Raw genomic sequence first — 288,358 nt, forward strand, 5'->3', positions numbered from 1 at the left:
AAACACATCAAGGTTAAGCCTAGTGGAGAAGAATGGAAAGTAGGAAAAGAATGTATACTTAAGGGAGGCCTACACAGCCAACTGAAATAATGCTCTTTGCCAGGGAAGCCATTTTAGCTTAGGCACTGGATACCAGGTTCCTTGCCAAGGCAGGACTTCAGTAGCTGGATCATTTGCTGAGCAGTTGTGGCCAGTCCCGAGCCCCAGCCCTCTGCCCAGCTCAGGCTTACCCTTGGCTTACCCCACAAGTCTGATTTGAATGTGGCAGAATGAAAGCAAACAGCTTGTAATTTGATTCCCACAGAGGAATAATTCCCAGGCTAAGCAGGGCCTGGTTTGTGTCAGGAGGCATAGAGCAGCAATCAGTTCAGCCGTACTTAGGGCCTCATGCAGCCATGGCTGCTGCTTAGTAAGCTGAGGTCCTTTCATGATGAAGTTTTCTCCTAGGATCCAGAACAAACTCACAATTTCTAGATTCCTCATTATAGTGGTTCTCCATATCAGGGCCCATTCTCATTCCTTTGTACTCCATCCTCTTTGCTGTTCAAGGTCTGTCAACCTGAAGGACTATGTGAGGAGGAGGAATAGGTACTCCTGCACCCAATAGGGAGCCTGCCTCTTAGTGGGAGAAGTTAATTTTGTCTAAGTATTAAAGTCTGCCAAAAATCAGCCTGAGGGTAATATCTCTATCTCAGATATTTTCTCCATAGAGAAGTCTCCCTGAGCTCCACACTTACTTGTTTCCAATGTCCTGGGATGGGTCAATGTTGGAAATAGGGCCTTCTTAGAATGAGACTAATTCTTTAACTATGCTAATAAGAGCAATTTTCCTGTGCCAGGAGAACAGGAAAAAGATGGACAACAGGGAGAGGAAAAGGAAGGAATCATGAAAGACTGTCCATGCGATCTGTTAACAATGGGGGAAGTCTCACATAACTTGAGTGGTAGGAGCTGCAGGTACATATTTTGGCTAGGGCTGCCTCTTTCCATGACCATTCCTGTTCTTTCCTTTAAGAGATTATGGTCAGCCTTGGATCCTGTCCAGGTCAATAATTTGAAGGCAGCTGATGATCTTGGTCAGATGGGCTCTGTCTTGACCCTTCATAGGCTCCCATAAATACTGTCTGTAATCTGAAAATGGAAGCAGGGATGACCAGGCCCCTGAAATTATTCCAGTGGGGAATCCCAACTTTAAGCTTACTTGGTACTAGAGGTGGTTGAATTCCTCCCCCAGGGCAGCAGAATCTCAGTCCCTTTGCTTCAAGTTCAGATCTTTTAGGTTAGGGGAGGGAGAGGCCTAAAAGGAACACCATAACCAAAGCAGCTTGAAGAAGAGAATAATTGGCTCAAGCTAAACCCCAGATGCAAAATTGCTCATGACCCAGCAGTGCTATTACATGGGATCCCCCAGTTCTAGGAGAAGAGCCCAAATGCAGAATGTTCCCTGAACAGAAGTCCTCTCCAGAATTATTATACTGACTCTCCCTTGATTCTGTTTGGTTTTGATCCCTCTACGACATCTAAAACACAGTGAAAGCAATAGAAATATCGAGCAGTTATGTCACAGGGCACAACAGAGCATGTCTAGACTGGCATGACTGAGGACAGAAGATGCAGGGAAAAAGCTGTCTGGGGCAACTGCAGAGCTGTAGAAACATTCACAGATGGTCAGCTGAGGGAGATGAGAAAGGTGAATCTTCCCTTTACCCATTGAAAAGTAAAAGGGAAAAAAATTACACACTCCCAAACTCTATCACATCAAAGTAAATTCAAAAGTTATCAGCATCAGTATCATCAGGAAAGAAAAAAAATACAAACACATCTATGGTAATAATGACAAGTTAATGAATCACTCACAGGGGAGCAAAGAGTTTATCTCAATCAGAAAAGAAACACGCAGAAATGTAAATTTCTGAAAATAAAGGGGAGGGAGACAGGGTAAAAACAGAAAACTTCTAAGAAGGGATCACATATTTAGAAGTCATTGGTACCTCTTCCTACCAACTATAGATTTCACTTCCCCAAAACAACAGAAAACTTTTTTTTGGTCCTTCTGTGTGTGTGTGTGTGTGTGTGTGTGTGTGTGTGTGTGTACTCAAGGGTCTCTGTGTGTGTATATGTGTCTCTCTATATATAAATATATATATCTGTATATATATTTATATATATATAAATTTCAACAGTGCTTCTCCAAAAAAATGTCCATCTATAAATATAATTATATTTACTTTATTTTAAAATTATCTGCCTCCCTGTAGTTATTATTTTTTGAAGGGGGTTAACCTGCTGAAGTTTTGCCAGAATGGTGACTGGCTGCGCTTGGGTTCGGTGAACTCAAAGACCTGTGACTGAGCGATGCCATCGGGGACCAGGTACTGGCCCTGGTTTAACGGGTCCTGCGGTGGTGGGTAGGAAGGAGGAACTGAGCGGGCAGAGTTGACACCTAGAGTAGATGGGAGAGCAAAGGGAAAGAGTATAAGTTAAGTAGCAAGGAGCTTCTCAAATTACCCAGTGACCACTTTGAGCAGACAGTTAAAGACAGCCTATATTAGAGAGTGTGAACAGGAACTGACAATCATCCAAAGGAAGAAGTGCATTCCTTAACAGATTTTGGAACAACACACACTTTCTTTCCTGTTTACTCAGATATCACTGAGAATCTTGTGGTGTTGTCACCAGTAGTTTTACAGATGAGGATACTGAGACCTGGGGTGAAATGTCATACCCAAGGTCATAAAGCAAAGGATAGAATCCATATTCTTTGATTTCTCAGTTCAGAGCTCTTTCTTTTTTTTTAAAGATTTATTTATTTATTTGAGAGAGAGAGAAAGCTAGAGTAGGGGCAAGGGGAAGGGCAGAAGGAAAGAGAGAGGAGAGAGAAACAAGCAGACTCCAAGCAGGGCAGAGAGTCCAATGCAGGTTTTAATCCCATAGCCATGAGATCATGACCTGAGCCAAAACCAAGAGTTGGATGCTCAACTGACTGCACCACCCAGGCTCTCCAAGAGCTCTTTTCAAGACACCATGATCCATTATGCCAGACTTGGTCCTGCAAATCACCCAACAATTTTCATTTAATTTCAAAGGAATTTGGTTTTCTCCCCCCTCAACTATCCCTGTATCAAAAGAGCCTGACTTCAAAGCATGTCTTTGGTTGGAAAATGGGTTTCTAAAAGTTAAGGTAAAAGTGGTCCAGTATTATATACCAGGGTATAGTGATGAAGCCATATTTAATATGAAAGTAACATTGGTAAATGAGGGAGAAAGCAAAGAAGACATGATTCATGGAACACAGGTAAGACTTGGAATAGATCTGTGACCTTTCAAAGGGAAAAATTCAAAAACTGCAACTTTCATATAAGTATTTACAAACTTCAAAATTCACATGAATAGGGGATTCCAGGGTGTGTGTGTGTTGGGAGGGGTAAATCTAAAGTTCAATCCTAACGTATATTCAGGACATAATAGCATACCGCATATGATTCAGAATGCAACAAATACCTCTCTGTTGCTCCCAAATAGCTACCTCATCTGCTAACCAATGTGTGAAATTTCAACATTGCAACTTCTTTGTTTGCCTTTGTTTGATGACTTGATCTCACTACCTTAGAAGTAATATCATACTAAGCCATAGTCAGCCACTGGCACTTAAATAGGAACCAATGAGTTATTTTCTAAAAGCCAGTATTATTTTGCTATGCTTGGGTTATTTTGTTTTCCAGATTTATTGAGATATGATTGATACATAAAATTCTGTAAGTTTCAGGTGTGCAATGTGCAATATCTATCTATCTATCATCTATCTATCTATACATTACAAGATGATTACTACAATAAGGTTAGTTAGTATATCCATCATTTCACAAAATTACCTTTATTTGTGTTGCGCATTTAAGAACTATGCTCTTAGCAATTCCCAAGTTAAAATATTAACTATATTTACCACATGCTGTATATTATACCCCCAGAATTCTTCATCTTATAACTAAAGTTTGTGCCCTTTGACCAACAATTTGATTCTTACCCCCATCTTCAGCCCCTGGAAACCACCAATCTACTTTCTATTTCTATAACTTTGTTTTTAGATTCCAATATAGGTGATATCATATAGTATTTATATTTTTCATTGCTTGTGCTTTTGGTGCCATATGCAAAAACTTGTTACTAAAACCATGTCAGGGAGTATTTTCCCTATATTTTCTTCTAGTATTTTTAATGGGGTTCAGCCTTACACTTAAGTCTTTAATTCATTTTGAGTTAATTTTTCTGAGCAGTCTATACAGATAGAGGTCTAATACATTCCTTTGCACATGAACATCCAATTTTCCCCAATACCATTTATAAAAGTCTACCCTTCCCCACTGAGTATTCCTGGCCTCCTGATAAATATTAGCTGACTATGGGTTCATGGTTCATACTTGGGATCTTGATCCTCTCCTATTAATCTATATGTCAGGTTTTATGCCAGCACCATATTGTTTTGATTACTATAACGTCGGAATGAAGTTTGAAATCAGAAAGCACGACACCACCAGTTTTGTTCATTCTCAGGATTGCTTTGGTTATTTGGGGTCTTTTTTAGTTCCATATGAATTTTATAATTTATCTACTTCTGTGAAAAATACCGTGGAATTTGAGATAGGGATTACAATAAATCTACAGATGACCTTGGGTAGTAAGGGCATTTTCACAATATTAATTCTTAAAATCCATGAATATGAAATATCATTCCATTTATTTGTGTTTTCTTCAATTTCTTTTATACATATGAAATAGTTTATATTATATGGATTTTTAACCTCCTAGGTTAAATGTATTCCTGAGTACTTTATCCTATTTTGTGTTATAGCAAATGGGATTGTTACATTAATTTATCTTTTCAATGTTCATTTTTACTGAAACACAAATGATTCTTGTACTTGTATTTTGTATCCTGAAACATTATTGACTTCCATTATTATTCTAGTATTCTTTTTTTTTCCAGATTGACTTTTTAAAAAATATTATTTCTTAAAAGAGTCTTTATATTTTTCTTACATAAAATCATGTCATCTGCCAACAGAGACAATTTTACTTCTTCCTCTCTGACTTTCGTTCCCTTTTCTTGCCTGATTGCTCTGGGTAGGACTTCCAACAGTATGTTGAATAGAAGTGGTGAGAGTTGGCATCCTTGTCTTGTTCCTGATATTAGAGGAAAAGCATTCAACCATTTACCATTGAGCATGATTGTTAATAGTGCCAAGCTTGTTACATAAGGCATTTATTATGTTGAAGTATATTCCTTGTATATAAATTTTATTGAGAGTTTTTAATCATGAAAATATGTTGATATGATTTCACTTATATGTGGAATATAAGGAATAATGCAGAGGACCATAGGGATAGGGAGGGAAAACTGAATGGGAATAAATCAGAGAAGGAGACAAACCATGAGAGACTCTTGACTCTTGGAAATAAACTGAGTGCTGCAGAAGGGGAGTGGGCGGGAGGATGCAGTAACAGGTTGATGGGCATTAAGGAGAGCATATGATGTGATGAGCACTCAATGTCATACACAACTAATGAATCATTGAATACTACATCAAAAACTAATGATGTTCTATATGTTGGCAAACTGAACTTAATAAAAAAAGAAAATATGTTGAATTTTTTCAGATGCTTTTATTGCATCTGTAGAGATGTGATTTTATCTTATATTCTGTTAATGTGGTGTATCACATTTTTTGACTTGCATATATTGAATGATCCCTGCTTCCTAGAGATGAATCCCACTAGATATTGGTGTATGAACCTTTTAGTGTGCTGTTGAACTTGGTTTGCTAGTATTTTTTTCCAATTTATTTATTTTCAGAAAAACAGTATTCATTATTTTTCACCACACCCAGTGCTCCATGCAAGCCGTGCCCTCCATAATACCCACCACCTGGCACCCCAACCTCCCAGCCCCCCACCAATTCAAACGCTAGTATTTTGTTGAGAATTTTTTGCATCTATATTTATCAGAAATATTGTCTTGTATTGTCTTGTATTGTTTTTATATAACATTCACGTCAGTGTAACCCCAACCTCATAAAATGAGCTTGGAAGTATTCCTTTCAAGTTTTTGGAAGAGTTTCAGAAGGACTGGTGTTAAATTCTTCTTTAAATGTTTTATGGAATTCACCAGTGAAACCATCTGGTCCTAGGTTTTTCTTTTTGGGAGGATTTTGATTACTAATTCAAACTACTTAGTCATTATTGGTTGCTCAGATTTTGTATATCTTTTTTTTTCTGTCAGTTTTATTGAGCCAAAATAGACATATTACCTTGTATATGATTAAGGTGTACAACATAATGATTTGATGTTTGATACTGAAAAATGATAACCATGTTAAAGTTACTTCACATCTATCACCTCACATAGTTACATATTTTTTCTTTGGATAAGAACTTTTAAGATCTACTCTCTTAGAAACTTTCAAATTTTCAATACAGTATTATTAACCTTAGTGACAGTGCTATATAGAACTTAATTGTTTTGTATCCTTTGACTACCTTTACTCATATCCCCCACCACATACCCCCTTTGACTACATTTACACATATTTCCCACTGCATACCCCCTACATCTGGCAACCACCAATCTGTTCTGTTTCTATGAGTTTGAATTTTCTTACATCCCACATATAAATGAGATAATAGAGTATTTGTGTTTCTCTGAATTATTTCACTTAGAATAATATTCTCCAGGTTCATTCATGATGTGGCAAAAGGCAGAATTTCCTCCTTTTATGATGAATAATATTCCGTGTGTGTGTGTGTGTACTTTATTCACATTTATTTTATCTGTTTGCCTCATTTAGGTTGTTTCCATGTCTTGGCTATTGTGAATAATGTTGCAATGAACATAGGGAGCAGATTTTTTTTTTGATACAGTGATTTTATTTCCTTTAGATATATACCCCAAACTGGAATCACTGGATCATATAGTAGTTCTATTTTTTTTTTTAATTTTTTGACGAATTCCCATACTGTTCTCCATACTGGCTGTACTAACTTACATTCCTACAGTATACAAGGGTTCCTTTCTCTCCATATCCTTGTTAATCCTTATTGTTTGTCTTTTTTTTAACATCTTAATTTTATTTTATTTTTTCAGTGTTCCAAGATTCATTGTTTATGTACCACACCCAGTGCTCCATGCAAGATGCGTCCTCCTTAATACCCATCACTGGACCAAACCATCCCCCCACTCCCTCCCTGCTAAAACCATCAGTTTGTTTCTCAGAGTCCACAGTCTTCATTATTCATCTCCCCTTCTGATCCCCCCTTCATTTTTCCCTTCCTTCTACTAATACCCTCCACGCCATTCCTTGTGTTCCACAGGTTAATGAAACCATATGATAATTGGCTTTCTCTGCTTGACTTATTTCATTCAGCATCATCTCTTCCAGTCCTGCCCATGTTGATACAAAAGCTTGGTTTTCATCCTTCCTGATGGCTGTGTAATATTCCATTGTATGGAAGGACTATATCTTTATCCATTCGTCTCTTGGAGGGCTTCTTGGCTCTTTCAGTTTGGTGACTGTGGCCATTGCTGCTATGAACATTGGGGTACATATGGCCCTTCTTTTCACTACATCTGTATCCTTGAGGTAAATACTCAGTAGTGCAATTGCAGGGTCATAGTGCAGCTCTATTTTTAATTTTTTTTGAGGAATCTCCACACTGTTTTCCAAAGTGGCTGCAACAACTTGCATTCCCACCTACAGTGTAAGAGGGTTCCCCTTTCTCCACATCCTCTCCAACACTTGTTTCCTGCCTTGTTAATTTTGACTATTCTAATTGGTATTGCTTGTCTTTTGATAGCCATTCTAATATGTGTGAAGAGATATCTCAATGTGCTTGTTTAAATTTCCTGAAGATTAATGTAATGTTGTGTACGTTTTCAAGTACTTAGTGGACATTTGAATATTTTCTTTGGAAAAGTATCTATTCAGGTCCTTTGCCTCTTTAAGTTAAAATTCATGGGTTTTTTGCTATTGAGTAGTATAGGTCTCTTTAATATTTTAGATATTAACCCCTTATCACATATGTAGATTGCAAATATTTTTCCCATTCTGGAGGTTGCTCTTTTATTTTGTTCATTTTTGTTGTGCAGAACCTTTAAATGTGATGTGATCTCACTTGATTTTCTTTTGTTACTTGTGCTTTATGTGTCATGTCCAATAATTCATTGTCAAAACCAATGTCAAGAAGATTTTTCTCCCATGTTGTTTTATAATCATTTGAGTGGTGTAACATAGGGGTCTAGTTCATCCTTTTGTATCTGAGTATCTAATTTCCATAGAGCCACTTATTGAAGAGACTGTCCTTCTTTTTTGACTATTCTTGGCTCCCTTGTCAATTTTTACTTGATTGTATATGCATGGGTTTATTTCTGGGATCTAAATTATTTTCTATTTGTCTGCATATCTGTATTTTTCCCAGTGCTAAACTGTTCGATAATCATAGTTTTGCAATACAGCTTTTTTTAAAAAAGGTTTTATTTATTTACTTGTCAGAGAGAGAGCAGGAGATCACAAGCAGGGGGAGCTGCAGAGGGAGAGGGAGAAGCAAATTCCTCACTGAGCAGGGAGTCAGATGCGGGGCTCAGTCCCAGGACCCTGAGATCATGATATGAGCAGAAAGCAGACGCTTAACTGACTGAGCCACCCAAGCAACCCTGTATCATAACGTGAAGTCAGAAAGTGTGATGGTTCCAGCTTTGATCTTCCTCAAGATTGTTTTGGCTATTCAGGGTCTTTGCATACAAATTTTAGAATTGTCTTTTCTTAAATTTGTATTAAAAATGTCATTTGTATCTTGATAGGAAATGCACAGAACCTATAGATGGTTTGGGGTGTGCAGACTTTTTAACAATATTAATTCTTGCAATCTAGAGGCATAGGGTATTTTCCATTTTTTTCATAAATGTGTTAGAGTTTTCAGTGAACACATCTTTCACCTCCTTAGCTAGATTTATTCCTAAGTATTTATCATTTTTGATACTATTATAGATGGATTGTTTTATTTTGTTTATTGAATAATTCATTTTTGGTGTGTAGATACTACTGAGTTTTGTATGTTAGTTTTGCATCCTGAAATCTTACTGAATTCACTGATTAAATCTAACAGGGTTTGTTTTTTTTTTTTTTGTAGAGTCTTTAGGATTTTCTACATACAAAATCCTTTTTACTTCTCCTTCTCCTCCTTCTTTTTTTTCCGTGAGTGCCAACTCTAGTCCTTTAGTAGTCCATGCCACTGCTCCTTAGGTCTGAGCCCCTAAGCCCTGATTTGCCCTCTGGCTTTTCCCACAGAGTTCCCTGCAATTCCTGTCCAGACCTTCTGCCAGCCCTGCTGTTCCCTAGCCCTCTTCTTCCCCACTGAAGGATCTATAGTTTAATTTTGCTTGAGCACTATACTCTTCGGTTTTCCTTGCTATAAAACTTCTGACTAATTTAGCTCTCTTGTATTAATCTGCCAGATGTGGAATATATTTCCCACCAACCTTGCCCTTTCGTTCTTTTTTTTTCCAATTTATTTATTTTCAGAAAAACAGTATTCATTATATTTCACCACACCCAGTGCTCCATGAAAGCCATGCCCTCTATAATACCCACCACCTGGTACCCCAACCTCCCACCCCCCCGCCACTTCAAACCCCTCAGACTGTTTTTCAGAGTCCATAGTCTCTCATGGTTCACCTCCCCTAACAATTTACCCAAATTCCCTACTCCTCTCTAACGCCCCTTGTCCTCCATGCTATTTGTTATGCTCCACAAATAAGTGAAACCATATGATAATGGACTCTCTCTGCTTGACTTATTTCACTCAGCATAATCTCTTCCAGTTCCGTCCATGTTGCTACAAAAGTTGGGTATTCATCCTTTCTGATGGAGGCATAATACTCCATAGTGTATATGGACCACATCTTCCTTATCCATTCATCCGAACCAAGGGCATCTTGGTTCTTTCCATAGTTTGGCGACTGTGGCCATTGTTGCTATAAACATGGGGGAACAGATGGCCATTCTTTTCACGACATCTGTATCTTTGGGGTAAATACCCAGGAGTGCAATTGCAGGGTCGTAGGGAAGCTCTGTTTTTAATTTCTTGAGGAATCTCCACACAGTTCTCCAAACAGGCTGCACCAACTTGCATTCCCACCAACAGTGGAAGAGGGTTCCCCTTTCTCCACAACCTCTCCAACACATGTTGTTTCCTGTTTTGTTAATTTTGACCATTCTAACTGGTGTAAGGTGATATCTCAATGTGGTTTTAATTTGAATCTCCCTGAGGGCTAATGATGATGAGCATTTTTTCATGTGTCTGATAGCCATTTGTATGTCTTGATTGGAGAAGTGTCTGTTCATATCTTCTGCCCATTTTTTGATGTGTTTGTCTGTTTCGTGTGGGTTGAGTTTGAGGAGTTCATTATAGATCCTGGATATCAACCTTTTGTCTGTACTGTCATTTGCAAATATTTTCTCCCATTCCGTGGGTTGCCTCTTTGTTTTTCTGACTGTATCCTTTGCTGTGCAGAAGCTTTTGATTTTGATGAAGTCCCAGAAGTTTATTTTCGCTTTTGTTTCCTATGCCTTTGGAGACATATCTTGAAAGAAGTTGCTGTGGCTGATATCAAAGAGATTACTGCCTAAGTTCTCCTCTAAGATTCTGATGGATTCCTGTCTCACGTTGAGGTCTTTTATCCATTTTGAGTTGATCTTTGTCTACGGTGTAAGAGAATGGTCGAGTTTCATTCTTCTACATATAGCTGTCCAGTTTTCCCAGCACCATTTATTGAAGAGACTGTCTTTTTTCCACTGTATATTTTTTCCTGTTTTGTCAAAGATTAATTGACCATAGAGTTGAGGGTCCACATCAGGGCTCTATACTCTGTTCCACTGGTCTATGTGTCTGTTTTTATGCCAGTACCATGCTGTCTTGGTGATCACAGCTTTGTAATAAAGCTTGAAATCAGGTAAGGCGATGTCGCCAGCTTTATTTTTGTTTTTCAACATTTCCTTAGCGATTCGGGGTCTCTTCTGATTCCATACAAATTTTAGGATTATTTGCTCCAGCTCTTTGAAGAATGCCGGTGGAATTTTGATCGGAATGGCATTAAAAGTATAGATTGCTCTAGGCAGTATAGACATTTTAACAATGTTTATTCTTCTGATCCAAGAGCATGGAATGGTCTTCCATCTTTTTGTGTCTTCTTCAATTTCTTTCATGAGTGTTCTATAGTTCCTCAAGTACAGATCCTTTACCTCTTTAGTTATGTTTATTCCAAGGTATCTTATGGTTCTTGGTGCTATAGTAAATGGAATCGATTCTCTAATTTCCCTTTCTGTATTTTCATTGTTAGTGTATAAGAAAGCCACTGATTTCTGCACATTGACTTTGTATCCTGCCACGTTGCTGAATTGCTGTATGAGTTCTATTAGTTTGGGGGTGGAGTCTTTTGGGTTTTCCATATAAAGAATCATGTCATCTGCGAAGAGAGAGAGTTTGACTTCTTCATTACCAATTTGGATACATTTTATTTCTCTCTGTTGTCTGATTGCTGTTGCTAGGACTTCTAATACTATGTTGAACAAGAGTGGTGAAAGTGGGCATCCTTGTCTTGTTCCTGATCTCAATGGGAAGGCTGCAAGCTTTTTCCCATTGAGGATGATATTTGCTGTGGGTCTTTCATAGATAGATTTGATGAGGTTCAGGAATGTTCCCTCTATCCATATACTTTGAAGCGTTTTATTCAGGAACGGATGTTGGATTTTGTCAAATGCTTTTTCTGCAACAATGGAGAGGACCATGTGGTTCTTCTCTCTTCTCATATTAATTTGATGTATCACATTGATTGATTTGCAAATATGAACCATCCTTGTAGCCCAGGGATGAATCACACCTGATCATGGTGGATAATCTTTTTAATGTGCTGTTGGATCCTGTTGGCTAGGATCTTGTTGAGAATCTTAGCATCCATATTCATCAGTGATATTGGTCTGAAATTCACCTTTTTGGTAGGGTCCTTGCCTGGTTTGGGGATCAGGGTAATGCTGGCTTCATAGAAAGAGTCTGGAAGTTTTCCTGCTGCTTCAATTTTTTGAAACAGCTTCAGGAGAATAGGTGTTATTTCTTCTTTGAAGGTTTGGTAGAATTCTCCAGGGAATCAGTCAGGTCCTGGGCTCTTGTTTTTCGGGAGGTTTTTGATCACTGATTCAATCTCGTTATTAGATATCGGTCTATTCAGGTTGTCGATTTCTTCCTGGTTCAATTTTGGTAGTTTATATTTTTCCAGGAATGCATCCATTTCATCTAGGTTGCTAAGCTTATTGGCATATAACTGTTCGTAGTAACTTATGATGATTGTTTCTACTTCCTTGGCATTAGTTGTGATCTCTCCCTTTTCATTCATAATTTTATGAATTTGGGATTTCTCTCTTCTCTTTCGGATTAGTGTAGCCAGTGGCTTATCAATCTTATTGATTCTTCCAAAAAACCAGCTTCTAGTTTCATTGATATTTTCTACTGTATCTCTGGTTTCTCCCTCATTGATCTCAGCTCTAATCTTGATGATTTCCCTTCTTATGTGTGGAGTTGGTTTGATTTGTTGTTGATCCTCCAGTTCTTTAAGGTGTAGAGACAGCTGGTGTGTTCTGGATTTTTCAATTTTTTTGAGCAAGGCTTGGATGTCTATATATTTTCCCCTTAGGACCGCCTTTGCTGTATCCCATAGGTTTTGGACCAAAGTGTCTTCATTCTCATTGGTTCCCATGAATTTTTTCAGTTCTTCTTTGATCTCCTGGTTGATCCAAGCATTCTTAAGCAAGGTGGTCTTTAGCTTCCAGGTGTTTGAGTTCCTTCGGAACTTTTCCTTGTGATTGAGTTCCAGTTTCAAAGCATTGTGATCTGCGAATATGCAGGGAATCATCTCAGTCTTTTGGTATCAGTTGAGTCCTGATTTGTGACCCAATATGTGGTCTATTCTGGAGAAGGTTCCGTGTGCACTTGAGAAGAATGAGTATTCTGCTGTTTTAGGGTGGAATGTTCTGTATATATCTATGAGGTCCATCTGGTCCAATGTGTCATTCAATGCTCTTGTTTCTTTATTGATTTTCTGCTTCGATGATCTGTCTAATTCTGAAAAAGGTGTGTTAAGATCTCCTACGATTAGTGTATTCATATCAATATGACTCTTTATCTTGATTAACAGTTTTCTTAAGTAATTGGCTGTTCCCATATTGGGAGCATAGATATTTACAATTGTTAGATCATCTTGGTGGATAGTCCCTTTAAGGATTATGTAGTGTCCTTCTGTATCTCTGACTACAGTCTTTAGTTTGAATTCTAATTTATCTGATATGAGAATCACTACCCCAGCCTTCTTTTGTGTCCCATTGGCATGAAAGATGCTTCTCCACCCCTTCACTTTCAGTCTGCGTGTATCTTTAGGTTCAAAATGGGTCTCTTGTGTACAGCATATGGATGGGTCCTGTCGTTTTATCCAATCTGCAACCCTGTGCCGTTTTATGGGTGCATTTAGGCCATTCACATTGAGAGTGATTATTGATAGATACGTTTTTATTGACATCGAGTTACCTTTGAAGTCTTTCTTTCTGTAGACTGTCTCTATATTTCTGTTCAATGCTATTCTTGGGATTTTTCCTCTTTTATAGACCCCCCTTAATATTTCCTGCAGTGTCGGCTTGTTGGTTGCATAGTCTTTTAAGCCTTGCCGGCCTTGAAACTCTTTATCTCTCCATCCATTTTGAATGTCAGTCTTGCTGGATAAAGTATTCCTGGCTGCATGTTCTTCTCATTTAGTGCCCTGAATATATCTTGCCAGCCTCTTCTGGCTTGCCAGGTCTCTGTGGACAGGTCTGACGTTATTCTGATGGGCTTCCCTCTGTAAGTAAGGAGCCTCTTTGCCCTGGCGGCTTTCAAGAGATTATACCTACAATTATAATTTCTCAATTTGACTATCAGGTGTCGTGATTTTTTTTGGAGTGTATCATCTTGGGTGGAGACCGTTCAGCCTCTAGTACATGAACGCTGGTTTCATTCGCGAGATTTGGAAAATTTTCATGAAGGACTTGTTCCACTATATCTTCTAGATTTCTTTCTTTCTCCTCCCCTTCAGGAATTCCAATAATTCTGACGTTGGAACGCTTCATGGCATCATTTATTTCCCTGATTCTGCTTTCGTGGGATCTAAGCTGTTTGTTCCAGGCTTCCTCCTCATCCTTTCTCTCTATCTGTTTGTCTTCCAGATCACTAATTCTATCTTCTTTCTCAGTTACCCTAGCTTTGAGAGAGTTTAGATTAGATTGGAACTCATTGAGAGCATTGTGGACCTCCTCCCTGGTAGCTTTATGCTCCGCCCTAACATTGTGAACATCCTGTCTGGTCGCTTTCAGTTCGGCCCTAATCAATTCTGTTTGGTCATCCATGGCTTTCTCCAGCTTAGCTATTGCCTGGATAATTGTTAGCCTGAATTCTCTTTCTGACATATTGTCTATGTTGATAGCCGTTAGCTCTGTTGCAGAAGGTCCATCCTCTCTATTTTTCTTCTGTTGGGCATTCCTCCTCCTAGTCATTTTGGTGGGAGAAGACTGAGCAGATGTAGTTGGATGTATCAACTCTGGTGCAGTCAAGGTGCACCCTGGAACACTTCCTGATCTCCGTCTCAGAGAGAAGCCTCAGTCTGGGTGCAGAAGCTGAATAAATTCCCCCTTGGACGCTGGCAGTGCAGGTTCCAAGTTGCAGACCCTGGGAGCGCAGGATCTTTTGCTCGTCCCCAAAGCCAAGGCAGTGGCGGCTGTCTGGGAGCTCCTGACCGCCAGAGAGGTTCCAAGCAGCGATCGCACACTGAGATTTTGCCTAGGGCCCGGGCTGGGAGTGCCCGGCTTGCACACACCTCTTTTCAGGGGCGGCTGTGGGTCGGGCCCGTGTCTGGGGCACTGTGAACGGGGCGCTGGTCCATAAGCCCCAGGCTGGGCTTTTGCGCACCTCTGTCCGCGGAAGAGTTTCACGCACCCGCAGCTTAGACTTTGAAACAATGGCACAGGTCAAGAAGCTCCCCCGGGCCTTAGTAACCCAGGAGTGCTCGATGGACGTGCGCGCCTCTCAAGCTTTGTGGTAGGGTTCGCGCATTCTGCAGACCGGCGCAGCTCCCATCCCCTCACAGGAGCCAGAACCCATGCGCTCTGGGGTGCTCTGGCGGCTTACGGACCAGGAGCTGGTTTCTGCACCGCACTCTCTCTGCCTCCGCGCCGGGGAGGCCGTCTGGGACCGGGGACTTAAGCCCCTGTCCCTAGCCGCCCTGATTCCCACAATTTCCACCCGCAATCCTTTGCTCTTTTGGAGTGCTTTCAACCAGTCTCCAAGTTAATGCTGGTCCCCAGATGCAGGGCACTCTCGCTCGTATTGGGGTATTACTTTCCCACCGGTCGCCTCTGGTGGCTCCCTCCCCCTTTTGTTTATCTTCTGATATCAGCCCGCTGTTCCCATTCCTCTTTACCTGCTCACTGGCGTCTTCTGCCCCTGTAGAGATCCAGACGTGTATAATTCTGATCTCAGGCTGATTTCATGGGTGATCGGAGTTCTTTGGTAGGTAATCAGCTCACTTTGGGGTACCAGCTGAAAAGACGCCTCTTCCTAGTACCCCGCCATCTTGTCTCCCCCTCTTGCCCTTTCTTTCTTAACCTTCTGAAACCTATGTGCCTTCCCTGAGTCTTCAAACTAAAATCAGAGCTATAAATCACACCATGCCAGGCATAATGAAGCTTAATCTCTGTTCAAAACATTTATTCATACTGTATTCTAAATGTTCACTTTTATGTGCTAAAGATTTTACCAGTAGCAATAAGTCATTAGACAAATAAGTATCAAGTGCAAATCAAGCTAGACCAGTCAATAGTCCCATTCAAAATGACTGGTTGGAACAGATAAATACAAAGTGGAAAGTGGAAAGGAAGTTCCTTCTAATTAGGAAATAAGGTTTTATATGACCTCTCCATCAATATGTTTTATCTTTTTTTATCTTCTATGAATTAAGAAATTAATAAGTATCCAGAAAATGGGGAGGTGAAAAATCAAATCAAATTCCTCTTGTATAGTTAAATCTAATTTCCATTCTAGGCCAGTTATGATTCTCAAACTTGAACCTGTATCAGAATCACCCATCGTAGGTCTGAGGAAGAGCCTGATAATTTGTGCTTATAGTACATTCTTACATGTTACTGATGATGTTGGAGTAAGGACCGCACTCTGAAATCAGGACGTGAGTCCTCCTGCTTTGTTCTTCCTTTTCAAGACTGTTTTAGACATTCTGGTTCCCTTGCAATTCCATATGAATTTTAAAATAAGCTTGTCAGTTTTTATGAAGAACATATGCAGATGGCCAACAGACACATTAAGAGATGCTCAACATCACTAATCATCAGGGAAATGCAAATAAAAACCACTATGAGATATCACCTTACAGCTGTCAGGATGGCTAAAAGAAAAAAGACAAAAACAAGTGCTGATGAGGATGTAGAGAAAAAGGAACCCTTGTGCCCTGTTGACAGAAATGTAAATTGATACAGTGACTGTGGAAAACAGTATGGAATGTCCTCAAAAAATTCAAAACAGAAATATTATATTACCCAATAATTGGATGTTAAACCAATGGAAAAAAAAAAACACTAATTCAAAAAGATATATGCATACATCCCTATGTTTAGTGCAATACTATTTACAATATCCAAGATTGGGAAGCAACCTAAATGTCCATCAGTAGAAGAATGGATAAAGAAGATGTATATAAAGTTATATATAACTTTATATTTATATCTTCTTTAATAACTTTAATATAAGTATAAAGTTATATATAACTTTATATACATCTTCTTTAATAACTTTAACATAATTATAAGTTATATATAACTTTATATACATCTTTAATAACTTTAATATAAATATAAAGTTATATATAACTTTATATATATCTTCTTTATCCATTCTTCTACTGATGGACACTTAGGTTGCTTCCCATGTTTTTTTTTTTTTTTTTTTTTTTTTTTTTACTCATGCTATTGCAAATGACAAGATCTCATCGATTTTTATGGTTGTGTAATATGGAATATTACACAATATGGAATATTACACAACCATAAAAATCGATGAAATCTTGTCATTTGCAATAACATGGGTAAACCTAGAGGATTTTATGCTAAGTGAATTAAGTCAGACTGGGAAAGACAAATGTCATACGATTTTATTCTTATGTGGAATCTAAAAACAAACCAAACGAGCAAACAAACAAAAAGCAGATTCAGACCTGTAAATACAGAGAAATGATGGTTGTCAGAAGAAACTCGGGTAGGCAACTGCATAAAGGGAAGTGGGAGATACATCATTCCAGTTATGGAAAGAACAAATCATGGCATAGAATAATGAATACAGTAAATTATATTATAATAGAATTGTATGGTGACAGGTGGCAGCTACACTTGTGGTGAGCACAACATAATGTATATAGAAATTGAATCATTATGTTGTACACCTGAAATGAATGTAACATTGTGTGTGAACAATACTCAAAAAATAAACTAAAAATAATCAGCTGGTCATTCTCTACAAAGAAGTTGACTGTGATTGAGAGATTATTTAGAATCTATAGATCAATTTGCAGAATATTGCCATTTTAGCAACATTAAATCTTATAATTCATGAACACAGAATGTTTTGCTATACAGAACTTTTAAAATATCTTTTAACAATGTCTTTTAGTGTGCAGAGAATAAGATTTATACTTGTTTTATTAAATTTATTGCTAAATATTTTGTTAATACTGTAAATGGATTTTCTTAATTTCAAGATTTTTAATGTGTATAGAAATAAAATTAATTTTTATATATTGATCTTATATTCTGCAACTTTGCTGAATTCATTAATTAAGTCTAATAGTGATGAGTGTGTGTGTTGGTGTTCTGTAGGGTTTTCTATATGTAAGATTGTGTTATTTGCAAATAGAGGTACATTTTACCTCTTCCTTTCCAAACTGAATACCTTTTGTTTCTTCTTCTTGCCTAATTGACTTGGCCAGAACCCCCAGAACAATAGTGAATAGAGGTGAGGAGAATGGCATCATTGCCTTGTTCCCGATCTTAGCGGAAAAACATCAGTCTCTCATCACTAAGCATGGTGTTAGCTGTGGGTGTTTTATAGATGCTCTTAAATACATAGAATCTTAACATCATCAAACAAAATCAATTTTACTTCCTCCTTTCTGATTTGGATACAGTTTCCTTCTTTCTCTTGCATGACTGCTCTCTGCTTAAGATGTCTAGTATTATAGTGGAAAAAAGACAGTCTCTTCAATAAATGGTGCTGGGAAAACTGGGCAGCTATATGTAGAAGAATGAAACTCGACCATTCTCTTACACCACACACAAAGATCAACTCAAAATGGATAAAAGACCTCAATGTGAGACAGGAATCCATCAGAATCCTAGAGGAGAACATAAACAATAATCTCTTTGATATCAGCCACAGCAACTTCTTTCAAGATATGTCTCCAAAGGCAAAGGAAACAAAAGTGAAAATAAACTTTTGGGACTTCATCAAAATCAAAAGCTTCTGCACATACAAGGAAACAGTCCAGAAAACAAAGAGGCAACCCACGGAATGGGAGAAGATATTTGCAAATGACAGTACAGACAAAAGGTTGATATCCAGGATCTATAAAGAACTCCTGAAACTCAACACACACAAAACAGATAATCATATCAAAAAATGGGCAGAAGATATGAACAGACACTTCTCCAATGAAGACATACAAATGGCTATCAGAAACATGAAAAAATGTTCATCATCACTAGCCCTCAGGGAGATTCAAATTAAAACCACATTGAGATATCACCTTGCACCAGTTAGAATGGCCAAAATTAGCAAGACAGGAAACAACATGTGTTGAAGGGGATATGGAGAAAGGGGAACCCTCTTCCACTGTTGGTGGGAATGCAAGTTGGTGCAGCTACTTTGGAGAACAGTGTGGAGATTCCTCAAGAAATTAAAAATAGAACTTCCCTATGACCCTGCCATTGCACTACTGGGTATTTACCCCAAAGATACAGATGTAGTGAAAAGAAGGGCCATCTGTACCCCAATGTTAATAGCAGCCATGGCCACGGTCACCAAACTGTGGAAAGAACCAAGATGCCATTCAATGGACAAATGGATAAGGAAGATGAGGTCCATATACTCTATGGAGTATTGTGCCTCCATCAGAAAGGATGAATACCCAACTTTTGTAAGCAACATGGATGGGACTGGAAGAGATTATGCTGAGTGAAATAAGTCAAGCAGAGAGAGTCAATTATCATATGGTTTCACTTATTTGTGGAGCATAACAAATATCATGGAGGACAAGGGGAGTTAGAGAAGAGAAGGGAGTTGGGGGAAATTGGAAGGGGAGGTGAACCATGAGAGACTATGGACTCTGCAAAACAATCTGAGGGGTTTGAAGCAGTGTGGGGTAGGAGTTTGGGGGAACCAGGTGATGGGTATTAGAAAGGGCACGGATTGCATGGAGCATTGGATGTGGTGCAAAAAATAATGATTATTGTAATGCTGAAAATAAAAAATTTAAAAAAAAGACGTAGCATTATGTTGCATAGGACTAGTGAGATAGGGCACAACTGTGTTCTTATATTAGAAAAATAGTTTCCAAACTTTCACCATTAAATATGATGTTGGCTGTGGATTTGCTATATATTGTCTGTATTATGTTGACATAGCTCCTTCTATACCTAATTTGATGAGAGTTTTTATCATGAAAGTATATGCTTTTTCAGAATCTATTAAGATGATTAAATGATTTTTATCTTCCTATTAATGTGGTGTATTAACATCTTGCACCTCAATAATGAATCCCACTTGATGATGCTGTATGATCCTTTTAATGTGCTATTCTATTTGGTTAGCTAGTATTTTGCTAAGAAATTTTGCATTAGGAATATTATCCTTTGGGTTTCTTTTCTTATACAGTCCTTATTCAGATTTGGTATTAGTGTAATGCTGGCCTCATAAAATGAGTTTGGGGGTATTCCCTTCTTTTCAATTTTTTTTTGAAGAGTTTGAGAAGGATCGACATTCTTTAAATTCTTTGTACAATCCACTGGAGAAACTATCTCTTCTTGGACTTTTCTTTGTTGGAAGGTTTCTGCTTACTAATTCAATCTTTTTTGTTCATTTTTAATATGTTCTTTCTTTGTAATTCAATCTTGATAAATTGTATTTTTTTTTGAAATTATTCATTTCTTCTAGGTCATCAAATTTGTTAGTATGTACTTGTTCACAGAATCACTCTCATGATTCCATTTCTGTGGTATCATATGTAACATCTGATTAATTTCTGATTTTATTTCTCTCCCTCTTTCTTAGTCTAGCTAAAGTTTTGTCAATTTTGTTTATCTTTATGAAAACAAACTCTTGATTTAATTGATCTTTTCTACTGTTTTCTGGTCTCTACTTCTCCTCTGATCTTTGTTATTTCCTTTTTCCTGCCAACATTGGACTTAAACTTTCTTCTTTTGCTTGTTCCTTGAAGTGTAAATTTACGTTATTTGATTTTTTTCTTTGTGCAAGCACTATGACCATTAGCTTCCCTCCTAGAACTGATTTTGCTACATCCAATAACTTGTTTTTTGTGTTCTCATTTACATTTATCTCAAGATTTTTTTAAATTTCCCTTTTGATTTCTTCTTTAACTCATTGGTTGTTCAGGGGTGTGTTGTTTAATTTCCACATATTTGTGAACTTTCCAGTTTTCCTCCTATTGATTTCTAGTTTCACACCATTGTGGTTGCATGATACTTGATCTAATTTCAGTCTTCTTAAATTTATAAGACTTGTTTTGTGACATAACACATACTATTGTAGAGCATCCAAAGTTAACTTTGGATACATAATAAAACTACCATTTTACTCCCCAACCCCACATACTGTGTTTTTGATGCCACAATTTACATCTTTTTATTGTTATTCATTAATAAATTATTGTAGTTACAGTTATTTTTTTTAAAGATTTTATTTATTTATTTATTTGTCAGGGATAGAGGGAGAGAGAGCGAGTGAGCACAGGCAGACAGAGAGGCAGGCAGAGGCAGAGGGAGAAGCAGGCTCCCCGCCGAGCAAGGAGCCCGATGTGGGACTCGATCCCAGAATGCTGGGATCATGACCTGAGCTGAAGGCAGCCTCTTAACCAACTGAGACACCCCGGCGTCCCTGTAGTTACAGTTATTTTTAATCACTTTAATCATTTAATCATTTCATACTTTATCCTTATAAATATAAATATAAATATAATTAACACACCTCAATATTAGAGTATATTAATTAGAGTATTCTGAATAAAATACTTTCTTTACCTGTGTATTTATATTTTCATGTTACTACTCAGCACCCTTTCATTTCACCTGAAAAATTCCTTTCAGCATTTCTTATAAGATAAGTCTAGTGGTAATTAACTCTCTCTCTCTCAATATCCAGCTCTCACTCTCTCTCAATCTCTCCTTCTCTCTGGGAAAGTCTTTCTCTCTCTTCATGTCTAAACTTCCCTGGTTATAGTATTCTTGGTTGACAGTTTTCTTTTTTAAGAACTTTGAAAGAACATCCCACTCTCTCCTAGTCTGCTAAGTTCCTGCTGAGAAATCTTTGAATAGTCTTATGTGGGTTCCCTTGTATATGAGGATTTTTTCTCTTTCTGCTTTTAATCTTTTCTCTTTGTCTTTGATTTTGGACAGTTTTATAGTGCATCTTGAAGAACATTTGGGTTGAAATTGTTTGGAAACCAGTGAACTTCGTGAAGCTGAATATTCAAATACCCAACCAGAATTGGAAATCCCTCAGTTGTTACTTCTTTAAACAAGCTTTCTCCCTCTTTTCTTCTCCTGGGAGTCCAATATTTTATGGAATGCTTCTCTTAATCTTATCCCATAACTCACATCAGCTTTTTTCACTTTTTAAAATTCTTTTTCTTTGTTCTACTCTGGATGATTTCAAATGACGTTTGACTCCAGAAATTCTTTCTTCTGCTTGTTTGAATCTGTTGTCGATATTCTCTATTGCATTTTTTTTTCCATTTCATTCATTGTATTCTTCAGCTCTATAATTTCTGTTTGGTTCTTATGAATTTTAGTCTCTGTTAATTTTCTTGTTTTGTGTACTGTTTTCCTGAATTTGTTGAATTGTCTCTCTATGTTTTCTTGTAGCACACTGAACTTCCTTTAAAAACTATTTTGAAATGTTTACTGGAAAAAATTTGCATATCTCCATATCTTTGGGGGGTTCGTTTATTAAAAAATGTGTTCCTTTGGTAATATCAAGTTTCCTTAATTTTTCATGTTCCTTGTAGTCTTGGGTTGCTGTCTTTGCATTTGAAAAAGCATTCACTTCCTTTAGTCTTTATTGACTGATCTCTTTTTCTGTGCATCTAATCAAGGTTATTTGTGTTTTTTTTTTATTTGTTTGTTTGTTTGTTTGTTTTTCTCCATGAGTAGTCTGGAACTTTTCTGCTGGACTTCTGAACTTTCACAAAAGCACACTCATCTATGGGTGATTGTCAAAATCAATTTTTTTTTTAGGGGGAAGACAGTAGAAAATTTTTCTGCCATTTTGATGATGTCCTCTAACAGGCAATTTTCAAAAGTGGTGAGTGTCAGAAATATGAGTGTACTGGGTGCCAACAAATGATATGAGAATACTAGGGAGAAAGTCTGGGAAGTGTTCATTTTAATTTCTCAATTAAGCTTTTTATTTTGAAAGTATCGCAGGTTTACACGCAGTTGTAAAAAACAATACATAGATATGCTTTGTAGCCTATGCTCAGTTTCTTCCATGATAACATTTTGCAAAACTGTAGTACAATATTACAACCAGGATATTAACATTGTTACAGGACACAGAGAAGAGATAGGACATTTCTGTATCAGGAAATCACTAGTTACTCTTCCATAACCACACTTCTCTCCTGACCTCTCCACTCCCCCTTAACCATTAGCAATCACTAATCTGTTCCCCATTAGTAAATGACAATGTTTCAAGAATGTTACATAAATGGAGTCATACCATATGAGACTTTTGGGGATTGGCTTTTCTCACTTAGTGTAATTCTTTGGATATTCACCCAAGTTGCTGCATGTAGCAATAGCTGGCTCATTTTTATTCATGAGTAATATTCCATGGCATGGATATTCCATAATTACTCACCAAAGACATCTGTGATCTTTCCAGATTGGGCTATCATGAACAAAGCTGCTATAAACATTTGTTTAGAGGTGTTTTTTTTTCCTCCAAGATTTTATTTAAATTCAGATTATTTAACATATAGAGGTGTTTTTTGTTTGTTTGTTTTTTGTTTTGTTTTGTTTTGTAAAAGTAATTTTTTATTTCTCTGGGACAACTACCCAGGTATACTTTCTGGGTTATATGGTAGTGTTATGTTTTGTGTCTTAAGAAACCATCATACTATTTTCCAGAGTGGCTGTACCATTTAGCATTCTCACCAGCAAGGTATAAATGATTGAGCTTCTCTAAAACTTTGCCAGCATTTGGTGTTGTCACTATTTTTTATTTTAGCCCTTTTAAGAGGTATATAGTGGCATCTCATTGTGGTTTTCATTTGCATTTATCCAATGACTAATAATGTTGAACACCTTTTCATGTGCTTAACTGTCATCCATATAATCCTCTACAGTAAAATATCCATCTTTTGCCCATTTTCTAATTGGAGTGGTTTTTTTTTTTTTTTAACTGCTGAGTTTTGATAGTTTTTTATATATCTAGATAATAGTGTTTTTCTCAGATACATGGTTTGCAAATATTTTTCCTACCCTATAACTTGTCTTTTCCTCCTCTTCATGTGATCTTTCATAGAGGAAAAATGTCTATTTTGATGAGGTCCACTTTATCAATTTTTCATTTCATGGTTCAAGCTTTTGGTATGAAGTCTAAGAACTTCTTTGCCTAGAACTAGATGAAGATTTTCTCCTTAAAAAAAGTTTTGTAGCTTTAAATTTAAGCCCATTATGTATTTTTAGTTCATTTTTGTAAGGCATGAGTTTAGGTTGAAGTTTATTTCTGATCTATGGCTGAGGCAGCATCTGTTAAAAAGACTACCCTTCCTCCACTAAATTTCTTCTACATCTTTATCAAAAATTACTTGGGTATATTTGTATAGGTCTATTTCTGGTTTCTTTGTTCTCTTCCACTAATACAATATGTCTATCCTTCTCCCAATACCACATTGTCTTGGTTATTGTACCCATATAATTTGTGTCAAAATCAGTATAGACTGAGCACCCCAACTTTACTCTTCTTTTTCAAGATTATTTTAGTTACTTTAGGATGTTCATTTGATTTTTGAGATGGTCCTATAGCCTGTGGAGATGGGATCTTTGCCCATGGCACTATGTAGCTCCATGATGGCAGACTGAAATGGGTTGATAGACTAGGAATTAGTATTAAAATTCCAATATGTTATACATCAGTTCTTAAAACTAAGACAGTATGAAAGGTAAACGTAAAATGCCTTCCTTGGAGCTAGGCTTTATCTTCTTTGCTTATCTTACAGATAGACTTCCTCTCCTCCAGAGGAGTTGATAAGGACCCATGGCATTATGGATGAGGTCAGAAGAGAACACTAGAATAATTTCCTATCCAATTACATCTGCCTTAGAGAAATCTTAACAACAATGTTCCCATCACTTCCAGGATGCGGTCACTGTAAGGGTTAAAGAAACTGGCTTTTATGGGTATCTGGAAGAATTCCCTTCTTGTTCTTCTTATGTATAAAACTATTGAATTCCTAGGTTTGACAATTGTTTCCACATGTGTAGTTACCTTGAGTCTCAAAATATATCAGTCTTTATAGTCCTGGACTAGGACAGTCTTGAAAACTAGAAATAGAAATAAAGAAGGAGATTTGTAGGAATTTTGCAAGGTTTGAAAATAAATGAGTTTGAAAACTTTAGAATCGTTTAAGGTGGAAAGTTGCCCATGTGAACCAATGTTTATATACTGGAGAGTAAGAGAGGACCTAAAAGGAATAGTCTTGTGACTAGACAGGTGGAAAAGGAACCTGACAAAAAGCTTGGTATGAGTGAGCTGAATTATTTTCCGATTTGTTGTTTTATGGTTGTTCTTGTGCTTTAAGAGTTCATAGTGAAAGCAAACAAACAAACAAAAAAATAAACAACACACACACACACACACACACACACGCACACACACAAACAGCCAGCCTCAGATAGGCTTGCGGGAATCTGAATTGAGGTAAATGGGTCCCATCCCATCATGAATGTCATTGTGGCGAGGACGGTGGAGGGGGTCAGAGTAAGAGAAGCTCAAGGTTTAAGAGCCTCCAGGAAACAGGAAGCTATTAGGACAGTAGCCTCTTTATAGCTTGAGGATTCCCCAACTGACTGGGTTCTGTTCTGCTTATATCTACGTCTAAGGAAGGAACACAGTCTCTCATAGGGCTTCCCTAGTCATCCAGATCATATCTCCACTGACATTAACTCCAGATAGCTTTCTAACACTATTTCTCATGTTTTCATTCCCAGGAGGTTAAGAGTGATTGCCTTTAATTCCCTGTCTGAAGATAATCACATTTTCATGATGAGAGAAAGAGCCAGTGAGTGCCTCCCAAGGGCAAGAAACAATAAACAGTTAAAAGGAAGACATGTCTAGCCAGAGGGTCCCAGCTAGGTGCACTGTTTAATTGGAGATCAGATATTCACAGGCACACAGCTTCCTTGGTGGAAAGGAGCTTCATTTGGGAATAACTAAGGTTGCTTTATGTGGTCACTGGAATTTCAGGCAACTTGAATCTAATCATTTTGTATGGTGACTCATTCTGAATTAAAAAGACTACTTAGAAAGCAGAGGAAGGGGCTGGGGAAAGTGAGGTCTCATTAAGATCACCTACACGTGGGGAAAATGACAGTGGTGGTCAGTAACAGAAGCAACTGTCAGTAACTGAGGTGAGACAAAAAAGTGAGCTGTTCTTTCCCAGCACAGAGAGCCAGCAGAACCCTGAGATAGTGGGGTAAGAACAGTGGACTTATAATCAAGATGAGTTAAGTTCACAATCACTTCACCCCAAAGATTTTATTTCCTCATCTGAAAATGAGGCTAATAATGCCTTCCTTTTCAGAAGTAGCATAAAGATAAAATTAAAGAACTTATATAAAATGACTTGTACTGAAGAGGCTTCATGAATTACTTTCTTTTGTTCAACTAAGCATTTTAATTATGTCTACTTCATGAAAAATGAGAAAATAAAGCTTCATTTGATAATAAAATTGATTCTTAAGGTATTTAGGTATTTTCCTTTTTTTTTTTTTTGAGAGAGAGAGAGAGTGCGCGCTAGTATGGGCACATGGGGGTAGGGTGGGAAGGAAGGATCAGAGAGAGAGGGACAGAGTATTTCAAGCAGGCTCCAAATACAGTATGGAGCCCAATGTGGGGCTCTATCTTAAGACCTGAGGATCATGACCTGAGCCAAAATCAAGAGTAAGACAATCAACAGACTGAGCCTCCCAGGTGCCCCTATTTTCCTTTTTTAAAGTACTTTAGTTTATGGTTCAGAGAAAGAGAATGAATATCTGAATCTTCTGTCTTGGTTCAGCATGCAGTTCTCCATCCTGATTTGAGACTCCTAATCTTGAAAATGCCCACAAGCAAATGAAAGAAAATCGTATACATATTCCCAATATACTTATTAATAAAATTTACAATTATTATGGACTGTCTCTAAATTGTGAATAAAGTTTAGTTTTTCTCTCTCTTTTCCTTATGTAAAAAGGAAAAGAAATAGAAATTCTATGTTTTCCTGTATCCAAAGAACTATCTTTGGACCTAACTACCTTACAGTATTTACTCCTAAGACTTATGTCTTTAGGACCATTTGCCACCTCTCATCAGGGACACCTGGAAACCCAAACACTCACCAACACACTAAGTGAACGTCAGCCTGGAAACAAACCTACAGATATGCAAATCACATAGTTTATGGCTTCCCAGTCTCACAAAGAGAGTAAGTGGGGCTGCTGGGGTGGTGGTGGTTACAGGCAGCTTTACCTTTTTGTTTAGGGACTTTTCTCACAGTCATTGCAGCCTGCCTCTTCTGGTTTTCAGAAATTTCAAAGCCTATAACATAAAAATACATGATTCTGTTATAAAAACATAGACCTTTCTTAAATGTAAAATTAGTACAACTTTTCTGAAAGAGTAATTTTGGCAAGATATAGCAAAAGTCTTGAAAAGCAAATAAATAAATAAATGGTGAGCACTTGAACAAATATTTAGCTATAGCAATGCATTTCATAGTAAACAGAGGCAAAAAAAAAATGAGACCATGAGTTAAGAAGTTGTTAAATGAAGAATGGATGAATAAAGTTTGGTGTGAAGTGGAAAACTATTTCTCAACCACAAGCAAAAACATAAACAAGGAAATAATGAGTCAAAAGATAAGAGATTACAATAAGAGATTTTTTTAAGTCTCAAAAGGAAGAAAAAATCAATAGCAAAAATTAATGAAGTAACAGAAATGTCTATTTAAGTCCTTTGTCCATTTTTAAAATTAAGTTATTTGATATTTTGCTACTGAGTTGTAAGAGTTCCTTATATATTTTGGAAATTAACCTTCTATCAAATATGTAATTTGCAAAGATTTCACATGCCATAGGTTGCCTTTTCATTCTGTTCCTTTGCTGTGCAAAAGCATTTTATTTTTCTGTAGTTTTGTTTTGTTGACTGTGCTTCTGGTATCATATCCAAAAAAAAATCATTACCAAGATCAATGCCAAGAAGCTCTTTCCCTATGTTTTCTTCTAGGAGTTTCACAGTTTTGGGTCATACAATCATGTCTGACACATTTTGAGTTAATTTTCATGTATGGTATAAGGTAGGAAATCAATTTCATTTTTTTGCATGTGGATGTCCAGTTTTCCCAGCACCATTTATTGAAGAAAACTCCTTTCCCAATTGTGTATTCTTGGTACTATTGCCAAAAATACATTAACTGTATATGTGTGGGTTTATTTCAAAGCTCTCTATCTTATTCCACTGGTCTATATCCTATATTTATGCCAGTACCACAGTGTTTTAATTCATGTCGATTTGTAATATATTTTCACATGATACCTTCAGCTTTGTTTTCCTTTCTCAAATATCTTTAGCTATGATGGGTCTTTTGTGGTTCCACATGAATTTTAGGATTGTTAATTCTATTTTGGTAAAAAATACCATTAGAATTTTGATAAGTTCACATTAAATTTATAGCTAACATTGGGTAAAATGGACATTTTAACAATATTGTCTGTTTATTTATGTGTTCTTTAATTTCTTTTGGCAAGATTTTATATTTTTGGTGTATGGTCTCTTACCTCCTTGGTTTATTCCTAAGTATAATCACATCTATCTTGATGTGATTATAGTTGGGACTGTTTGCTTCATTTCTTTTTCAGATAGTTCATTGTTAGTTTATAGAAACACAACTGATTTTTTGTATGTTGATTTTGTACTCTTCAACTCTACTGAATTCATTTATTAGATAGAAAAGATTTTTTTTTTTCCTGTGGAGTCTTAAAGGTTTTCTATATATAAAATAATGGCATCTACAAACAGAAATAATTTTACTTCTTCCTTTCCCATTTGGATGCCTTTGATTTATTTATTTTTTCTTGCTTAATTTTCTCTCACTAGGACTTCCACTAGTATGTTGAATAGAAGTGGTGAAAATGGGCATCCTTTTCTTGTCGTTGATCTATGAGAAAAAGCTTTTAGTTATTCCCCCATGAGTATGATGTTAGCTGTAGGCCTTTTCATAGACCTTTATTATATCCAGGTAAATTCCTTCTATACAGAGTTTAATGTGAGTTTTTTATCAGGAAAAAATGATAACTTATGTCAAATCCTTTTTTCTGCATTTATAGATATAATGATGTGGTTTCTATCTTTAATTTAATTTTATCACATTAATAGATTTGCATGTTAAGCCATCATTGCATCCCAGGGACAAATATGACTTGGTCATGGTGTATGATCTTTCATGTGCTGCTGAATTCTGCTTGTTTTTTTTTTTTAATATTTTATTTATTTATTTGACAGAGATCACAAGTAGGCAGAGAGGCAGGCAGAGAGAGTGGAGGAAGCAGGCTCCCGGCTGTGCAGAGAGCCCGATGTGGAGCTTAATCCCAGGATGCTGGGATCATGACCTGAGCTGAAGGCAGAGGCCTTAACCCGCTGAGCCACCCAGGCGCCCCTGTTCCTGTCTTATCAAAGATAGTTTCATGTGTGCTCATTAGTGAGACTGGTCTTTAGTTTTTGTTTTTTTTTTTTTTAATTTTAAATTTTTAATTTTTTATAAACATATATTTTTATCCCCAGGGGTACAGGTGTGTGATTCGCCAGGTTTACACACTTCACAGCACTCACCGAAGCACATACCCTCCCCAATGTCCATAACCCCACCCCACTTCTCCCAACCCCTCTCCCCCCAGCAACCCTCAGTTTGTTTTGTGAGATTAAGAGTCACTTATGGTTTGTCTCCCTCCCAATCCCATCGTGTTTCATTTATTCTTCTCCTATCCACTTAAGCCCCCATGTTGCATCACCACTTCCTCATATCAGGGAGATCATATGATGGTTGTCTTTCTCCGATTGACTTATTTCGCTAAGCATGATATGCTCTAGTTCCATCCACGTTGTCGCAAATGGCAAGATTTCATTTCTTTTGATGGCTGAATAGTATTCCATTGTGTATATATAACACATCTTCTTTTTCCATTCATCTGTTGATGGACATCTAGGTTCTTTCCATAGTTTGGCTATTGTGGACATTGCTGCTATAAACATTCGGGTGCATGTGCCCCTTCGGATCACAATGTTTGTATCTTTAGGGTAAATACCCAGTAGTGCAATTGCTGGGTCTTTAGTTTTTTGTTGTTTTTTGTTTTGTTTTGTTTTGTTTTGCTTCTTTGTTTTTGTACTGGAAGACTTAATATTGTTAAAATATCCATTCTGGTGAAGTTCATCTACAAATTCAAAGCAATCCTATCAAAACTCTCTAGTTCCATTTATACAAGGTATGAGTAAGTTCTGTAGATCTGCTGTATAACACTGAGCCTATAATTGATATTACTATACTATGCACGTAAAAATGTGTTAAAAGTATAAAGTTCACGGTGTTTTTATCACATAAAAAAACAGGGTAGAGGTCTCCCCACAAAGGAGAAGAAATTCTCTCTCAGCCTAAGCCCATGTATGCAGAGTCTCAACCTTCTCATGATCCTCCTGCCTATAGATGACAGCTTTGGACTATGCCCATGAGTTTGAGCCTGCCCTTGATCTTGCATTTGACTGCCTGCTCCATAGATATTGGAGTTGCTTAGCCAGGTTTTGTAATCACATAAGCCAATTCCTAGAATAAATCTCTTAATAATACATTGTCTATGAGTTATGTTTCTCTGGTTGAACCCTGATTGACAGAAGGAATTATAGTTAGATTCTATATTCCTCATCTAGAGAGTTACTTGTGATAAATTAAATTAAAAAAAAAAAAACAAGTTACAGAGTAATATGTTTGGTATAATTTTATAAGTAAAAAAGTTTTTAAAAAGCCTTATCTGTATATATGCTTATATGAACAGAAGTATGGAAATAGGCATACCACAATTATACTGATTATCTCACAGAGCATAGGAGTGACAGAGAAGGGAAAATAATGTTAAACTTTATTAGACTTTGGTATGTGTTTAAATGGTTATTAAGGCCATGTATTCATTTTATCATTAAAAGAGAAAAAATAAAAAAAAAACACTATCGTAAATGCATATGACAGCCATAAAAATAATAATTAAAAATATTAATCTCAGGAGAGGCAAGATGGCAGAGGAGTAGGGGACCCCGTTTCCAACCAACCCCCTGTATTTAGCTAGATATATAACAAATCATTCTGAACACCTACAAGATAAGCCTGAGAGGTAAGAATATATAACTGGGTCTCTATAAGAAGAAAAACACTGCCTGTCACCAGGTAGAAAGGGCAGACTTGTGAATCTGCAGGAAAATATCAGAAGATAAACAGAAGGGGGAGGGAGCCTCCATAAGCTGGTTCCTGGAAATTTATATAATACCAGAGTGCAAAAGCCTCCTGTGCCAGGGACGGAAAAAATACAAAGAAGAGTAGCAGTCAGGAAAGGGCTTTAGAGTGGCACCCAGACATGATCCAGGAGCTGTGGGTTGTGCATGGCTGCTCCCAGTTTTAGAAGCACAAAAGGCAGGGACATGCCAGGGCACCTGGAACGCCCTCTGAGAGAGTCACGGGGGATGCACACCATCAGAGACAGCAGAAATGGAAACTGTGTTCTGGAGGGTTTAGTGAAGAGAGCAGACATCAAATTCTCTGCTCTAGGACAGATGTTTGGGTGTGGCCATTTTTGCTCTGACCCTTGGAAGAGGGGCAGAAAGCTGCCAGAGAACAAAAGCTCAAAAAAATGTGTTTCCACTGAGATCAGCATTTCCCCAAAGGGAGCAGTGCAAATCTGCCCAAGGAGGGTTGTCTGAGAAATAATGTGGTAGGACCCTCCCTAAGAAAACAGGCTGGAAGAACAAGAGGACCACAACTTTGTGTTCCCCATAAGACTGTAAAATCCCAACACCAGGGGAAAATAGTATATTGAGCTCCAGGCATTTCCTCACAGCTTGTTTATTTTTCAGATACAACTCTCTTTTACTTTTTATTCTTTAACTTATGCTTCTTCTGTTTTTATTTTGTTTTTACCTTGTTCTTATTTAAATAGATATTTAAGATATCAACTTAGATTTCATAGTAGCTTTTTAACTTGTACTTTTTTACACCTATATTTTTATAGATATATGTTTCATTATAGTCCTTTATTCCCTTACTCAGTATTTATATATATATATATGTATACATATATATGTATATATGTGTGTTTGTGTGTATGTATATATACATGCACACACATATATGTATATAAATACATATAAACACACATATATACACATATATATGTGTCCATTCACACACACATTATATTTTACTTATAATTTTAGGAAGTAAAGTTCTCTAACAAACAGACCAAAATACACTCAGGAAAAACTGAAACATCCAAATTTGTCCACACTGAGAGATTATATGCCCCCTTCCTCTCACCCCCTTTTTAATTTTTTAAAATTTTATAAATATTATTCTTGTTTTTCATTTTGGTTATTTTTTTGGTGGTGGCTTCTGACCACTCCATATTTTCCTAGGGTGCATTTAGCTTGGGTCACGGTTGATATTTTGGGGTCTGTACATTCCTTCAACCAACCCTCAAAACAATGACTAGGAGGAGAAACTCCCAACAAAGAAAAGAACCAGAGACAATGGTCTCTGCCACATATATAATGGATATGGACATAAGCAAAATGTTAGAGATAGACTTCAGTGTAGCAATTATGAAGTCAATAGCTAGGCTTGCAAAAAGCATTAGCAACAATATAAAATCTATAAGGGCAGATATGAGATCTAATCTGGCCAAACTTTAAAATGCTATGAATGTGATGTACCCTAAACTGGATATTCTAACAGGCAGGGTAAATGAGGCAGAAGAACAAAATAGTAATCTAGAGGATTGGCTGACAGGAAGGAAGGAAGCCAAGGAGAATAGGGATAAGCACCCAGAAGTCCATGAGATCAGACTTAGAGAGATCAATAATGCTATGAAATGATCCTATGTCAGAATTATTGGGATTCCTGAGGGGGTGGAGGGAGAAGACTAGAAGGTATATTTGAGCAAATCACAGCTGAGAACTTCCCTAATCTGGGGAATGAAACAAGAATTTGTGTCTAAGAGGCAGAGAGGACCACTCCCAAGATCAATAAAATAGACCAACACCCTGGCATATAATAGTGAATGTTGCAAATCTTAGAGCCAAGGAAGCTATGCTGGGAGCAGTTAGGGGAAAGAGATGTCTTAGGTACAGGGAGGAATATCAGAATAATATCAGAACTGTCCACAGAGACCTGGCAAGCCAGAAAGGGCTGGCAAGACATATTCAGGGTACTAAATGAGAAGAACATATAGCCAAGAATACTTTATTCCATAAGGCTGTCACTCAGAATGTACAGAGAGACAAAGAGATCCTAGGAACAGCAGAATCTAAAGAATACATGACCACCAACCAAGCCCTGCCAGAAATTTTGAGTGGGGTTCTATAAAAGAAACACCCCAAGAGTAATATAGACCAGAAATTTACAGAGACAATCTATAGAAACAGGGACTTTACAGACAATATGATGGCAGTAAGCTAGTATCTTTCAATAGTTACCCTCAGTGTGACTGGCCTAAATGCTCCCATGAAATGGCACAGGGTTGCAAACTGGATAAAAAGACAGGATGCATTCATATGCTGTTTATAAGACTAATTTTGAAACTAAAGCACCTCCAGATTGAAAGTGCAGGGATGGAGAATGATTTATCATGCCAAGAGACCTCAAAAGAAAGCTGAGGTAGCAATTCTCATATCAGACAAATTAGATTTTAAACCAAAGACTGTGGTAAGATATGTAGAGGGGTTGTCTCCCTCCCAATCCCATCTTGTTTCATTTATTGGGGAGGGTATGTGCTGGTGAGTGCTGTGAAGTGTGTAAACCTGGCGATTCACAGATCTGTACCCCTAGGGATAAAAATATATGTTTATAAAAGTTAAAAATTTAAAATAAAAAGAGATGTAGAGGGACATTATATCATATTTAAAGGGTCTACCTAACAAGAAAATCTAACAATCATAAATATCTATGCCCCCAACGTGGGAGCAGCCAACTACATAAGCCAACTGTTAACCAAAATAAAGAATCATATTGATAATAATACATTAATAGGAGAACTCAACACTCCACTCTCAGCAATGGATAGATCATCCTACAAAATATCAACAAAGAAACAAGGCTTTGAATGACACACTGGACAGATGGATTTCATAGATAAATATAGAACATTCCACCCTAAAGCAACAGAATACTCATTCCTCTCGAATGCACAAGGAACTTCCCCCAGAATAGACCGCAGAACAGTTCACAAATCAGGTCTCAATTGATACCAAAAGACTGAGATTATTCCTTGAATGTTATCAGGCTACAATGCTTTGAAACTAGAACTCAGTCACAAGAAAAAAATTGGAAGGAATTCATACATGTGGAAGTTAAAGAGAATTATGCTAAGGAATGAATGAATCAACCAGAAAATTAAAGAAGAACTTAAATAATTCATGGAAATCAATGAGAATGAAAACACATTGGTCCAAAACCTACAGGATACTGCAAAGGCAGTACTAAGGAGGAAATATATAGCCATACAGGCCTTTCTCCAAAAATTAGAAAAACCCCAAATGCACAAGCTAACCTTACACCTGAAGGACCTGGAGAGAGAAGAGCAAATAAAACCTAAACCAAGCAGGAGAATAGAAATCACAATGATCAGAACAAAGATCAATGGAATAGAAACCAGAAAAACAGTAGAAATGATCAATGAAACTAGAAGATGGTTCTTTGGAAGAATTAATAAGATCAATAAACCTCTGGTAGACTTATCCAAAAGAAAAGAGAAAGGACCCAAATTAATAAAATCATGAGTGAAAGGGGAGACATAATGATTAACACCTAGGAAGTAGAAAGAATTATTAGAAATTATTACCAGCAGCTACATGCTAACAAATTAAGGAACCTCAAAGAAATGGATGCCTTCCTAGAAACTTATAAACTATCAAGACAGAAACAGGAAGAAATTGGGAATCTGAACAGACCAATAACCTGTAAGGAAATTGAAGCAGTTATCAAAAAACCTCCTAACAAACAAGAGTCCAGGGCCAGATTCCCCAGAATTCCCAGGGTAATTCTACCAAATATTTAAAGAAGAAATCATACCTATTCTACTGAAGTTGTTTCAAAATATAGAAACAGAAGGAACACTTCAAAGCTTGTTCTATGAGGCCAATATTACCCTGATCCCCAAACCAGGCAAATACCCCATCAAAAAGGAGAATTATAGGCCAATATCCCTGGTGAACATGGATGCCCAAATACTCAAGAAGATTATAGCCAATAGGATCCAACAGTACATTAAAAGAATTATCCATCATGAGAAGGTACATTTTATTCCTGGGATGCAAGTGTGGTTCAACATTCACAGATCAATCAACGTGATAGAGCACATTAATAAAACAAAAGACAAGAACCATATGATCCTTTCAAATGATGTATCAAAAGGATTTGACAAAATGTAGCCTTCTTTTTGGATTAAAACCCTTGAGAATGTAGGGTTGGGGTAACATTGCTCAATTTCATAAAAACCTTGTATGAAAAGCCCACACTAAACATCATTCTCAATGGGAAAAGCAGAGAACTTTTCCCTTAAGGTCAGGAACATGACAGAGATGCCAACTCTCACCACTATTGCTCAACATAGTTCTAGAAGTCCTAGAATTAGCAACCAAACACCAAAAGAAATAAAAGTCATTCAAATTGGCAAAGAACAAGTCAAAATCTCTTTTCACAGATGACAGCATACTTATATGGAAAACCCAATAGACTCCACCACAAATTACTAGAACTCATACAGCAATTCAGCAATATGGTGGAATACAAAAATCAATGCACAGAAATCAGTTACTTTTCAATACATTAATACTATAAGTGTAGAAAGAGTAATTAAGGAATACTTCCATTTACAAGAGCACCAAAAACCATAGGATACTTAGCAATAAACCTAAACAAAGAGGTAAACTATAGAACACATATGAAAGAAATTGAGGAAGACACAAAGAGATGGAAAAACTTCCAATGCTCATGAATCAGAAGAGCAAACATTGTTAACTATGCTGCCCAGATCATTCTACACTTTCAGTGCCATCCAAATCAAAATATCAATAACATTTTTCAAAGAGCTGGAATAAACAAACCTAAAATTTGTGTGGAAGCAGAAAAGACCCCAAATCGCCAAAGGAATGTTGAAAAAGAAAAACAAAGCTGGGGGCACCATGTTGCCTGATCTCAAGTTATCTTACAAAGTTGTGATCACCAAGAGAGCATGGTACTGGTACAAAAACACACACATAGATCAACAGAACAGAATAGAGAGCCCAGATATGGACCCTCAACTCTATGGTCAACTAATCTTCGACAGAGGAGGAAAAAATATCTCATTGAAAAAACACAGTCTCGGGACGCCTGGGTGGCACAGTTGGTTAAACGACTGCCTCCGGCTCAGGGCGTGATCCTGGAGTCCCGGGATCGAGTCCCACATCAGGCTCCCAGCTCCATGGGGAGTCTGCTTCGCTCTCTGACCTTCTCCTTGCTCATTCTCTCTCTCACTGTCTCTCTCTCTCAAATAAATAAAATAAAATCTTTAAAAAAAAAAAGAAAAAACACAGTCTCTTCAATAAATGGTGCTAGGAAAATTGGACAGCTATATATAGAAGGAAGGAAGGAAGAATTCTGGGGAAGGAAACAAGAATTTCTCTCCAAGAGGCAGAGAGGACCCCTCCTAGGATCAATTCTCTTATACCATACACAAAGATAAACTCAACGTAATACAGGTATACAACAGAATCCTAGAGGAGAACTCAGGCAGTAACATTTTTGACATTGGGCACAGCAACTTCTTTCAAGACACATCTACAAAGGCAAGGGAAACAAAGCAAAAATGAACTTTCAGGACTTCAACAAGATAAAAGCTATCCCAAAGATACAGATGTAGTGAAAAGAATGGCCATATGCGCCTCAATGGTCATAGCAGCAATGTTCATAATAGCCAATCTGTGGATGGAGCCGAGATGCCCTTCAGTAGATGAATGGATAAAGAAGATGTGGTCCATATGTACAATGGAATATTACTCAGTCATCAGAAAGGATCAATGCATCAACATGGATGGGACTGGAGAAATTATGCTGAATGAAATAAGTTAAGTACAGAAAGTCAATGATCTTATGGTTTCACTTACTCGTGGAACACAAGGAACGGCATGGAGGATATTAGGTGAAGGAAGGGAAGAATGAAAGGGGGGAATTAGAGGATGAGATGAATATTGAGAGACTATGGATTCTGAGAAACAAACTGACAGTTTTAGCAAGGAGGGGATCAGGGGATGGTTTGGCCCAGTGATAGGTATTAAGGAGAGTATGTTTTGCATGGAGCACTGGGTGTTACATGTAAACAATGACTCTTGGAACACTACATCAAAAACGAATGACATACTACATAGTGACTAACATAACATAATAAAAAATAATAAATAAAGGGTGCTGGTATTCAAGATCTATAAAGAACTTCTCAAACTCAACACACACACACACACACACACACACACAAATCAAGAAAAAATAGGCAGAAGACATGAACAGACACTTCTTCAAGGAAGACATACAAATGGCTAACAGACACATGTTCTGTTCAACATCACTAGCCATCAGGGAAATTCAAATTAAAAATACAATGAGACACCACCTTACACCAGCTAGAATGGCAAAAAGTAACAAGGCAGGAAACAAACAACACTGGCCAGAAGGTGGAGAAATGGGAACACTCTTACACTATTGATGGGAATGCAAAGTGGTCCCACCACTCTGAAAAATAGTATAGAGGTTCCTCAAGATGTTAAATATACAGCTACCCCATGACCCAAAAATTGCACTACTAGGTATTTAACCCAAAGATACAGATGTAGTGGAAAGAAGGGGTACCTTCACCCCAATGCTCAAAGCAGCATGTACAGAATAGGCAAAATGTGGAAGGAGCTGAGATGCTCTTCCAAAGGGGAATGGATAAAAGAAGATGGGGTATATATATACAATGGAATATTTCTCAGCCATGAGAAAGGATGAATACCCACTATTCATATCAACATCAATGGAACTGGAGGGGATTATGCTAAGTGAAATAAGTTAAGTGGAGAAAGACAATTATCATATAGTTTTACCCATATGTGGAACCTTAGAAATAGCAGAAAATCATACAGGCAGGGAGGGAAACCTGAAGGGGGGCAGTCAGATGGGGAGACAAACCATGAGAGAATGTGGACTCTGGGAAATAAACTGAGGGTTTCAGAGGAGGACGGGCATGGGGTGATGGGGTATCCAGGTCATGAGTATTAATGAGGGCATGTGTTGGTGTGGGTACTAGTGTTTTTTGCAACTAATGAATCATTGAAGATACATCTAAAACCAGTGATGTAATATAAGGTGGTTAACTGAACATAACTTAAAAAAAAATTGACTGATTTATGGCATAGAAATGCAACTGATATCTGTACAATGATTTCATAACCTGCCCCTTTGCTGAATTCCTGTATGAGTTCTAACAATTTTTTGGTGGAATCTTTTGGGTTTTCTACATAAGAATATCATATCATCTGTGAAAAATGAAAGTTTTACTTATTTTTTGCCAACTTGGATGCCTTTTATTTCTTTATGTTGCCTGGTTCCTGAGGTTAGGACTTCCAGTACTATGCTGAATAGCAGTGGTGAGATTGGGCATCCCTGTCATGTTCCTGACCTTAGGGGAAAAGCTCTCCATCTTTCCCCAATGAGGATGATATTCACTTTTCTTCATATATGGTTTTTATGATATTGAGGTATGTTCCCTCTATCCCTATACTGCAGAGAGTTTTAATCAAGAAAGTATACTGTATTTTGCCAAATGCATTTTCTGCATCAATTGAGAAGAGCATATGGTTCTTGTCCTCACTTTTATTAATGTGGTGTATCACACTGATATGCAGATGTTGAGTCACACTTGAAACCCAGGAATAAATCCCACTTAGTCACGGTGAATAATCCTTTTTATGTATTGTTGGATCCTACTGGCTACTATCATGGTGAGAATTTTGGCATCCATGTTTGTCAGGGACATTGTTCCGTAATTCTCATTTTTCAGAAGAAAGAGAAATTAAGGAATTGATCCCATTTACAATTGCCCTAAATCTCATAAGATACCTGGGAATAAACCTAACCAAAGAGATAAAGATGTGTACTCTGAAAACTATAGAACGCTTAGGAAAGAAATTGAGGTAGACACAAAGAAATGTAATAACATTTTGTGCTCATGAATTAGAAGAATAAATACTGTTGAAATGCCTATGCTACCTAAAGCAATCACACATTCAATGAGTCCCTATCAAAATACCATCAGCAATTTTCATAAAGTTGGAACGAACAATCCTAAACATTGTATGGAACCAGAAAAGACTCCAAATAGCCAAAGGAATGTTGAAAAATAAAATCAAACCTGGTGGCATCAAATTCCAGGCTTCATGCTATATTATAAAGCTGTAATCATCAAGACAGTATGGTACCAGAACAAAAACAGACACAAGATCTATGGAACAGAACCCAGAACCCAGAAATGGAGCTTCAACTATATGATCAACTAATCTTTAACAAAGCAGGAATGACCATGGAATGGAAAAACGTTCCTTCAACAAATGGTATTGGGACAATTGGATAGCCATATGCAGAAGAAACTAGATAATTTTCTTACACCATACACAAAAACAAACTCAAAATGGATGAATGACTTAAATGTGAGACAGGAATCCATCAAAATCCTAGAGAACACTTCTTTGATCTTGGCCACAGCAACTTCTTGCTCAAGATGTCTTCAAAGGCAAGGGAGACAAAAGCAATAATGAACTTTTTTGGACTTCATCAAGATAAAAAAACTTCTGCACAGCAAAAGAAACAATCAACAAAGCGAAAAGACAACCTACAGAAAGGAGAAGATATTTGCAAATGTCTTATCAGACAAAGGGTTTGTATCCAAGTTTCATAAGGAATTTATTAAACTCAACACCCAGAAAAGAAAAAAAATATAGTCAAGAAATGGGCAGAAGACATGAGCAGATAGATCTCCAAAGAAGACATAAAAATGGCCAACAGACACATGAAAAAATGTTGCAAATCCCTTGGCATCAGGGAAATACAAATCAAAGCTACAATGAGATCCCATCTCACACCAGTCAGACTGGTAAAATTAACTTATGAGGAAACAGGGATGTTGGCAAGGATGTGGAGAAAGGTGAACCTTCTTACACTGTTGGTGGGAATGCAAGCTGGTACAGACATTCTGGGAAGTTCCTCAAGAAGTTAAAAATAGAGCTACCCACAACCCAGCAACTGCACTACTAGGTATTTATCCAAAAGATATAAACATAGTGACCTGAAGAGGCACCTCAATCTTTTTTTTTTTAAAGATTTTATTCATTCATTTGACAGAGAGAGATCACAAGTAGGCAGAGAGGCAGGCAGAGAGAGAGAGGAGGAAGCAGGCTCCCTGCCAAGCAGAGAGCCCAATGCGGGACTCGATCCCAGGACCCTGAGACCATGACCTGAGCCGAAGGCAGCGGCCCAACCCACCGAGCCACCCCGGGAGGCACCTCAATCTTTATAGCAGCAATGTCCACAATAGCCAAACTATGGAAAGAGCCCATATGTCCACCAATAGATGAATCAATAAAGAAGGTGTGGTATATATGTATGTATGTATGTGTATGTATGTATGTATATATGTATGTATGTGTGTGTGTATGTGTGCATATATATATATATATATATATATATATATATATGGAAATAGAGGGTATTATTGTGGGTGAAATAAGTCAGTCAGAGAAATAATTTCACTCATATGTAAAATTTAAGAAACAAAACAGATGAACATAGGGGTAGGGAGGGAAACATAAAGTAAGATAAAATTAGAGAGAAAAACCATAAGAGACCTTTAACTATAGGAAACAATCTGAGTTTGCTGGATGGGAGGAAGATGGGGGGATGGGGTAACTTGGTGATGGGCATTAAGGAGGGCATGTGGTGTAATTAGCAGTGAGTGTTATATCCCACTGATGAATCACTGAACTCTACCTCTGAAACTAATAATATACTATATGTTAATTAATTGACTTTAAATAAAATAACACAAATTTAAAAAACAAATGATTTAGAGAAACGCTAATGATATGATATTAAATGTAAAATGAGGATATAAAATTAGAACTGTTCATCATGGAGAGGTAGAGTTTGGGGGAGACATAAAAAAAGATTCAGCCATCTTAGCCCTAGTATTTTATTTATACACAATAGAACAGGAAAGAAATATATCAAATATTTACAAAAGTTATCTCTTTCTGGGTAGAATGTTTTAATGTGATTTTTAATTTTCTATTTTTCTGTGTTTTTCCCCAAAATTGCCTACAACAAAAGTGATATCATTGTAATTAGAAAAAAAGAATGTTTTAGAAAAGATAATATAGGGACGCCTGGGTGGCGCAGTTGGTTGGACGACTGCCTTCGGCTCAGGGCATGATCCTGGAGTCCCAGGATCGAGTCCCACATCAGGCTCCCAGCTCCATGGGGAGTCTGCTTCACTCTCTGACCTTCTCCTCGCTCATGCTCTTTCTCACTGTCTCTCTCTCAAATAAATAAATAAAATCTTAAAAAAAAAAAAAGATAATATAGGTTTGTCAGAAAGTAATTTCTGTAGCTCCATCCATGTCATTGCAAATGACAAGTTTTTGTTATTTTATATGGTTAAGCAATATTCCTCTGTGTGTGTGTGTGTGTGTACTACATCGTGGATGGAGCCTGAGTGTATTATGCTGACCTAAATAAATCAGAGAAAGACAAATACCATATGATTTAATTCATATGTTGAATTTAAGAAAAAAATGAGCATAGGGGGGACAAAAGAGAGAAGGAAACTAGAAAGAGATTTTTAAAATATAGAGATCAAAGCAATTGTTATCAGAGGGGTGGTGGTCTGGTGGAGGGGTTAAAGAGGTGATGGGAATTAAGGAGTACAGTTTTTATAACAAGCATATGGTGCTGTGTGTAGGTGCAGAATCACTAAATTGCACCCGAAATTAACATTGCACTTTATGTTAACTATCTGGAATTTAAATTAAAACTTGAAAAAATATTTAAAAAATACTTTCTGGAGGCTTTTTTATTAGAAGCAGATTCTTAAAGTTACAGGTTATTAGGGCATTGTGTGGGAAATATCACAATGGAAACAGACAGAATGGTGGGGATCTTTGAGTTGACCTAGGGTCTACATAAAGCACACTAAGACAACTCCTTTAATAGGTCTAACAAACTAGATGGTATCAGAGGCTGCTGCTGCCTGCCACTGAAACAGTCCAATAGTATTTCTGTATGACCCTACATCATGTCCCATTGCAACGTTCATATGTTAAAAGCTATCTGGCTTCAATGGGACTCTAAATGAATTATTTTTTTAAAGATTTTATTTATTTGACAGGCAGAGATCAAAAGTAGGCAGAGAGGCAGGCAGAGAGAGAGAGAGGAGGAAGCAGGCTCCCTGCTGAGCAGACAGCCCGATGCAAGGCTCGATCCTAGGACCCTGGGATCATGACCAGAGCCAAAGGCAGAGGGTTTAACCCACTGAGCCACCCAGGCGCCCCTCAAAATGAATTATTAATGTGCACTCTACCCAAACTTGAGGAGAGAACTAGGATTAGATTAAGTAGTGTCTTTCTGATCATCCTTCCTTATCTCTGAACCATTTAAATCCTCAACACTGAAGGAGAGAAGAATCTATTTGCACCAGAACTCAATGGGTAGGCCCATTTTTCTAGAAGCAGTTTCTACCAGCTCGAGCATTTAAGTGTTTAAATATAAAATCCTAACCAACTTTTGCATCAACATGGATGGACTGCAGGAGATTATGCTGAGTGAAATAAGTCAAGCAGAGAAAGTCAATTATTATATGTGGTTTCAGTTACTTGGGGAACATAAGGAATAATATGGAGGACATTAGGAGAAGGAAAGGAAAAGTGAAGGGGGGAAATCAGAGAGGGAAATGAACCACGAGAAACTGTGGACTCTGAGAAACAAACTGAGAGTTTTAGAGGGGAGGGAGTGAGGGATGGGTAAGTCTGGTGGTGGGTATTAAGGAGGGCACATGTTGCATGGAGCACTGGGTGTCATATGCAAACAATGAGTCTTGGAATACTACATCAAAAACTTATGATATATTGTATGGTGACTAACATGCACAATAAAATTTAGAAAAAACCTACTCTCATTAAGAGTGGGGCAAAAAAAGAAACTGTGTCTTCTCAAGGAATTACAAAGCTTGGCTGTTTGGTATTTTTTTTTAAGATTTTATTTATTTATTTGACAGAGAGCGATCACAAGTAGGCATAGAGGCAGTCAGAGAGAGAGAGAGAAGGAAGCAGGCTCCCCGCCGAGCAGAGAGCCCGATGTGGGACTTGATCCCAGAACCCTGAGATCATGACCTGAGCCGAAGGCAGTGGCTTAACCCACTGAGCCACCCAGGTGCCCCCAGTTTGGTATTTTTATGCTAGAATGGCAGGACCATGAGCAAGAGACCACATAGAATTTTGTAAACCACAGAGCTATAGTCAATGGCACCTAAATCCCACAGTTGGAAAGCAGCATGAAAAATCCTTCTACTAGTTATGTACCCTCTGAAAAAGGGGAACAACCTATTTAAAGCAAAAAAAAAAAAAAAAAAGTATGGTTTAGTGTAACAGAATCATGCAAGTGATCATGGTTTTATACCCAGCTATATTTTCTACAATTTATTTTAAAATGCTTTTATACAGAGAGTGTGATATATACATGCACATTAATTTTAATCTGTGCTCTAGGGGCATTTAGTTAATATCTGAAGTGCCTTAATCAGGCATACATACTCAAGAGGTGATTTGTTAACACAGTAAACACTCAGAAGTCTTTGTTCCAGAAACAACTATTTCCAGCAGTTCAGTCACTTTAATACAGGAGGCCTAATTAGCCTAACACATGTGAAAAATGAATTTTCATTGGCAAAATGAATGTTTTTCAAGATGTGTACTAGCCACAAATGTCTTACAGTACTTGGCCCTCACAAGACCTGGGTATAAAAATCTAGTGAACCCTATAGCTTTTACCCTTTAGAAGGAAGCCTTAAGCTCAAGATTTAAAATAGGTATTACGTCTTATCCTCCATCAGAGGATTTTGTCACCAGACTCTAAGTAGAAAGTTAGTTGAAGCCTATTGCTATAATATCACCAGCTCGTCCTTGACTAACCTCTTCACAGAAGATGCTGCCATGTATCTAAGAACAAAAATGGGACTTCGCTGAGATTACAGAACATGTTGTTTGACTTCTTTTGTGTTTATTTGCTAATAAATGTTTTTATGTTTGGGAGAATTGAGACTGAGGTTTGCCTCCAGTGTAATAGTCTTATCTAGGTATGAGACTGTGATGGAGGTAAATTATAACTCTCACTTAACTCTGACTAGTAGAAACTTATATCTGGCAAAAAGGACCTAATAACAGGAGACCACCAAAATAGATTAGGTCAGTTTGCAACAGAAATCTTCCCTCTGCTTCTAGAAAAATGAAAACTAATTCAAATCCTCTATGCTCTTCATAGCTATATTCTTCTTTCTCTTCTCAGGTCACTTACCAATTTTTTCATCTTCCTGTACCATTTTCCTCTCTTCTCTGAAAGCCCTGAGCCAGCGTATTTTCTCCTCCAGCTTTTTGGCAAAGAATAGATGTATCTCCTCAGTCTCCTTGTTGTGAAGCTTGAAGGCATTTTTCATGCTGACATTAAAGTCATCATCTCTGCCATCTTCAATGTCAACTACTTCATATTTATCCATGTCAATGCGTCCTTTGTAGTACAGGATATCTCTTCGGATCAGGTCCTAGGTGAGAAGGAAGAAAAGGCTTTTTACTGAAGGTATGTGGACAGTAGGTACCAGGAGAGTTGGCTCATGGACACAGCAGGATGCTAAGGCTGCCATTGTTTTGGAGCACCATAAGGGGTTTGTTTGTTCAAATTTAGGCAGGTTAGTTTAGCAGTATGACATTGATACCTTGGTTAGATGCTCTTAGAGAAAGCCTTTGTCCTACAACCAAGGACTCTGCCTCAAACCACAGCATCAATCCTTGTATGTGTTTATCAGACACATATATGGGGAGCAGGATGTAGTAAACCATACAAGCATTCCTAGCATGGGCCTTTTCTTTTCTAAAATATTTGCAAGCCCTCCAGAAATATGAAATAAGTTAGATGTTTGTCTTGGGCAAACTTGGGAATTCAAACAGGCTAAGGAGCCTGCATATCAGAATTGGGATGAGTGGTAAGAGTACCAAGGTGACCACAGGCTGCTGGACAAGAAGGATTACATGGAAATGGTTGAATACTTAGCACTCTGGGGGATTTTGGAGAAGGCCTAGTCTGGTAGGGGAAGTGGGGGTAAGAGTGAATAAATAGCTTCATATATTGACTTGAATGAATCTCACAAATATTGCCACATGAAACACATAAAAGTGTAGATGGATACAAACAGTATATGGCCTATCTTTTATTATTGTTGCTTTACTCTCTGGTATCCAGAATTGGATCAATACTCTCACTCTATGAGGTACTCATCATTAGTTCACACAGGGTGCTCTTATTCCTCATTTTTTAATTACTTACTTTTTTTTTAAAGATTTTATTTATTTATTTGACAGAAATCACAAGTAGACGGAGAGGCAGGCAGGGAGAGAGAGAGGGAAGCAGGCTCCCTGCTGAGCAGAGAGCCCGATGCGGGGCTCAATCCCAGGACCCTGAGATCATGACCTGAGCTGAAGGCAGCGGCTTAACCCACTGAGCCACCCAGGCGCCCCAAATTACTTACTTTTAATAATACAATAAATTTCGGTGAACCTGCTGCTCAATTTAAAAGCTATGGTGTTGCAACTTCTTACAGGATAAGTCTCCGAAGGCAAAGGAAACAAAAGTGAAAATGAATTTTTGGGGCTTCATAAAGATCAAAACCTTCTGCACAGCAAAGGAAACAGTCAACAAAACAAAGAGACAACCCAAGGGATGGGAGAAGATATTCACAAATGACAAAACAGACAAAAGGCTAATATAGGGGATCTATAAAGAACTCCTCAAACTCAACACACAAAAAACAGACAATCATATAAAAAAATGAGCAGAAGACATGAACAGACACTTCTCCAATGAAGACATACAAATGGCTAACAGACACATGAAGAAATGTTCACCATCACTAGCCATCAGGAAGATTCAAATCAAAACCATATTGAGATACCACCTTACACCAGTTAGAATGGCCAGAATTAACAAGACAGTAAACAACGTGTTGGAGAGGATGTGGAGAAAGGGGGACCCTCTTATACTGTTTGTGGGAATGCAAGTTGGTGCAGCCTCTTTGGAGAACAGTGTGGAGATTCCTTAAGTAAAGAGAAATAGAGCTTCCCTATGACACTGCAACTGCACTACTGGGTATTTACCCAAAAGATACAGATACAGTGAAAAGAAGGGCCACCTGTACCCCAATGTTCATAGCAGCAATGGCCACAGTCACCAAACTGTGGAAAGAACTAAGATGACCTTCAATGGACGAATGGATAAGGAAGATGTGGTTCATATACACTATGGAGTATTATGCCTCCATCACAAAGGAGGAATACCCAAGTTTTGTAGCAACATGGACGGGACTGGAAGAGATTATGCTCAGTGAAATAAGTCAAGCAGAGAAAGTCAATTATCATATGGTTTCACTTATTTGTGGAGCATAACAAATAGCACAGAGGATATGGGAAGATGGAGAGGAGAAGGGAGTTGGGGGAAATTGGAGGGGGAGATGAACTATGAGAGACTGTGGACTCTAAAAAAAAAAAAAGAAGATGTGGTATATATACACAATGGAATACTATGCAGCCATCAAAAGAAACGAAATCTTGCCATTTGTGACAACATGGATGGAACTAGAGCGTATCATGCTTAGCGAAATAAGTCAAGCGGAGAAAGACAACTATCATATGATCTCCCTGATATGAGGAAGTGGTGATGCAACATGGGGGCTTAAGTGGGTAGGAGAAGAATCCATGAAACGGGATGGGATAGGGAGGGAGACAAACCATGAGTGACTCTTAATCTCATGAAGCGGACTGTGGGTTGCTGGGGGGAGGGGGGTTGGGAGAAGGGAGGTAGGGTTATGGACATTGGGGAGGGTATGTGCTTTTGGGTAAATTGGAAGGGGAGGTTAACCATGAGAGACTATGGACTCTGAAAAACAATTGAGGGGTTTGAAGTGGCGGGGTGGGGGGAGGCTGGGGTTCCAGGTGGTGGGTATTATAGAGGGCACGGCTTGCATGGAGCACTGGGTGTGGTGAGAAAATAATGAATACTGTTTTTTTCTGAAAATAAATAAATTGGAAAAAAAAAACAATCTGAGGGTTTTGGAGGGGAGAGGAGTGGGAAGTTGGGTGAACCTAGTGATGGGTTTTGTGGAGAGCACATATTGCATGGAGCACTGGGTATGATGCCTAAACAATGAATTCTGAACACTGAAAAGAAATTAAAAAAAATAAATTTAGGCCATTCTAACTGGTGTAGATATCTACAATATATCTCAAGGTGGTTGATATCTCAATGTGGTTTTTGAATCTCCCTGATGGCTAGAGATGATGAACGATTTTTCATGTGTCTGATAGCCATTTGTATGTCTTCATTGCAGAAGTGTATGTTCATGTCTTCTGCCCGTTTTTTGATATGATTATCTGTTTTGCGTATGTTGAGTTTGAGGAGTTCTTTATAGATCCTAGATATCAACCTTTTGCCTGTACTGTCATTTGCAAATATCTCCTCCCATTGCATAGGTTGCCTCTTTGTTTTCTTGACTGTTTCCTTTGCTGTGCAGAAGCTTTTGATTTTGATGAAGTCCCAAAAGTTTATTTCGCTTTTGTTTCCTTTGCCTTTGGAGACATATCTTGAAAGAAGTTGCTGTGGCTGATTTCGAAGAGATTACTGCCTATGTTCTCCTCTAGGATTCTGATGGATTCGTGTCTCACGCTGAGGTCTTTTATCCATTTTGAGTTTATCTTTGTGTACAGTGTAAGAGAATGGTCGAGTTTCATTCTTCTACATATAGCGGCCCAGTTTTCCCAGCACCATTTATTGAAGAGACTGTCTTTTTCCACTGTATATTTTTTCCTCTTTTGTCAAAGATTCTTTGACCATAGAGTTGAGGGTCCATATATGGGCTCTCTACTCTGTTCCACTGGTCTATATGTCTGTTTTTATGCCAGTACCATGCTGTCTTGGTGATCACAGCTTTGTAGATATCACCAAACACCAGGTAGAATGGCCAAAATTAGCAAGACAGGAAACAACATGTGTTGGAGAGGATGTGGAGAAAGGGGAACCCTCTTCCACTGTTGGTGGGAATGCAAGTTGGTGCAGCCTCTTTGGAGAACAGTGTGGAGATTCCTCAAGAAATTAAAAATAGAACTTCCCTATGACCCTGCAATTGTACTACTGGGTATTTACTCCAAAGAAAAGAAGGGCCATCTGTACCCCAATGTTTATAGCAGCAATGACCACAGTCACCAAACTGTGGAAAGAACCAAGATGCCCTTCCACGGACAAATGGATAAGGAAGATGTGGTCCATATACACTATGGAGTATTATGCCTTCATCAAAAAAGATGAATACCCAACTTTTGTAGCAACATGGACAGGACTGGAAGAGATTATGCTTAGTGAAATCAGTCAAACAGAGAGTCAATTATCATATGGTTTCACTTATTTGTGGAGCATAACAAATAGCATGGAGGACAAGGGGAGATGGAGAGGAGAAGGGAGTTGAGGGAAATTGGAAGAGGAGGTGAACCATGAGAGACTGTGGACTCTGAAAAGCAATCTGAGGTTTTTGAAGGGGCAGGGGGATGGGAGGTTGGGGGAACCAGGTGGTGGGTATTAGAGAGGGCTCAGATTGCATGGAGCAGTGGGTGTGGTACAAAAATAATGAATACTGTTATTCTGAAAATAAATAAAAAATAAATTAAAAAAATAAATTTTAAAAAAGGAAAAAAAAATAAAAGCTAAGATGCTGAACAGACATTTTTCCAAAGAAGATATACAAATGACCAACAGACACATGAAAAAAGAATGCTCAACATCACTTGGCATCAGGGAAATAAAGATCAAAACCACAATGAGATTCCACATCACATCGGTCAGAATGGCTTAAATGAACAACTCAGGATGAGTATTCAGAGAAAGGGAAACTCTTTTACACTGCCGGTGGGAATGCAAGCTGTTACAACCACTCTGGAAAGCAGTATGGAGGTTCCTCAAAAAGTTAAATATGGAGCTACCCTATGTCCTAGCAATTATGCTACTAGGTATTTATCTAAAGGATATAGATGCAGTGATCCAAAGGGGTACCTGTACCTCAATGTTTACAGCAGCTATGTCCACAATAGCCAAGCTACGGAAAGAGCTGAGATGTTCATCAACAGACGCATGGATAAAGAAGATATGGTGTGTATACACACACACACATGCACACACACACACACAATGGAATGTTCCTCAGCCATCAAAAACAATGAAATCTTACCATTTATATCTATGTGGATGGAACTAGAGGGTATTATGCTAAGCAAAATAAGTCAATCAGAGAAAGAAAATTATCATATGATTTCACTCATATGTGAAATTTAAGAAACAAAACAAGATTATAGGGGAAGGGAGGGAAAAATAAAATGAGATGAAATCAGGGAGGAAGGCAGACCATGAAAGACTCTTAATTATAGGACACAATCTGAAGGTTGCTGAGGGGAGGTGGATGGGGGGATGGGATAACTGGGTGATGGGCATTAAGAAGGGCATATGATGTAATTAGCACTGGGTGTTATATGCCACTGATGAATCACTGAACTCTACCTCTGAAACTAATAATACACTATGTGTTAATTAATTGAATTTAAATAAAGTATAAAAAAATTAAAAAATAAATAAAAGCTACGATGTCACAGCAACCTTAAATCCCATGCTCATCAATCCTGTGGTTTCTTCCCTATACAGCCTTATCTCATCTTTATCTATTCCATTTATAGGAGATTTAAAAACCAACAAAGGAATGCCACATAATATATAGGAATGCATACATATTTATAGAAATTATACAAAAATATGACAATGACGCATGCAAATTCAAGAGAGTACAAAGAGAAAGAAGATGGAAGGAAGGAAAAAGAAAGGTAAAGAGCAGAGAGGGAGAGGAGAAAGAATGTATTTGTAACGAATTATTTCTTAGATTGGGTAGTAAGTACATAGGTATCCATTATATAATTTATGTATCTTTTTGAATGTCAAATATTTTTTAAAGGTTTCATTTATTTATTTGACAGAGAGAGAGATCACAAATAGGCAGAGAGGCAGGCAGAGAGAGAGAGGGAAGCAGGCTCCCTGCTGAGCAGAGAGCCCCATGTGGGGCTCAATCCCAGGACCCTGAGATCATGACCTGAGCTGAAGGCAGAGGCTTAACCCACTGAGCCACCCAGGTGACCCTGAATGTCAAATATTTTATGAATTAAAAAAAGAGGGATGGATGAAATGGCCTGTGGATCTGTGGAATGTAAGGTCTGATAAGTATCTCTCAGAGTGGTCTTTCAGCCCCTCTTTCTCTTAGGACTGCTCTCAACTCCCCCTGAGGGCACACTGTAGATAGCAAAATGGACTCTCTTATGTCAAGCAGGGATCTGTGTCATGTAATGATGCAGGTAGTTAAATGTACTGCAGCTACAAGATATTGTTGGGACCAGTATCAGCTGGCACCCTAGAACTGATAATGAGTGGAACCAGAGGAGGTCTGCAGGGACCCAGAACCAATTAAATCCCTTTAAAAGGGGGAGAATTTTTGCAGCAAACTATCAGACTCTTGAGACATGAAGTCTCTATGTTTGACCACTTAAAAACGGCAACTGCCACCAAAGGCTCTACCCAATTGATCTCTGACCAGAACCGAGATCCCTCACTGCTTGAACATAATAAGCAGTAAGTGCTGAGAGCTGACCAAGACCAGACTGAGGCCTTATCTCAACGGCACACCCACAGACAGACTTCATGTTTGGTTCATTAACTTCCTACACCCCTTCTGTTATTTGTTGTGTGCTTTGTCTTATGTCCTACCCTGTGTTGCGTAAGAAGCCAAGTATTATCACATGGTGAAATGTCATTGACTTTGGAATCCTAAACCTGCTTTATAATTGTGATTAACTTTATGACTGAATAAAGTTGACACTGGAAAGACACAACTCATGTGTGCACCTTCATAGCATGCCCATGACACACATCTATTCTTGGGTCATGTGGTGTGACTAAGTCTGGCCGAGAATATCCTTTGTCTTGAGAGATGTCTTCTAGTAGCCAACTCATTTTGACCAACTTTCCCTCCTCTTTGTATATATTTGGCCTTTTAGACAATTTCACAGAATCAGAAATGCTCATTAATTTTTGTTAACATTATACAGTTTGGTTAAACTATTCCTATTCTGCTGAATTGTCTTACATGCCTCACTTTTCAACTGCAGGCTACTTGCAAAGAATTTGCCTTTGTAATCCTGACTCTTCACACTGCATGGTAAACTGGGTGTTTTGCTTTGTCTGGGGAGGGCTGTCTTTAAGAATTCCCAACATAGCTGTGTCAATTTCAAAGTCCAAGGCTATGAAATACAGGTGTTGTTGAATTGATTTGCAAGAAACAATGTCTACATTGTTCTTTTTCATCCCATAATCATTGTGCATATAAATAGGCTGTGCTGAGTACAGATGGGTTCTGATTTGTTGGGTGTCTCTCGCATCAAGTTCAAAGGAGAGGAAAAAGTCAGCTATACAGAGTGGGCCAATGTTGCTCCAAGATTGATTCAGAGCCTGGGTTCCTTTGACCATAATCAAAATAGACAAGTTCAATCCTGGCCAAAAGGATGGGGTTGTTCCCATGCGCTGACTTCTACAGTCCTTAGGAACACTTTATGAGACATGTGTATAAAAAGTGGGCCCTGTCAGTCCAATCTAACTACAAAAGCAGGACAAGCTAAGGAGAATGGATTGGCGTAATCTAGTTTGATCTCATAAAGGCCTGAAACCTGGCTTAAAACACTTAATACAAATACACATAGACCTGGGAAGCTAGGTCTAGACTGTACAGCTAAAAGGTAGGTAACCATTTGATTAGAATAGGTAGCCTAACCATTCCTAACTTCAGCCAATGAGGCAGGGAAACTGAAGGACTCCATAAAAATCTGTTTTTCGTGGCACCTGGGTGGCTCAGTTGGTTGGACGACTGCCTTCGGCTCAGGTCATGATCCTGGAGTCCCGGGATCGAGTCCCACATCGGGCTCCCAGCTCCATGGGGAGTCTGCTTCTCTCTCTGACCTTCTCCTCGCTCATGTTCTCTCTCACTGTCTCTCTCTCAAATAAATAAATAAAATTTAAAAAAAATCTGTTTTTCACTCCTTTTTCTGCTTCTATTCTTGCTAGGACATCCATTCCTATCCCACTTTACACATGTTTTGTAATGCAAACAGCATATGTCCTCCTTATAAAGGACAGGAGTTAATGATTTCTCTAGAATAGGTAATATCTAAAGAAGGACCAGATGAGAATGACTGGACAAAGCTACCATGTATTTTAGATAACCATGGCTAGACCTCTCAATACCAAGGCCCCCTGGCTCCAAAGAATAATATCTGGGCCCTTGTCCTTGTTCTAACTGGTACCTAGATGCCTGAGAGGACAACTATATCAGAGCACCATCTGCAATAAAACTACCCAGACCCTGAACAAATGAGACTCCCACCTTTCCTTTCTTAGTCTCCCAGAAACTCTGTATCTACTCTCTATCTTCAGGAATCTCTGCTTTCACATCTTGCTGGCTCATGGTTTATTTCCATCCTTTATGAAGCCAAGAACACTCTTGGCTGGTCCTACAGGATCCTCTTTGGGTCTCTGGACCCAGCCTGCCAGCATCACATACAGCTTCCTTTAACTCTGAGTTGGTGAGTCATAATCCTTGTCAGCCTTTAAAATCTTTACTAGTTTCCCGAAACAGGAAAGGATGTACCTGATCTTGGAGCTAAATTAAAAACACCAACTGACATTGGGGAGGATATGTGCTTTTGGGTAAATTGGAAGGGGAGGTGAACCATGAGAGACTATGGACTCTGAAAAACAATCTGAGGGGTTTGAAGTGGCGGGGGGGTGGGAGGTTGGGGGTACCAGGTGGTGGGTATTATAGAGGGCACAGCTTGCATGGAGCACTGGGTATGGTGAAAAAATAATGAATACTGTTTTTCTGAAAATAAATAGATTGGAAAAAAAAGAAAAGCCCCATGGGCAAATCATGGGAAACAAACAAACAAACAAACAAAAAAAACACACCAACTGAAACTCCTATTATTTCTTTAGCTATTTAATGATAACAATAAACTTGAGAGAGTTCTGCTTCTGTGGTAGGGGAGTAGGACTAGACAAATGTGTGATTAAGGTTCTCCCTTTGCCTACTCTTTATAGCTCCCCAAAGTGTTGAATGTGAGTTTTCATGCACAAGATTAGTCATAAAACCAAGTTTAGGGCTGTGATAGGAATTATTAAGAATGACCTACTGTTCCAAGGGGCATTAGAGAGGAGAAGGGAATTTGGGTAAATTGGAAGGGGAGGTGAACCATGAGAGACTATGGACTCTGAAAAACAATCTGAGGGGTTTGAAGTGGCGGGGGGGGTGGAAGGTTGGGGTACCAGGTGGTGGGTATTATAGAGGGCACGGCTTGCATGGAGCACTGGGTGTGGTGAAAAAATAATGAATACTGTTTTTCTGAAAATAAATAAATTGAAAAAAAAAAGAATGACCTACTGTTCAAAAAATCCCATCAGAAAATTGTAGCCAAGGCCACAAAGCAGCATGCAACACATATGGAAAGAGTGTGAGTTATACAGACTCCTAGCTGCTTAACCTACTAGCTATGGCCTTGGGAAAGCCATTTTATCTCTCTGTACCTCAATTTTCTCTAAAAATGTTTGTAAACCTCAAATCTAAACATGCAATTTCCAGGTCATGAGGCCAGCCTTGTCTAATAAATATGGTCCTGAGCTTTCTTGGTCCCAGAATAATTTTTTTTATTTATTTATTTTTACTATTTATTTATTTATTTCACACACAGAGAGAGAATACAAGCAGGGGGAGTAGGAGAGGGAGAAGTAGGCTCCCCACCAAGTAGGGAGTCCGATGTAGGGCTTAATCCCAGGACCCTGGAATCATGACCTGAGCTGAAGGCAGATGCTTTACAACTGAGCCATCCAGGTGCACCCAGACTAATTTCTTTGGTATGCCTTCAAAACTCCTTTGATGGACCTAAAAATCTCACTTTTTTCTTCCTAATCCATTTAAACTTTCAAAATAATTTAAACATTGTGACAAAAATAAATCAAAGCAAAAGTAACTGAATATTTTAAACTTTACATAGCTACCTCTATGTCCTTGGAAATTCCATTTATCCTTTCAGGGTGGGGGTGTTCGCAGATCTATACTTAGGTTCACACTAATGTGTCCTCCCTGCCCCAACAATACCTCTTATTCCAATCCAATTCCAGCCTTCAGGTCAATTTTACAGATTCTTCCTCCTCAAGTCTTCCCTGAAGGCATCTCTAGCTCAAGTTGTTGCAATTTCCCTTTTCTGAATGCTAGCACTGATAATGAAGACTCTTATACAACTTAAATTCGGCCACCACACTCCTGAGTTACATTAGTTCCATTTCACAACTTGTAGTCTGCTTATTAAGTTGTGCTGAAGTAGTATACCCTCCTTGCTCTTGCTTCACTCAGGAGCTTCCCAGGGAAAAACAGCTGACAAAGCCTCAGAAGTTTCTCTGCTCAGCTTCTGGACATGGCAGAAGAGGGAAAAAGCCCTCTGGAGTCCTGGTTGTCTAAGGTCTCATTGGGACCAGGCTGCCCAAATGCCACATGTTAATGGTGGTCTGAATGCTTTCATAGGCACATGGTGAATAGGTGGCCACCACAGATGCTATTTAGGTCATCACAAGTTCCCTGCCTAAGAGCGTGCCAGCTTTCCTCTTTTTCCCTTACACTCATCCAAGCTGGAGGATATCAAGGGTGCCAGTGCTTCTCCAGAAGGTCCCTGGCAGTCTGCAGACAAGCACCAAGCCTAGCCATGGATCCAGCAAGGAGCCTACTCCAATTCCTGACATTATATAATTCAAACAGTTGGGAGATAATTGGATTTGACTTCACTGGGTATTCATGGGGTTTAGTAAGACACTGCAAACATTTTGTATAAATGACAGATGCTGCAATCAGGGGAATGCAACTCTTAGGGACTGCAGTCTGTCTCACTTGCTTGTCAGTAAGGTCATTTTAAGAGGGGCCCCAGTTACTGCCCACCCCTAGCCTTGACCCCCCTGGGTTTTCTCTCCAGAGCCTGAGGAAGGCACATAGGGATGGGACTGGAATTATGTTTCTCATTATTTCATTCCAGCATCTAGAGTACATTCTTTTTTTTTTTTCTGTAGATTTTTATTTTTATTTTTTTTTCCAATTTATTTATTTTCAGAAAAACAGTATTCATTATTTTTTCACCACACCCAGTGCTCCATGCAAGCCGTGCCCTCTATAATACCCACCACCTGGTACCCCAACCTCCCACCCCCCCGCCACTTCAAACCCCTCAGACTGTTTTTCAGAGTCCATAGTCTCTCATGGTTCACCTCCCCTTCCAATTTACCCAAATTCCCTACTCCTCTCTAACGCCCCTTGTCCTCCATGCTATTTGTTATGCTCCACAAATAAGTGAAACCATATGATAATTGACTCTCTCTGCTTGACTTATTTCACTCAGCATAATCTCTTCCATTCTTAATAACAGAATAATAACAGCAACAATGGTTAACAGTTAACACTTAGCATATATCATATGCTAGACACTGTTCCAAATGCTTTTCATTTCCCTAGCTTTATTGAGGTATAATTGACAAAGATTATATATATTTAAGGTATACAATGTGATGTTTTGTTATATGTATACACTGTGAAATGATCACCACAATCAAGCTAATTAACATATATATCTCACATGGTTACTTTTTTGTGATGAGAACACTTACGATGTACTTCCTCAGCAAATTTCAAGTACACAATATAGTATTGTTAGCTATAGGCACTGTATTGTATACTAGCTCACCAAAATCTATTAATCTTGCATAATGAAAAGTTTTCGCCTTTTGACCAGTATCTCTCAATCTCCCAAATCCCCACCAGTCCCTGGCAACCACCACTCTGCCTTTATGACTTCAACTGCTTTAGATTCCACATAAAGTGAGATCATATGGTATTTTCCTTTCTCCGTCTTATTTTACTTAGCATAATGTCCTCCAGGTTCATCTGTGTTGTCACAAATGACAGGCACTCCTCTATTTTAAAGGCTAAATAATATTCCATAATGTGTGTGTGTGTGTGGTTGTGTGTGTGTGTGTTTGTATGCATGCATCACATTTTCTTCATGCATTCATCCCTCAGCAGCTAAATGCTTTGCACTTCTTAACAGATAATCTTCACAACAATCCTACAAGTTGGGTACTGTTATAACCCCATTTTATGAGATACTATAGTTAGAACAGTTAAGAAGCTTACTCAGGAAAAAAGCTACTAAATGGTAGAGTTGGGCTTTGAGTCCAGACTACCTGGCTCAAAAATCTGTGCTTGTTCAACTATTTCATATACTGTCTCTCAAAAGAGATTTGCTGAATGAATGAATAGTAACACCAAATATGCAGTAATTAAAAAATACCAATAGCTAACATTTACTAAATACTATGAGCCAGGCACTGCAACTATATTGTTTCATTTAAACCTCACAACTTCACTTCTCTGTAGAACCATTATGATTTCCATTCTGCAAATGTGAGGCACAGAGAAGACACAGCTCATGGGAAAAGTTGGTACCTTTCTGGCTGGCCCTAGAACCTATGCTCTTAATACTATACTTCACTGCTTCCCACTACCTTAGGTGGTCCTCCTCAACACATCCTGAGATGAATTCTATCATCAGTCTGAATTGGCGCTGAGGAAAATATGAACATAAAGTTAAAAAAAAAAAAACTGGCCCAAGGTTAGAGACAGTAGAGCCTAGGGCCCAGATGTTCTGGTTTCAAATCTGCATCTCTTTTCTGCTCTTTCCCTAACCTCTGTTGCTATTGTTACATTTCTGAGTCCCAAATCACTCATCCTCCAAGTCTGGACCTTCAGTACAAGAAGAAATGGCCCAATGCAGAAAGTTCCTTGAACAGAAGAAGTCTTCCCTCCAGCATTGTTATACTCTATTTAGTGCCTGATCCTCCTAAAATACAATGGAACTAACATAAATAACTAGTAGTTATGAAACAGAGGACAACAGAGTATGTCCAGGAGGGTATAATTAAAAACAATGGATACAGAGAAAAAGCTGTTTGGGACAACTTCAGAGGTGTAGAATATTAGTGGGTGACTGAGGAGAAAGGAAAGGGGATCTCCACCTCTCCTCTGGTGGAGGGGGAAGGAGAAGAAAAGGAAAAATTCCCCAAAGCAGCAAAATAATTTCCAATATAATCATCTCTGGAAGAAAATACCAAAACACATGCATAATTAAAGTAACAGGGCAATAAGATGCAGTGGAGCAGAGACAGCCATCACAGAAGACAAGAAGAAAGAGAACAAAGAGTCTTATTCTGTATTTTTTTAAAGGAAAATTGACAAAGAGGAAAAAATAGCAAAAGTTAAAGAAGGAGTCACAAAATTAGAAGCCACTGGTGTCTTTTCCCAACTACTATAATGACCACTTTATTGGGAGCTGGGGATAATGGAGAAGGAGGGTCTGATGCTCCTGAGGTGCCCATCTCCCATCTCCCTCAAGAAAGAAGGGTTTGGGGTTACCTTCTTGCAGAGAACCATCTGGTGGTCAAACAGGAAGAAGACCCGCTGCTGGTTCCGGCCATAGGGCTGGTAGATCCAGGCCATTTCCCCAGTGTAGATCAGTTCCGAGCTCCTGTCTAGGATGTCCTCACCCTGGGAAGAACATGTGATAGTGAGAGGGAGCCAGGCAGAAGGGATGGACCTGTCACCTGCCTGGAAGCACTGAAAACTGGACATAGACTGGGGCAAGAGGAGTACAAAAAAAGGCCTGGTGGGGAAAGAGGGATAGAGAGGACTCCTGGGAATCCTTAAAAGGCTCCATGAGTGGCAAAGACCCATACTCTTGTTCACCCTTGGGCCCAATGAGCCCTACTACTCAGGACTGCTATATTCCTTCTATGCCAGTTGCTCTCTAGCCCAATAGGCACCAAGGTCCATTCTGGTTCCATGAGGTTTCTCTCTCTCTCTCTCTCTCTCTCTCTCACTTTCCTTGTCTTTTTCTCTATTAATTTCTCTTTCTGCATCAGTCCTTCATCCCAGATCTATTCTTTTAGTCTCTTTCTTATACCTGAAGAAGAAGCCTAAGGAAATAATAGAAGTCTCTCTGCTTTCCAAAGGAGTAAAAAAAGGGGACAAGGGAGGGCAAGAAGGAGACAATGATAGAAAGAGAAAAAGAGAATACATTCAGTCTCTTAAAAATTTTTTCTTCTGTCAATTTATTAAAATACATTGATTAAATAGGAATAGGAAATAGGAAACTTCACAACCATATTATTCATAGCCCGAAACCACTTCCTCTTCTTGCTGTATAGTCAGACAGAGAAAAAAAAAAGTACCAACACATCTGACTTCTAGCTAATTCAGTTCTTCAATTTTACAGAGATTCTAAGGCCCCCTTTTCATAGTAACTCTGCTAGGTCAGAGGTACATGGGATATATGTCAGATGCCAAGGCACATTTGGCACCTGTTCTCAAGAATCTTACAGTCAGGAGGAAACTAATGCAGTTTGTGCACAGAACTCTTGGAACATGAGGCAAACTACACCAAAGCCCTGGGCACAGGGTGTGTTCCAGGACCTATATAAAGATAGGGATAAAAATCAGTAGTCCAGGATGCAGGAAAATTAATACTAGCATCTATGGGGTACCTGGGTGGCTCAGTCAGTTGAGGCTCTGACGCTTGATTTTGGTTCAGGTCATGATTTCAGGGCTGTGAGACCGAGCCCCATGTTGAGCTCCATGCTGGATGTAGATCCTGCTTGAGATTCTCTCTCCTTCTCCCTTTGACTGCCCTGCCCCTCTCTAAAAAATATATTAACACCTATGTGCATCAGACATTTATTTTTGCTCTATTTCTTCTGAGGTATACAAGAAGCCTGGGAGGTGGTCTTACTCTCACTTTATAGTCCAAGAAATGTCAGGTGATCAGCTAAGATCACCCAGCTCATTAGCTAGACATCCATGACCCAAGCCCAATTCTGTGGCTCCAGAAAGTATACTCATTCTTGCCACTACATTACACTGTCTTTAGACCAGTCAGTCCCTTCCTGGCTCTTGGTCTCAGTTTTTCCAGATGTTAAATGTGGTACATGACGATGATCTCTAAGGTCCTAGCCCTGATACTCCAAAGTTAAGATCTCATCTTTGCACCCAAAATTTTCAAGTCAAGGTTAGAGACGGAGATCCCTGCATTAGCCCTATTAATAATTAGGACAGCCTAGACAGGCCAGTGGGCCAAAGAGAGGGGTAGCTGGAAATGGTATTCTTTAGCATACTACTTTTTTCAGTCTAAGTGATGAGAAGGAAAAGGGCAGCTCAGTGGAAATATTTTGTAATAATATAACCTCAAAAAGAAAGCTCACAGATACTGTGACTCCAGTTTCCATTTCAGGAGTTCCTTGGAACTTGAGTAAACATTCATCCTCAAAGGGCCCACATACTAACACAGAATTTCTGGGAGAAGCTTTCAGGGTGAGGGATTTTTGCAGGGCTTTTCTGTTATATGTATGGGAAGCTGAGAGTGGTACCTATCTGCCACATCCCACCCTGAGACAGGCCAGGAAGATGTGCTACAGTCCATTTTGGATATATATAAAATGAAAGAAAACCATAAAAACAGGCTAAGCCCAAACAAAGTTGGTCAAGATGACTTTTTTTTTTTCAGGATGACTTTCAAAGTTACAACCACTGTAACAGCCAGGAATACTCCTATTGTAAGTACTTGCAACACATAACTCGGAAAGGAAAGGAAAGGAAAGGAAAAGAAAAGAAAGGAAAGGAAAGGAAAGGAGAAAAGGGAAAGGGAAGGAAAAGGGGAAGGGAGAGGGAAAGGAAGGTGAAGGGACGGTGAAAGGAAGGGAAGGTGAAGGTGAAAGGAAAGGGACGGGAAGGGAAGGGGAAAGGAAATGGAAGGGAAAGGTAGGGGGAAGGGTAAGAAAGGGAAGAGTAAGTAAAGGGAAGGGAAAGGAAGGAAGAGGAAAGAAAGAGAGGAGAGGAAGAAAGAAAACACCCTTATGCTCACCAAGCTGATTGATGTCACCTCTCTGTGTGCCAGTTTCCTCATCTTCATTTTTTTTTTTTAATTCTAAGGTCAATTTTTATTTCTACAAAAAAGGTAATCAAAAGAGTATAAAAGGCATGTAAAGTATATTACTGAGCGAACTTCAAGTGGAGGTGAGTCTGCAAAGACTGTGAATCTAGAGGGAGAAGGAGGGCCATCTTGTTTCTGGGCTGGCCAGCTGCTCTGAAGGAAGAGATCAGCAGACCACTGACAACCCCGCACTGGTGCTGGCTATAGCCAAGTCTTGCCCATTGCAGACAATCTGAACCCTGGAAAGGGTCAAATTGTGCCTAGGGAGGATGACAGTGAGCTGCACTATATTTCCTCATCTTCAAAATGCATTCCTTACACTGACTGGCATCTTTAAAATGAGGGTAATAACAGTACCAATATCATATGGCTGTTGTGTAGATTATGTTAAGTTAAAACATGTAAAGTGCTTAGGAAAGTACACTTCATACTGTAAGTTCTCTTGATTATCATTGTGCGTTCTATATCCTATGTCACATATTCCCATTAATACTCTCAAGAACTTTATGAGGAATGTACTGTTATTAACCCCAAAACCAAGATCAGAGGAATTGGAAGTAAGTTGCCCAAAGAATCCAGAATCCAGAATCCAGGCCAGACTCCCTCCAAAGCCACCAAAGAACAGTATAATGATAATCCTTAGTGGAACAACTAGCTACCTTGAAAGATTTATGAGATGAGAATCTCCGAAGACTTAGGTTCTGGGCCCAGTGTTGTCACCAACTCACTCTGTACCCTTGGGGAGTAGCTTAAACACTCTCAATCTATTTTCTCAATTAAATAATGGATAATACAACAGTTTCTGCTTGTTTCACTTCACATGGCTGCTTGAGGCAAAAATCAGATCATACAAGGGAAATGGCCCTCTCAGAGTTCAGATTTCTCACCCTTTGCCTCTTCTACCACACTTGCACCATATATTTACTTTGCCTTGCCCCCAAAAGTACAATCCATTCCCATTTCCACCTCCCCTATGTAAATGCTGTTTTCTTTCATTCCTCCAGGAATTTGCATATACTGTTCCCTCTGCCTGGAACATATTTTCCCCAGTGTAAAACCAAGGCCATTCATTCATCTCAATAGCCCAATGTCCAACACCTCATTCTAGTTATAGGCTGATTTTTCTGATGTGAGGCTGTAGCCTAAACAGATCTATGGAAAGAAGAACAAGGGAAATACCCTACTTTTCATATAGTTCATTTTCAGTGCTGCCTATTCACAGGATAGCAGGGAAATAACAAATCCAGCCAACTTTACACTTGATCTCCTGGTCCCAGAAGTATGCCTCATCAAACTACCTTAGCTTTTTAAATAGATGTTTTTTCTGTTCCTATGATGTTGGGTGTCTGTGTTTCTTCCAACGTTTTGGATTGAATTATCCAATGGTAAACTGGAACTGGTCTTTGGGTATTACACAAGCGGGCTGTTAGGGGAGTGGTGTCACCACAATCATATAGAGTCAAATTCTCAAACATGAGCTACAAATTTGGGCTCATGGTAAAAATCTCTGGTGGGGGGGGGGATTAAAAGGAAGCTTCCAGGGATATGTTCCTTTTCACTTACTTTCAAGTGGATCTAATGAGTGTGAAGGGTAGCAATGTGACAGCTCAACCAACCATCAGCATCAGAGAAATTAGAAATGTAAATTTCCCTAAAAGTATAGTCTATGAAAACAGATTCTTCTCCCTGTTGCTTTCTCAGCCTCTCTAAGGTATGGATTATTACTTTAATGTATCTATGATACTCTTACTCATCCATTTATTTTTTAGGAGTCCTGGGCAGTGGGACAGAGCAGAGGGTACTTCATGAACTCTAGTTCTCATGGGGGAGGGGGCAGGGAGCAGGTTTGATAACTAGAGTTGAAAAAAAAAAAAGTCCTGAATATTTATGGAATAAGTTGAAGTAGGGTCAGGTCTGGATATAAAACAAGGCCTCCTACTCTCTATTCAGATATTCTGATTTACTGAGTAGGTACCAACTGCCTGTATGCTGCCAACCCTCAATGACCTTTCCCAATTCTCCTTAAAAGTAGATTAAGCCCTGAAGGTTTCCCCTATGACTCTTCTTTTTAGTTTGACAAATAAAGCTGAAATTATCATGTGGATGCTTTGACAGCCACCCTGTTTGTTCAGACTTCTGGGGGAAGGCAAGAAATCATTTTCTTGATTTGCAAGGCTTGTCCACAGCAGCCCTCAGCAAGCTGTGGGACCTTTCTTTGCTTGTGCAACTGCTTGGACAAGTAGAACATACAAAGAACCTCTATCAGGGAACCAGTAAGGTTTGGCTACTTATGTAAATAGCTAGCAAGCCATGGAGTGGATATGTCTTATTGCCTTTTCAGGGTGGTCCTCCAGTACTCATCAACCTTTAGCCATACTAGGGTTTGGATATTTCCCCCAAGGAATTCTTACTACCTGCTTAGATATGGACCTTTTACTGCAAAAAAAAAATCCCTGCAGCATCACAAAGGAAAGCAACTGGGGTGTGGAAAGCAGAAGGTTAAAAAGAGTATGTAGGCAGCAGTGAAAAGAATACCACAGAGAGAATCTAGAGAACAGATGAAAATTTTAGCTTTGTGGTCTTGGTCAAGAATAGGCTTCTCAGACTTTCACCATCATTACAACGTGTGTGTGTGTGTGTGTGTGTGTGTGTGTGTGTGTGTCCCTGGACAGAATTGTTGATGGGGAGAGTAGTCCCCTAAAAGCCCTGGTGACTGACATTCTAGAAGTCTTGAAAACTAGATATGACAAACATAAGACACTTTAGGCCTGCCCTCTCAAATGTACCCATCAGGGTTAGATGGAAAAAAGCTTCCTCTAGAGCTAGGACATTCCACAATGAACACAGAGTCTGAAAAATGAACCATAAGGTATTTTTCTTCTTACCAAATTAGATGAAGAAGGACTTCACCAAGTAGCAGGGTGTCAGGGTTATACATATAGGCTTGGTTGAGATTAGCATGATTATGCTAACAAAGGAGGCAGAGAGTAACTATTCTCCCATTGATCCTGGCTCAAAATTGCCACTTTGTTTCCCATCCTCCACTTCTAGACAAAAGCATATGAAATTCTTTCTTAGATGCTGTGTCTTTAAATCATAGTTCAGTGTTTTTGAGTTTGGTATTAATAAGGTTCCCTGGATAGGGCAAGGAATTTCAAGCTATTGCTGGTCCTCTATGGCTCTACCTTCAATTACTGGAGGCTCAGAGCATATGGAGGAATTAGATCTCATAGGCATAGGAAGAGGGAAAATGTGCCAGGGAATATGAAAACAACGCTTCTGGGAACCTCCTTTTACAGAGAACCCTGCAGGAGTAGAGAAAAAGAGGCCTGATAACCAGACACAATTTCAGAGTCCCTTGGAGTTGATGGGCTTGTTAGAGGTCATTTAATCTAGCTTTTTGCTTTTGATCAGGCAACTAGCCAAAGTAAGTCAGATACAAGGGAAGGAGAACCATGATTCCCTAGTAAGTCAGGGCCAGTTGTTGGTTTCCTCTTAAGAGCAACAGGGTCTCTTCATTCCGTTCTCTTCATCTCAATCACTCCTGTTTTCTACTCTTATGGCAACATTATCCTTTAAAGAAGACTAAAAAATATGCCAAATGCTCAGAATTGTGGTCTTTAACAGCCATCTACATTAGGAAGGATCAGAGGTAGCAGAATAAACAAAAGATGATTTTTTTTCTGGACTTAAGTAAAATAGCTGTTTGCAAGGCTGATGCTTAATCTTCTTAAAATGTGCTACTGCTTGAAATGCTAGGGAAATACTACCTCTCAATCACAGGAAATGATACCAGAATTGAGGCAAGTGGAATAGGGAACTGGTTCAACTTCTACACTGTGACTATGAAGCTTAAGTTTGCTCTGACCACTTCCTGATAGCATGACCAGCCTTTCCATCTTGGTTACGTTAGCCTACAGACTGTCAGATTTCACAATCTGCATCTGAGAATGTGAAATGCCATGACCCCTGGTTCTCTTGGTGGGCACAAGAGATAAACACTAAATGGTGTACTCAACACACCTACCTGTGAGGCTTTATAATTCACAGCTCTGTTTCTACTGAACAGAAACCCAAAGAACCTCAACAGAGCAGTGGCATGAACAGAAGCAAAATCTCAATTTATTTGTTAGGTTGTATATAGCTTTTGCAAGTGAGTGTCTAGGAAATAGGTCTTTAGTGATCTCATTCACTGAAGACTTTCTGAGTTCATAGAAGTGGCTGTTTCCAATGAAATAGGAGGCTTTTGGGAATTATTTTTATAAGCAAATGATAAAAAACAGAATTTGGTCTCTCAATTCAGCAGGAATGATGACCTCAGCCTCAAGGGTGCAAGCTTGGGTAGACCTAGTAAATGTGTCAGGGCAAGGTAATCTCATGAATGGAAAAAAAGATGTATGTTGGTTGGCCTGCACCAGAGAGAGAACCAACTTTATATTCTGTGTCTGGGAGTGAATTAGTACATACTACTTCTTAATCAAGTGTTCACCTGGAGGTGATAAAACTCCAGGACTGGAAAGGAGCTTAAAAGTGTATTGAGTCGATCCAATTTGTTTTCTTGGCAACACCCAAAGAGATGAACCTTTCTTTTCTTAATGAAGGGTTGCCTCAAAGATTTTTCCAACCTTCTTAGAAAGCTACTCAAATACACAACACCTCTCATTAGTAGAAAGTTTTGCCTTGGCTCTAATCTAAATCCTTTCTGCTGCTCTTTAAATTTAATTCCTTTTCATCCATCTTTGTCTAAGATGTGATGTTCTAGCTAAGCTATTCAGACTCCCCAGTGCCCGGGTTCATGAGGATCCTACCTCCCAGTCTAGAACAGACGCCTGCCACTGGGCAATCTTGTCAATATTCTCCAAACGCCGCTTGCGCTCATTGATCTGCTGAGTCACATTTCTCATGACAGCCAGAGCAGCTGCCACATACCTGTAGTCACTGTGAAGACACAAAAGTACAAGTTAGATGTATCAATGTGTTAGAGAACCAATGTGTTGTGTGCCAACCCTAACATCTATTCTTCTCTTCCTACTTAGTAACAGAGCCCTGATTTTCAGATGGAAACCATGCCACATTGAGTAAAATATTACATTTCCTATCTCTTTACAATAATGGGTGATTATGTGATGAGTCATGTGATATGCAAATAGTAATTCCGGGCAGATTTTCAGAAACCTCCTTTAAGGAAGATAGCATAAGCTTCTTTAGCCCTTACTCGATTTTGATGCTTGGAATGTAGATTGATGGTTTAAGTTCCAGCAGTTATCTTGGACCATAAGAAAAACTCCCTACTCCTAGGGAGAGATAACAAAGTTGGAAGGAGCCCAAGTTTTTGATAACCACTGAGCTACCACAGCAGTCATGGACTGCCTACCTGCAGACTTTTTTTTTTTTTTACATAAAAGGGAAATAGACCCCTATCTTTCTTATAGCTCTATTTTTAAAAATTTTTTTTTATTTTTCAGCGTAACAGTATTCGTTATTTTTGCACCACACCCAGTGCTCCATGCAATCCATGCCCTCTCCAATACCCACCACCTGGATACCCCAACCTCCCACCCCCTGCCCCTTCAAAACACTCAGGTTGTTTTTCAGAGTTCATAGTCTCTCATGGTTCACCTCCCCTTCCAATTTCCCTCAACTCCCTTCTCCTCTCCATCTCCCCTTGTCCTCCATGCTATTTGTTATGCTCCACAAATTGACTTTCTCTGCTTGACTTATTTCACTCAGCATAATCTCTTCCAGTCCCATCCATGTTGCTACAAAAGCTGGGTATTCATCCTTTCTGATGGAGGCATAATACTCCATAGTGTATATGGACCACATCTTCCTTATCCATTCGTCCGTGGAAGGGCATCTTGGTTCTTTCCACAGTTTGGCGACCATGGCCATTGCTGCTATAAACATTGGGGTACAGATGACCCTTCTTTTCACTACATCTGTATCTTTGGGGTAAATACCCAGTAGTGCAATGGCAGGGTCATAGAGAAGCTCTATTTTTAATTTCTTGAGGATTCTCCATATTGTTCTCCAAAGTGGCTGTAGTGGCTGTACCAACTTGCATTCCCACCAACAGTGGAAGAGGGTTCCCCTTTCTCCACATCCTCTCCAAACATATGGTGTTTCCTGTCTTGCTAACTTTGGCCATTCTAACTGGTGTAAGGTGGTATCTCAATGTGGTTTTAATTTGAATCTCCCTGATGGCTAGTGATGATGAACATTTTTTCACGTAGCTCTATTTTCTTATCCAATCTGATATAATCAGCCACGGATCAAGAAGGGAACCTTATACCTGGCATGGTCCAGAGCTTTGCCATCTCTTCTACTGCGTATTTCTAGAGAACTCTACCCAAAATCACTGTGAAATAATATCTACTCTTTTCCTCCAGTACGATATACAGATAGGATGTAGCACAGTGGTTAAGAAAAGACTCTGGATCTACACTCTTTGGCTCAGACCCTAGTTTTGTCACTGAGTAGTGGTCTTTGGAGACCTCTCTCTATTGAGAGAGCCTCACTGACTCTCTCAATGACTCAGTTTATTCATATGTGAAATGGGAGAATTATAGGAGGGTTTGTTGAGGGTTTAATCATCCATATAAACTGTTTTACTTGTGGCCTATAGTAAATGTTAGCAGTATTATTAGTACAAATGAAACATTTCTCTAGAACAGACACCACATGGGTTACCTCTCAAAACCTCTAGTCCCAGAAGTGCAACTTTAGGCTCAGTTTCCTGGGCCTTTGGATGGCCTACTTGTTAAAGTTTATATTGTCCTTCCCAGTTTTCTCTGCTTGTCTGATCTGACTTCCAGTCAAATTGCCCCTATGAAAAGCAGATTGAAAGTGATATCCCAGACATTTGGTGGAGTTACAATAGACAGAGAGGGCAAGAGGATGAATTATGATTCAGTCTTAACTAATCTTTCCTTAGAAAAGCTAAGCATGTTTTGTGGTCGTTAACCTGCTCACTGTCCCAGCACTAATTAGAAAAAAAGAAAGGAGGAAAAAGACATACACAGCAATTGTCTTTTTCTTTCCTAACACACTGAAGTGTGGGGTGGTTGAATAATAAGAGGCACAGAGAAAGCAGCAGTTCTAACTGCCAGGTCAGATACCATGTAGCACTTCCTCTTAGATGGTCTCCTGTGTTCTGTGAATACCTGCCAGATCACAGTCTTCAAGTGCTACTAAATTTTACACCTCTAGTGGTGGGATGCTCACTGTACATCCTAACCAGTTTATTCTGTCTCAAGACAACTTAGCTTAAAAAAAAAAAAAAAACTCTCTTAAATTCTTATTTATTCTGAGCCTTAATAAATGTTAGTTATTAACAGTTTTTCTTCTGGACCCAACTGCTGACTTATATTGAACTCATGGTTGACTAATGCTTCCTAAATCTCTTTAAATTATGCTGTCTAGGGTCGCCTAGGTGGCTTGATGTGTTATGTGTCTGCATTCGGCTCAGGTCGTGATCCCAGGGTCATGGGATCAAGCCCCACATCAGGCTCCCTGCTTAGTGGGGAGTCAGCTTCTCCCTCTGCCCTTCTCTCTGCTTTCCTGCTCTCTGAAATAAGGATATTTTTAAAATAGCCTGTCTAGAAGCTGCATCTCTCTAAGCTGTCCTTGAACTCTGTCTCCGTCTTGATTTCTTAGACCAAACTGTAAAACCTTACATTTGTTCTTTTAAAAAAAATCAATTAGTCAATATACAGTACATCATTAGTCTTTGATGTAATGTGCAATGATTCATTACTTGCATATAACACCCAGTGCTCATCACATCATGTGTCCTCCTTAATGCCCATCACCCAGTTACCCCGTCCCCTACCCACCTCCCTTTCCTGGAGTCAAGAGTCTCTCATGGTTTTTCACTACCTACCTCCCTCACAGCCAACACAGTATGGCAGGCAGAGCTACCAATGGTGGTATTCTCACACAAAGGGAGAGTCCAGTGTTACCACATTTGGATTCAAATCTGAAATTTGTCCAAGGCTCCAGAAACTGAAGCACATGACCATTATTTGCTAAAGAAACACCATCAACTTAAAAATGAACCCAGGGACTGGTCCTAGCTTAGCAAAAAGAAAACCAACTGACCCATACCCATGGCCTTTTACAGCTAGGTCTGGAAGTCTGCTCCAAGAAAACCAGATAATGGAGTCAAGTGAAAGTATGAAGTGGGTCTAATGAGAATTAGGCTGAAAGCTACGGGAAATTGAACAACAGTCTTCTTTCTTCTTAGGAGGTTCAATCAAGAAGAAAGCTGAATGAGTCAAAGATCAGGGATTTAATACTAATTAAAGGCAGGCTATAAAAAGGCTGAGGGCTCTAGGTCATAAAGTAAAGCATGTGAAAGAGTATGGGGGTGGTTCACTCATCGCTGGAGATGACTCTCAGCATATACTTCACTGGTAGGCTCATTTGCTGGTAGGTCATTTCCGTTCAGAGAGAGATAAGTTTCTTGGTCATTTTTGGGTTGGTTTTCTCTAAAAAAAACTACTGAAAATTAAAAAAAAAATAAACTTCAGAAGAAGTCTTAAGTCTCTTTACTCCCCAGTCTTGCTCTGAGTCTACAGAGAAGGCACAATAGGGGCACCTGGGTGGCTCTGTGGGCTAAGCCTCTGCCTTCGGCTCAGGTCATGATCTCAGGATCCTGAGATAGAGCCCTGCATTAGGCTGTGTGCTCAGCAGGGAGCCTGCTTCCCCCTCTCTCTCTGCCTGCCTCTCTGCCTACTTGTGATCTCTGTCTGTCAAATAAATAAATATATATTTTTTTTAAGAGAGAAGGTGTAGTTGGGATGAGCCAGAAGAGGGTGGAAAAGACTAAAGACTAAAGACTAAAGAAAGAATATACCAGAGATATAGGCTTGCAGAAGAAATCTAAGGTCAGTACAAGTTATGCAGGCTGTTACTAGGATATTGAATCTATCAAACAGAGCACAATAGACAGCTGAACAATTATTCCATCTACATTATTTCCCTTAGCTAAACCTAGGGCTAAGGACCCAGCTAATCTCCCTAAAGGCACGGTGTTAAGTTGTGCCATAATGATAATGCATACTGATTTTCTGTGCATTGTGATTCCCAAGTTTATAAAAAACTCTCACAAGCATTCCTTTGCTTTACACATAGAATAACCCTGTGAGGTAAGCAATGATATATTACCATCCCATTGTGCAGAGAAGTTAACAGAAGGAAGCTCAAAAAAATCTAAAGGACATATGTTCTCAATAAAGACCAACATGTAGATGAGGCTCTTCTAACCCCTACTTTCTTTTTTCTTTTACCTATGGTCCTGGGCAGTATATTTGAGGAGCTCAGCCAGTTGTAAGGGATACTTGCAGATCTTCTGCACAGGAGTCAAAAGGAAACCATCAATAGCAATGTCGATCATCTGCTGCAAGAGGCGACAGGCCTCAAAGAAGTGCTGGTAGCGGCTGTCCTTCATTAGTTTGGAGAGTTCCATGCAGGCATCCAGGTGGTTGTTACAATATTCAGAGTATATCCAGAATCCATCTTGCTATGAACACAGGAAAAATGGAGAGAAAAAAAAAAGTTTACTGATAATTCCAAAATAAGTTTTGGAGAAATGAAAAAACAGATCTTGTCCTTACCTAGAAATATTAAAATGGTAACAATGTGAATCTTTCCTAAATTGATTCATAATTTTTATAATAAAATAAAGAAATTATTTGGGAAGTAGACAAACTATAAACATTTGTATAGAAGAATATAAGTAGGAATAGTAGTGAAATTCTATTTAAAAATGGTAATGACAGAACACCGCTCCTCACAAAAGTGAAAACACAGGAATAAAATTCTGGCACTGGATTTTATTTTTTTATTTTTTCAAGTTTTTATTTTAATTCCACTTAGTTAACATACAGTGTTAGTTCAGGTGTTCAAATATAGCAATTCAGCAATTCCATACATCACCACCCAGTGCTCATCAAAACAAAGGCACTTCTTTTTTTTTTTTTAAGATTTTATTTATTTATTTGACAGAGAGAGATCACAAGTAGGCAGAGAGGCAGGCAGAGAGAGAGAGGAGGAAGCAGGCTCCCTGCTGAGCAGAGAGCCCGATGTGGGACTCGATCCCAGGACGCTGAGATCACGACCAGAGCCGAAGGCAGCGGCTCAACCCACTGAGCCACCCAGGCGCCCCAAAACAAAGGCACTTCTTAATCCCCACCGTCTATTTAACCCATCCACCCACCAACCTCCTCTCTGGTGACCATCAATTTGTTCTCTATAGGTAAGAGTCTGTTACTCGGTTTGTCTCTATTTTTTTTCCATTGCTCATTTGTTTTGTTTCTTAAATTTCACATATGAGTGAAATCACATTGTATTTGTCTTTCTCTGACTGACTTATTTTACTTAGACTTGTATCTTCCATCTCCATCTGTGTCTTTGCAAACGGCAAGATTTCATTCTTTTGTGTGTGTGTGTGTGTGTGTGTCTGTCTGTCTTACACACCACATATTCTTTACCCATTTATCTATTGATGGACACTTGGTATGTTTCCATATCTTGGCTATTGTAAATAATACTGTTATAAATTTAGGGGTGCATATATCCTTTTGAATTAATGTTTTTGGAATTTGGGGGTAAATATCAAGTAGTGTGATTATTGGATCATAGGATAGTTCAATTTTAACTTCTTGAGAAACCTCCACACTTCTTCCACAGGGGCTGCACCAGTTTGCATTCCCAATAGTGCAAGAGCGTTCCTTTTTCTCTACATCCTAGCCAGCACCTGTTGCTTCTTGTGTTAATTTAGCCATTCTCAAAGGGGTGAGATGGTATCTAATTGTGGTTTTGACTTTTGCTGATGATGAGTGATATTGAGCATTCTCTCATTTGTCTGTTGGCCAACTGTATTTCTTTGAAGAAATGTCTGTCTATTCTATCCATTTTTTTTAAATTTGATATTTTGCCTTTTGGGGTGATGAGTTGCATCAGTTCTTTACATAATTTGAATACTAACCCTTTATCAGATATGTCATTTGCAAATATCTTCTCCCATTCAGTAGGTTGCCTTTGACTTTTGTTGACTGTTTCCTTAGTTGTGTAGAAGCTTTTTATTTTTATATAGTCCCAATAGTTTATTTTTGCTGTGGTTTCCGTTGCCTCACGAGACATACCTAAAAAAGTTTCTATGCTGATATCAGGGACATTACTACCTGTGCTCTCTTCTAGGATTTCTATGGTTTCATGTCTCACATTTAGATCTTTAAACCATATTAAATTTATTTTTGTTTATGGTGTAAGAAAGTGGTCTAGTTTCATTCTTTTGCAGGTAGTTGATCAGTTTTTTGTTGAAGAGACTGTCTTTTCCCCATTCGTTCCTGCTTTGTCAAAGGTAACTGAACATATAATTATGGGTTTATTTCTGGGTTTTCTATTCTGTTCTATTGACCGATGTGTCTATTTCAGTGCTAGTACCATAAAGTTTTGATTCCTATCACTTTATAATTTAATGTGAAGTCCAGAACTGTGATAACTCCAGTCTTGCTTTCCTTTTTCAAAATTGCTTTGGCTATTTGAGGTCTTTTGTATATCCATATAAATTTCAGGATTATTTGTTCTAGTTGTGTGAAAAATGTTGTTGGTATTTTCATATGGATTGCATTAAATATGTAGATTTGTTTGGGTAGTAGAGACATTTTAACAATATTCATTCTTCCAACCCATGGACATGGAATGTTTTCCCATTTATTTGTATCATCTTCAATTTCTTTCATTGGTGTTTTATAGTTTTCAGACTACAGTTCTTTCACCTCTTTCGTTAGGTTTATTTCTAGCTATCTTATTTTTGGTGCAGTTATAAATCAGATTGTTTTTCTTTATTTCTCTTTAAGCCTTTTCATTATTAGTGTACAGAAATGTAACAGATTTCTGCACATTGATTTTTCATCCTGCAACTTCACTGAATTCATTTAAAAGTTCTAGCAGGCTTTTGGTGGAGTCTTTCAGGTTTTCTAATTAGAATATCATGTCACCTGCAAATAGTGAAAGTTTTACTTCTTCCTTACCTATTTAGAAACGTTTTATTTCTTTTTGTTGTTTAACTGCTATAGCTAGGGCTTCCAATAATACGTTGAATAAAAGTGGCAAGAGAGGACATCCTTATTTTGTTCCTGAACTTAGGAAGAAAGGTTTCAGGTTCTTCCCAGTGAGTATGAAGTTAGCTGTGGGTTTTTAAAATATGGCTTTTATTATGTTAAAATATATTCCTTTAAACCTACTTCCTTGAAGGCTTTTTATCATGATTTGATACTGTACTTTGTCAAGCACTTTTTCTGCATCTATTGAAATGATCATATGGTTTTTATCAATTGTCTTATTGTTGTGATACATCATGTTGGTTGATTTGAGAATATAAAACCACGTTTGCATCCCAGGAATAAATCCCACTTGATAGTGGTAATGATTTTTTTTAACATATTGTTGGTTATGGTTTGCTAATATTTTTTGAGTATTTTTGCATGTATGCTCAGCAGGGATATTGGCCTGTAGCGTTCTCTCTCTCTCTTTCTGGTGCCTTTATCTTATTTTAGTGTAAGGGTGATACTGGCTTCATAGAATGAATTTAGAGGTTTTCTTTATTCTTTTATTTTTTTTTGGAATATTTTAAGAAGAATACATATTCACTCTTCTTTAAATGTTTGGTAGAATTCTCCTGTGAAGCCAATTGATCCTAGACTTTTGTTTGCTGGGAGTTTTTTTTAATTACTGACTCAGTCTCCTTGCTGGTAATCAGTATGTTCCAGTTTTCTACTTCTTGCAGTTTTGGCAGGTTATTTGTTCCTAGGGATTTATCCATTTGTTGTATTTGTTCTATGTTCCCTAATTTTGTGGCATACAGTTTTTCATATTTTTTAAACAATTGTTTGTATTTCTGTGCTGTTGGTTGTTATTTTTCCTCTTTTAGTTATAATTATAATTATTTCAGCCCTCTCTGTCTTTCTCTCTATGGTGAGTCTGGCTAAAGGTTTATCAATTTTGTCGATCTTTTCAAAGAACCAGCTCCTAGTTTCACTGGTCTGTTCTATTGATTTTTTTAGTTAATATAGCATCTATTTTTGCTCTCATCTTTTTCACTTCCTTCCTTCTGCTGGTTTTGATTTTTTTTTTGTTTTGAATTTTATTTGTTGTTTCTTGTCTAGTGATAAAGGAAAAGTTCAACTTTTAATGTTTGTGGACCCTGCTCCTGGGCTCCAAGGGAAGCTGTACTTTTATAAGAATCAGAACGACTTCACCAAACTTCAAAGTATGGGCTCTATATATGCCCTGAGCACACATTATGCATCTGTTTTGTAGCAAATAAAAAAAAAGGAAATATTTCGAACTAGAGATAGGAGTAAAAATCTCCCCAATTTCTATTTCCAGAGCTCTGAAGCCTGCAAACTTGCATATACTAAAAGCATAATATAAAGTTTGTAATTTTCTGAAATGTCCTTCATCATGATTTGTTTACTCTTGAAACAAAACAAAACAAACAAAATGTATATAACCCTGTATAAACATCCCTTTTCTGGAGCACTTTCTTCCATGTTTAGACTGTGTATCTTGTGCTGTTGTCCTTCCTTGGGCTTGAATAAAACTCTCTTCCTTTAAAAAAAAATTATAAAAGGTTTTAATTTTCTTCCAAGTTTTTATTGTAAATTCCAGTTAGTTAACATACAGTGTGATATTTGCTTCATGAAAAGAATTTAGTGACTCATCACTTACATACAATATCTAGTGCTTATCACAAGTGCTCTCCTTAATACCCATCTGGTTACCCACCATTCCTCCAGCAACCCTCAGTTTGTCCTCTAAAGTTAAGAGTTGGTTTTACAGTTTTCCTCTTTCCCCCTGTGTTCACCTGTTTTGTTTCTTAAATTCCACATGAATTAAATCATATGGTATTTATCTTTCTCTGATTTATTTCACATAAATGGCTCCATCCATATCATTGCAAATAACAAGATTTTGTTCTTTTTGTGGCTGAGTAATATTCCATTGTGTATGTGCACACACACACACACACACACACACACACACACACATGGATGTATACTTCTTTATCCGTTTATCAGTCAGTGAATATTTGGACTCCCCATAATTTGACAAGTCCAATATTTGGACTCACCATAATAATGCTGCTATAAACATCAGGTTCATGTATCCATCTGAATTAGTGTTAATGTAAACTTTTCTAAATACCTAGTAGTGCAACTGCTGGATCATGGGATAGTTCTATTGTGACCTTTTTGAGGAACCTCCATACTGTTTTCCAGAGTGGCTGCACCAATTTGCACTCCCACCATTAGTATAAGAGGGTTCTCCCTTTTTCCACACCCTTGCCAACATCTGTTGTTTCCTGTATTATTTACTTTAGTTATTCTGGCAGTTGTGAGGTGATATCTGATTGTTTTCATTTCCCTGATGATGAATGATGATAAACATCTTTTCATGTATTTGCTAGCCATCTGTATGTATTCTTTGGAAAAAATATCTATTTATGTCTTCTGCCCATTTTCAACTGGATTGTTTTTTAGGTATTGAGCTTGATAAATTCTTTGTAGATTTTGGACACGAATCCTTCATCAGATATGTCATTTACAAATATCTTCACTCATTCTGAGGGTTGACTTTTAATTTGATTATTGTTTCTTTCACTGCGCAGAAGCTATTTTATCTTGATAAGGTCCTGAGAGTTCACTTTTGCTTTTGCTACCCTTGCCTCCAGAGATGTGTATAGTAACAAGTTGCTATAACCTATGCCACAGAGGTTGCTGTTTGTGCTCTCCTCTAGGATTTTGATGGTTTCCTTTCTCACATTTAGGTCTTTCATCCACTTTGAATTAACTTTTGTGTATGGTGTAAGAAAGTTGTCTAGTTTCACTCTTCTGCATGGTGTTGTCCAGTTTTACCAACATCATTTGTTGAAGAGACTGTCTTTTTTTCCCATTGGATATTCTTTCCTGCTGTGTTGAAGACTAGATTCACCATACACTTGTGGGTCCATTTCTGTGTTTTCTATTCTGTTCAATTGACCTGTGTCTGCTTTTGTCCCATACCGTACTGTCTTGATTATTACAGCTTCATAATACAGCTTGAAGACCAGAGTTGTGTTGCCTCCAGCTTTTCTTTTCTTTTTCATTATTGCTTCAGCTATTTGGGGTCTTTGTGGCTCCATTCAAATTTTAGGATTGCTCGTAGTAGCTCCATGAAAAATGTTGGTAGTATTTTGATAGGGATTGCATTAAATATATAGATTGTTCTGAGTAGTATAGACATTAACAATGATTTCTCCCAATCCATGAACATGGAATGTCTTTCCATTTCTTTGTGTCCTCTTCAATTACTTTCATCCGTGTTTTACAGTTCTCAGAGTACAAGTCTTTCACCTCTTTGGTTAGCCTTATTCCTCAGTATCTTATGTCTTTGGTGCAATTGTAAATAGGATCAATTTCTTAATTTCTCTTTCTACTGCTTCTTTATTGGTGTACAGAAATGCAACAGATTTCTGTATTTTGATTTTGTATTGTGTGAATTTACTGAATTCATGTATCAGTTCTAGCAATTTTTTGGTGGAATCTTTCAGACTTTCCACATAGAAAGCCTCATGTTGTCTATAAAGAGCGAGAGTTTTGCTTCTTACTTGCCAATTTAGATGCATTTTATTTATTATTGTTGTCTGATTGCTGAGGCTCGAACTTCCAATACTATGTTAAATAATAATGGTGACAGTGGACGTCCATCCCTGTCTAGTCCTTCACCATAGAGAAAATCACTCAATTTTCCCCATTGTGAAAGGTATCAGCTGTGGGTTTTTTAATATGGCCATTATGATGTTGAGGTATGTTCCTTCTCACCCTACTTCGTTGAGGGTTTTTATCAAGATGAATGTTTTTATGCCAGTACCATGCTGTCTTGGTGATTACAGCTTTGTAATGAAGCTTGAAATCAGGTAAGGTGATGCCGCCAGCTTTATTTTTGTTTTTCAACATTTCCTTAGCGATTCGGGGTCTCTTCTGATTCCATACAAATTTTAGGATTATTTGCTCCAGCTCTTTGAAGAATACCGATGGAATTTTGATCGGAATGGCATTAAAAAGTATAGATTGCTCTAGGCAGTATAGACATTTTAACAATGTTTATTCATCCGATCCAAGAGCATGGAATGGTCTTCCATCTATTTGTGTCTTCTTCAATTTCTTTCATGAGTGTTCTGTAGTTCCTCACGTACAGATCCTTTACCTCTTTGGTTAGGTTTAGTCCCAGGTATCTTATGGTTCTTGGTGCTATAGTAAATGGAATAAATTCTCTAATTTCCCTTTCTGTATTTTCATTATTAGGGTATGAGAAAGCCACTGATTTCTGCACATTGACTTTGTATCCTGCCACGTTGCTGAATTGCTGTATGAGTTCTAGTAGTTTGGGGGTGGAGTCTTTTGGGTTTTCCATATAAAGAATCATGTCATCTGCGAAGAGAGAGAGTTTGACTTCATCATTACCAATGTGGATACCTTTTATTTCTCTCTGTTGTCTGATTGCTGTTGCTAGGACTTCTAATACTATGTTGAACAAGAGTGGTGAAAGTGGGCATCCTTGTCTTGTTCCTGATCTCAATGGGAAGGCTGCAAGGTTTTCCCATTGAGGATGATATTTGCTGTGGGTCTTTCATAGATAGATTTGATGAGGTTCAGGAATGTTCCCTCTATCCCTATACTTTGAAGCATTTTAATCAGGAACAGATGCTGGATTTTGTCAAATGCTTTTTCTGCATCAATTGAGAGGACCATGTGGTTCCTCTATCTTCTCATATTAATTTGTTGTATCACATTGATTTGCAAATATTGAACCATCCTTGTAGCCCAGGGATGAATCCCACCTGATCATGGTGGATAATCTTTTTAATGTGCTGTTGGAACCTGTTGGCTAGGATCTTGTTGAGAATCTTAGCATCCATATTCATCAGTGATATTGGTCTGACATTCTCCTTTTTGGTAGGGTCTTTGCCTGGTTTGGGGATCAGGGTAATGCTGGCTTCATAGAAAGAGTCTGGAAGTTTTCCTTCTGCTTCAATTTTTTGAAACAGCTTCAGGAGAATAGGTGTTATTTCTTCTTGGAAAGTTTGGTAGAATTCCCCAGGGAATCCGTCAGGTCCTGGGCTCTTGTTTTTTGGGAGGTTTTTGATCACTGATTCAATCTCGTTATTAGATAGAAAGAACCAAGATGCCCTTCAACGGATGAATGGATAAGGAAGATGTGGTCCATATACACTATGGAGTATTATGCCTCCATCAGAAAGGATGAATACCCAACTTTTGTAGCAACATGGACAGAACTGGAAGAGATTATGTTGAGTGAAATAAGTCAAGCAGAGAGAGTCAATTATCATATGGTTTCACTTATTTGTGGAGCATAACAAATAGCATGGAGGACAAGGGGCGTTAGAGAGGAGTAGGGAATTTGGGTAAATTGGAAGGGGAGGTGAACCATGAGAGACTATGGACTCTGAGAAACAATCTGAGGGGTTTGAAGTGCCGGGGGGTGGGTGGTTGGGGTACCAGGTGGTGGGTATTATAGAGGGCACGGCTTGCATAGAGCACTGGGTGTGGTGAAAAAATAATGAATAATGTTTTTCTGAAAATAAATTTGATATTCAAAAAAAAAGAGATGAAGGTTGTATTTTGTCAAATGCTTTTTCTGTATGTATTGAGAGCATATGATCATATTTCTTATCTCTTCTCTTATTAATATGGTGTATCATCTTGATGGATTTGCAAATATTGAACTGTTCTTGCAACCAATGAATAATTCCCACTTGATCATGGAAAATGATTCTTCTACTGTACTGTTGGATTCGATTTGCTAGTATTTTGTTAAGAAATTTTTGTGTCCATGTTCATCAGGGATATTGGTTTATAGTTCTCTTTCTTAGTGGCTTCTTTGTCTGGTTTTGGAATCAGTGTAATGCTGGCCTCATAGGATGATCTTGGAAGTTTTCCTTCTATTTCTATTTTTTAGAACAGTTTGAGAAGAATAGGTTAGTCTTCTTTAAATGTTTATTAGAGGGATAGCTGTGGATCCAGATAGCACCTAGATAGCTCTGTCAGTCAAATGTCTGCTTTCAGCACAGGTCATGATCCCAGGGTCCTAGGATCAGGTCCCTTATTGGGTTCCTTACTCAGCAGGGAGCCTGTTTCTCCCACTGCCTGAGGCTCTCCCTGCTTGTGCTTGCTCTCACTTTCTCTTTCTGAAAAATAAATATATAAAATCTTTTAAAAAAAGATTTTATTTATTTATTTGACAGAAATCACAAGTAGGCAGAGAGGCAGGCAGAGAGAGAAGGAAGCAGGCTCCCTGCTGAGCAGAGAGCCCGATGCAGGGCTCGATCCCAGGACCCTGAGATCATGACCTGAGCCAAAGGCAGAGGCTTTAACCCACTGAGCCACCCAGGCACGCCTAAATATATAAAATCTTAAAAAAAATAAATGTTTAGTAGAATTCTCCTGGGAAGCCATCTGGCCCTAGACATTGTTTATTGGGAGATTTTTGTTTACTGATTCAATATTTTTGTTGGTTATCAGTCTGTTCAAGTTTTATATTTGTTCCTTTTTTATAGTTTTTGCAGTTCATATGTTTCTAGGAATTTATCCATTCCTTCATATTGCCCAGTTTGTTGCATATAGTTGTTCATATATTCTCTTGAAAATCGTTTGTATTTCTGTTGTGTTAGTTGTGATCTTCTCTCATTTGTGATTTTATTTATTTGGGTCCTTTGTCTTTTCTTTTTCATAAGTCTGGATATGAGTTTATTAATTTTATTAGTTTTTTTCAAAGAACCAGCTCTGTTTTCATTGACCTATTGTATTTTTTGTTGTTTCTGTGTCATTTATCTTTGCTCTCATCTTTATTCTTTCCTTTCTTCTGCTGGTTTTGGGTTTCTATTGTTCTTTTCCTAGCTTCTTTAGGTGTAGTTTGTGTATTTGAGATTTTTCTTGCTTCATTTTTTTCTTTTTCTTTTTTTTTATTAAGTTCAGTTAGCCACTGTATATTACATCATTAGTTTTTGATGTAGTGTTCAATGATTCATTAGTTGCATATAACACCCAGTGCTCATCAGAACATGTGTCCTCCTTAATACCCATCACCTGGCTAATACCTCCCCCCTGAAACCCTCATTTTATTTCCATAGTCCAGAGTCTCTCATGGTTCGTCTCCCTCTCTGATTTCTCCCTTCAGTTTTCCTTCCCTTCTCCTATGGTCCTCCACATCATTCATTATGCTCCACATATGAGTGAAACCATATGATAACTGTCTTTCTCTAATTGACTTATTTACTTAGTATAATACCTCTAGTTCAATCCATGCTGATGAAAATGGTGGGTAATCATCTTTTCTGATGGCTGAGAAATATTCCACTGTATATATGTACCACATCTTCTTTACTCATTAATCTGTTAAAGGGTATCTCAGCTCTTACAGTTTGGCTATGGTGGACATTGCTGCTATGAACATTGGGGTGTCTGTACCTCTTTTCACTACATCTCTATCTTTTGGGTAAATATCTGTAGTGCAATTATTGGATCATAGGGTAGCTTTATTTAACATCTTAAGGAAACTCCATACTGTTTTCCAGAGTGGCTGTACCAACCTGCATTCCGACCAACAATGTAAGAGGGTTACCCTTTATCCACATCTTCGGGTACATTTGTTATTTCTTGCCTTGTTGATTTTTGCCATTCTAACTGGTGTAAAGGGGTTTCTCATTGTGGCTTTGATTTTTATTTCTGTGATGGGTAGTGATGTTGAGCATTTTTCATGTGTCTGTTAGCCATTTGGATGCCTTCTTTGGAGAAGTGTCTGTTCCTGTCTTCTTTCCATTTTTTGACCAGATTATTTGTTTTTTGGGTGTTGAGTTTGAGAAGTTCTTTATAGATCTTAGATATCAGTCTTTTTTCTGTATTGTCATTTGCAAAAATCGTCTCCCATTCCATGGATTGCTTCTGTTTTGTTGACTATTTCCTTTGTTGTGCAGAAGCTTTTTTCTTGATGAAGTCCCCAAAGTTCATTTTTGCTTTTGTTTCCCTTGCTGTTGGAGATACGTCTTGAAAGAAGTTGCTGTGGCCACTGTTGAAGAGGTTACTGCCTATGTTCTCTTCTAGGACTTTCGTGGATTCCTGTCTCACGTCGAGGTCTTTCATCCATTTTGAGTTTATCTTGTGTATGGTGTAAGAGAATGGTCGAGTTTCATTCTTCCCCAGCAGCACTTGAAGGGACTGTCTTCTCCTTGTTTCTTGAGGAAAGCCTGTATTGCTATATACCTCCCTTTTATGACCGCTTTTGCTGCATCCCAGAGGATTTTGAGGGTTCTGTTTCACTTTCATTTGTTTCCATGTATTTTTTTTTAAATCTCTTCTTTAATTTTCTGGTTAACCCATTCATTCTTTAGTAGGATTTTCTTTAACCTCCATGTATTTCTGGTCTTTCCAATTCTTATCTTGTGGTTGACTTCAAGTTTCATAGTGTCATGGTCTGAAAAGATGCATCATATGATCTCAGTCTTTCGCTATTTGTTGAGTCCTGATTTGTGAACCAGTGTGTGATCTATTCTGGAGAATATCCAATGTGCACATGAAAAGTATGTGTATTCTGATGTTTTAGGATGGAATATTGTGACTGTATCTGTTAAATTCATCTGTTCCAATATGTTCATCAAAGCCACTGTTTTCTTGTTGATTTTCTGTGTGGATCACTCTAAGTGGGGTGTTAATATCTCTTACTATTATTATATTACCATGAATTAGTTCCTTTATGTTAATTATTAACTGTTTTATATATTTGGATGCTCCATGTTGGGTGCATATATATTTACAATTCTTATATCTTCTTGTTGGATTGTCCCGTTTTTTACTGTATAGTATCTTTCTTTCTTTTAATTTAATTTTTTCAATGTTCTAGAATTCATTGTTTAGTATCTTTCTTTTTCTCTTTTTATAGACTTTATTTTGAAGGCCATTTTGTATGATTTAAGTATTGCTATCTGGTTTTCTTTTGAATCCAGTTGCATAATAAATATTTCTCTATCCTCTCACTTTCAATGTGTAGGGGTCCTTGGGTCAGAAATGAGTATTTTGTAGGCAGCACATAGCTGGATCTTTTTTTTTTTTTAATTCATACTGTCACCCTATCTTTTGATTGGACTATTTAGTCCATTATATTCAAAGCAATTATTGATATGTATTTATTGCCATTTCATTATCTGTTTTATAGTTATTTTTGTAGTTTTTCTTTTATTTCTTTCTTCTCTCTTCCACAGTTACTGTTTTTCTTTAGTGATATACTTGGGTTCCTTACTGTATTATTTGCATATCTTTTACTGGTTTTTGATTTGTGGTTACCATTCAGATTATATGTAACATCTTCTGCATATAGCTGTGTATATTAAGCTGTGGGTGCTTAATTTTGAACTCATTCTTTACTCCTTTCCCCTCCACATTCCAGATATTTGGTATCGTATATCCTTTTGTTTTGAGTTTGTCTTGACCGAAATTTACAGCTATAATTAATCACTTTTTGCTTTTGTATTCCCTGTTTGTCATACTCTTACTTGGGATTTTTGGTTTCCACTTACAGAATGCCCCTGAACATTTTTTGTAGGTCTGGTTTAGTGGTCATGAGTTCTCTTAACTTTTGTTTGCCTGGGAAACTGTATCTCTCCTTGTATTCTGAATGATAGCCTTGCTGTATAAAGTATTCTTGGCTGAAGATTTTTTTTTTCTTTCAGCACTTTGAATATTTAGACTACATCCTTCTGGTATAAAAAATTTCTGCTGAAAAATCCTGTGACAGTCTTTGGGTTTTTCTTTGTCAATTTAATTACTGTGTGTCTTGGTGATAACCTCCTTGGGTTGAATTATTTTGTTGCGGGGGGAAATCTCTGTACTTCCTGATTCTAGATCTCTTTTTCACTCCCCAGATTTGGGAATTTTCCAGCTATTATTTTTTCAAATATATTTTCTGCCCCACACCCTCTTCTTCTGGGATCCCTGTAATGCAAAATGACACTTGATGGAGTCACTGAGTTCTCTAAAGCCTATTCTCATTATGCAGTATTTGTTTGTCTTTCACCTTTTTAGAACAACCTAATTTTTAAAAAAGCAAAATAGTATATTAAATCTACATTAACATAGTAAAATGAAAAATCATATGATCATTTTTGTAGATATATAAACATTTGAAAAAAACACATATATGATAAAAAGCCACCAATACACTAAGATTAGAAAGAGAAGCCTCCAATATGATAAAGTTCAACCATAAAAAAAACTAAAGCTAATATCATTCTTTTTTTTTTAAAGATTTTATTTATTTATTTGAGAGAGAGAGAGAGGTCACAGGTAGGTAGAGAGGCAGGCAGAGAGGCAGGCAGAGAAAGAGGGGGAAACAGGCTCCCCACTGAGCAGAGAGCCCGATGCGGGCCTCGATCCCAGACCCTGAGATCATGACCTGAGCTGAAGGCAGAGGCTTAACCCACTGAGCCACCCAGGTGCCCAAGCTAATATCATTTTTAATGGTAAAATACTGAATGCTTGCCCCTAAAACCAAGTACAGATGTCTACTTTCACTATTTCACCAGTGCAATAAGACAAGAAAAAGAAAGAGAAGGCATATAGATTGGATATAAGGAAATAAAAATTAATGTAGCATTGTGTATAAAAAATTTGAAAAATAAATTAAATGAAGAAATAAACTGTCTTTGTTCAGAAATGATAAATGATTATATGTGTATACAATCCTAAAGAATCTGTAAAAAATACTATAACCAATTATTAAATTAAGTAATATGTCAGGATTCAACATCAGTACACAAAAATCAATTGTATTTACTTTGTGTTTATCAATTATTTATTTATCATAGCAACAAACTGTAAGAAATTAAAATAAAAATACTCTTTACAGTAGCAACAACAACAAAACCAAAACCAAACCAAACCAAACCAAAAAAAAAAAAAAAAGAAACCAAAAAAAAAACACCTAGAAATCAATTTTTAAAAATAAGTTCAAGATTTATACCATGATAACTAGCAACAATGCTAGAAGAAATTATAGAAACATAGATAGGTATTTGTTCACAGAGCTGAAAGCCTACAAATTTTCCCAAAATTAAATCTACAAATTTATTTCTATCCTAATCAAAATGTTGGCATTGCTTTTTGCTTGTTTGTTTTTTGGAAGAGCTTAAGCAAGCTGATTTTCCTCCCAGTTTTATTGAGAAAAAGTGGACATACATCACTGTATAAATTTAAGGTGTATAGCATGATTGTTGAATATATATTGTAAAATGATTATATAATAATAACAACCATCATCTTATATAGTTACAATAAAGAGAAGAGAAAGGGGTGCTTGGGTGGCTTAGTTGGTTGAGTCTGACTCTTGATCTCAGCTGAAGTCTTAATCTCAGGTTCATGTGTTCAAGCCCCATATCAGGCTCAAAAAAAAAAATTATTCCCTGTGATGAGATAAATTTATATAGAAAAACAAATCACCTATAATAGCCAAAATTGTTTTGAAGAAAAATTAATTTGAAACACACTACCTGCTTTTAAGAGTTGTTATGAAGCTATATTAATCAAGATAGTGTGATTTTTTTCCAACCTATGTATGGTGATGGATGTTAGCTAGACTTATTGTGATCATTTTGCAATATATACAAATATCAAATCATTATGTTGTGCACCTAAAACTAATTCATTATATGTCAATTATATCTCAATTAAAAATAGCAATAAGGGGTAAATACCCAGGAGTGCAATTGCAGGGTCATAGGGAAGTTCTATTTTTAATTTCTTGAGGAATCTCCACACTGTTCTCCAAAGAGGCTGCACCAACTTGCATTCCCACAAACAGTGGAAGAGGGTTCCCCTTTCTCCACATCCTCTCCAACACATGTTGTTTCCTGCTTTGTTAATTTTGGCCATTCTAACTGGTGTGAGGTGATATCTCAATGTGGTTTTAATTTGAATCTCCCTGAGGGCTAGTGATGATGAACATTTTTTCATGCGTCTGATAGCCATTTGTATGCTTTGATTGGAGAAGTGTCTGTTCATATCTTCTGCCCATTTTTTGATATGGTTGCCTGTTTCGTGTGTGTTGAGTTTGAGGAGTTCATTATAGAACCTGGATATCAACCTTTTGTCTGTACTGTCATTTGCAAATATCTTCTCTGTACCCCAATGTTTATAGCAGCAATGGCCACGGTCGCCAAACTATGGAAAGAACCAAGATGCCCTTCAATGGACGAATGGATAAGGAAGATGTGGTCCATATACACTATGGAGTATTATGCCTCCATCAGAAAGGATGAATACCCAACTTTTGTAGCAACATGGACGGGACTGGAAGAGATTATGCTGAGTGAAATAAGTCAAGCAGAGAGAGTCAACTATCATATGGTTTCACTTATTTGTAGAGCATAACAAATATCATGGAGGACAAGGGGTGTTAGAGAAGAGAAGGGAGTTGGGGTAAATTGGAAGAGGAGGTGAATCATGAGAGACTATGGACTCTGAAAAACAGTCTGAGGGGTTTGAAGTGGCGGGGGGGTGGGAGGTTGGGGGTACCAGGTGGTGGGTATTATAGAGGGCACGGATTGCATGGAGCACTGGGTGTGGTGAAAAAAATAATGAATACTGTTTTTCTGAAAATAAATAAATTAATTTAAAAAAAGGAAAAAACAAAATGAGATAAGGAGATAAATACTCAAAACAAAAAAAAATAGCAATAAGGAATAACAATATGGTATTTGGATATGAATATTCACACAGGTTACTAGAATACAATAATGTCCTTAAAAATAATCTCTTATATATATGACTGATTTTTGACCAAAGTGCCCAAGTAATTCAGTGTAGGAGTTACGTTATTTCAATAAGCCATGCTGGAACAAAACTAGATATCCATGTGGAAACAAATTAACTGTGACCCTTATTTTGCAAAATATATAAAAATTACCTGATAAAAGATCAGAGCCCTACATATAATAAACAAAACAACATAACTTTTATAAGAAAACAGGAGAAAATTTTGTGACCCTGGGCTAGGCAAAGTTTTCCTAAATAAGACCCAAAAAGACATGAATCATCAAAGAAAAGAGTGATAAACTGAATTTCAACAAAATTGAAAGTTTGTGCTTTTCAAAGACACTGTTAAGAAAATGAAAGGCTAAGCCACAAACTGGGAGAAAATCTTCCCAATTCATATATCTGACCAACTACTTATGAACAGTAAATTAAAAATCTTTCAAAACTTAATAAGAAAGCAACCTGCTTAGAAGTGTGGAAAAGACATGAACAGATATTTCACCAAAGATTTTATACAGATGGCAAATAAATACATGAAAAAATGCTTTACATAATTTGCAATTAGGTAAATGCAGATTAAAATCACAAGGAGGCGGCAGCTCTTCCTGCCCACGGGTCCTGTCCCCGTGCTTTAATAAACCACCATTTTGCACCAAAGATGTCTCAAGAATTCTTTCTTGGTCATAAGCTCCGGACCTCAGCCCACCGAACCTCACCTAGGTTCTAGAACTTCATCATATGGCGCCCGAACGTGGGGCTGTGAGTCTTTACATTTGGATTCTGAGCTTCGGTGCAAAACTGGTGAGTACTTTCCTTTTCCTTTACTCTGATTTCAGGGCTTATCAAGGAGTATGGTCTTATTGGAACACTTGCATGTCAGTTGCTCAGGCTGTAATCCTCTAGCCCGTGGCTATTCTATGGGGAGGAGAACTTCTGTCTCTTGGCTGTCAATTAGTACCCTGGAAGGAATGGCAATAGACCCAGAAACTTGATACCCTCTCTTTATTCCTGTTCTTATATAGAGTTGTCTCTCTTGGGCACAGGACAGCCACCTAAGTCACCAGGACGGCTGCCAATCTTAAGACTCCCGTGTGAGGTTTCCTCCTGATTGATCTAATGTGATCCCCTCCACATCCCTGGTCTAGCCACTTCTGGCCGAGGGACCTCCACTGGGAGCCGGCCGAAACCAGTACCCAATTGAATTAAAACGCAACCAGGGACCGTTTCCTAGGGAAGTTGGCTGCAAGGACCACATGGGTTGGAATGTCGCATAGACCACGATGGATTTCAGTCTTCACTGTTTCTTGTCAATGTCTTCTACAGACTACTTATAGCTATGAAATTGGGTAATTTCCCCTATGCCAAACTTTTCTAGTATTTCCATGGGTTAAAATGGCAAAACAGTATGCAATCTTCAGGACAGACAATGGCATGGCATAGCACAGATTCCTAGTCCATTCACCAGGCACCCATCTGTAGTCTAGGATGCGATGGGGAAGTGGAGGGACGCCGGCACCCCTCCAGGGCCTTTTATGGCAGGGATGCCTTCCCAGGGAAGGCAGGATGGTGATCAATAGTGATATCTTGAGGGACGCCTCTGGTCACTTTTTTTTTTTTTTAAGATTTTATTTATTTATTTGACAGACAGAGATCACAAGTAGGCAGAGAGGCAGGCAGAGAGAGAGAGGGAAGCAGGCTTCCTGCTGAACAGAGAGCCCAATGCGGGGCTCGATCCCAGGACCCTGGGATCATGACCTGAGCCGAAGGCAGAGGCTTTAACCCACTGAGCCACCCAGGTGCCCCTCTGGTCACTTTTGACACACAGGAACCTCTGACATATCCTGCGTGGGACGCCACCCAGGAGTCAGGGGAGATTTGGTAATGGACCTTCTTGACATTTCTGGGAGCATGGCCTCAGTAGGCTTCTTTAGTTCCCAAGGACACTACCTTGGGGTGCCTTTTAACCCACTGGAAATAATTTGGATTGCAAAACTTAGGAAAGGACTGAGCTCCTGTAACACTGCATGGCCTCAATGGGATCTATCAGTTAGATCTCCTCTGCAGGAAACAGGCAAATGGACCTAGGATACCTTCAGGGCTCATACCTAGGCCTTCATTGCTCTGCACCAGGACCTGACTAAGGGGCTTTTGCGGAATGTTTGCCCAAATGAGTCAACTAGTAAACTTTCTCCTGACATATTCAATGATAATTACGTAAATAAGCCTTCTTCTAGTAAACCCAGGTTGCTGGGCCATCCCTAGCAAAGGGGACTCTGACTTTATTTCTCTGTTTCTCCTAATAGATGTGGGGGCTTCTCCCTCACTCACTTCCTGTGTTAATGGCTGTAACTGGAGCCAACTGGGGTTAGTCTAACTCGAGACAGAGACCGTAAGGAATATTCCCAAGCAGCTGCCGAAACTCCCTTTGTTTCGGGGAAGTTTCCCTGTCTTCTCTGGCCCGACATGGACTGCTTAACCCCTCCCCCCTTGCTGGTGGGAAAGCTTGGCGTTGGCTCCTTTGTTGGGGTTTATGAGCTCCAAAACCGGGAATCCTTTCTCTGTCTCCTGGCAGCACTTTGTTTCCTCTGTTTCTCCCTTTTATCCTGTTTCTGTGCATCAATGTGGGTGCAGCCTGCATGACTAGCCTCTAGATCATGCACCATGGCTCCTCTCTTCACTGTCAAGGAGCAAGAAGAGCACCCCCTGGACCTAATACCCCCCACTCCAGATCTTCCCACGCATGTCTCAGGTAAACATTCAAAGTGGAGTGGGCCCAGGTGGAACGTAAATCAGCATTGGAACTAAGTTAAGTTTGTTGGTTTAATTAAGGTAAGATGCGTCTTTGAAGTTACAGCAGTAAATGTGAAGCTTTTATTCTATCAAAGTTTATTGAAGGTCAAATAAGCTTATGTTATTTATTAAAATTTGTTAGCAAAGAGATGACTAAACTGATGGTTAATTGTCTGCCTCAAAGTTTTAAGGGGTAATTGCTGAAGTAGCTTTCAAAGTCTTTGGTAACCTGAAAGTTTTCAAGTTTTGCTTGGATGACAAATGGAATTAAATTGTGGACATCTAGGTCTTAAAGGATAAAATGCTAAGTCGTTAATTACTAGATGTAGGTTTGTGCTTTTGACTTCTTAACTGCAAAGAAACTAAGTATTTAAATCTGTTGGTAAACGTGTTTTGCGCTTAACTGATTCATAAATTTGCCATCTGAAGAATTCTGTTGTAACAGTTCACAATTGGTTAATAACTAAAGGTGTTTCTAAGAGTACAAAATTCTGCTTAGTGTAACTAAGACTGATGGAAATAAAGGAAACTCTGTAGGAAAGTAGATGATATGTAAGAAAGATTTATAGAATGGAAATGCATTTTATTATATTAAAGATAAAAGGTAATTTTGTCCTAAATGAGATGGTTGTTTGGAAGGAAATGGCTTGGGACAAAACCTGAATGCAAAGAAAAGTTGTAGAAGGTTTGTGAAGGGAAATCTTCAGAAAAGGAATTTTAGCTTTGGTCAAGATGGACTAAATGAATGGGTTTTAAAGGTACATTGGTATAAGACTGAAACTGTCTCTGTTCAAAAGGACAAAGTTTTCTTAGCTAATTGATCTGTTAAAAAGTGTAAATGGACTCTGAGAAACAATCTGAGGGGTTTGAAGTGGCGGGGGGGGGTGGGAGGTTGGGGTACCAGGTGGTGGGTATTATAGAGGGCACGGCTTGCATGGAGCACTGGGTGTGGTGAAAAAATAATGAATAATGTTTTTCTGAAAAGAAATAAATTGGAAAAAAAAAAGTGTAAATGGTTTTCTCTTTGCCTGCCCAGAAAACCCAGTTTCTATGTTTTGTTTTATCACATGTTTAACATCCCTAATTATATTTAGGCATGTGCTTTAAAACTTTATAAGATTTTAGCAAATGTTGACAAGATTTAAGTTGTAAATCTCTTTAACTCCAGCTTTTCCTTGATATGCGAAGTTGCTCATGAAGTACTACTGAACCAGTGACAAACATTGGGTTACATTTGGGAAAATGCTATAACTATTCTAGAGATCCTATGCACTTCCTAAAGTTTTAATGTTTTGAGAGATCATCGCTTGATATTGTAATTATGGGAATGTTATGTGTCACAGAAATTGTAACCTGATTTCCTTGCAGCTAAATTGTAAAACTCTCCTGGTCAAATCTAACCGTATCCATTCTGAGTTTTTGTCATTTATAATTGTTTTAATTCTTTTGTAAAATGAGTTTTATCTTCAAGGAGATTCATACAAAGGAATTTCATGACAAATACAGATATTTGATATACTTGAAAATCCTAAAACTGAAATGGGTAAGAATTTCCAATACTAACTAAAGCTGCATTCACCAGATTTAGTAACATGGGACTAAGTGAACTAAAAGATTATAGTGTTGTGTCTCTTAATGTTTTGTCGTTAAACATTGCTGGTTCTCTAATGTTTGCTCTTCCAGACTAGGGATACTTTTTCTTAAGTTATCTGTAACTTACAGAGATGTAAAATATTTGCAAACAAATCAAATCATTCAACTTTTCTATCTGAACCCTCTGAAACCAAAAGGTCTCAGTAAGTATTCTTTCTTCCATGGCAGTCAGTCATTTGCATAAGTTCAATAAGAATCTGTTCTCCTTGTAACAGGACAGCATTGGAAACTGGTTATTTTACCAAGGCTTTGACTGGAATGTCATATTTGAGAAAGACATATATAGACTCAGATATGACCAGACTTTTTAAGGAACTAAGGTTGACTTTCTGAAACCTGGAGCCATAAAGCCCCTTTGGGACTGTTGGCCTGATACCTTGCTTACAGAGGTCCCAGTAGTCTCACCAGGTGAGTAAAGAATGTCACTCCTTGGTAGGTGCAGAGTCTCATGAAGAGGCATTTGCCCAAATCGACAGGTATTGCAGGCATGCCTGATGGCAAGTACGTGGCTTGGTTTCTGGCCTGGAGAGGCTACTAAAAGTTCAACCTAGAGATTCCTTATAAGAAGTTCCAGCAAAGCAGATTCTAAAAGATCTATTTGATCACACTCACTGTTCTTGCTGAGCTAATGTAAATAATGAGCCAAGTTTGTTAAAACTGGACCTATTTCACAAGTGAATTAGTCCTGATTTGGCTATCTCTGTAAATGAGGGTTATTTTAGAGAGCAAAATTATGTTTTAATAACACACCTTTATGGATGTTAAATTCTAGATTTGATTGTCTTTAAATGTTTACTGAAGCTAAACAATTGAGGTAAACTTCAGAGAAGTTACACAATAGCTTCTTTAGTCAATCTTATTATTTTGTGGGTATATTAGCAAGACCCCACGGCACATGATTAAACAACTGGAAAATGGGATTGATTCCCCTACAATTGTATAACTTAACTAACACCTTGTTTGTGGCTGGGATAATGAAATGGCCGAAAAGCCAGCCTATCGCACTCCATAGGATTAACTATGGACTTGTGGAGATAATGGATGATCCCACTTTCTTTATGATTGGATCGGATGATGCATGGGGAACTCCCCTTATCTCTTGACAAGTTTTCTCCCACTTGCCAGTGATCCTCCATAATCAGGATATTGTTAAGGCTGGACCACTCAAAGGGCTACTTAATGGTTTCATCCCTTAGTCATATTTATCCTAGAAGCCACCTCTGTTGAGGTGCAATTGAAAACAGATGCTTTAGCTAAGCATAGAACAGCCCTCATAAAAGGAGCCTCAAAGCTCACTATGGAACAGCCTCTAACTAATGAGTTCACATCAGGTCCAGATTTGTCTTAGAATTCAAAGGCCACCAATGAATGATGGAGGCCGACTAATTAAATACTGGGCTACACTAACAGATATGCCAGAAATAATACTTAAAACTTGTCAAACTTTAAACCTAGTTACCTGTATGCCTGAACCTGACCACTGTACTTCTTTCTCTGTAGAGCAAAACTGTTCAGAGGTTATTGATCTTGCTTACTCTATTTGGTCAGATTTAAGATGCCTCTGTTAAAAATGTGAATGACATTGAGGTATGTGTCATTCACATTTTTAACAGAGGCATCTTAAATCTGACCAAATAGAGTAAGCAAGATCAATAACCTCTGAACAGTTAGATGAACCATGAGAGACTATGGACTCTGAAAAACAGTCTGAGGGGTTTGAAGTGGTGGGGGGGTGGGAGGTTGGGGTACCAGGTGGTGGGTATTATAGAGGGCACAGCTTGCGTGGAGCACTGGGTGTGGTGAAAAAATAATGAATACTGTTTTTCTGAAAATAAATAAATTGAAAAAAAAACAAAAAAAATGTGAATGACAGTTTACTGATGACAGAAGTTTTCATAGGAAAAAAAAATAAGAAAAGCTAGGTATTCTGTGGTGCTCACTAGCACTTTTCAATTGCCAAAGCCTAAGAATAAACATTAACACTGACTCCAAATATGCTTTCTTGGTACTACATGCCCATGGAGCTCTTTGGAAGGAAAGGGGATTGGTATCAAGCCATAACTCCCCAATCAAATATGGGCCTAAGTGAAAAGACCCTTCTTATGGCTATACTAAGGATGGCGTATATCAAATCTGGGATACATATTTCATACCCACACCCATTGGACAGCTCAGTCAAAAGGCAGTTTTATGCTGGGAACAAAAGAATCATACGTATGATAGTTGGGCAAATAACACACGGTATCAAGGATGGCTATCATTAGAAATGTGTTCCCAAATAATAGTAGTCCAGGCTACTGAATGTTTTGCTACTGATTGGGTAAGGCGACCTGGCATTAGATGGTCAGCTCCAAACGGAACCTACTGGATATATGGAACTTAACCTGTGGCCCTGGCTTCCTCCAGGGTGGATAGGTCGCTGTACTTTAGGATTTGCCTGGATTCATGGGCGCCTTACTAAAACCATCACCACTCCAGCTAATCTCCCCAATTTAAAGCAAAGATGGACATGATCTGTTTTTAAATGGTATGATCACTTAGCATCCATTTTTGATCCATCTGCGGGACTAGAGGATGCCATGTGGCATGTAGAAGCCCTTAGTAAATATACTACAAAGGCACTCAGTGATTCACTAAATAGCCTCTCCCTATTTAATACCAAAGTCTCAGATACGCAAGGCAGTCCTACAAAATAGGATGGCCTTAGATGTCCTGACAACAGCACAGGGTGGCACATGTGCAATTATCAAGACAGAATGTTGTGTGTATATCCCAGACTATCACAAAAATGTCACAGGACTAATAAAAGATATGAATGCCCAGATTAAGGCTCTATAAGATCCTTCTCTCTCTCAGTGAATGGTTAAGTTCCTGGTTTGAAGGAGGACTATGGCCAACAATTAAAAGTCTCCTTTTCGGGCTTCTCATTCTTATCGCCTTATTCATCTTAATATGTTGCTTTGTTCAATGTTTCTCTACGTGGTGCTGAGACTCCATTGCTGCACCACGACAGATGATCCTTACCACGCGCAAAGACACTCCTTCACTGTCCGCGCTGGATTCAGCTGCCTCTGCCTTTCCTAACTCCCCTATACATTCCTCCACTGATCAATGTTGACCTGAGTAGGTAGGGACAGCTCTACACCCCTATTCAGCAGGAAGAAGTTACAGAAGATGAGACCTTCCACCCTCAACAACCTTAAAGATTTAAGGGTCAAAATTGTTCAGGGGGGAATTATGAGGGAGCAGGAGGCTGGCTGAGGACGGAGCAGGGGCTGGCGCCTTGCACCCTCTCTCCACCCGCTCCCCTCAGTAATACATGTCACATTCCTCAGGCACCCCTGACTATCCTAGAAGGAAAACAAATAGTTAACTTGCAGAGATCACAGTCCTGCAAGGCAGGAGTCTCCCTTGGTTTGCAAATGTCCTTGAGATTTACAACAAAGAAGTTACCTTATCAATAGCCCAATTTCCAAAGACACATAACTCAGTTCCTCAAGCCCTAACAGTCACCCTCCCCTCCATAAAAAACCGAAGGAGGTGGAGGTAGAAGGAAAAGTAAATAAAGTTAAATTTGTTCTAAACCTAAATCTCATTAACAAGGAAGCTTGATAGCAGGAATGTCACATTCTACCAGGAGACTCCCAATTGTCTTTATGTTAATGCCTCATTGGGGGGGGGGAAGTGGCCTTGGCTTGATAGTAACCAGGCCTTCAATATCCTGATAGTCTTCTTTACCCCAATAGCCCTTCTGAACCTCCCTTCCCCTCACCTTCCCCCAACTGCAAGGTATATAACCTGCCATCCCTCACAACCCAGGGCGGCAGCTCTTCCTGCCCACGGGTCCTGTCCCCGTGCTTTAATAAACCACCATTTTGCACCCCCCAAAAAAAACCACAAGGAAATGTCACTATATACTTATTAGAATGGCTAAAAAACAAACAACAAAAAGACACCTAACATGAAACCTAGTAATCCCACAGATGGAAGGAACCTAGCAAACAACCCAGATATCCTGAACTCCACTAGTGAATGAATGGGTGGTATATTCATACAACAGAATGTTATTAATAAAAAAGAACCAATACTGGTACATGCAACAACAGAATGATATCAAAGGCACTCTGGTATATAAAAGATGATAAACGCAAAGACTACTACTGTATCATTCCATTTTTATGACACTGTAGAAAAAGTAAAATTATGGTGACTGAATGCAGATCACTGTTTAGCCAGGAGTGGGAACAGGGAATGGCTACAAAGGGAGAATAAGAAAACTTAATGAAGTGGTAGAAATGTTCTGTATCTTGATTATATGGTAGTTATACAACTATATATATTTGTTAAAATTCATCAAATTGTACACAAAAATTGGTGACTCTTACTGTAGGTAAATGACATCTAAATAAAGCTGATAAAAATGACATTGTAGAAGTGAATAAGAAGGTAAACAATCGAATATTTTTTTAAAAAGGCAAACTATCATGTAAAAGAAATGATAATATACATGATCAGGTAGGCTTCATTCTAACAATACAATAATTTAACATATAAAAATCATTCAATCCTAATTCACTGCTTTAACATATTAAAGGGTAGAAGCACTGTGATCATTTCAACAGATCAGTGGTTCTTTTTGTCCTCCAGGTGACATTTGACAATGTCTGGAGACATTTTCATTGTCACAACTCAGTGGTGCTGGGGTACCACTGGCATTCAGTGGGTAGAGAACAAGAATGTTGTTAAACACACCACAATGCACAGGGCAGGCTCCAACAAAGTACTACAATTCTGTATTCTATTTCCCAATTAACACTGTGATTATGATATCTATATATATTTCTATAAGTTACATACATCTAGTCTGTTATTTACTTAACTACGTACATCTAGTCTATTTTTCTTTGCAACATAATACTCCACAGTAAGCATCCCCTATATCTTTTTTATTCATCTTCTGGTGGTAAATACCTAAATTGCTTCTAATTGCACTCAACCACACACAACACCACCATACAATTAACAGCCTTACAAATGCTCCCTCATGAACCTAAGAATTTCCCTGGGATATATATGGAAACACTATTTCATACATATTATGTAAGATACCATGTCAACACTATGTCATATACATATAAATACTGCCCTGGTGCTTTCTGACATGACTGAACCATTTTAAATACTGTGCAGAAAAAGTTAACATATCAGGCCTGAGACTATGCTTCTTAGAAAGACCTCCTTGGAAGATTGGCTCTGGGCTGGTATCTTGGAATGTGGATTTCAAGAGGGGTCTCATCATTCCCTGACATGAGTGGCTCACTATGCCTTCACAGTTTATATACACAATGTGGCTTATGCTGAACACCTGCTTCTCATCTGAGAATCTGGGACTTTGGTACATTCTAGGCAGAGCATGCCCACACGACCAGCCCCCACAAAAATCTTAGGTACTGATTCCCTAATGAGTTCCCTGATAGAAAACATTTCACATGTGTTGTAACAACTCATTGCAAGGGGAACTGAGTGTATCTTATGTCACTCCACTGGGAGAGGTATCTTGGAAGCTTGTCCCTAGATTTCTCCAGACTTTGTGCCATGTGCCTTTTATTTCTGCTGATTTTTCTTTGCATCCTTTAGCTATAATAAATCATAACCCCAAGTATGACTATATACTGATTCCTGTGAATCTTTCTAAGAAATCACTGAACATAAGATCAGTCTTATGAAATAGTCCCTCAACAAACATATGGGGAATTTGCAAAAAGATTTACTCCTAGTTGCACACTTTTCTGTGTCATTTGAATTTTGTATCATGTGCACATAATACCTCTTTAAAAAATGAATATTTTATGCAAAGGAGAAGAGTTGGAAGAACAACTAAGTCCCCTATGAATGAACCCCCTCAAAAAAATTAGAGAAGCACAGAAGTGTACAATGAATGTTTCTTATATTCCAGATGAGGAAGCCCAAAGAAGGTAAGGGACTTACCCAAAATTACCTAGACAGTCATTAAAGACACAGGGCTCAAATCCTTGCTCTTCTGTTTCCTAGTGCTCCTTCCTCTAAATCACATGACCCCTTTTCCTACATTTATTACTTCCTCTACCTTACTGATCTCCTCTAAATGCCTTAAAGGGGTCTACTTTCATGCTACTTTCATATACTTCTCAGATCCCTGAATTGTCCATGTAGTTTCCAAAACAGTAAGTTCCATAGAAACTGATCCCAGCAGGTAAAGAATAAAGAAAGTGAAGAAAATTCTACTGGTAGGTTTCTTGAAGGAGAGAAAAAAGGGAAGGGAATGGTTAAGAAAAAGTCCTAGACCAAATAACAGTACCCTTCCTCAGTCCTCACACCCTGGCAAGAAGGTTACATCAGGGTTGTAGGAATCTATCCCCACCACAGGAAAAAGAAGCTGAGCATGACCATACAGTTCATACACTCCTTCCATTTCTTCATGTCCCCTTTCCAAGGGAAAGATACTTACGTGCTCCAGGAAGCAGGGTCCTATCTCACTGAGGTGGGGGTCATCATTGTTGTACTGTTTCTCCAGGTCTCTCACGAAGCCCATCTGAAACCTGTAGATGTCTTCAATGTTCCCAAAGATTACTTTCAGTTGCTCATCACTGAACATGTCCCTTCTCTTCCGGCATTGCTTCAAGTAGCCCTGCAAACAAAGGAGAAGCCCAGGATGAGGATGCTCCTGAATCCAGGAACTTTACCATTTATTAAGCACTAAGAAGGTTCAATACCTACTTTATGAAATTGACACAGAATAATCATTTCCATTTTTCATATGAGGAAATTTAGGTTGAAAGAAGGATGTCCCTCTACCAGTGAATTATTAGGAAAGCTTGATCACAAGCAAATTCCTTCAGAGTGCAGAATCCAGAGTATAGAGCTTTCCCCACCATTCTCTATGACAAGGACCCAAAAAGTCATATGGCCCTTTCTCAGAAGCTGATCAAACACAAATATTTTTTACTCATTTTAGGAGTTATTAGATTTAGCTAGATCCATTAACATCTCAAAATTTCCCATTTCTTATAAGACCAATCTAAATCGTATTAATAACATTGACAAAAATTTGGAAACAGAAGCTGAGTCAGGAAAACTTGGAATTAACAAATACAAACCATTCCTTAAAGATAGCTGACCAGCAAAGATCATTTGGATGAGCTTGGCCAGTAAGTCCACAAGTGCCTGGTCATGGTGTTTAACAGAGTGAGTACTCAGGACACATTCATGAATAAACATATGAATTAATACAGCTAACCATTGATAAAAGAGTACATTCAATAAAAGAGATTTTTGATCTGATAAGAGAGTACTAAGATAATACAACCAGACTCGGGGCACAGTATAAGTCAGGGTAGAAAAAGAAAGAAAGAATTAAAAAAAAAAAAAAAAAAAAAAACTTCCATTCTGAACCAACTGGTGTTGACTGCTAATGGCCACTGTGTTCATTAGATATTATTAGTGCATGAAAATATTCTTGGTGAGACTAAATTATGGTCATTTACTTTCATCTAAAAGTTAAATGTGATTTTTGTAATTGGGGTCCATATGAAGAACATTATAATGACTAATAACTGTCTACACCTCCACTTTGTCTCCTCTTTATACAGCTTCCAATGTAACCATCACCTAGGCATACCCCAGGAAAATTCTCATTCCTGACTTCAATGCCCTTTACCAACACCAAGCAAAATCTCACTTCCATGATCACTTCCCACCTTCCAATTCAGCCATTAAATACTAAGTGTCTTTCAATAACTTGCAAATTAATAGTCTGTGCCTGTGTTGCTGTTTAACTAATGGCTGGTGTTCTATTTAGTTGACATGCTCAAGATGTCCTGTATTTATTCATATTTAATTCCTGACCAGGAGAAATATATCCTCTATTTCCAGAATACCCTAAGTGCTACTTCTTTCACTGAAGTAATTCCTGAAATTCTGCCTCCCTAGTAATCATCCCTAGACTAAGGGACAGAAAAATAAACTACCTGCCAGAATGCAACTCCCAGAGTTTGCTTGCTTCTGTCTCCTTCCCCCCATCTCTCTTTTTTTCACTCTATCACCTTTGGAAATGTATTAGCCATAGTGGAAAAAGGAAAGCAGTGAGCATATCATCTGGCAGGAACTTTTCCATTTTGACCTTAGGTGAAGGGGCACAGATTTACTCATCCCTTTCCCAGTGTTCCTCCCTAAGATAAGCCTGTGAGCACAGCTGGAAAAAAATGGTAACAATGTCACATCAGCATGTCATTTCTGCATAAATAGTAGGTACTGGTAAGTAACCATACTGGAAGACATAAGAAACCAGCTTGGACAGCTCATTTATCCCCTGAGAAGCCAGTTTAGGAAATACCTAATAGTTCTGCTCACTGCTCCTATTTGAAAGGTCTCAGGGAAATAACAAATTAGCATCACATCCCCAAGGTATAGCAGGGATGCTAGAGCTAAGCACCACTAGGGAATATAACAGAAAGAAAAAGAAGGAAAAAAGTGAGTTCTGTTACAGAAAGAACTGATAGAGATGTCAAAGCAGTTTCCTTATTCCCTAAATATACTATTTATTGCCATTATCAAGAACATCATTTTCTTTCTGTTAGATTATATATGTTGTAGCAAGGGAATATTAACTATATATAAGGAGAAATGTAACTGCCCATAAGATGGGGGGGGGGACTCTAGAGTGTTGTGTCAACTATTTTTCTTAAAACTCTTCTTTGTAAAAGCTAATGCTAGATATAAATATATTTTGGTGCATTTAGATTGATACAGCTATTAGATGTGATGATTAGAAAGACTGTCTAGGTCTCTTCAACAAAAGGTTTTGGGAAAATTCAACAACCGCATGCAGAAGAATGAAACTCGACCAATTCCTTAAACCATCCACAAAAATAAACTCAAAAGGGGTTAAAGACCTAAATGTGAGACAGAAATTCATCAAAATCCTAGAGTAAAACAACCACATTAACCTTGGATGCAACAAATTTTTGCGAGACATGTCTTCAAAGGAAAGGGAAACAAAAGCAAAAATGAATTATTGGGAATTCATCAAGATAAAAAGCTTCTGTATAGCAAAGAAAACAGTCAACAAAACTAAAAGGCAACCTAAAAAATGACAGAAGATACGTGCAAATATCTTATCAGATATAGGGCTACTATACAAAATCTATAAATATCATATGATCTCCCTGATATGAGGAAGTGGTGATACAACATGGGGGCTTAAGTGGGTAGGAGAAGAATCCATGAAACAAGATGGGATAGGGAGGGAGACAAACCATAAGTGACTCTTAATCTCACGAAACAAACTGTGGGTTGCTGGGGGGAGGGGGGTTGGGAGAAGGGGGGTAGGGTTATGGACATTGGGGAGGGTATGTGCTTTTGGGTAAATTGGAAGGGGAGATGAACCATGAGAGACTAAGGACTCTGAAAAACAATCTGAGGGGTTTGAAGTGGCGTGGGGGTGGGAGGTTGGGGTACCAGGTGGTGGGTATTATAGAGGGCACAGCTTGCATGGAGCACTGGGTGTGGTGAAAAAATAATGAATACTGTTTTTCTGAAAATAAATAAATTGGAAAAAAAAAGAACTTATCAGATTTGACACACAAACCACCCCCCCAAAAAATCCAGTCAAGAAATGGGCAGAAGACAGGTACAGACATGTCACCAAAGAAGACATACAAATGGCCAACAGACACATGAAAAAATATGAATCAAAACCACAATGAGATACCACTTAGCACCAGTCAGAATGGCTAAAATTAACAACTCAAGAAACAACAGATGTTTGTGAGCATGCAGCAAAAGGGGAACCCTCTTATACTGTTGGTGACAATGCAAGCTGGTACAGCCACTCTGGAAAAGAGCATGGAGGTTCCCCAAAAGTTGAAAATAGAGCTACCCTACAACCCAGCAATTGCACTACTAGATATTTACCCAAAGGATATAAACATAGTAATTCCAAGGGGCACATGCACTCCAATGTTCATGGCAGCAATGTCTACAATAGCCTAAATATGAAAAGAGTTAGATATTATACAATGGAATATTACTCAGCCACCAAAAAGAATGAAATCCTGCACTTTGCAACAATGTGGATGGAACTGGATGGTATTATGCTAAGCAAAATAAGTCAGTCAGAGAAAGACAAATACCATATGATTAAATTCATCTGTGGAATTTGAGAAATACAACAAATGAACATAGAAGAAGGGAAGGAAAATAAGATGAAAACAGAGGGATACAAACCGTAATAGACTCTTAACTATAGAAAACAAACTGAGAGTTTCTGGAAGGGAAGTGTGTTGGGGGATATGGTAACTAGGTGATGGGCATTAAGTAGGGTACTTGATGCAATGAGTACCAGGTATTATAGGCAACTGATGAACCACTGAATTCTACCTCTGAAATTAATAATATATTATATGTTAATTAAATGAAGTTAAATTTAATTTTTTTTAAAAGACTGTGAAGAGAAAGAGAAGGAAGATGGCACCAGAGTAGGAGAACTATAGGCTCTCCTTGTCCTATGTACACTAGATAATTTTCAAATCTCCCTAAATACCCAGACATTGATCTGAAGACTGACAAAACAAACTCCACAACTAGGGACAGAAGAAGCCACATCAAAGAAGGTGGGAACTGTGGAGGCATGGTTTAGAGAAAAACTACACTGTGGGTACCCTGCAGAGGAGGGAGCAGTGGTTGCAGAGAAGGGTGAGAGAGAGTGGAACAGACACGGGAATGCAGAGGGAGAAATTTTCCCCAAAGACATTGGCTTGGAAAACAAAAGGGGGTGAATTTGGCAAGTTCTTGTAACCCCTGGGACATAAAGCCTGAAGTTTTAAAGGTCACTGGTCTTAGTTAGGATAGATCCCAGAGAGCACTAGCCTACTCCTGGACAGAAGGCAGGCAAAAAACCTAGGGCAGAAGGTTTAGAAACAGTGATTTGACGAACACTTGGGGCACACAGTGGGGAGATTATTTGTTCTTCTTAGAGGTTCCTGAGAGACAGCATTCACTGAGACACCTCTCTAGGAACAAAGGAGCTGGCAAGCATCATTTCCCTGTTCTGACTTTCAGCATAAACATAGAGCCACCTACCAAAATCAGCACAGCACTGCCTAACTTGCTTACATCAAATCACATACCCCTGTGCTCTCAAACTTGCCTTAGTCCCAGTGCAGCAGATCCCTTCCCCAGAAGACCAGCAGAAACCCTTCCCCAAACCACAAATCTAAAGCCTGCAGTTTAAAAGTCAGTAGACTTGGATGGAATAGAGGAAGAAGAGCACTGCACTGTTCCTGGGGAGAAGACAGGCAAAAGGAAACAAACAAACAAACAAAAAACAGAGGCAAACAGCATGAAAAGAACCCTCTGAAGAACATATGGGGCACACAGGAAGTATTATTGGCTCTTCTCTGAGAGGCAGAATTCATGGACAGACCTCTCAGGACACAAAGGAGATGGCTGGCAACATTTTCCTCCCCTGATCCTCAGCATATGCCTACTAGAAGGAGCCCACTGGCTGCCTAATTTACTTATACCAAGTCCCACATCCCTGTTCTCTGGCAGAATAGCCATCTTCAGTCAATTTTGCCCAGGTCCCGGTGTGGAAGGCCACTACCCCAGAAGACCAACACAAACCCTTGCCCACACCATGTCTCCCAATCAGAGAGTTCTGCAAGGCCTCAATTCTCACGGAAGTAGTATCAGGTTTCATTTAACCAGGAGGCCAGCAGACACCTAGTTGAAACTAGTCCTACGAAAGCCAAGGACCAAACACTGTCCCCTGCAGGCAAGGAGAGCTATTGCAAATGACTGCCCTGAAGGATAGCACAGCCAAAACACAACAGCAGAGGACACTAAGCACATACCAGAGACACTCCCTGAAGCACCAGGCCCTGAACACTACATGATGATCTGTTCTTTGAAAAGCCATTATTGTCAAGAGCAAGACACATAACTAGCAATTCTAACAAAGAGAAGAAGGCAGAGAATTAGACAAAATGCCAAGATGTAGGAATTCACCCCAAATGAAAGAACAGGAGAAGGCTGTGGTCAGAGATCAAAGTGAAACAGATGTTTAAAAAAGAAAAAAAAAAGCCTGATGGGAAATTTAAAGTACCAATCATAAGGATATTCACTGGGCTAGAGAAAAGAATGGAAGATTTCAGAGAGGAACTTCCTGCAGAGAAAAAAGATTTAGAAAACAGAAATGAAGAATGCAGTAACTGAAACTAGACATAAGACTGATGCAATAAACACCAGGTTGGAAAAGCTGAGGAATAATTACAGATACAGAAAACAAAATAACCGAAAATAATGAATCTGAACAAACGAGACAAAGAAGAATTATGTTACATGAGAATACGGAGGGACAAAGTCAACAAAACACCAAGACATACTGTAATTAACTTGGCAAAATATAGTGATAAAGAATAACTCTAAAAAGCAACAAGACAGAAGAACTCCTTAACTTATAAGGGAAGATCTATCAGGCAAGCTAGAGATTTCTCAACAGAAACTTGACAAGCCAGAAAGGGCTGGTGTGCTATATTTTGCATTAGAAATACAAAAAAACTACAGCCAAGAACACTCTATCTAGAAATCTCTTTTTTTTTAAATTTTTTTTCCAATTTATTTATTTTCAGAAAAACAGTATTCATTATTTTTTGACCACACCCAGTGCTCCATGCAAGCCGTGCCCTCTATAATACCCACCACCTGGTACCCCAACCTCCCACCCCTCCGCCACTTCAAACCCCTCAGATTGTTTTTCAGAGTCCATAGTCTCTCATGGTTCACCACCCCTTCCAATTTACCCAAAAGCACATACCCTCCCCAATGTCCATAACCCTACCCCCCTTCTCCCAACCCCCCTCCCCCCAGCAACCCACAGTTTGTTTCGTGAGATTAAGAGTCACTTATGGTTTGTCTCCCTCCCAGTCCCATCTAGTTTCATGGATTCTTATCCTACCCACTTAAGCCCCCATGTTGCATCACTACTTCCTCATATGAGGGAGATCATATGATAGTTGTCTTTCTCCGCTTGACTTATTTCGCTAAGCATGATACGCTCTAGTTCCATCCATGTTGTTGCAAATGGCAAGATTTCGTTTCTTTTGATGGCTGCATAGTATTCCATTGTGTATATATACCACTTCTTCTTGATCCATTCATCTGTTGATGGACACCTAGGTTCTTTCCATAGTTTGGCTATTGTGGACATTGCTGCTATAAACATTCGGGTGCACGTGCCCCTTTGGATTACTACGTTTGTATCTTTGGGGTAAATACCCAGTAGTGCAATTGCTGGGTCATAGGGCAGTTCTATTTTCAACATTTTGAGGAACCTCCATGCTGTTTTCCAGAGTGGTTGCACCAGCTTGCATTCCCACCAACAGTGTAGGAGGGTTCCCCTTTCTCCGCATCCTCGCCAGCATCTGTCATTTCCTGACTTGTTGATTTTAGCCATTCTGACTGGTGTGAGGTGATATCTCATTGTGGTTTTGATTTGTATTTCCCTGATGCCGAGTGATATGGAGCAATTTTTCATGTGTCTGTTGGCCATCTGGATGTCTTCTTTGCAGAAACGTCTGTTCATGTCCTCTGCCCATTTCTTGGTTGGATTATTTGTTCTTTGGGTGTTGAGTTTGTTAAGTTCTTTATAGATTTTGGACACTAGTCCTTTATCTGATATGTCGTTTGCAAATATCTTCTCCCATTCTGTCAGTTGTCTTTTGATTTTGTTAACTGTTTCCTTTGCTGTGAAAAAGCTTTTGATCTTGATGAAATCCCAAAAGTTCATTTTTGCCTTTGCTTCCCTTGCTTTTGGCGATGTTCCTAGGAAGATGTTGCTGCGGCTGAGGTCGAAGAGGTTGCTGCCTGTGTTCTCCTCAAGGATTTTGATGGTTTCCTTTCTCACATTGAGGTCCTTAATATATTTTGAGTTTATTTTTGTGTGTGGTGTAAGGAAATGGTCCAATTTCATTTTTCTGCACGTGCCTGTCCAATTTTCCTAACAACATTTATTAAAGAGGCTGTCTTTATTCCATTGGACATTCTTTCCTGCTTTGTCAAAGATTAGATGACCATAGAGTTGAGGGTCTATTTCTGGGCTCTCTATTCTGTTCCATTGATCTATGTGTCTGTTTTTGTGCCAGTACCATGCTGTCTTGATGATGACAGCTTTGTAATAGATCTTGAAGTCCGGAATTGTGATGCCACCAACTTTGGCTTTTTTTTTCAATATCCCTTTGGCTATTCGAGGTCTTTTCTGGTTCCATATAAATTTTAGAATTATTTGTTCCATTTCTTTGAAAAAGATGGATGGTACTTTGATAGGAATTGCATTAAATGTGTAGATTGCTTTAGGTAGCATAGACATTTTCACAATATTTATTCTTCCAATCCAGGAGCATGGAACATTTTTCCATTTCTTTGTGTCTTCCTCAATTTCTTTCATGAGTACTTTATAGTTTTCTGAGTATAGATTCTGTGCCTCTTTGGTTAGGTTTATTCCTAGGTATCTTATGGTTTGGGGTGCAATTGTAAATGGGATTGACTCCTTAATTTCTCTTTCTTCTGTCTTGTTGTTGGTGTAGAGAAATGCAACTGATTTCTGTGCATTGATCTTATATCCTGACACTTTACTGAATTCCTGTACAAGTTCTAGCAGTTTTGGAGTGGAGTCTTTTGGGTTTTCCACATAGAGTATCATATCATCTGCGAAGAGTGATAATTTGACTTCTTCTTTGCCAATTTGGATGCCTTTAATTTCCTTTTGTTGTCTGATTGCTGAGGCTAGGACTTCTAGTACTATGTTGAATAGCAGTGGTGATAATGGACATCCCTGCCGTGTTCCTGACCTTAGTGGAAAAGCTTTCAGTTTTTCTCCATTGAGAATGATATTTGCGGTGGGTTTTTCGTAGATGGCTTTGATGATATTGAGGTATGTGACTTCTATCCCTACACTTTGAAGAGTTTTGATCAGGAGGGATGCTGTACTTTGTCAAACGCTTTTTCAGCATCTATTGAGAGTATCATATGGTTCTTGTTCTTTCTTTTATTGATGTGTTGTATCACATTGATTGATTTGCGGATGTTGAACCAACCTTACAGTCCTGGGATCTATCCCACTTGGTCGTGGTGAATAATCCTTTTAATGTACTGTTGAATCCTATTGGCTAGTATTTTGGTGAGAATTTTCGCATCTGTGTTCATCAAGGATATTGGTCTATAGCTCTCTTTTTTGATGAGATCCTTGTCTGGTTTTGGGATCAAGGTGATGTTGGACTCATAAAATGAGTTTGGAAGTTTTCCTTCCATTTATATTTTTTGGAACAGTTTCAGGAGAATAGGAATTAGTTCTTCTTTAAATGTTTGGTAGAATTCCCCGGGGAAGCCGTCTGGCCCTGGGCTTTTGTTTGTTTGGAGATTTTTAATGACTATTTCAATCTCCTTACTGGTTATGGGTCTGTTCAGGCTTTCTATTTCTTCCTGGTTCAATTTTGGTAGTTTATATGTTTCTAGGAATGCATCCATTTCTTCCAGATTGTCAAATTTGTTGGTGTAGAGTTGCTCATAGTATGTTCTCATAATAGTTTGTATTTCTTTGGTGTTAGTTGTGATCTCTCCTCTTTCATTTATGATTTTATTTATTTGGGTCCTTTCTCTTTTCTTTTTGATAAGTCTGGCCAGGGGTTTATCAATTTTATTAATTCTTTCAAAGAACCAGCTCCTAGTTTCGTTGATTTGTTCTATTGTTTTTTCGGTTTCTATTTCATTGATTTCTGCTCTGATCTTTATGATTTCTTTTCTCCTGCTGGGTTTAGGGTTTCTTTCTTGTTCTTTCTCCAGCTCCTTTAGGTGTAGGGTTAGGTTGTGTACCTGAGACCTTTCTTGTTTCTTGAGAAAAGCTTGTACCGCTATATATTTTCCTCTCAGGACTGCCTTTGTTGTGTCCCACAGATTTTGAACCGTTGTATTTTCATTATAATTTGTTTCCATGATTTTTTTCAATTCTTCTTTAATTTCCCGGTTGACCCATTCATTCTTTAGAAGGATGCTGTTTAGTCTCCATGTATTTAGGTTCTTTCCAAACTTCCTCTTGTAGTTGAGTTCTAGCTTCAGAGCATTGTGGTCTGAAAATATGCAGGGAATGATCCCAATCTTTTTATACTGGTTGAGTCCTGATTTAGGTCCGAGAATGTGATCTATTCTGGAGAATGTTCCATGTGCACTATAGAAGAATGTGTATTCTGTTGCTTTGGGATGAAATGTTCTGAATATATCTGTGATGTCCATCTCATCCAGTGTATCATTTAAGGCCTTTATTTCCCTGTTGATCTTTTGCTTGGATGATCTGTCCATTTCAGTGAGGGGAGTGTTAAAGTCCCCTACTATTATTGTATTATTGTTGATGTGTTTCTTTGATTTTGTTATTAATTGGTTTATATAGTTGGCTGCTCCCACACTGGGGGCATAGATATTTAAAATTGTTAGATCTTCTTGTTGGACAGACCCTTTAAGTATGATATAGTGTCCTTCCTCATCTCTTATTATAGTCTTTGGTTTAAAATCTAATTGATCTGATATAAGAATTGCCACTCCTGCTTTTTTCTGATGTCCATTAGCATGGTAAATTCTTTTCCACCCCCTCACTTTAAATCTGGAGGTCTCTTCGGGCTTAAAATGAGTTTCTTGGAGGCTACATATAGATGGGTTTTGTTTTTTTTTTTTTTTTGGTTTTTTTTTTTTTTTTTTTTTTTATCCATTCTGATATCCTGTGTCTTTTGATTGGGGCATTTAGCCCATTAACATTCAGGGTAACTATTGAAAGATATGATTTTAGTGCCATTGTATTGCCTGTAAGGTGACTCTTACTGTATATTGTCTCTGTTCCTTTCTGATCTACCACTTGTAGGCTCTCTCTTTGCTTAGAGGACCCCTTTCAGTATTTCCTGTAGAGCTGGTTTGGTGTTTGCAAATTCTTTCAGTTTTTGTTTGTCCTGGAAGATTTTAATCTCTCCTTCTATTTTCAATGATAGCCTAGCTGGATATAGTATTCTTGGCTGCATGTTTTTCTCGTTTAGTGCTCTGAAAATATCATGCCAGCTCTTTCTGGCCTCCCAGGTCTCTGTGGATAAGTCAGCTGCCAATCTAATACTTTTACCATTGTATGTTACAGACTTCTTTTCCCGGGCTGCTTTCAGGATTTGCTCTTTGTCACTAAGGCTTGTAAATTTTACTATTAAATGACGGAGTGTGGGCCTATTCTTATTGATTTTGAGGGGCATTCTCTGAACCTCCTGAATTTTGATGCTCGTTCCCTTTGCCATATTGGGGAAATTCTCCTCAATAATTCTCTCCAGTATACCTTCTGCTCCCCTCTCTCTTTCTTCTTCTTCTGGAATCCCAATTATTCTAATGTTGTTTCGTCTTATGGTGTCACTTATCTCTCGAATTCTCCCCTCATGGTCCAGTAGCTGTTTGTCCCTGTTTTGCTCAGCTTCTTTATTCTCTGTCATTTGATCTTCTATATCACTAATTCTTTCTTCTGCCTCATTTATCCTAGCAGTGAGAGCCTCCATTTTTGATTGCACCTCATTAATAGCTTTTTTGATTTCAACTTGGTTAGATTTTAGTTCTTTTATTTCTCCAGAAAGGGCTTTTATATCTCTGGAGAGGGTTTCTCTAATATCTTCCATGCTTTATTCAAGCCCGGCTAGAACCTTGAGAATTGTCATTTTGAACTCTAGATCTGACATATTACTAACGTCTGCATTGATTAGGTCCCTAGCCTTCGGTACTGCCTCTTGTTCTTTTTTTTGTTGTGAATTTTTCCGCCTTGTCATTTTGTCCAGCTAAGAGTATATGAAGGAGCAAGTAAAGCACTAAAAGGGTGGCAACAATCCCAGGAAAATATGCTTTAACCCAATCAGAAGAGATCCAAATCGTGAGGGGGGATTTCTCCCCCCCTCATGATTGGGTGAGGGATCTCCTCTGATTGGGATCTCTTCTGATTGGGATCTCCCAATCTCTTCTGATTGGGGTCTCTTCTGATTTGGGGATAAAAAGAGGTTCAAAAAGAAAGAAAAAAAAAGAATTAAAAAAAGAGATTGAATTAAAAATTCAATCAAGAATTAAAAAAAGTGATTGAAGAGATTGGGATCTCTTCTGATTTGGGGATAAAAAGAGGTTCAAAAATAAAGAAAGAAAAAAAAAGAATTAAAAAAACAAATAAAAAAATAAAAAAGAAAAAAAAGATATGTATATATATTATATAAACTAGTTAAAAAACGTTAAAAAAGAAAAGGGTAAAAGTTTAAAAAAAATTTTAGCAGAAGAAGAGAAAAAAATGAAAAAGAAAAAAAATTAAATTAACTGCAAGACTAAAAAATCACAGGGAGAAAGCCATGAGTTCCGTGATTTGTTTTCTCCTCCTCTGGAATTCTGCTGCTCTCCTTGGTATTGAAACAGCACTCCTTGGTAGGTGAACTTTGTCTTGCCTGGATTTCTTGTTGATCTTCTGGGAGAGGGGCCTGTTGTAGTGATTCTCAAGTGTCTTTGCCCCAGGCGGAATTGCACCACCCTTAGCAGTGGCCGGGCTGAGTGATCCGCTCGGCTTTGCTTTCAGGAGCTTTTGTTCCCTGAGCGTTTTCCGTAGAGGTCCGGAGGACAGGAACACAAATGGCGGCCTCCTGGTCTCCGGTGCGCCCTCAGCGAACAGCTCCTAGTAACTCCCGTCTGCCAACCTCCAGCCGCGCTCCGAGCTCACCGAGCCCGCGACTGGCTCAAGGCAACACCGAGCTGTGAGCTTACTGTCGGCTGTCTCTGTAGCCGGCTTTCCCGTTCCAATATCCGCAAGCTCTGCAACACTCAGACGCTCCTGATCCTTCTGTGACCCTGCGAGACCCAAGGCCACACCGACCCCGCGTGGGCTTCACCCCTGTTTAGCCTCTGGAGCGATGTCCCTCAGTGGCACAGATTTTTATTTATTTATTTGAGAGAGAGAGAGACAGTGAGAGAGAGCATGAGCGAGGAGAAGGTCAGAGAGCGAAGCAGACTCCCCATGGAGCTGGGAGCCCGATGTGGGACTCGATCCCAGGACTCCAGGATCACGCCCTGAGCCAAAGGCAGTCGTCCAACCAACTGAGCCACCCAGGCGTCCCACAGATTTTGAAAAGTCCCGATTTTGTGCTCCGTTGCTCCGCCGCTTGCCGGGAGCTGGCCCCTCCCCCTGGGGTCTATCTTCCTGTCGCTTTGGATTCACTTCTCCGCCAGTCCTACCTTTCAGAAAGTGGTTGTTTTTCTGTTTCTAGAATTGCTGTTCTTCTTCTCTTCGATCTGCCGATGGATTTGCAGGTGATTGCAATCTTTAGATAAGCTCTCTAGCTGATCTCCTGCTAGCTGAAGTAGTCTCAGCCTGCTACTTCTCCGCCATCTTGACTCCTAGTAATCTCTTTTTTAAGATCTTATTTATTTATTTATTTATTTGACAGAGAGAGAGAGAGAAAGAGAGTGAGAGAGAGAAGGACCACAAGCAAGGGGAGTGGGAGAGGGAGAAGCAGGCTCCCCATGGAGCAGGGAGCCTGACTTGGGCTCTATCACAGGAACCCTGATCATGACCCAAGCCAAAGGCAGACACCCAGTGACTGAGCCACCCAGGCACCCCTATCCAGTAAGATTATCATTCAGAATAGGAGAGATAAAGAGTTTCCAAGACACAAAAAATTAAAGGAATTTGTGAACACTAAACCAGCACTGCAAGAATATTAAAGGGGATTCACTGAGTAGAGAAAGAGCCCAAAAGTAAAAAGAAGACCAGAAAGAAACAGAGACAATCTAAGGAACAGGAACTTAAGAGGTAAGGAAAAATAAAATGAAATGAAAACAGAGGTGGGAGAAAAACCATTGCATTCAGTGACATTAAATTTATATCTTTCAATAATTACTCTGAATGTAAATGGAGTAAAAATTCAAATCAAAAGACACACAATGTTAGAATGGATTTTAAAAAAAAAGAACCACTGATGTGCTGCTAAAGAAGATTCATCTTAGAGCCAAAGGCATGTCCAGAAAATGAGGGGATGGTGGTGGGTATTAAGGAGTATACATGTTATGATGAACACTGGGTGTAACTAATGAATCATTGAACACTACATCAAAAACTGATGATATACTATACAGCGGCTAACTGAACATAAAAAAAAAAGAAAGAAAATGAGTGCATGGAGTACAATTTATCATGGCAATGAACATCAAAAGAAAGATGGAGTATCCATCCTTATATCAGAAAAACTATATTTTAGGGCGCCTGGGTGGCTCAGTGGGTTAAGCCGCTGCCTTCAGCTCAGGTCATGATCTCAGGGTCCTAGGATCGAGTCCCACATTGGGCTCTCTGCTCAGCAGGGAGCCTGCTTCCTCCTCTCTCTCTCTCTGCCTGCCTCTCTGCCTACTTGTGATCTCTCTCTGTCAAATAAATAAATAAAAAATCTTAAAAAAAAAAAGAAAAACTATATTTTAACCCAAACACTGTAATAAGAGATGAAGAAGGAGACTATACCATAATAAAAGGGTCTATCCAACAAGAGCTACAATTAAAAATATATATGCCCCAACATGGGAGTAGCCAACTATATAAAACAATTAACAACAAAGTAAAAGAAATAATAATACAATAATAGTAGGGGACATTAACACCCCACTCACGGCAATGGAAAGATCATCTATCCAGAAGATCAACAAAGAAACAAGGGCTTTGAAGGACGACCTAGAACAGATGGACTTCAGATATATTCAGAGCATTTCACCTAATGCAGCAGAATACATATCCTTCTTGAGTGTATGCAACATTCTCCAGAATAGATCATATACTGGGTCAAACCACAATATTAAAACTTAAAGTGAATCACAGGAAAAAAAAAATTGGAAAGACCATAAACATGGAGGTTAGAGTATCTTACTAAGGAATTAATGGCTCAAAAGGGGGAAAAAAAAAGAATTTTAAAAATACATGTAGCAAATGAAAATGCAAGCACAACAGTTCAGAAAATTTGGGACGTAGCAAAGGCAGTCCTAAAAGGGAAGTTTATAACAATTCAGGATTTTCTCAAAAAACTAGAAAATCTCAAACATACAACCTAAACTTACACCTAAAGGAGCTGGAAAAAGAACAACACATAAAGCCTAAATCTAGCGGGAAAATAAATAAAATCATAAATGAAAGAGGAGAGAACACATCCAACACCACAGAAATACCAACAACATTAGAAGAATATGATGAGCAATTAAATACCAACAAATTAGGCAACTGGAAAAAAAAGATACATCCCTAGAAACATAAACTACCAAAACTGAAAGAGGAAGAAAAAGAAAAGTTGAACAAACCCAAAGCCAGTGAAGAAATTGAATCAGTAATAAAAAAATCTCCCAAGAAACAAGCGTTCAGGGCCAGATGGCCTCCCAGGAGAAGTCTAGAAAACATTTAAAGAATAATTAATACATACGCCACTGAGTCTGTTTCAAAAAATAGAAATGGACGGAAACTTGCAAACTCATTCTACAAGGCCAACATTACCTTGATCCCAAAACCAAAGACATCATTGGAAAGGATTATCCCTTATGAAAATGGATGTGAAAATTCTCAACAAAATACTAGCTATGAAAATCCAACAGTACATTAAAAGGATTATTCACCATGACCAAGTGGGATTTATTCCTGGCCTGAAAGGATGGTTCAACATCTACCAAACATTCAAAGTGATACATGAAAGGAATTAAAAGAAAGGATAAGAATCTAAGAATCTAGGATGCCTGGATGGCTCAGGGGGTGAAGCCTCTGCTTTTGGCTCAGGTCATGATCTCAGGGTCCTGAGATCGAGCTTTGCATCGGGCTTTCTGCTCAGCAAGGAACCTGCTTCCCCCCCCCCCACTTGCCTCTCTGCCTACCCACACCTCTTTCTCTGGCAAATAAATAAATAAATTTTTTTAAAAAGTTTAAGAATCTAAAAATCATATGATCCTCTAAGTAGCTGCAGAAAAAAGCAACCTTTCTTAATAAAAACCCTCACTGCCTAGGGAGAGGGGGAACATACCTTAGTATCATAAAAGTCACATAGGAAAAAAAAGTGAATATCATCCTCAATGGGGAAATAAAAGAGCTTTTCCACTAAGGTAAGGAACACAGTAGGGATGTCCATGCTCACCAATGTTGTTCAGCATAATACGGGAAGTCGTAGTCAACACAATAAGAAAACAAAAAGAAGTAAAAGGTATGCAAATCAGCAAAGAAGAAGTCAAACTCTCACTCCTTGCAGATGACATATTACTATATGTAGAAAACACAAAAGACTCCACCAAAAACTGCTACAACTGATATAGGATATAAAATCAACAGAGGCCAGATACATTTCTATACATTAAAAATGAAGCAGAAGAAGGAGAAATCAAGGAATCAATCCCATTTAAAATTGTGCCAAAAAACATAACATATCTAGGAATAAACTTAATGAAAGAGGTAAAGGATCTATACTCTGAAAACTATAAAACACTTATGAAAGAAACAGAGGAAGAAACAAAGAAATGGAAAAACATTCCATAATCAGGGATGGGAAGAACATTATTAAAATATCTATGCTACCCAAAGCAATCTATAGATTAAATGCAATCCCTATCAAAATACCACCAGTATCTTTCACAGAGCTGGAACAAATAGTCCTAAAATTTTTATGGAAACAGAATGGACCCCAAATAGCCAAAGGAATTGGAAAAAGGAAATTAATCGGGTGGCATCACAATTCTGGATTTCAAGCTGTATTACATAGCTGTAATCACCAAGACAGCATGGTACTGGCACAAAAACAGAAACAGGTCAATGAAACAGACAGAAAATGCAGAAATGGACCCTTGACTCTATGGTCAACTAATCTTCGACAAAACAGGAAAAGAACATCTAATGGGAAAAGCAGTCTGTTCAACAAATGGTGTTGGGAAAATTGGACATCCACATGTAGAAGAATACAAATGGATGACTTTCTTACACCATACACAAAAATAAACTTAAAATGGATGAAAGAGTCCATCAATTCCTAGAGGAAAACACAGGCAGCAACATCATTGAACTTGGCCACAGGAACTTCTTCCCAGACACAGCTTCAAAGGCAAGGGAAACAAAAGCAAAAATGAACTTTCAGGACTCAATCAAGATAAAAAGCTTCTGCATGGCAAAGGAAACAGTCAACAAAACTCAAAGGCAACCTATGAAATGGGAAAAGGTATTTGCAAATGACCTAACAGATAAAGGGTTCACATTCAAGTTCTAAAAAGAACTTCTCAAACTCAACATCTAAAAAAACAAATAATCCAGTCAAGAAATAGGCAGAAGACATGAAAAGACACTTCTCATAAGAAATACAAACGGCCTGCTTTGTCAAAGATTAGTTGACCATAGAGTTGAAGGTCTATTTCTAGGCTCTCTATTCTGTTCCATTGATCTATGTGTCTCTTTTTGTGCCAGTACCATGCAGTCTTGATGATGACAGCTTTGTAATAGAGCTTGAAGTCCGGAGTTGTGATGTCACCAACTTTGGATTTCTTTTCTTTTTCTTTTTTTTTCAAAGATTTATTTATTTATTTGACAGACAAATCACAAGTAGGCAGAGAGGGAGGCAGAGAGAGAGGAGGAAGCAGGCTCCCTGCTGAGCAGAGAGCCTGATATGGGGCTTGATCCCAGTACCCTGGGATCACGACCCGAGCCGAAAGCAGAGGCTTTAACCCACTGAGCCACCCAGGTGCCCCTGGCTTTCTTTTTAAATATTCCTTTGGCTATTCGAGGTCTTTTCTGGTTCCATATAAATTTTAATATTATTTGTTCCATTTCTTTGAAAAAGATGGATGGGACTTTGATAGGAATTGCATTAAATGTATAGATTGCTTTAGGTAGCAGAGACATTTTCACAATATTTATTCTTCCAATCCAGGAGCATGGAACCTTTTTCCATTTCTTTGTGTCTTCCTCAATTTCATTCATGAGTACTTTATAGTTTTCTGAGTATAGATTCTTTGCCTCTTTGGTTAGGTTTATTCCTAGGTATCTTATGGTTTAGGGTGCAATTGTAAATGGGACTGACTCCTTATTTTCTCTTTCTTCTGTCTTGTTGGTGTACAGAAATGAATTCTGTGCATTGATTTTATATCCTGACACTTTACTGAATTCCTGTACAAGTTCTAGCAGTTTTGGAGTGGAGTCTTTTGGGTTTTCCACATATAGTATCATATCATCTGCGAAGAGTGATAGTTTGACTTCTTCTTTGCTGATTTGGAAGCCTTCAGTTTCCTTTTGTTGTCTGATTGCTGAGGCTAGGACTTCCAGCACTATGTTGAAGAGCAGTGGTGATAATGGACATCTCTGCCATGTTCCTGAACTTAGCAGAAAAGCTTTCAGTTTTTCTCCATTGAGAATGATATTTGTGGTGGGTTTTTCATAGATGGCTTTGATAATATTGAGGTATGTGCCCTCTATCCCTATACTTTGAAGAGTTTTGATCAGGAAGGGATGCTGTACTTTGTCAAATGCCTTTCTTTTATTGATGTGTTGTATCACATTGATTGATTTGCGGATGTTGAACCAACCTTGCAGCCCTGGAATAAATCCCACTTGATCATGGTGAATACACCTTTTAATGTACTGTTGAATCCTATTGGCTAGTATTTTGGTGAGAATTTTCGCATCGGTATTCATCAAGGATATTGGTCTGTAGTTCTCTTTTTTGATGGGATCCTTGTCTAATTTGGGGATCAAGGTGATGCTGGCCTCATAAAATGAATTTGGAAGTTTTCCTTCCATTTATATTTTTTGGAACAGTTTCAGGAGAATAGGAATTAGTTCTTCTTTAAATGTTTGGTAGAATTCCCCCGGGAAGCCATCTGGCCCTGGACTTTTGTTTGTTTGGAGATTTTTGATGACTGTTTCAATCTCCTTACTGTTTATGAGTCTGTTCAGGCTTTCTATTTCTTCCTGGTTCAGTAGTGGTAGTTTATATGTCTCTAGGAATGCATCCATTTCTTCTAGATTGTCAAATTTGTTGTCGTCGAGTTGCTCATAGTATGTTCTTATAACTGTCTGTATTTCTTTGGTGTTAGTTGTGATCTCTCCTCTTTCATTCATGATTTTATTTATTTGGGTCCTTTCTCTTTTCTTTTTGATAAGTCTGGCCATGGGTTTCAATCTTATTAATTCTTTCAAAGAACCAGCTCCTAGTTTCGTTGATTTGTTCTATTGTTTTTTTGGTTTCTATTTCATTGATTTCTGCTCTGATCTTTATGATTTCTTTTCTCGTGCTGGGTTTAGGGTTACTTTCTTATTATTTCTCCAGCTCCTTTAGGTGTAGGGTTAGGTTGTATGCCTGAGACCTTTCTTCAACAAAGTAGAAAAGAATGTTCAATGGAAAAAAGACAGCCTCTTCAATAAGTGGTGTTGGGAAAATTGGACAGCCACATGCAGAAAAATGAAATTGGACCATTTCCTTACAACACACATGAAAATAGACTCAAAATGGATGAAGGACCTCAATGTGAGAAAGGAATCCATCAAAATCCTTGAGGAGAACACAGGCAGCAACCTCTTCGACCACAGCCGCAGCAACATCTTCCTAGGAACATCGCCAAAGGCAAGGGAAGCAAGGGCAAAGATGAACTATTTGGATTTCATCAAGATCAAAAGCTTTTGTGCAGCAAAGGAAACAGTTAACAAAACCAAAAGACAACTGACAGAATGGAAGATATTTGCAAACGACATATCAGATAAAGGGCTAGTGTCCAAAATCTATAAAGAAAGTAGCAAACTCAACACCCAAAGAACAAATAATCCAACCAAGAAATGCGCAGAGGACATGAACAGGCATTTCTGTAATGAAGACATCCAGATGGCCAACAGACACATGAAAAAGTGCTCCATATCACTCGGCATCAGGGAAATACAAATCAAAACTGCAATGAGATATCACCTCACACCAGTCAGAATGGCTAAAATCAACAAGTCAGGAAATGACAGATGCTGGCGAGGATGCGGAGAAAGGGGAACCCTCCTACACTGTTGGTGGGAATGCAAGCTGGTGCAACCACTCTGGAAAACAGCATGGAGGTTCCTCAAAATGTTGAAAATAGAACTGCCCTATGCCCCAGCAATTGCACTACTGGGTATTTACCCTAAAGATACAAACGTAGTGATCCAAAGGGGCACGTGCACCCGAATGTTTATAGCAGCAATGTCCACAATAGCCAAACTATGGAAAGAACCTAGCTGTCCATCAACAGATGAATAGATAAAGAAGAGTAGTATATATACACAATGGAATACTATGCAGCCATCAAAAGAAATGAAATCTTGCCATATGCAATGACATGGATGGAACTAGAGGGTATCATGCTTAGCGAAATAAGTCAATCGGAGAAGTACAACTATCATATAATCTCCCTGATATGAGGAAGTGGAGATGCAACATGGGGGGGTGAAGGGGGTAGGATAAGAATCCATGAAACAAGATGGGATTGGGAGGGAGACAAACCATAAGTGACTCTTAATCTCACAAAAGAAACTGAGGGTTGCTGGGGGGAGGGGGTTTGAATGGGGGGTAGGGTTATGGACATTGGGGAGGGTATGTGCTATGTACCCCGGGGGATAAAAATATATTATATGTTTATAAAATAAAAAAAAATATAAAAAATAAAAACAAAGAAATACAAATGGCCAACAGACAAATGAAAAAGTGCTCCACATCACTTGTCTCCAGGGAAACACAAATCAAAACCACAATGAGATACCACCTTATGCCACTTAGAATGGCTAAAATCAACAAGACAGGGAACAACAAATGTTGGCATGGGTGTGGAGAAAGGGGAATTCTCTTACACCATTAATGAGAATGCAAGCTAGGGCAGCCCCTGTAGAAAACAGTATGGAAGTTCCTTAGGAAGTTAAAAAGAGATGGTAGGGGAAAAGACGGCCAGGAGTAGGGGACCCTATTTCAACAAGTCCCCTCAATTGAACTGGATATCTACGAGACCATCCTGAACACCCATGGAATCAGTCTGAGATGTAAGATGATACATCTGTATCTCTACAAACAGAGTATCTCTGGTGGTTAGACTTGAGGTATGAATCTGGAAGCTGTGATTCAATGGGCAGATATCCGAAGATAAATGGAAGGGGAAGGGAGCCTCCATGATCTTGCACTGGAAAAGCAAAATACTTCCATGCTGGGGACCAGGCATAGTTTCACAGATGGGTAGCAGCAGGGAAAAAATTTAGGGCATCCCCTAAGCTGAAACCTGGAGCTTTGGGACTGCATGTAAGAACTGGGGTGGCGTGTGGTTTTAGAAGCACACAGGACAAAGACATGCCTGGACCTGGAAGTGAGGGCTGGGAGTGCTGCTGTGGGGTGTGCACACCAGGATGCTGCAGTTTTTAGCAGCACAAACAAAAACAGAGTCAGTACGGCCTGGAGGGCTTTCTGGAAAATAGACAGTGATCACTCTGTTCTGAGACAGAAGTTTGGATATGGTCATTTCTACTCTCTCAGAAGAGATGCAGAAAGCCACCAGGGAAAGCCACCAGAGAACAAAAGTCCCCCCAAAATGGTTTTCACCAAATCCACCACTCCCCACCATGGAGGCGGGGCAACTCTGCCAAACAGGGTTGCCTGAGTAACAGCACAACTGGCCACTTCCCCAGAAGACAGGCTGGAAGAACAAGAGGCCAACAACCCTAAGGTCCCAAACAGGTGCATCTTGCTTGGTTTACGGTCAATAAAACGGACTCTGTAATTCCCTCATGTACCTCTCAACAGAATGACTAAGAGGAGGAACCCCCAACAAAGGAATGACCAGACACCGTGGCCTTTGTAACAGAATAGATATTAATATAAAGAAGATGTCAGAAATTGACTTCAGAGTAACAACTATCAAGGCCATATCTAGGCTTGAGAAAAATATTAACCACAATATAGAATCTCTAAGGGCAGAACTGGGGTCTAATCAGGTGGAAAGTTAAAATGCTATGAATGAAATGCAATCTAAACTGGATACTCTGACTGCCACAGTAAATGAGGAAGAAGAATGAGTTAGTGAGATAGGGGATAAGATGATAGAAAAGTAGGAAATTGAGATAGCATGGCAAAAATAAAGTAAAATGCAAGGAATCACTGAGAGATTAGTGACTCAATGAAACATTCCAATATCAGAATTATCAGGATCCCTGAGGGGGTAGAGAGAGACACAGGGAGGGGGGGTGGTCTAGAAGATATGTTTGAGCAAATTGTAGCTGGGAACTTCTCTAATTTCAGGTAGGAAACAAGCATTTGTATCCAAGAGGCAGAGAAGACCCATGCCAAGTTCAATAAGAACAGACAGATGCCACAACATATAATACAATTTACAAATCTTAGATCCAAGGAAACAATCTTGAAGGTGGCAAGGGGGAAGAGATTTCTTACATACAAAGGGAGGAATGTCAGAATAATGTCAGTCTTCTCCACAAAGACTGGGCAAACCAGAAAGGGCTGGCAAGACATATTCAGGGTACTAAATGAGAAGAACAGGAACCCAATGATACTTTATCCGCCAAGACTATCATTAAGATTGGATGGAAAGGAATTCTTAGACTGGGAGAAAAGACCAGCAGAAACTGAAAGAATACGTGACCACCAAGATGGTCTTCCAAGAAATATTAAGGGCTATTCCACAAAAGGAGAAAGACCACAAGAGTGATATAGAACAGAAATTTATAGAGACAATCTATAGAAACAAGAACTTCACAGGCAATATGATTTCAATAAAAACTTATCTTTCAATAATCATTCTCAATGTGAATGGCATAAATGATCCCCTACAATGACACAGGGTTGTCATTTACCCAGTTGCAGACTGGGTAAAATAACATGATAAATCCATATGCTGTCTACAAGAGATATATTTTTTAAAAGATTATATTTATTTATTTATTTGTCAGAGAGAGAGAGAGAGAGAGCGAGCGAGAGAGTACACAAGCAGGCAGAGTGGCAGGCAGAGGCTGAGAGAGAAGTAGGCTCCCTGCTAAGCAAGGGGCCTGATGCAGGACTTGATTCCTGGACCCTGGGATCATGAGCTGAGCCAAAGGCAGTGGCTTAACTGACTGAGCCACCCAGGCATCCCAGAGATCCATTTTGAACCTAAAGATATATCCAGACTGAAAGTGAAGGGGTGGAAAAACATCTTTCAAGCCAACGGGCCTCAAAAGAATGCTGGGGTAGTGATTCTCATAGCAGAAAAATTAGATTTTAAACTAAAGACTGTAGTCAGAGATAAAGAAGGACACTACATCATTCTTAAGGGGTCTGTCCACCGAGAAAATCTAAAATAAAGAGTCAAATTGATAAGGATACACTAATTGTAGGGGATCTTAACATGCCACTCTAAATAATAGACAGATCATCTCAGCAGAAAATCAACAAAGAAACAAGAGTTTTGAATGACACATTGGACCAGATGGACCTCATAGATATATACAGAAAATTCCAAACTAAAACAACAGAATACTCATTCTTCTTGAAAGCACATGGAATTTTCTCCAAAATAGACCACACACTGGGTCATGAATCACGTCTCAACCGATACCAAAAGACCGAGATTATTCCCTGGATATTCTCAGACCACAGTGCTTTGAAACTGGAACTCAACCACAAAAAAAAAAAAAAAAAAAAAAAAAAAGGTTTGGAAGATATCCAAACACTTGGCAGCTAAAGACCATCCTGCTCAAGAATGTTTGGGTCGACCAGGAAATCAAAGAAGAACTTAATCAATTCATGGAAACCAATAAGAATGGAGATACACTGACCCAAAAACATATCAGATAGAGCAAAGGTGGTCCAAAGGGGAAAATATATACCCATCCAAGCCTCACTCAAAAGTTAGATCCCAAACACAAATTAGCTTTAGATATTAAAGAACTGGAGAAATAAGAGCAAATAAAGCCTAAGCCATGCATAAGAGGAGAAGTAATTAAGATTAAAGCAGAGATCAGTGCATTAGAAACCAGAAATACAGTAGAGCAGATCAACAAAACAGGAAGCTGGATCTTTGAAGGAATTAATAAAGCACTGGCTGGACTTAGACAAAAGAAAAGAAAAAGAACCCGAATTAATAAAATTATGAATGAAATGGGAGATATCATGACTAACACCAAGGAAATAGTAAGAATTACTAGAAATTATTATCAACAACTATACGCCAATAAATTAAGCAACCTGGAAGAAATGGATGCCTACCTGGAAATCTATAAACAACCAAGATGGAAACAGGAATAAATTGACAACCTGAATAGAAAAATAACCAGGAGTGAGATTGAAGCAGTGATTAAAAAAATAATAATAACCTCCCAAAAAACAAGAGTCCAGGGTCTGATGGATTCTTTAGGGAATTCTACCAAATATTCAAGGAAGAAATAATTCCTATTCTCCTGAAGCTGTTTCAACAATAAACAGAAGCAAAACTTCCAAACTCATTCTATGAACCCAGCATTACCCTGATCCCCAAAAAAGGCAAAGACCCCATAAAAAGTAGAATTATGAAACAATATCCCCAGGAATATGGATGCAAAATTCTCCACAAGATCTCCTAGCTCAAAGGAACCAAGAATACATTGAAAGAATTATGCATTGTGACCAGATGGGATCTATCCCTGGGATGCAAGGGTGCTTCAACATTCATAAATCAATCAGTGTGATACAACACATAAATAAGAGAAAAGCCAAGAACCACATGGTCCTCTCAATTGATGCAGAGAAAGCATTTGGCAAAATATAGCAACTTTTCCTGATTATGCTCCTCTTCAGAGCATAGGGATTAAGGGAACATTCCTCAATTTCATAAAATCCATCTATGAAAAGCCTATAGTGAACATCATTCTCAATGAGGAAAAGCTGAGAGCTGTTACCTTAACATTAGGAACATTACAATGATACCCACTCTCACCACTATTGTTCAACATAGTACTACAAGTCCTAGAAACAGCAACCAGAAAACAAAAAGAAATATAATGTATTCCAATTGGAAAAGAAGAAGTCAAACTCTCTCTTCACAGGTGACATGATAATTTATGTGGAAAACCTGAAAGACTCCACCACCAAATTACTAGAACTCTTACAGCAATTCAGCAATGTGGCAGAATACAAAATGAATGAACAGATATCAGTTCCTTTCCTATATGCTAACAATGTAACTGCAGAAAGAGAAATTAGGAAATCATTCCATTTACAATGGCACCAACAACCTTCAGATAACTTGAAATAATCATAAACAAAGAGGGAAATGATCTCTACTCCTGAAACTACAGAAAAATTACAGAAGGAAACTGAATAACACACACACACACACACCAAAAAAAAAACCACCTTAATAAAGCATTCCCTGCTCATGAATCAGAAGTATAAACATTGTTAAAATATCTATGCTGCTGAGAGCAATCTATACTTTCAATGCCATCCCAATCAAAATATCAGTGACATTTTAAAAGATTTATTTATTTATTTATTTATTTATTTATTTATTTGACAGACAGAGATCACAAGTAGGCAGAGAGTCAGGCAGAGAAAGAGGGAAGCAGGCTCCACACTGAGCAGAGAGCCTGATGCAGGGCTCGATCCCAGGACCCTGGGATCATGACCTGAGCCGAAGGCAGAGGCTTAACCCAGTGAGCCACCCAGGTGCCCCTCAGTGACATTTTTAAAGTGCTAGAATAAATAATCCTAAAATTTGTATGGAGTTAAAAAAGACCCCAAATTGCCATAGAAATGTTGAAAAAGAAAAACAAAGCTTCATGGGCATCACATTGCCTGATTCCAAGCTTTATTACAAAGCTATGATCACCAAGACAGTATGATAGTGCCACAAAAACAGTCAAATAGATCAATAGAAGAGAATAGAGAGCCCAGATATGGACCCTCAACTCTATGGTCAACTAATTTTTGAAAAAGCAGAAAAAAAAATTCAATAGAAGAAAGACAGTCTCTTCAATAAATGGTGCTGGTAAAATTGGATAGCTATATGCAGAAGAATGAAACTCGACCATTCTCTTACACCACACAGAAAGATAAACTCTACATGAATGGAAAACCTCAATGTGAGACAGGAATCCATTAAAATCCTAGAGGAGAACACAGGCAGTAACCTCTTCACCATCAGCCACACTACTTTCAAGACATGTCTCCAAAGGCAAGGGAAACAAAACCAAAAATGTATTTTTGAGACTTCATGAAGCTAAAAGGCTTCTGAACAGCAATGCAAATGGTCAATGAAACAAAGAGGCAACCCATGGAATGGGAAAAGATATTTCCAAATGACACTACAGATAAAGGGCTAGTATCCAAGATATATAAAGAACTTCTCCAACTCAACACCCAGAAAATAAATAATCAAGTCAAAAAAATGGGCAGAAGACATGAACAGACATTTCTTCAAAGAAGACATTTAGATGGATAAAAGACACATGAAAAAAAGTTCAATATCACTAGTTATCAGGGAAATATAAATAAAAACCTCATTGAGATACCACTATACACCAGTTAGAATGGCAAAAATTAATGAAAGAGGAAACCACAAATGCTCGCGAGGATGTGGAAAAAGGGGAACCCTCTTACACCACTGGTGGGAACACAAGCTGTTCCAGTCACTCTAGAAAACAGTATGGAGGTTCCTCAAAAAATTAAATAGAGCTACCCTACTACCCAGGAATTGCATTACTAGGTATAAACCCTGAAGATACAGATATAGTGAAAGGAATGGACATATGTACCCCAAATGTTCATAGCAGCAATATCCATAATAGGCAAACTATGAAGGAGCCAAGATGTCCTTCAACAGATGAATGGATAAAGAAAATGTGGTTCACATATACAATGAAATATTACTCAGCCATCAGAAAGGATAAATACCTCTGTTGCTATACTGAGCTTGTGACCTATAAGAAGAGGCCAAGATGTTTGGAAGTTGAGAACGAAAGATCCTTCTAAGATGAAAGGACTCTACTGGGCCAGTGCCAGTGAGAACTCTGAAAAGGTAATTTTGTACATTAGAGACTTAAGTCTGTTACTCTAGAAAATAGGAATAAGGCTAATATCATCTGCCCTATTGGAAAATCACATGGCATAAGATGTAAATATACCTTGCTGAAGATAATACATGCATGTAAGCAACTATATTTTTTCTTATTTTTTATTGTTATGTTATTAAACATACAGTGCATCATTAGTTTTTGATGTAGTGCTCCATGATTCATTGTTTGCGTATAGCACCCAGTGCTCCATGCAATCCCTCTTTAATACCCAACCACAGGCTCACCATTTCCCCTATGCCCCTCCTTTCTAAAATGCTCATTTTGTTTCTCAAAGTCCATAGTCTCTCATTGTTCTTCTCCTACTCTGATTTCTCCTCCTTCATTTTTCCCTTCTCTTAATGTCCTCCATGCTATACCATATCTTCCTCAAATAAGTAAAAGCATATGTTAATTGGCTATTTCTGTTTGACTTTTTTTACTTGGCATAATCTCTTTCAGTCCCATACATGTTGATGCAAAAATTGGGTATTCATCCTTTCTGATGGAGGCATATTATTCCATTGTATATATGGACCATCCCTTCTTAATCCATTCGTCTTTTGAAGGCATCTTGGCTTTTGCCACATTTTGGCTATTGTGGGCATTGCTGCTATGAACATTGGTGTGCATATGGTCCTTCTTTTCACTACATCTGTATCTTTGGGGTAAATACCTAGTAGTGCAATTGCTGGGTCATACATAGTTCTACTTTTGAAACCTCCACACTATTTTCCAAAATACTTGCACCAATTTGCATTCCCACAGTGTAAGAGGGTTCCCCTTTCATCACAACTTCTCCAACATTTGTTCTTTCTTGTCTTGTCAACTTTTTCCATTCTAACTGGTGTAAGGTGGTATCTCAATATGGTTTTGATTTGAATTTCCCTGATGGCTAATGATGGTGAACTTTTTGATGTGTCTATGAGGCATTTGTATGTCTTCTTTGGACAAGTGTCTGCTCACGTCTTCTGCCCAATTTTTGACTTGATTATTGTTTTTGGGTGTTAAGTTTAAGAAGTTTCTTATACATCTTGAATATCAGCCCTTTGTCTGTAGTGCCATTTGCAAATATCTTCTCCCATTCTGTGGGTCATCTCTTTGTTTTACTGTTTCCTTTGCTGTGCAGAAGGTTTTCATCTTGATGAACTCCTGAAAGTAAATTTTTGCTTTTGTTTCCCTTGCCTGTGGAGACCTGTCTTTTTTTTAAGATTTTATTTATTTATGGGAGAGAGAGAATAAGAGAGAGAGAGAGAGCATGAGAGGAGAGAAGGTCAGAGGGAGAAGTGCTCTCAGGGAGCCCAATGGGGGACAAAATCCTGGAACTCCAGGAACACGGCCTGAGCTGAAGGCAGTCACTTAACCAACTGAGCTACTGAGATTCCCCTGGAGACATGTCTTGAAATAAGTTGCTGTGGCCAATGTTGAGAAGGTTACTGCCTATGATCTCCTCTAGGATTTTGATGGATTCCTGTCTCACATTGAGGTCTTTTACCCATGTAGAGTTTATCTTTCTGTATAGTGTAAGAAAATTGTTGAGTTTCGTTCTTCTGTATATAGCTGTCCAGTTTTACCAGCACCATTTATTGAAGAGACTGTCTTTCTTCCATTGCATATGCTTTTCCTGCTTTGTCAAAGATTAGTTGACCGTACAGTTGAAGGTCCATATCTGGGCTATCTATTCTCTTCCACTGTTCTATTTGTCTGTTTTTGTGGCAATACCATGCTGTCTTGGTGATTACAGCTTTGTAATATAGCTTGAAATCAGGCAACATGACGCCCCCAGCTTTTTCTTTTTCAACATTTCCTTTGTGATTTGGGGTCTTTTCTGGTTCCATTAAAATTTTAGGATTGTTTGTTCGAGCATTTTGAAAAATGCTGTTGGTATTTTGATTGGAATGGCATTGAAAATATAGATTGCTCTTGGCAGAAAAGTCATTTTAATGATGTTTATTTTTCCCATCCATGAGCAAGGAACATTTTTCTAAATTTTTGAGTCTTATTCAGTTTCCTTCATAAGTATTCTGTAGTTTCTAGAGTATGTATATATATATATATATATATATATATATATACACATATATAGATATAATATATCTAACAATGTAACTGCAGAAAGATACATATATATGTGTGTATATATATATAGAGAGAGAGAGAGAAAGAGAGTATATATATTCTTCGATCCATGAGAATGCAATGTTTTTCCATCTATATATACATATATACATATTATGTATTATACATACATATTATATAGATATAATATATCTATATATATGTATATATATATATATAGAGAGAGAGAGAGAGTATATATATTCTTCTGATCCATGAGAATGCAATGTTTTTCCATCTTTTTATGTCTTCTTCAGTTTCTTTCATGAGTGTTTTGTAGTTCCTAGAGTACAGATACTTTACCTCCTTAGGTTTATTCTGAGATATCTTATAGTTTTGGGTGCTATTGTAAATGGAATTGATTCTCTAATTTATCTTTTGGTGGTTTCATTCTTCTTGTATGAGAAAGCAACCAATTTTTGTGTATTGATTTTGTGCCCTGCTACATTACTGAATTGCTGTATAAGTTCTAGTAATTTGGGGTTGGAGACTTCTGGGATTTCCCTATGAAGTATCATGTCATCTCCAAAAAGAGAGAGGTTTACTTCTACTTTGCCAATTTAAACACCTTTTATTTCTTTTTGCTTTCTGATTGTTGTTGCTAGGACTTCTAATACTATGTTGAACAATAGCGGGAAGAGTGGGAATCCTTGTTGTGTTCCTGATCTCAATGGGAAGGTTCTCAGCTTTTCCCCACTGAGAATGATATTCACTGTGGTTTTTTCATAGACTGATTTTATGAAACTGAGGAATGTTCCCTATATCCTTATACTCTGAAGAGTTTTAATCAGGAAAGGATGCTGTATTTTGTCATATGTTTTCTCTGCATCAATTAAGAGGGCCATACGATTCTTGTCTCTTCTCTTATTTATGTGTTCTATCACATGATTGATTTATGAATGTTGAAGCACCCGTGCATCCCAGGGATAAATCCCACCTGGTCACAATGCATAATCCTTTCAATATATTCTTGGATCCTATTAGGTAGGATCCTGTGGAGAAATTTGGCATCCATATTCATCAGGTATATTGGTCTGAAATTCTCCTTTATTATGGGATCTTTGCTTGGTTTGGGGATAAAAATAATGCTGGCCTCCTAGAAACAGTCTGGAAGTTTTCCTTCTGTTTCTATATTTTTGAAACAGCTTCAGGAGAACAGGTATGATTTCTTCTTTGAATGTTTGGTAGAATTCCCCAGGGAATCCGTCGGGTGCTGGACTCTTGTTTTGGGGGTTATTGATCACTGTTTCAATCTCGTTACTAGTTATTCGTGTTTTCAGGTTGTCAAGTTCTTCCTTTTCAGTCTTGGATGTTTATAGATTTCTAGGAATGCAGCCATTTCTAGGATGCTTAACATATTGGCATAGCAATTGATAATAATTTCTGATGATTGTTTCCACTTCCTCAGTGTTAGTCACGATCTCCCCCTTTTATTCATAATTTTATTAATTTGGGTCATTTCTCTTTTCTTTTGGATAAGTTTGGCCAGTGGTTTATCAAACTTACTAAATTTTTCAAGGAACCAGCTTCCAGTTTTGTTAATTTGTTCTACTGTATTTCTGGTTTCTGATTCATTGATGTCTGCTCTAATCTTAATTATTTCCCTTCCCGTGCCTAGGTTAAGTTTAATTTGTTGTTGATTCTCTAGATCTTTAAGATTTAAAGATAGTTTGTGTATTCTATGTAGAAATAGAAATAGATTTTTCTATTTTTTTGACTAAGTCTTGGATGGGTATGTTTTTCCCCCTTAGGACCACCTTTGTTCTATCCCATAGGTTTTGAATCAATGTGTCTTCATTCTCATTGGTTTCCATGAATTGATTAAGTTCTTCTTTGATTTCCTGATTGATCCAAACATTCTTGAGCAGGATGGTCTTTACCTTCCAAGTATTTAAATTTCTTCCAAACTTTTTCTTGTGGTTGGTTCCAGTTTCAAAGCACTGTGGTCTGAGAATATGGAGGGAATAAACTCAGTCTTTTGGTATTGGTTGAGACCTGACCTGTGAACCAGTATGTGGTCTATTCTGGAGCAAGTTCCATGCGTGCTTGAGAGGAATGGGTATTCTGTTGTTTTAGCGTGGAATGTTCTGTACATATCTATGTGGTCCATCTTGTCCAGTGTATCATTTAAAGCTCTTGTTTCTTTGATTTTCTGCTTAGTTGATCTATCGCTGAGAGTGGAGTGTTAAGATCTCCTACAATTAACATTATCAATATGTCTCTTTATTTTGGTGAACAGTTGGCTGCTCCCATGTTGGGGGCATAGATACTTAAAATTGTTACATCTTCTTGTTGGGTATACAATTTAAGAATGATATATTGTCCTTCTGTATCTCTTACTACTGTCTTTATCTTAAAATCTAGTTTGCCTGATAGGGGAATTGCTACCCCATCTTTCTTTTATAGTCTGTTGGCATGAAAGATCCCTTGACTTTCAATCTGGATGTATCTTTAGGTTCAAAATGAGTCTCTTGTAGACAGCATATGGATGTGTCCTGTCTTTTCATCCAGTCTACTATCTGTGCCATTTTATGTGAGCATTTAGGCCATTCACATTGAGGGTGACTATTGATAGATAGGGTTTTTCATCATTTTGCCATGAAGTCCTTATTTCTATAGATTGTCTCTTTACATCTCTGTTCTGTATCACTCTTGGGTTTTTTTTTCTGCTTTTATAGAACCCCCTTAATATATCTTGCAAGGCCAGCTTAGTGGTCGCATATTCTTTCAATCTGGGCCAGTCCTGGAAGCTTCTTATCTCTCCAACTATTCTGAATGACAGCCTTGCTGAATAACAAATTCTTGGCTGCATATTGTTCATATATATTACCCTGAATATGTGTTGCCAGCCCCTTCTGGCTTGCCAGGTCTCTGTACAGGTCTGATGTTATTCTGATGTTCCTCCCTCTGTATATAAGGAATATCTTCCCCCTAGTTGCCCTTAAAATGGTTTATTTGGTTCTAAGATTTTTGAGTTTTACCATCACATGCAGAGGATTGATCTGCCCTCATTGATCTTTGAAGACTGTCCTGTCTGCCTCTAGAACACAATCAGTTGTTTCATTCCCCAGATTAGGGAAGTTCTCAGCTACTATATGGTCAAGTATATGTTCTAGCCCTTTCTCTCTCTCCACCCTGTCAGGAATCCCAGTAATTCTGACAGTGGAACGTTTCATGGTGTCATCAATTTCTCTAATTCTGTTTTCATGGACTTTATGTTGCTTGTTCCAGGCCTCCTTCTGATCCTTCTTCTCTATCAGTTTGTCTTAAAGATCACTAACTCATTCTTCTGCCTCATTTACCCTAACTGTTGGAGTATCTAAATTAGATTCGATCTCATTGATAGCATTTTTAAGTTCTGCCAGATCTGCTCTCACTTTTGCCCTTAACAAATCTCTGTTGCCATTAATAGCTTTCTCTAGCCTCACTATTGTCTATTTAACTGCTACCCTGAAGTCTATTTCTGACATCTTGCTTAGATCCATATCCATCCATTAGATCTGCTGGAGAGGCCATTGTCTCTAGGTCTTTCCTTTGTTGGGAATTCCTCCTACTTGTCATTCTGTTGAGTTGTGGTTGAGGTGATGCACAGCTAAAAATAACAATCACTATCCAGGCAAAGTGCACCCTGGGAGGTTTCAGAGCAATCAGATGTTACCACCAAAAAGAAAAAAAAATCCAGCCAACATAAGACCCAAGAATAAGATTTATAAAGTACAAAAACAAAACAAACAAACAAAAGCCCAACAAAAGAAAAAAGAAAAAAAAACAGCCCAAATGAGCCCCAAGTGTAAGATTTATAAAGTACAAAAACAAAAGCAAACAAATAAACAAAAAGACTGACAAAAGAATAAAAAATAAATAGGGGAGGTGTGAAGGGAGGCTGGTTATAATCCCTGATATTTGGGCAAGGAAAGGTATTTCAGTTCTTCCTGGGTATACCTTGGTATCTTTGTTAAAGAACTCAACTTTCCAGAGATAAGGATAATTAAAACTGGTGTATAAATATATAAAGATAGTATTGAGTAGGGAAAAAAGCACTACACTGAAGCTTGTATCTATCTATCTATCTATCTATTAAAAAAGAAAAAGGAAAAATATTATATATATGAAAAACTTCAAGTCAAAATGTTATTATGGAATATGTTATATTAAACATCTAGTTGAAATGGTGAGTGGGTAAAAAATAAAAAAAAGAAGAATCATGAGAAAGAATTTTAAAAAAGAAAGACAAACATTTTCTCTATGAAATATAGTCTATGAGGCAATACCAGTAGCTTAATATACTCTTTTCCCCTAGATTGGGTTTTTACAGTTTTATGGGGGACCCTGTGTTTGTCGTCTTCTTGTTCTTTCAGCATGTCTTCTGAGGTAGGGGCCTGCGGTGTTGTTTTTCAGTCTATCCTGCTTGGGTGGAGTTGCCCTGCCCCCTATCAAGGGCCTGGGCTCTGTGGAAATCAGTTTTATGGGCTTTTGTTCTCTGGAGGTTTTTGTTCTTTGGTGGCTTTCCATGCCTTTTCAGAGAGAGTCAGAGCAAAATAAACTGTCTGCACCCAGATCTCTGCCTCAGAGAGAAGGCACAGACTGCTCTTCTCTGAATCCTCCAGAACACACTGTCTCCACCTCCGCAAGCCCTGTTGAATACTGCAGACTCTCACAGGCAGGAAGCACCCTCAGTGACCCTCTCAGTGGTCATCTGAGGCCCCTGCTTGTCTCTGTACCCCTGTGCCATCAAAAACGCAAGTGATACTTGTCTGGGTGAGCCCAGTCCTGGTGGCTGCCATTCCCAGGACTCATGTCCAGCTGGATCCTCTCAAGCATGGGTGGGCAGCAGCTGTGGCTGGTCCCAGGTCAGTAGGCTTAGGTCTGCGCCTGTGGCTACCTGGTCCCAAGAATTTTCCCTTAAGTCCCTTTGTTCTGTTTGAGTGCTGTTATCAGTCCCTTTCCATCTTGCAGCCACTGGTTTCTAAGCTAGAGCTGGTCCCCAAAGGCAGGAGCACTTTCACATTGGGGTATTACTTTCCAGTGGCTCATTTCTGGTGGCTCCCTCACCCTTCTGTTTATTCTCTGATATCTGTCTGTGCAATTCCAACTCTGTCCTTTGTACCTTTCAACTGATGAGCCTCTGCACCCATACAGATCCAGAAGTGTGTAATCTTACATCTCAGGCTGATTTCATGGGTGTTCAGAGAGCTCTGGTAGATATCCAGCTCAATCCAGGGGACCAACTGGAATAGGATCCCTTACTCCTCTGTCATCTTGCCCCCTTAGAGCCCTTGTATTTAATTTTAACTTCCAACAGTATTTACTGAGCATGTGCCATGTGCCAGGAACTGTGCTAGGTTCCTCTCCAGAGGAGGAGACAGTGTGTTCTGGAGGATTCAGAGAAGAGCAGTCTGTGGCTTCTCTCTGAGCTGGAGATCTTGTTGCAGACAGTTTACTTTGCAATGATCCTCTCTGTGCTAGGTATTGGGGAAATATCAGTAAATTAACAGGTAAAATCCCCTGCCCTTCATGGAATTTATACTCTATAGGAGAGAAGAGCAATAAGGAAAACATGTAAGCAAAACATACAATATGTCAGCTAGCAATATGTAAAATAGAGCAAAATAAAGCAGGAAAGAGGGAGAGACAGGGCAATTATATTTTTAAATAGAAAGTTCAAGGAAGATCTCAAGGAGAAGGTGATATCTGAATAAAGACTTGAAGGAGGTGGAAATGGGAACCATGAAGATATCAGGAGCAGGAGTGCTCTAGGCAGAGAGAAAAGCCAGTCCAAAATCTGTTGCAAGGGGTATGCCAGACATTTTTTTTAGGAACAGCAAAAGACCAGAGTGTCTGGAGTAGGGACCGAATATGGGAAAGGTGATGGAGATGAAGTCATAGAGGTAAGAATATGTTGATCACACAGGACTTTGTAAGTAATAGTAAGAAACTGACTTTTACTCAAGGAGAGATTGTCAGCCGTCATATGGTTTTGAGCAGAGGAGTGATATGACCCAACTTAGATCTTGATTGCATCCCTCAGCTGTCAGGTAAATATCAGACAGACCCTATGCCATTACAAGACAGCTAGCATTTTATAGCAGTGCTCCTTAAACTTTAATATATAATGTAAGTCAAATAGGAACCTTGTTAAAATGCAGAATTTTACTTGGTAGGTCTGAAGAGGAGCTAAAGATTCTGTATTTCTAACAAGCCCCCAGGTGATTCAGATGCCAGTCTAGAGCAGAACACTTTGAGGATAAGAGATATGTCCAAGGCTAGTGTGGAGAACAACTCTATTATATGTTTGCTGAATGAATGTCATATCAGTGGTTTGATTCCCAATGCCACATAGCACATTTCAGAGGGTAATTTTCAGCTATTTGTATGAAGGTAAGGAAGAGGAAAAGATAAAAGAAAGACATGGATGGTTGGGTGAATAGATGAAAAGGAAAGAAAAAGAAAACTACCTTTTTACAAATGACTATAATATTATGTTTACTTAGTTTATCAAGAACTTAAGGCTTTGGTGTGGTTAAGCCCACTGGACAAATCAGAAAAATAAAAAGAGGAGTTAAGGGGCAACTTCAAGGCCACGGAGATCCTAAGTGACTAAGTCAGGATGTGAAAATGAGCATTCCATGTCCCCACAGGGTTGTTCTTTCTACTCTACTGCTTCATAGAGGGGAAGTGGAGATAACCATCAACCTCCCCAGAAGGGAGGAAAAAAATGAGTTGAGGTGAAAAAAATTAAGGCCCATAGTCCCTGGATTTGATCTTTCTAGATCTGCACTGTCCAATGTGGGTGCCATTTAGTCATGTGTCTATTTAAATTAAAACTAAATAAAATTTAAAATTACATTTCTCAATCGTACTAGCCATGTCTCAACCACTCAATAGCCATAGAAGGCTGGCTTGTCAGTACCACATTGGAGAATGCAGAAGTATTTTATCACCATAGGGAGTTCTATTGGGTAACAATATTCTAAAGAAACAAGAACTTTTAAAAGTGTTAAATCTGTATTATTGATTCCAGAGCAGGTCCTGACCTCACTCAATAGCACTCAGGGGACAGATATTAGGACCTGACCCCTCATCTGGAAAGAAGGGGATAAACATATTCAAAGCAGAGTTTTCCCGGGTCAAGCAGAATATTATATGTGTGTGTGTGTGTGTGTGTGTGTGAGAGAGAGAGAGGGGGGGGTGGAGAGAGAGATTTTTTAAAACATTCTTTCCTCCATTTCCCATTGGTATTCCCAAACTGTTCAGTAATATGCCCTTTGAAAATGTCAGCTTGTCTCATGAGCTCAAGAGAGGATAAGAAAAAGGGCTCTCATTCAGGTTAGAGAGATGGAAGGGATAGAGTCAGGGAATGTGGAGCCACATCTGGGGAGCAAAGTGGCATGTTGAAGGAGCTGGGATTTATCTACTCCATCCTTATCTCCTCCAGATTCCTCCCCATAAGCACTATTCAAATGTTCTTCAAGTGAAGGAAGAGGACCAATAGCATCAGTTTCAATAGGAATGCCTCTTAGACATAGAGATGACTTGGTTTACCCCAGACTGAGATTTCACAACTTTGGGGAGGCAGAGGAGGCTGGAATTTGCATGTTCAACAAGGCACACCAGGGACTGTTGTGTACATTTAGGTTTGTGAACCACTGAGTTGGAGGGAGATGTGTCTGTGCTTTAATGAATGAAGTCAGGCTCTTATGTGGTGTGGCAACAGCCAAATCAGAAGCTAAAAGCATACAGGTAGAGACTGAGGGAAGGGAAGATGGGGTGAGGGAAGCAGCGAGACATAGAGAAAGAAGGAATATGAAAATGAAAGATGAAACTTAGAGAAAGAGAAACTGATACAGGGACTGAGAAGCTCCAAGGGAGCTATTTCACCCACTGAGCAGAATATAGGAGGCCAATCCAGGTGCTCTTCAATATCTTGGAACTGTCACAGGAAAGCTCAGCAGCGTTGTTGGTTCTTCATGAAAATGTCCTCTACCCCACCCTGGGTGCCCCCACATACACTATCACAGCTGGGCCTACCTCACAAATGTCCTTGAGGTGCTTGATATAATGACGTTCGGTGCTCATGATCTCATTGATGACATTGGCTCGCATCTGGTCCCGGTTCTGTAGTGGCCGGCCCAGACAGAGGCAGTCTGAGTTGGGGTCCAGGTGCCCATTCTGCACATCACTGGGCCCTTCCTCCACCCCATCCTCCTGGTTCACCCAGAGCTGTGGAAGCAGGCAAAAGAATAATAATAGTTTCCTTCTTTGAAAAGTTTCTAGCCAGGCTAAAAAAAAGGATAAACTAAATTCTTCAAGTATTCAGAGAACACTCAACCAGAGGCCCCTGGTTTGACTCTATGTGGCTTGCTGGCTTTATGCATGATTTTAATCCTCTCTAGGCCTCTGATGACCTATCTGAGAAATGAAGGATGTGGAATGATACAACTAAATTATCTCTGAGAGGTTTCTTATCTAAGATCTCAGAGGAGAAAAGAGTTACATCAAACAGAACCCATTGTTTTTAATTTGAGAGAGAGAGTACACAGAAGGAGAGGGAGAAATATACTCTGCCAAGAAGGGAGATGATGTGGGGCTCAATCCCAGGGCCCTGAGATCATGACCTGAGCCAAAGGCAAATGCTTAACTGACTGAGCCACCCAGGTGCCCCAAACAGAACTCATTTGTGCTTGAGCATATGTAAGTAGCACAGCTGGATTTAAAAGAAAAAAAAAAAAGATGAAGCTATATATCTCAGGTATTGATCAAACATAATACCTATGAGCATGGAAACCAAAGTTGGATACTGAACTGAGCATCTTGAAAACGGGACCTTCAGTGTTCATTAACACCAAAAGATGTACAAATAATAATTAAAATTTGACTGTAAAATGCCTTAGGTATGTAAAGATCTCTACATCTTCAATGTTGGAGTGGACATGACAGAATGTCCCCAAACCACATAATAGCAACAGTTAATTGAGCACTTACTATACAGCAATCACTATGCAAAGAGTTTTCAACGAATTATGTTACTCAGTTATGCTAGCATATACCATTCTTATCTCTATTTCACAGAAGAGGAGACTGGGACTCAGAAAAGTTAAGGAATATCTCCCAAGTCACACAGTTAGGAAAGCAAAAAAAGCTGGGATAGGAATGAGGTGGTCTGACTTCAAAGCCTGTGCTCTTAATGACAGTACTAGCATCTTTGCACCTCTGGTTTTATGGAAAACAGGAAAGAGTAGGGAAGGGCTTGGGCTACGATGATCTGAGAATTATCAGAATCATCAGAAATAGATACAGTTGGTAAGTGTTGAAACTATACATCCCAAAACATAAAGGCAAAGTGTTGCAGAAAACCTCTTTTGGGGAGGCTGTGTGAGATGTTTCTGGATCTGGGATGACAGCTTAAATCAGGGAGATGCCTTATCTCCCTAGTCGTAGGAAGGCGGAAGGCCAGGGGGTCAGGGAAAAGGGAAGGGTGGAACATTAGTAGGAGTGGTAAAATCTGCCAGGGTACTTAGACAAAGAGCTTGTCAGTTGTCTCAACAGCTTTAATCAATAGTCCATCTTTCCCTTCCATACCCTTTCCCCCTGCACAAACTTTCTCTATTTTCCTGCCTCCAAAACCTGAGATCAAGCAATTTAGATGCATCACTATTTCTGCCACCAGAAAGGCCTGTTGGTGAGTGGCCTTAGAACAACAGAAGCTTTGGGATGGAGCTAGAGGAACATTAGTTATTTCTAAACTCTGTGTATTCTCCCCTCTCTTTTTGCCTCATAGAGAATGAGGGTTGGTTACCACCCGGCAAACCTAGAAATATCACCAGCATATAGTCTATGTATTTGTCATAGGCCATAGCAAGTAAAGAACACTTCATTTTAATGCTCTTTGCATACACAGCCAAATGTGCAAAAATGTATCTCCATTCAGAAACTTTCATCCTTTATAAATGTTCTTTTGGAAGTCTCTCCATCTTTCAAAGGTCAACTTTGTGTCTTCAATATGCTAACAGCTGCCCTATAATACAATCAATAGGCAGTGACGAAGGATGATTAGTCAAGGAACAGATCTGTTCAAAAAGTGATTCTAAAAAAAAAAAAAAGTGATTCTAAGGCATTGAAGCAAGCACATCATATACATGTCATCTATGTGAAACAATAAAAGCCTCATCCTATAATAATCCATTAGGTTTTCCCAGCTTTTCACAATGTAAGCTAAGCTCTGTTATTAAAAGTGTACCAAACGCAGGCTTTTAAGAGATTTAAAATGAAACATTTATTTTCTTCTCAGGAGTTTAAGACAAGTCAATTCAAAATACTGGCTTTTGGGTGGCTGGAATGAGATGACTCTCTGGAACAGTTCCAGTGGGAAGGAACACAGGATATCTGTCGGAGTGGGATTCAGACAAGCAAATGTCTAGAGACTGGCAAGTTGGAAGACTTTCCTGGAAGTCTTCTCAGAGTACTTGAAGACTATTTTCTTTAACCTTTACTGAACGCTAAGCAAAGTTGGGTTAATGCAATGCAATTTAACAAAAGTCTATTTTGGACCTATTCTTTGCCTCACGACTAACTACAAGACACAAGGATGAGCAAGATTTCTAATTCCTCCCCATCCCTCCTGCCTCAGCAGTTCCAGGGAGTGCTTTCCAAATCAGAAAATATCACTGGTCTTCATCTCTTCCTATTCCATTTCCACTGTCATGGTCCCCTCTCCTAGGTGATTTCCCTGGGTTATCTCCCAATTCTAATTCCTCCCATTTGTCATTATCAGAACAATTTCCTTAACTATTACATTGATTGGCTAGTCTCAGCCTCCAAAATCCTCAATAGTTCCCCATTACCAAGTCCAAATCTCTCACCCTAGAATTCAAACCTTACCATATTTTGGCTTCAATTTTCATTTCCATCCTTAGCTTCTACTATGTCCTCCAGGAAGACTAGGCTTCTCACAAACTGGTCTACTTCCTGTCTACAAATATTCCCAACCATGGTCTTTAATCCCATACTTGATCATGTAAATAATAGAATACAGAGGCTTTCAACCATTTCAGCAACAATGAACCAAAATATCAACTTCCTGATAAGAAACTTAAGCCCATAGAGGAGAAATAATGTCAGGGAATTACCAACTTACCAAATCCCCATTTTAATATGTTTTTTTATTTTGTATATATCTTCCCTTTCTTCCCTTTGTTTTTTCTTAACTACACAATAGATACAGAAATACATTTGCTTTGTAAAAAGCTAAAATAAAGAAAAAAAAGTTAAAATAAAGAAAAAGAAGAAAACCCAAAATATTAAAATCAGGAATAAAAGACTAAATGTTACTGCCAAGCTAACAGAATTTTTTAAAAAATGATTCAAGGGAACACTATGAACAACTGTATGCCAAAAATTAGATAACCTGATGAAATAAATTCCTAGAATGATAAAAACTACAGAATATGACTGAAGAGGAAATAGAAAATCTGAATAAACCTATGACAAGTAAAGAGTAATTAAAAACTTCTTGGGGCACATGGGTAGCTAAGTTGGTTAAGAGTCTGCCTTCAGCTCAGGTCATGATCCAGCCCCATAACAGGCTCCCTGCTCAGCAAGGAGCCTGCTTCTCTCTCTCCCACTACTCCTGCTTGTGCGCTCTCTCCCTCTCTCTTTCTCACTGTCAAATAAATAAAAAAAATCTTGAAAAAAATTTCTTACATGGGAAAAAGAAAAACAAAACAAAACAACAACAACAACAAAAGGACCAGATTGGCATCACTAGTGAAGTCTACCAAACATTTAAAGAAAAATTAACATCAATCTTTCATAAACTTTCAAAAAATAGAAATGCAGAAGTTCCCAACAAAATTTTTGCAAATCAGAGACTTCTCCAATGAAGACATACAAATGGCTATCAGTCACATGAAAAAATGTTCATCATCACTAGCTCTCAGGGAGATTCAAATTAAAACCACATTGAGATATCACCTTACACCAGTTAGAATGGCCAAAATTAACAAGACAGGAAACAACATGTGTTGGAGGGGATGTGGAGAAACAGGAACCCTCTTCCACTGTTGGTGGGAATGCAAGTTGGTGCAACCTCTTTGGAGAACAGTGTGGAGATTCCTCAAGAAATTAAAAATAGAGCTTCCCTATGACCCTGCAATTGCACTCCTGGGTATTTACCTCAAAGATACAGATGTCGTAAAAAGAAGGGCCATCTGTACCCCAATGTTTAGAGCAGCAATGGCCACGGTCGCCAAACTGTGGAAAGAACCAAGATGCCCTTCAACGGACGAATGGATAAGGAAGATGTGGTCCATATATACTATGGAGTATTAGGCCTCCATCAGAAAGGATGAATACCCAACTTTTTTAGCAACATGTATGGGACTGGAAGAGATTATGCTGAGTGAAATCAGTCAAGCAGAGAGAGTCAATCATCATATGGTTTCACTTATTTGTGGAGCATAACAAATAGCATGGAGGACATGGGGAGTTAGAGAGGAGAAGGGAGTTGGGGAAAATTGGAAGGGGAGGTGAACCATGAGAGACTATGGACTCTAAAAAACGATCTGAGGGGTTTGAAGTGGTGGGGGGTGGGAGGTTGGGGTACCAGGTGGTGGCTATTATAGAGGGCACGGATTGCATGGAGAACTGGGTGTGGTGAAAAAATAATGAATACTGTTATGCTGAAAATAAATAAAAGATAAATGAAAATAAATAAATAAAAATTTTAAAAAATTTGCAAATCAAATCCAGTAACAGATATATTTAAAAAAATCCACATTACCAGATGGAATTCATACCAGGAATGCAAGGTTGATTCAACACATGAAAATCAGTCAATCTAATACACCATATTAATGGAATAAAGGTTTAAAAAATACATAAGCATCTCAGTAGACACAGTAAAAACACTTAGAGAAATTCAACACCTTTTCATGATAAAAAAAGAAAACATTCAACAAATTTGGAATAAGAAGAAGTATTCTCAAACAACTGATAGAAATTTATGGAACACCCATATTTAATGTACTTAATGATGGAAGGCTGAATGCTTTCATCCTACAATCAAGAACAGACATCACTTCCATGCAACATGTATACTGAGGGCTAGAGCAATTGGAGAAAAAATTCAGATTAGAAAGAAAAATTAAAACTATTCACATATGACATAATTTTAATAAATATATTTATATAAATTTTTATATATAATCATATATATTTAATCCTAAGGAATCCACACACACAAAATTCCTGTTATAACTAATAAATGAAGTCAGCAATGTTGCATGATATAAGATCAACATACAAATTCAAGTGTTTTTCTGAAAATAAAATTAAGAAAACAATCCTATTTAAGTAGCATCAGAGAGAACAAAATCCTCAGGAATACATTTTACAAAAGAAGTGTAAGACATGCACAATGAACACTGCAAAACATTGCCGAAAGAAAGTAAAGACCTAACTGAATAAAAAGATATCTCATGTTCATGGATTGGAAAATTTAATATTGTTAAGATGGTAATATTGTGCAAATTGATTCAGATTCAACACAATCCCTATCAAAACTCTCAGCTTGTTTCTTGGCAGAAATTGATAAGCTGATTCTAAATTTCATACTGAAATTCAAAAGACAAGAATAACCAAAATGATTCTGAAAAAGAACAAAGTTGGAGGACTCACACTTCTGATGCCAAAACTTACTATAACCAAGTGAGTGTAGTACTGGCACAATAACAGATTTAAAGATCAATGAAATTGATGAGAGTACAGAAATATACCCAACATTTATGCTAAACTGATATTTTTCAAAGATGTCAAGACAATTCAAAGGGGTAGCATATAGTCTTTTCAACAAATGGTGAGGAGGCAACTGGATATCCATACGCAAAAGAATAAACTTGGACCCACACCTCACACTACATATGAAAATTAACTTAAAATGGATTAAAGACCTAAGTGTAAAAGCTAAAATGATAAAATATGTAAAAGAAAACACAGAAGGAGATTTTTGAGACCTTGGATTTGGCAACAATTTCTTGCATATGACACCTAAAACAAAAGCAACCAAAGGAAAAAAAATTAGACTTTATTAAAATTTAAAAAATTTTGCTTTGCAAATGATAGCATCAAGAAAGTGAAACAAACCACAGAATGGAAGAAAATATTTGCATATACTATATCGGATAAGGACCTAGTATCCAGAATATATAGAGCTCAACAATAAAAAGGAAAATAGCCCATTTATAAATGGGCATAGTATCTGAACATTTTTCCAAAGAAGATACATAAATGGCCAACAAACACATGTAAAGATGTTCAACAGCACTAGCTATCTTGGGAATATAAATCAAAACCACAATGAGGGGGCGCCTGGGTAGCTCAGTGGGTTAAAGCCTCTGCCTTCGGCTCAGGTCATGATCTCGGAGTCCTGGGATCGAGCCCCACATTGGGCTCTCTGCTCAGCAGGGAGCCTGCTTCCCCTCTCTCTCTGCCTGCCTCTCTGTCTACTTGTGATCTTTCTCTCTGTCAAAATAAATGAATAAAATATTTTAAAATTTTTTAAAAAATTAAAAAATAAAAAAAACACAATGAGGTATCATTTTTAGACTGGTTATAACAAAAAACGGGCAACAGCATGTACTGAGGAGGATATGAAGAAATTGGAACCCTCATACACTGCTGGTAGGAATGTAAGTTGGTACAACTACTGTAGAAATCATTTTGGCAGTTTCTCAAAAATTTAAACATATTGTTACCATATAATGTAACTCAGCAGTTCTGCTCCTAGGTATATAGTCAAGGCAACTGAAAATATATGTTCACACAAAAACTGGTATACAAATGTATTTAATAGCAGCATTACTCATAATAGCCAAAATGGGAAAACAATCCAAAAGTTCAACTGATAGATTGATAAATCAAAATACGGTATGTATGTGAACACACCCACACACATACAAATATACACAAACACAAAATAGAATACTATTTAGCAATACAAAGGAATAAAATACAATACAGATGAAACTCAGAAGCAGCATGCTCTTCACACAAAGAGCTACATATTATACACCACTTATATAAAATGTCCCAAATAGACAAACCCATAGACAGAAAGCATATTAGTAGTTTCCAGGGGCTAGAGGGAGGGGAAAATGGGGAGTTAGTGCTAATGGTTGCAGGGTTATTTTGGGGGAGTGAAGAAAATGTTCTGGAATAGTCCGTGGTGATTGTTGCACAATGAATATATGGTTGTTGAACAACACAGATGTTAGGGGTGCCAACTCCCCACAGAGTCGAAAATCTGTGTATATCTTTTGACTCTAAAAATTTAACTATTAATAGCCTACTGTTGACCAGAATCCTTACCAATAACATAAAAAGTTGATTAACACATATTTTGTATGTTGTATTATATACAGTATTCTTACAATTATGTAAGCTAGAGAAAAATGTTATTAAGAAAATCATAAAGAATATACATTTACAGGACTATACTGTATTTATCTTAAAAAACCTATGTATTAAGTAGACCTACACTATTTAAATCCATGTTTTTCAAGGGTCAACTACCTAAAACCCACTTTAAAATTGTAAGTTTGAGTAATACCCAACTTTTTCATCAACTTGGGTGGGACTAGAGGAGATTATGCTAAGTGAAATAAGTCAAACAGAAAGTCAATTATCATATGGTTTCACTTATTATGGAACATAAGGAATAGTGTGGAGGACATTCGTAGGAGAAGGGAAAAATGAAGAGAGAGAAATCGGAATGGGAGTCAAACCATGAGAGACTATGGTGCCAGGAAACAAAATGAGGGTTTTAGAAGGAAGGGAGGTGGGGGGATGTGTGAGCCTGGTTACGGTTGTTAAGAAGGGCAAGGGATTGCATGCAGCACTGGGTGTTATATGCAAACAATGAATCATGGAACACTACATCAAAAACTAATGATGTACTGTGACTAAGATAACACTATAAAAATAAATAAATAAAAATAAAATGGTAAGCTTTTGGAATATGTAATATATCTCTGTAAAAAAATAAAAATATTAAAATAGTCTAGATAAGGTGACAGTCCCCCTTTGGCTACTCCTCATCCTAGTTATTTTCCACCTTTTGTAAGGAACTTATGGTTATAAATTTGTATAATCCCGGCTGACGTTTCCCCATGCTTTTATATAACCATACACATACTCCAGTGAATTCATTGTTCCACATGTTACACTCATGCTAATTCATCTCCTGATACACACTCTTCAACATATTTAGTAGCCTCTCCCTGCAAATGGTTTAGTAGTTCTTAAAGGAGAGGTGCCATAAAATCCAGTTCTCACCGGCCCCAGCATGATGCCTTAGCACCTGTGAAAAGTGCAACAGGGGCTTAAGCAGTGTCACAGAAAGCCAGATTAGCCCTGGCTCTAACAGTGTGATGTTTCTGAGAAGAGAATGGGTAAACAATACTGTCTAAATGTTACCTCAATATTTTCAAAGGTCAAATCTAGTCAGCCAGAGAGGAATAAAAAGTGATCCATCCTCTGAGAAAGTAAAGGGTTACCACCAGTAACATTCAACAACAGAATCTCAGAGTTGTTAGATTGGAGTTATAAAGGAAATGGTAGGTCTCCAAGTTCATACACCCTCATCCCCCTAACCAGCACATAAACCCCCTTGACAACATCTGCTGCAAATCAATTACCTAGCCATTATGCTTGAACACAACCAGTGATGAAATTGCTATTTTCCAAGACAGCCCTTTTCTTTTTCAGGTAGCTCTAATTATGAGCAGGGCCCTCTAATGTGCCTCTGTTTTATGAAAGCACCAGCCAAAAAGCTCAGCAACAGGGCAAAAGACAGACAAGAGAATGGGATTGGAGGAAATGAATTCTTCCTATAACAGAGATCACTGAAACCCCCTTCTCTGCCAGAACAATTAATCAGTGGCAAAGTGGCTGCAAGGTAGAGGTGGGGAACAGAAAGAAACCTCGTGTGCTGTAGGCACAGCTCCCACTTCTTGCACACATATTCCCACCTCTGTCTTGGAGCCTCAGTCCCAGCTTCCAGGAGAATCAGATATGCTTAGAGATGCCTGACAATGCATACCAGGAAGCGTTTTACATTCCTATCTGGCACAAAGCCAAACAGCATGACATGTATAATCAAGCACAAAAACCATTCTTTGCTCCTCAAGGGAAAAAGATTTAATAACTGTCACTAATTACATGAAAGGTCATTATAATAAAACTGCTAACAAATTGTTTTCCTTTTCCAGCTTAGACAAAATGAGCAATGAGCTTCAACCATAGCAAAGAAAGTATGAAAGTTTTGGTTATACAACAGACCAAAAAAGAAAAAAGAAAAAAGACAGGAAAGGAAAAGATAAAATACAAGACAAGACCTGTGTGGATGTCCTGTCTTAACATTCATGGTTACTCATTAACATGTTAGAATGGACCTAGCCCACTGAATTTCACTCCTCCCTAATAAAGACCAATAACATCAGTCAGGTGGCTCTTGCTGATCATTCTAACACACCCTACTTATATACACCTCTACCCTTGTATCCTTCTAATGGCTGCCCTCCACCCTCCGTACAAGAAGACTGTTTCTCCTACTGTTTCTTACCATTCTTCTATTGTTCTTGGCTTCTCTGAAAGCCTAGCTCAAGAATAGTGCCTTCCCATTTCAAAACAGCCCTGTGAGGCAGACAAATATACCTTTATTAATCCTACATTCTATATGAAAAATCTAAGGCCAGACAGTATGATAGATGGCCCACAATAAATAAGAAGCAGTCAGGATTCAAGCAAGGTCTTGAGTCTCAGGCCAAAATTAAGAGAGACTATGATGGAATTGAAGGATAGGGACTTCAGAACCTGGACTCAAACCCTGACTCTACAATTGTCTTGCTGAGTAATGTAGAATAAGTTACTTAATATCTCTGATCCTATTTCCTCAGCTATAAAATAGAGAATAATATTGATCTACTTCATAGGATTATTGTGAAGATGAAATAGAGTAATACATATGAAACCCTTAGAATATTCCCCAGCAGAGTTAAATATAACAGTTATTATTATTATTATTATTATTATCCTCTAAGTTGACACCATCTTCCCTAGAACCACAAGGAAACATGGCATCTGGGAAAAAACTGTTCTCTCTAGCCAGGAAAGGGACTTAGGAGGCACATTTGTAATAACCTTCATAATTTCCACAAATCTCTCACATTCCAAATGTCATTTCCTTGACAGACAGATTTTTTTTTAAGATTTTATGTATTCATTCGAGAGAGAGAGAAAAAGAGACAGAGGCAGAGATAGCAGAAGCAGGGAGAGAGGGAGATGGAGAGTGAGAAGCAGACGCCCTGCTGAGCTGAGAGCTCAACATGGGGCTCAATCCCAGAACCTGGAGATCATGATCTGAGCTGAAGGTAGATGCTTAATCATCTGAGCCACCTAGATGCCCCAACAGGGAGATTCTAAACAGCTGTCACTAAGGGAGACTGAGGCTCAATAGAAAAAGTTGATACCCTTTGCCTATGACAAGGCTCATCCTAAAGTGAGGGTTCAAGCTAGAATGGGGGTGGGCACAGTGAAACACTTCATAGATTACATAATTCTTCCTAGTGAACAAAAGTAGATGCCTTTGGCAAAGTTAGAAGCTGCCAAATCAATATATAAAAGTCAACAGGTTTATTTAAATTAGCAGATATCATCTAGGGAAAATATGATTTTTCAATGATATTTATAATTATAAAACAATATGTAACTCCTAAAAGTAAGCCTAAGAAAGTATGCATAAGCCTTTGGAAAGAAAATAAATAAGCTTTCTTGAGAGACATTAAAATTGAAATAGAGAGAAAAACCATGCTTTTAGTTAGCCTCAATATTGCAAAAATGTCAATTCTCTTTAACTTGATCTAGTGACTAAATTTTTTCAACCCAAAGTCTTAGTAGAGATTTTAGAACACTTAATAGGTTCATTATAAAATGTATATAAATAAGTCTAAAAAGAAAAACAAGAATAGCCAAGACATGCCTGAAGAAAAAATTAAGGTGGAATGACTTACAAAGATATAATAAAACTATAGCAATGAAGATAAGCCAATGGAACCAACTAGATGGTACCAGAAATTCAAATATATGAGAATGTGATTCATGAAAGATTACTGCAAATTATTGAGAAAATAAGAATGTATATAATAAATGGAAGAAAATAAAAATCAGGTCCCTTTCTCATACCATATATAATAAATTCTTGAGGGATTATATTCTTAAATCTAAAAGCAGAGCTATAAAAAACTTTCCAAAACAACTTAGAAGAATTACTTTATAGTCTCAGAGAAAATTTCTTAAACAAGATACAAAAAAATTTCACAAAGAAACTTTGACCACTTTAAGTGGGAACTTCTCTCTAAAAAGGTAGCATAAAGTGAAGACAAGCTAGCCATTAGCTGGGAGGAGATGTTTGCATAAATGATTAGTCTTCACAATGTATAAAGAAGGTCTTTAAAATGTATAAAGAAGGTCTTTAAAAATGAAAGAATGACCAACAACACATTAGGGGAAAAAATGGGAAAAAATTTGAGAAACACTGAAGGAATCATGAATGATTAATAATCGTATGAAAATGGCTCAATCTGTTCAGATATATTAAAAGTGTAAAGTAATACCACAACAAGATATTTTACAGCCACCAGTTTGGCATACATTAAAAACATGACAATGGGGAGCCTAGGGTGCTCATTCAGTTGAGTGACTTGATTTTGGCTCAGGTCATGATCTCAGCGTCATGATCTCAGCGTCATGAGATTTGAGCCCGATATCAGGCTCTGTGGTCAGTGGGGAGTCTGCTTAAGATTCTCTCACCCTCCCTCTGACTCTCTCTCTCCCTCTTCTCTCTCTCACCCTCAAATAAATGCATCTTAAAATTTTTGACAACAAAACTGTTCAAAATGTGGGGGTAGAAGGAACTAGATGTCTCTTGTGGAAAAGTTCTTTAAAGAAACCATGGCTGAAAACTTCCCAAATCTGGGGAAAGAAATGGACACCAGGTACATGAAGCTCAAAGTTTCCTAGTCAGGTTCAATTCAAAGACTTCACTAAGAAACCTTATAATAACAATATAAAAAATCATGGCTGCTTAGGTTGTCTCAGTTAGTTAAGCATCTGCCTTTAGCTCAGGCCATGATCTCAGGGTCCTGGGATCAAGCCCCACATCTGGCTCCCTGCTGAGCCAGGAGTGTACTTCTCCCTCTCCCTCTGCCCCTTCCCCTGCTCATGCTCGCACTCTCTGTCTCAAATAAACAAACAAAATCTTTTTTTTTTAAATGTCAAAAATCAAAGACAGAAAGAATCTTGAAAGTACCAGAGAAAAGGAGCTCATCACATACAAAAGAATCCCTATAAGGCTATCAGTGGATTTCTCAGCAGAAATCTTGCAGATCAGGAAAGTGGGATGGTTTATTCAAATTACTGGAAGAAAAATAGTCTGGAATTGTGATACTTCCAGCTTTGTTTTTCTTTTTCAAGGTTGCTTTGGCTATTCAGAGTCTTTTGTTGTTCCATACAAGTTTTTGGATTGTTAGGATATGAAAAATCTCCAAAAGGTACTAGAAATTGAATCCAAAAACATATTTATAAAAGAAAAAAAATCCTGCCATGTTACTGAATTGCTATATGAGTTCTAGTGGTTTGGGGGTGGAGTCTTTTGGGTTTTCCATATAAAGAATCATGACACCTGCAAAGAGAGAGAGTTAACGTACAGAAATCAGTGGCTTTCTTAAACACTAACAATGAAAATACAGAAAGGGAAATTAGAGAATAGATTCCATTTACTATAACACCAAGAACCATAAGATACCTGGAAATAAACCTAACCAAAGAGGTAAAGGATCTGTACCTGAGGAACTACAGAACACTCATGAAAGAAACTGAAAAAGACACAAAAAGATGGAAGACCATTCCATGCTTTTGGATTGGAAGAATAAACATTGTTAAAATATCTATACTGCCTAGAGCAATCTATACTTTTAATGTCATTCCGATCAAAATTCCACCAGTATTTTTCATAGAGCTGGAGAAATAATCCTAAAATTTGTATGAAACCAGAAGAGACCCCAAATTGCTAAGGAAATGTTGAAAAACAAAAATAAAACTGGTGGCATCACGTTACCTGATTTCAAGCTTTACTACAAAGCTGTGATCACCAAGACAACATGGTACTGATATAAAAACAGACACATAGACCAGTGGAACAGAGTAGAGAGCCCAGATATGGACCCTCAATTCTATGGGCAAATAATCTTCGACAAAATAGGAAAAAATATACAGTGGAAAAAAGACAGTCTCTTCAATAAATGGTGCTGGGAAAATTGGACAGCTATATGTAGAATGAAATTCGACAATTTTCTTACACCGTTCACAAAGATAAACTCAAAATGGATAAAAGACCTCAACGTGAGACAGGAATCCATAAGAATCCTAGAGGAGAACATAGGCAGTAACCTCTTCGACATTGGCCTCAGCAAATTCTTTCAAGACATGTCTCCAAAGGCAAAGGAAACAAAAGCAAAAATGAACTTTTGGGACTTCATCAAGATCAAAAGCTTCTGCACAGCAAAGGAAATAGTCAATAAAATAAAGAGGCAACCCACGGAAGGGGAGAAGATATTTGTAAATGACAGTACAGACAAAAGGTTGATATCCAGGATCTATAAAGAACTTCTCAAACTCAACACACACAAAACAGACAATCATATTTAAAAAATGGGCAGAAGATATGAACAGACACTTCTCCAATGAAGACATACAAATGGCTATCAGTCACATGAAAAAATGTTCATCATCACTAGCCATCAGGGAGATTCAAATTAAAACCACATTAAGATACCACCTTATATCAGTTAGAATGGCCAAAATTAGCAAGACAGGAAACGTGTGTTGGAGAGGATGTGCCCCAACTTGCATTCCCACCAACAGTGTAAGTGTTGTAAGAGAGGGTTCCCTCTCTTACACTGTTGGTGGGAATGCAAGTTTTGGCAGCCACTTTGGAGAACAGTGTGGAGATTCCTTAAGGAATAAAAAATATAGCTTCCCTATGACTCTGCAATTGCACTACTAGTTATTTACCCCAAAGATACAGATGTAGTGAAAAGAAGGGCCATCTGTACTCCAATGTTTAGAGCAGCAATGACCATGGTCACCAAACTGTGGAAAGAACCAAGATGCCCTTCAACAGACAAATGGATAAGGAAGATGAGGTCCATATACACTATGGAGTATTATGCCTCCATCAGAAAGGATGAATACCCAACTTTTGTAGCAACATGGATGGGACTGGAAGAGATTATGCTGAGTGAAATAAGTCAAGCAGAGAGAGTCAATTATCATACAGTTTCACCTATTTGTGGAGCATAACAAATAACATGGAGGACATGGGGAGATGGAGAGGAGAGGGGAGTTGAGGGAAATTGGAAGGGGAGGTGAACCATGAGAGACTATGGACTCTGAAAAACAATCTGAGGGTTTTGAAGCAGCAGGGGGTGGGAGGTTGGGGGAGCCAGGTGTTGGGTATTAAGGAGGGCACATATTGCATGGAGCACTGGGTGTGGCGCAAAAACAATGAATACTGTTACGCTGAAAAGATATAAAAAATAAAAAATAAATAAAAACTTAAAAATAAATAAGTTTTAAAATTCAAAAAAAATCATTCAGCATGATCAAGTGGGTTTATTCTTAGGTTGCAAATGTGGTTCAAATTAATCAATGTGACACTGCACATCAATAAAAGAAAGGATAAGTACCATATGATGATTTTAATAGATTCAAAAAAAGCATTTGACAAAGTAAAACATCCTTCATTATAAAATCCCTCAGCAAAGTAGGGTTAGAGGAAACATATCTCAAGATAATAAAAGCTATATATGAAAAATCCACATCATCCCCAATAGGGAAAAACTAAGAGCTTTTCCTCTACAGTCAGAAATAAGATAGGAGGGACGCCTGGGTGGCTCAGTTGGTTGGACGACTGCCTTCGGCTCAGGGCGTGATCCTGGAGTCCCGGGATCGAGTCCCACATCAGGCTCCCAGCTCCATGGGGAGTCTGCTTCACTCTCTGACCTTCTCCCCTCTCATGCTCTCTCTCACTGTCTCTCTCTCTCAAATAAATAAATAAAATCTTTAAAAAAAAAAAGAAATAAGATAGGAATGTCCACTTCCACCACTGTTATTTAAAATAGTACTGAAGTCCTAGCCACGACAATCAGACAACAAAAATAAAAGGCATCCAGATCAGCAAGGAAGAAGTAATACTTTCAATATTTGCAGATAACACGATGTTCTATATAGAAAACCCAAAACATTCCACCAAAAATGTTAAAATTAATGCACAAAGTTAATAAAGTGGCAGGATATAAAATCAATGTACAGAAATCTGTTGCGTTTCTATACAACAAAAATGAAGCAGCAGGAAGAGAAATCAAGGTATAGACCCCATTCATAATTGCACCAAAAACTGTAAGATACCAGGAATAAACCTAACCAAAGAGGTGAAAGACCTGTACTCTGAAAGCCATAAAACACTGATGAAAGAAATTGAAGATGACACAAAAAAATGGAAAGACATTCTATGTCCATGGACTGGAAGAACAAATAATGTTAAAATGTGTCTACTACTCAAAGCAATCTACACATTTAATGCAATCCCTATCAAAATACCACCAGCATTTTTTACAGAGCTAGAATAACAATCCTAAAATTTGTATGGAACAATTGATGATTTTCTTTTTTTAAATCTCCCCAAACCCTAAAATTTCCTGGCTATATGAGTCAATATCCATTGCTCACAGATCATTTTAAGAAGGATGAAGTCCAAGCCTTTTGGCTGGATCCAATTCAAGTCCAGTCATACACAAACATCAGCTAGAATTTCTTTCCCTAAGCAAGACCCATGGAGGGCCACAGGTAATGACTCCTAGAGAATGAAAACAAACAACATACCGATAACATATCAATGTTGAAGGCTAAATAAAGGGTCCACAAGACATATTGTTAGCCAAGTGAGATTACAAAGATATGCATCCTGTTTTTAAGGCCTGTTTCTAAGCATTTTCAAACAGCAAAAACTTACATCATCAAAAATTAATGATGTATTCTATGGTGACTAACATAACGCAATTAAAAAAAAAAAACCTTCTAGTAGGCAGCTTACTAGGATTAATAGAAACAACACTGAGCTCAACAGCCAAAAGGGCTAAATTAGAGATTTGGTTCTGCTCTGCAATTCTAACTTGCTATATAACTCCAGAAAGTTATGTCTAATTTGAGGCCTCATTTCCCTCATCCCCTATCTGCAATGGGGGTGGGAAATACTACTGATGAAAGACTTTCAAGAGATAGGACATGTCTTAAGTGATGGATGAAAGTTTAAAGGAAGCCCCTAAATAATTAAAGGAACTATCATAATAAACAGGTTTCTCCATTATGACACTTGTTTAGCTAGTAAACGTAATGGGAGAATGGGATTCCAGGCTGAGGACATACTGCTTTTAATTGAGCATGCTAAAGCCATGGAGGCTCCACTGGTGAGGAGGGGCTCCACAAACACTTGGTAGTGATGGTAATAATGGTGAGAGTGACAGAAGTCCTTCCAGAGAAAGAACTCCCTTCTTCTTCCCATTCATTCCCTCCTTTTCCCTTGGGCTCTGCTCTCCCATTACCCACCCCTGTCCCTCTTATCTGTTTAGTGTCTATCTTGTATTTAGCAAGGCCAAGAAAGCTTATGCAGTTATTTTGTTTAGTTATCTATTATCTGTTTAGGGGCAATTACACCTTCTGGGTCTTCTACTGCTGGGTAGGGGGCAGTGGATGAGTGGTAAGGTGGGTGGTTGTGAAGTGCTGTTGGTAAGAGGAAAGGAGGGGTAGAAAAGTTAGATCCCCCAAATGTTATCTTCAACTACTTTTTAATAAGGAACTCTGAGCCCTAACCACCTCAAATATATTTCTCCTTGTATAGCTGCATATTTTCTCAGCAAAAAATAAAATCAAAATGAAACAGAGAAGTGGCCTTTTATGATGTAGAAAAGGCCTTCCTTCTACCTTTTAGGACATCATCTGCATTCCCAGGAGGCCTTTGTTTTGCCTTCTCTAGCACCACTCCTATAGAAGGATCAAGGGGGAAGCACCTGGGCCTAGCACCACTTTAGATATTCTGTTGTAGAAAACCTCCTTCCCAGCCTCCCTCTCAATGCTATCATACCACATCCAAACAGTCATGTCAGTTTAATGTTTTATGTGAAGGAACAGAAATTAAGCTGAGTGGATATACTTGTGAACTCTAGGTATTTCTGTTCCAGAGCTGAAGGGTTGTATTTGGAGATAAAAGTAGGGGACAAGCAGGGAATAGTCTCCAATATGCCCCCAATCAAGAAAGAAAAGGGACATCTGAGTAGCTCAGTTGGTTAAGCATCTGACTCTTGATTTCAGTGCAGGTCCTAACTTCAGGGTCATGAGATCAAGCCCCACATCAGGCTCCATGATCAGCACAGTGTCTAGTTGAGATTCCCTCTCTCTCCTCTCTCTCAAATAAAAAAAAATAAACAAAGCCTTAAAAAAGAGAGAGAGAGAGAGACAAATAGAGCAAGCATAGGCTAAAAGAAAAGCTTTTGGAAAAGTAGTAAAGGCCAAAGGGAAGAAGATGGTTTGCTGAGGTTTCTCTTCATGATATAGTTCCTTGGAATGGCATCTTATGACTGATAACTTATGACTGGGATCGGCTAGGAAATTCAAGAACTTTTAGGAGACACCCCAACTTAAACCAGTAACTGCTGTCCAGGGATTAGAATTTTAGATCTTTGAGATTGGCAGAGACTTAGTGCTGACCCTTTGTTCTGACATATTGTAGTCCCAACTCATCCACACCCATGTTTGATACCCACATAGCAAAGCAGATCACCTGACCAGATGTACTGCCCTGGGAAACAAGTTATCTCAATGACTGCAACTGGTAAGACCGAGGATGGGAAGGAAAGATAAGAAAGAAGTAGACATAAACCCAAACTTGGTAGACTTGGAGATTTCATAGCCAGGGTCTATCTAAGGTGTGTCCTGATCTCTCTGAGGGGATCAAGAAAGGTAAAGGCTGGCCCTTGCAAAGTCATAAAGAGGCCTGGAGACTAGAAGCCTAGGCAATGTTACTGACAAGCCTGGCTTTTGTATGGCTTAGCCAGGGGTAATTTTGGCCCCAGGAGAGGACAGAAACATGCCATCATGAGAGAGCTAATAACCCTGTCATCTTGGAACTTGAACCACAGGACAAGAAGGAACCAAAAGAGAACTGCCAGGGCTAAGCTATCATGATCTAGTGGTCCTGACAGTACCAGTGGCATTCTTTTGCTGGGTGGCTGTCTTCTGCACTGGCCTCTAGTCCTCAAGAAACTAAACTCAACTTTCAAGTTTCTCTTTCAAGGGAAGAGCAAGCCTAGTCTCTCATGGGGGACATAGACCTCAAAATTGCTAACCTCATTTCATAACAAGTAGGTATTTTGAGCCCCACAATGTTCATGGGAAATGGGGAAAGCATTGAATTTTGAGCCCCAAGAAGCTGAGGTTTCAGGTACTACTCTAAGTAACCTGGGTCTCTGGAGAAGTTGGTCTCTGTACTCTGGTTTTCATCTGTAACCAGAATTTGCACCTCTCTGCCCTGTTCTGCTAAACTTAGAATTCTGTATATGAGAGATGGTAAATCATAGCCATGTCTGCAAAGACAATATCAAACTGTCACATGTTTTTCAAATGTCAGGGTCTGATATTTGAGAAAAAGCAGGGCTCAATATCCTCATTTTACAGATGAGAAAAAGTAAAGGTTCAAAGATATGAAGGAATATGTTAAAGATCATACCACTCACAAGCACTGGATATAAGATGTGAAGTCAGTACTATCTGACTCTCAGTCCAGTCTTCTAGAATTTGAACAATTTCCTATGGGGCATGGAGCCTTAACCATGTGGAAGGTGAGCTGCCCCCATGGAAATGGAAGTGCTGGGAAGGTGTGTAGGCTTATAGCCCTCTCTTCCCATTGTATCTATGTGAACATTTTTATTTCCATCCACCTTTTTCTTTTTTTTTTCTTTGCTTAGCTCCTTTCCTTGCTTCTCTCATAGTCCCTTCTCCTCTCCAAATCATTATCAGGCAAAGATTTGGTATCAATCATTTATACTTTGGATTGAATAGGCTAAAGTTAATACTTATTTTCTCTCAAACGGTCTGTATCCTAAAACAAAGTTGTAATTACAAAATGAAAGTCTATGATTCCTAATAAAGAGCAACATGCTTCAGGGAGACAGTGGAAGAGGCATATATAAAGAGGTGAACTTGAGGTTTAAATATTCACACCTCTGTAAGCTTCCTAGTCAATGGATATGGGTAACTTTGGCAGAGACCAAGAAAAAACTGTTTCCTAACTTAGAGTCTGGCTGCTCAAAGAACAGGAAAGCAGTTTCTGAGCTGAATTGGTTCATCATGCCACCCTGCCTCACCCTCCCAGGTAGTACCAACTGGTCAGTGCCTCACAGAAACAGCCTCTTCACCTGGGGATAAGGTGTTACCTGTTAATATGTCAAAGGTCTCTCCACCCTCTAATCAACAACTATAGCATTGAGCCAAATCCTTCCTGTTCCATTGGGAAGCTCTATCAAATTAATTTGATGTACTGTTCTCAGTGGATGCAGACTGATAAACACAGGTAATCCTGACTCTAGAATCATGGAAAAAACCTCAGATTGGTGCAGATAAGGCCTTTAGAAACCATCTGGTCCAACCCCTTGAGTTGTCATTTGAGACTGAGGCCCAGAAAAGGAAAGTTCCTTGCCTCACATTCCCCAGAGAATTGGAAGCAGAGCTGGCCCTTCAAATCAGGTCTCTAACTTCACAGCCCAGTGTTCCCGCTACGTTCACTGTGCTCTTCCTGCACAATAATATGTCCAATGTTTTATCTCTCCAAACCCAGAAGCTTTACCATTCTCTATTCCTCTACAGAAACTGACCCCTGCTCAACACACACAAACTGACCTTTGTTACGCACACATGGCACATTTCCAATAGAGAAGAACCATTCAACCTCAAAAGGCTAGCATAGTTTCTGCCTAAAACTCCCTATTAATTTGCCTCTCCTGTCCTCTTAGTATCATCTGCCTGTGTTCTTGGTTCCTCTAAGGCAAAAGACTTAGGAAAAGTCAGCCTATGACTCAGGTACCCTGGATCTGAGTTCCAATCCTAATCAAGGAAGGGGGAGGATATTTAGATCCCTTAAGGACACATACATTCAATTGATCAGTCCAGCCCACCATGCTCAGGGAGTACCATCCTTTATGATGATATCTGCCTTCTTGCTTAAGGTTCTAGTCTACTTTGCTTTATCCATATCCTCTGGATGGCAATAGTACATATATGTCTCTGAAAGAAAATGGTACCTATATGTATTTAGAACAGGAGGTGTCAGACTCCCTCATGACTGGATCTCTAACAGGAATAGTCCATATGAGGACACAAACTCTTTGCTCCAACACACATATCCTATAGATTTGTAATTAGTGCTCATGTTCTCCAGAAATTGGTACCCTGTGTCAACTTGAGGAATCAAATCCATTCTGGGAACAGAGATAAAGTAGAAAAAATCAATTCTCTCATTCAACACTAAGATATCCCAAATCAAGTTTTTTCAAAGAAGACTCACTTCTTAAAACTACAAAAGAAACCCCTGAGCTTCTGAGCATGGTTTCTCTGGTAATCCTCCAGTAAGCAGGACAGGGTACCTGGAAAGAGGCCTTTTGAGATGTCAGATACATTTAGCCCTTGTGTACCTGGCCCAAGAAGGCAGCTGTGCTAAGTGCTTAACAGTTACTTTTGTTCAGGGCTTAGTAAATACCAGCAAGGAGATATTAATAGCACTAGCAATCAGAAGCCATGAGGAGAGAAAAAGGTTTACCCTGACTCATAATGATATCTGTATTGATGAAAAAAAATCACACACATAATTATTATTTCCCAAAATTTCATACATCTCAAAGAGCATTCAGTCAATCATGGTCTTCCTCATCTCAGGTGATCAATACCATCAAGGTAGTATAGATATTGTACTAGGTCAGCACAAGGTAATCTTTAAATGAACCAAGGGATTGGATATAGAGAGAAAAACAAGCCTTAGGGCCAGATCACAGCTTTTAACTCAGGTAGCCAATCAAATAACTGATTCATTTTATGTATCAAGAACTGGGCCTCGGGAGAAAGATCCACCACCAAGACAATAATACAGACTCTGTTCTACTGGTGCCAACTCTTAAATATCATTTGCCTACTGAAAAAAGCAATGTGTTTCAAGAAATTAGCTTAGATTACAGCATAAGGATTATCAGCTTTAAATGAGGAAGTAGACAAGTAGTTCAGATTTTCGTGACACATGCTGGGCAGTTCTCAGAGGGTCAGAATGATTTGGTTATCCTGCCTGGAAGCCATGGGATATACTATATGACCTTCAAGGTTGCTTTAAATTTGGGGGATTCTAAGAGAGATTTGAATTTGGAAATCCCCTGGGTCAGGTAACGGCCTGATTTAAGGTATTCTTTGAGCTCCAGATGTCTCCATATTAAAAAAAAAAAAAAAAAAAAAAAAAAAAAAAAACTTTTTAAAAATTTTTTATTTCTTTTCAGCGTAACAGTATTCATTGTTTTTGCACCACACCCAGTGCTCCATGCAATACGTGCCCTCCATAATACCCACACCTGGTTCCCCCAACCTCCCACTCCCCCACCCCTTCAAAACCCTCAGATTGTTTTTCAGACTCCCTAGTCTCTCATGGTTCACCTCCCCTTCCAATTTCCCTCAACTCCCTTCTCCTCTCTAACACCCCTTGTCCTCCATGCTATTTGTTATGCTCCACAAATAAGTGAAGCCATATGATAATTGACTCTCTCTGCTTGACTTATTTCACTCAGCATAATCTCTTCCAATCCTGTCCATGTGGATACAAAAGTTGGGTATTCATCCTTCTGATGGAGGCATAATACTCCATAGTGTATATGGACCACATCTTCCTTATCCATTCATCCACTGAAGGGCATCTTGGTTCTTTCCACAGTTTGGTGACCGTGGCCATTGCTGCTATGAACACTGGCGTACATATGGCCCTTCTTTTCACTACATCTGTATCTTTGGGGTAAATACCTAGTAGTGCAGTTGCAGGGTCATAGGGAAAATCTATTTTTAATTTCTTGAGGAATCTCCCAAGATATGTCTCCAAAGGCAAAGGAAACAAAAGCGAAAATGAACTTTTGGGACTTCATCAAGATCAAAAGCTTCTTCACAGCAAAGGAAACAGTCAACAAAACAAAGAGGCAACCCACAGAATGGGAGAAGATATTTGCAAATGACAGTACAGAAAAAAAAACCCTTATAATTAGTCAAAGAATACACTTGATGATCTCATCCAAAGCATGTGCAGTGAGAAGCCAGTAAAATGGATTATGTGACTGCATATTAAGTGTTAATAATGCCATTGGAAATTCTCCCTAAATTACAGAGATTACAGATTACAGATAAATATCTGTAATCTAGGAAGAAAGGACTTTCTTACTAATATCACAGATCCTGTAATGAGTCACCTCTAGAACCACAAATAAGACTTTCTACATAGATGGTTAAGGCTGAAGACCTATCTCCATTTGAAGCTTGAGTGGATAAACAAGGGCTGGCATAAATTAACTCATTACAAGAAAGCAAAACAGTGTTGCCATTAGCCTACAATGGGAGGTAGGTCCTCAAGTGTTAACAGTCTTCTTAGCAGACCAAGTAGATCCTTTCCTGATTCTTCAACAGCCTGGAAGGTACAGGATTAAGATTCAAGAGGGGCATAACATCACTAAAAATTGTAGATTAGGATGCACAAAAAACTAGTCTCTCCACTGTAATAATCCTTAGCTAGTGAAGACTGACAGGACCAACATTTTCAGAATTCTAGACTCTGATTCAAAACTTATTGTAACCAGGGTTTTTCTTGATGTAGAAAGAGAAAGCTAGAATGTGATAATAGAATATAGAGGCTTTTTTTCTCATTTGACTACTATCCCCATTTCCCCCAGCTGAAAGGAAGGTGGTCCATATTCCTCATGCAAATTGTTGGTGCCAGACTAATTGTCTTGCCTTGCTCTTAAAATGGTATGGCTGTGTGTTTTGACCTGTTTGGCCCTGAAGGACAGACACAGTGGCTGACCTTTGCTTTGTACCCTCACCCCCTTGTGCTAAAGTGGCTTTCTAGCCTGTGACTGCCTCTATTGAAAATTTTAAAGACATACATTGCTCCTGATCACCTTGAGTTAGGCATGGCAGAAGAGGAGAACAGAGAACAGACCCAACACAACACAGGAAGGAAGAGACCGAAGAAGACATTTCTTGGGAGCATAACTGGGAAGGGCCATTGTACATACTGAGGAAATGGGGCACAGGATACATGCATTGGACCAGATGCATGAAAAGATTGTATGTTTGCGCTTTTTGGAGGATTTGTGGGTCCCATGCAAGCAGCAAAGTAAGAAAAGAAAATTAAGGCAGAGCTGTGGGCAGCCTGGAGTAGTACTGAAGAAGTGACCCAGCTCAGAGTTAAGCTGCAAATACCAGGACATTAGTTGTTTTTTTTTGTTGTTGTTGTTTTTTCTTAGTTTAGTATTTTAAAAAAAATCTCTCAGGTCACAGGCTGACCAACAAGAAAACAGAACAGAGACTTTAGTGACCACACATGATAAGGAATACAGTCTGATTTGTTTGTTTGTTTGTTTGTTTGTTTTTAATTTATTTATTTGGTGGGGGGGTAGTTTGGAGAATTCACTAAATAAATAGACAACAACAGAACGACCAACCCTGGGGAAGGTGGAGAATCTGGTTTCTAGGGTTACCACACTATAGTGTTCAAAATGTCCAGTTTTAACAAAAAGAAATCAGAAATGCATAAAAAACATATAAAGGTATGCATAGAAACAGGAAATTATGGCCCATTCACAGGATAAAAAAAATGATACAAATCATATCTGAGGAAGCTGAGACACTGTACTTACTAGACAAATATTTTAACTGTCTTAAAATTCAGGAGGTCTAGATATAAGTGCTGCCTTTTCCACTAACTCTGTACATGAGTAATCAAGTCACTTCCATTCTCTGGATTTATGTCTCCTCATAATCTATACAATGAGGTGATCTGGCTGATCAGTGTTCACAAGCTAGGACTTGGAGAGACAATTTAGCCCACAGATGTGTTTCACTTGTCCCTCACAGTGTTTCTTTCCCCCTTTTTTTAAAAAGATTTTATTTATTTATTTGGCAGACAGAGATCACAAGTAGGCAGAGAGGCAGGCAGAGAGGAGGAAGCAGGCTCCCTGCTGAGCAGAGAGCCTGATGTGGGGCTTGCTTCCCAGGACCCTCATGACCTGAGCTGAAGTCAGAGTTTTAACCCACTGAGCCACCAAGGCACCTCCCTCACAGTGTTTCTTTTAAAAAAAAAAAGTCAGTCACTGGTCAAAATTTTTAAAATATGGAGATTTTTTACATAAAATCCAATATCTGGATTTTCTTGAAAAAAACTGGAGGATGTCAGCCCACTGGACTTTCCTCCCTCCTACACCCTACCTCACCAACAAAAACCATCCAAATCACTTTTGTTCACTTTAGAAGGCAGAGATTTTCCAACTGGATATAGACTCATGCATACTCTAGTCTCAGATTGTTTTACTCATGTAACCGGTCTAGACCCTACCAATATCTAAGTTGCCCACTGCTGACTAAAATTATTCTTTCTATCTCTAAATCTGCTATTAGTATAAGTTTTCATACAAGTGAATATCTTTCCTAAAATATAGTTAAAGAGATTCTACACAATTAAAAGCCAAGTAATACTCTGAAACAGTGAGCTTCCCCACAAACAGGAGAAGTTCTATTTGTGTGACATCTGATCTGTACAATTGCAAGGAATGACAGTAATGAATTAATTACTTCATCCTTTCATACCCTGCCCCAAGCCAGGACAGAAACCAAAGAAATCTAGAATTTGAGGAAACAAGGAAAATATATGCTGATGACATCTGAACGGGCTCTATTTTCTGACCAAAACCATGTTTTATCACATAGGCTTCACATACCACCACCAATAACAGGTTGTCATGTGCCCTGTGCACATCCTATCCTCAAGGAGGGAGTATGTCCTCCCGAGACCATGGCCCAGAGTCAGAAACAAAGCCCTTTTTTACAGAGTGACAAAGAAAAAGAGCCTGAATTATTTGAGGTTAGGGTTCAGTATGTAAAAATCCTACCACAGGGGTAGGATTTGTAACTTCTAGGTACCATCATATCCCAGAAGCTTGCTTTCAGCTCCCAAGGGGGAAATCAGCCCAGGAAAGCAGCTAAAGATGTCAACAGTTAGATATGGGGACCAATGTTCAACAAGCAGTAATTTACTTAACCTAACCAACAGCTGGAAAGGCAAATCAACTCCTGTAGTGCTCCTGTGAAACCTTATCCCATGTTCAGAAGGGAAAAAATCTGAGAACACACACACACAGAGAATAAAATTCAGAACAATAAGAGAGGCAGATATTTGACTTTGTAGAAGACACATATACTTAGCAATTTCCTGTAAAATAGCCAAAATGGGACCAAACTTCTTAATTATAAGTAACCAAGATATCACTGGTTACCAATTTTCACAATACTCAGTCATCCCCAATTTACAAGGAGGAAAACTGAGTTTCAAAGATATACAGGAAACTGCTCAAGCTGCACATCTAATAGCACAATAGAAGCAAGAATCTGGGTTTCTTACAAAAGTAAAAATAAACTATTGAGACTTCATCAAAATAAAAAGCTTCTTGATTGGAGAAGTGTCTGTTCATATCTTCTGCCAATTTTTTGATATGTTTGCCTGTTTCATGTGTGTTGAGTTTGAGGAGTTCATTATAGATCCTGGATATCAACCTTTTGTCTGTACTGTCATTTGCAAATATCTTCTCCCATTCCGTGGGTTGCCCCTTTGTTTTTTTGACTGTTTCCTTTGCTGTGCAGAAGCTTTTGATTTTGATGAAGTCCCAAAAGTTTATTTTCCCTTTTGTTTCCTTTGCCTTTGGAGACATATCTTGAAAGAAGTTGCTGTGGCTGATAACAAAGAGATATACAAATGGCTATCAGACACATGAAAAAATGTTCATCATCATTAGCCCTCAGGGAGATTCAAATTAAAACCACATTGAGATATCACCTCACACCAGTTAGAATGGCCAAAATTAACAAAACAGGAAACAACATGTGTTGGAGAGGATGTGGAGAAAGGGGAACCCTCTTACACTGTTGGTGGGAATGCAAGTTGGTGCAGCCTCTTTGGAGAACAGTGTGGAGATTCCTCAAGAAATTAAAAATAGAGCTTCCCTATGACCCTGCAATTGCACTCCTGGATATTTACCCCAAAGACACAGATGTCGTGAAAAGAAGGGCCATCTATACCCCAATGTTTATAGCAGCAATGGCCACAGTCGCCAAACTATGGAAAGAACCAAGATGCCCTTCAACGGAAGAATGGATAAGGAAGATGTGGTCCATATACACTATGGAGTATTATGCCTCCATCAGAAAGGATTAATACCCAACTTTTGTAGCAACATGGATGGGACTGGAAGATATTATGCTGAGTGAAATAAGTCAAGCAGAGAGAGTCAATTAACATATGGTTTCACTTATTTGTGGAGCATAACCAATAGCATGGAGGACAAGGGGCATTAGAGAGGAGAAGGGAGTTTGGGTAAATTGGAAGGGAAGGTGAACCATGAGAGACTATGGACTCTGAAAAACAATCTGAGGGGTTTGAAGTGGCGGGGGGTGGGAGGTTGGGGTACCAGGTGGTGGGTATTATAGAGGGCACAGCTTGCATGGAGCACTGGGTGTGGTGAAAAAATAATGAATACTGTTTTTCTGAAAATAAATAAATTGAAAAAAAAAATTTAAAAAAGCTTCTGCATAGCAAAGGAAACAATCAATTATAGGTAAATGGGTGATCTACCCATCTAAAGGGAATCTACAGAATGGGAGAAGATATTTTCAAATGAAATATATAATAAAGGATTAGTATCCAAAATATATAAAGAACTTATAAAACTCAACACCCAAGAACAAATAATCCAGTTAAAAAATAAAGAGAAGATATGGATGGACATTTTTCCAAAGAAGACAAATACACGGCCAACAGATACATGAAAAGATGCTCAATATCACTGATCATCAGAGAAATACAAACCAAACTACAATGAGATAGTACCAGACACCTGTGAGAATGGATAAAATTAACAACACAAGAAACCACAGGTTTTGGCAAGGATGTGGAGAAAGGGGAACCCTCTTGCATTCTTGGTAGGAATGTAAACTGGTATAGTCATTCTGGAAAACAGTATGGAGGTTTCTTAAAAAGTTCATAATAGAACTACCCTAAAATCCAGCAAATGCATTACTAGGTATTTACCCAATGGATACAAAACTACTGATTGAAAGGGATACATGTATTCTGATGTTTATAGCAGCATTTTCAAAAATAGCTGAACTATAGAGAGAGCCCAAATGTCCATCAACTGATGAATAGATAAAGAGGATGTGGGGAGGGTGCATGGGTGGCTCATTCAGTTAAATGTCCGTCTTCAGCTCAGGTCATGATGCCTGGGTCCTGGAATCAAGCCCTCTGTTGGGCTCCCTGCTTGGTGGGGAGTCTGCTGCTCTTTCTCCCTCTGCCTGCCATTCCCCCTGCTTGTGCTGTCTCTCTCTGTGCATAAAAATAAATAAATAAATAAATAAGAGGATGTGGGGGTATGTGTGAATAATGGAAGACTACTCACCAATAAAAAAGAGTGAAATATTGCCATTTGCAATGACATGGACAGGGCTAGAGAGTATTATGCTACATGAAATAAATCGGTCAGAGAAAGACAAATAACATGATTTCATTAGTAAGTGGAATTTAAGAAACAAATGAACATGGGGTAAAAAAAGAGAAGAAAGTCAAAAAACAGTCTCTTAACTATAGAGAACGAACTGATAGCTACAGAAGGGGAGGTGGGTGAGAGGATGGGTTAAATAGTTGATGGGTATTAAGGAGGTCACTTGTGATGAGCAGTGGGTCTTGTATATAAGTGATGAATCACTAAATTCTACATCTGAAAATAATATTGCACTATATTTTAACTAGCTGGGGAAAAAAGAATCTGGCTTTCTTAGATTGCACACTAGATTTTAATCTGCTTAATGAAAAGTAGGGCTACCTTAGGGGCACCTGGGTGCCTCAGCCAGTTAAGCAGCTGCCTTTGGCTCAGGTCATAAATCTCAGGGTCCTGAGATTGTGTTCTAACTTGCTGTCAAATAAATTAATAAAATCTTTAAAAAAAAAAAGGTAGGGCTAGTTGGACAAAACCACCCTAAGCACCCTTGATTATTCATCCTAGGACTAGGATGCTCACACAACAATGGGAATTCCAGGAGGGGAATGGGGATTCTACAGTGACCAAGTTGGTTCAAAGATCTACAAAGATGTCCAGCTGGTATGGAATTCAGAAGAAAGTGTTTTACCACCTACTATACTTTCATGTTATATGCCAAATAACCTAGGGATAGTGTTTTCAAGGAGCTACTGAATCTCAGCTCCCAGTGAGTCTGAATAAAGCAGGCAACTGTCCCATAACATGAAAGTTACAGTATCCCAGGAAATCACCCATTTACCTACCAACTACATCAACATTAACGAAAATTCAATAGTTCGGTATGATTCCTCTCAATGTCCTATCTAGACATGTTGGAGCTTGAATAAATTCTAGAGAGTGCTTCAGAGATGGAGTAAATAAAAGCCCATGATCATATACCAAATAGTTGGGAGAGCCATGACTAGAACTCAGGCCTCTTATTTCTTAATATTTTTACTATCATTTCTATAAGACCATTCTACCCTCGATGAAAATCAATGTAGAATAATGGAGATAGTGATTTTATTTTAAAAATACCGACTAGGAAGAAGTCTACATAACCTCCATCATTTAATACCTTGTATATCACAGAATCTTACCAGAAATGTAAACCTAAACATAAATACTCATTAAGGAGAATTGAAGTTCTACCTGTGAGATAATACTCATATCATTCATGCAACAGCCTGACTCCATTTCTTTTTACTGATGATACCAGAACAGTGGGCCACTAAGGTTCTATGGTACTCCCCTGGAGATATGAAAAGACCATTCAACTATTGTTAAGCAAAAAGGTTCACAATGATCAAATGTTCATTCTGAAAACCATCTCAGGCAACATGAAATGCTATCTTAGTTTCTCAAAGAATAAACATTATTATAGTAGAATATTTGATCTCTAAGTTATAATTTGTGCCCTATCATTAATGGTCCTGGTCTATTATCACAGTCCTCAGTCTACACTTGTGTTGTTTAATACAGTAGCAACTAGCCACATGTGGCTAATGAACCCATGAAATGTGACTAATATGAATGAAAATCTGTTGTCAGTATAGAATACACTCCAGATTTCAAATACTTAGAAAAATATATTTATTAATAATGTTCATAATGATAATATATGATGTTCTATAATAATATTTTAGATACATTGGGCTAAGAAAAATATATTAAAATTAATTTCACCTATATTTTTTTACTATGGCCATTAGAAAAATTTAAATTATATGTGTAGCTTGCATTTGTGGCTCACATTATATTTCTACTGGACTGTGCTAGTATAGACCAGTGGTTCCTAACATCAAAGATTCTGATTTAACTAGCTTGGAGCCTGAGTATTGATTTTTTTAAGCTGCCCAAGTGATTTATTTCATCATGTAGCCAAGACTGAAAACCACTAGGCTAGACTCCATACCATGCATGCCTGAGTCAGCCAGTAGTCTTTTCAAAGGTCAGCTTCAGCCCATGCAAGTGGCTGCTGGGACCGCGTGCTTAGAGATACACTTCTCCTGACCTTGCATGTAAAAGCATAAATGTCAGTTCATTAGTAAGCCAAAGCCTGGCTTTGCCATTGCCTCTCTAAGTCATTCTGCTTTGCTCAATCATTTTGCCCCATCCCTTGATTTACTGTTTATTATAAAAATGATATTTTGGGGTACTTGGGTGGCTCAGTTAGTTAAGCATCTACCTTTGGCTCAGGTAATGATCCCAGGGTCCTAGGATCCCCGATGAGTGAGGAGCCTTGTTCTCCTTCTCCCTCTGTTGCTTTCTCTGCCTGTGCTCTCTCTTTCAAATAAATAATTTTTTAAATGACATTCCACATAAAGTGAAATACATTTGGATTGGAATGACAGTTTAGTCCTCCATTTAAAGAAGGATCTGTTAGCCCAAGATACACAAGCTGTTTCTTTATAGGACCTCACACTCATCCCAAAGGGCCATGGTTACTGATGTGTTCTTTCTGACTACCCCTGAGACCAATTCATCAAGCAGCAAGGCTGAGCTAAGACAGAGATAACATTTGAAGACTCAGATGGAAGATGCCACATAGGTAAAGGAAAAAGGACTGGATATTTCATTAGGAGATTCCCAGGACAAAAGAGGAAGAGAAATCATTTTGTCCATCCCTCTGCTTCTAAGTACTGTCCTCATCTAAATCATTCTAACCAGATAACAGTATTTCTTGGGTTTACAGTCCTCCAAGGAAAGAGGCCTCATTTAACCATTAAGGCCAGCCTTGATACATAGACCTTTTGGGACTAATAAAGTAGTGGTGGTGATAATGAGCAAGTTACTATTTGCCAAGTACCCAGTGTGCGACAAGCACTATGCTAAATACTTTAATCCCGTATGTGATCTCATTTAATCATCATAAAAAGTCTGTTATCCCTGTTCTTCAGATGAAGAAATCAAAGTTCAGGGAATTAAGTCTTGCCAAAAACCAAGGAGTTGGGAAGTAGTAAAGGTGATATTGCCTTTCAGGTTCTCTGATTTCAAATAATCTGCTCCTTCACTCATGTCACAATATCATCATTGTAGTCTTGAGGCCCTTCATCTTCCAAGAGCCCAAACTACTCTCATCTTTTGTTTGACATCAGGTATCCTACAGAAGAAACTAACAAAAGATGATAGGCTATGGTAAAGATGATCATAAGACATCCTGATGTAGCTCAGGTACTTGTACTGCTACAAAGTTGTTTCCATGTGCATGATCTCATTCATTGTGATATCCACTGGGATTAAAGAACTATCAACACCATTTTGTGGATGGGGAAAATCAGAGCTCACAAATACCAAAGAACAGATTCTAGCTCATAATTCGTAAGAGCTGGGATGCCAGGCCAGTGCTCTTACCCTGTAGTATCTTGCCAATTGGTGACCTAGAGGAAACAGAAACTGCTAAGGAGCCCTTTCTCAAGAGCCTGTTCCATTAAAGGTCAGGTTCTTCATGGCACAATGTCAAAAGGGCCAAGGTCTTTTAAGCACTATCAAGTTGCCTGCCTCCCACCCTCAACACATTTTAGATCCCAGACACCTGACTCAATGTAAAATCTGCAATCAGTAAACTGTAGCCCCTGAGAGGGTAGGGAGCCCACAGTCTTATATTAACAGCTGAAGACAACACATGGGGGTATTCACACTTCCCTAAATAAGAAAAAGAAGGCAAAGGAGGCAGAGGGGAGTGAGAAGGGAGGGGAAGGGAAGAGAGAGATCTATAAAAAGAACAAAAGAAGGGAGACAAGGAAAATAATAAAAGCAGAAAGGAAGAGAGATAAAAAATGTAAGTTCACAGAAATATAGGGTTAAAAGAGTCTTCAAAAACCAACCAGACCAAAAGGGAAGTGATTTGTACAAAGTCACAACAGGTAGGAGGCAGGAGACAGACAAATATGGGGATTGTTAAAATAATCAAAGAGAAAAAAAGAAAATAACTCAAAATTAGAAGGGGAAAGATTAAAGGAGGCCCATGTCTTGGGTAAAAGACCAAAAAAGGGAAAGGAAATGTGAGAGGAGCCACCAGGAAAGAAATGAGAAGAACAAAGGCTGGAGAGGGGAAAGTCAAGGGTAGGTAGCCAAGGAGACAGGAGAAGAAAGTGAAGGCTGAAGAGAGAGGAGAGTGAAGGCTGACACTCACCCTCACAAAGCTGGCAGGAAACCATCCCTCCTCATCGTCGATCTGGCCCCACCACCAATCCTTGTTGGAAGCATCCAAGACTTTGATGACGTCGCCAGCCTTAAATGCCAACTCCCGGTTGGCCATGGTGACGTGATCCCATACTGCCTCAGCACTAACGATGGAATCTCCAGTGATCAGCTTAGGAGACAAAATGAGAATGTGTTCAGTCCACACAGCTAGCTACCTTATCTGCCCCTTACCCCACCCACAGAACTCTAGTAGTTATGGAAATACTGACATACTGGTGGTGAAGGGTTGGGGAAAGGGAGATGGCACTAGGAGCACAAGCTCCACTGGACCACAAGACAAACAATACTTGTCAACTCTCCATTAGCCAGTGGGTGGAATGGCCCAGAATGTGAATATGGACTACACAGGCCTCATGTTTTTATTCCTACTCGTGAGCATTTTCCCCAGAGAAAAAAAGAAAGTTCAGTGCATCTTCCTTTGATGCATCAAGGCACCCCTGGGTCTGGAATGGGTGAAGAGGTTGAAATCAAAGGCTAAAATGAAACTCAAACATATTTGCTCTAAATTTCCTGTGTTCTCCCCCTTGTCCTGCTCCTCCTTGGAACTGACCAATTGAGAGCTGGTGGTACATTATTGAACACCACTGTACCCCACCCCCAAGGGGTTACAGACCATGGCATTCCTCACACACAATGGACTCCAGTCCTGCAGTGTCCTGTTCTCACCCACACATGATGCCATCCAGAGAGGTCATGGGTATGAAAGAATATGACTTTCTGTGATGCCTTGCTTCCAAGAAACTCAACCTTGTCACAGATTCACTCAGTGATTTGTTACCACCACTCTATGAGATACATAAGGAGTCTAGATTGAATCCTGCATTTGATGGATGGCATAATTGAGCCACAGTGAATTTAAGGGGTGAGTTCATGATCACCCAGCAAGGCAGGGGCTGTGCAAAGATCTTAACCCTGGTCATTAAAGTTTGTGACAAGTGGGACTGGCCTACATCAAACAACAGGAAGACATCTATCCCATTACCACATCACACATACACACACACACACACACACACACACACAAACTCATAACACTTATCTAAGCACTTATCACTAAGTGATAGAGATGAAGATGGAGGAAGAGTCTGCCTCTATTTCTGGCTGCCATCCTGATCCCTGTGTTGTTTGTTCTCCTTTTTCCCCAACTGGTTCCAACCTATACAGGCCATCAATCTTCCTGACATTCGGAGAAACAGATCCCAGGACAAAGAACATATGGCTTGTCAAGGCAAAAGATTCAAGAACTCTTTCTCTAGCACTAAATTTCTGAACATGTTCTCTAGAAGTCAATTTTTCTATCAGTCTCCTTTGAGGAAGAACTGATTCCCCAAGGTAACTGTAGCTCCACAAGACCAAAGACAAAACAGTTCAAACAACAGAGAAAGAATATGAAGCATGCATCCTCTTACATAGGTATGCCTTTCAATATACCAACTGGAGGATAACCCATGGTTATGAAATTAACACATTACATACATATGAAAACACACCCACGTACTGATCTTTTGACTTAGTTAAGTAATTATGTTGGTTAGGTAAGGCATACTGGGAGCTCCTCAGCATGGATACAAATGAGATTTCCAATGGGGTCTTTTATAACACCATCTTTCAAGAATCTCATCCTTTACTATTTATAAAGTATTTTCATATCTACTTCACCACTTGATCCTTACTGAATGACTAGGCCTCACTATTACCCATATTTTAAAGATAAGGAAACTAAAAGGCTCAGATAGGTGACCTGTCCTTTGTTCAATCATACAAGTAATAAATTATGGAGCCTGGCCTTCTGATTGCATGTGTTCTAATACACATGATACCATACTATCAATGATACAGGGAACTCCTAGAACTCCATCCATAATATCAGAAACCAGATGACTCCTATTTGTAAAGAACTACAAAGATAGATATATGGACAGCCACCTTTAGTCACCAATTGTCCTGCCTATGAGATGTTTTGTTTTGTTTTGTTTTATGATGAACCTGCTTTCTTCCAATTGCACTAAAATTTAATTTGTTCTTGTTCTGGTCTCAGTGGAGAACTGTTGGTAGCTGGCCTTAATAACATAAATCTTGATTTAAAAATTTCCCTCTTCTACCAAAGATGGGTTCCAACTGGTGTTGTTAGAGCTCAATAAGTACATACAGCCCCAACCCACAGCACCATGAAAGCCTGTGACTTAAAACTATTACCTTGGCTTTTTAACCAAAGGTCAAGCATATCTTGGCATCAGTTCAGCCCTCAGCTCAGGATGCTATCTGGGATGCTGTCTGAGGTACCCTAGGCTGATTCCACTGCCTGTGCTCTTTCTATAGTGGTCATCTTTTTTAGCAACTTCATGTTTGGATTTTCCCGGCAGCAGTGGGCTCATTCTTGTCCCCATTTAGTCCAGCTGATCTGCCTGAGCCCTCAGATCACAGAGCTCAGCTATACCCTAGACAAGGACAATCTAGGATATGTTGGCTATAAACCAACTGGTAATCCTGTTGTCAGGGCCTACCTGGAATCAAAAGCAGTCAGAACTAAACAGCATTTCAAAGGTTATCACCCTTAAGCCATTTCATAGATCAGGTACAATATAGCAAGAGAACTTGCCTGCAGTCCTCAGATGGCCAGCTTCCTAGACCATGCTTTCCTCAAAGTAACACTATAGATAGAGAAGGTAGAAAAGAACACCTGTATTTAAGACCTTCCTCTGCTACTTGCTAAAGGTGTGATGATAATGATGATGATGTTATTAGCTAGTATGGAGTACTTGTTATATGTCAGGCACTAGTCCATGAACTTCACACACATTAATTCATTAAAGCCTCAGAGCAGCTCTTTGAGGAAATAGTATTATTATTCCTATCTTAGAAGTGAGGATATTGAAGCTCAAAGAGATTAAATAATTTTCCAAAATTTACACAGACAGTAAGTATTAAAGACATAATTCAAATGCAGCTACAGTATGGCTCTAGAGTATCTGCTCTTACAAATTATGGTACCACTGAGTCAGTTTCTTTACCTGTTAATCAATATTGAACAAAGAGTTGATGGATATGTGTGCAGACATGAGAGAAGATTAATCCCAAAGAGGCTGGTAGCTGTATGGGGCTCCTGTAGTCTCCAATCACAAATATAAGCAGAAATAGGGGTATGTTACATGCCTATCCTCTGAGTTGTTTTAAAAGTGAATTAAAACTGGAAGGTATTATGCTCCATGAAATAAGTCAGTCAGAGGAAGACAATTATATGGTTTCACTCACATGTGGAATATAAAAAATAGCAGAGGATAAAACTGAATGGGAGAAAATCAAGGAGACAACAAGAGAACATGTGATGTGACACTGAAGATAGACCTTAAAGAATGGGTAGGATTGTAACAGATACGGGAGGGAGAAGGAAAGGCATTTGAGGCAGAGCAATGAGGAATGAGATTACATAAAGTCTCATAGGTAAAGACCATAGGGAATTTGATGGCAAACAGGTAGTAGAGTTTGGAAAAGGCTAGGAAGAAGGGGTTGGGGGAGTTGGGGAAGGAGAGATGGAAAGCTAGGCTGGAGTCCTTTTTGAAGCCTCTTTAATCTGAGGAAAAGGAGGAAGTCTATAGCTTGGCTTTTGCCAATCTCCCCCAAGAAAGCAAAGAGAGAAGGCTCCCAGCTGGTTTCTCTTTCCAGGGATACCAGCCCACCCTGTGAATGACCTTCAGTAGTAGTTCTCGACTTCTTGGAGGACTTATTAAAATACAGATTACCAGGCCCCCCAAGTCTAAGTGTCTGATTCAGTTGGTCTCTATTTAAAATTTTATTTGTTTGAGAGAAAGAGACAGCAGGTGAGAGAAAGAGAATGAGTTGTGGGCAGGGGCACAGGGAGAGGGAGAAGCAGGCTCCCCACTGAGCAGGAAGCCTGCCTCAGGACTCAATTCCAGGACCCTGGGATCATGACCTGAGCCAAAGGCAGATGCTTAACCGACTGAGCCACCCAGGCACCCCTAATTCAGTTGATCTTAAGCATGACTCAAGAGGTTGCATTTCAAACAAGTCTCCAGGTGATGCCTATGTTGCTGGTTTAGATACACACTTGGACCTTCATAGTTTAGGCTCATCCTTGCCTCTCCTGATGTCTCATTTTTCCCAGGGATCCCCATGCCACCCTGTAGGTTGGGCTCCCTGCCTAACCGAAAGGTTTTCCTCAGTGGTTGGTATATCTGAGAAAGGATATTTTGGGTCATGTAAGGAGAACTCCCAATGCCAGGCCTTGCCAATATACAAAAAAAGTGGGATCCCAGTTATCCAGAGCCGTAACAACTCTCCTGTCAACCTTTCAAAGCCTCACTTACAGATCCAACTCTTATCTTTACCCTGGAAGGGACCTTCCACTCTGGCCAAACTGTTTCTCTTGCAGGCAGATGTACTCTTACCTCCGTGCCTCTGACTCAGACAAAGCCTTAGCCTTGGTTAAGTACAGAAACACTAGATTTAGGCTGCCTCTTGCTAGTTGTGTCATCTTCATCTGACTGTTTGTTAATCCCTCACCTGATGACTCCAGTTTGTATTCTTTCTTCCTTTGCCCTTTCACTAAATTTAAGTAGGATAAGAAGAAAATGAGGCAATATGGACTTATTCAAGTTGTCAATCATATGTACACTTAGGAAGATCTAAACAATCTGCTTAATTCATAATGCATAGCAGTTTTTAGTCTCTACAACCTGAGCCTTAAAATCAGGCATGTTCTCAGATCACAACAACAGAATTAGCATCTCTGTCAGGTTGCAGAACATACTATGGGGCTAAGAAAATTATTTATGTTATATGTACCAGGTTGTCTATAGGACAGTCTGTTGTTGATAGGATTTATGGCCAAGTGGCTTGGGGGGTGGGCTGCTAGTTTTGCTGAATATGGTCATCAGGTAAAGGAGAAAAGATGGCAGGTAAAGAAAACAGGGAAAGGAGAAAAGATGCCAGGTAAGAAAAACACCACTATGAATATTTTTTAAATCCCAAGAATTGATTTTTCTCTTCCCTAAAACTTAATAATTCACACCTGGCTGATTTCAGCTTTAACCTGGATGTTGCTATCACCCATAACTAAATAAATGAATAAATAAATAAATAAATATATGTACTGAAAGGAAGTATGCAAATATCATCTTTTCATGACAGGATCATTTTCCCCTACTTTGTTCGTGTGATTTGTGAGTCACTGTGCACCAGCTTCCTTCAATGTCCCATTGTACCATCCATTTTTCACATTAAGAAAATGAAAGATCTGAGGCGCCTGGATGGCTCAGTTAGTTAAGCATCTGCCTTCAGCTCAAGTCATGATCCTGGAGTCCTGGGATCGAGCTGCGTGTCAGGCTCCCACTCAGCACATAGTCTGCTCCTTCCTCTCCTTCTGACCTCTCCCCCGGCTCATGCTTTCACTTTCTCTCCTCCCTCTCTCTCGAATAAATAAATAAAATCTTAATAAAATAAAAGACCGATGGTTAGTGTCAGCAACACCTGGCAGACATAAAACCCAGCTGGATCACTTGATTTGGAAAGGTGAGGGTAGATAAGGGTCAGGTTCAGCAAGAGCAAGATGGATCACCTGAACCAAAGTCCAATATGTACTTTGGTTGCAAGCCAACTCATACCTGTCAGGACCTAAAAGTTTGGGAAGCCAAGATAAGCTTCTGAATTTTCTCGCTCATTATAGACAAAGAATAACACCTTTCTGTACTTCTTCCAAAGAGATTACATGTGATCTTAGCTATAAGTGACCAAACATATATGAAAGAAGTAGAGTTACTTGTTTGGTCTGGACCTTAGCAATGGACTGACAGGCCCAGTAAGAAGAAGCTACTGCCCCAAAGTTCATGATGTTAAGTGTTTGGTCTTGTTGAAGAAATAAGTCCTTTAGAGAAGATGCAGCCAATTGGTCAAGGATTGGATAGATCACAGAGAAGACATGTTTCTGGACCACCAATCAAGCATGCCCCTGTTGGCTAGATAAGTCTCTCACCCAGGGCACCTCCCAATCTGATAAACATCAGCTTGAATGCCCAAAACACTGGAAATAGTAGTTACTGTCAAGTTATTCTGGGATCTTTTGGCATCACCTCAGTGCCTCGAACACATTAGACAAGTCTTTCAATGTGTGGTTCACAGACCTGCTGCTCAGAATCACCACAGAATTTCTAAAAAGCAGCCCAAGTGATCATGAATGATACATCATATTGAAACAAGTGTCTTAAACTTACTAGAGCCAAAGTTTGAAATACAAGAATTTTCTCTTACTGCACTGGATCATTTGGAAGAAATCAGAATCTCTGAAACTCTGTCTCCTGGCTTCTCCTTGTATTAGATTCCAGGCAAGCCAAGGAGTTACAGTAGCTTGTCCAGGAGAATCTTCTCAGTCTACCTTGAGAGGCTATCTGCACCTGCTCTCTTGAACTCCTACTCCCTCCCACCTCTGCCCTGATCTTCAGCCCTCAGGTCCTCAGTGGCCTTAATGGAAAAATCCTTGCAGGATATCTCTATGCTGTAGTCTAGAAGCAATTTCCAAGAGCTATGATCAATCTATTCAAATCAGACTCTAATATTCTGAGACAAATTATTAGTAAAACAAATAAACAAAGAAACAATGACTCAGCAATGCTCCCTCCATGAGCTGAGTCAGAAGCATACCTCTTGAACTGGAGGTTACCCTGACCCTTCCTGTCTCTTGAGGCAGACTGGGCTCCATCTCCAAAATATTCCTGCCCTGGGCATTGTGATCTTCTTCTTGGACTTGCTGCCTTGCTATGGGTACTAAGTTCCAGCCACCCATTAGCTTCTCTTTGTTGCCTTCAAACCTTGAGAGATGGCCAGGCCAGACCCAAGAAAGAGACAGGAAGTCCAAAAAAAACCCTAACCCCTGAGGTTCCTTAGACCCATCTAAGATTCTGAACCTGGGTTCTTGGATTACTTCATGTGGTTCTACTGGGACCAGCCCTGTGATCCTTAACTTCTCTTGGATTGTGACCTGAAGGCCAGCCTTGAAATTTCCTAAGAAGCAGTGGGGGTGGGGCTCCTCTAGGTTTACAGAAGGGGAGCGGGAGGGGGATAGAACTACATGATGAATCTGTCCTCCATGCCTCCCACATGTATAGTTCCATATTCATAAACACCACAGCTAGAGGGTGGGTAGGCAAGGCAGAGAGAAAAAAGGAAAGTCATTTTTTATCCATTTGACAGATGTCGTGTTAAAGCATTCTAAGGGAAGGAGGGCTGTAGGTGGGGGGAGGAGCAGAGGGAGAGATAGGTTAGAACTAATGGTTCTAATGTGGTCTTTAAACATGGCCATCTGCTCTAAGGTGGTGAGAACAGGAATAGCACTTATAGGAGCATTTTGACCTGCTCCTATATCTGGAGAACAGGAAAAATAAATATATTTCAATCAACTTAAACCACCTTGAAGTCTATTAAGCATGCCCACCCAGGACACAGATTTGCAAAGACTCTGAGACTTTTCAAAGAGAATGTAATATCCTCCTAGGGAGTCCTTAAAACCCAAAAAGGAAATCTGCATTTAAAGAGCCCATCGGAAAGCAGAAGATGGTTTCCAGTGGCTTACTGATTTCCCTCTGCCTATTGACTCACAGTGAGAGAAAAGACATTGGCCAAAACACTAAGCAGTGCCTTTGATCCCTGTCAGCAATGATTCCTATTCAGGGATGGGCCATGTCTCTAGCAGAGTATAGCACAATCCTGGTTTTCCAGCAGACATGGTAAGTAATGGATGGGTGGATGGCAGGAGTGTTTGGTGAGCAGCCACTGGACAAGGCACCAGAGGATAAAATGGCTGAGTTGGCTTCCCTTCTGGCAGAGGGATGGATGTAACATCTAAACTTAAGCTGTCAAAGAGGACACAAGCACAATCAGACCCACACTCAAGGCCTAGGAGAGATAGCATTGGGTCTTTGTCTGAATAAAAAGTAGTTGTGCTTGGAGCAACAGAACTTCAAGTAGGTCATCCAGGCTTATGCAAGACAACTTCTGACTATTTCAGCTAGGTGAAGGAGATGAGGGCAGAGGAAGGAAGGCCCAGGGAAACTGAGGAACAAAGCAACCAGTACAGTGCTAGAACTTGAACCTATTCTTCTTAACTCTGTGTCATGTTCAAGAGACTGACAGTGGATTCTTATTATTGTTGTTGTTATTATCATTAAGATTGTTATAGATTTTATTTATTTATTTAATGGGTATTAAGAAGGATACTTGTTATAATGAGCACTGGGTATTATATGTAAGTGATGAATCACTAAATTCTACTCCTAAAACCAATATTACATAATATGTTAACTGACCAGAATTTAAATAAAAAAATTTGAAAATAAGCTATAAGCAGGTTTTGACAAGAGACAGAAAAGAGGTAAAAGGAACAGAGAGGAGGCAAAGAAAATGTGGAAACAAAGAATTCAGAAGAGGGATGAAGTGAGATTTAAAAAAAGGTCAAAAGACAAAACTTGACTCTTGAGTTTTGCCATGAACTATCTCGACCCAGAATAGAGCTCCAGTTCAGGAATGGCCTTTGGGTTGTACTATCAGAAGAAAGGGCAATGCCTTCTCCACCCAGTTCAGGCCACTGGGTTCAAGTTATCCAAAGGGGCTTCTATGAAAAGAGTTAAGTAGCACCATTTCCATGTGCTTAAGCACATTACAGTTTCTAAGTTGCTTTCACATCATTTCATATTCATGAGCTCACTGGATCCTCCTAGCAACTCTAGAAGACAAGCAGAGTAGGAATGAGACCTTACATTTTAAAGATAAGAAAATATCTCAAAGGATGCCAAAGGATGTCACTCAGCTATCCCAGGAGCAGAAGCTAGAAGAGAACCTAGATTTCCTGACTCATAGTACAATGCTTTTCTTATAATAAGAAAATATGGCTGACTGCCTACTATGTGTCAGAGATAAATCTAAGTTTTAACATAAACTAACTTATTTGATCCCCATCTTAAAAATGAAGAAACCAAGGTTTGAAGAGATGATGTGATTGCTGGAGGTCACATAGAGCCAGAACCAAAACACTAGTAGTTTTACTCTCGAACAAGTGCTCTTAACCTCTGCTCTCCATGACACATCCTCGTGCCCCACAGGGTCAAAGAACATCCAAAGTATAATAAGTCATAGAACAGTGAATATATTACCATAAAAAAGAAAATGAATATATCTATACATGCTTGTATATTCATAGAACATTTCTGTGGAAGGACTCACTGGTGGCCTCCGCAGGGGAAGCCAAGTGGATGGAGGGGAGGGGCAAAAGAGAGACTTCCCATTGTACACCCACTGGTATCTTTTAGATTTTGACCACAGGAATGTATTTCTTATTCAAGAATAGAATAATAAAAAAGGACATGTCTAGAGTCAAGAGAGCTGGGGAAACTGTGTGGCTGCTTCTTGGCAGGACTTTGGCAGCTCACCCTTTCCTATTCACCTCCTTGTCTCTCAAACTTGAAGAACAGAAGGTATCTCTCTCATTTTCCCTTTAGTTTCCACACCCCAGAAACTGTCTAATGCCCTAGAAAGGACCATACCATAGTTATCCTATAGGTTTTAGCAGCACAAGTGAAAAATAACACTTTCAGTTAGGTTCCTACAGCCAATCAGGGGGACATAGGAAAATAATGTATTAGTGGCAGGACAGATGAAGAAGACACAAAAGGCCATCTTCCCCAATACCTAGCACCAAGGCATGAACTCCACAGATTATTCCATCTCCTTCCTCTCACCAATCAGTCTCAACGTATCTGTCCTGGGTGTTATATACAAACAATGAATCATGGAACACTACATCAAAAACTAATGATATACTACTGTATGGTGACTAACATAACATAATTTTTTGTAATGTATCTGTCCTGGGCTCAGAAAGGCAAAAATAAACAATCTAGAAAGGCTCCAGGAAATCTGGCCCAGCTCAAGAGTCTGTGGTGTACAAGGAAAAACACTAAATGAGAAAAAGTAAGCCCAGCTGAGATGTAATGTCCACATCAAGGCCAGGTGAGAATCAGCCTGTCTCAAGGGAATTTTCCAGCTTTGGTTCTTGGATTTCCACTATCGTATCCCTCAAGAGCTGGCAAAATACTCCACAGAACAAGGCCCTCAAACATTTTCTCGGATACCTTTTGACCTAAACCCTTATGCAGGTCAGCCACACAAAGCTTCTGTACCCAGGAAGCTGTGAGGAGGTGGGGGTAGTAGCCAAGGAGGATAACTGCCTTCAGGGACTCTTCTGAAGTAGCTCAAATGGGCAACACAACTTGCTCTCACAACAGCTTAGCATCTTCTCCATTACTTCACAGCTTCTAACCCACAGGTGAGTAGGACATGAACTACTGTAGAATGGACAAAAGGTCAGTGTGTCTTTTGTGGGGAAGCAGGGTACTGCTGGGGAAGGCTGGGGCCCAGATAGCCAACCCCCTACCATTATGTTTCAGAGACAAACCTAAGTTTTTAACATATATTAACTTAAGCTGCTACTGGCAGCTTCCTTTAGCACTGGAATTCTGGCTGGTAGCTTGAAGCTAGATAGATCTGAAAGCATGATTTCTAATCCTGAATCCAACACTGCCTAATCCTACATCATCAGGCTGGTCCCTCCCTTCTCTAGTCTTCAGTATCCCCGTCTGTAAAATGGAGCCAATATTGGCTTAAAAGAAGGACATGGGGAAGGAGTGAGAAATAAAGAAAAGACAAGCTCCTGAACTACCTCTAAGCTACCTGTAATAATGAGCTGGATGTATTCTTAACAATCCAAATAGCAGAAAAACATGTTCAACATTTTACAAGGCACTTTTCTTATCCTTTGCCATGATGAATTCTTGCACCCAACATTCCTGAGATTTATAATTAAGCCCATTTTACAGACCAGAAAACTGAGGCTTAGAAGAACTTTGCCTACAATATATGGGGTGAAGAGAAATCTGAATTTCAGCTACAGAGTGTAGTTCCTGACCCACCCCCTTTCAGCAAAGCAGGTGAAATGACTCTGAGTACAAAATGGAATAAGGCACTCTCCCTGGGTCAGAACTGCCATTCTAAGTTGCTTCTTCTGACAGGTGGCAGGTACAGGTGGTCTGACCTTGCTTTTCCTAGTATAGGAAAAAGTCCTTGATCCTGATGTCCTCCACTTTTCCCCACTGCCTAGGGTTCCCAAGGAGTCAAAACTATATGATCACCTAAATGTTGCAAACCTGTTTTCTGAGAAAGGACTGACCTAGAAAAGTATCTGTAAGGGTGAGGGTGACCTCAGCATGACTTTGCCCAACAACAGTGCTATGAGGTTTTCTTCTCTCAACCCCCTTTTCTTTTTATGGCTACTGTGAGAAGGGTCAGGCCTGGTAGTTGGTGCGTCAGACTAGTTTAGGGATGGAGGTATAGCTTTGTGGGTAAAGAATAAGTACATCTGCAAAGCATTATCTCAACTCTTTCTTTGAGCCAGCATCTGAGGGATATACCGGCTGTTTTACCTACAGGCCAAATAAGAGCCAGACAGAGGAGGGAAACCTGACTGAGGCACACTGTAAGTTGCAGAATAGTAACTGGAATTCATGTTTCTTGATCACAAGTCCAAAGTTGAGAAATGAGCATAAGGCTGTGACAGTCAACAGTATCCTGCTCAGACTCTGAGGCTGCTGCTGTTTGCCGGGGCAAACCTGGCACACTCTAACCTCTTCACTGCTTCATACCATTCAATCCAGACCCAGTCTAGGATTCTCTCCTTTCAGCTCCAGCCTTTGATTATTAAAGGCCAGAAAGGCCTCCCCAGGACATCCCGACCTGGTTTCCAGCTTGAGAAACTCTAAAAATAGCAGGTCTTCATTAGTGGGGCCAGATGGCTCAAGCTGTTATGCCTAGGGGCAGGGTTGTGGTCATTAAGAATGTGGCTATTCAAGAGGCCTAGGGTGATCTCTGAAAATGGCTCACTATTCATTTGACACAGAACACCCTAACAAATCACAACAAGAGGTTCAAATCTTTGTGTTCACTTCAAGAACATACATGAAACTGCCCAGGCAATCGAGGATATGCATATCTGAAAAATCACCAAGTATCTGAAGGATGTCAGTTTGCAGAAGCAGGCACCCCTGTGCCATTCCATCGCTACAATGGTGGAATTGGTGGATGAAGTGTGCCCAGGCCAAACAGTGGGGTTGGAAACAGGGCTAGTGCCCCCAAAAGAATACTGAATTTTTACTGCACATGCTTAAAAATGCAGAAAGTAATACTGAACTTAAGGGTTTAAATGCAGATTCTCTGGTCATTGAGCATACCCAGATGAGCAACCACCCTCCTAAGATGCAGCATAGAAATTACAAGGCTCATGGATGGATTAACCCATACATGAGCTCTCCCTGCCACACTGAGATGATCCTTACTGAAAAAGAGCAGATTGTTCTTAAACCAGAAGAGGAGGTTGCACAGAAGAAAAAGATATCCCAGAAGAAACTGAAGAAACAAAAAGTTATAGCCTGGGAGTAAATAGTAAATTCTGCATAAAATAAATGCAAATAAAACTAAAAAAATCTTGGAACACTGCGTCAAAAACTAATGATGTATTTTATGGTGACTAACATAACACAATGAAAGTTAAAAAAAAAAAAAAAAAAGAATGTGTTTGGAGACGCCTGGGTGGCTCAGTTGGTTGGACGACTGCCTTCGGCTCAGGGCGTGATCCTGGAGTCCCGGGATCGAGTCCCGCATCAGGCTCCCAGCTCCATGGGGAGTCTGCTTCGCTCTCTGACCTTCTCCTCGCTCGTGCTCTCTCTCACTGTCTCTCTCTCTCAAATAAATAAATAAAATCTTTAAAGAAAAAAAATAAATAAATAAATAAATAAATAAATAAAAAGAATGTGTTTGTTTTCTCTACCCACCATTGAAACAGGAGAAGTTGGGACTCTGTGCCCCTTATGCATCCTCCCTCCCACAACTTAAATACACTTGATCTGGCCAAGTTGTTACTTCATTCCTAAGAAAAGAATAAGCTTTAATACCCAGTTACTTTATGTTTTCTAGGGCATTATTCAAAATCAAATTATTCCATGGTGGTTTGTTAAGTAGACTGGGAATGGAAGAGCTGGATATCTTTCTGCATTGATCACTGCAAATTTATCTTCTCCATCTGCTGATTAGTTCAACATCTGAGTTCAGTTGTAAACATTGTTTGCCTTGAAGACCCTGCTATAACACATACCATCTTGAGTATCCATTTTATTCCTTCATTTGCAGGCTCTCTTAAATCATGCTTGTTCTACCTATTTGGAAAACTGTGACAACAAGCTGGTCCTAAGGGTAGCATATGTTCTGGATCAAACTGTGTCCCACAGGGATGTGTGGGGCATGTGAGTGTATACCATAGGTGTGTTCAAATGTGTCTCATGGAGGGAGGGTGGTTTGTTCAAGTAACTCCTTAAAAGTGTATCTCAGGAATAAGAGTGTATGTCCTGTGGGTAGGAGCACATCTGAATGTGCATCTCAGCATGCCCCATATGTATCTGGGTGTGCAGTAGTACTTTATATGCATTCATGTGTGTCCACACACATAAATTTGCATAATCATGCATCATGTGTATCCTTGTGTATATACTCTGCCTGTAGAGAGTATGCCCAAGTGTGAGTGTACTCCATGGCTAACCGAATGTATGTGCTCCAAGCATGTCAGTGTAAAAGTGTACTCCACATGTGTATCCCAAATATACCTCACAGAAAGAAAACTTCCAAACTGAACATGAAGGGGCGTAAAATCTAGGGCCACCCTTCTGCATTTGGCAAGGCCTCTCATGCATCTCTGGATGATATGATATTTGAGGGGACATACCATAGGTGAAATAGATGTATCTGAATTGCCAATTAGTTCGATGCTAATCTAGCCAGAATTATCTAGTGACATCTGCCTGGTTCTATCTGCTACAGACTACCTTTTATAATAAGACTTAGATAGAAGCAAAGTACAGAAGGCATCTTTAGAACAATCTCCTTGCCCATTTGGTATGGATGGGTTGATAACATGCTAAGCTCTTCCTTGCACACCACTGCTTTTAAGAGGCAGCACTGATCTGAGTCAATATGAGCAATTCTCTGAGTTCCAATTTCCTTAGTCATAAAATGGGAAATAATCCTGGCCTTGCTCACCTCATAGCATTGTGGAGAAAAGGCCAATGTGGCAGGACTATACAATGGTCCTTATCTTCTCACCCAGACCCCTAGAGCCATGAGAATGTTCCAGATAAAATTATGTAGGCAAAGGTGAAGAATGTTGATTTGTTCTAAGTAGGTCATTTGTCAGAAGCCTGTAAAATTTCTAACACAACTCTTAATCATATCATGAAAACTCAGTAATGCTCATCACAAATCCTAGCCAAGAAACTGGGGGCCAAGAATTGATTTTTAATTGCCAAGTGCCTAGATGGTTCTAGCTTGATGGACTTGAGAAGGCACTAAATAAAAACACAGTTAATTTTGGCTTTCTTCCAAGCTCTTCTTTTAGCTTTGCAGGAGACAGGGAGAGAAAACGTTCCTCTGCTATTCATAGCAGCATGTGTGTGGACTGGTAGGGGAGATGGAGCTGAGGGTAAATAAAAGAAAGCTCCCTATATAAAAAAAAATCCAGCTTTCCACCAAGGAACCAAGACATGAGCCAGGTCATAGGACTTTTATACTTTTAAGGGAGGGAAGCAAAAAAAAAAAAAAAATCCTTCATGCTGTGATGGAGAAGTAAGGCAAAAAGACAATGATATTTGTTCAATGTCACCCAATGACGGAGTTCATTTGCAGGCTCTCTTAAATCATGCATATGTCTTTCATTAACAATACCTTTGTAAAGGGCTACTGAGCATCAGTTCCCTCCATTATAGCAGTCACATAGAGATTTCTGACCCAGACAGTTCTCAGGGATTTTCAGCTCCAATTAGCAGAAAAGAAAACTAACTCAGAGAAGCTAAGTAATTTGCCCAAGATCACAGAGCTAAAAAATGATAGATTACTAGTTTAGTGACCCTTTGCTTCCCATCACACTATACATATTTCCCTCACCACCCCTGAAAGGCAAGAGCAGCTTGTAAGTCATGGGTCCAGGAACTCACATCCTTACTAGGCAATGTGCTAGTTCCAGTACTACTATAAACATACTGTATTTCCTTGGATGAGTTCTTTCTCTTTCTGTGCCTAGTTTCCCAGCTTCCACAATGAAGGAATTAGATTAAGAACAGATGCAATACCCCTCTTCTAGAAGGTATAGCTATCTGGAATGATGTTAAATGGCACTATAACTTCAGAGCTTGAGCCCAGATCAGTTATATGACAATAACTCCTTGAACTTCATTTTTCTCATTTGTAAAATGATAATCCCTGCCCTTCCTACTTCACAGGGCCACAGAGAAGATCAAGTGAGATAATCTGTAAAACCCAATGATCAGTGTAAAACAATGTTCAAGAAGGAGAGTCAAGAATCAAGTGAGTAACACTAGCCCCAGAAGTCTTTCTCTAAACCCAAGTACAGAAAGTGTCTATGTACATTCTGTTCAATAAATCTTCCTGAACCTTCCTGCGCAGTTCAACCTATATTCTTAAAAACAAACACCTCACTGGTTGCAAGTGCAAAGGAAATTAGTAAGTCCCTCCACTCCCTTTGGGCCTTAACCACAAAGCAGTCTCTCAATTCTGTGTGTGTTCTGAGCCCTCCCACTATACTAGGTCTACCAAAGCCACTCCTAGGGATGCCTGGCTCTCCCTTGTCTGCCTCTTTGCTAATACCAAAGCACCCACTACTGCCCAGCCCTCCTGCCAACCAGCAGGGTTCACAGAAGGAGGAGAAAGGAATAGAGTGGGTGGAAGAGAGGCTGTGGGAGGTACAGCTAAAAGTAGCTACTGTCTTTAAGCACCACATTCTGAGGGGGTGGAGGGTGGGCTCTTAGCATATCCTTCCTGCAGCCAGCTGGGCATGAAGGCACATGGCTCCCCCTCCTCTAATGAAGGCAGGCAGGTAGAGAGATAAGAGTTGCCAGAACTATTACCAGAGCTCTTCTGCACCCTGAGGGTAGATGGTTGCACAACACAGTGCTGCATCCAGGGCTCTCTCCCTCGGGAGAACTAATGTGATCTGTAGGAGATTCTAGGATTCCTCTTTTGTGCCTCATCTCACTGCCTGATACCTCAAGGTCTGCTGACAGGCCTGCTTCCCTCTGGTAGGTTATATAATACTACTGTTTTCCCAGTTTCTGTGTCAGCTTGCTTTCTCCAGCCAGACTTGAGAGTGCATTTAGGTCTCTGGTAGAGCCAAAGGAGCACTGAGCCAGCATCCTATAGCATAGGTAGCAGGTTACAGAGGATAAAGTCCTGATTTGAGGGGTTGGGATCCCAGGCCCATCACTGAAATCTTGGAAAAGTCCCTTTTCCCTTAATTTTTTCACTTGTAAAATAGGAAATGGAAAAGGGAGAGGCATGCTGCCGATCTCCAAGGTATTCTTACCTCTGCCTGAACCTCCTCTCCTACCCAGGGCTGTCCCATCTTCCAAGCAGTCTGTCTGCACTGGGCAGAGCTATCCCCGCTCTCCTAATCCCAATTCCCCTAGTGACTAACTAAGGTCTACACTGGCAAGATGATTACCTGAAATTCTAGACTCTGTCCTTCACCTCTGTCCTAGGCTGATTTCAATCATATGAGTTCTGCTTTTTTCTGTTCTATATAGAAGTTTCTGGCTCAAATTTCATTTGAGAACATGGATCTTCTATTGAATCCACTCCTCAATTTTAATGACATGGAAACTGAGGCCTAGTGGGGAAGGGCCTTGATCAAGTTCTGGCAGCAAGGTAGGAACAGGACCGTGGCTTGCTTCCAGGGGCCCCAAGGCCACTTCCAGTGTTTTTATTTCCTACTGAAGGTCTGCCTTCCATATACTGTCTCTGCTATGGATGCATTACTTTCCCTCTCCTCTGCTACCAATGCTTAACCTTGATGCTGAAAGACCAAATGGCCAATTTTTGTCAGGGGAAACTTGCACAGAAGAATGATAAGGGCAAGAAAGAACTTACCTCAAATACATCCCTCCTTTAATGTTTCCTTTTTCCTCCAGGTTAGCCCTTTTCTCCTTTCTTTTAAACTTCCTCCGGAGTTCTGCTCTATGTTAGTGGAACCTCTTCAATTCTGAGTCATGACCATACTCTGACCAGGGTCCACTATTTAGGCTACACTGGAAGAAGAACTGCAAGATGTGGTATCAAGAGGCCTGGGTCAAGAACTACTACCTCTTGAACTGTGGGACCTTGAGTAAGTCACTTAATCTCTTTATGCCTCAGTTTCCTCAACCACTTCCAGATTTTGGAAGTAGCCAATGAAGTAACTAGGGAACTTTATTTGTTAAAATAAAAATTCTTATTAACAATATCGGTATTAACTAAATAAACAGCTACTTACAATACCACAGGAAGGAGTCCTGGGCTGTCAAAACAGCCAGCCCCTATCCTCCTTTCCCAGAGCTATGAGACTGATATTTTATCTATAAGAGGCTGTTCTCAATTATCCACACAACATGTTTTTTTAATGACTGCTAATTCTCAAACTGGCATCCAACTGCCATTCAGCTCACTGTAGGGCTCCCCTCCCTGCTGGCAACTACTGTGTGCTCAATGAATACAACCTATAGTTGAGTGTTTTAGAAGAAACTTAAGCCAAATAAAATGAGGAAGGCAAGTCTATTACCCCCAGAATCACCTTATGCATTCCAAATCCGCTATAAGGGATCGGTGGATTACCGGATGGTTTTGAATAATAATATTCTTAATCATTTTGATCATTTTTATTAATCACAAAGTAAGCACACATCATTAGAGCCAGAAGAAATCTTTGAAACCAACTAATCCTCCTAATCTTATTTGCAGATGAGGAATCCATATGTCAGAGGGGAGAAGTAATTTACCCAAGGTCTGTCAGCAAATGAACAGGACCTTCCCCATTATTACAGCATATGCACAGGGGCTCTTTTTCCTAAAGGGTTCAAACCATCTCACAACTAATAATTTTAAATCCATATAGGTCCCCAGACTACTCATTCTCTAGGATTGAGTCCTTTTTAGAGTGGGCACAAGCCCCACAAATTCATCAAGGCCCCCACAATCCTAGAATAAAATCTCACCATCTGCAAAGCCTGCCTATTCACGTGTGTGATAAGCTAGATTCAGGCTGATCTGACATTTCCTTTTAACATAGCAGTCATCCTCATCCCTGGCTGAACATTCCTGTCATTTCATGGAGCTTTTAAAAAATATTGATGCCAGGGCCTCACCAGATCTCCCCCAGAGATTCTGGGAATTAGTCTTGTTAACTTCCCAGGTGATTCTAATGTGCAGCCAGGCCTGAGAACCACCGGTTAATAGAAACAGTTCAGCCTGGGAAGTCATCAGAGAGGGAGACCAACCATAAGAGACTCCTAAGTATAGGGGAAAAAAATGAGGTTTTTCTGGAGGGGTGGGGGGTGAGGGGGATGGAGTAATTGGGTGATGGGCATTAAGGAGGGTACATGATGTGATGAACATTGGGTGTTATATGCAACTGATTAATTATTGAACTCTACATCTGAAACTAATGATGTACTATATTTGGCTAATAGAGTTTAAATAAAATAAATTTACATATATAAAGAAATTTCTTTAAATATTTATATGTATATACAAAAAAAAAGAAAAAAAAACAATTCAGCCAACCAAGTGAAACATGCACAAATATTTCCCTGAAAATTTGAAAGCCAAATATATTCTGCTTTAAAGTTATATCTATGATGTCCTGCTTTCTCTAAAAGAAAGTGATGGTACACAGAATCTACAGTTGTGGCACTGGCCTTCAGCAAATCATGGACCCAGTTAAGAAACATAGTTAGAAAGAAAAAGAGAAACATACAGTTTATGGGTATTAAAAGAAATTGGGAACTCTGGAGGCTGCAATAAGATTTACCAGGATTAAGATGCCAAGTGATACATACTCCCTTTTTCCGATGAGGTCATTGGCTTGGTAGATGATTACCACGAACCTAGAATACATCTAGGTTCTACAAAGCATACAACAAATCTATCATGCCACATTTTCCTTTTTTACACATTGGTAGGATAAATGATGGCAGTCCAGTGGATTCTGCACTGGTTGACCAGATATATACAAAAATTAAAGGACTGTAACTCCAAGAAGGGGCTCTGGTGGAATTAACGCCATCATATTTTTTTCTTTTTTTTTTTTTATTAACATATAATGTATTATTTGTTTCAGCAGTACAGGTCTGTGATTCATCAGTCTTACACAATTCACAGCACTCACCATAGCACATAACCCCCAATGTCCATCACCCAATCACCCCATCCCTCTTCCCCCCCTCCCCTCCAGCAACCCTCAGTTTGTTTCCTGAGATTAAGAGTCTCTTATGGTTGAACATTTCCTTAAATCACCAATTCAGATGGTACTTATTCAGTTTCCAAATAATGCAATGCTAGAAGAAACTGCTAATCTGCTTCATGGCATAAAAAAAAAAGAAATTAGCCCACCACCCCCCAAGCATGAATACATAAACCGATGGAAATAAAGTTTAACTCATGTACTGCTAGAAGGGACTACTAATTTGTTGCACAGTATAAAGAAAAAAAATAAGGTCCATAAAAAGCTAGACTGGACTAATCAAACAAAATAAAATTTAATAAATTGGGTTCAAAAAAGTCTCAAAAAACCAATTCCACAACAGAGTAGAAGACTGGACTGAACAGCAAAGCGTTTGAGCCTACATTCCAAAAAGGTAGTACAATGGCCCTTAATGCTGACTGCACATTTGAATTACTTTGGGGAGACTTCAATTTTTAATTTAGGGAAAAAAAGTTGCCAGGGACCTATCTCACACCAATTAAATCAGAATTTTTCAGAGTGGGGACTTGGAATGGATATTAAAAACTCCCCAACTGATCTGAATGTTCAGAAAGAATTGAGAACCAGTAGAAGGCAACATTATTAGATATTTAACAGACAGATCAAAGTCCCTTTGTACTTAATCCTGATCAAGTAGCACCTAGAGTAACATAGTAGTATAATCAGTTCTGGGCAACACCACGTCATAAAGAAATATAGAAAAATAAGAGTATTTTGAGAGGAAAGAAAATTGGATGAAAACTGCAGCTCCTTCAAAACATTCTGTATTTTAGGCTTTACCTATTCACATTCCTTTCTCTTTAAAGATTCCAGATACTGAGTTTTCATAAGACTAAAAGAAATTTTCTGATGTATATTTAAGATAAACAGTCATTTTATTGAATGAGAAATTCTGTGTAAAATTGCTATAAAAATGAAAAATATGAAAAAGCACTAAAAATATGAGTAAGCTGAGGGAGATAGTATGACTTCAGGAATGACTCACAAACCTACCTCTCCACCTGACCTCATTCAGCTTCACACTAGTTGGGGATGATCAACTCTGACTCTCCCCACTCTCCATTTGAAAGGCAGACCTATGTCCATGGCACCAATATCTCTGACCTTTACTTACCTCATCTGTAAAACAGGGAATAACAATCATCCCTACCCACTTCACAAGGGTGATGTGATGCACAAAATTAGAAAAGATGTGAAATTGCTTTGTAAATTCCACAGACCCATGTACTGACAAGGGATTACTAGTACTGTCATTACTGGATTGTATCCCAAGTCTTCTCTATCCTCTAGGCACTTCCCCTTCATAGCTTTTCCACTTTGTACTTTGATGCCAAGGTAAATCATGCTTAACTAAATGTTCTTGAGAGCTAGACGCACCTAATGACAGAAGACACTCTGGGCAGATATCAGAAGAGCTAAACTTTGATCAAGGATTCTTAGAAAGCCAGAGCCTCAGTAGGCCTAAAACAAGTTGCAGAACTAGAAATAAAAGCCAGAAAGTATAAAATCCCTCACCTCCATATCATTTAGGGGGCAAAGCTACTGGGGCTGGATCCAGAAGTTTAGTATGAGATCTTCTAAGGAAGCAGTTATTTTGGGAGAACAGGTTCAGTTCCCAATTATGTCCTTGTCCAGAGCAAACACTCCATATGCCAAAGGGAGCAGAGGCCAAGATAACAGACAAAGGCTAGGGGGACATGCTTTGGCCCATGTAACTGTAAGTTACTGCAACTGTAAGCTGCAACTGTAAGACTGTGCCTTTTGATCATAGCCAAGTACTCTCAATCTAAGCCTCACCACAGGGCTAATTACCTTACCCACAGGCTCACTGGGATCTCGAAGCTCTCAATACTTAATCACACACAGTGGTGAATGAGAGAATCAGCCAAGGCCAAGCCCAACCTGTTCACCAGGCCCACAATCAAAATGGCCTTTCTAATTTGCCTAGCCTTCCCATTTGGAAACTACTCAGAAACCAATGACATAGAAACAAAATCCCCTAAATTCCATACAGCAGCCAGCCTGAGCAGAGTTCCCTAAGCCACAGACAAAACTGGGGCACATTACACAAGTAGATGTTACAGGTTCTGACAGATAGGGGCTGCCTCAATAGGGGAAAAGCACTGCTCAGTTTGTTCCCACCATACTATCCCTTCACCTCCTCTCTGCCTCAGCCAAAAGTCAGGGTGAAAAAAATATTTTTCAGGATCTACAGACCTCCTTGCACTAAAACTAGATGGTGAAATGACTCAGCTAATCTTAAGAAGGCATTTGGAAGAAAGGAGAAAAGAATTTGAACCCAGGAGCTTTCCAATAAACAGCCCCAATGACTGGAATGAGGCTAGTATGGTTAATGAAGCTAATATACCTTCTCTGGATGTGTTTTCTAGGCATTTGCAGGCAATGAGGATCTTGCTTCTTCTTTGTTCACCAACCCCCCCACCAAAGCATCTCTCCAAGTCCTGCTGGGCTGCAGCTCACTTTCCCTAGAGCCCTTTGTGCCTGGACCTTTTAAAGGGTGGGCTCCAGAGCTCAGCAGGAGCTGAGTGATGCAGGAGGTTGCTAGGATACTGGTAACAGGCTGCTTTTGAATCCCCTGGTGGGGAGCTGGGAGGGAAAATTTCTGAGCTGGAATTCTGTCCTTTCTAAGAGCAAAAGCTTATCCTCTTCCCAAAGAAGTCAGAGAAGAGGTAAGGAAGCGAGAAACTTAGTCGGAAAAAGCTGGGACAATCAGAGATGAAAACCCCTCTCTTCCTACTCCTCCTTCTCCCACCAACCACCCACTTACAGCAGGAATGTGGGCAGGGTAGAGGAGGCTGTATCAGAGGGGAGAGTAAATGGATGAGGGAGAAGAGACAGAAGAGGGAAGAATAAAAAGTCAAATGCAGAGGATTCCACTCCTCTGGGCTGCATTTTTCATTTTCTCCCACTCTTCTCTTTTTGCATATCCTCACAAGTCTGAAGGAGAAATGCCAAACCTTTAGGATTCACAGAAGTAAAAAGTCATACTGCCAACTTTGGTTCTCTACTTCCCAAACTCCCTTTTAGCTGCTCTTGGGTGGCCTGCCATCTGGCTAGCAACATCTCCTTATTTGCCTAGAGATAAGTTAATTTGAAAAATGCTTACCCATTTTGCCAGCTAAATTGCTGATGGAAGGGCTCAATCAAGCGACTCCTTTAGCCTAAGGGGTTGTGGGGTAGGGGGGTTGGAGGAGTGTAGGGGAAATACCCAATCTGGCACCGGTCAAATCCTTACAGACCCTAGCACAAGGAGGCCATTCAGAACTATGGAACACTCAATGCATGCCCTGCTATTTTTCCTCATTCCTAGCACAACCAACCCCCACCCACTTTCAAGAGTGTGCACCCTCTCCCCTCTATATACACAGAAGGGTGTGCATACACACCCACAAACATACTGCCACACACCCTACACACATATATCCACAAAGGCTCTCTGCCAAGGGTCTGTCAGGCACCCAGAGGTGAAGGTTGTGGCATTTCATGACCCTACTTTGCCACAAACCTGGCTCAAAGACTAGGTTTAGAGAACCCTTCTCACCTTAAAGGGGGGGAAAAAGCAAAAAGCATTCCATTGCTATAGTCCAGTTTTCTTCCCATAAAGCTAGGTAAAAATTCTCAAGTTTTTCCAGATACCAGCAACCAGGTATTTCCAACCCCGCCCCATCATCCATTGATAAATATTTCATTTTCCTTTTCACTTGTCTTTCCAGTTCCTCCCCTTCTGATTTCAAGTGCCTCTAGGCACCCAAAATCACCGAATGCAATAACTTGGAGGCCACTTAGTCCAATCATCCCCAAATGCCAATGTTACAGGGAAGCCCAAACACACTGAGAAGGAAAAAAAAATGCCCAAGGTCAAATAATCTCTCAACAGAGAGAACCCAAGTCTGTAGCTGCCCAGCCTAGAGATTTTCCTGTCCAACGTGTCTCAAAACAAAGTGCCCAGCCAAAACATAACCTTATTTTAGATAATACCACTGGAGCTAAGAGTATGTGGTGGGGCAAGAGGAATCACAAGATTTTCTTTGCAAAGAAACAAGTTCAGTTCAATCCAGCCCCCTCCCAACAAAGGAACCAGAGAGTAAATAAGAATCTTCCCAGATTCCCAAGAATAAGCAAACTTCCAAGATCATGCTTATACCATGGTACAACAGAATAATATTAATATTAATTTTTTTAAAAAAGCCTTTTACCCACTCGGAGCCAAGTGCACACACCCTGAGGCTCAAAACCTCTTTTGACGCCATTAAATAATATTCTCTGGATTCTGAGATCAGGACAATTTCAAGTGCCCCTTCACAGCCCCTCTCCCTTCATAATCATTTCCAAAGAGATTGAACAATAAGACATGGAACTTGACAGCACAATCCCAGCAGATTTGTACATCACACGTGAGCAGCCATCCCCATGGGTGTAGGGGGAACATGCGTGTAGACTGTATGCACCCTGATTCATTGCTACATGGGCCAGAAACAGGGCTATTTCAAGTCAGGTAAACATAGAATGGAATACCTGCCAATCAGTGGGAGGAGGTAGGGGGAAAATAAGTATCCTGTACATTGGCATCAGAGACCATTTCCTGGCTTTTCTAAAAGCTTTTTCAACAGAAAGAAAAATATAAAAGTAATAGCAATAATGACAGCAATCACCAACACTACCATCTGATAGAGAAATGCAAATATATGTCAAAATTGAATGTTGCTTCTAGCTCCTGTTTTCCCCAGCTCTCAGCCCATTCCATGTAGACTTTTTTTTGCGGGGGGGGGGGGCTGCTCAAAACTTAATTTAGCATGTTACATACTTTCATTTTGTTATGGAAATCCTTCAATTAGAAACCTCTGATCTTTAAAGAACAAGAAAGCAAACAAAACCCACCACTTTATCATTAGTACTAGAAAGTTCTATTTAAAAACGTAGTTCAAGAACATCATTGCAAATAAGATTATCCAAAAGAGGCATATACATGTACCATTATTCCCAAAGCGGGTAAAGAGCTGGCTTTTGTTGTTTTTTCAGAGGACACAGAGAAAATCCACAAACTCAAATCCAGGGGTACAATCTTCTTTGGGAAAATGAACCCAAACAGCTCTTGTCAATATCTCTTCTTGCCAATTCATAAACATCAAAGAAGACTTTAATGCTTCAGTCCATAATTCCAAAAAAAAACTGACAATTAATGCTATAAGAAATGTTTTAAAGATGGCTTATTTCCAAATTGGAAACTATGAACTAAACCCTAGACAGCTAATTGAGTCAAAGGACACAGTCACCAACTGCCAGCTCAACACACCCCACCATATCACTTCTCAAATTCTTACTTATCATTAGAAACTAAAGAATCATTTTTCCTGAATTCATTCCTTGTTTCATTTTTATTCCCTCTTAACATCCAGTGCAGGGCTGACTTTCCTAAGATGTCAAAAATCCATCACGCTCTTCCCACAACCATCCTTGTCCAGAAACAAACCCAAATTCTCTCATGATGGCAAGAGATAATTTTTGACTAAAATTCCTTGACGGAAATTATAGGTAGTTTTCAAGAAAATGAACTGAAAAACAAAAACACCACACACAGCAAAGCCACTGTTTAAGGACGCAGATCTTGCTCCGTGAACGCCACATAGATGGAGAATGCACACACACACGCACACTTAAATAGAATACATTTCTTTATCAACTATTTTACTCAAGCAATAAGCAACTACATTCACAGGCATATTTAAAAGACAAGACATGACAAAAGATTTAGGGAGAGATAATATACCAACGTCATACATATCACAGCGAGGCCATGTTGAAGCTCAAAACGTTTTCCCCCCTGAGTAAGAAAGCTTGCTTTCTCTCTCTTTCCCTGTCTCTGTCTGTCTGTCTCTTTTTTATTCTCGGTGGTTCTCGGGATGAAATCAAAGCGAGAGTTCGCAACAGCTCAGGAAGCTGGACTCCATTCAGCGCGTTCCCAGGAAAAACATGAGTATGACATTGACAAGCAGGAGGACTACAATCACGGCAAAAACAACTACAGTTTGCACATCCAGGGTCATGGTGCAATGCAGAACACTGTAGTGTTCCAAGTGGGGGGCCGGCAGATTGGGAGATGTCAGTCTCTGCTCTGTCAGACTGTCCATACAGCCACCATGCTAGAAGGGAGAGGAGGAAGTCGGATGGTTGGGGAAGGGCTGGGTTTGGCGCCCGAGTTTGGTATGGGGGGGGGGAGGATGGGGACAGAGGAGATTGCTTTCCCCCTTCTCAGGATTAAGCTGATTTTTCTTCCCTAGCTGAGAAATCTTAGCTCGCGCTGAAGTCGGCAGAGTCCAGCATTCTCTCTCGGGCGCCAAGCAAAAGGCAAAATCCTGGCTTTTCAAGGGAAAGGCGGGAGGAACCAGTGCGAGGTTCTCCTGCGCCTGCTCGGTTGTCTGTCCGGGCGTGCGTCTGTCCACCTGCCTGGCTACAGGTCAGTCGCGGTCTCCCCTACTCCCTCTAGGTCGCTCGCTTTCCTAGTTTCGTCGTTTTTCTAGCCTGGTTGCTTGCTTTCTCCGCGGGGCTCCCGGCTTCCAGCCTTTCATTTAAATCCTGCCTTGCTGGCTCTCTCCCTCTCCTCTCCCCACCCCCCAAGCCCGTAGGCGGTGTTTTTTATTCACCTAACGACTGTGGGCGCCTGCGTGAGGAGCTGCCGGAGGGGTTGACAGTCCCCTCGGCCAATAGCAAATGCTGCAGCCATGCGTTTACTCGCCGGGTGGGGCGGGACTTCAGCTGGTGTGCTAGCCCCGGCAACCTATCGGAGGGCCCAAGCCTTCCCTTCCCCCAAACCCCCACTAACGCAAGCCAATGGCCGCTGGTTCTGGCGTGGGGGTGGAGAGCTTGTTGGGGGTGGGTTGAGGAGAATGTAGGGAGAGGAAGGGGGAGGGTGCACACAGAAGTGGGAGGAAAGGAGAGGGCGTGGCAGGCAGGGACTGAAGGAGGATAAAAGGGAAGACTAATAGAAGGGAAAGAGAAGGAAAGATGGGAGGGAGAAGAAATAGGAATAAGGTGAAGAAAGAGGAGGGTGAAGGAAAATAAGGGGGAAAAAAAGGTTGAAGAAGAGGGAAAAGGAACAGAAAAAAGGGATGGGTGGGTGGGGAGGAGGCATGCCTTGGCATCCTCTTGTTTTGGAGTCTGGGCCAGGGAGATAGCAAAGGTTTCTTTGGCCACTGCCCAAGTATTTACAGGCAACTCATAATTAGCTATACACATTCAAAACAACAACAACAAAACAAAACAAACAAACAAAAAACAGTGCTGTTGACAGAACCACAAGGACACACTACAAATTATCCAAAATCCAATTCTGTTTGGCCTTCTCTGATATCCCTGCACTCGCAGGTCAATTTTCTTTCCTGTTTATGGTTTCTTTAGACTATGAATGCACTCTTCCAGCAAGCTGGGTATTCTGAAAAGACGCCAAGTTTGTGGTTGAAAAGCCTCTACAAAACTTGCAATATGTTTGTAATCACTGCCCTGCTCAATGTTCCTGATTCTATGTCTGGAACTAGGGAAAAGCCCTGGGTGGGAAGGTTTCAGATTTACTCCCAGCCCTATTTGAAGCTTGCTTTATGACTTTTAGGCAACTCCTTTCCCCTCTCCTGGCCTCCATCTCCTTTCTGTCACATGAGGACTTAGACCTACCTGAAAATTCAGTGAAACCTCTGAAACTTCATCTCAGAAAAAATACATGCAATTTCAGTAAACCTCTAAGCCCTTCTTCCTCTTACACCCTAGGACTGTAAAAGTGAGCAGACATATATTGGTGGAAGGGGATAGAAACTAGATTAGCCAGGAATAGGACAAGCTAAGTTCTGGAACTCCTAGAATACTATAGACTCTAAAAGGAATGAGAATTGCTATTTATTCTCTAGAAATCATTGAGGCTAGAACAGTCACTCATCTTAAATAAATGACTAGAAATTCTGAATGAATGCAAGTCATAAACAATATGGCCCATAGCCCTACAAAATAGAATAAAACCTAAAGAAGTTCCCACTTCAAAGGTTTGAGCTTATAACACTACCAATGAATGACTCATGCCAAAACAAATTATATAAACCCTGAATCAGATCAAGCTTCTAGATCAATAATGAATTTATAGAACACACAAAGGACAGAAAAACATATTAAATTGCAATTTGGAGGTAAAGACTAAAAAGCAAAAACAAACACAAAACAACTACAGGGCCAACAACCTGGATTTTTTTTTCAAAGATTTTATTTATTTGACAGAGAGAGATCACAAGTAGAGAGAGAGAGAGAGGAGGAAGCAGGCTCCCTGCCTAGCAGAGAGCCCGATGCGGGACTCGATCCCAGGACCCTGAGATCATGACCTGAGACGAAGGCAGAGGCTTAACCCACTGAGCCACCCAGGCAGCCCAACAACCTGGATTTTTAACAAAGAGGAAGGAAAATTTTTGACTTAGGTGGAACATGTGTGTGTGTGTGTGTGTGTGTGTGTGTGTGCACATGCATGTGCATGCATCTGTACACACACATTTGTGATATCTGTGAAACAACTGGAAATTTTAACAGGTTGGATGCTTGATGATAACAGGAATCACTATTACTTGGTAAGATGTTATAATGATATTGTGGCAATTTTAACAAAATGGGGGCAATAGGAATAATTTTGTGACCTCAAATTTGGCAATGGTTTCTAAGATATGACATGAAAAACACAAACAACAACAAAATAGATAAATTGGATGTCATTAAGATTAAAACCTTTCATGCTTCAAACGACTCTATCAAGAATATGAAAAGACAACACACAGGATGGAAGAAAACGTTTAGAAGTTATATCTCTGATAAGAAACTTGTACCTAGAATATATAAAGAGCTCTTACAAGTCAATTATAAAAAGAATAACCCAAATAAAAAATTGGCAAACGTTCTGAATAACATTTTTTTTCCAAAGAAATAGTCAATAAGCACATGGAAAGATGTTCATCATATAAGCCATCAGAAGAATGTAAGTCAATGCAGGAAATGCAAATGCAGGATATTTACTACAGCAGTATTTGTAATAAGATACCCCAAGAATGGTTACAATAGAAAAGCTAGATGTGGAGAAATCAGAACCTTCATAACACTGCTGGTAAAAATGGTTGAAGCCACTTTGGAAAACAGTCTGATAGTTCTTCAAAAAGTTAAACCTAAGGTTACTATTTGACCCAACAATTCCACTGCTGTATATATACCTAAGAGAAATGGGAAAAAATGTCCACCTAAAATCTTGTACATGAACATTCATAATAGCATTATTCACAATAGCCAAATGATGGAAAAAACTCAAATGTCCATCAACTGATGAATGGATAAACAAAATGTGGTATATCCATACCATGAAATATTATTCCACCATAAAAAGGAATGGAGTACTGTTACTGCAACAGTATAGATGAACTTTGAAAATATTATGCTAAGTGAAAAAGCCAGACAAAAAAGGCTTTTGTATGATTCCATTTATATGAAATGTCCATATAATTATGGTTTAATCAAGCTTTTGTTTCATTTATATATAAATATAAATGTGTTAATTGTGATGTAAAATTTATTTTTTAAAGATTTTATTTATTGAAGAGAGAGAGAGACAGCACAGGTTGGGGGAAGGTCAAAGGGAGAGGGAGAAGTAGACTCTCCACTGAGCATGGAGATTGACATGGAGCTCAATCCCAGGACCCTGAGATCATGACCTGAACCAGTCAGATGCTTAACAAACTGAGCCACCCAGGCACCCTGTAAAATTTATTTCTTTTGGCAAGTAATGCCAAAATAGTTTAAAAGCTACTCTGCTAGGTTATGTTGAGACAGATACTAGTGACCAGCACAGTACCATAATGTAAGCAACTAGAATCTTTATCCTTGTTTTTTTTAAGTTTTTATTTGAATTCATTACTTTTTAACTTTATTTTTTATATTTTATTTTATTTTACTTTTTATTATGTTATGTTAGTCACCATACAGTAATACATCATTAGTTTTTGATGCAATGTTCCATAATTCATTGTTTGCATATAATTTAACATACAGTGTAATATTAGTTTTAGGTGTACAATATAGTGATTCAGCACTTCCATATGTCACCCAGTGCTCATCACAACAAGTATACTCCTTAATCCTCATCACCTATTTAACCCATCCTCCCACAGGTAGCCCCTCTAGTGACCCCGAGTTTATTCTCCATAGCTAAAGGTCTGTTTCTTGGTTTGCCCCTCCCTCTCTCTCTCTCCCTCTCTTTCCATTTGTTCATTTGTTTTGTTTCTTAAATTCCACTTATGAGTGAAATTATATGTTTTTTATCTTTCTCTAACTGACTCATTTTGCTTAACATTATAGTCTCTAACTCCATCCATGCCATTGCAAATGACAGTATTTCCTTCTTTATTACAGCTGAGTAATGGCTGTGTATATATACCACATCTTCTTTATCCATTCATCAATCAATGGCCACTTGAGCTATTTCCATTGTAGATAATATTCTACTGTATAGATAATATTCAAAATATTTTTTTCATATATATTTTCAAAAAAATATTTTTGTATTTTTGGGCAAATACCTAGTAGTGCAATTGCTGGATCATAGGATAGTTCTATTTTTAACTTTTTGAGGACTCTCCATACTGTTTTCCATAGTGGTTGCATAAGCTTGCATTCCTACCAACAGTGCAAGAGGTTTTCTCTTTCTCCGTATCCTTGCCAATACCTACTGTTTCTTGTTCCTTTTGGCTTGAAAGTGCAATTATATCCTATCTCCACTTCATTGTCTATTGACCCTTTAATCCACTGCAGCCTGGCTTTCACTCTCATCATTTCATAGGAAACTAGAACCTTTTGTGAATATAAACAAATGACCAACTTGTTACTAAATGTTATGGCCAATATTCCATCTTTCTTTTCCCTGACTTCTCTCATTCTTGATTCCACTGATGCCTTTCTCCTTCCTGAAATGCTCCCTTTGCCTTTGTGACATCATCCACATGACCTGTCTGGTTATACAGTCTTTACTTCCTGTCTGGGTTCTTCTTCATTCAATCATTTAAGGCCATGATTTCTCAGGGTTCTTCTAATCTCAGTCCCCTTATCTTCATTCTGAACTTGCACTGAATGGTGGACCCATCCATTCCCAAAGCTTGAACTACCAACTAGGTTACACACTGATGCACCTCCTTTCAATGAAGTTACTGAACACTAGGGGGAACAAAATCCTTGCCTGCGTACACCTTACAATTCTCTGCTGATGAGTTCCAGGTAGTTCTCTTGAATTCCAGACATGAATTTCCAACTGTCTTACAGATATCTCCTCCTGAATATGTCACAAGAACCTCTAGCTTAAAATTGAAATCATCTTTTCCCATCCATGCCACCTTCCTCTTTCCCATGAGTTCCCTCTCTTGTAGGAATGTCTCCTTGCAAAAACCCTAGGAGATATCCATAAGTCTTTCTTCTCACTCATCTTTCTTCCAGCCACCCAGTCCTCTAAGTCATGGTAATTCTCTTCCTCCTTAAACTCTCTTTCATGTATCCTTCCTCTGTCTCCCTGCTACCGGTATTTTTAATCAGCTCCTCATCATCTTTGATTCCATTACCATCTATTACTTGGTCTCTTATGCTGCTCTCTCTCCCCAGTTCAGCCTCTACTCTCCTGCCCGAATTATCTGTCTCAAAAGCACTTCTGCTCCTATCAATCCTATGGTAGATACTATAGACTGGTTGCTCAGGATCCATGCCACCCTCCTTTTAGCCTGCCCTCCTATATTGCTGAAAATCTCAAAACCAAAAACCTACAACAGCCTGTCACTTCTCAGGCTCCTTTGCATCCAGTGTTCTGGATGTGATTTATTTCTGGTAATCATATGCATACACACAATATTTGGAAGGAGGTAATGACGCAGAAGCCATATTTCTGCTGCTTCTGTTGGCAAGCATAGTGATGGAGATTTTAGGATTTTCTGCAGCCATGTTACTTTTCCAAAGGCCCCAATGTCTGGTCACTGGCTTTGTGTATTTGAGGAACCATAGAAGGGGATATTTTATTCTATATTATTAGTATTAATTATTATTATTATTTGCTAGTGAGTATCTAGAAGTCATGACGATACTCTACTCAACAGTTAAGGCAGTGGCAGATTCTTGATTCCTAGGCTTCAGATAAGGTGGTGTGTTTCCAAAGTCCCTGACACCTCACTTTCCTGCTTGTGGCACAGAAAACAGTTCCCCTGGTATCCTGGGAGTTATTCCTGGGGGCCTAGCCTAAAGGTTGTCCCTCCAGCCCTTAACCCAATTTTAGAAGCACCTGATTTTCTGTATTAGGACTCTTTCTACTGAAAATAACTAGAGTGATTTAATTTCTGCTGCTGAAGCCTGAATTATATAACTCCGCTACTTAAAGGCCTTCCATATCTCCCTACTGCCTTTATGGCAAATGCCATATAATGTCTTGCTAATCTGGTGTCCTTTGGTCTTTCTAACCTTAGATTTCACTAATTCCTTCTTACTCTGTATTCTCCAGCTAAACAGAGCCTACCATAGTTCTCATAACCATCAAGTACTTTTGCCTTAAGAACTATCCATCTGCTGCTATTCTTCCTGAGCTCCCATCTCAAAACTCAAATTCCACCTCCCCTAGAAGGTTTTTTCTGGTTCTTGCTTCAGAATTATTCTGGATAATATTCTTCTCTCCCAGGACCCTGTATTTGCCCCTCTTAGAATACTTATTAAACTGTATAATAATTTTTTTCTTCTTTGTTTCCCTCACTAGACTGTGGAGCTAAAAGGGCAGAAACCACGCCTATCTTATTCACTGCTTTCTCCCCCAAGCCCAGCACAGTGCCTACCACTTAGCAGAGGCTTAATAAACATTTGCTGAATCCACGAATGTCTTCTTCATCCACTTGTTTCCACTCAGAGAGTTATATCTTCCAACATAGAAAGCCAGAGATGAAGAGACCACAGAGAAAATCTAATCTAAAACTTGTGTTCTAGGTTAGAAAACTGAGGCCCAGAGAATGGAAACAACATGCCTAAGATTACACAGCTAATTTCTGGCAAAGCAGAAACCAAAAAACCCTTGTCACTTGAGTCTCAAAGTACTTTTGGGAGATTTTAGACCCTGGAACATGAAATTTGATCTCAGCTCCATCCATGTGTAGTTAGCATGCTGAGTGAAGTGACCACCCAACTCTGTGTACAATATATAAAAAAATTAGACAAGTCCCCCATATTTCAGCAGCAGTATCCCCACCCCATAGCTAACACTTCTGCTGACAATGTACCAAGAAATCAGAGAATTTGAGGTATAGTAAAATCCCACTCCCATCCTTCAATCCTCCTGCAGTATCCCCACTAAATAGTTATCTAGTCTCAACTCTAACACCCACAACAACGAAAAGGTTCTTCTCTCCTAAAACAGTCTATTCATCTCTGGCACAATCGCAGTTGGCAGAAAGTTCTTCTATCTCTTTGAGCCAGATGCTTTCACTTCTACCACAGCCACTTTTGAGGAGCTAATCAATCCATGAAATGGTATGGAATATAAATGCTCTCAAACTCACACTGAAATTACTATAAGCACCCAATATATATCTCAGGATCTAAAGACCATTCATTAGATAATAATACTTAAAGTGCTTACTCTTTGCCAGGGACTATACTAAAACTTTTGCATATATTAACTCTTAATCCTCATAATCACCCTATGATACTAAGATACTATTACTGTCCTTATTTTACAGATGAGGGAATTGAGGCACAGTGGTAAATAACTTGCCCAAGGTAACATGCGCTCAGTGGTGGAGCGCAGATGAAAATCCAAACAGTCTGACTCTACAGCCTATACTCTTAAACACTCTGCTATATAAATACCACTAAATAATACATATCCTATCTTCCAATAGCATCTGACAAGGTGTCTCCTGTGTCATAGGAATAAGCCATTTCAATGTTCTGATCTGAATCCCAGTGGCATACCTCCCAGGTGCAAGTCTTAAATCTTTTCCTTCTTTCAGGGCAAAGCCAATGTCTGTTGTATTTTGTCTCTCATGGCTCAAATAGCTCCCAAAGCCACACTTCTTCCAGGAAGTATAACCAAGGAAAGTTCCACATTTTATCCTGATCCCTCTGCTACTCACTTACTGCCATTCAACCCCACCCAAGCCACCTGATAATCTCCACGTTTGCCACAATCTAAAGATATCACATCTTATATGCTCATTGTCTCGGCTACTGATGTGCTAGATACTTTTGCATATTTGTGCATGTCCACCCTCTTTAAGAGAATCAGCTTCCTGAGGACTAAGACTCCTGGTTAGTTCAATTATTCAGCACAGAGATCACTGCTCCTCCAAAATCAGTTAAATGCAATAAGCACTTCTTCTTCTCCTCCTCCTCCTTCTTCTTCTTATTATTATTATTATTTTTTAATTTAATTTTTTCAGTGTTCTAAAATTCATTGTTTATGTACCCTACCCAGGCTCACTCAACCCCCCATCCCCAAAAACCCTTAGTTTGTTTCTCAGAGTCCACAGTCTCTCATGATTTGTCCCCCCCTCTTATTTCTCCCAACTCACTTCTCTCTACCCCAATGTGGGGCTCAAATTCATGACCCTGAGTTCAAGAGTTTCATGCTCTACTGACTGAGCCAACTCAGTGCCCAGTAAGCACTTATTCTGAGAGCAAAGGGGTACAGAGATGCTCTCAGGAAGCTTACAGTCTAGTGGGAGACACAGCCACACACATGATTTCCATGTCTATGTCATTCCAGTGTCCTAAGCATAATCAGATAATGAATAAAGTTGTTGATGACTATAGAATGAATTATTGAATTTTTATATTCAAAATGGAAATAAAAGGTCATTTCCTCCCAATCTCCCTACATAGGAATCCTCTCTACACTATGTGATGAGGTAGGGGGAATGGAAGGAGAAGGAGGAATCACCTACTTTTAGCATGCATGGTGCTAGGCCTTTCAATATACCATTTTCTTTAATCTTCCCCAGAAGCCTGAAAAGAAGGAATTGTTATCACTACTTTAAAGAGTAAGAAACTAAGGTTCAGAATGTTCACATCAACTCATAGCCATACAAGTAAGATATATTTCCAAAGCTTACTATCTCTTATGAGTTCTGTCCGGCAGCTGCTGGAATATTTTCAGTAACAGAATGTTCACTCTAAAGCCTTCAAAGCCATTATTTGTTTTGAGTTGAAATTCATCATTCAGTGGTTTTGACCATTTGTTAGAACACTATCCTCTGGCCATACAGAAAAAGCCAAGTACTAAACAATAGTCTTCTTAAAATGTTTCAAGATATCTATCATGGGTTCAAACTCTGATTCTTACCCCCTCCCCATACACACAAGCACACACCACTTATTCTCTAAGATAAACATGACCATTTCTTTTAAACTCTTCCTTGTGGTATGGTTTGCAATCCTCCCCAGGCTGGTTGCTCTTCAGTTTGTCCAACATACCACAGAACACATATCCAGGTAGGAGTGACAATGGGGAATGGGAATATCAACTCCCTTATTCTAAACACTAGTCCCTAGGAAGAGCTACCTGTGAGCTCAAATGCAACTAAAATATCTGATGCTCATGTGTGCTGCTGTGCTCCCACCATGCTTTGAGAAGTTCATGGAAAAGTGAAAAAAGTGCAATGGATAAGAAGTTAAAACTTCAGATGTAAGTCCAGCCTCTGTTTCTTGGTTCGACCTCAAACAAATCTCTTAACTTCCTTAAAGCTCAAAAAGCTATGACTTGTTTTCAGTTGTAACTTAATATAAAGCAGTGTTTTAAAATTTCAGCCACCTTACCAAAGGTGGAAGGCATAAAGTTGGTATCAAGGTAGCCTGAGGAAAGGGTGATGAGTAATTGCTTAAATTAAAGAATAAGGATGCATAGAACTGTTGGTTGTGAAGGGTAGAGTTTTAGGGGAGGATCAGACATAGGGTTAAGAATTTGACTCTGTCTGGGCACCTGGGTGGCTCAGTTGGTTAAGCAACTGCCTTTGGCTCAGGTTACGGTCCCAGAGTCCTGGGATCGAGTTCCGCATCAGGCTCCCAGCTTCATGGGGAGTCTGCTTCTCCCTCTGACCTTCTCGCCTCTCATGCTCTCTGTCACTGTCTCTCTCTCAAATAAATAAATAAAATCTTTAGGAAAAAAAAAAAGAATTTGACTCTGTCTGAAAACTTTTCTCCTAGCTCTCTGTAAGTTTAGCTCTTTCATCTTTTCAAAAGGAATCCTTCCCTGAACACCCTCTTTGAAACTGTATCACTATGTTACTATCCTATATCATGATTTTCTTTCTAGATCTTTCACTATATTAAAAGTTATATAATTATTTGATTATTGATTTATTGTCTCCCTTTATAAACTGTAAACTCCATGAAGGCAGAGATTTATGTTTTCATTATTTTATCTCCAGCACATAGAGCGGTACTTCACATTCAACAAATAATTTTTTAATGACTGAATAACTAAATGAATGAATACATGAAAGAGTGAATAAAAGGATAGCTCTACTGACTCGCAATGTTGGATGTAGAGGAAATGTGTCATAGAATGAAGTCAAGCAGACAGAGTCAATTATCATATGGTTTTGCTTATTTGTGGAGCATAAGGAATAACATGGAGGACATGGGGAGATGGAAAGGAGAAGGGAGTTGGGGGAAAATGGAGGGGGAGAGGAACCATGAAAGATGTGGACTCTGAAAAACAGACTGAGGGTTTTGGAGGGGCAGGGGGTGGGAGGTTTACGGAGCCTGGTGGTGGGTATTATGGAGGGCATAGAGCAATGGGTGTGGTACATAAACAATGAATTCTGGAACACTGAAAAGAATTTTTAAAAAATAAATAAAAATTTTAAAAAAGAATATATTCTCGACTGCAGCCTGTGAATACCAGTATTCCAGGTACAGGCTTAAAATTTCAGACTTCTTTGGTTTTCTGTTCCCAATTGGCACAGACTCCACTCAAAACCACCACCTAGAACCCCTTCCCTCAAGAATCACTGCCTATACCAACTTCATGTAGCCAATGACGGAATACGTACTTGAATAAATACCTAGGAACAGCAGTTCCCTTGCATGGATTTATTTCAGGCCTGTTTTGTAGAGGGAGAGAGGTCAAGGGAACTCATTTCAGTTCTATTTCAAGTAATCCACTGGACCAGACAACCTGCCTGTGCTCAAGGTAGAAAGCACTGGTTGGAAAAGAGAAACAACGGTCTACAAGCCCCTTCAGAAGAAGTACAATGCTTTCCTATCAGGCTCAGATCTTTCTGGGGCAGCCAAACCCAATCATGCATCAATTTAAGAGTGTTATGAGCAGTGAATTCTTCCCTTAGTATCAGGCCCAGTATTTAGTTTTGTAGCTTAATCTCCTTGACAGTTCCATTTTGGGAACTCATGACTCATTCAACCAGCTACCCCCTCTTATTGCCATGTCCAAATTTTGTATTTATGGGCTTCACTTAAACAGTAAACTACTGGGCAGTCAGACACCAAGAACTCATTATCAAATTAAGCATGGGGTTTTGCTCATACTCTCTCTCTCTCTTCCCTACTCCCCCCTTACTGTTTCAATTAAGTAGGCCACAAACAGCCGTAGACTTAGAAGCAGTAGAGCTTGATAGCTGAGAACTCAGGCACTAGCCAGTCTGCTGAGGCTCAACCTTAGTTCTGCTAGTTGTTGGTTGTGTGACCTGGAACAAGATAATGTCTTTTTTTTAAGTTTTTATGTTAATTCTGGTTAGTTAACATACAGTGTTGTATCACTTTCAGGTGTATAATATAGTGAGTCAACAATTCCATAAATCAACTGGTACTCATCATGATAAACCCACTCCTTAATCCCCATCACTTACTTAAACCTATCCCTCCATCAACCTCTCCTCTGGTAACCATCAAGTAGGTCTCCATAGTTCAGAGTCTGCTTTTTGGTTTGTCTCTTTCATTATCCTTTGTTCACTTATTTTATTTCATAAATTACACATATGAGTGAAGTCATATGGTATTTATATTTCCCCGACTTTCTGCACTTAGCATTGTACTCTGTAGCTCCATCCATATTGTTGCAAATGATAAGATTTCATTATTTGTTATACCTGAATGATATCCCATTGTGTGTGTGTGTGTGTGTGTGTGTGTGTGTGTACATTGTTGAAGATTTCTGCAAAAATTCATTAGGGATATTGGCCTGTAATTCTCTTTTGTAATAGTGTCTTTATCTGGTTTTGGTATCAGGCTAATGCTGGTCTCATAGGATGAATTTGGATGTTTTCCTTCTTTTTCTACTTTTTAGAATAGTTTGAAAAGAATAGGTATTAATTCTTCTTTAAATGTTTGGTAGAATTTGCCTTCGAAGCATTCTGTTCCTGGAATTGTGTTTGTTGGGAGACTTTTGATGACTGATGCAATTTCCCTGCTGGCAATAGGTATGTTCAAATTATCTATTTCTTCCTGTTTCAGTTTGGGTGGGTTAGATATTTCTAAGAATTTATTTGTTTCTTCCAGGTTGTCCGATTTGTTGGCATATAATTTTTCATAATATTCTCTTATAATTGTTTGTATTACTGTGTTGGTTGTTATCTATCATTTGAGATTTTATTTGAGTCCTTTCTCTTTTTTTCTTGTTAAGTTTGGCTAGGGGTTTATCAAATTTATTGATTTTTTTTTAAAGAACCAGCTCCAGGTTTCATTGATTTCTTCTATTTTCTTAAATTTCTATATAATTTATTTCTGCCCTAATACTTATTCCTTCCTTCCTTCTACTGTTTGGGGGCTTTGTTTGTTGTTCTTTCTCTAGCTCCTTTAGATGTAAGGTTAAGTTGTCTATTTCAGACTTTTCTTGCTTCTTAAGATAAGGCTATATTTTTATAAATCTCCCTTTTAAAACCACTTCTGCTGCATCCAAAAGTTTTAGACCATTTGGTTTTCATTTTCATTTGTTTCCATGTATTTATTATTTTTCTTTTGTTTCCTGGTTGACTCATCCATTGTTTAGTAGTCTTTTAATTAACCTCCATACATTTGTGATCATTCCAGATTTTTTCCTGTGGTTGTCTTCTAGTTTCATAGTGTCATGAACAGAAACAATGCATGGTATACTTTGATCTTTTTGAATTTGTTGAGGTTTGTTTTGTGGGCTAATATGTGACCTAATCTAGAGAATGTTCCATGTGCACTTGAAAAGAACGTGTATTCTGCTGTTTTAGGATGGAATGTTCTCTGTTAAATCCATCTGTTCCAGTGTGGCATTCAAAGTCATTGTTTCCTTGTTGATTTTCTGTTTAGATGATCTGTCCATTGATGGAAGTGGGGTGTTAAAGGCCTTACTGTCATTGTACTCTTATCAATTAGTTCCCTCATGTTTGTTATTAACTTTTATATATTTGGGTGCTCTCATGTGGGGTGTATAAATATTTACAGTTGTTGTATCTTCTTGCTGGATTGATCCCTTTATTATCAGTGTCCTCCTTTGTCCCTTGTTACAGCCTTTATCCTAAAGTCTATTTTTTTCTGATATAAGTATTGTTACTACAGCTTTCTATTGACATCCATGTATATGACAGTTTCTACATCTCATGACTTTCAATCTGCTGGTATCTTTGGTTCTAAAATGAATCTCTTGTATGAAACATATAGATGGGTCTTTTTTTAAATCTGTTTTGATATCCTATGTCTTACACACTCTCTTTCATCTTTTCAAAAATGAAAGACACACTCTATGTCTTTAGATTGGAGCATTTAGTCATTTACATTCACAGTAATTATTGATAGATATGTGTTTGTTATCATTTTAGTACTTGATTGTGGTTGTTTCTGAAGATATTTTCTGATCCTTTCTTGTCTTTCTCTCATGGCTTGCTGGTTTTCTCCAGTAATATATTTGGATTTCTTGCTCTTTATTCTTTCCATATTTACTGGCAATTTTTTAAAGATTTTATTTATCTATTTGACAGAGAGAGAGAAATCACAAGTAGGCAGAGAGGTAGGCAGAGAGAGAGGGGGAAGCAGACTCCCTGCTGAGCAGATAGCCCGATTTGGGGCTTGATCCCAGGACCCCAAGATCATGACTTGAGCCAAAGGCAGAGGCTTAACCCATTGAGCCACACAGGCACCCCATGGCATTTTTTGATATATCGTTGCCATTAGGTTTGTATAGAACCTGTTCTGCATAAAACAGTCTATATTAAATTGATGGTCATTTAATTTTGACCCATTCTTTACTCCTCTCCTCCCCATTTTCTTAGGTATATGATGTCATATGCCTTTCTATTTTATGAGTTCCTTGACTGATATTTTACAAAGACATTCATTTTTATTGCTTTTGTGTTTCCTACTTTCATACTTTTACTGTTGGACTGTCCTTTCACTGTTTCACTGTTTTAGGGGTCATGAACTTCTTTAGTTTTTATTTGGGAAACTCTCTCTCCTCTTCTGAATGACAGACCTACTGGATAGAGTAATTTTGGCTGCATATTTTTCCCATTCAGCATTTTGAATATATCATGCTACTCCATTCCAGCTTTGAAAGTTTCTGCTCAAAAATCTCCTGATAACCTTATGGGATTTCCCTTTTATATAACTGTCCAGTTTCATCTTGCTGCTTTTTTTCCCTTTATCACTATTTTTGACATTTTAAAAAGATTCTTATTTATTTATTTGTATTATTGAAATATTTATTTATTTATTTAAATATTTTATTTATTTGTTTGAAAGAGGCTTGAACATGAGAGGAAAGGAGGGGCAGAAAGAGAAGGAGAATCAGATTGTGAATTGAGCAAGGAACCTGATGCAGGGCTTGATCCCAGGACCCCAAGATCATGACCTGACCTGAAGGCAGATGCTTAACAGACTGAGCCTCCCAGGTACCCCATACTTTGACATTTTAATTATAATACGTCTTGCTATGGATGTTCTTTTGTTGCTTTTGTTTGATTCTGTGCCTCCTCAATCTGATATCTGTTTCTTTCCCCAGATTAGGGAAGTTATTAGCCATTGTGTCTTCAAATAAATTTTTCTGTCCCCTTTTCTCTCTCTTCTGCTTCTGGGACTCCTATAATGAATGCTATTACATTTGATGGATTCACTGATTTCCCTAAGTCTATTCTCATCTTGCATAGTTAGTTTTTTCTTTCTTTTGTTCAGCTTAATTACTTTCCATCACTCTGTCTTCTAGGTTATTAATTCATTCTTCTGCTTTTTCCATCCTGCTGTTTATTCCATCTCATTTTGTTTATTTAGCCCTTTATCTCTGCTATGTTTTTCCATATTTCTGTGTTAAGGGTCTCACTGATACCTTCCATTATTTTCTCAAGTCCAGTATCTTTGTGATTATTCCCTTAAATTCTCTATCAGGCATGTTACTTATTTCTGTTTCACTTAGGTCTCTGGCCATGGCCTTGTCCTCGTCTCTTATTTGGGACAAATTCTTCTGTCTTCTCATTTTGTCTAAGTCTCTGTACTAGGGAAGGCAGATAGATCCCCTCTTCTTGAGCATAATGGCCTCATGAAGAAGAGTCTTATAATGCCCTGAAGTGTATCTTATGTATCTCCAGTGCAGGCAACATGTGCTCTACTGTTGGGTTCTGGCTGCTTTATCCTCAGGCCAGTTGTCTGCAGAGGATCTCTTTGCCTGTTATGGGAACTGTTTGGTCCCTGGCCCAAATGTGAATTTTAATTAGGTGTGCTCTAGTCTGCAGCAGCCATGATTTGTTTTTTCTCCCAAACCATATCTCTACACTCCCTGTCTTCTTCAATGCAGCCTGTTCTCTATCTTTAGTTGTGGAGTTTGTTCTACCAACTTCAGGTCAATTTCTGGGGGTATTTACAATGATTTGCTCTCTAGTTGTATTCATCTGATGAGGTGAGACTAGGTTCCTCATAGTCTGCTTCCATCTTTCCTTCTCTCTCTACTTAATGTCTCTGAGCTTCACTTTTCTCATCTTGAAAATGTAGAGAATGGTATAATGTCCTTTACTCACAGCAAGCTCCTATACTCACTACCTTAGTTTCCTCATCTGTGAAACACAGATTTATACAGTTCTTGATGAAGGATTAAAGAGTGAATACATGCAAATCAATTAAAAAATGTCTGGCATATAATAACACTCAGTAAATACTAACAAATACTTTAATTTGAAGAGAACAAAAACTGCAAGTCCACAAATAGAAAAGCAACCACATTTTTGAAGGTAAGAGTTGCAAATAATTGACTTGGGAGCAATATAACTGCCAGTATGATGGTGGGGAGGGAGCCCTGCTTATGGAGGCTACCACCAAAGGTTATATGCAGCAGAACATAAAATCTGAAATTTTAGAAGTCTTCTACCATGGAGGATATGTCTGGCTTAAAGGTGCTCAAGTGTTAAAGCAGGGCAGAGTCCCAGCAGTGACAGCATCGTCTGAGGATCCTTTGGGTCACAAGAAGAATGGGTGGTGCTAATGTGCTATTCCCAGACATAAGAATAGGGATGCCAGCTTAGAGCAACAAGTCTTGGTGCTGGCTTTCTGCTCTGTTCTGTCTTAAACTGAACTGCTGTGCAGTCACATGACTGCTTTTCTAGGATGGACTGGCAAATTGCAAAGCATGGCAAGACCCTCCCCCAGAGGATCACTGTGGGTCCAGACCATGGCAGTCTCTAAAATTTCATGTTTTGAAACTCAGTCACATGCTTGAGATAAAAAAGCTTGGACATAGTCAGGGTGAACACAGAGTTCTGACAGAAACCAGGAACATAAAAGGAGGGACTGATTGCTCTTCTGTGAGGGCTCTATGAAGAGTGGAGAGCACGAACTCTCAGGACCGGGGCTAGAGGGTTGGGCACTGCCATTTTCATCCCGCTCATCAATGTTGAAAGCCATCATGGAGCAAAACAGCACCACATAGTGAAGGCTGGAAGCACTTACAATAAGCCCCACTCTGCCAAGCCCTGGAGGCACATTTCTACTACAGCAAGTCCATCTAAGAATCAACACAATAGGCCCTTCCCCCAGAAGAACAGTATTAACAACTTGCTCACACCAAGTCTACTGATCACAGTGCTACAAAACTTCAGCTCTAGAGGAAATAGGATCTAGCTTCCTCTTTATTTTAAATGCTTTTAATTATTATTTTCTCAGTTATTTTCTTATTTTTTTATTTCCTTTATTTTATATATATATATATTTTTTCATTTTCTGTTATTTCATTATTGTTATTGGTTCTAGATTCTTTTAACGAGCAGATTAAAACATACCCAATATCTAGATTTTTTTTCTTTCCTCTTGTCTTCTCTGGAAAAAATGAAGAGATAGAGAAACTCACCCCAAAAGAAAGAACAGGAAGAAGAAATGTTCAGGGATTTAATCACTACAGATATAAGTAAATGTACGAACTTGATTTAAAACAACAATTATAATACTAGCTAGGCTTGAAAAAAGCATCGAAGATGCTAAAGAATCCTTACTGCAGTGATAAAAGAAATAAAACTTCATCAGGCTGAAATTAAAAATGCTATAATTGAGATACAATCTCAAATGGAAGCCAAAAAAAAATGAGGATGGATGAAGCAGAGGAATAAATCAGTGAAGGTAAAGTTATGGAAAAATAATGAAGCTGAAAAGAAGAGGGGAAAGAAAAGTAATAAATCACGAAGGTAGGCTTAGGGAACTCAGTGACATATCAAAACAACAATGTTCATACCATAAGAGTCCCAGAAAATGAAGAAAGAGGAAAAGTGGCAGAAATTTTACTGAAGAAAATTATAGCTGACTTCAGTAATCTGGGGAAGAACACACACATCAAAATTCAAGAAGCACAGAAAATCCCCCATTAAATTCAACAAAAGCTAACCATTGCAAGGCATATCAGAGTCAAATGAACAAAATACACAGCAAAGGTAAGAATCCCAAAAGCAGAAAGGGAAAAAAAAGTCCTTAACCTACAAAGGAAGAAAGATAGGATTCACAGCAAATATGTCCATAAAAACTTGTCAGGCCAGAAGAAAGTGGTGTGATATATTCAACATGTTATATAGGAAAAATATGCAGCCAAGATTTCTTTATCCATCAAGGCTATCATTCAGAATACGGAAGAGAGAAAGACTATTCCAGACAAACAAAAACTAAAGGAGTTTATGACCACTAAGCCAACATTGCAAGAAATTATAAGGGGGACTATCTGAGTGAAGAAAAGAAATACTAAAAGCAACAAAGACTATAAAGGACCTGAGAACATTTGCTGGAAACACTAACCTTACAGGTAATACAATGGCACTAAATTCATATATTTCAATAATCACTCTGAAAGTAAATGAACTAAATGTCCAAATCAAAAGACATAGGGTATCAGAATGGATTAAAAAAAATAAGATCCATCTATATGCTACATAAAAGAGACTCATTTTAGTACTAAAGGCAGCTGCAGACTGAAAGTGAGAGGCAAGAGAATGATTTATCATTCTAATGGATGTCAAAAGAAAACTGGAGTACCCATACTAACATCAGATGAACTAGATTTTAAAAAAAAGACTGTAACAAAAGATGAAAAAAAGGCATTATATCATAATTAAGGGTTCTATCCATCAAGAAGATCTAACAATTGTAAATATTTATGCACCCGTTTTGGAGCACCCAAATACATAAAAATTAATAACAAACATGAAAGAATTAATTGATAATAGTACAATGATAGTAGGATCTTTAATACCCCACTTACATCAACAGACAGATCATCTAAGCAGAAATTCAACAAGGAAACAATGGCTTTATTTTTTTTAAATGTTATTTATTTATTTGACAGACAGAGATCACAAGTAGGGAGAGAGGCAGGCAGAGAGAGACGGAGAAGCAGGCTCCCTGCCGAGCAGAGAGCCCGATGTGGGGCTCGATCCCAGGACCCTGGGATCATGACCTGAGCCGAAGGCAGAGGCTTTAACCCACTGAGCCACCCAGGCGCCCCAATGGCTTTATTTTTTTTAAAGATTTTATTTATTTATTTGACAAACAGAGATCACAAGTAGGCAGAGCAGCAGGCAGAGAGAGAGAGGAGGACGCAGGCTCCTTGCCGAGCAGAGAGCCCAGTGCAGGGCTCGATCCCAGGACCCTGGGATCACTACCTGAGCTGAAGGCAGAGGCCTTAACCCACTGAGCCACCAAGGCGCCCCAGAAACAATGGCTTTAAATGCCACACTGGAAGAGATGGATTTAACAGGTATATTTAGAACATTCCATCCTAAAACAGCAGAATACACATTCTTTTCAAGTGCACGTGGAACATTCTCCAGAATAGGTCACATATTGGTTCACAAAATAAGCCTCAACAAATTCAAAAAGACTGAAGTAATACCATGCATCTTTTCTGATCACAATGCTATGAAACTAGAAGTCAAGCACAAGAAAAAAAACCTGGAAAGACCACAAATACATGGAGGTTAAAGAACATCCTACAGAAGAATGAGAGAGTAAACGAGGACATTACAGAAGAAATTTTAAAAAATACATGGAAACAAGTGAAAATGCAAACATGGGAGTCCAGAACCTTTAGGATGCAACAGAGGCTGTCAGACTGAAGAAGAAAGTATATTGCAATACAAGCCTCAAGAAGTAAGAAAACTCAGGGGGAGGAGTCAAGATGGCGGAGAAGTAGCAGGCTGAGACTACTTCGGCTAGCAGGAGATCAGCTAGATAGCTTATCTAAAGATTGCAAACACCTGCAAATCCATCAGGAGATCGAAGAGAAGAACAGCAATTCTGGAAACAGAAAAACAACCAATTTCTGAAAAGTAGGACTGGCGGAGAAGTGAATCCAAAGCGACGGGAAGATAGACCCCGGGGCGAGGGGCCGGCTCCCGGCAAGCGGCGGAGCAACGGAGCACAAAATCAGGACTTTTAAAAGTCTGTTCCGCTGAGGGACATCGCTCCAGAGGCTAAACCGGGGCGAAGCCAACGTGGGGTCAGCGTGGCCTCAGGTCCCGCAGGGTCACAGAAGGATCGTGGGTGTCTGAGTGTCACAGAGCTTGCGGGTATTGGAACGGGAAAGCCGGCAACAGAGACAGAGCCGACAGTAAGCTCGCACCTCAGGGTTACCTTGAACAGGGCCGCAGACTCAGTGAGCTCGGAGCGTGGCCGGAGGTCAAGCAGACGGGAGTAACTGGGCGCTGTTCTCTGAGGGTGCACTGAGGAGTGGGGCCCCGGGTTCTCGGCTCCTCCGGGCAGGAGACCAGGAGGCCGCCATTTGTATTCCCGTCCTCCAGAATGCTACGGAAAGCGCTCAGGGAACAAAAGCTCCTGAAAGAAAACCCCAGTGGATTACTCAGCCCAGCCCCTGGTAAGGGTGGTGCAATTCTGCCTAGGGCAAAGACACTTGATAATCACTACAACAGGCCCCTCCCCCAGAAGATCAACAACAAATCCAGCCAAGACCAAGTTCACCTACCAAGGAGTACAGTTTCAATACCAAGGAGAGCAGCAAAATTCCAGAGGAGGAGAAATCAAAGCACGGAACTCATGGCTTTCTCCCTGTGATTTTTATAGTCTTGCAGTTAATTTAATTTTTTTCTTTTTCATTTTTTTTCTCTTCTTCTGCTAAATTTTTTTTAACATTTACCCTTTTCTTTTTAAACATTTTTTAACTAGTTTATCTAATATATTTTTTCTTTTTTATATTTTTCTTTATTCGTTTTCTTTTTTTAAATTCACTTCTTTTCTTTTTTTTTTCTTTCTTTCTTTTTGAACCTCTTTTTATCCCTTTCCTCGCCCCTCACGATTTGGGATCTGTTCTGATTTGGTTAAAGCATATTTTCCTGGGGTTGTTGCCACCCTTTTAGTATTTTACTTGCTCCTTCATATACTCTTATCTGGACAAAATGACAAAGGAGAAAAATTCACCACAAAAAAAAGAACAAGAGGCAGTACCGAAGGCTAGGGACCTAATCAATACAGACATTGGTAATATGTCAGATCTAGAGTTCAGAATGACAATTCTCAAGGTTCTAGCTGGGCTCGAAAAAGGCATGGAAGATATTAGAGAAACCCTCTCCAGAGATATAAAAGCCCTTTCCGGAGGAATAAAAGAACTAAAATCTAACCAGGTTGAAATCAAAAAAGCTATTAATGAGGTGCAATAAAAAATGGAGGCTCTCACTGCTAGGATAAATGAGGCAGAAGAAAGAATTAGCGATATAGAAGACCAAATGACAGAGAATAAAGAAGCTGAGCAAAAGAGGGACAAACAGCTACTGGACCACAAGGGGAGAAGTTGAGAGATAAGTGACACCATAAGACGAAACAACATTAGAATAACTGGGATTCCAGAAGAAGAAGAAAGAGAGAGGGGAGCAGAAGGTATACTGGGGAGAATTATTGGGGAGAATTATCCCAATATGGCAAAGGGAACGAGCATCAAAATTCAGGAGGTTCAGAGAATGCCCCTCAAAATCAATAAGAATAGGCCCACACCCCGTCACCTAATAGTAAAATTTACAAGTCTCAGTGACAAAGAGATAATCCTGAAATTAGCCCGGGAAAAGAAGTCTGTAACATACATTGGTAAAAATATTAGATTGGCAGCAGACTTATCCACAGAGACCTGGAAGGCCAGAAAGAGCTGGCATGATATTTTCAGAGCACTAAACGAGAAAAACATGCAGCCAAGAATACTATATCCAGCTAGGTTATCATTGAAAATAGAAGGAGAGATTAAAAGCTTCCAGGACAAACAAAAACTGAAAGAATTTGCAAACACCAAACCAGCTCTATAGGAAATATTGAAAGGGGTCCTCTAAGCAAAGAGAGAGCCTACAAGTGGTAGATCAGAAAGGAACAGAGACAATATACACTAACAGTCACCTTACAGGCAATACAATGGCAGTAAATTCATATCTCTCAATAGTTACCCTGAATGTTAATGGGCTAAATGCCCCAATCAAAAGACACAGAGTATCAGAATGGATAAAAAAACAAAACCCATCTAGATGTTGCCTCCAAGAAACTCATTTTAAGCCCGAAGACACCTCCAGATTGAAAGTGAGGGGGTGGAAAAGAATTTACCATGCTAATGGACATCAGAAGAAAGCAGGAGTCGCAATCCTTATATCAGATCAATTAGATTTTAAGCCAAAGACTATAATAAGAGATGAGGAAGGACACTATATCATACTCAAAGGGTCTGTCCAACAAGAAGATCGAACAATTTTAAATATGTATGCCCCCAACGTGGGAGCAGCCAACTATATAAACCAATTAATAACAAAATCAAAGAAACACATCAACAATAATACAATAATAGTAGGGGACTTTAACACTCCCCTCACTGAAATGGACAGATCATCCAAGCAAAAGATCAGCAAGGAAATAAAGGCCTTAAACGACACACTGGACCAGATGGACGTCACAGATATATTCAGAATATTTCATCCCAAAGCAACAGAATACACATTCTTCTCTAGTGCACATGGAACATTCTACAGAATAGATCACATCCTCGGTCTTAAATCAGGACTCAACCAGTATCAAAAGATTGGGATCATTCCCTGCATATTTTCAGACCACAATGCTCTGAAGCTAGAACTCAACCACAAGAGGAAGTTTGGAAAGAACCCAAATACATGGAGACTAAACAGCATCCTTCCGAAGAATGAATGGGTCAACCGGGAAATTAAATAAGAATTGAAAAAAATCATGGAAACAAATGATGATGAAAATACAATGGTTCAAAACCTGTGGGACACAACAAAAGCAGTCCCGAGAGGAAAATATATAGCGGTACAAGCCTTTCTCAAGAAACAAAAAAGGACTCAGGTACACAACCTAACGCTACACCTAAAGGAGCAGGAGAAAAAACAAGAAAGAAACTCTAAGCCCAGCAGGAGAAGAGAAATCATAAAGATCAGAGCAGAAATCAATGAAATAGAAACCAAAAAAACAATAGAGCACATCAGCGAAACTAGGAGCTGGTTCTTTGAAAGAATTAATATAATTGATAAACCCCTGGCCAGACTTATCAAAAAGAAAAGAGAAAGGACCCAAATAAATAAAATCATGAATGAAAGAGGAGAGATCACAACTAACACCAAAGAAATACAAACTATTATGAGAACATACTATGAGCAACTCTACACCAACAAATTTGACAATGTGGAACAAATGGATGCATTCCTAGAAACATATAAACTACCACAACTGAACCAGAAAGAAACAGAAAGCCTGAACAGACCCATAACAAGTAAGGAGATTGAAACAGTCATTAAAAATCTCCAAACATACAAAAGCCCAGGGCCATACGGCTTCCCCGGGGAATTCTACCAAACATTTAAAGAAGAACTAATTCCTATTCTCCAGAAACTGTTCCAAAAAATAGAAATGGAAGGAAAACTTCCAAACTCATTTTATGAGGCCAGCATCACCTTGATCCCAAAACCAGACAAGGATCCCATCAAAAAAGAGAGCTATAGACCAATATCCTTGATGAACACAGATGCGAAAATTCTCACCAAAATACTAGCCAATAGGATTCAACAGTACATTAAAAGGATTATTCACCACGACCAAGTGGGATTTATTCCAGCCTGCAAGGTTGGTTCAACATCTGCAAATCAGTCAATGTGATACATCAATAAAAGAAAGAACAAGAGCCATATGATATTCTCAATAGATGCTGAAAAAGCATTTGACAAAGTACAGCATCCCTTCCTGATCAAAACTCTTCAAAGTATAGGGATAGAGGGCGCATACCTCAATATCATCAAAGCAACCCACTGCAAATATCATTCTCAATGGACAAAAACTGAAAGCTTTTCTGCTAATGTCAGGAACACGGCAGGGATGTCCATTATCACCACTGCTATTCAACATAGTACTAAAAGTCCTAGCCTCAGCAATCAGACAACAAAAGGAAATTAAAGGCATCCAAATCGGCAAAGAAGAAGTCAAATTATCACTCTTCGCAGATGATATGATACTCTATGTGGAAAACCCAAAAGACTCCGCTCCAAAACTGCTAGAACTTGTACAGGAATTCAGTAAAGTGTCAGGATATAAAATCAATGCACAGGAATCAGTTGCATTTATGTACACCAACAACAAGACAGAAGAAAGAGAAAATAAGGAGTCAGTCCATTTACAATTGCACCCCAAACCATAAGATACCTAGGAATAAACCTAACCAAAGAGGCTAAGAATCTATACTCAGAAAACTATAAAGTACTCATGAAAGAAACTGAGGAAGACACAAAGAAATGGGAAAATGTTCCATGCTCCTGGATTGGAAGAATAAATATTGTAAAAATGTCTATGTTACTTAAAGCAATGTACACATTTAATGCAATTCCTATCAAAGTACCATCCATCTTTTTCAAAGAAATGGAACAAATAATTTTAAAATTTATATGGAACCAGAAAAGACCTCGAATAGCCAAAGGAATATTGAAAAAGAAAGCCAAAGTTGGTGGCATCACAATTCCGGACCTTAAGCTCTATTACAAAGCTGTCATCATCAACACAGCATGGTACTGGCACAAAAACAGACACATAGATCAATGGAACAGAATAGAGAGCCCAGAAATAGACCCTCAACTCTATGGTCAACTAATCTTTGACAAAGCAGGAAAGAATGTCCAATGGAAAAAAGACAGCCTCTTCAATAAATGGTGTTGGGGAAATTGGACAGCCACATGCAGAAAATTGAAATTGGACCATTTCCTTACACCACACACAAAAATAGACTCAAAATGGATGAAGGACCTCAATGTGAGAAAGGAATCCTTCAAAATCCTTGAGTAGAACACAGGCAGCAACCTCTTCGACCTCAGCTGCAGCAACATCTTCCTAGGAACATCGCCAAAGGCAAGGGAAGCAAGGGCAAAAATGAACTATTGGGATTTCATCAAGATCAAAAGCTTTTGCACAGCAAAGGAAATAGTGAACAAAACCAAAAGACAACTGACAGAATGGGAGAAGATATTTGCAAACGACATATCAGATAATGTACTAGTGTCCAAAATCTATAAAGAAAGTAGCAAACTCAACACCCAAAGAACAAATAATCCAATCAAGAAATGGGCAGAGGACATGAACAGACGTTTCTGCAAAGAAGACATCCAGATGGCCAACAGACACATGAAAAAATGCTCCATATCACTCGGCATCAGGGAAATACAAATCAAAACCACAATGAGATATCACCTCACACCAGTCAGAATGGCTAAAATCAACAAGTCAGGAAATGACAGATGCTGGCGAGGATGCGGAGAAAGGGGAACCCTCCTACACTGTTGGTGGGAATGCAAGCTGGTGCAACCACTCTGGAAAACAGCATGGAGGTTCCTCAAAATGTTGAAAATAGAACTGCCCTATGACCCAGCAATTGCACTACTGGGTATTTACCCTAAAGATACAAATGTAGTGATCCAAAGGGGCACGTGCACCCAAATGTTTATAGCAGCAATGTCCACAATAGCCAAACTATGGAAAGAACCTAGATGTCCATCAACAGATGAATGGATAAAGAAGATGTGATATATATACACAATGGAATACTATGCAGCCATCAAAAGAAATGAAATCTTGCCATTTGCGACAACATGGATAGAACTAAAGCGTATCATGTTTAGCAAAATAAGTCAAGCAGAGAAAGACATCTACCATATGATCTCCCTGATATGAGGAAGTGGTGATGCAACATGGGGGCTTAAGTGTGTAGGAGAAGGATAAATGAAACAAGATGGGACTGGGAGGGAGACAAACCATAAGTCACTCTTAATCTCACAAAACAAACTGAGGGTTGCTGGGGGGAGGGGTGTTGAGAGAAGGGGGTGGGGTTATGGACATTGGGGAGTGTATGTGCTCTGGTGTAAACCAGGTGAAGCGTGTAAACCTGGTGATCCACAGACCTGTACCCCTGGGGATAAAAATATATGTTTATAAAAAATAAAAAATTAAAAAAAAAAAGAATTAGAGGCGTGCCCTTTAAAAAAGAAAAAAAAAAAGAAGTAAGAAAACTCTCATATACACAACATACCTTTACACCTAAAGGAGCTAGAAAATGAACAGCAAATAAAGGCTAAAGTCAGCACAAAAAGGAAACAAAGATTAGAGCAGAAATGTATAATACAGGAATAATAAAAAAAAAACAGTAGAACAGATCAATGAAATGAAGAGCTAGTTCTTCAAAAGAATTAATAAAATTAATAAACCCCTAGCGAGACATATCAAAAAGAAAAGAGAAAGGACCAAAATGTAAAATCATGAATGAAACCAGAGAGATCACAACCAACACCACAGAAATACAAAAAATATAAGAGAATTCTTTGAAAAATTATATGCCACCAAACTGGTAAATCTGCAAGAAATGGATGAATTCCTAGAAATGTACCAACTATCAAAACCAAAACAGCAAGAAATAGAAATTCAAACATACCAAGTACTAGGAAAGAAACTAACCAAAGTCTCCTGGAGGGGGGCAAGTTGGTGGCTGAGTAGAGGACTTCAATTCATCTGGTCCCTCCAATTTAGCTGGATAACAATCAAAGTATTCTGAATACACATGAATTCAACTTAAGATATGAGATTTATTTGGATCTCCACAAGCAAGAAAACTACTACTTTTTGCAAGGTAGGAGGTGCAGAACTTTGTATCTTCAGGGGAAATATCCAAAGATAAGTGGAGGGGAAGGGAGCGTCCATAAGTCGGTTGCCATAAAGTGATATAACCCCAGAGCAAAAAAAAATCAGCACCCTTGGAAATCTACTGTAGTGAGAGGCATCTCCTACTGAAAAGGACACAGGGGGCAAATAGGGCAGAATTCTAGGGGGATCATTGTGCCCTCAGGATTCCAGGAGATTCAGAAAGAACAGGGGAGCCTGAACCAATAGAATCCCCAAGCAGTGGAGCGGGGAGACTGGTTACGGTCAGTGACTCCAGAGGGGACTTCCAGCTCTGGGCACCACGTACCATGAGCAGAGACAGTAGGGAGAGAGCCCTCTGCCTGACCACCCTGAAAAGGACTAGAAGGTGTGGGCTGTCTAAGATCCTAAGGGAGATATAGAATGGCTTGTGCCCATGACAGGGACAACTCTCAGGGTGGTGTGGCCCACGAAGAGATGCTGGGGTGACACCCAGCAGGACCTAGGAGCTGTGGAAGAGGGTACACATGTGCAAGCCCACAGCCACTGGCAGTTGTGGAGTCACAAGGCACAGAGATGTTCATGGGTCCCCGTGACACTCCTGGGAGAGGTGGGCAAGGATTGCTAGAGTTTGTGGAGTTTGGTACATGCAGAGATGGACACAGATTGACCTGGAAGGCTTATTGATTGGGGGTGGGGGCAGGGACTGTGACATTGTGACTGACTTTGGGCTGGAGAGTCCTGCATGGTGATGTTTGCTCTGACCCACTAAAGAGAAGCAGAAAGATGCCAGGGGAAAAAAGCTGCCAGCCAAACAGCTCACATTAAGCCTACCCCCACCTCTGACAAGGGGTGGGGAAACACCACCCAGACAAAGATGACAAAGAAGCCAAGCAGCAGGCCCCTCCCCCAGAGGGACAGACTGCAAAAACAGGTGAATGATAAGCTTATTACTTAATAAGCTGTAAGATTGTATAATAAGCTGTAAGAACTGTAAGACTCCAGCACCAGGGAAAAATAATATAGGGTGCTCCAGATGTTCTCTCATGACTTGTTTATACTTCAGGCTAAAATTTTACATTCCTTTTTTAGTTTCTTTTCTTATTTTTTTAAACCCTGCCCCATTTCAAATAGATTATTTCCCAGTGTATTTTTTAAAAATAATTTCCTTTTCTCTTTATTTTCTTTTAATTTTATTTTTTCAGTGTTCCAAGATTCATTGTTTATGCACCACAGCCAGTGCTACATTCAATGTATGCCCTCCTTAATACCCACCACCAGACCCTCCCAACCACCTCCCTCCCTCCCTTCCAAAACCCTCAGTTTGTTTCTCAGAGACCACAGACTCTCATGGTTTGTCTCCCCCTCCGATTTCCCCCAACTCACTTATCCTCTCCTTCACCCAATGTCCTCTGTGTTATTCCTTATGCTCCACAAGTGAAACCATATGATAATCGACTCTCTCTGCTTGACTTATTTCACTCAGCATAATCTCTTCCAGTTCCGTCCATGTTGATACAAAAGGGTATTCATCCTTTCTGATAGAGGCATAAAATTCCATTGTATATATGGACCATCCCTTCTTTATCCATTCGTCTGTTGAAGGGCATCTTGACTCTTTCCATAGTTTGGCAAATGTGGTGGCCATTGCTGCTATGAACATTGGGGTATGGATGACCCTTCTGTTCACTACATCTGAATCTTTGGGGGTAAATACCCAGCAGTGCAATTGCATAATATCTTTTTAAGTGACTTCTTAACTTTTTTTTTCACATATATGTTTTTTTAGATTTATGCCCCATACTAGCCCATTATTCACTCTACTCAGTTTAATCTTGATACATATCTAAGTTCTGATTTCTTTGCAATTTTGAGATATAGTATGCTCTAACATGAATGAAGCAGGAACAGGCAGATCACCTTGCTATGTCCAGCCTGAGAGATTATAATCTGCCTCTCCTTCCTTCTTTTTTTTCCTCTTTTTTTCCTCTTTTCTTTTTTCTTTCTTTTTTATTGTTTTGGATCATCTTGGATTTGGTGCTGTATCTGTGGTAGCTTCTGACAACTTTGTATTTTTTGTAAAGTGCATTATGCTTGGATGCTAGTTGATATTTTGGATTCTGTACATTCCCTCAGCCATCCCTCAATGAAATGATTAAGAGGAGGAACTCCCAACAAAGGAAAGAACTAGAGACAATGTCTTTTACCACAGGTCTAATGCATATAGATATAAGTAAGATGTCAGAGATAGACTTCAGGTTAGCAATCATGAAGTCAATAGCTAGGCTTAAGAAAAGCATTAGTAACAATATAGAATCTCTAAGGGCAGAAATGAAATCTAATCAGACTGAACTTTAAAATGTTGTGAATGAGATGCAGTCAAAATTAGATACTCTCACAGCCAGGGTAAATGATGAAGAAGAACAAATTAGTGCCTTGAAGATAAGCTGATAGAAAGGAAGGAAGCTGAGGAAGATAGGAATAGACAGCTAGTAGCACATGAGAACAGACTTAGAGAGATCAATGATGTCATAAAATGTTCCAATGTCAGAATTATTGGGGTTCCTGGGGGGTGGAGAGGGAGGACTAGAAGGTATATTTGTGCAAATCATAGCTGAGAATATCCCTACTCTGGGGAAGGAAATATGCATTTGTTTCCAAGAAGCAAAAGAGACCACTCCCAAAATCAATAAAAATAGATCAACACCCCAGCATATAATAGTGAAACTTTCAAATCTTAGAGTCAAGGAAGCTATCTCAAGAACAGCTAGGGGGAAGAGATTTCTTACATACAGAGGAAGGAACATCAGAACAACATTGGACCTATCCACAGAGACCTGGCAAGCCAGAAAGAGCTGGCAAGACACATCCAGGGCACTAAATGAGAACATGCAGCCAAGAATATTTTATCCAGGGGTGCCCAGGTGGCTCAGTGGGTTAAAGCCTCTGCCTTCAGCTTGGGTCATGATCCCAGGGTCCTGGGATCAAGCCCTGCATCAAGCTCTCTGCTCAGCAGGTAGCCTGATTCCTCCTCTCTCTTTGCCTGCTTCTCTGCGTACTTGTGATCTCTGTCTGTCAAATAAATAAATAAATAAAATCTTTAAAAATATATTTTATCTAGCAAGACTTTCTGAATGACACCCAAGCATGGACAGAAGATACAGAGCTTCCAGGAGCAGCAGAAACTGAAAGAATATGTGACCACCGAGCCACACCTGCAAGAAACACTAAGGGGGATTCTAAAAAAGAAGGAAGACCCCAAGAGTAATATTGATGAGAAATTAACAGACAATTTATAGAAACAAGATCTTTACATGCAATATAATGGCACTAAATTCATATCTTTCAATAATTACTCTCAATGTAGATGGACTGAATGGTCTCATCGAATGGCACAGGCTTTCAGATTGGATAAAAAGGCAGGACCCATCCACATGCTGTCTATAAGAGACTCATTTTGAACCCAAAGAGACCTCCAGATTGAAAGTGAGGGGATAGAGAACGATTTTTCATGACAACAGACCTTAAATGAGAGCCAAGATAGCAACTTTCATATCAGACATATTAGATTTTAACCCAAAGACTGTAGTAAGTGATATAGAGGAACACCATATCATACCTAAAGGATCTATCCAAAAGAAAGTCTAACAACCATAAATATCTATACCCCCAATATGGGAGCAAACAATTACATAAACCAACTAATAACCAAAATTTAAAAAGCTACTGAAAATAATACATTAGCAGTAGGAGACTTCAGCACTTCACTCACAACAATGGAAAGATAGTCTAAGCGGAAGATCAACAAAGAAATGAGAGCTTTGAATGACACATTGAACCAGATGGACTTTGTAAATATATAAAGAACATTCCATCCTAAAAAAACAAACAAACAAACAAACAAACAAAAAAAAACGAATACTCATTCTTCTCGAGTACACACAGAACTTTCTCCAGAATAGATCACATACTGGGTCACAAATCAGGTCTGAACCTGTACCAAAATACTGAGATGATTCCATGCATATTTTCAGACCATAATGCACTGAAACACGAACTCAACCACAGGGAAAAATTTGGAAGGGATGCAAACACTTGGAGGTTAAAAAGCATCCTGCTAAAGAATAAATGGATCAACCAGGGAATTAAGCAGGAACTTAAGCAAATCATGAAAACCAATGAAAATGAAAACACATCATTTCAGAACCTATGCTCCTCAGAACCTATGCTCCTGTACTTCCTTGGAGGGAAGTACAGAACCATCCAAGCCTCTCTCAAAAAGTTAGAAAAATCAAATGCACAAGCTAACCTTATACCTAAAGGATCTGGAGAAAATACAGCAAATACAGTCTAAACCAAGCAGGAGAATATAAATAATAAAGATTATAGCAGAAATCAATGAAATAGAAACTAGAAGAACAATAGAACAGATCAACAAAACTTGAAGCTAATTCTTGAAATAATTAAGAAAATTGATAAGCCTCTGGCCAGATTTATCCAAAAGAAAAGAGAAAGTACTCAAATTAACAAAATCTTGAATGAAAGGGGAGAGATCACAACCAATGCCAAGGAAAAAGAGACAATTATTAGAAGTTATTACCAGCAGCTATATGCCAACAAACTAGGACATCTGGAAGAAATGGATGCATTCCTGGAAACTTATAAACTACCAAGACTGAAATAGGAAGAAATAGACAATCTGAACAGACCAATAACCAGTAACAAAATTGAAGCAGTGATCAGAAACCTCCAAAAAATACAAGAGTCCAGGGCTAGATAGCTTTCCATGCAGAGGAATTCTACCAAACATTTAAAGAATAAATCACACCTATTCTACTGAAGCTGTTCCAAAACATAGAAATGGAAGGAGAACTTCCAAACTCATTCTATGAGGCCAGCATTGCCCTAATCTCAAAACCAGACAAAGACCCCATAAAAAAGGAGAATTATAGACCAATATCCCTGAGGAATATGGATGTCAAAATTTTCACCAAGACCCTAGCCAATAGCATGCAACAGAATGTTAAAAAGATTATTCACCACAACCAGGTGGGTTTTATTCCTGGGATGCAAGGGTGGTACAACATTCACAAATCAATCATTGTGATAGATCACATTAACAAAAGAACAGATAAGAACCATATGATCCTCTAAATTGATGCAGAAAAGGCATTTGATATAATACAGCATCCTTTCCTGATTAAAACTATCCACAGTGTAGGGAAATAGGGAACATACCTCAATATCATAAAAACCATCTACAAACAGCCTGCAGTGAATATCATTCTCAATGAGGAAAAACTGAAAGCTTTTCCCTTAAGGTCAGGAACATGACAGGGATGACCACTCTCCCCACTACTGTTCAACATAGTCCTAGAAGTCCTAGCCTCAGCAATCAGACAACAAAAAGAAATAAAAGGCACTCAAATTGGCAAAGAAGTCGAACTCTCACTCTTCACAGATGACATGATACTTTATGTTGAAAACCCTTAAGACTCTACCCCAAAATTGCTAGAACTCATGCAGTAATTCGGCAATGAGGCAGGGTACAAAATGAATGCACAGAAATCAGTTGCATTTCTATATACTGACAATGTAACTGAGGAAAGAGAAATTAAGGAATTGCTCCCATTTATAATTGCACCAGCTAGTGCAATACCTAAGAATAAATGTAACCAAAGGGATAATAGAACTGTGGTATAAAAACTATAGAGCACTAATGAAAGAAACTGAGGAAGACACAAAGAAAGGGAAAAACATATCATGCTCATGGATTGGAAGAAAAAATATTGTTAAAATGTCTATCCTGCCCAGACCAACGTACACCGAGGGAAAGAAAACAAAGTTTTCTTGGTTGAAAAAGAAAACCAAAGCCAGTAGCAACACAATGCCAGACTTCAAGCTGTATTACAAAGCTGTAATAATCAAGACAGGATGGTACTAGCACAAATACAGATACATAGATCAATGGAACAGAATAGAGAGCCCAGAAATCGACCCTCAACTCTGTGGTCAACTAATCTTCAAAAAAGCAGGAAAGAATATCCAGTGAAAAATTCTCTTCACTCAATGGTGCTGGGAAAATTAGACAGCCACATGTAGAAGAATGAAACTGGACAATTTTCTTACAACATGCAGAAAAATAAACTCAAAATGGGTGAAAGACCTAAATGTGAGACAGGTATCCATCAAAATCCTGGAGAGTACACAGGCAGTAACCTCTTCAACCTTGTTCACAACAACTTCTTGCTAGATACATCAGCAATGGTAAGGGAAACAAAAATGAACTATTGGGACTTCATGAAGATAAAAAGTTTCTGCATAGTAAAAGAAACAGTCAACAAAACTAAAAGGCAACCGATGGAATGGGAGAAGATATTTGCAAATGATATGTCAGATAAAGGGCTAGTATCCAAGATCTATAAAGAACTTATCAAATTCAACATCTAAAAAACAAAGAATCCAGTCAAAGAAATGTGCAGAAGACATGAATAAACACTTTTCAAGTGTTTTCATGTGTCTGTTAGTCACCCAGATGATTAACAGACACATGAAAAAATGTTCATCATCATCAGTCATCGGGGAAATACAAATCAAAACCACAATGAGATACCACTTCACATCTGTCAGAATGGCTAAAATTAACAACACAAGAAACAATAGGTGTTGGAAAGAATGCAGAGAAACTGGAACCATCTTGCACTGTTGGTGCAAATGGAAACTAGTGCATTCACTCTGGAGAACATTATGGAGTTTCCTCAAAAACTAATGATGTACTATATGATGGCTAATTGAATTTAAATTAAAAAAATAAAGAGAAAAAAACTAAAAATAGAACTACACTATGACCCGGCAATTGCATTACTAGGTATTTACCCAAAAGATAAATAAATACAAATTTTATGGGGTACATAGACCTGAATGTTTGTAAAATCATTATCAGGAATAGCTAAGCTATGGAGAGAACCCAAATAACCTTCAAATAATGAATAGATAACAAAGTTGTGTGTGTGTGTGTGTGTGTGTGTGTGTAATGGAATATTACTCAGCCATAAAAAAAGAATGAAATCTTGCCATTTGCAGTATAGTGGATGGAGTTAGAGTGTATTATGCTAAGTAAAATAAGTCAGTCAGTAAAAGACAATTGCCATATGATTTCACTCATATGTGGAATTTAAAAAATGAAATCAGATGACCATATGGGATGAGGAAAAACAAACCGACAGAGGGAAATAGTCTGTAAGTCTCTTAATGATAAGGAACAAACTGAGGGTTGATGGAGGGAGTTGGGTCAGGGATGGGCTAGATTGGTGATGAGTATTGAATAGGGCACTTGTGATGAGCATTAGGTATTGTATATAAGTGAAGAATCACTGAATTCTACTCCTGAAACAAATATTGTGCTGTATGTTAAGTAAAATTTAAATAAAAATTGAAAATAAAATATAATAAATGTAATAAAATGTGAAGAATTGTTTATAGCAAAGTTAGGGGGCATAATAAATGGAGATTCTACCTATTCAAGGCTCCCTACTGCCCCCTACATCATTCTGAAGGAGATCACATCTAAAAGGTAAATGAAGGCCATGAGTTATTTGTGTATTTTTAAATAAGATTTTGTATATTAAATGTCAGGAGATGAGTCCTGGTTCCCACCTCTCCAACAAAAGTGTCCTCCTACCAGTGGTTGCCACTCCATTGTCAAGTGTTTCCATGTAACTGTTCCTATTTGTAGGAGGATCTGAGGCATAGTGATGCCCCACCATCCCTAGCAGCTTCTCAGAAAGGAAAGTGGCACCCAGTCTCAATTTCCACCATACACACATATGCCCAGTTTACAAAGTACAATACTATTCACTTAAACAGGAATTGTAATTCTCCAGACCCTGACAACCTGCCCTTACAGGCTCATATTATTACATATAAGCGCCCTTTTATCCCCATTATATGGTTTATACCTCATAACAGCCCAAGAAGGCTGTCAAGGGCTGAGGGGTAATCATTCCTATTTTACAGAAGATAAGCACTCTGCTTCTCAGAGGGACAGTAACTTACCCTAGCTCTCACACCTTCCTGGGAGAATGGAAAGAACAAAGGATTAAGAGTCATAAGACCAAGTTCTTAGGAAAGTACTTTTGGAATTTTGTCATTCCAGGGCCATGCTTAGAACCCAAATTTCCTGTCCTCCAGACCATAACTCTTGCTGCACTGATGACAGAGAAGAAAACAGCAAATAAGGACCAAGAGAAAATTATCCCTCCAAGAATAACTGCAAATTACATTTAAATAGAACTTCATAACTTCTTAAGTATTACAACCTTTTTTTAAAGATTTTATTTATTTATCTGACAGAGATCACAGGTAGGCAGAGAGGCAGGCAGAGAGACAGGAAGGGAAGCAGGATCCCTGCTGAGCAGAGAGCCCGATGCGGGGCTCGATCCCAGGACCCTGGGATCATGACCTGAGCCAAGGGCAGAGGCTTTAACCCACTGAGCCACCCAGGCACCCAGGCACCCCATAAGTATTACAACCTTTTATGGCATTTCAATTTCATGGCATCCTTCAGAGAGAAGTACAGCAGGAAATAGGAATTTAAAATTTTAACCATCCACACACATAGTTATTCCTCTTTCCTGTTGTATTTTTTCTCATTAGCACATAGAACTAACATAGTATGTACTATTTAATCATTTGCTTATCATGTGTTTTCCCTACAGAAATCTATTCCATGAGGACAGGATTTTTGTTTGCTTTGTTCACCATTCAGTGGCTAGAACAGTGCCTGGTACATAACAGATGCTCAATAAATGATATTGAATAAGTGAATTAATAAATGTGTATGTGGTGTGTACGGGGGCTGTGTAGAAAGAGAGAGACAGGGACAAGGAGAGACAGAGAGAATGAAAGAGAGAAAATGGCCTATTTTGCATATGAGCAAACTAATATCCAGAGAAGTTAATTTTTCCCAGGAAGGACTTCTGAAGTTCACCATTTCACCATTTCAGTCTATTCCCCTCACCTTACTGCCTAGCTGGTTCAGGGACATCTTGCCTCCCCAAGGGAACATTTACTACAAATGCCTTTCCTGGGCCAGCTCCAGGCATGGTGGCTACAGGTAGCCTGGGGTTCACTACTTCATCAGCACATTTTTCCATTCCACAAATATTCAGAGTGTTTGCTATGTACAGAAAAGGTGCTCTGTCAGGACTCATTGCCCTTTACACCTCCCAAAACTCACAAACACTCAAAAGGTTTCCCTGAGTTTTCACCATCCCTGGACTATATAGTGGTGAGGGAGAAAGGAGAAAAAGTTATTTGAATTCTCGGTATGTGGCCTGAGAGTCCCACAGAATTGTGTCTGCCTCATAGGATATTTGGAAAAAGTTAGATACACGTGCAAAACACTTTGAAAAGTGCCTGGCACAAAATAAATGCTGGCCTGGTAAACATCAGCTATTTTTCTCAAGCCTTATTGCATTCATGATCCTATCACTTGTACCCCTCACCTCTGGAATGAAGGATGTCAGGCAAACATCCACTTCTGGCAAGTGAGGAGACGAATGCTTGAAGAGTTACTATAAAGTTACAGACCTATGTCTCATCCTGGCTCCATTTGGAGATAGGTGAGTGGAGAAGATATTTCATCTCTCCCAGGTTTAGTTTCCCCAACTTTAAAGTACAAACACTGTTGTGAGACTTTATATCAATTCATATGTGTGAAGGTGCTTTGAAAATGCAAAACACCAAAGAAATGTGAGAAATTATTATTGTATTAAAATAATAAAGGTTATCATCAACTGAGCCCTTGCTATGTGAAAGACACTGTACCAAGTGCTTTACATGGATTAAGTCATTTCATCCTCACATAGTACCAATAACCAATTTTCATAGATAAGGTACTGTGGTTAATTTTATGTGTCAACTTGAGTGGGCCTTGATGCCCAGATGTTTGGTCAAACGTTATTCTGAATATTTCTGTGAAGGTATTTTTGATGAAATTAACACTTAATCAGTGGACTTCAAATAAAATAATATTCCATAATCTGAGTGGGGCTAATCTAATCAGTTGAAGGCTTTAATAGAGCAAAGACTGAACTCCCCTAAGCAAGAAAGAATTCTGCCAGCAGACTGCCTTTGGACTCAGACTGCAACCCTTAGCTTTGCTGGCCTACCCCCACAGGTTTTGGACATGTACCTCTATATTCACATGAACAAATTCCTTAAAATCTCACTCCCCTTCCTCTAGACACACACACATGCACACCCTGTTGCTACTGTTTCTCTGGAGAACACTGACTAATACAAAAGGAAACTAAAGATTAGAATGGTTAAATCCCTTGCCCACAATTACATGGCTAGTCAGTGGCGGAACCAGAAGCTTAAGGATCATCCTCCTTGTTTCCTTCCTGTCCTACACCTCTTTCAATCAATCCAGCAGCAATTACCATTGATTCTATCTCCAGAATTGATGTTAAATTTTCTCTCTCTCTCCAACTTCACTGACTTCATTTCTGCAGCAATCTGTTCATTGGGCTTGCCATCTCCACTTTTGTCCTCCTTAATCCACTTTCTATAGAGTTTGTAAAAGTCAGCTTCTCAGATTAATAAGTCAACCCAATAATTCCACCACTTCAAATGCTTCCTATTGTACTTAGAATAAATAGCCCTTGCCAGTGTCCAGCACTGTCACATACTCCAAGCTTATTAACTCAATCCCCATAACACTATGGGTAGTACCATTATTAACTCCATTTTTGAGAGGGTATATCTGAGGCACAGAAAGTTTAGAGAACATGCTCATCGCCACAAAACTAAGTAGCGGAATCAAAATTTGAACCTTGGCAGTCTAGTTCCAGAGTATGTGCTATTATCCATGGAACCATGCTATCTTTGAGGATAGCTGATACACACCCTCCCTGGGCCTACAAGGCCCTGTGTGAGCTGGTCCCTGCCTGACTCTCTACCATTCTGTCATGCCACATGTCCCTCTCTCCTTGTGCTCCAATCATACTGGCCTTTTTTCTATCCCTCAAGAATAGTAGATTATTTCAACCTCAATGACTTCATACATGTTATTCCTGCTGCCTCCCCCAAACTCCCCACAAACCTCATTGTCTGTTTTTTTTTTTAATCCAGTTATTAGGATCTTTCCCAGAATCTTTACATGGTTGACTCAACTTAATGTCACTTCCCTGAGACTCTTTGACAAAATGTTTTCTCATGACAACAGGGCTTCTTAGACCTAGCTGAATGCATTTATTTCTACCAACTGCCTGGTTTCCATTACTGAACAGCTTAATCACTTGCAGAACTAGTCATGTTCTAACACACACATAGACACATCAAAAAGAGCATGACGAGAAAACTTCTCAAAGCAATGGGCTCCTAAGAAGTTCCTTCCATCATGTCATGTATTTGGGGCCTTTCTCAGTCTCTCAAGCAGAGAATTCAGGAAGCTTCAGCCTTAGGGGGGAGGATTTGTCCCTTGTGAATGAAATCCTTTTTTTAAAAGATGTTATTTATTTATTTGACAGAGAGAAAGACAAGTAGGCAGAGCAGCCGGCAGAGAGAGAGGGGAAGCAGGCTCCCTGCTGAGTGGAGAGCCTGATGTGGGTCTCGATCCCAGGCCCTGAGATCATGACCTGAGCCTAAGGCAGAGGCTTAACCCACTGAGCTACCCAGGCACCCCGTGAATGAAATTCTTATTGCATCTCTTAACACTCAGCAAAAAGTTAGGTCTGGTCTTCTGAGGCCTGAATTCAGGGAAGAAGAAAAGATTGTATTCTGCCCACCCAAGTGTATACCCTTCCGTCCCGTCATACTAATTACTCCTTACATGGGTGGAAAATAGCAGAGATCACACAGCCCTTTCCTGTCTATTCACTGATCTGATTCTCACAGCAGACTCAGAAGATAAGCAAGGCTATGTGATGGTTAATTTTATGTATCAACTTGAGCTAGACTGGGCCACAGGGTACCCAGATATTTGGTTAAACATTATTCTGGGTGTTTCTGGATGAGATTAACATCTGAATCTATAGACTGAGTAAAGCAGAGTGTCCTCTCCAATGTGGATGTGTCCCATCCAATCAATTGAATACCTGAATAAAACAAAAATGCTAAAAGGGAACTCCTCCTGCCTGACAGCTTGGGCTAGAATTGCGTGCGCGTGCACGTGTGTGTGTGTGTGTGTGTGTGTACTACCTCCAGCTATCAAGGCAACTTCTCCCATTCTCTTACCTCTCCATTTGTGCAATGAAAGGAACCCTCCATCACTCAGTCTTATCATGTCATTGCCCTTTCTAACCAGGCAAAACTTTTGAGTCTGGCATTCAAGGATTCAAGGTCTTGCTTGATGTAGTCCCAGTTCATCTTGCCATAATTACTGGATCCAGCCACACCAGAGCACCCATATTGTATTTCCAGAACATACTATCATTTTCATGCCTCAGTTCTTTGTCTAATATTGTTCTATCTGCTGGGAACATTTTTTGTTTCACCTATGTCTACTCTCCACACCAGGCCAACTCTATTATCTGAAAGGCTTGACAGTAAAGCTTAAATACTTCTATTCTAGGAAGTCATGCCCAATCCTCTGAATCCCCTCAACCATGTATTTGCTCTACTGTACTCATATCACCGTCTTTGTACCTTCTATAGCATTTTACCCAGGCTGACTTTTATCTCTCCTACTGAATTATAAGCTCCTGAAAGCATAAAGTAATCTTGTCTTGACTATCCCATACCTCAGGTTGAGATAGTGCCCTGGAAGTAGCTGCTTGGTAAACATTCATTTTCTTAAATGGCCTGTTAAAATCCATTGCAGCATTGTTTATCATGGCAAATGACTGGAGATCAATAAAGGACACAGTAGAATCCTATGAAGCCATACAAAAAGAGGCATATCTGCAGGTAATGGTATGCAATAATCTTCAAGAGTATTATTAATTGAAAAACAGGCAAGAACAGAACTGTTGAATATGCTAACTGTATAAAGAAAAGACGTGTGTGTGTGTGCATATATATATATATATATATATATATATATGTAAATGCTTGAAAAGGTGTAGGATATATCTATGCAAACACTTAAGAAGCATACGACAGTAGCTGTCTGTAGACCGTGCAACCAAGAACCAGGGGCAGAAAAAAAAAAAAAGAAAAAAATTTATGAAAACAATTTTTACCTCAATCCCTTCCCTGCTCTTTGAATTTTGTGCCATGTGCATATATTGCCTATTTAGGGTAAATAAATTTTGTCATGCATCTATTACATGGGGAAGGGAACATATTGAGTTGTTATTAAGTATTGACCTAAATTTATTTTCACATTAGCTAGAAGGACCCTGAAGAATGTTATATGATTAGTTGGCAATTGCAAACAAATGAAGCTGTGGTTCTGAGCCAAATGGGATGGGCTCGGGCTCTGAAGGGAATATTAAAATTAAAACAATAAATATTTATATAGCTTTTACTCTCCTCCAGGCATTGTTCAAAGTACCTTATATGCATCCACTCATTTAATCTTCACAGCAACACTATAACTACTACTATCTTCCCAACTTTAAAAATGAGGACCCTGAGGGGTTAAGTAGGCTGCCCAAGACCACACAGACAGTAAGCGGCCAGAGCAAGTATTTGAATTCAGGGAATCTGGTTCCAGGGTCTATGCTCCCAAACGTTATACAATGTTGCTAATACCAAAATGGAGTGATGAAAGCTAGATAACTCTGCCTGTTATCACCAGCACCTAGCGGTTTATAAATAATCAATAAATACCTTGGATTAATGTATGAACTGATGGATGGACCAACTAAATTGATGTGTGCATGGGTGAGTAAATCAATGAGCGGCTGAGGAATGGATAGAGGGATGGGGTGAATGGGTTGTAGCTGGGTGAGTGGGTTGTGTAAAGAGTAAGGTTTTTAAAATCAGATCTTGATTTGAAATCTGATGCTGCCCTTTAGTTACCCCTGAGCAAGGTACTTAAACTCTCTATCCCTGTTTCTAAACCAGACTAGGCTATGAACTCCCAGAGGGCAGGGATATTTTTCTGTTTCATTCCCTGCTATATCCCCGATCACTAGAAGAGTACCTATATATCACATGGTATATGCTCAGCAAATATTTGTTACAAGACCTTATAAACTAACAAATGTGGATATTAAAACCCATTTTGTAGGGGCTAATGTGAGGATTGACTGAGATTACATTTAGTGTAACTGACATATAACATGTGAGCTTCCCTTCCCTTGCCCCCTACTAATAAAGAGTACAGAAGGCACATTTAACTGAGAATTGAGATATGCGGATTCTTTTCCCAGTTACTGAGGGGCATTCAGGAAGGGGTCTGCTAACCTTTTCTATAATGGGTCAAATAGTGAATGTTGTAAGCTTTGCAGGCTATGTGGTCTCTGACAACTACTCAACTCTGCCTTTGTATCATAAAAGCAGAATGGGCATGGCTGTGTTCCCATAAAACTTAATTTATGCACACTGAGATTTGAATTTCATATAAATTTTCATATAATTTCATATATATGTCACAAAGTATTATTTTTTTCCAATCTTTTTTCCAGCTATTTAAAAATATAAAAACCATTCTTAGTCTGTAGGCTGGATTTGACCAGCAGACTGTAGTTTGCTGACCCGTGATCTAAGGACTTGGATTAAATTATCCCAGTGTCCGTCAGCTTAGACATTATACCTGAGGCATCCCAGAAGTAACATAAGTATTATAAAGAATAAAGCCTGAAACTATACTTGCCATCAAATTCTGGAAAGTAGATAACAGAGCGGACTGGATCTGTTCTAGTTTAAGAGAACACCTCAAAAAAGGAGGAGGCTCAAATTTTGTCCCCACCCCTCATTTACCCAGGCTGAACTGCATTTTGAAATATATCTATTGTCAGAACTTCAACTGTCACTAATACCTCCCAATTCACTGAGTTTGATACAGAGGTCACACACTGCTTATTGGATATGCCCCATACATGGCTATCCAAGCATCTCAGACTCAACATGGCTCATACTGTACTTGCCATCTCCTCTCTCCACCTCTTTCCTAAACACTAGTCCTCATTTTGCATTCCCCATTTCTGGAAGGGATATCCTTATTCATCTGGTCCCAAAAGAAGACTCTGTCACTAGTAGGAAGCAAAGGAAGACTAGGGTATGTCACATCTTAATTGATCTTTCACCAGATTAATGGCAGTATTTTGACTATGGCAGCATCAATTAGTCTATGGCTCATTCCAAAGCCAAATTAAGTCCTGAGACTCTGCGTTTTTACACTGGCAGGTATACACGTGAATTAACTGTGGCAATGACTGTAGACTGTCTTCCACAGCCCACTCTCCTCTTCTTCCTTTGTATCAGAAACTTTGCCCCTGATTGTTGGCTGTGCACACTGCCACCCAGTTTACATGACTACTTTCCCAAGTTTCCCTTGCAGCTGGAAACATTCTTGTGACTCAGTACTGACCAATGAGATATAAGTAGAAATATTAAATAGGACCTTTAGGAAGATTTCTTTAAAAAGGATAGCGAAGTTCTTTTCCTCTTCTTTTAACCTTCCTGTTTCTTAAATTGTGGATGTTAACAGATGTTCTGGAGCTTCCACACCTATCTTGGGACCATTGAGCAACCTCAACAATGAAAGCCAAATGCTCGGATAGTGCAGGAGAGATGTTCCTAAAAGCTTCATGAAGTTGCCATACTGGCCCTAGTATGCCTATCTCCTGACTTCCTTTATGTGAAATAAAACCTGTGTGTTTTAAGCCAGTGTAGTTAGATCTCTGTTATTCATAGCAGAATCAAGCCAACTATCAAACTTACTAATTGGCCATTTTATCTTACCTATGCAGAGGTTTCTACCAACTCCAACATTGTGGATTTTATAAAGGTCACATGAAATTTGGCATTGAATTTAGTCTATGATTTCATATTCTCCAAAGCAGTGGCATACTAAATGTGGGACAGTGGAAGTGGGCAACTCTCAGTGCAGGCAATGGGGGGGTGTACTATCTATAGAATTTTTTTAAAGATGAAAAGTCAAATTATTTTTATCACTATGAATCAGTAATTTTAAGCAATGCCCATAATAGCATACTCCTCTCTATAGAAAACCTTTTGTTGGTCAAAGTTCTAAGCTACTGTTGTTATTATTGAGTTTTAAATCATCACCTTATATTACTTATCCTTTAATAACACTGCTTTCTACAAGAAAGTGAATTCAGTTGTGCCCCCCACACCACCACCATATACACAGACTTTACATGTGTTCCCTCATTTCCTTTCACTTGCAAAGTTTTAGAATTATTCAAGGTAGCTTTGGGTGAATTTCATGTCTGCAATCCCTCTGGTATTACATGTTTCATCATTTAAAGAGTAGGTTCAAAGTAAACAATGATAGCACTGTTTATAAAGTCAAAGAAACAGAATGTAAGTCACTACAATTCTGTCATTCTATTTGACCAACTGGAGTTTTTATTTGTGCTTAAAATTTAAAACAGCAAAAATAATACAAACTGCAATGTGTACTATTTGTGTTTAGTAAGTGCACATTTTAGGTTATATGTGAGATGTTACTGAATTTAATTATCTTTTAAACTGAAGTTCATTCCACTTTTTCATTATTAATTATTTAAAAATTAAAATCAAAACAATAAAATAATTATTACTACATGATTATTATTGAAAATACTTTTGTCATATAAATGAGCATATTAAAATGAGTTATTCCAGATATCACATATGCTAAGTATACCACATCTCTAAAGTAGTAATAATATAATTAATCTTATTGTACAAAATTTTAGAAAGCAAGGAACTGGCTTGCTGGTAATTCACATAGAACCAACCCTCAATTAGCCCCATCAGAGGCCAGGAACCCAAAGCAGATCATTTGATCATTGACTTAGAGATGAAATGTCCTTGCCTACATCTACCCATTCTTCATTCATTCTCGACCCACACTCAGCTGTATGAGAATCAGATGGGTGATGAAAGGAAAAAGACACAAAGTATCTACAAATGACTCTGGGTATAGCCATTTTACCCTTGTCCAAGCCACCATCCCCTCTAACCTGAACTATTTTAAGAGCCTCCTTACACCTTTTACCTTTGTTTCACTCAATTTATTCTGTTAAATTTTAAGGCAGATCATGTTCCTTATATATTCAAACCTTCTAAAAGCTACCCATCTCACTCAGATTAAATGTCCCCAGGGAAAATGACTTCCATGCTGTTCCTTAAACAAGCCAGTTGTCCTCTACCTCTCTCCAGCCCCCTTCTCCAGCTGTTTCTTATGTCTAGAACCCTCTTCTAAATATCTGCACAGAGCTTGTTTCTTTATTTCCTACACATCTATCTTAATCAGATAGACTCTAAATCAATCTGTCTAATATATCATCACATCCCCTATTTCTCTCTATTCTTTTACCAGGTTTTCTTTTTCTTCTTAGTGCTTAGCACCTCCTGTCATATTAATTTTTGTAATTGTTTAGTGAACACCCAACTCCCAGAATGTAAGATCCATGAGAATGGAAAACTTGTTTTTGCTCACTGCTATCTCCCCAGCACCAAAATCAGTGCCAACTCATAGTAGATACTCCATATTTTTAATGAATTAACAACTTCAATAACACCTGTGAAATAATGTATTTTACACCCATTTTATACATGAGAAAACTGAGATGAAAGAAGTCTGACAATTGGTAAGTGTTTCAGAGCTGAGAAGTATAAAAGCCAGGACTTCAGCCTCAGACTTGTGACTCTGAGACCACTGGTCTTTCTACTCAAGGCCTAACTCAGCACAAACTGCATTGCAAAGAGAAGTTATGAATAAATATACTAAACAATTTACTATCAAAAGTGAACTCAAAGGTTTTTTTTAACACTCTCTACTGAGACAGATTTTATTCTGTAAAATCCCTACTGGTGTTTCATGTTCAAGGACTTTCTTTCACATGTGACACGTGCCATCAGTTAAAGTAGTCAAATGTTCTAAAAAGAAATCGCACTGTTATAAAAAGCCTAGTATAAATTTCAAGCACTTTGCAAATGAAAAAAACAAGGAGTAAAGACCTTTTGACTGGCCACATTATGAAATGGTTGCTAAACAAATAATAACTATTTTTTTCCAAAGTGAGCCACTAGTTACATTTTGTCCAACATTTACTTTTAGGAATCTGGAATCTCAGATCTCCAAGGAATTTTGGTCATCATTAATAGCCCCATTTAACAGGTGAGAAAACTGAGATTCAAACATTCCTATCAAAACAATAGCAGGGCCAAAACTAGAGGTTTCCTGCCTCCAGACTGGAATAAATTTTCTTGAATTCTGGCAAATGATTAAATAAATGCTTTCATCATATAATATTCACCACTAATGTCCCCTAAAAATATTGTAAGAATTCCCCATCAATCAATCTTTAATTCTATAGTCTCTACAAGGTATCTATTATTCCCTCCTTTCTCTCACACATAATTGGCAAAACTTCAGATTTCTCCCACTAATGTAATCTGTTGTCAATGGGTGGCTCTGGACCCCTATACTAAAATATATTTAGAAGAGGTGGGAGGTCTCACCCATACTCAGCTACAAGAAATACCAGGAGTGTCATGTTTTGTTTTTGTTTTGTTTTGTTTTTCAGGCAAATTTCATGGCATTAGTTCATCCTGAAAGAAGTGTTTCCCAAGATCATTACTATTTGTTCCTCTCTGCCTATCAGCACCACTTGAACTGATGATTTTGTGAAGCAGTGGAGAGGGACAATGATAAAAATACAGAAGACTCCTGTGCTAGACACAATTTTGCCTTCATGGAACTGTGTGGCCCTGGGCAAGTCTCTCCCATTCTCTGGGCTGCAGCTTTCCTGAATGGATGACAAGGACTTGAAGGTCTTTTCTGGTTCTACAAACATTTGAAACAGCTTTGATGGGACCCCAGGGAAGGAGAGAAGTCTGAAAAGAGTCTCTTAAAGCTCTGGCATATAGGAATATAAACTGGTTGCATTCAAGAATCAGTGAAATAGAATCCTAAGGAAACCATGAGGAAAGGAGGACAGCTCCTCTGAATACAGTCCTAATCCATACCAAATTCCTCTTCCCTTCCAGAACAGGAGGAAAAAAAATAGTTAAATATCAGTTTTTACCTAACTGCTTCAGGCTACTTTCCTTCAGCTGTGGGCTGTGGCTGGCAGTGCAGAAGTGTGGGCTAAGATTGCCAACAACTGCTGCTACCCCAACCCAACTGCCCTCTAAGACCCTCTCGCCCATGCCTCCAACCCCCCAGAGTCTCTGACCAGACTTGAGCTACCCCTGGCTGAGTGAGAGACGCATCATGATGCAGCCACCATTTCCTCTCTTCAAGGGAAGTCATTCCAAGGTCTCCAGGTGGAGAAGGGAGCACCATACAATAGAATGAACTGTTGGAAGATAATACTAAACACACACACACAAGCACACACTCCTTAGATGGGGGGTGGGAATGAGAAAGAGCTCTTCTAACTGAATAGGGCTCAGACACATTTCCAGGATGAGGGTTTCTGCAGGTCTCTCTCCTTTACAAAACCCCGAGTGGACAGGGTGACTCCAGCCCAGGCAAGAAAAAGCTCCAGGGCCCCCCTATGCAGCATCCTTGAGAGTCACTCCCTGGCCCTCAAGCCCTGAGACTGGCCAGGGTGAAGGGGTACATGCAGCCTATTTGGGGGACCATGAAGCTCTTCCATACAGCCTTCTCCACAATCCCAGGCTTTTTGATTACCCCCTCCCTCCCAAACCCATAGCAGCTCACCGGCACCTTCAAGACTCACTGTTCCCAGGGAGACCCTCTGCCAGCCCCCCTTGCCCTCTTCGCCTTCCAGGTAACCCCCACTCTCATTACACCCCAATGGGGGGTGTGGATAGGAATGCAGAGGGGGATGGGAGGGGTCTTTCTTCAGCAGGCGATTGAACAAGGGCTCCTAAAATGGCCACAGCAAGCTCGCTACTGTCTCAAGGACAGTGGCAGAGAGGGCGGTGGGCAGAAGCCAGGGGGCTTACTGCAGGGCGGCGGAGGGTGAAGAAGCCCGGGGTGGGGCTAGGGGACTGAGGTTCAGGGAGGGTAAGCAGAGGTTATATGCACTCACCATTCCTGATCCGCCCCTTATCCACTGCATGGTGCCCGTGAAGTCCGGCTTCTCTGAGGCCTGCGTGGTTGGCGCCGGTAGTCTCAGGCAGGCTGGGCTGGCAGGGCTGGATCGAATGAAAGCCCAAGCGCCCCCTCCGCCTCCCCTCCTCCACAGCCCTACAGCCCAATCCCCTCCGCCCCGGACCTCCCCTTCAGTCAGGTTGTTCCTTCCCTGCTGGCAGGCTCTGCCTCTCCGCCCTCCAGCTCCAGAGGTGCTTGACTGGGAGAAGCGTAGGAGGAGGGTCCCAACCAACTGCCTTTGTCCCCTGCCAAGGCTTCAGAACTGGGAAGTGGGGTGCAAGGAGAGGGTGGGTGAAAATGACCTTCAATGAGGAATAGGCGGAGGCCACCTCTTCCTCCCTCCCCACCCGTGCTGTAGTTAGATGCTGTTTATTGTGGGGCTCCCCAGTTGTGTCAGTTGTGTCGAGTCAGCTAAAAGTCCTCTCTAAAGTTGCCAGAGGTGTTGGGCCAGCCTCTGAAATAATAAGATCCCGCCCCAGTGGAGCCATGCCAACAGTCTCTTGCCTCCCTTCCCCCAATCCTCCCTCTGCATACTCCCCTCTGATCCTCTCTCCTATTGTGTACTCTTCTGGGGCTTTCATCCTCATTACTTTCGTTTCTCAGAACAACCCTGTGAACACAGGCATTAGTATCTTCATTTTACAGATAAATAAATGGAGGTTTAGAAAATGGAAGAGACCTATCTAAGGTCACATAAAAAAGATAAAGCCTCAACTTTACCCTCTGCAGCTTTCCAAGCTTCTTTTTGCTAACGCAAGCGCGCCGGCGCGCGTGCGCACCCCTGCGGCGCGCGCGCAGGCGGACACACAAACCATTCCAGGATTTTACTTCACATCCTCAGGAATGTGAAAGGTAGCTTGTTGATGGATGAATTTTCCGTTTAATTATTTTGCTGAGGATGAGTCAAAAGAACATCAGCAAAACAGGCAAACGGAGAAACGACCCACCTCTTAATAATGTCCCTAAATCTGGGCAATGCAACCCAGGCTGACACTTAAACTGCTGAGTGTTGACATTGTTGGTCACATTCACACCCATTATTATTCCTTGTAGTCCTTACAGTTACCCTGTAAGAAGAACATGACAGGGAGTGTTAATTAGCCCCCTGTTAAATACATAAACACTGAAGCCCGAAGATTGAAAGATCTTTGCCCAAGGTAGCACAGCTAAATAAAATTATAAGTTGTTGTGGGTTTTTTTGTGGTTTTTTTGTTGTTGTTGTTTTTAAATCAGGGCAATGAATCACTCACCTTGGTATTTCCTACAGTGCTGACTGTTACATAGGAGATATCTAATAAAAACTTGGATAGGGGTGCCTGGGTGGCTTCTTAGTGGGTTAAGCCTCTGCCTTCAGCTCAGGTCATGATCCCTGGGTCCTGGGATGAGCCCCGCATGGGGCTCTCTGCTCAGCGGGAAGCCTGCCTCCCCCTCCCTCTCTGCCTGCCTCTCTGCCTATTTGTGATCTCTGTCTGTCAAATATATAAATGAAATCTTAAAAAAAAACTTGGATATTTTTGATGGATGCATTCATTCAATAATATTGAATCCCTATGTACCAAGAATTGTGATAGATGGTCAGGATGCAAGACAGAGTTCTTCATGGACTTTAAAATCTATTTTGAATGGAGGAAAAATAGACAACAAATAAGTAAACAACAGGATAATTAAAGGTTATGATACTTTCAAAGATTATGGACTAATTTATGTGATAGTGAATAGTCCTGGGATTGTAGAAGTTATAGACAACTATAGATAACAAGTTATAGACAACTATATCATTCATAATCCATTCAAGAAAATAGAAACAACCCTAGATCTTTTAAAGAGGGATCATTTAATATAGGAAATATATCTTACCTGCAGAGCTAAAAATCAAACAGGAGATGGTGAGGAAAGCCAACATTTAACAACCACAAAAAACTGCTACCACCCCTAGGGCTAGATAGATAATGGGAAAGATAATGTTGCCAGGACCGAGAAACTGGTGCTAAACTGAAACTAAAAGCAAGGGGTGGGTGGCTTGATGGTTCAGAAGCCGTGAATGGAGGAGTAGTTAAGCAGATGCTGGAATTGTGTAGGAGATACAGCCATTTCCAAAATATATCTCTCTGAAGCACAGGGGTGGGAAGTAAAGGTAATACCCAGATTCTTCCTTCTACCTGCTCACAAGTCTCCCTCAGGTGTCTCTCATTGGACAAAAGAAGTGAGAGGACAAGAAAGCCTAAGAAATTTAGTGTGAAAAAGAAGAGTGGAGAATAGATCCAAGAGCAGACAGCCCTGTGTTAATGTTAATGTTTGTGCCTAGAAACTCTTTCTGAAGAATAAATGTTCATCCCAGAAGTATAGAGGCTATTGAATTCTGTATGTCTTACATACCTACGACCAGTTAGAGGTGATATGATATAGTAGGTAAGAGTAAAAGCTCTGGTGCCAGAACTGCTTGGATTCAATTATTGGCTTTGTTACTTACTGGAGAAAGTTATTTAATGTCCTGTATCTTGAAAGTTTCCTTATCGTAAAATAGGGATAATAAAAGTGCCTGCTTCATAAGATTTGATGAATTCATCAGTGGAGAAAAACTATCTACCACAGGGCCTGGCAACGAGTAAACATTTAGGGCAGGATAACAGAAATTTGGAAAAGGGGTTTCCACAATCTCCTTGTCCCAGATATCTCCCTTAAAGCCCTGCGATCTCCTAGGAGCCCATTTTGTACTTAGCCTGGCACCAAATCTCTAGTGGACAAGTGCCCAATGCTGTCCTCTCATCAACCATGAGCAGCTTAAGGAGCAAGACAGTCTTAGTTAAGTCCCCTGTCTACCACATTCTTTTTATTTGAGTCCACAGTAATACAAGAAGCCCAGAGGCAGGCTTCTGGAGGGCAGAGGCAGGCTTCTGGGGGCCAGAGGCACCAGCCTAAGCTGGTCTTTACCTGTGTGCAGAACTGAGTGAAAAGCTGAATTCCATACTGATGGGTAACCTGCAACAGTACCCAGTTTCTTTGTGTCTCAGGTTCCCCAACCATAACAATGAACACACTAATTTTCATATACTTAATAGTGTTAAGCAATCAATTATCCATAAATCAGAGTTGGCAAGATCTTAAAGATTATCTCTTCCAACATTATTATTTTATAAATGAAAAAATATACCCCCTAGGAATGAAAGGGATTTCCAAAGTCATAAAATTTGTGGCTGAGCTAGACTGAAAACTCAGCTCTTGATTCTCAACAGTGAGTGGAATGCAATAGTAAGAAAAAGGACAAAAATTAGAAGTATACAACTACAATAACGCTAGTATTGAAAGCCTAAGCCTGACATCTGTACTATAACCCATGTTGTTTTGAAAAAATGATATTATTTAGTACATAGATCACTACCTATTCTTATTCATTCTCTTGTAAATTTAAAAGTAACAAGTAAATAAGGTAAATAAATAAATGTGTTAATACAGATGGTGATAAGTAATAAGTGCTATGAAAGAAAGTGAAAAGATAGTGGGGGAGGGAAGAGAGAATTTAGGTAAAGAATGATTCTCCAAGGAGATGACATTTAGTTGAGGCCTACAGGCTTAAAATAAGCCAGCCAAATAAAGAGGTAGGGAGAAATTTTTCTAGGCACAGAAAACAAAGTCCAAAGTCCAAAGGTTTGAATGGGCTTAGTGTCCCAGGAGTTAGAAGCACAATGAGTCTGAAACCTGGAGAGAAAGGGAGAGAGTTATAGGAAACAAACTTGGCAGAAACCCGGTCACATAAAGCCTTGAAAGTCATACCAGAAAATTTGTATTTTAATCTAAGGACAACAGAAAGAGAAGGGAGGGAATTGATTGGGTTTAAGGGAGAGAATAAATTGATTTGATTTACATTTCTAAAAAGTGTCCTGGGTGGTAAACAGACTAAAGGAGAGACAAGAAGTTGAAACTGTTGCTGTTGCTGTCATCCAGGAGAGAGAGGAAGTAAATAGACTGTAAGATCAATGAAGACAGCAAACAGAGGTAAACATTCTTAGGATGTAGTTTTGATGTAGAAACATCACAACTTGGCAATGGATTGGATGTGGTGTGTGAAGGAACAGAAAGAGGAATTATAGATGACTCCAGGTTTTTGGTTTAAGCAACTAGGTAGATGGTGGCACCATTTGCTGATGCAGGAAGAGTGGAATAAGTGCAGGTTTGAGGAGGGAAAGAAATCAAAACTTCCATTTTGAATGTATTAAAAACTGTGAACTGTCAATTAGTCATATTAGAGGAGATGTAAGAAAGACAATTGAATACACAATCCTGGAACTCAGGAGAGAAGATCTGCTTGGAAATATACATTTTAGAGTCATCATCATATAGATGTATTTATTTATGTATTCATGTATTTATTTATTCATTCATTTTTATTTAAATTCAACTAGAGTACATTACATAGATGGTATTTAAAGTCAAACAACAGGGGAGTGCCTGAGTGGCTCAGTCAGTTGAGTGTCTGCCTCTGCTCAACTCTCAATCCCAGGATGAGCATCTGCCTGGGTCCAGAGATCAAGCCCCACATTATCAGGCTCTCTGCTCAGCGGGGAGCCTGCTTCTCCCTCTCCTGCTCCCCCTGCCTGTGCTTTCTCTATCAAATAAATTTTTAAAATTTATATATTTAAAATATATATATAAAATATACAATATAAAATGTGTATATATACACACATATGTATAAAATATACATTATATATACATATACATATATCTATATATATAATCTTTAAATTTTTTAAAAAATAAATAAAGTTACACAACAGGATGTGATCATCCAGGGAGAGAGTATAAATAGAAAAGGTCCCTGAACCAAGACTTGAGGCTCTCCAACAATTGACTAGAGTTGAATAGAAAAAGAAGAATAAAAGAATAAAAATGAATACTGAGAAGTAGTGGTCAGTAAGGTAGGAAATCAGAAGAAATTACATTCAGGTGAAAAAAAGTTTTAAGGAATGACATTGAGAAGTTGAATGGATGATGACAGATATGTCCAATGTATTGGCAAAATGGTTGCCATTGATGGCTTTAACAAGAGTAGCTTCATGGGCACTAGGGTAACAGAAGTCATTCAGGAGTACTTGAAGAGTGAATGAGAAGTAAAGTGGAGATAAGTACAGAAAACACTTTGGGAAGTTTTGCTCTGAAGGGAATAAGAGAAATAGGGTAATAGTTGAATGGGTATATGAGGTCAAGGAAACATTTTTTTTTTCTTGTAACATGAGGTTAGGAGCATGCCTATATGATTATGGGAATGAGGAGAGGCTAACAATATAAAACCTTGCTACTTGAAGCATGGTCTACAGATCAACAGCATCATCATCATCTGGGTACTTGTTATAAATGCAGAACCTCAGGCTCCACCTCAGACCTACTGAATTTGCATTTTAACTAGATCCCCAGGTGATCTGCATGTAAATCAAAGTCTAAGAAGCATTGGTGTAGCAGAGGGGATGCTTGCAGGAGCAAAATCCTTGAGAAGTTTGGGAGGATGGGGTTCAGAGAAAAGAGAGCAGTGGTTCTCAACCTTGGCTGCAAACTGAAATCACCAGGGGAGTTTAAAAACAAAACAAAACAAAACATTGCTCTCTAAATCCCACCTTCAGGGATTATGACTTCATCAGAATTAGGTATACAGCCTGGGCATCTGGATTTTTATAAATTCCTTAGATGATCCTAAATGTGCAACTAGGGTTGAGAACCCCTGTGTAAGAGAGAATGAAAAAGCAAACATATTAGTGACATATTGTAGTGTTTGCAGGAAGTGTTGCATGCCCAGCTGAAGCTTGTGGTAAAACAAAATCAGTTACCCAAGCTGTGGGACTTCTATCCAGTCCATTCTGCTGCTTAACTTCAGATATAGAGAAGATAGGTTGTTGGGTAGAATCTAGGGGACATTTTCCAGAAAAATACAATGTGAAAATAAATGGACAATGGAGTTGCATATATTTTCAAGGGAGTGATTATAATAATGGACCAGGGGATCTAAACTGGACAAAGAAAGGAGGACAGGAGGAGGTATGATGAGTACTGGGTAGTGTTAATGGAACAGTAGGATCAGTAACTGGAGATCTTGATGATGTGGAAGAATTGTTGGTTGGAATAGACGTCCCAGAGTAAGTGAGATGTAAAAGTAGGGCAGTGATCAGAGAAGAGATGCCTGAAATCAAGATTCTGGAAGAAACCTAGATCTAAGGTATTACTATAGGAGTTTGCCAGCTTTAGTGAAGTTAGGAAAGAGGTTGTTGAAAGTGAGTCCATGGCTGAATAGGCCATCTAATAGGGAGTGTTGAGGTTAGAGAGACAAGAGAAAGATTAAGACAGTGATAATCCAAGAGTTAAAGTCCTCAGTTAGTGAGGAGGAATGTCCAGAAAGACAATCTATCAGCCAAGAATTATGTGTAAAGTACCTACTACATGCCAAGTCCTGTTCTAGGTAGTAGGAGTACAGTAGTAAACAAGACAAACTAGGTCTCTAATTTCAAGGGACTTATTTCTAATGAACGGATTTAGACAATGAACCCAAAAACCAGTAAATAATATTGGGTATTGAATAGCTACAGAAATAATATATTAGGTGACATAATTGAGGGTAACTGAGGAAGAAAGACACTGTCTTACCTAAATGGCCAAGGAAGGCTTCTCTTAGGAGGTGACATCTGAGTTGATGCCAGAATTATGAGAAGAAATTATTGATGCAAAGATCTAGGGGGAAAGCATTCCAAACATGAACAAATGACAAAAGCAAATATTCAGAGATGAAAATAAGATTGATATGTGCACACATCAGAAGAAGATCAGCATGGCAGAATATAGTATAGTATAAGACAGTGGTGGGAGATGATGTCAGATAAGGAGGCAGGGCCAGAATGTCAAGAGATGGAAGCAAAAAGAAGGGATAGTGGGTGGCAGAGGCAGATAGCATGTGCTTCCAAGAAGCTGGGCGTTGTGAAGGCAGGAGATGAAGAAATGAGAAACATGATAGATGTCATCCCAAATAAGCTAATGTAGGCAAAAATTCAAAGTAAGATGTTAGTATAATAGTAAACGTATGCATAGATTAAATATAATCTATTTTAGACTTTGAAAAATAAAATTTAGCTGGATAAATTTCTAAGGTTGTCTATCCCCTAGTTACTACTCAAAGTTTGGGCCCAGATCAACAGTATCAGCATCACCTGGGATCTTTTAGAAGTGCAGAATCCAAGGCCCACCTCAGACCTACTGACTAGAATCAGTATTTTCACAAAATTCTGAGTGTTACTCGTGCACATTAAAGTGTGAGAAGCCTGGCTCTAGACCAAACTCCTATCTCTATGTTGGAGTCATTGAGATAATTTTTTTTGCCTAAATAAGAATAGGAAACATCTTCATCTGTATTTAGAACATTAATAGAGATGTTGAGGACAGAAAGAGTTTTTAATTTGGGAAAGAAAATTTGCTGGGCATGTGGGCTCCTATTTTCTCTGTGGGAGTATCAGCTAAGTCATTCACCGGGAAATGCAGTTCCTCATTCCTAGGTTTTCCAAGCAGCTATGTGCCCTTGTAGACCTAGGCCAGAGAAAAGACTCATTAGACCCTATAGCCATCTAAAGCAAGCTCCAAGCAGCTCAGGGAAGTGCAGGGAGGAAGTAGCTATACTTGTCTTTCTTCAGGCCTCAACAGGTAGAGTGTGGAAACAGGGTGAGAAGCTGCTTAATGGGCTGCTACAGAAAGAACCATCTTGGAATGCCAGGAGCCTTGGCCCACAGCCTCCCCACAGGGCCACTTCAGCTTGACCATAGGGACCAGACAGATGAAAACCATATCCCTTTCACTGTGGTTAGGGATGCAGTAGTTATTCTCCTTCTCTAAGCTTTCCGTGGGTTCTGTACTCTCAAGTTAGTATAAATGACTTCAAGTTTACCACCCGTTTTCCTAGCACTCACCTCTTTCCTCTTTAGCTCCCTCTTCTTTGTCCCCCATGTCATGCCTTTGGCCTCCAACAACTTTCTTTCTATCTAAGGAATTTACGTTCTAGCCCACTACTCATTTTCAATACAAAGGCAGGAACTGAAATAACTTCATAAGGAATTTCAATTAGATGAGGAGTTTTAACCCCTATCTAGGTTGAAGTGCTGCTTAAACCACTTGGGCAGATTCAGGACCTACAGAGCTCACAAACAATATGTATCTGTTTGAAGATTTCAGCTAAGCCAAACCGACATGTTAATGTCCAAACTTATGAAGTGATGATCTTCCCATCATTGAAGTCATCCAAGCGAAGTCTGGGAGAGTACTTGCCAGCTATGCTATAGAATGAATCTTCCATCAATGGAGGGCTGTGCTAGAGCACCATGCAAAGAAATCAGTGAACCAAGATGAGAACAGCACTGGACTGGAAGTCTGGTGACTGCTAAATTGCTGAACAAGACACTCAATCTTTTCATCTGTCAAGTGGTATTGTTAGAGTTTCTCAATGCTTTCTGACCTGTGCTTTTATAGAACATAAAGAGTGCCCTTCTTGCCCTGTGGGACATGGGGGAGGATGAGTGGGAGGATCTCTGGGCCCCACTTCAACCAAAGTGGTTCCTTTTTCATCTGTTTAATACATTAAGCTTCTATGTAAGATTGTGATTAAACAAAGAGTCCCTCCTGCTAAAAACAAACAAACAAGCCTAGACTACTTCAGAGGCTATAAACAGAAAGTCTGGCCACAGCTCACCACAGTGCTTTAAGTTTGTTGGATGTTAAACTATACTATACTATACTATAAATTATACATATAATTTGAGTCAGGATATTTTATAAAATAATCTAGAATTCTAGCTTCTTTTAAGACATCAGAAGACATAATACCTGGGCTAGTATTCGTACCTTACAGTAATCAGCTGGAGCTGGATGACAGCAGCCTCCTTTAGAGCCAGAGTCCCTGCCTACAGGACCCTGCCTAGCCTCTGCAAATGTCTGAGGGGTGATCTCTGCATTCCAGGGCTCTTCAGCTTATTTACCTCTCCACAGCTCCAGGCAAACACAGAATGTGTTGCTCTAGGAATGGCAGTGCCTGTAAAGGGATATAATCTATACATAACAGGGCTTTTCAAACTTAAATTTTCACAGATAGTTCTTGTTAAAATAAAAATTCTGATTTAGTAACTGTAGGGTATGTCCTGAAGTTCTGCATTTCTAAAAAACAAAACAAAACAACTCCCACATGATATGCTGCTGGTCCATGGATGAAAATTTCAGAATTAAGAAGATTGTAGAAAGAGAAAGAAGTGGAGAAGCAAGAGCTGTGACTTCTAGCCCCAGCTCTCACTGACCTTCATTCACAGAATTGGGTGAACTGCTAAACCTCTGTTCAACAGGCCCAGTAAACCATTCTCCAGGGAAGTGGTAAAAAGATAAAAAGAGATTTCCCCAGCTAGAGTAGTGCTTATTCAGGACAAACGTTAAAAAGAAAGTTAGCAAGACATCTGTTTAATGGGAGATGAGGCTCATTTTAGGGGATCTGCCTTCCCCTACCTGGGATGGCTTGAGATACCTTTCAGGTTCCAAGTGCTGACTTCTGAACTTGTTTCGTTGGTGAATATCCTAAGGAGGGTTAGGGAGAGAAAGGTGAAGAGAAGGGAGACAAAGAAGGAGAAAAAGATGAGGAGGAAGTTGAAGAGGAAGATGAGAAGAAAAGAAAGAGGCGAGTACAGAGGTGGAAGAGACAGTGATGGACGAAAAGGAATATGAAATTGAGATGAAGAGGAAAGAGGGGGAGGAGGAAGAGGAGGTAGAGGGAAAAGGTGAGCTTAAGTATCAAGTCTGAGGCTTTTCCTAAAGGTTCCTTCCTTGTTAGACACTTCCATCCTCATTTGCCCCTCTTCACAGTAGGACATCCTCATAGCAGGATCCTGAGGTCCCTTTCTAGATCTAAAACTCTATGATCTTCTGAAATGCTATGGCAACAGGATAAGCTGGCTCCCCCCAACCTGGCCTCCTGGCTTGCCTATGATGAACTGTCTCCTCTTCCTTACTTGTAGGTAAGGAGACACCCACCCATACCCACACTTCCTTTTCCTGCTATAGATGAATTCATAGAGTTCATTAGGTTGCTATGGAAGCCCTGAGGGGAGGGACAAACCAGGAAGGAGGAGAGAAGACATCACCTCTACATATAAACAAATTAGTTGCAAAGTCCTGTTGCTTCTACCCCAATGCCATTTCTTCTGTATGCCCCCTCCTTTACATACCCATAACCACTATTCCAGGTCAGACCCTCATTTATGTTTCTCCTAGACCATTATATTAGCTTCCTAGGTGACTACCTACCTCTGTTTTTGCTGCCTTCCAATCCATTCTCACACTGCTGCCAGTTAGAAACACTTTTAATGACTCCTATAAGACGAAATTCAAACTCCTTAGCAAAATCTCACAGTTCTCCACAACCTGGCCTGAAATCCCCTTCTAAATGCTCTTCAGTCTTTCTATACATCCACATTTTCCAGCTCATATGCTTTTCTTTTTTTTAAACATCTAAGAATTTCATTTCTCCTGTTTCTGTTTGTGTAAATCCTAGCCACCCTTCCAGGTTTGGCTCAAAAGCCATCTCATTTCTAAAGCTTTAACTCGAGTTAAAATCCATGTCCCTTTTTCTGTGTGCTCATGACATTTCATGGGCATCCTTTCTATGTCACTTGATACCACTTACTTTATGTAGTTAGCTATTTATAAGCTTGTCTCCCCTACATAATTTTGCTTCCTCATAGCCTCTAGCAGAGCACCTAGTGTTGAGGGGTTCAGAAAATGCTTGTTGAAGGATTTTATGCTCAAAGAAGTGAGCATAAATGGCTAAGCAGATTCTGAGAGGAACAGAGTAAGCAAATTTCACCTGGCATTCTGAGGCACACTAGAAGTGCCTCCATCTTTCCCCCACCATGTCTCTCTTGAGTTCTCACATTCCATGATTAGAATGACCCTCTTTGAGGTTGGAGACATTTTGGAGGTCTCTAAGAAATACTGATAATCTTAAAAGAGGAAACCCACCCTAAAGCAGTGATTTTCAAAAGGTGGTTTGCAAGCCTTTAACAAATCGTGAAGTAGACCCATTTGGGTGGTAAAAATCAATTAGGCATGTCCTAACCGTGTTTGTGTGTGTGTGTGTGTTTAACTGAAGAGAAAATACCAGCCTACAAAGCAAATAGTATTATTCCATGAAAAGTCTGTTTAAATTTTGTATGTCAGTTGTGATGTAGAATATATATATTTTTAATGTAGATCTCACAGTCAGAAGAGTTTGAAATATGCTATACTAACATAACATAATTTAAAAAAAAGGAATATGTTATACTAAACCAACGTCAGATAGCAGCAAGATAAATACTTGAGTTAGTTACTTTACTTCTCTGAATATGTTTCTTCACGTGGAAAACAGGAATAATAATAATACCTATATCAAATAGTTACTGCGAGAAGTAAACAAATGACTAGTCTTTTGCTCAGTGCCTTGGCACAGGTTAGCTCTGGTGATGGTGATTAACTGGGGATTGGGGTAGGGGTAATGTTAAAGGGATTACAGTAAGAACCTCTAAGAATAGTGAAAGACCTTGCCAGACTTATTTCAGACCACATGGACTAATACCAATACACAATAGATACAGATATGATGTAAACTATGTACAGTAGTGTCACTCACACACACACACAAGCTCACACACACACACACACACACACACTCATGCACCTAATGTCTCCACACAACCTTTATTCTCTACCAGCAGCCAGGTGTGCCTTTTGCTTCACAACTATGAGGAATTTGATCCTGTCATAGAGCAAGATTTGGGGGTCTAATATCCAGGATGGCCAGGAGGAAAATGGGGCCCAGTTTGGGGGGTTAGGAGGAGTGAAAATATGCAGTCTCCAAAACTCAGGGCCCAGTTTGAAAAAGTCTCATGAAACACTGGCAGCCAGGCAAATGAAATACAAATAGGAATAAGACGACTTGGACTCTGAAAAACAATCTGAGGGGTTTGAAGTGGCGGGGGGGGGAGGTTGGGGTACCAGGTGGTGGGTATTATAGAGGGCACGGATTGCATGGAGCACTGGGTGTGGTGAAAAAATATTTTTCTGAAAATAAATAAATTGGAAAAAAAAAACTAATGAAGTACTGTATGGTTAGTAACACAACATAATAAATCAACCAATCAATCTTTTAAAAAGAGTACTTTGTCCAAAGAAGATAGTCAATATATGATCACTGTAGTTAGTATTATTGTTACTACAACTCAATGTATATATCACAATTTTTACACACTTTGATACTCATTATCATATATGAAGTCCTGCCAGATAACCAGGGAAGAGATTAACAAGTCCAGTTCATTGATGGGGAAATTGTGACTTGAACTGGACTCTTCACATTTCTGATGTTTTATGTGGCCATTTTAAAAATTTTGCATGGAAATTTTCAAACCTCAACATGAGATTAAATGTTACTTACCCCAATATAATATTTTTTAAGTTTCTAAGTAAGTAAATTATCTATCAGCAAGACTGATCAGATAAAATAAGTTCTGAACTTATTAAATGTCATCTATAACCTTACTACATGTTACTGTTGAGTTGTAATAGTCAATAGTAACATGAAACTGTGAGATACTTCACTGTTTTGGAAGTTAAGGTGTGAGAGAGAGAGAGAGAGAGATCCCCACATGTCAACCAAAATACAGATTGGTACCACCCTCCACAGATAATCTCAGCTCTCTAAGTTACTACTTGAAATTTGCCAATCATATCCATACCTTAATTTATTGTTTATTATTTAAATTCAATCAGCCAAAATATAGTACATCACTAGTTTCAGATATATAGTTCAGTAATTCATCAGTTACATATAAACCCAGTGCTCATCACATCATGTGCCCTCCTTAATGTCCATCACCCAATTACCCCATCCTCCCCTCACCTCCCCACTAACAACCCTCAGTTTGTTTTCTGTAGTTAAGAATCTTTCATGGTTTTCCCCTGATTTATTTCTATTGAGTTTGGTGGTCCTCTGCCTATGGTCCTCTGCCCTGTTTCTTATATTCCACATATACATGAAACCATATGGTAATTGTCTTTCTCTGAGTTATATCACTCAGTATAATATCCTCCAGTTCCATCCACATCAATGTAAATGGTAAGTATTCATCCTTTCTGATGGCTGAGTAATATTCCATTGTGTGTGTGTGCGTGTGTGTGTGTGTGTGCATGTATGATAAATATATATCACATCTTCTTTGTCCATCGTGGACATTGCTGCTATAAACATTGGAGTCCATACCTTAATTTCTATAATTTGTATTACAGCTATAACAAGAACCTGGTTGAAATATGTCCCAGATACTATACCCACCTTGCCAGTACAATGCATCTTGCATGTCTTCTTTTAGTAAAATATTTTATCATCCACTTATTCCCTGACTTCAGGAGATATATAGAGTAAGCACTACACTGCAGACATGAGGAAATAAGGGACTCCAAAAGGGGAATAACTAGAGCAAGATATTAAGCACTTTCTATGAGCCAGACACAGTTAAGTAGCTTTACCTGGAGCAAGTTACTGAATACTCACAAAAATCCAGTGAGGTAGCTATTTCATGTCTCCCCTGGATCTGAAAGTATAACATTCCCATGAAACCTTTCCTAAGGCATAAAATAAAGAATTACCATTATTTTACATGGAAAAATTTTTGAGCAGCCCAAGACCCCCCAAAAAATCTCTCTTAGACTTTTCTGATACCTTAGGACATATCTTGCTAATAAGTGCATAAAAATAAATTGAGATAAACATATATGCTCCCAGACACAATTCAAAGCTATGATGGCTTGATGCTAAGAAGCTACATGTAGTTTTTAAGGAAGAAGCTTGGCAGTGCTACTCTCACTGCTAGAGGTGTGCTGCTTCTATAATGATTCACTGCAAAACAAATACTGAACACTATTTTCACTCTTTGGGCTCTTTAATAAAAGCAAAAGCCCTCTTTGGATTTCTTCCACTTAACAAAAACAGGGACTAATGTAGGTGTTTTGTAAAAGAAAAGTGGCCTAACACGAACTTTCAAGAATTGGGGGATACTTGTATTATCATCCTTGATTTACAGAAAAGGATACTGAAGCCCAGAGGGATTTACTATATTTCCAAGGATTACAGTAATTGGAATTAACAGAGGCAGGTTTCAAACACAAGCAGTTTGTTTCCAGACCCCATGCACGCTTCACTGCTATGTTTCACAGCAAGCAAATGATAGGGAGAAAACCAGCGACCTTGCCATGGGAAGACAAAAGCAATCTTTTATGGAGGCCCTATCAGTAATATAGAAAAGGGTGGTAAGTGCAGGCTGGGGGGTCATAAGTGAACTTTCCTTTAACCACCCTCCACAGAGAGTCAAAAGTTCTAGAAATCATTATTGACTTTCTCTCCCACTGGGATCTTGCTGGCTTTCAGTGAGGAAACAGGTGTTAGGGGACCACAAGGAAGGATTTAGGAGATAATGCACTTGAACTCAATCTACTGAATCATCTTGGCCAGCATTTGTTGTACTTCCAGTTGCCTGGACCTCCTCTCTCTGTATTTTGTTGACAACCTCAGCAGGCCTCTGTGAAAGCTCCATTATCAGAATAATGATAAGGACTTTCCTGTAATTTGCCAAAGATTAACACTGAATCTCTCCTCAGAGGGTCTTGTTGCAATGCATGTGCACATGTACACCTATGTATGTGCTCTCTCTCTCTCTCTCTCTATCACACACACACACACATACACACACACACACACACACACACACACTTACTTTCCTCTTTCCTCTCTCTGGCACTAAGGCTATTTAACAATGTGCATTTGGTCATTTGTTTATCTATCAGACTCCAGGGCCCTTACTCTTAAACTGCAGGCAGTTCCTTTCCCTTGGCATTTGCTTCAGTGATGCTCTTAGGTTTTCTAGGTCTCAGATTCTGCCTGGGGCTATCTCAACACATGCACCCTCTAGTCCTTTGGAGAGCCCATTCTCAGTGGTGCATCAACCCATCCTTGGACTTCTGCAAGCAGAAAAGATGGCAAGAGCAGCTTGTAATTTCTAGTCCGGGCCCCTCTTTGCCACGTGATCTTGCGTAAGTCAGTCTTCCTTTCTGATACCTTCAGCACCACTGCTGGGAAGTGAGCAGAAGAAATAGCTTTAGCATAGTCCAGATTTAGCAACATAGGATATAAACATGATTATTTTTGTATACTAAGTGACAGCTTAGAGACAAAAAACAAAACAAAATAAAACAAAAACCCCAAAAACAAAAAACAAAAAGACCCAAACAGACTTCATTTCAAGGGAGAGTTAAAGGAAGATTCGAATGAAGCTTAGACAACTATCATATGATCTCCCTGATATGAGGAAGTGGTGATGCAACATGGGGGCTTAAGGGGGTAGGAGAAGAATAAATGAAACAAGATGGGACTAGGAGGGAGACAAACCATAAGTGACTCTTAAACTCACAAAACAAACTGAGGGTTGCTGGGGGGAGGGGGGTTGGGAGAAAAGGGGTGGGATTATGGACATTGGGGAGGGTATGTGCTTTGGTGAGTGCTGTGAAGTATGTAAACCGGGCGATTCACAGACCTGTACCCCTGGGGATAAAACTACATTATATGTTTATAAAAAATAAAAAATTAAAAAAATTAAAATTTAAAAAAAAAAGAATGCTTATAAGCATTCTCCAGCTTATAAGCTGGAGAGGTGTTCCCCACTGAATGTCCTTGGGCTCTCTTCTACTGTAGGTTTTAGATGATAAGTCTCCTTGCCATTAAGGTCACCACACATTTTTTTTCCTGTATAAATCAGGTTTTGACCTATATATTTGGTCTTGTTGCTTTCTGAGCCTCCCCCCATCCTACTGCTCAGCAGCTGCGGCTAGGTTGGGGGAGCTCATCCAATCCCTCTCTGCCCCTGCTTCCCTATCGGCTCACTGGAAGGTGCTTGCTGAAGAGGTTGCTGAGTGCTAAGCAGCTGATATGCCTAGTCTATAAGATGACCCAATTTAGAAGATTTTTTTAAACCTGAGATGGCTGCTTTCTATGCTGCAATATACAGCAGTACACAGAGACCAGGGCAGCAAACTCCAAGGTTTTTCAAATCACTCAACCAATATTTATTGGTTCACTACTGTGAGCCAGACATGTAGAATACTCTGATGAGGAATATTTAGATCTTGGATTAACACAATCACTTTGTATTAGTGCATATATAATGGAGTGAGGGAGATAATGGAGATAACATACAGTTCTGGGACAGGACAGAATATGTCAGGTGTTGTCGGAGAGGTATTAACAGCTCAAAAGAAGGTGGTCACATGACACAGGGGCTTCGTAGGGAGGTGGCCTTCAGCTAACCATAGGTGAATGTAAGTAGAGGGCACTATGGAGAGCAGGATTGCATTAGGAAAAAATTGGCAAAGCAGCCGTTTATGAGGAGCGAAGCCACTAGAAGAATTGTGCTTGAAAAGAGTAACCCTTGTATGTCAGGAAGATAGACCAGAGCTAGGCAAGATGGGAGGAAGAAAGAGCAGCTGAGAGGCTACTGCCCCAGTCCAGGTGAGAAAGCAATGAAGGCCTTCAATTAGGACAAAGGTGAATCAAGAGAAGATGTAATTAAGATGTAATAAAGCCAGAATTTGTAATACCTGGAAAATGATTATATGGGGGAAATGAAAAAAAAAAAAAAAGAGGGAGTCAGAGGAGACTCTGAGGTTTCATAGTTACATGGCTGAGAAAATGATAAAACAAAAAAACAGATATCGCTCAGGAGAGCCAAGTTTAGGTGAGGTACTAGTAGTGGTAACAGGAAAAGCACCTTGATTGAGTTGGGGATGCCTGAGGGACAGACAGATGGACTAGTCCAGCAGGCAGCTGATACATGGGTCTGAATATCAGTAGACATAGTAATATTGATGGCCTTTGGGAAAATGTATTGGGTGATGGGTGCCATGGGCTGAACTGTGTCCCCCCAAAATTCATATATTGAAGTTCTAAACTCTAGTGCCTGTGGATATATACTTACTTGGAAATAGGGTCATTGTAGGGGCACCGGGTTGGCTCAGTCTACTGGGCATCTGCCTTCAGCTCAGGTCATGATCCCACATTCCTGGGATCAAGCCCCACATGGTGCTCCCTGCTCAGCAGGGGGGCTGCTTCTCCCTCTCCCTCTGCCCCCTAATCATGCTTACTCTCTCTCTCTCTAATAAATAAATTCTTTTTTAAAAAAAGGAAATAAGATCACTGTAGATGTAATTGCTAAGATTAGATCATGATGGAGTATTGTGGGCCCTTAATTCAATATTGTTGGTGTCCTTATAAAAAGGAGAAGAGAATTTGGGTAAATTGGAAGGGGAGGTGAACCATGAGACACTGTGGACTCTGAAAAACAATCTGAGGGGTTTGAAGTGGCAGGGGGGTGGGAGGTTGGGGTACCAGGTGGTGGGTATTATAGACGGCACGGCTTGCATGGAGCACTGGGTGTGGTGAAAAAATAATGAATACTGTTTTTCTGAAAATAAATAAATGGAAAAAAAGGGGAAATTTGAACACAGACACACCCATGGAGAGAATGCCAAGTGAAGATGAAGGGCTGAGACAGGGATAATGCAGCAATGGCCAAGACATGCCAAAAATTTCCAGCAAACCACAAAAAGCTAGGGAAAAGGCAAGGAACAGATTCTTCCTTATAGCCCTCAAAAAAAACCCCAACCCTATTGCTCCTTGGTTTTAGACTTCTAGGCTCCAACAGTGTAAGGCATGTTTCCATTTTTTAAGCCACCCAATTGTGATGCTTTCTTATGGCAGGCTTAGCAAACTATCCAGCTAGGAGTTTAAGTTCTAGGAGTGGCTGACAATCACCAAAGACAGCATTTGAATGGAGTCAACCTAGGATATAAGGCCTAGGAACGTGTATAGGTAATGGTTGGACAAAGTGAGAGAAGCCAGAAAAGGAACATGTAATAGAACACTCCAAGATGTAGGAAGAAAGCAGGGAAGTGGATTTTGACAATGTAATGTTTCATTTTGATTAAATTTCTTGAAAATTTATTAGTTACCCAGGAAATAAAATAGTGAGCTAGGAAATGGTGGAGAAGGAACAGGTTGGGGGTAAAAAGTTCAGATGCCCAAAGGTCAAGGGAAATAAGAACTCTTTGCCAGGGTCTAGGTATAGAAAAATGCTAATATCAGTAAGGTTTGTCTTTTGGGACCTTGTATCTCTTCTCTGGAGTCTTTGCCACACCAGCTGCTGAAAAGTCCTCACAAGCTTCTGCCCCATTATAAAGAAAGACCCAAAAGGTAGACATTAAAAGTGAGATTCTGGAATTCAGCAATAACAGGCATAGAAATCCAGTATGTTCCCAGTGCTTTATCACACTGAATTTTCATGACCATCCCAGTTTACCTTTTCACAGACTGAGGCTCTGAGAAGTAAAATGCCAAAGTTTATAGAGCTTGTAAGTGGCAGAAGTGAAAGGAGAACTCGAGCTTTCTGATTCTAAAAACCTGCCGTTTCACTCACCTCAAGGAAAGCAAATGGGTTTCTTGTCTGATACTGTTCTTGATCAATTGGATGGTGGATGCCTAGAGTGTTTGTTGAGGATTGGAAGGTTGCATTAAGGCTTGTTGGAAAAGAGGGCTATAACTGATTTATTTTATTTGAGAGAGAGAGAGAGAGAGAGAGAGAGAGAGCACAAGTAGTGGGAGTGGGGTGGGCAGAGGAAGAAAGAGAGAGAGAGAGAAAAAAAAAATCTTAAGCAGGCTCCATGCCCAGTATGGAGTTCTATGCAAGGCTCGATTCCAAGACCCTGAGATCATGATCTGAGCAGAAATCAAGAGCCATCTGCTTAACAGACTGAGCCACCCAGACATCCGTATAATTTTTTTTAAAGATTTTATTTATTTATTTGACAGAGATCACAAGTAGGCAGAGAGGCAGGCAGAGAGAGAGGAAGGGAAGCAGGCTCCCTGCTGAGCAGAGAGCCCGGTGTGGGGCTCAATCCCAGGACCCTGAGATCATGACCTGAGCCAAAGGCAGTGGCTTAACCCACTGAGCCACCCAGGCGCCCAGACATCCGTATAATTGATTATTGATGTCTGCTTTGGGCATAGATTGAGCAGGGGTAGCATATTTACTATGCCTACTACAACCACTTTCCTTGGGAGTTGGGGAAAGGGAGTCTTTTTTTCCTGTATTATGAATAGATGGGCTTTGTCATTCCTGATATAGTCACTTTGCTTCTGGGAAAATTAGATATAGGAAATTAGTGCATAATATCCCATCCCCCTAGAACATTTGAAGGGTATACACACTCACCAACACACATTCATGGCACACAACCTGAAATTGTTTTTCAAGTAGAGAGCCATTGCCTCCCCTCTCTCCTAAACATGTGTAGGGCTGAGGATATGACTCAAAAGAATCACCACCCAGAAAAGAGCCAATGGCTGAGAAAGTCACATATGAAGGATAAAAGGATGAGTGTGTGTGTGTGTGTGTGTGGGTGTGCGCGCACGTGCACGCGCGCGACCATGAGAAAGAGAGAAATCCAAGTATTCAGAATACCAAGGCCTTGCAACTAAACAAATTTAAACTAAACCAAAAATAGTTGAATTGATAATCACTGCCACGCATTCTATCATATCTGACCATGTGCAGGGATGGAGCAGGCAGCTCCCTATAAGAGGTGATATATGAGGTAAATTCCCCTATATGTCCCATATATTTCAACCTATTATGGTGCTGAAATTCTAATGATGAGAATTCCTCCAAAAGAGAGTTACTGTCTGTAAATGACCCCAGGAAATGAAAGTATATGCCTGGGTGTAGAAAAGCCTGTTTTCTGGGATATCATCCTTAGAAAAATTGTGAAGAAAGTTTGTCTCTTGCATTCTCCCTATTCTACTTATACACTTAAGGGGTAATCCCTCTAAGGGAATACTTATGTTTTCTTAGTGCCATAACAACCTAAAAAAATGCCTTTAAGGCTCCTCAAGAGAGGAGAAAGAAGGTCCAATGGTTGGTTATAAGACCAAAAAACTGCAGGGGGTTAGAAGACTCTTCAAGCCCAGTAGTTCAGTAAAAGAGGAGCAGGACTGGCTAAGAGGAAAGGGAAGTTCTAGTTCTGGCTGAGCAATAAACTCACCTTGTGACTTCAGAAAGGTCACTCAATTCCAGAGTGCCTATAATCTGGCTGAGAATCCCTACTCTGAGCATCTCACTGAGGCTCCTTGGTGAACTTGAAAAAAAGGACACCGGATGGCGGTTAAGTGTTATCTTCATCAAGCTTTACCGGGTTGACAAGTTTTAACTCATACTGAGAGAAGAATCAAGCATTCCAAGATTGCCATATCAACCCCCTTCCCAGGAGCTTTTGCTCCTCTCTCCTTCCCCTTCCCTCTCCCCATTTTTCCATTCCATCTTCTCCCCTCCAGTTCTTTCTTCTCTCTCTGATATGCTAGGAAAGAAAGAAAGAAAGAAAGAAAGAAAGAAAGAAAGAAAGAAAGAAAGAGAAAGAAAGAAAGAGAAAGAAAGATAGGAAGGAAGGAAGGAAGGGAGGGAGGAAGAAAGGAAGGAATAAGGAAGGAAGAAACTTAGTTTGAAGTAAATGCTAAAATGACAGCATCATAATAAACTGCTAAAGAAAACAAAGTTTTTTGGCAATGTCCCTCACACTGGAGATTGCTATTTGCAGGCACACAGGCCTTGCTTCTGAAGAGTGTTCACTGAAAGATATCTAGACCGGAGGGGCTGTGAGCTGTGGAGGGACTTATGACCTATAAGTCATTACAAGATACAATAACTTGCTTGTGTCCACACAAGACTGAAGATATAGAGGATAAAAAAGGGAAAGAGGGATGTTGAAACTGTGGAGAAAGTGGAAGTCAGGGCATAAGAAGAGGTATGTTCTTAGTGAACAGTAAAGAGCATATATGTACCATCCCAGGTTAAGAGGGCAAATGTAGATGAGAGAGAGAGAGGAAAGAAGTCAGAGAAAAGACTATTAAGAGAGGAGGGAATGTCTCTCTTCAAAATGTTTGTCCCAGTATTCCTCACCAATACCAACTTAATCCACCTCCTCTCTACATTCTTTCCTCATGAATGAATGATTGATACATTTCATTCTTCACCTTTCACCACTCAGTACCCATGCTCAGAGTACTTAGGAGAATAAAACATATTCTCCGACCTTGAGGATATGTTTCTATCCTTGAAAAAAATATTCCTAACCTTTAAGACACAGTTCTTGATTTTTGAGGAGCAACCAATATGATATGAGAGGCCAAGAAATCTGTCTTCTGAAGGACAAACCATTGAACTTGGAGTTACAAACTCTTTCTGTACTTCTCCATCCTGCTATTCAAGATCTGTGTAACCTTGGACTAGTCACTTTAGTCTTTTTGAGCCTCAGTTTATTCATTTATAAAATATTATTAATGTTACTCCACAGTGCAACCCACCAATGTTGTTGTGAGGATTATATAAGAACACTATTGTTACTAAAACTATTAAACCAGGGGTTCTCAGCCCAGGGTATATATCAAAATCACATTGGGGAGGTTGCAAAATTACAAACCCTCAGGCCCCACTTCAGAGCAATGACATCACAATCTCTAGGTATACGGCCCAGGCATTAGTAGTTTTTGAAGATCCTTCGGTAATTTCAGTTTACAGCTAGGACTGAGCCACTGGTTTAAACAACCAAGCATATAGGAATAATATCATTCCCACTGACTGAGCACTGGGCAAAGTGGCAGGTGTGTGGCAATTTTTCTTAAGGGAGTACCATTGATATGTCACATGTAAACAATGATAATATATGACAATATGTGGAGATGTCATAAAAGCTGTACAAACACACAAATTCTCTGGAAATGTAGCAGAGGAAGAGGTTGCAAAAGCTCAGGAAAGGCTTCAGGGAGGAAGCAGCACTTAAACTGGGCTTAGAAACATGGTAGGATTTCAAAAACACAAGTGGAGGATAATAGGCAATGATTAGTTCCAGCAGAAGAAATGTCATAAACCAAAGCCAAAACTATGGGCCAGACACTGTTCTAAGTGCCTGACATATACCAACTAATTTAATCATCACAATATATAATTTCACAAATGAGGAAACTGAGGCCCAGGGAAGTTAAGGTCACACAGCTAAGAAATAGTTGAACCAGGGTAGTTGTTCAAACAGGAAGTCTGGCTTCTAGAACCCAGACTCTGACCACAATATTCTACAGCTTTTCTAACATGAGCAGTGTTGCACCTTGTGAGGATTAATCTGGCCACAGACTGGATGATGACCATGGAAGCAATGAGAAATGAGGCAGAGAGACTGGTGCAATCATCAGCCTGGGACATAATGAAGTTCTGAACTAAGAACTAGGTCCTTGAGTTATTTGATACAGCTAATAAATTCTCTTCCTCTCCACAAAGGAAAAAAAAAAGAGAGAGAAAATGGGTTTATACTTTGTCAGGAAGGGTTTGCGTTAACTCAGAGAAAAGACTGCCCGGTAGTGAAGATTGGTGAAGAAGAAAGCAGAACTGGAAGGTAAAGAAATTGTGGGATTTCTTCGGAAGGCTGGAGGAGGAACATGACCTCCTAGGGTCTGTCCAAGTCTTAAGGCTTCCCAGATCACCTACACTCAGTTTGTAGCCCACTTTGGTCCTTGAAACATAATGGGAATCTAAAATGAACAGAAATCAGTAGGTGAACCAGTCTGCATTAAGAGATGAACTTGCCAATGAGTCACCAGGTAATTTCTAGGCAGAAAGAGTCTTTTTTAACAAAGCTGGAAAACCCCTCTTTCCCTTCCACAAAGAACAGCAGTGCCAGAGACTGACTTCTACCTTCAAGGTGATTTCCCAGAATTATCTGCTCCATACTTTCTCCTGATTCTTCCCCTATCCTTCTCAACTCCATTGGCAGAAAGCCCAGGATGCTCCTCACAGAAGGTAGGGTATACCTTCACCCTTCCAGTCCCACCAGTTTATACATACACCCCACCCTGGTTTTTTTTTAAAGATTTTATTTGTTTATTTGACAGACAGAGATTACAAGTAGACAGAGAGGCAGGCAGAGAGAGAGAGGGAGGGAAGCAGGCTCCCTGCTGAGCAGAGAGCCCGATGCGGGACTTGATCCCAGGACCCTGAGATCATGACCTGAGCCGAAGGCAGCGGCTTAACCCACTGAGCCACCCAGGCGCCCCAACCCTCATGTTTTGAGCCAAATGGTCCTGTCTTTTCCCTTTCTTGAAGAGGCTACCTTGCCTACCCTGTTTAGAATTGTCCAAGACAAGTGAGAAATCTCACTGTTTCTGTTGTAGAAATACTGTCCTGGAACAATAGCCAGAGAAACCTGGGGAACTAAGGAGAAGTCTTGCTTGAGACAGAAAAAGTAGGCAGCTGTTCCCAGTGGTCTTCCTGACCTGTTCATTAAATGACCCTGTCAACAGCCAGCTGGAATGTGTTACAGGGCAAGGATTATAGAACAGGGAGTTAGAACGTGGGTTTGATAGATATACCAGCTCTGTTCAGCCTCACTCTACTCTAAATCTGTTTCCTTCATGTATAAATCTTTCTTTAAAATATCAAACATACTCATCTACCATTATGTGCCTCTGGATGGGATGATGCAGCTCTGTTAAATGAAACAGTCTTGCCAAAATATTGAATTCCTGTCTTATAAAGCCTCTCTATTTCTCTAAATTATAAGAAATAGAACAGAGGGGGCAATTGAAGTCTACCACAGAGATGTGTATAAAATATAGACCAAACTGTGGGAAGCACTACAGGACAAATCAACCAGTTCAGTTTCTTCAATAAACACACTGAGAGAGAGAGAGAGAAAGAGAGAGAGAGAGGGAGAGATTGAACCAGCCTGAACTTAAAAGAGACTTAAGAAACATGCCATTCAATTTTAATGTATGGAACTTATTAAGATATTTATGGGAATATAACTGTAACATAACATTTGTGAGACAATCAAGGAAACCTGAACACTGATTATTGGATGTTATTAAGGAATCATTCTTAATATATTTTTAGGTTTGATAATGGTATTGTAGTTATAATGTTTGTAATCCTTGTTATTTAGAAATAAATACTGGTTTTGGACAAAATGATAGGATGTCAAGGATTTGTTTCAAAATAATCTACAGAAGTGTGGTGAGGAAATTAGTGGAGGAATTGATAAATTACTTATTTTTAAATCTGGATAGTATGTGGGGTTTCATTATACTGTTTTCTCTATTTCATATATGTTTCAAAGTTCCCATAATAAACAAAAAATGTTTAAAAAAAGGAGGTATAGATTAGTCCAGTGATTTTGATGTGTTCCAGAATTCTGAAGTCATACCTGGGAGGGGTATGTATGAGGTTCGTAAATGAACCTCATATATGTATGAGGTTTATATATGAGGTTGTGGGCATTTAAAGTTCATTTTTACATCAGTCCCATTAATGTCATTTTGATATGTTTCTATATAGCTTTAATATCCTAGCTTCAGTAACCCAGGCCTACTTGAGTTTCTCTTGAGAGTAGATCAAGCCACTTCCACTTTATATTGAGGGAGATCTACTTTTGAACCTTTAAACACATAGATAAGAAGAGAAAATGATATAAACATATTTTCAGCCCCCATTCCTAGATTGTTCTGTGACTTCAAGGACCCTTAAGTCTTGATTCATTGGCCTCTAGGACTCTGCTCTGGTTCTAGATGCAAGCTACAAGTGTGAGAAATATCATTTATAGTTTGTTTTAGAGAACCTTCCTTCCTTGCCAGAACTCCCTAGCCAAACAAATAAGGCATACCACACTTTTAACCCAAATAACTCATTCCTGATGGGCCTACCTGTCCCAACCCCTAAACCCTAGTAGTTTTCCAGACCCATTCATCATAGTGGTACTGGAAATACTTTTCATAAACAATAAAATTAAAAGTCATAATTTGCAGGGATAGAAGAGTTATAAAGATTTTGGGGAAGTTCAGGGGTCACAATTTTACATAAGGCCTTCCTTGACTGGAGAATAAAGGACAGGGAGAGTTGGAGTGTGCTCTGATATGAACCCACCAAATGAAAATATGATGAGCAGGCATCTTGTTAATTATGGGCCTATTGGGCTATAGGGTACAGATATGGATACTAACCTGGGGGAATAGGGTTCCTCTAGGAGATTGGATGAGGCAGAAAGTGGTCCTCAGTTGGAGAGAGACACCCTGTTAGACTGCCTCTCTTATTTTCCACTCCATAGTTCTCTCCCAACCTATGACCGTTCTAAACCAGAAATGGAAACAGTTTTGAGAGACAATCCAAGAATCCCTAAAGGGCAGCTGTTTTCCAATTCCTGAGAATCAGGCAGTCAGAAGGGAGATAAGTTGCTGGGTGAGATCTGTCAACTACTCTGAACTACGCTCCAGTCTTCTGAGTGACTAATTCTTGTCTACTCAGTGAGATTGTGGCCCTCATCCATGCTCCCACTCATTGCATATACTTATGCAATAAGCTACCAGCTACCAGCTCCCTACAAATTCTGGCAAGCATAGAGTCATCTTTACTTTTTTCAGTGTCATCTTTAGAACTAATGTGAAATGAGAGATTTACCTTTGACAAAATACAGCATCATTTCTTGATAAAAGCTCTCCAGTGTAGGAATAGAGGGAACATCCCTCAGTATCAAAAGAGCCATCTATGAAAAACCCACAGCGAATATCATCCTCAATGGGGAAAAACAGAGCTTTTCCTCTAATGTCAGGAACACAACAGGGATGTCCACAATCACCACTTTTATTTAACATAATGCTGGAAATCCTTGCCTCAGCAATCAGACAACAAAAAGAAATAAAAGACATCCAAATAGGTAAAGAAGTCAAACTCTCACTCTTCACAGATGACATGTAGCAAATCCAAAAGACTCCACCCCAAAATTGCTAGAACTGATACAAGAATTCAGCAGTGTGGCAGAATGTGAAACCAATGCACAGAAGTCAGTTGCATTTCTATTTTGTTTTTTTATATATGTATTTTTCCTTTTTTTCTTAACTTTAATTCAATTAAACAACACATAGTAATACATCATTAGTTTCAGATGTAATGTTCAGCAATTCATCAGTTGTGTATAACACCCAGTGCTGATCACATCATGAGCATCCTTAATCCCAAACCCAGCTACCACATCCTCCCACCAACATCCCCTTCAGTAACCCTCACTTTGTTTCCCATGCTTAAGAGTCTCTCATGGTTTGTCTCCCTCTCTAATGACTTCACATTCAGTTTTCCCTCCCATCACTTTCTCTCCCATCCCGTAAGTGATGGGAGGGAAAACTGATGATCTTCCACATGATTTCTTATAGTACATATATGAGTAAAACCATATGAATATTGTGCTTCTCTGATTGACTTACTTCACTTAGCATAATACTCTCCAGTTCCATCTGAGTCAGTATTCGTCCTTGCTGATGGCTGAGTAATATTCCACTTTATATATAAACTACATCTTCTTTATCCATTAATCTGTCAAAGGACATCTCAGCTCCTTTCATACTTTGGCTATTGTGGAAATTGCTACTATTAATATTGGAGTGCAAGTGTCCCTTCATTTCGCTACATCTGTATCTCTGGGGAAAATACTTAGTAGAGCAATTGCTGGGCCATAAGGTAGCTTTATTTTTTTTTCATTGCACGATTTGCTTTACTGCAGTGGTTTGTTTCTGAACCTGAAATATCTCTGAGGTGTGCTTATATAGCTTTTTAACATCTTAGTTTAACATCTTTCGGTATTTCAGAAAAACATCTCAAACATGGTAACTTCAAATATTAATTTCCTGTGATTTTTCTCTCTCCTCCTTTTGTACCTCCAAGTGTATGTATGTCAAATCTTTTCGTGTATTCCATGTGTCTCTTAAACTCTTTTTTTGTATTTTCCATCAGATACTAATTCTCTATCTCTGTTTATCTCCTATGTTTTAAATTATGTTCAGTTTGCCACTGTATAATAATACATAATTAATATTTGATGTAGTGTTCAATGATTCATTAGTTAAGTGTAAACACAGTGCTTATCACAAAATATGCCCGCCTCAATACCCAACACCCTGTTACCTTCTCCCCCACCTTCCTCCCCTCTGGGACCCTTAGATTGTCTCTCATGGGTCCATAGTCTTTCATGGTTCATCTCCCTCTCTGATTTCTCCCCCTTCAGATTTCCTTCCTTTCCCCTATAGTCTTCTGTGCTATCACTTATGTTCCACATACAAGTGAAACCATATGATAATTGTCTTTCTCTGCTTGACTTATTTCACTCAGTATAATCCCCTCCAGGTCCATCCATGTTGATGCAAATGGTCAGTGTTCATCATTTCTGATGTATATATTCCATTGTATATATTTACATTCTTTAATCCATTCATTTGTTGAAAGGCATCTCAGCTTCTTCCACAGTTTGGCTATTGTGGGCATTGCTGCTATAAACTTGGGGTGCGTGTGACCCTTCTTTTCACTACATCTGTATCTTTGGAGTAAGTAGCTAGTAGAGCAATTGCTGGGTTGTAGGGTAGCTCTATTTTTAACATCTTGAGGAATCTCCATACTATTTTCCATAGTGGCTACAGATTGATTTCCACCAACATTGTAAGAGGCTTACCCTTTCCCCACATACTGGCCCACATTTGTCATTTCTAGCCTTGTTAAATTTTGTCATTATAACTGGTGTAAGGTGGTATCTCATTGTGGCTTTGATTTATATTTCCCTGATGGCTAGAGATGTTGAACATTTTTTCATGTGTCTGCTAATCATTTGTATGTCTTCTTTGGAGAAGAGTCTCTTCATGCATTGTCTCCATTTTTAGACCAGGCTATTAGTTTTTTGAGTTTGAGTTTGAGAAATTCTTTATAGATCTTGGATATCAACCCTTTATCTGTAATGTCACTTGCAAATATGGACTTCATAGATATATACAGAACATTCTACATTAAAACAACAGATACTCATTCTTATCAAATGAACACAGAACTTTTTCCAAAATAGACCACCTACTGAGTAAAAATCAGGTATTAGCCAATACCAAAATATGGATATTTTTTCCCTGCATGTCAGACCATAATACCTTGAAACTGGAACTCAATTGTGAGAAAACATTTCAAAGGAATTCAAACACTTGGAAGTTAAAAAGCATCCAGCTAAAGAATGAATAGCACAACCAGGAAATTAAAGAAGAAATTAACAATTCACGAACACTAATAAAAATGAAAACACATCAATCCAAAATCTGGGATATGGTAAAGGCAGTCCTAAGGGAGAAATGCATACCATCCAAGCCTCACTCAAAAAAAAAAAAATAGAAAAATCCCAAATTCATCAACTAACTTTACACCTTAAATAACATGAGGAAAAAAAAAAAACAACAAATGAAACTTAAGAACTTAAGCCACGTGTGAGAAGAGAATTAATTAAGATTAGAGCCGATCAATGCATTAGAAACCAGAAATGCAGTAGAGCATATCAACAAAAGTTGAAGTTGGTTCTTTGAAAGAATTAATAAGATTGATAAACCACTGACCAGATTTTTCCCAAAGCAAAGAGAAAGGACCCAAATTAACAAAATCGTGAATGAAAGGTGAGAGATCATGACTAATACCAAGGAAATAAAAACAAACATCAGAAATTATTATCAACAATTATATACCAATAAATTAAGCAACGGGAAGAAATGGATGCCTTCCTGGCAACATACAAACTACCAAGACTAAGACAGGAAGAAACTGAAAACCTGAATAGACCACAAACCAGTAAAGAGATTTAAGCAGTGATCACAAAACTCCTGAAAAACAAGAGTCCAGGACCTCATGGATTCCCTGGGGAATTATACCAAACATTTAAAGAAGAAATAATAGCTATTCTACTGGACTTCTTCCACAAAATAGAAACAGAAGTAAAACTTCCAAACTCCTTCTATGAGGCCAGCATTACCCTGATTCCAAAACCAGGAAAATACCTCATCAAAAAGGAGAATTTCAGACCAATATCCCTGATGAACATAGATGCTAAAATACTCAACAGGATCCTAACTAATAGGATTCAACCATACATTAAAAGGATTATTCACCACAACAAATTGAGTTTTATGCCTGGGATGCAAGGGTGGTTCAACATTTTCAACTCAATCATCGTGATAGAGCACATCAATAAAAGAAAAGACAAGGGACGCCTGGGTGGCGCAGTTGGTTAAACGACTGCCTCCGGCTCAGGGCGTGATCCTGGAGTCCCGGGATCGAGTCCCACATCAGGCTCCCAGCTCCATGGGGAGTCTGCTTCTCCCTCTGACCTTCTCCTCGCTCATGCTCTCTCTCACTGTCTCTCTCTCTCAAATAAATAAAATAAAAAATCTTAAAAAAATAAAAAATAAAAGAAAAGACAAGAACAATATGATCCTTTCAACTGATGCAGAAAAAGCATTTGACAAAATACAACATCCTTTCCTAATTAAAACTCTTCAGAGTATAGAAATTAGAGGAAACATTCCTCAATATCATAAAAAAAATCTATGAAGGGAGAGACAAGATGGCGGGGAAGTAGGAGGAGGTGCCCTTTCAACCTGTACCCTAAAGTGAGCTGATTATCTACCAAAGAACTCTGATCACCCATGAAATCAGCCTGAGATTAGAATTATACACTTCTGGATCTCTACGGGGGCAGAAGACACCAGTGGGCAGATAAAGCAGAGTGGGAACATTGGACTGATATCAGAAGATAAAAGGGAGAGGGAGCCACTAGAAGCGACCCATTGGGAAGTAATACCCCAATACAAGAGTGCCCTGTGATTGGGGACCAGTCTTAATTGGAGTCTAGTTGAAAGCACTCAAAAAGAGCAAAGGATCATGGGGGAAAATTGTGGGAATTGGCACAACTAGGGACAGGGGCTTAAGTCCCCAGACCCAGGACAACCACACCTGTGCTGAGCTAGAGAGAGTGGGGTGAAGAAGCCCCATCATTGTGGTCCCTGAGCCACCAGCCTGCCTGAGAGCGTCTGGGTGGTGGCTCCTATGAGGAGCAGGGAGCCTCGCCAGCTGGCAGAACCACAGCCTTTTGCACTCTCCACTTGCGCTGTGCTACCAGAGTCTGAGTCATCCCACAACCCTCCCTGAGAGAGGTCCATGCAGGGGCCAGCCTTCACTCTCTCAGACCTGGAGAGTCTGAGCACTCCCAGCCTGAGCCAGCAGGAAAATCTCAGTGTGCTATCACTGCCTGAAACCTCTCTGGCAGTCTGGAGCTGACCGAACAGCTGTGGCTATTGGTGGTTTGGGGTACAAGCAGGAGTTCCTGTGACCCCAGAGACTGTGACTGGGAACATGCACTGGCAGCTCAAAGGGGGAATTTATGCACTCTGGAGCACCCAGAGGGGAACACACTGAGGCTTCTCTCTGAGAGGGAGGTCTGGGGCAGTTTGCTTTCCTCTAAACTTCCAAAAACCAACAAAAGCTGCCAAGGGGAGAGAAAACAAACAAACTAACAAAAAAACCCACCACCTTGATGGGGACAGGAGGACTTAACTCAGAGAACACTGCCTGAAAAACCATGCAGCAGGCCTGTCCCCCAGAAAGCCAACAACAACAACAACAACAACAACAACAACAACAACAACAAAAAGACAAGAGAACAACCACCACTACTTCATAGATTCATAGATACAACTTTTACTATTAATTTGTTCCCACTATTCTGGTTCATTTTTTATAGATAACTTTTAACCTATTTACCATCACAGTGAGATGTTCAGTACATCAAATTTCATAATAAGCTTTTAACCCGAACTTTTTGATACATATACGTATGTTTCTCTTTTGCTTTTCTTTTTTTAATTTTTTTTTAAATTTTATTTAGTTTGATTTAGTTTATTATTTTTTATTTTTATGCTTTAATATTCATATAGAGTTAAATTCAAGGTAATCCCCTTTCCTCAGTCAATGCTACCCCTAAAGGTAAACCAGTTTTTAATTCCCCTTTATCTTAGGGAAGTTGAGTCCTTTAACAAAGATTTCAAGATACATCCAGGAAGAATCATAATAACCTTCCCCAAGCACACTGAGAGTTTATAACCACTCTCCCATCTTTTTATTCCACCAGTGTTTCTGTGTATTTGTTTTTGTTCAGGTAGTATATAAAACTTGGGGTTCTTCTTGATGAGGTTCATTTTTTTTTGTTTTGTTTTGTTTTTATATATTTATTTTTTTCTCTTGTCATCTACTTTATCAGTCTTTTTGGTTGTCCATTTTTGTTTGTACACTTCATAAATCTTACCTTGGGGCCCATTTGGGCTGGGCCTTCTCTTTTATTTTATCTTTCTTTTTTTTCCTGTCTCTCTCTCTCTCCCTTTTTTTCCTTCCTTTTTTCTTTCTTTTGGGTGGGGACTCTTGATTCCTCAGAGCATTCCAGGGTGCACCTGGCCTGCACCACAGTCGATATTTTAAGCTACATCCACTCAGCCAACTCTCATCAAAATGACTAGGAGGAGGAATGCTCAACAGAAGAAAAATTCAGAGGTTGGGCCTTCTGCAACAGAGCTAATGGCTATGGACATAAACAATATGCTGAAAAGGGAAGTCAGGCTAACAATTATACAGGCAATAGCTAGGTTGGAGAAAGTCATGGATGACAAAATGGAATTGATAAGGGCAGAAATGAAAGCCACCAGGGATGATGTTCACAATGTTCTCAATGAGTTCCAATCTAATCTAAATTCTCTAAAAGCTAGGGTAACTGAGACAGAAGATAGAATTAGTGATCTGGAGGACAAACAGATAGAGAGAAAGGATAAGGAGGAAGCCTGGAACAAACAGCTTAGAAGCCACTAAAACAGAATTAGGGAAATAAATGATGCCATGAAACGTTCCAACATCAGAATTATTGGAATCCCAATCCCTGAGGGGGAGGAGAAACAAAGAAGACTAGAAGATATAGTTGAAAAAATCCTCCATGAAAATTTTCCCAATCTTGTGAATGGAATTGGCATTCATATATTAAAGGCAGAACGGTCTCCACCCAAGATTATAGAATCTAGAAAGACTTCAAGACACCTGATAGTGAGAATGATGAATCATAATTGTAAACAGAAGCTCTTGAAAGCAGCTAGGACAAAGAAGTTCCTTACATACAGAGGAAAGCCCATCAGAATAAGGTCAGACCCATCCACAGAAACCTAGAAAGGCAGAAAGGGCTGGCAAGATATATTCAGGGCACTAAATGAGAAGAACATGCAGCCAAGAATACTTTATCCAGCAAGACTGACATTCAAAATGGATAGAGAGATAAAGAGCTTCCAAGACTGGCAAGGTTTAAAGGAGTATGTGATCACCAAGCTGACACTGCAGGAAATATTAAGGGGTGGTTTTATAAAAGAGGAAAAATCCTAAGAAGATCATTCACTAGAACTATATGGAGACAATCTACAGAAAGAAAGACTTCAAAGGTAACACTAACTCAATAAAAACATATCTATCAATAATCACTCTCCATGTGAATGGCCTAAATGCATCCATAAAATGACACAGAGTTGCAGATTTGATAAAATGGCAGGACCCGTCCATATGCTGTCTAGAAGAGACCCATTTTGAACCTAAGGATACATCCAAGCTGAAAGTGAAGGGATGGAGAAGCATCTTTCATGCCAGTGGGCCTCAAAAGAATGCTGTGGTAGCAATTCTCATATCAGAAAAATTAGATTTTAAACTAAAGACTGTAGTGAGAGATACAGAAAGACACTACATTATTCTTAAAGGGACTATCCACCAAGAAGATCTAACAATTATAAATATTTATGCCTCCAATATGGGAGCAGCCAATTACATAAGAAAACTGTTAGTTAAGATAAAGAGTCATATTAATATGAAATCATTTATAGTAGGGGATCTTAACACACCACTCTCAGTAATAGACAGATCATCCAAGCAGAAAATCAATAAAGAAACAAGACCATTGAATGACACATTGGACCAGAAGGAGCTCATAGAGATATACAGATCATTCCACCCTAAAACAACAGAATATTCATTCTTCTCAAGTGCACATGGAACCTTCTCCAGAATAGAACAGATACTGGGTCACAAATCAGGGCTCTACCAATACCAAAAGATTGAGATTATTCCTTGCATATTCTCAGATCACAGTGCTTTGAAACTGGAGCTCAATCACAAGGAAAAGTTCAGAAGGAACTCAAACACCTGGAAGCTAAAGACCACCTTGCTTAAGAAAGCTTGGATCAACCAGGAGATCAATGAAGAACTTAAACAATTCATGGTAACCAATGAGAATGAAGACACTTTGGCCCAAAACCTATGCAAAGGCAGTCCTAAGGGGGGAATACATAGCCATCCAAGCCTCCCTCAAAAAAATGGAAAAATCTAGAATACACCAGATGTCTTTACACCTTAAAGAACTGGAGAATCAACAACAAATTAAGCCAAGTCCACACACAAGAAGGGAAATAATCAAGATTACAGCAGAGATCAATGAGATAGAAACTAGAGATACAGTAGAACGCATCAATGAAACTAGAAGCTAGTTGTGTTAAACAGTCAATAAGATCAATAAACCATTGGCCAAACTAATCCAAAAGAAAAGAGATAATGCCCAAATTGATAAAATTAAGAATAAAAAGGGATAGATCACAACTAACACCAAGGAAATAGAAACAATCATCAGAAGTTATTATCAACAGTTATATGCCAATAAGTTAAGCAACCTAGATGAAATGGATGTATTCATGGAAAACTATAAACTTCCAAAATTGAACCAGGAAGAAATTGACAACCTGAATAGTCCGATATCTACTAACGAGATTGAACCAGTGATCAAAAATCTGCCCAAAAACAAGAGCCCAGGACCTGATGGATTCCCTGGGGAATTCTATCAAACTTTCAAAGAAGAAATAACACCTATTCTCCTGAGGCTGTTTCAAAAAATTGAAGCAGAAGGAAAACTTACAGACTCTATTTAGGAAGCCTGCATTACCCTGATCCCCAAACCAGCCTAGACCCAACCAAAAAGGAGAATTTCAGACCAATACCCCTGATGAATATGGATGTTAAGATTCTGAACAAGATCCTAGCAAACAGGATCCAACAGCACATTAAAAAGATTATCCACCATGACCAGGTTGGATTCATCCCTGGGTTGCAAGGATGGTTCAACATTCGCAAATCAATCAATGTGATAGAAATAATCAATAAAAGAAAAGAACCACGTGGTCCTCTCAATTGGTGCAGAAGAAGCATTTGACAAAATCCAGCATCCATTCCTCATTAAAATGTTTCAAAGTATAGGGATAGAGGAAACATTCCTCAACTTCATGAAATCTATCTATGAAAAACCCACAGCAAATATTATCCTCAATGGGAAAAAGCTCACAGCCTTCCCGTTGAGATCAAGAACACTACAAAGATGGCCACTCTCACCATTCTTGTTCAACATAGTGTTAGAAGTCCTAGCAACAGCGATCGGACATCAAAGAGAAATAAAATGTATCCAAATTGGCAATGAAGAAGTCAAACTTCTCTCTTCACAGATCACATGATACTTAATAAGGAAAAACCAAAAGACTCCACCCCCAAACTCCTAGAACTCATACAGCAATGCAGTAATGTGGCAGAATGCAAAGTCAGTGTACAGAAATGAGTGGCTTTATTATACACTAACAAGGCAAATACAGAAAAGGAAATTAGAGAATCAATTTCATTTACTATAGCACCAAGAACCATTAAATACCTGGGAGTAAACTTAACCGAGGAGGTAATGGATCTTTACTCAAGGAACTAGAGAACACTCAGGAAAGAAATTTAAGAAGACACAAAAATATGGAAGACCATTCCATGCTCCTGGATCGGAAAAATAAACATTGTTAAAATGTCTATACTGCCTAGAGCAATCTATACTTTCAATGTCATTCCGATCAAAATTCCACCAGCACTTTTCAAAGAGCTGGAGCAAACAATCCTAAAATTTGTATGGAATCAGAAGAGACCCCGATTGTTAAGGAAATGTTGAAAAAGAAAAACAAAACTGGGGGCATCATGTTGCCTGATTTCAAACTTTACTAAAAAGTTTTGATCACTAAGACAGCATGGTACTGGTTCAAAAACAGACACATAGGCCAGTGGAACAGAGTAGAGAGCCCAGATTTGGACCTCAACTTTATGGTCAACTATTCTTTAACAAATCAGGAAAAAATATACAGTGGAAAAAAGATGGTCTCTTCAAGAAATGATACTGGGAAATTTGGATAGCTATGTGTAGAAGAATGAAACTCGACCGTTCTCTTACACCATACACAAAGATAAACTCAAAATGGATAAAAGACCTCAATGTGAGGAAGGAATCCATCAGAATCCTAGAGGAGAACATAGGCAGTAACCTCTTCAACATTGGCCACAGCAACTTCTTTCAAGATATGTCTCCAAAGGCAAAGGAAACAAAAGCAAAAATGAAGTTTTGGCACTTCATCAAGATCAAAAGCTTCTGCACAGTAATTCTGAAACAATCAACAAAACAAAGACGTTACCCACAGAATGGGAGAAGTTATTTGCAAATGACACTACAGACAAAAGGTTGATATCCAGGATCCATAAAGAACTTCTTAAACTCAACATGCACAAAACAGTTAATCATGTAAAAAAAAAATAAAGGACAGAAAACATGAACAGATATTTCTCCAATGAAGACATACAAATGGCTAACAGACACATGAAAAAATGTTCATCATCACTAGCCCTCAGGGAGATTCCAATCAAAACCACATTGAGACACCACCTTACACCAGTTAGAATGGCCAAAATTATGTTGGAGAGGATGTGGAGAAAGGGGAACCCTCTTACACTGTTGATGGGAATGCAGTTTGGTGCCGCCACTTTGTAAAACGGTGTGGAGATTCCTCAAGAAATTAAAAATAGAGCTTCCCTATTATCCTGCAATTGAACAACTGGTTATTTACCCCCAAAATACAAATGTAGTGAAAAGAAGGGCCATCTGTACACCAATGTTCATAGCAGCAATGGCCACTGTCGCCAAACTGTGGAAAGAACCAAGATGCTCTTCAACAGACCCATGGATAAGGAAGATGTTGTCCCTATACACTATGGAGTATTGTGCCTACATCAGAACAGATGAATACCCAACTTTTATATCAACATGGATGGAACTGGAAGAGATTATGCTGAGTGAAATAAGTGAAGCAGAGATAGTCAATATGATTGTCGATATAATTATTGTTTCACTTATTTGTGTAGCATAATAAATAACATGGAGGGCATGGGGTAAGAGAAGGAAGTTGGGGGAAAATAGGAAGGGGAGACGAACCATGGTATTATGGACTCTGAAAAACAATCTGAGGTTTTTGAAGGGGGAGGGGTTGGAGGTCGAATGAGCCTGGTGGTGGGTATTATGGAGGGCACATATTGCATGGAGCACTGGGTGTGGTGCATAGACAATGAATTCTGGTACACTGAAAAGAAATTTAAAAAAACTAAAACATTAAAAAAAAACCTTCACAGCAAAACAAAGAGTCAACAAAACTGAGTCAGTTGCATTTCTATACACTATCAATGAGGAAGAGGAAATAGAAATTGAGGAATTGATCCCATGTACTGTTGCACCAAAAACTGAAAGATACATAGTAATAAACCTAACGAAAGAGATAAAGGTCTGTACTCTGAAAACTATAGAACTCTTAGGAAAGAAATTGCGGAAGACATTACAAAATGGAAAAAACTTTCCATGCTCATGGGTTGGAAGGATAAATTTGTTAAAATGTCTATGTTGTAGCAACATTAACGGGACTGGAAGAGATTATGCTGAGTGAAATAAGTCAAGCAGAGAGAGTCAATTATCATATGGTTTCACTTATTTGTGGAGCATAACAAATAGCATGGAGGACAAGGGGTGTTAGAGAGGAGTAGGGAATTTGGGTAAATTGGAAGGGGAGGTGAACCATGAGAGACTATGGACTCTGAAAAACAGTCTGAGGGGTTTGAAGTGGCAGGGGTTGGGAGGTTGGGGTACCAGGTGGTGGGTATTATAGAGGGCACGGCTTGCATGGAGCACTGGGTGTGGTGAAAAAATAATGAATAATGTTTTTCTGAAAATAAATAAATTGGAAAAAATGTCTATGTTACACAAAGCAATCTACACATTTAATGCAACCTCTATCATAATACCACCAGTATTTTTCACAGAGCTGGAACAAACAATTCTAAAATTTGTATGGAACCAGAAATGACCCCAAGTAGACAAAGGAATATTGAGAAAGAAAAGGAAAGCTGGAGGCATCACAATTTCAGACCTCAAGCTGTAATACAAACCTGTAATCATCAAGACAGGATCATACTGGCACAAAAACAGACACATAGGTCAGTGTAACAGAATACAGAACCCAGAAATGGTCCCTCAACTCTACTGTCAACTATCTTTGACCAATCAGGAGAGAATATTTATTGGAAAAAAGACAGTCTTTTCAATAGATAGCTTAGGGAAAATTAGACAGTCACATTCAGAAGAATGAAACTGAACCACTTTCTTAGAGCATACACAAAAATAAATTCAAAAGAGATGAAAGAAGTGTTCCTGGGTGGCTCAGGCAGTTGAGAATATGCCTTTAGCTAGGGTTATGATCCCAGAGTCCTGGAATTGAGCCCTCGTTGGGCTCCTGGCTCAGCAGGAAGTCTGCTTCTCCTTCTCCCTCTACTTACCACTCCCCCTCCCCACACACAAACTCTCTCTGTTAAATAAAGAAAATATTTTAAAATATGGATGAAGGAGCTGAATGTGAGACAGGAATCCATCAAAATTCCAGAGGAGAGTGTAAGGTTTTACAGGCAAGGTAAACACAGCACCAGGCGAGGTAGGTGCAAGGCAAGATTTATTAAAGGCACTCCCTGGAGAAGTTTCAGAGCTCAGGAGAAGGGGAGCCAGGAAAGTCGCCAGGAGGAGGTCAGCACTCTTGAGCGAGATTCCCCAACTCGGGAAGGGGCAGCTGGGGAAGTTCGCGCCGGGAGGAGGTCAGCACTCTCTGGCAAAGTTCTGCGACTCTGCACGGTTTGCATGGAGCACTGGGTGTGGTGAAAAAATAATGAATACTGTTTTTCTGAAAATAAATAAATTGGAAAAAAAAAGTTCTGCGACTCTGGAGAGGAGAGTTGGGGAAGTCACTCTGGGCAGGATTCGGCGGGGTCTTTTACCGGGCGAAGGCAGGGCATGTGTTCACATCTATATTTGGTAAGGTATTTGGTGATTGGAGGGTATGGGGTAGTCCTGATTCTATTGTTTCCTGCATAGGTATCGGGTTACCTATGGAGATGTGACCTGGGCATACATCCATTTGGCGGGAGAATCAAGGGTTAAGGAAGGGGGGTGCTGGAAGATGGCAGTCCAGCAGTCATTTCTATTGTTCCTCCTGCATTCCTGGAGCCCCCGACCCAAGAGAGAGCACAGGCAGCAACCTCTTTTTTTTTTTAAATTTTATTTATTTATCAGAGAGAGAGGGGGAGAGAGCACAGGCAGACAGAATGGCAGGCAGAGGCAGAGGGAGAAGCAGACTCCCTGCTGAGCAAGGAGCCCAATGTGGGACTCGATCCCAGGACGCTGGGATCATGACCTGAGCCGAAGGCAGCTGCTTAACCAACTGAGCCACCCAGGCGTCCCAGGCAGCAACCTCTTTGACTCAGGCTGCAACTTCTTGCTAGTCACATCTCCAGAGGCAATGGAAACAGAAGCAAAAATGAGCTATTGGAACTTGATCAAGATAAAAAGCTTATGCGCACTAAGGAAACAATTAACAATACTGAGACAACTGACAGAATAGGAGAAGATATTTGCAAACGACATATCAGATAAAGGGCTAGTATCCAAAATCGATAAAGAACATATCAAACTCAACACCCAAACAACAAAAAAATCCAGTTAAGAAATGGGCAGAAGACATGAACAGACACGTCTCCAAAGAAGACATTAAAGTGACCAACAGGCACATGAAAAAATGCTCCACATCATTAAGCATCAGGGAAATACAAATCAAAACCACAGTGAGTCAAGCAGAGAGAGTCAGTTATCATATGGTTTCACTTATTTGTGGAGCATAATAAATATCATGGAGGACAAGGGGTGTTAGAGAGGAGAAGGGAGTTGGGGTAAATTGGAAGGGGAGGTGAATCACGAGAGACTATGGACTCTGAAAAACAATCTGAGGGGTTTGAAGTGGCGGAAGGGGTGGGAGGTTGGGGTACCAGGTGGTGGGCATTATAGAGGGCATGGATTGCATGGAGCATTGGGTGTGGTGAAAAAATAATGAATACTGTTTTTCAGAAAATACATAAATTGAAAAAATTAAAAAAAATAAAGTGCAGAATACAAAAAAAGAAAAAAAAAAAACACACTGAGGTACCACTTAGCACCAGTAAGAATGGTTAAAATTAACAACTGAGGAAACAACAGACGTTGCCTAGGATGCAGAGAAAGGGGAAGCCTCTTACACTGTTGGTGGGAATGCAAATGGTGAAACCACTCTGGAAAACAGTAAGAAGGATCCTCAAAAAGTTAAAAAAAAAATAGTACCACCTTATGAGCTAGCAATTGCACTAGGTATTTATTCAAAAAATAAAAACATAGTGATTCAAATGGGCAGATGCACACCAATATTTATAGTTGATAGCAGGAATGTCCACAATAGGCAAAATATGGAAAGACACCATATGTTCATTGATAAATGGATAAAGAAAATGTGGTGCATGTATACAATAGAATATTATTCAGCCATCAAAAAGAATGATATTGATGACATTATTCTTTATATGGAAAACGCAAAAGACTCCACCCCCAAACTACTAGAACTCATACAGCAATTCAGCAACGTGGCAGGATACAAAGTCAATGTGCAGAAATCAGTGGCTTTCTTATACACTAACAATGAAAATACAGAAAGGGAAATTAGAGAATCGATTCCATTTACTATAGCACCAAGAACCATAAGCTACCTGGGAATAAACCTAACCAAAGAGGTAAAGGATCTGTACTTGAGGAACTACAGAAAACTCATGAAAGAAATTGAAGACACAAATAGATGGAAGACCATTCCATGCCCTTGGATCGGAAGAATAAACATTGTTAAAATGTCTATACTGCGTAGAGCAATATATATTTTAATGCCATTCCGATCAAAATTCCACCAGTATTCTTCAAAGAGCAGGAGCAAATAATCCTAAAATTTGTATGGAATCAGAAGAGACCCCGAATCACTAAGGAAATATTGAAAAACAAAAATAAAGCTGGGGGCATCACATTACCTGATTTCAAGCTTCATTACAAAGCTGTGGTCACCAAGACAGCATGGTACTGGCATAAAAACAGACACATAGACCAGTGGAACAGAGTAGAGAACCCAGATATGGACCCTCAACTCTATGGTCAATTAATCTTTGACAAAACAGGAAAAAATATACAGTGGTAAAAAGACAGTCTCTTCAATAAATGGTGCTGGAAAAACTGGACAGCTATATGTAGAAGAATGAAACTCGACCATTCTCTTACACAGTACACAAAGATCAACTCAAAATGGATAAAAGACCTCAACGTGAGACAGGAATCCATCAGAATCTTAGAGTAGAACATAGGCAGTAATATCTTCGATATCAGCCACAGCAACTTCTTTCAAGATACGTCTCCAAAGGCAAAGGAAACAAAAGGGAAAATAAACTTTTGGGACTTCATCAAAATCAAAAGCTTCTGCACAGCAAAGGAAACAGTTAAAAAAAACAAAGAGGCAACCCACGGAATGGGAGAAGATATTTGCAAATGACAGTACAGACCAAAGGTTGATATCCAGGATCTATAATGAACTCCTCAAACTCAACACAAACGAAACAGGCAAACACATAAAAAAATGGACAGAAGATATAAACAGACACTTCTCCAATCAAGACATACAAATGGCTATCAGACACAGGAAAAAATGTTCATCCTCACTAGCCCTCAGGAAGATTCAAATTAAAACCACATTGAGATATCACCTCAAACCAGTTAGAATGGCCAAAATTAACAAAACAGGAAACAACATATGTTGGAGAGGATGTGGAGAAAGGGGAACCCTCTTCCACTGTTGGTGGGAATGCAAGTTGGTGCAGCCTCTTTGGAGAACAGTGTGGAGATTCCTCAAGAAATTAAAAATAGAGCTTCCCTATGACCCTGCCATTGCACTCCTGGGCATTTACCCCAAGGAAAAAGATGTCGTGAAAAGAAGGGCCATCTGTACCCCAATGTTTTTAGCAGCAATGGCCACGGTCGCCAAACTATGGAAAGGACCAAGATGCCCTTCAATGGATGAATGGATAAGGAAGATGTGGTCCATATTCACTATGGAGTATATGCCTCCATCAGAAAGGATGAATACCCAACTTTTGTATCAACATGGATGGGACTGGAAGAGATTATGCTGAGTGAAATAAGTCAAGCAGAGAGAGTCAATTATCATATGGTTTCACTTATTTGTGGAGCACAACAAATAGCATGGAGGACAAGGGGTGTTAGAGAGGAGAAAGGAGTTGGGGTAAATTGGAAGGGGAGGTGAATCATGAGAGACTATGGACTCTGAAAAACAATCTGAGGGGTTTGAAGTGGTGGGGGGGTGGGAGGTTGGGGTACCAGGTGGTGGGTATTATAGAGGGCACAGATTGCATGGAGCACTGGGTGTGGTGAACAAATAACGAATATTGTTTTTCTGAAAATAAATAAATTGAAAAAATTTTAAAAAAGAACGATATTTTGCCAATTGCAATGATGTGAATAGAACTGGTGGGTATTATGTTAAGCAAAATAAGTCAGTCAGAGAAAGACAAATACTGTATGATTTCATTCATATCTGGAATTTGAGGGAGAGTTTGACTTCATTACCTATTTAGATGCCTTTTATTTCTTTTTGTTGTCTGATTGCTGAGGCTAAGATTTCTAATATTATGTTGAATAACAGTGGTGATTGTGGACATCGCTGTTGCGTTCCTGACCTTAGGGAAAAAGCTCTCAGTTTTTCCCCATCGAGGATGATGTTTGTTTTGAATCTTTCATCTATGGCTTTTACAATGTTATGTTCCCTCTACTCCTTCAATGTGGGGATATTTTACCAATAATGGATGCTGTATTTTTCAAATGTTTTTCCTGCACATATTGAGAGGCTCATAATATTCTTATCTTTTAATTTATTTTTTTCAGATATTATTTATTACGTATTCTTTTATTAGTGTATTGTATCACATTGATTTGTAGATGTTGAACCACCCCTGGAGACCCAGAATAAATCTCACTTGGTCCCGTTTAATAATTCTTTTTTTTAATTATTATTTTTTATTTATTTTCAGAAAAACAGTATTCATTATTTTTTCACCACACCCAGTGCTCCATGCAAGCCATGCCCTCTATAATACCCATCACCTGGAACCTGAACGTCCCCCCCCAGCCACTTCAAACCCCTCAGATTGTTTTTCAGAGTCCATAGTCTCTCATGGTTCACCTCCCCTTACAATTTACCCAAAATCCCTACTCCTCTCTAACACCCCTTGTCCTCCATGCTATTTGTTATGCTCCACAAATAAGTGAAACTATATGATAATTGACTCACTCTGCTTGACTTATTTCACTCGGCATAATCTCTTCCAGTCCCTCCCATATTGCTACAAAGTTGGGTATCCATCCTTTCTGATGGAGGCATAATACTCCATAGTGTATATGGACCACATCTTCCTTATCCATTCATCCGTTGAAGGGCATCTTGGTTCTTTCCATAGTTTGGCGACTGTGGCCATTGCTGCTATAAACATTGGGGTACAGATGGCCCTTCATTTCACAACATCTGTGTCTTTGGGGTAAATACCAGGAGTGCAATTGCAGGGTCATAGGGAAGCCCTATTTTTAATTTCTTGAGGAATCTCCACACTGTTCTCCAAGAGGCTGCACCAACTTGCATTCCCACCAACAGTGTAAGAAGGTTCCCCTTTCTCCACATCCTCTCCAACACATGTTGTTTCCCATTTTGGTAATTTTCGCCATTCTAACTGGTGTAAGGTGATATCTCAATGTGGTTTTAATTTGAATCTCCCTGAGGGCTAATGATGATGAGCATTTTTTCATGTGTCTGATAGCCATTTGTATGTCTTGATTGGAGAAGTGTCTGGTCATATCTTCTGCCCATTTTTTGATGTGTTTGTCTGTTTCATGTGGGTTGAGTTTGAGGAGTTCATTATAGATCCTGGATATCAACCTTTAGTCTGTACTGTCAATTGCAAATATCTTCTCCCATTCCGTGGGTTGCCTCTTTGTTTTTTTGACTGTTTCCTTTGCTGTGCAGAAGCTTTTGATGTTGATGAAGTCCCAGAAGTTTATTTTCGCTTTTGTTTCCTTTGCCTTTGGACACGTATCTTGAAAGAAGTTGCTGTGGCTGATATCAAAGAGATTACTGCCTATGTTCTACTCTAAGATTCTGATGGATTCCTGTCTCACGTTGAGGTCTTTTATCCATTTTGAGTTGATCTTTGTGTACGGTGTAAGAGAATGGTCGAGTTTCATTCTTCTACATATAGCTGTCCAGTTTTCCCAGCACCATTTATTGAAGAGACTGTCTTTTTTCCACTGTATATTTTTTCCTGTTTTGTCGAAGATTAATTGATCATAGAGTTGAGGGTCCATATCAGGGCTCTCTACTCTGTTGCACTGGTCTATGTGTCTGTTTTTATGCCAGTACCATGCTCTCTTGGTGATCACAGCTTTGTAATAAAGCTTGAAATCAGGTAATGTGATGCCCCCAGCTTTATTTTTGTTTTTCAACATTTCCTTAGCGATTCGGGGTCTCTTCTGATTCCATACAAATTTTTGGATTATTTGCTTCAGCTCTTTGAAGAATGCCGGTGGAATTTTGATCGGAATGGCATTAAAAGTTTAGATTGCTATAGTAAATGGAATCGATACTCTAATTCCCCGATCTGTATTTTCATTGTTTGTTCATAAGAAAGCCACTGATTTCTTCACATTGACTTTGTATCCTGCCACGTTGCTGAATTGCTGTATGAGTTCTAGTAGTTCTGGGTTTTCCATATAAAGAATCATGTCATCTGCGAAGAGAGAGAGGTTGACTTCTTCATTACCAATTTGGATACCTTTTATTTCTCTCTGTTGTCTGATTGCTGTTGCTAGGACTTCTAATACTATGTTGAACAAGAGTGGTGAAAGTGGGCATCCTTGTCTTCTTCCTGATCTCAATGGGAAGGCTGCAAGCTTTTTCCCATTGAGGATGATATTTGCTGTGGGTCTTTCATAGATAGATTTGATGAGATTCATGAATGTTCCCTCTATCCCTATACTTTGAAGCGTTTTAATCAGGAACGGATGTTGGATTTTGTCAAATGCTTTTTCTGCATCAATTGAGAGGACCATGTGGTTCTTCTCTCTTCTCATATTAATTTGTTGTATCACATTGATTGATTTGCGAATGTTGAACCATCCTTGTAGCCCAGGGATGAATCCCACCTGATCATGGTGGATAATCTTTTTAATGTGCTGTTGGATCCTGTTGGCTAGGATCTTGTTGAGAATCTTAGCATCCATATTCATCAGTGATATTGGTCTGAAATTCTCCTTTTTGGTAGGGTCCTTGCCTGGTTTGGGGATCAGGGTAATGCTGGCTTCATAGAAAGAGTCTGGAAGTTTTCCTTCTGCTTCAATTTTTTGAAACAGCTTCAGGAGAATAGGTGTTATTTCTTCTTGGAAGGTTTGGTAGAATTCCCCAGGGAATCCGTCAGGTCCTGGGCTCTTGTTTTTTGGGACGTTTTTGATCACTGATTCAATCTCGTTATTAGATATCGGTGTATTCAGGTTGTCGATTTCTTCCTGGTTCAATTTTGGTAGTTAATATTTTTCCAGGAATGCATCCATTTCATCTAGGTTGCTAAGCTTATTGGCATATAAATGTTCATAATAACTTCTGATGATTGTTTCTACTTCTTTGGCGTTAGTTGTGATCTCTCCCTTTTCATTCATAATTTTATGGATTTGGTATTTCTCTCTTTTCTTTCGGATTAGTGTAGCCAGTGGCTTATCGATCTTATTGATTCTTTCAAAAAACCAGCTTCTAGTTTCATTGATACGTTCTACTGTATCTCTGGTTTCTCCCTCATTGATCTCAGCTCTAATCTTGATGATTTCCCTTCTTATGTTTGGAGTTGGTTTGATTTGTTGTTGATCCTCCAGTTCTTTAAGGTGTAGAGACAGCTGCTGTGTTCTGGATTTTTTAATTTTTTTGAGCGAGGCTTGGATGGCTATATATTTTCCCCTTAGGACCGCCTTTGCTGTATCCCATAGGTTTTGGACCAAAGTTTCTTCATTCTCATTGGTTTCCATGAATTGTTACAGTTCTTCTTTGATCTCATGGTTGATCCAAGCATTCTTAAGCAAGGTGGTCTTTAGCATCCAGGTGTTTGAGTTCCTTCGGAACTTGTCCTTCTGATTGAGCTCCAGTTTCAAAGCATTGTGATCTGAGAATATGCAGGGAATAATCTCAGTCTTTTGGTATCAGTTGAGTCCTGATTTGTGACCCAGTATGTGGTCTATTCTGGAGTAGGTTCCGTGTGCACTTGAGAAGAATGAGTATTCTGCTGTTTTAGGGTGGAATGTTCTGTATATATCTATGAGGTCCATCTGGTCCAATGTGTCATTCAATGCTCTTGTTTCTTTCTTTATTGATTTTCTGCTTCGATGATCTGTCTAATTCTGAAAGATGCATGTTAAGATCTCATAGGATTAGTGTATTCATATCAATATGACTCTTTATCTTGATTAACAGTTTTCTTAAGTAATTGGCTGCTCCCATATTGGGAGCATAGATATTTACAATTGTTAGATCATCTTGGTGGATAGTCCCTTTAAGGATTATGTAGTGTCCTTCTGTATCTCTGACTACAGTCTTTAGTTTGAAGTCTAATTTATCTGATATGAGAATCGCTACCCCAGTCTTCTTTTGAGTCCCATTGGCATGAAAGATGCTTCTCAGCCCCTTCTCTTTCAGTCTGCGTGTATCTTTAGGATCAAAATGGGTCTCTTGTGTACAGCATATGGATGGGTCCTGTCGTTTTATCCAATCTGCAACCCTGTGCCATTTTATGGGTGCATTTAGGCCATTCACATTGAGAGTGATTATTGATAGATACGTTTTTATTGACATCGAGTTACCTTTGAAGTCTTTCTTTCTGTAGACTGTCTCTATATTTCTGTTCAATGCTATTCTTGGGATTTTTCCTCTTTTATAGAACCCCCCTTAATATTTCCTGCAGTGTCGGCTTGGTGGTTGCATAGTCTTTTAAGTCTTGCCGGTCTTGGAAACTCTTTATCTCTCCATCCATTTTGAATGTCAGTCTTGCTGGATAAAGTATTCTTGGCTTCATGTTCTTCTCATTTAGTGCCCTTAATATATCTTGCCAGCCTCTTCTGGCTTGCCAGGTCTCTGTGGACAGGTCTGACGTTATTCTGATGGGCTTCCCTCTGTACATAAGGAGCCTCTTTGCCCTGGTAGCTTTCAAGAGATTATACCTACAATTACAATTCCTCAATTTGACTATTAGGTGTCGTGGTGTTTTTTTGGAATGTATAATCTTGGGTGGAGACCGTTCAGCCTCTAGTACATGAACGCTGGTTTCATTCGTGAGATTTGGAAAATTTTCATGAAGGACTTGTTCCACGATATCTTCTAGATTTCTTTCTTTCTCCTCCCCTTCAGGGATTCCAATAATTCTGACGTGGGAACTCTTCATGGCATCATTTATTTCCCTGATTCTGCTTTCGTGGATCTAAGCTGTTTGTTCCAGGCTTCCTCCTGATCCTTTCTCTCTATCTGTTTGTCTTCCAGATCACTAATTCTATCTTCTGTCTCAGTTACCCTAGCTTTGAGAGAGTTTAGATTAGATTGGAACTCATTGAGAGCATTGTGGACCTCCTCCCTGGTAGCTTTAAGCTCCGCCCTAACATTGTGAACATCCTGTCTGGTCGCTTTCAGTTCGGCCCTAATCAATTCTGTTTGGTCATCCATGGCTTTCTCCAACCTAGCTATTGCCTGGATAATTGTTAGCCTGAATTCACTTTCCGACATATTGTCTATGTTGATAGCCGTTAGCTCTGTTGCAGAAGGTCCATCCTCTGTATTTTTCTTCTGTTGGGCATTCCTCCTCCTAGTCATTTTGGTGGGTGAAGACTGAACAGATGTAGCTGGATGTATCAACTCTGGTGCAGTCAAGGTGCACCGTGGAACACTTTTGAGCAATCAGGATTCCCCACCCAAACGAGAGACAAAAGAAAAGAAAAAGAGGAAAAGAAGAAAAAGAAAAACAAAAAAGAAAAAAGAGAGAGAGAGACAGGAAAGAAAGGGAATATGAAAGAGAAGGTTCAGCCTAGAAGGTAAGATTTATGAAGTAGACAAACAAAAAGAGATAAATAGACTGATACAATTATATGGCAAGAGAAAAAAAGAAAAAATATATATATGCAAATAAAGAAAGAACCTCGTCTAAAAGAACCACTAGTGTAAAATTTATTAGCTATCAGGACAAACACAAAAAACACAGAAACACTTGTGGATGAAGATGGGAGAGTTCTTATAAATTCTCAGTGTGTGTGAGGAAGGTTGTTTTTATTCTTCCTGGATGTATCTTGATGTCTTTGTTAAAGGACTCATCTTTCCTAAGATAAAGGGGATTAAAAATTGGTTTACCTTTAGGGGTAGTATTGATTGGGAAAAGGGGATTACTTTGAAGTTAACTCTATATGAATATTAGAGGATAAAAATAAAAAGGAATATACTAGACTAAACTAAACCAAAATTTTTTTTTTTTAAAACGGGAATTCAAAAAATAAAAATGCAAAAGGAAAACCTAGGTGTATGTATCAAAAAGTTCAGGTTAGAAAGGTATTATGGAATTTGATGTACTGTACAGCTCGCTGTGATGGTAAATAGGTTAAAAAAATTACCTATGTGTAAAAAAAAGAAATAAAAAAAATTAAAAAATATGAACCGGAATAGTGGAAACGAGTGAACAATACAAGTTTTCCTATGAAGTAGTGGTGGTTCTCTTGTAGTCCTTTTTTTTTTTTCTTTCTTGGTTTGTTTTCTGGGGGAGGGGCCTGCCACATGGGTTGTCAGTCAATGATGTTTTCTGAGTTGAGTCCCCCTGCCCCCCTCAAGGGGGTGGGCTCTGGGGAAACTGGTTTTTTTCAGGCTTTTGTTCTCTGGCGGTTTTTTGGCTTGTTCACTTTTGTCCCTCTCACCTTGACCGCCTTTGATGGTTTTTGTAGTATTAGAAGAAATCAAACCACACCCTGATCTCCGTCTCAGAGAGAAGCCTCAGTCTGGGTGCAGAAGCTGAATAAATTCCCCCTTGGCCGCTGGCAGCGCACGTTCCAAGGTGCAGACCCTGGGGGTGCAGGATCTTTTGCTCGTCCCCAAAGCCAAGGCAGTGGCAGCTGTCTGGGAGCTCCCGACCGCCAGAGAGGTTCCAAGGAGCAGTCGCACACTGAGATTTTGCCGCCGGCCCGGGCTGGGAGTGCCTGGCTTGCGCGCACCTCTTTTCAGAGGCGGCTATGGGTCGGGCACGCGTCTGGGGTACTGAGAACGGGTGCGGGTCCATGAGCCCCAGGTTGGGCTTTTGCGTGCCTCTGTCCGGGGAAGAGTTTCGCGCCCTCGCGCGGCTTAGGCTTTGAAACAATGGCGCGGGTCAAGGAGCGCCCGCCAGGCCTCAGTAATTCAGGGGAGAGTGAGGGACGTGCTCGTGCACGCGTATCTGAAGCTTTGTGGTAGGGCTAGCGCGCGATCCGCAGACCGGCGCGGCTCCCATCCCCTCACAGGAGCCGAAACCCAAGCGCTCTGGGGCGCGCTGGCGTCTTAGGGACCAGGACCGGTTTCTCCGCCGCACTCTCTCTGCCTCAGCGCCGGGGAGGCCGTCTGGGACCGGGGACTTAAGCCCCTCTCCCTAGCAGCCCCGATTACCACAATTTCCCCCCGCGATCCTTTGCTCTTTTGGAGTGCTTTCAATCAGTCTCCGAGTTACTGCTGGTCCCCAGACGCAGGGCGCTCTCGCTCGGTTTGGGGTATTACTTTCCCACCGGTCGCCACTGGTGGCTCCCTCCCCCTTTTGTTTATCTTCCGATATCAGTCTGCAGTTCCCATTCCGCTTTATCTGCTCACTGGCGTCTTCTGCCCCTGTAGAGATCCAGACGTGTATAATTCTGATCTCAGGCTGATTTCATGGGTGATCGGAGTTCTTTGGTAGGTAATCAGCTCACTTTGGGGTACTGGCTGAAAAGACGCCTCTTCCTACTACCCCGCCATCTTGTCCCCCCCTAATAATTCTTTTAATGTACTGTTGGATTCTATCAGATAATATCTTGGTGAGATTTTTTGCATCCATGTCCATTGAAGATATTGGTCTTTGATTCTCCTTTTTAGTGGGGTCTTTGTTTTAGGAATCAAAGTAATGCTGGCCCCATAGAATGAGTTTGGACATTTTCCTCTTCCTTGGGAACAGGTTAAGTATTAATTAACAGATGTTAGGTATTAATTCTTCTTTAATATTTGGTAGTATTCCCTTGGGAAGATATCCAGCCATGGAATCTTGTTTGTGAAGAGAGTTTTGATTACTGCTTCAATTTTGTTGCTGGTTATGGGTCTGTTCAGATTTTCTCTGTTTCAGGTTTGATAGTTTATATGTTTCTAGGAATGTCTGTTTCTTCCAAATTGCCTAACTTGTTGGCATATAATTTCTCATAAAATGATCTTCTAATTGTTTGTATTTCCTTGTAGTTGGTTGTGATCTCTCCTCTTTCACTCGTGATTTTATTAATTTGATTTCTTTCTCTTTTCTTTTTTGTAAGTCTGGCTTGGAGTTTTTCAATCTTGTTAATTCTTTCAAATAACCATCTCTTAGTTTGATTGATTTCGGTAGAATACTGTGTTTTTGATTTTTAATAATTGATTTCTGCTCTAAACTTTATTATTTTTCTTCTGCTGGATTCAGGCTTTATTTGCTCTTCCTTTTACATCTCCTTTAGGTGTAAGGTTAGGCTGTGTATTTTGACTTTTCCAACTTCTTTAGAGAGGTACATAATGCTATATACTTCCCTCTTAGGACTTCCTTGGTTGAATCCCAGAGGTTTTTGACTGTTGTGTTTCATTTCCATTAGATTACACGTATTTTTTAAAAAATACTTCTTTAATTTCCTGGTTGACCTATTAATTCTTTAGTAGGATACTCTTTAACCTCCATGTACTGGGGTATTTCCAGTTTTTTCCCCCCCTTGTGGTTCATTTAAAGTTTCACAGCATTGTAGTTTGAAAATTTGCATGGTATTATCTTAATCTTTTTGTACTAGTTGAGTCCTGATTATGACCCAGTATGTGATCTATTCTGGAGACTCTTCCATGCAAACTAAAAAATAATGCATATTCTGCTGCTTTAGGATGAAATGTTCTGAGTATATCTGTTTAAGTCCATCACATCCAGTGTACTGTACAAAACACCTATTTTCTTATTGATCTTTTGCTTGGATGAGCTGTCCATTGTTGTGAGTGGGGTGTTGAATTCCCTATTATCATATTATTATAAATGAGTGTTTTATTTTTATTTTTATTTATTTATGTATCTGGTTGCTCCCATGTTAAGGGCATAAATATTTACAATTGTTAGATCTTTTGTTGGGTAGACCCTTTTATTAGTATATAGTGTCCTTCTTCATCTCTTATTACAGTCT

The 288,358-nt window shown here is 39.2% G+C and overlaps 1 protein-coding gene and 1 pseudogene across 7 annotated transcripts; one reads left to right on the plus strand and one right to left on the minus strand.

Annotated features, from left to right (window-relative positions):
* Window positions 1-2,102: 2,102 nt before the first annotated feature.
* ARHGEF9 (Cdc42 guanine nucleotide exchange factor 9) lies at window positions 2,103-237,757 on the minus strand. 7 transcript variants are annotated; one of them, XM_044234616.1, is made up of 10 exons: window positions 237,459-237,757; window positions 165,196-165,375; window positions 133,069-133,260; window positions 96,268-96,447; window positions 69,759-69,991; window positions 65,277-65,406; window positions 57,900-58,031; window positions 44,570-44,813; window positions 27,154-27,222; window positions 2,103-2,443 (listed from the first exon to the last, which is right to left on the minus strand). In XM_044234616.1, exons 1-10 carry the CDS (start codon window positions 237,486-237,488, stop codon window positions 2,262-2,264), a joined length of 1,572 nt encoding a protein of 523 aa, XP_044090551.1. In that variant the 5' UTR covers window positions 237,489-237,757; the 3' UTR covers window positions 2,103-2,261. The 7 variants fall into 7 exon arrangements, with proteins under 7 accessions (XP_044090551.1, XP_044090554.1, XP_044090553.1 ...); XM_044234619.1 differs by lacking the exon at window positions 237,459-237,757 and adding an exon at window positions 190,477-191,294; XM_044234618.1 differs by lacking the exon at window positions 237,459-237,757 and adding an exon at window positions 190,470-191,294.
* Window positions 177,198-177,761, plus strand: LOC122896428 (annotated as a pseudogene).
* Window positions 237,758-288,358: the final 50,601 nt, after the last annotated feature.

This window comes from Neovison vison, chromosome X (assembly GCF_020171115.1).
Source record: "Neovison vison isolate M4711 chromosome X, ASM_NN_V1, whole genome shotgun sequence".
Taxonomy (NCBI): domain Eukaryota; kingdom Metazoa; phylum Chordata; class Mammalia; order Carnivora; family Mustelidae; genus Neogale; species Neogale vison.

Excerpts from the sequence above, each read along its gene's own strand:
- ARHGEF9 (XM_044234616.1), bottom strand. The coding sequence starts at position 237,488 with ATGCAGTGGATAAGGGGCGGATCAGGAATG. Across the intron at positions 165,376-237,458 it reads TAAGGGGCGGATCAGGAATG|CTGATCACTGGAGATTCCAT; the intron begins GTGAGTGCATAT and ends TTGTCTCCTAAG. Across the intron at positions 96,448-133,068 it reads ACCTCAAGGACATTTGTGAG|GGCTACTTGAAGCAATGCCG; the intron begins GTAGGCCCAGCT and ends CTTTGTTTGCAG.